The sequence below is a fragment of the Nicotiana tabacum genome, chromosome 1, assembly GCF_000715075.1.
Source record: "Nicotiana tabacum cultivar K326 chromosome 1, ASM71507v2, whole genome shotgun sequence".
NCBI lineage: Eukaryota > Viridiplantae > Streptophyta > Magnoliopsida > Solanales > Solanaceae > Nicotiana > Nicotiana tabacum.
In genome coordinates, this window is record NC_134080.1 from 156882129 (window position 1) to 157170486 (window position 288358).

Here is a 288358-nt window from a genome sequence, read left to right on the forward strand (position 1 = left end):
GCCAATAAACCTAGGGCTAAGCTTGTCCTTCTTCCCAAATCTCATCACGCCCTTCATAGGCGACACTCGAAGCAATACCCCCTTGCCGACCATGAATGCCAAATATCGAACCTTACGGTCGGCATAACCTTTTTGTCTGGACTGAGCTGTACGAAGTCTATCCTGAATAATCCTGACCTTGTCAAAGGCATCTTATACTAGATTCGTACCCAACAACCGAGCCTCCCCCAGCTCAAACCATCCAACCGGCAACCGACACCGCCTACCATACAAAGCCTCATACGAAGTCATCTGGATACTCGACTGGTAGGTGTTGTTGTAGGCAAACTCTGCTAAAGGCAAAAACTGATCCCACGAGCCTCCAAAGTCAATGACACAAGCTCGGAGCATATTCTCCAAAATCTGAATAGTCCGCTCGGATTGCCCGTCCATCTGAGGATGAAATGTTGTGGTCAACTCAACCCCTATGCCCAATCTCGCTGAACTGCTCTCCAGAAATGGAAGGTGAATTGTGTACCTCGATCCGAAATGATAGACTCGGGCATACCATGAAGACGAACAATCTCCCGAATATAGATCTCAGCTAACCTCTCGGAAGAGTAGGAGACTGTCACAGGAATGAAATGTGCTGACTTGGTCAGCCAATCAACAATAACCCATACTGCATCGAACTTCCTCTAAGTCTGTGAAAGTCCAACAATGAAGTCCATAGTGATACGCTCCCACTTCCACTCAGGAATCTCAATCTTCTAGAACAAACCACCAGGTCTCTGATGCTCGTACTTAACCTGCTGACAATTCAAACAACGAGCCACATATGCAACAATGTCCTTCTTCATCCTCCACCACCAATAATGCTGCCGCAAATCCTGATACATCTTAGCGGCGCCTGGGTGAATGGAGTACCGGGAACTATGGGCCTCCTCTAAAATTAACTCTCGAAGTCCATCCACATTAGGCACACAAATTCGACCCTGCAATCTCAAAACTCCATCATCACCTAAGGTAACCTGCTTGGCACCTCTATGCTGCATCGTGTCTCTAAGGAAATACAAATGGGGATCATCATACTGCCGATCACGGATAAGCCCCAATTAAGAGGAACGAGCGACCGTGCAAGCTAACACACGACTGGGCTCAGAAACATCCAACCTCACGAACTGATTGGCCAAAGCCTGAACATCCAAAGCAAGCGGTCTCTCACCGACCAGAATATAAGCAAGAGTGCCCATACTGGCTGTCTTCCTACTCAAGGCATCGGCCACCACATTGGCCTTTCCTGGATGATATAAGATGGTTATATAATAATCCTTTAATAGTTCCAACCACCTTCTCTGCATCAAATTTAGCTCCTTCTGCTCGAAAAAATACTACAGACTCTTGTGATCCGTGAATACCTCACATGCCATGACATACAGATAATGCCTCCAAATCTTCAATGTGTGAACAATGGCTGCCAACTCCAAATCATGAACCGTATAGTTCTTCTCATGAATCTTCAACTACCGCGAAGCATAGGAAATGACCTTGCCATCCTGCATCAACACTGTACCAAGTCCAATATGAGATGCATCATAATAAATTGTATAAGGCCCTGAACTTGTGGGAAAAACCAACACCAGTGCCATAGTCAGAGTTGTCTTGAGCTTTTGAAAGTTCACCTCATACTCGTCCAACCATATGAACTGGGCACCCTTTTAGGTCAACCAGGTCATCGGAGCTGTGATAGATGAAAACCCCTCCACAAATCGACAATAGTAGCCTACCAATCCCAAGAAACTCCGGATCTTTGTAGCTGATGGTGGTCTAGGCCAGTTCTTGATTGCCTCAATCTTCTTCGGATCACCTAAATGCCCTCTACTGATACAATATGACCCAGGAATGCAACTGAACTCATCTAGAACTCACACTTCGGAAACTTGTCATACAACTGATTGTCCCTCAAAGTCTGAAGAATCACTCTAAGATGTTGCTCGTGCTCCTCTCGACTACGGGATAGATCAAAATATCATCAATGAAGACTATCACAAACGAATCCAAGTAAGGCTTTAACACTCGGTTCATCAAATCCATTAAAGTTGTTGGGGTATTTGTCAACACGAATGACATCACCAAGAACTCATAATGCCCGTATCGAGTGCGGAAAGCTGTCTTAGGGACATCGGATGCCCTAATACTCAACTGATGGTAGCCATATCTCAAGTCAATCTTCGAAAATACGTTGTCACCCTGAAGCTGATCAAACAAGTCATTAGTCCTCGGTAAGGTGATAACCAGACCATCCCCAATATGACATCAAAATCAACAATATCCAGCAGAAGCAAATCTACATGAGTCTCAAGACCCCTAATCACAACTATACATGAATGATAGACTCGATCTACCCTAATAGAATCACCCACCGGTGTAGACACATAAATACGAGCACTTAAAGAATCACTAGGCATGACCAGATATGGTGCAAAATAAGGTGACACATAGAAGTACATAGACCCTGGATCAAATAACACTGAAGCATCCCTACTACAAACCAGAACCGTACCTGTGATAACTGCATCGGAAGCCTCAGCCTCGGGCCTGGCGGGAAGAGCATAACATCGGGCCTGGGCCACACCACCCTAAACTATATCTCTGGGATGGCCTGCTACTGGCTGGTCTCCACCTCTAGTGGCCTGAGCTCCACCTCTAATACCTCTACCTCCACCTCTAGCACATCTACCCCCACCTCTAGCTGGCTGGGCGGGCTATGGAACACTCGATGCCTGAACTATGGCACGGAAACCCTGATGCTGAGAGCTGCTCGATGTTCGAAGGCAAAACCTAGCAATGTGACCCATATCACCACAAGTGTAACAAGCCCTCGACTATTTAGACTTATGACCCTGACGACCTGAATGACCACCCCAAAAACTCTGAAGTGGCGGTGCACTGACAGGGGATGGTAGTGCACTGTAGGACTGCTGATCAAAATACTGCATATGGGGATCACGACCACCTGAAGCACCGTGAGAAACCTGAAGTGCTGATTAAAAAGGCCTAGGAGGATGGCCTCTACCATACGAATCCCTACCTCCAGACAAGGTACCGCTGAATCGGCCTGAATGACGAGGCCTCTTGTTAGACCCCTAACCACCTCCCTGTAATAGAACCATCTCAACTCTCCTGGCCACATTGTCCGCCTCTTGGAAAAGAAATCTCACTCCCAGTATCCCTGGCCATCTTAAGTCAAAACGGCTGAATAAGTCCCTCAATGAACCTCCTCACCCTCTCTCTCTCTCTCTCTCGGTGGGAAGTATGATAAGAGCATGACAGGAGAAGTTGATGAATCTGGTCTCATACTAAGTAACAGTCATAAAACCCTGCTGGTGGTGCTCAAACTGCCTCCGATAGATCTCTCTCTGAGTAATAGGGAGAAGCTTCTCCAAAAATAGCTGAGTAAACTGCTCCCAAGTCAAAGTTGGAGATTCGACTGGTCTAGCCAAGCAATAATCTCTCCACCAAGTCTTGGCGGATTTAGACAAGCAAAAAGTAGCAAAATCGACCCCGTTGGTCTCCACTATCCCCACGTACCTGAGAACCTCATGACAGCTGTCTAGATAATCATGTGGATCCTCAGAATATGCACCGCTGAAAGTAGGAGTGAAGAGCATGGTGAACCTATCCAACCTTCACAAAGCATCGGCAAACATAACTGCTCCATCACCGGTATGAGCTACCACACTCGGTTGAACTACTCCAACTGGCTGAACTACTGGAGTTTGGAACTGGGGAGCTACCTGCTCCAGAGTACGAGTAGCAGGAGTTTGGGATCCTCCTCCAGCCTGAGAGATGGCTGGTGCTACAGGAAGCAAGCCTGCCCAGGCGACACTCTCCATAAGGCCTACTAGACGGACCAGAGCATCCTGGATTACGAGGGTAGCAATAAACCCCTCTAGGACCTGAGTTGGGCCCACTGGAAATGTCTGGGCCGGAACCTCATCATCAAAGTCAACCTGAGGCTCCGCCGCTGGTGCTGTTGCTCTGGGCTGAGCTCTTCCCCTACCTCGGCCTCAAGCACGGCCTCGCCCTCTTCGCGGGAGTTGTTGCTAGGGTCTCGGGATACTGGTCAGTGGATAAGGAAGTGCGTGTTCTCTCTATCTGCGAAAGAACAAAGTAGAAATCCAATTAATATTGAGAAACCAAACAGCACGACAGGAAAGAAAAAATGAGAAATTTTTCCTAACTCTGTAGCCTCTAAGGGATAAATACAGACGTCTCCGTACCGATCCCTCAGACTCTACTAAGCTTGTCTGTGAAATGTGAGACCTATGTAACCTAGAGCTCTGATACCAACTTATCACAATCCAGATTTCCTACCCTCGGGAGTCATGATGGCACCTACTAATGTGAACTAGGCAAGCCAATTATTTGAACAAATTACTTCTTTATCCATTTTATTCTCTTTAACAATTATAAAGCCAAAGCGTGTAAACTTCTTTATCCATTTTATACTCTTTAACAATTATAAATCCAAAGCGTGTAGACAGCGAAAAATTACAATAAGCGGAAGAAATGCGGTAAATTATCTGAACATGAATCCAATACAATTGTTTGAACCTCTACTACCCAGAACTGATGTCATAGTACCACAGACGATCTAAGAATGCTAAATACAAGTCTGAAAATAAACAATACACTATTTCTGAATTAAGGAAATAAAACAGGAATAAAGGGATAGTGGGAGACGCCAGGGCCTGCGGACGCCTGCAGGTCTACCTTGGATCTCCGTGTGGACTGAAGGCAACCACCCAATCTACGGACCAAATGCTGCTGCTCCAGGATCTGCACACAGTGCAGAGTGTAGTATCAGCACAACCGACCCCATGTGATGATAAGTGCTAGCCTAACCTCGGCGAAGTAGTGACGAGGCTAGGAACAGACTACCAAATAAACTTGTGCAATTCAACTATATACAGTGAAAAAGAAGAATAGTAATATACAGTAAAGTACGGGAGGGGTAACATGTTGCGGGGGAACTATCAATTTAGAATAGAAAGACAATAGGTAACTGAAAGAAACAACATATCTCGGATATCAACAAAGAACCAAAAATCAATAAGTGCACGACATCACCCTTTGTGCTTTTACTCTCGTCCTCACCAAAGTAATCAAGTAATGAAAATGTGCACGGCATCAGCCTTCGTGCTTTTACTCTCTTCCTCACCATATAATCAATATAATCGGCACGGAATGGTACATCGTGCGGCATGTCATGACCCTTCGTTCTTTACACTCTTTCCTCACAAATTATACACGGCGTCACACTTCGTGCTTTAACACTCTCTCAACAAAATAATATACGGCATCACCCTTCGTGCTTTAACACTCTTCCTCACCTATACAACAATCGCAAGTAGTAGGTCAAGGGAATAAATGAGATTACAATAAGAATCCTGACAAGGGAACAATAGTTCAACAATCAAGTCCCGGAAAGGGAATAACATCAAAAGAAGCATCAACATCCCGTCTATGGAGATAACATCAAAAAAACAAATTCCCGGCAAGGGAGATAATATAATGTTTCTCTTCTCTTTTTCACTTTTACTTCACAACTTACTTCACAACTTTGAGCCAATGCTCTAAAAGATTCAATTTCCACTTATACTTTCACATTTCATTGTACAACTTGAACCAACGCTCCTCGATGTTCAAATGTCACAATTACTTCCACAAATTTTACCCAACAATAGAAATCATCATCAAAGCATGAATAATACAACAAAACCATAATAATCACAATATAAGACTCACGGGCATGCTTGACACCAACGTATAGATACTCGTCACCGTGACTATACACCGTACTCGACAAATATCACATAGAAAATAGGACTCGGCTCCTAATATCTCAAGCTAAGGTTTGACCAAACACTTACCTCGATGCCACGAACATAATTCAAGCCTTTACTATCGCTTTACCTCTTGATTCCACCACCAGTTCGCTCGTATTTAGCCACAAGTTACTTAATCACATCAATAAATGCTAAATGAATCAATCATAATGCATGAAAATAAGTTTTCCAAAGTTTTACCTAAAAAGTCAAAAATCTCCCCCCGGGCCCACATGGTCAAAACCCAAGGTTCGAACCAAAACCCGATTACCCATTCCCACACGAACCCAAATATATAATTTGTTTTGCAATCGGACCTCAAATCAAGGTCCAAATCCCCAATTTTTGAAAAACCTAGGTTCTACCCAAAACACTCAATTCCCCCATGAAAATCATTGATTTTGAGTTAAAATCATGTGAAAAGATGTTAATGATTGAAGAAAACGAGTTAAAATTGACTTACAATCGATTTGGAAGAAGAGTTGTCTTTGAAAAAGCGCCCAAGAGTGTTTTGGTTTTTAAAGAGTGTGAAAAATGAGAGATTTTCGGCTAAGTTATAAAATTGCAGGTTGCAGATATGGGAATTGCGACCAGGGTTCGCAATTGCAGCCAGGGTTCGCAATTGCGAACCCCGACTTCTGGTAAGTTGGGATTCGCGAACAACTTCTTGCATCTACGAGTTAGGAATTGCGAAGAATGCGTTGCATTTGCGACGACTGGCTAAGAGGGGAGGCATCGCATTTGTGATAGATTTCCTCACAATTGCGAGGTAGCTGGCCTAGGCCATTGTTCGCATTTGCGGCAAGGCCTTTGCATTTGCGAGCCAGGCTTCTCAAATGCGAAGCCGGCAGGCCTGCAATGCAACAGCTGAAAGTATGTAATTCCTCAAGTCCAAAATCCACCTCGTGGCCTATCCAAAACTCACCCGAGCCCTCGGGGCTCCAACCCCAAGCATGCACACCAACCTAATAACATCATACGAACTCGCTCGTGCGTTCAAATCACTAAAATAACATCAACAACTATGAATTTAGCATCAAAATCATGAAATTTCTTAAGAACTTCAAATTTTCCAATTTTCTCAAAAACGATTCGATTCACGTCATTTCAAGTCCATTTCTTACCAAAATTCACAGACTTATCTTAAATCACATGTAAGACCTACACCAGGTGCCGGAAGCAAAATACGGGCCCGATACCATCAAGTTTTAAACACATTTCATTTCCAACACTCATAAATAATTCCAGAAAATAATTTTTTTTTAAAAATTCATTTTGTGGGCTTGGGACCTCGGAATTCGATTCCGGGCATACGCCCAAGTCCCATATTTTCCTACGCACCCTCTGGGACAGTTCAATCATGGGTCCGGGTCTGTTTACCCAAAATGTTGACTGAAGTCTACTTAAACTCATTTGAAATGCAAAATTCATCACTTTTCACAGATTTTCACAAAAATGGCTTTTCGGCTAAGCACACGGACTGCGCACCCAAATTGAGGTGATGTCGAAAGAGGGTTTTAAGGCCTCGGAATGCAGAATTCACTTTTAAAACAAGTGATGACCTTCACATCAACAAGCTTCTCGTGAACGAGAAGAAGACCTGTCCAGCGAATTTTAAAACAGAATCTAGGTCGGGATTAGACCAAAATTTCATATTTTCTTCCTTAGAAACCAACCTTGGGTGATTTTTGAAGAGGGATTTCAATACCAAATCATAGGTTTGTATTCTTAAACTCTTCTCTTTCATTTTCTATCAACATCCATTAGATTTCTAGGCCTAAATCTTGTCTTTCATGATAGAATTAGGGATTTTGAAAAAATTGGGAATTTTACAAAATTGGAAATTTAGACCTCGATTTGGAGTCAGATTCTGAAACTAATTATATATCCGGGCTCGGGGTGAATGGGTAATAAGGTTTTGGTCAAAACTTCGAATTTTGACCAAGCGGGCCCGAGGTCGAGTTTTGACTTTTTGGAAAGAATGTTGGGAAATCTATAATTTTTCATTGGAATTGGCTTCTTTGCCTTCAATCAATGTTAATAAGTAAATTATGAATAGATTCGGGCAGATTAGAAGTGGACACTAATGGGAAAGCGGTATTTGAGGCTTGAGTTTGGCCATGGAATCGAGGTAAGTGTTTGGTCTAACCTTTGCTTGAGGCAATAAGTGTTATTTTCTTATTTGATACGTGTTAGTATTGAGTACGACATATATGTATGTTGTCGAGTATCTATACGTTGGTGTCGAGCATGCTAGTGAGTCTTACACTATGACTATTGTGACTCTTATTATGTGTTGTTCGTGCTTAAATTGATGATTATCCATGTTGAACAAGACCTATGATATTTTCTTGGTAATTGACCATTGTTGAGTATTGACTCAAGTTAAGACTTATTTTGTGAAGTTAATTGTTGAAACGAGATTGGTTATAGTTGATTCCCTTGCGGGGACGTTATTATTTCTATTGTCGATTCCCTTGCCAGGATGTTATTGTTTCTACTATTTGGGTGAGGAAAGAGTGATAAAGCACGAAGGGTGATGCCACACACATTTATATTATTGATTGCATGGTAAAGATTGAGAGTAAAAGCACGAAGGGTGATGTCGTGCATTTTTTGTTTGCTATGATTATTTGCTGTTATCGGTTCAAGTGCATTAATTGTTTAATTTTCGTTACCACTGTAATTCTTGATTCTGGGAACCCCATAGCATTGTGCCCTTTCCCGTTAATTTCTATTTAGCTTCTATTATTATTATTCTACTAGTATATTGTTTAACTGCACATGTTTATGTTGGTTGTCGTGTCCTATCCTCGTCACTATTTTGTCCGAGGTTAGGCTCGGCACTTACCAGTATATGGGGTCGGTTGTACTGATACTACACTCTACACTTTCTGTGCAGATCCCAGTACTGGACCATGCAGACCGTAGTTTGAGTTGCTGTCTTTTGTCCATTGGAGACCCGAGGTAGTCCTACAAGCATCTGCAAGCCCTAGCGTCCCCTTCTATCCAATTTCTTTTTTGTTTTACCTACTTTCGAAACATATGTATATTGCTTTGTTCAGACCATTGTTTGTAGCATTTGTAGATTGTCCATGAGCGGTGACACCAAATCTGGATGGAGTTTTATTACGGTTTCGTTATTTATATTAAGATAATTTGTTAAATTCTATTCTTTCGCATTTATTCTGCTGATTTACTTTTGTTAACCTGTAAATTGTTAAAGGATAAAGGAAAAAAGGTAAAATAATTGGTAACGTTGGCTTGCCTATAGGGTACAATGTTAGGCGTCATCACGGTCCCGAGGGTGGGAAATTTGGGTCGTGACAAGTTGGTATCAGAGCTCTAGGTTGCTTAGGTCTCACAATTCATGGACAAGCTTAGTAGAGTCCGAGGAATCGGTACGGAGACATCTATGTTTATCCCTAGAGGCTACAGAGTTAGGAACATTTTCCGTTCTATTCATCTCTGTCGTGCATTTTGATTCCTCAATGCTAATTGAACCTCTACTATGTTCTTTCGAAGATGGCGAGAACACGTACTGCTTTATCAACTGATCAGTAGCCTGAGCCCTCAGCAGCAGCTCTTACGAGGGGTAGAGGATGAGGCCGAGGCTATGCTAAAGGCCGAGGAAGGGGCAGGGCTTAGCCTAGAGTAGCAACATTAGAAGCGGAGCCTTAGGTAGAGTTTGATAATGAGGTTCCGGCCCAGACAGTTCTAGCGAGACCAGCTCAGGTTCCAGAGGGGTTCATCGCTACCCCGGTATTCCAGGATGCTATGGTCCATCTCGTGGGCCTTATGGAGAGTGTCACTCAGGCAAACATACTTCTTTTAGCACCAGCCGCCTCTCAAGCTAGGGAGCACAAACTCCCGCTACTCGCACTCCGGAGCAGATGGCTCCCCAGTTTCAGACTCCAGCAGCTCAATCAGTTGAGGTAGTTCCACCGGGTGTTGTGGCTCAAGCTGGTGATGGATCAGCTATGTCTTCTGATGCTTTATAGAGATTGGACAGGTTCACCAATCTTTTCACTACTACCTATGGTGGTATATCTTCATAGGATCCCCAGGACTATTTGGACAGCTATCATGAGGTTCTACGGAACATGGGGATAGTGGAGACCAATGTGGTCGAATTTGCTGCTTTCCGTCTATCAGGTTCCGCCAAGAAATGGTGGAGAAATTATTGTTTGGCCAGACCAGCTGGGTCACCATCTCTCACTTGGGACCAGTTCTCGTAGCTATTTCTCGAGAAGTTCCTTCCCGTCACTCAGAGAGAGGAGTACCGTAGACAGTTCGAGCGTCTTCAGTAGAGTTCTATGATTGTCACCCAGTACGAGATGAGGTTTATTGATTTGGATCATCATGCTCTTCTAATACTCCCCACCGAGAGAGAGAGGGTGAGGAGGTTAATTGAGGGACTCGCTCAGCCTATTAGATTGCAGATGGCTAAGGAGACAGGGAGCGAGATTTCTTTTCAGGATGCGGCCAATGTGGCCAGGTAGGTTGAGATGGTTCTAACTAAGGGGAGCAGTCAAGGATCTAACAAGAGGCCTTGTTATTCTAACAGATTCAGTGGTGCCTCGTTTGGAGGCAGGGATTCTTTTGGTATAGGCCATCCTCCCAGGACATTTCATTCAGCACTTCAGGCTTCTCACGGTGCTCCAGATGGACGTGCTTCTCGTATGCAGTATTCTGATCAGCTACCTTATAGTGCACCACTATCTCCTATCAGTGCACCTCCACTCTAGAGTTTTTAGGGTGGTTACTTAGGCCGTCAAGGTCAGTTTCAGGGTCAGCAGTCTCGACAGTCGAAGTCTTGTTATACTTATGTCAATACGAGGTACAATGCTAGATTTTTCCCTCGAGCCTCGAGCACTGCTCAACATCAGGGTTCTTGTGCCATGGTTCCGGCACTGGGTATTCCACCACCCGCTCATCCAGCTAGAGGTAGGGGTCGAGGTGTTAGAGGTGGAGGTCAAGCCATTAGAGGTGGAGGTCAGGTCACTAGATGTGGAGGCCGGTCAGTAGGAGGCCGTCCTAGGGATGTAGTACAGAGTGGTGGGGCCTAGCGCCGATGTTATGCTTTTCCAGACAGGCCTGAGGCTAAGTCCTCTGATATAGTTATCACAGGTACTATTCTGGTTTGTAGTCGATATGCTTCAGTTCTATTTGATCCAGGGTCTACATACTCCTATACGTCTTCTTATTTTGCTTCATATTTGGTTATGCCTCATGAATCTTTGCGTGCTCCTGTATATGTGTCTACACCAGTGGTTGATTTTATTGTGGTAGATCGTGTCTATCATTCATGTACGATTGTTATTAGGGGACTTGAGACTAGTGTAGATCTCCTACTTCTCGACATGGTTGACTTCGATATTATTTTGGGGATGGATTGGTTATCACTTTATCATGCCATATTGGATTGTCATGCCAGGACCATGACCTTAGCATTGTCAGGGTTGCCTCTATTAGAATGGAGAGGGACTCCTGGTCATTCTACCAGCAGGGTTATCTCTTATATGAAGGCTCGGCGTATGGTCGAGAAGGGGTGTTTGGCTTATTTGGCTTATGTCCACGATTCTAGTGCTAAGGTTCCTTCTATGGGTTCTATGCCAGTTGTTCGGGAATTTCCTGAGGTATTTCCTTCAGACCTGTCGGGGATGCCACCCGACAGGGATATTGACTTTCACATTGATTTGGCTCTAGGCACTCAACCCATTTCTATTCTGCCATATAGTATAGCCCCGCCAGAGTTGAAAGAATTGAAGGAACAGTTGCAAGACATGCTTGATAAGGGCTTTATTAGACCCAGTGTCTCGCCTTGGGGTGCGCCGGTATTGTTTGTTAAGAAGAATAATGGGTCGATGAGAATGTGCATAGACTACCGGAAGTTGAACAAGGTCACCATCAAGAACAAGTATCCATTGCCGAGGGTTGATGATTTATTTGATCAGCTTCAGGGTGCCAGGGTGTTTTTGAAGATTTATTTGAGATCTGGCTATCATTGAGGATTAGGGCATCCGATGTCCCTAAGACAACTTTTCGTTCTCGGTACGGGCATTATAAGTTCTTAGTGATGTCATTTAGGTTGACAAATGCCCAGTAACCTTTATGGATTTGATGAACCGGGTGTTCAAGACCTATCTGGATTCCATTGTGATTGTTTTTATTGATAATATCTTGATCTACTCCCGCAGTCGAGAGGAGTATGAGCAACACCTTCGAGTCATTCTTCAAACTCTGAGATATAGCTAGTTGTATGCCATGTTTTTGAAATATCAGTTTTGGTTGAGTTCAGTAGCATTCTTGGGTCACGTCGAATCAGTAGAGGGTATTCAAGTGGATCCTAAGAAGATTGAGGCAGTCTAGGAATGGCCTAGACCCACATCAGCTACAAAGATACGGAGTTTCTTAGGTTTGGAAGGTTATTACCTTCGATTTGTGTAGGGGTTTTCATCTATAGCAGCCCCGATGACCAAGTTGACCTAAAAGGGTGTCTCATTCAAATGGTCGGACGAGTGTGAGGTGAGCTTCCAGAAACTCAAGATAGCTTTGACTACGGCACCGCTGTTGGCGTTGCCCATAGGTTCAGGGCCATATATAGTTTATTATGACGCATCTCGTATTGGGCTTGGTACGGTGTTGATTCAAAATGTCAAGGTTATTGCATATGCTTCGCGGCAGTTGAAGATCCACGGGAAAATAATCCAGTTCATTATTTGGAGCTAGCAGCCATTGTTCATGCGCTGAAAATTTGGAGGCACTATTTAAATGGCGTGTCATGTGAGTTGTTCATGGATCACAAAAGTTTGCAATAGTTGTTCAAGTAGAAGGAGCTAAATTTGAGGCAGAGGAGGTGATTGGAGCTATTGAAAGACTATGATATCACCATCCTGTATCATCCTGGGAAGGTCAATATAGTGGTCGATGCTTTGAGTAGGAAGTCAGCCAGTATGGGCAGCCTTGCGCATATTCTAGTCCGTGAGAGACCGCTTGCTTTGGATGTTCAGGCTTTAGTAATGATTCTGAACCCAGCCATGTTCTAGCTTGCACAGTCGCTCGTTCTTCATTATTTGAGTGTATCAAAGATCGGCAGTATGATGATCCTCATTTGCTTGTCCTTAGAGACACAGTGCGGCATGGAGGTGCCAAGCAGGTTACAATTGGATATGATGGAGTTTTGAGGATGTAGGGTCGAGTTTGTGTACCTACTGTGGATGGACTTCGTGAGTTAATTTTATAGGAGGCCCATAGTTCCCGGAATTCTATTCATCCGGGTTCCGCTAAGATGTATCAGGACTTGCGGCAGCATTATTGGTGGAGGAGGATGGAGAGGATATTGTTGCATATGTAGCTTGGTATTTGAATTGTCAGCAGGTAAAGTACGAGCATCAGAGACCTAGTGGTTTGCTTCAGAAGATTGAGATTCCTGAGTGGAAGTAGGAGCGTATCACTATGGACTTCGTTGATGGACTCCCACGGACTCAAAGGAAGTTCGATGCAGTGTGGGTTATTGTGGATATTCTAGTTGACTCAGTGCATTTCATTCTTGTGGCGGTTTCCTATTCTTTTGAGCGGTTATATCCGGGAAATCGTTCATCTTCATGGTGTGCCAGTGTCTATCATTCCTGACCGAGGTACGTAGTTTACCTCGCATTTTTGGAGGGCAGTAAAGCGTGAGTTGGGTACACAGGTCGAGTTGAGCACATCATTTCATACTCAGACGGACGGACAGTCCGAGTGTACTATTCTGATTTTGGAGGACATGCTCCGAGCATGTATAATTGACTTTGGAGGTTCTTGAGTTCAGTTCTTGCCATTAGAAGAGTTTGCCTACAACAACAATTATCAGTCGAGCATCTAGATGGTTCCCTATGAGGCATTATATTGTAGGCGGTGTCGGTCGCCGGTTGGGTGGTTTGAGACGGGAGAGGCTCGGTTGTTGGGTACAAATTTAGTTCAGGATGCCTTGGAAAAGGTTAAGATCATTCAGGATAGGCTTCGTACCGCTCAGTCTAGGCAGAAGAGTTATGCCGACTGTAAGGTTCGTGATGTGGTATTCATGGTCGGAGAGCGAGTGTTGCTTCGGGTGTCGCCCATAAAGGGCGTGATGAGATTTGGGAAAAACGGCAAGCTAAGCCCTAGGTTCATCAGACCTTTTGAGATCCTTGATAGAGTGGAACAGGTGGCTTACAGACTTGTGTTGCCACTAGGTTTATCAGCTGTACATCTACTGTTTCATGTGTCCTAGCTTCGAAAGTATCACGGTGATCCGTCACACATATTAGACTTCACCACTATCTAGTTGGACAAGGACTTGACCTATGAGGAGGAGCTGGTAGCTATTCTAGATCGGCACGTACGTCAGTTGAGATCGAAGAGTTACCCTTCGGTTTGTGTGTAGTAGAGAGGTCATCTTGTTGAGGCAGCTACCTGGGAGTCCGAGTCCGATATGCGGAGCCGATATCCCCATGTTTCACCCACTCAAGTCCGTTCGAGGACGAACAATTGTTTTAGAGGTGGAGAATGTGATGACCCAAAAGGATCATCTCGTGTTTTAGAACCCAATCCGGGGTTCTGAGGACTTCAAAACATCATTTTCATTCTCCTCAATTTGTGTGCGCAGTCCGAGCATATATCCGGCAAGCCCTTATATGAAAAATTTTAAGAAATAATAAATTTTCGCTTAAAAGATGATTTTTGTTGACTTGGGTCAGGGTTTTGGGTAAATAGACCCGAACCCATGTTCCGACAGTCCCGTAGGGTTTGTAGTAAAATATGGGACTTGTGTGTGCTCGGAATTGAATTCCGAGGTCCCTTGCCCGAGAAATGAATTTTTGAAGAAAATTGTTTAGCTAAAAATATAAGAATTTTTGAAAATTTTAGAACATTCAATCTTGTTGGTATCGGTCACGTATTTTGGTTTCAGAGCCCGGTATAGGTTTAATATGGTATTTAAATTATGTCTGTGAAAATTGGTAAGAAACGGAGTTTACATGACGTGATTCGGACACTCGGTTGTGAAATATAAACATTAAGAATTCTTGAGATTTTTCATTGATTTTAATGCTTAATCCGTAGTTTTAGGTGGCATTTTAGCGATTTGATCACATGAGCAAGTCCGTATGATATTTTTAGACTTGTGTGCATGTTTGGTTTGGAGTCCCGAGGGCTCGGGTGAGTTTCGGATAGGTTTCGGGATGTTTTGGACTTAGAGATTTCTGTTGTTTTATTGTTGCAGGTGCACAGATGTATCCTTCTTCGCATTCACGAAGGAACTCTCCAAACGCGAAGAGTAAAATTGTCTGAGGGAAAATTCCTTCTACGCGAACGCGAGGCACAGGTCACGAACGCGGAGCGTTGGGGGCGTTACCCTTAGCGAACGCGAGCGGGCTATCACGAATGCGAAGGCCATTTTGGCAAGGACCTGGGGAAGGGGTTAAATACTCTACGCGAACGCGGCCAACGGCTCGCGAACGTGAAGGTCGGGGGGGTGAACCTTCGCGAACGCATACGGTACCTCACAAACGCGAAGGCTCTTCTAGCCAATGCTTCGCGAACGCGACAGGATTTTTGCGAACACGAAGAAGACTTGTCCAACGATTTTAAAATAGAACCTAGGTCAGGATTAGACCAAAATTTCATATTTTCTTCCATAGAAACCGACCTTAGGCCTTGCACATTTACATTTATATCGATGCATACGGTGAGGAAGAGAGATAAAGCACGAAGGGTGATGCCGGGCACATTTCCATCATTCATATGGTGAGGAAGAGTGATAAAGCACAAAGGGTGATGTTGTGCAAATTTCTATTATTGATTTCATAGTGAGGATTGAAAGTAAAAGCATGAAGGGTGATGTCATGCATTTTCTGTTTGCTATAATTATTTGCTGTTATCGGTTCAAGTGCATTAATTGTTTAATTTCCGTTACTACTGTGACTCTTGATTCTGGGACCCCCATAGCATGTTGCCCCTTCCCTTTAATTTCTGTTTAGCTTCTATTATTGTTACTATGTTAGTATATTGTTTAACTACACATGTTTATGTTGGTTGTCGTGTCCTAGTCTCGTCACTACTTTGCCAAGGTTAGGCTCGGCACTTACCAGTACATGGGGTCGGTTGTACTGATACTGCTCTTTGAACTTTCTATGTAGATCCCGGTATTGTACCATACAGACCGTAGTTCGAGGTTTCTACCTTTAGTCCATTGGAGACCCGAGGTAGTTCTGCAGGCGCCCGCAGGCCCTGGCATCCCCTTCTATCCTATTTCTTTTCTGTTTTACCTACTTTCGAAACAGATGTATATTTCTTTATTCAGACTATTGTTTGTAGCATTCGTAGATTGTCCGTGAGCGGTGACACCAGTTATGGGTGTAGTTTTATTACGGTTTCGTTATTTGTATTAAGATAATTTGTTAAATTTTGTTCTTCCACATTTATTCTACTGATTTACTTTTGTTAACTTGTAAATTATTAAAGGATAAAGGAAAAAGGTAAAATAATAGGTAACGTTAGCTTGCCTAACGGGTAAAATGTTAGGCGCCATCACGGTCCCGACGATGGAAAATTCGGGTCGTGACAATATGGAAGGTATTTTAGTTTAAAAAAATATGGAAGGTAAAGTGAACAATACACAAGTTATCTTTCTCATGTACTCAGATTCTCGTGGAAAAATAAAAATAAACTGAATATTAATTAAATTGCAGCTCGTGCAATAGTTTATGATGGTTTATTATCAGTAGTTAATTAACCAGTATAAGGTCTAAAGATGTCACGACCCGGACTTCCCACCCTCGGGAGTCGTGATGGTGCCTACTAGTGTAAGCTAGGCAAGCCAATTATTTTACCCTTTTCATTTTTAATCCATTAACAATTATAAATTAACATTTATAAATAGCAGAAATTAATAGAGCGGAAGAATGAAAATTAAACAATTTTAGCTAATAACAATACGAATCCATAACATAAACTACCCAAAACTGGTGTCGCAATCTCACGGACTGTCTAACAAAACTACAAATAAAGTCTGAATAAGGAAGTACATGTCTATCTCTAAAATAGTAAAGAACATATGAAACTAGATAGAGAGGGGGCGCCAAGGCCTGCGGACGCCTGTAGGACTACCTCGTGTCTCCTGGTGGACTGAAGGCAGCAACCCCTAGCTAAGGTCCATATGCTCCAGTACCGGGATCTGCACAAAAGAGCGCCGAATATAGTATCAGCACAACCGACCCCATGTGTTGGTAAGTGTCGATCCTAACCTCGGCGAAGTTGTGACGAGGCTAGGACACCACAACCAAACAACCTGCAACTAAACAATATCTAACATAAAATAGTAATAAAAGCAATTCAAAAGTAATGGGGAAAGGGTAACATGCCATGGGGGAAACATTAACATAATGAATCACAATAGTAGTGGAATAAGACAAATAAGGAACTTGAACTGAAGCGTCAAAAAATCAAAATAAACAGGCAATAAGTGCACCGCATCACCTTTCGTGCTTTTACTCTCAATCCTCACCAATGCAATCAAGTAATGAAAATGTGCACGGCATCACCCTTCGTGCTTTATCTCTCTTGCTCACCATATATGTATTAGAAATATGCACGGCATCACCCTTCGTGCTTTATCTCTCTTCCTCACCATATGCATCAATATCAATAAAAATGTACATGGCATCACCCTTCGTGCTTTATCACTCTTTCCTCACCAAATGCATAAATATGAATGTGCACGGCATCACCCTTTGTGCTTTAGCACTCTTTCCTCACCCAAACAATAGCAACAACAATTTCCCGGCAAGGGAATCAACAACAAGAATAAACACATCCCGGCAAGGGAATCAATAGTAAGAATTAAGTACGTCCCTGCAAGGGAAATAACCAAACTTGTACCAACACTTAACTTCACAATCAAAACCTCAACTAGCCAATGCTCAACAATAAAGAAATACCAGGAGTTAATCATAGGTCTTTCTCAACACATAGAATCAACAATTTAGGCAATTTTAGTACTTATTAAGAAATACAACAATTACAATTTAAGACTCACGGGTATGCTGGACACCGACGTATAGATACTCGTTATCACACCTATACGTTGTATACTATACTAGCACATAGCAAATAAGGCACAATACCTATTCTCTCAAGCTAAGGTTAAACCAAACAGTTACCTCGAACTTCCACGGTCAACTCAAGCCTCAAACACCGCTTTTCCATTAGAATTTCGCCTCCAAATTACTTGTATCTAGTCCAAATTAATTTAACAACATCGATAAATTCTAAAGAATGCATGCCCAATGCTTAATTATAGGTTTTCTATCATTTTCCCCAAAATATCAAAAATCAACCCTGGGCCCGCTTGATCAAAACTTGAAGTTCGGACCAAAACCCGATCAGCCATTCACCCACGAGCCCAAATATGCAATTAGTTTCAAAATCTGATCCCAAAACGAGGCCTAAATTTCAATTATTCAAAAAGCCCTAACTCTACCCAAATTCCTAATTTCTACCATGAAAACTCTTGATTTTTGATTAAAAAGTGATGAAAAATAATGGGTAATTGAAAAAGTAAAGTTTAGAATTGACTACCAACACTTTGGAGATGAATTGGTGTGAAGAAAATCGCCTCTAGGCCTTGAGAGTTCAAAAATATGGAGTAAATGGGTTCTGCCCGATTATTGGTTCTGTTTTAAAAATAGTTGGGCAGGCCTTCATCGTGTTTGTGATGGGCCTGTCGCGTTCACGATGGGTCAGGCCTAGATGGCCATCGCATTCACATTCAAAGGCATGCATTCGCGGAGCTTCAGCTCCTCAAGCCTTCACGCTCGCGGTCAGGTGGCAGCGTTCGCATAGAGCAATTTGAAATCCCTCCCCAAGGCCCACTAACCCTACGCGTTCGCGAGAGCCTGAACGTGTTCGTGAAGGGTAACTCCCACCACAGCTTCACGTTCGCGTCCTGAGCTCCGTGTTCGCGAAGAACAAACTGGCACCAGAGTTAACTTGTCTTACGCGTTCGCGAGTGAAGCCACGTGAAGCGAAGAACAAAATCTCTGTGCACCTGAGACAGCAAAACCTGCAACTTTTCTAAGTGTAAAAACATCCCGAAACTTATCCGAGCCCTCGGGGCTCCAAACCAAACATGCATACTAACTCAAAAACATCATATGGACTTACTCGTGCGATCAAATCGCCAAATTAATAACTTTAACAATGAATTTAGCATTAAAATCAAAGAAGAATCTCAAGAATTCTTAAGTTCAAATTTTTGATAACCAAAGGTCCGATTCACGTCATTTCAAGTCTGTTTCTTACCAAATTTTACAGGCTTAACCTAAATACCATATAAGACATGTATCGGGCTCCGGAACCAAGATACGGGCCCGATACCATCAATTTCAAACACATTCAAATTTCCAAAAACTCTTAAATTTTCAGTTAAATAATTTTCTTCAAAAATTTATTTCTCGGGCTTGGGACCTCGGAATTCAATTGCGGACATACGCCCAAGTCCCATATTTTTCTACGGACCCTTCGGGACTGTTAAATCACGGGTCCGGATCCGTTTACCCAAAATATTGACCAAAGTCAACTTAAATTCAATTTTAAAGGCCAAATTAGCATTTTTTTTTAAATCAAATTTTCACATAAAAGCGTTCCGGATATATGCTCGAACCGCGCACGCAAATCAAGGTGAGATAAAAGGAGACTTTTAGGGCCTCAGAATACAGAATTGACTCAAAAATAAAGTGATGACCTTTTGGGGTCATCACAAAAGAAAAAAACTGAAAGTACATCGAGTGATAAAGAGGGAGAATCAAGGCCCACGAATGCAGTACAACTACCTTAAAAGTCTCCAATCGCTAGTGTCTCAATCAGTAGTAATTGTCGTGAACATAATCGCCTGGATCTGCACACGAGGTGCAAGGAGTAACATGAGTACATCAACTCAGTAAGTAACAAGTCCCAAACTTTTGACTGAAAGGTAGTAACGACTGAACCTCAACAGATATAACAGAAATAAATATGCAGAAACATAGGCATGCCTTCAAGTCATTTATACAGTGCAAAGCAGAATAGTAAATACATATCTGAACAGTGCAAGGTATACAACTCAGTTATCTCTACATGTAAATGCACAGACTGTATGAAATGCGCCATATTCTTCCACTCTCAGGTGCTCAACCACTCGGTACTGTATATGGCTATTTGGCCCAGGGAAATTCATCCCGGAACATATTACTAACTGTAAGTCACCCAGTATCGAGGAAAAAGGTCAATCCAACCCTGTGGAGAAATCCTGCAGCCTAAGAGCTATCATAATCATCAATATAACTGTTGTGGCATGCAACCCGATCCCATAATTGTTACTCATAACCAGGCTCTGGACCTCACTCAATCATCAATCTCTCTAGTCTCACCCACGGACTCACAATGTCATGAAAACAACACGGACAATGATATGATGAATCAATAACTAACTGAGACTGAGATATGATATAAAAATGCATGAATAGGACTGAGTACAAAATATTAATGAAAATAACAAAATGACAGCAAGATTCGACCATTAAGGGTCCCAACAATACCAGCATAAAGCCTAAACATGATATGTAGCACAATTTACAGCTCAATTACTTTATCACATGAAAAAAGCATGAATATCAACAGGATAGAGTCACTAAACGGTCCCATGGAATCACCCAGGCCACAATTCTCACGGTGCACGCCACGCGCGTCACTTGGCATGTGCGTCACCTCAATACCATTCACATAACACAAATTTTAGGGTTTTGAACCCTCAAAATCAAGTTTGAAAGCGTTACTTACCCAAATCAAGTAAAATCCTACTCCGCAATGCCTTTGCCTCTCAAATCGGCCTCCACACGTCTCGAATCTAGTCACAAGCAATATAATATGATTAATATAGGCTAAAGGGGTCAATCCCACAAGAAAACTATCAAATTAGAGTCAAAATCTGAAATCAACTCAAACACGGCCCCGGGCTCACATCTCGAAATCTAACAAAAGTCATAAAACCCAAAATCTCATTCGCTCACGAGTCTATCCATACCAAATTTATCAAAATACAAACTCATTAGGTCAACCAAATCCCCGAAATCCACTTTCCAATTCTCAAGCCCTATATCCCCAATTTTCCAACTCAAATCCCTGATTTGGTGATGAATAAAGCCATGGATTCATGAAATTTAGACCAATACGGGTTAGAATTACTTACCACAACATTTTCCTTGAAATTCCTCAAAATATTGCCTCTCCCGAGCTTCCCAAGTCCATAGTCAAAAATGAGAGAAAAACCTTGAGCTGGTGCTTTTCTGCCCACTGCACCTACGGTCCAATCTTCGCTTCTGCGATGCCACACCTGCGGAAAATCCATCGCAGGTGCAGATTTCACTTAAAAACCCTGACCTCGCTCCTGTGTCTTCAAGACCGCATCTGCGTCCATCGCAGGTGCGGAAATCCATCGCACCTTCGGCTATTTCTCGCACATGCACCCAACTGCCCGCATCTACGATCCTCGCAGGTGCGGGAACATCTTCGCACCTGCGACTCCTGCCCAGCCCATCCTTGGCCGCTTCTACGACCCCTCCTTCACTTTTGCAGGCTCGCACCTGCGGTTCCCACTCTACAGGTCCGGTTACAATAGTAGAAACAACACTTCACCTATAATTCCCCAACTCCAAACAAGCCGACAACCACCCGAAATCACCCTGAGGCCCTCGGGACCCCAACCAAACATACCAACAGGCCCTATAACATCATAAGAACTTAGACGAACCTTCGAATCACTCAAATCAAAATCAAAACATCAAATTACCCCCGGATTCAAGCCTAAGGACTTCTAAGCTTCCGAATTTTGCAAACGACGCCGAAGCCTATCAAACCACGTCTGAATGACCTAAAATTTTGCACACAAGTGAAAAATGACACCACGAACCTACTTTAACTTCTGGAAATCCAATCCAACCCCGATATCAATATTTCCCTTGGCGGCCAAAATCGCCAAAATTCTAACTTTTGTTAATTCAAACCTAATTTTACTACGGACCTCTAAATCACATTCCAAACGTGCTCCTAAGTTCAAAATCACCTAACAGAGCTAACGAAACCATCAAAATTCAAATCCAATGTCATTTACATATAAGTCAACATCCAGTCAACTTTTTCCAACTTAAGCTTTCAAATAAGAGACTATGTGTCTCAATTCACTCCGAAACAACTCCAAACCTGAACCAACTAACCCGATATATCATAATATAGTTGAAGAACACAAAAAGAAGCAGGGAATGGGGGAATGGGGCTATAACTCTCGAAACGACCGGCCGAGTCATTACACAACAAGTCAAATTATGTTGAATGTAGAACATTATTTACGTGTCAGTGGACATAGAAGCTAGAGATATCCAGCTACACATAACATTAGCCAGTATAAGAGTGCCTAATTTGTACAAAGAGAAGACAAACTACAAAGTATATTCTCTGCATCATTTCTATCATCCAATTGGCATATCATTTTCAATTTATTCGCGAAATTAATACCATTACAACATTTAGTGGGCGTTTGGACATAAGAATTGTAAAATTCCAAAATAGGGTTAAAATTGTATTGGAAATTTAGAGTTGTGTTTGGACATGAATATAATTTTTGGTTGTTTTTATGTTTTGTGAATGATTTGAGAAAAAAATTTGAAAAATAACTTTTTGGAAATTTTTAAATTTTTAAAATGTATCTTCAAGTGAAAATTGAAAAATTTTATGAACAAAAGCTGATTTCGGAGAAAAGTGAAAACTTTTTGAAAAAATGAAAAAATTTCTTATGTCCAAACGGGGTCATAATACAACAGAAAGGAAAAAGAAAATAAATTACATAGAGAAAAGTTGCACATCCACCTCCTATGATAGGGAGTTCATATCTTCCCAGAGAAACTCAAATCAGAAAATGACAAGACAAAAGACAAGCCAACCGTAGCTATTAGAACTGAAACATAGTTGATTAATTGAACAAGACAAAACAAAAAATAAATCTGAGATTTTCTCTAAGTTTCAAGCTACTGGTGTTTTCCTATTTGGCTTGAAAACATATTCAATGAGGGACTCTTTGATGGATTTATTTTCAGGGAATTCCTTGCTTAGTTTTGAAGCATCAAGCTCATTGTTACTCGTAGGAGCACAATGACCTTTGCTTGCTCCTCAAGAGTGAAATTCTTCCAGCTAAAGCTCGAGTCGACATTGTCACGGTACATTTCAAGAATCTCATTATTGTTAACAAGTCCAGGATTTGTGAAGTTCCATATTCCAGTCAGGTTTCTATTTGCCATCTCAAGGGATATTGGGAGAAGTCCATCCAAGATTGTCATTGAGTTTGGGATGTTGACTACCTTTTTGCATCGAGTAATCTTGGTGATAAAGTTTTGGGGGTTGGTCAAGTCAGCGAAGATGGGTATCCTGACTCGTAAAGCACAGACGATGTCATAATTCTTCAGCAATTCCTCCACCTGAAAAGATGATAAGCCGAAATAAGAGCAATTTAAAGGTTTTAACGACACGCCCAACATTAGGCATGCCCCAGATTGGTATAGTAGTTGGTGAATGATCTGGACATCTTTTTCCGGGATGGACAAGAGACACATTAACAACCAAAAATATAATATTTCCAACAAGCTAAGTAGCACAAACATGGATAGCCTAGGACAAAAAGTTCTAAGAAATTACCAAAGGAAGGTTGTAGACCAGGATATAAAACAACCTGAATGGACCTCAATAACAGAGAATGAATCAATGACATAATAAAGCATTAAACAAGACAACAAAAGCAAATACAACAACATCATAGAAGAACCATGTCTAGTAAAAGTTTGCATTGGGAATTCAACTCTGGCAAATTAACTCATCTTTCCTCTCCAAACCTAGATCAACATACATAAGCATAACTACATATCTTGAACATAATTCAATGTCTTTGATATGAACAGTAATAGCAAGAATAACTGCAAGAAACTGCTTTTACATATTATCGCACACCTAAATTTACCAAGTAGGTTCGTCACACCAAATACGCACATTCCATATAGGATCTGGCCTCAACATTTATAATACTCAATAAAAGCTCTAATCTTTTTATTAAATATTAGCATTCAACACTCAAAGAATCAAAATATACTTCTACTTCACTTACTTAGATTAGGGAAAACACTACCTATATGCATTAGATCATTAATTCAACAATAAAATAATTATGTTTCAGTCAAAGGCGTCTCAATAAAACTCGTGGCCTAAAGCCAAATTTTAATAAGGGCCTTAATTTTTTTTTATGCGATAGTTATCTTGCAAAATATAATATTAGTATTACATTGGTTTCTTTTTTTCTTTCTTTATCTAACAATAATATTGAAATTCACATTGGTAAGAAAATTCAAGTTAATTATATGTTAGCCACGTATTTACAATTCGTTGCGTTGGATCTTATTGTAAAAAACGTTATTATCAATATAAAGATTTGAGTATCTTAATTCAAAGTTCTAAAATATTTCTATTGTTAAAGAACAAATAGTCTTTCTTTCCATTTTATAAGGATTTTGTACTTTTCTTCTTTTTTCTATAAACTTCAATATTGCCTAAACGAAAATAAGATAGTAAATCCATAACTAAAAATATTATTGGGGCCCAAAAATTTAGAGTCCGGAAAATAAATATTGCCTTTTTGGACTCAAAATATATAAATAGGTGAAAAAATCTTAGTGATCAAAATGTATAAAACGAAGTTTTGAACTACGTTTTTACCTTAACGACCGTTTGGGACGTTAAGGTAAAACGCGGTTCATTAGCGCGTTTTATATAAAATGCGATATCAAACCATATTTTAGCGGAAGCTGATTGGACGTTTAGTTAAAATGTGGTTTAAAAGCATGTTTTACATAAAATGCATTAATCCACGCTTTGCCTCTTCAAATACCATTCTCATACCTCCCCCCCCCCCCTTCAAAAACCAAAAGCAAGATTTCAAAAAAAAACAGTGGTCCCCCCCCAATTAACGAGATTAAAAACTCGAGTGGACCCTATCCGTCCCACAAAAAGTAATGAGTTTTGGTCCCACGTCCTAGTCAAGCCTTATATTGTTATGGGCTGCTTGTATCGAAGTCAAATTTTTAATGCTTTAACTTTCCGAAAAACATAAATCAAGGCATTCCGATTTAGTTTATGTCGAAACTCGTATAAATAATGCATATTAGTTGTTTTGAATGTGTTCCATGTTGTTTTGTATTTTTTTTTGCGATTAAACTAGTATGTTATTTTTATCGGGACTAATATATTAATATTCTAAAAAAATATGTAAAAATTGAGAAATTATAATTATTTGTTAATAAATTACTTTTACTGTTTTATATTTATTTTCGTGAATGTTTTGTCATTAAAATATATTTGTTATTTTTTTATCTAGTTTATATTATTTAATTGCTTAAAGACTAGTAATATAGTGCCCTTTTAGGGTACTAAAATATAATGTCTTTTACCGTAGTAAAATGTAGTGTCTTTTACCATAGTAAAATATAGTGCCTTCTAGTATAGTAAAATATAGTGCCTTTTAGTGTAGTAAAATGTAGTTCCTTTTAGTGTAGTTTCCCTATAGTTTAAGTATCTCTTATACTGAAAAATACATCAAAATAACTGATAGATCAAACACAATCTTTGTCCAATTATAGTCAATGTTGATACCCAATTTTTCCTATATATTTTTAATATGCAAAATACATATATATATATATATATATATATATATATATATATATATATATATATATATATATATATATATATATGTGTGTGTGTGTGTGTGTGTGTGTGTGTGTGTGTGTGTGTGTGTGTGTGTGTGTGTGTGTGTGTGTGTGTGTGTGTGTGTGTGTGTGTGTTTATTTTCTCCCTTTTATCCATAAAATCCCCAATAATTATTTCCAAAATTATTTTTTTGATAATTCATCTATTGAATTTCTATATTTATACTAAAATATGGCTAAGGTAATTTTTATATATTTTTATAATTACATTTAGTATTTTTTAAAACTAAATTTCACATAATTGCAATATTAGCCCTTTTAAGATTTAGTTATGTTGTATATGAATAAAATTAGATCCTATATTTTTAAATTGCTAATTATGTATTATAAACCATTTTAGCATTTTAAAATATTTTTCAGAAATTATCTACTATTTTGTATAAATTAAATAGGGAAAAACTGGCTATTTAAATTATATCCAAATTGGCTTTCAATTATAGCCAAATCGTACCCCAATTCCCAGCCCAATTTTACAATTAAAAACCCGACCTACACCCTATTAACCCATACCCAAACCCGGAATCTACCTACGGTCCACGTTATTTCTTTTCTTTTTTAATCCAACGACCCCCCAAACCCTACCCCATTCTCTCATTTGCACTGCCCTTGAATCCCCTCCTCTCCAAATTCTCTTTAATACCTAACCCTAACCCTAAAACACCGTCACCGGCGTGAACCCCTCCTACGATGTTTCTATGTGTTCTTGGATCCTTGAGATTTTCTCAAGGGAACCCCAACTGGTTCCGGTTTGGAACTTTGTTTATCATCCTGTCTCAGGCCATTTTCTGTTTGTGAGTAAGAACTTCTTCTTGTTTTATTATGGATCTATGGGTTCTTGACCTATTCTATCATCTCTACTACTTTTCTAGAAACCCTAGCTTTAAATCCTCCGATCTTTTTAGATCTGTGATGGATCTATGTGTCTTTTAAGGTTCTCCTGTTTTCCTCAAAAGATTTCTCTAATTTCAAATGATTTCCTCATTTTCCAGACTAGGGTTTCAAAACCCTTTTGCAAAATCGATTTCTTTCGGATTTTTAGCAATTGCTTTGTAATTTTTAGCATGTTCAAAAATCACTAGAGTCTTTCCTTTTGCTCGATTCATTTTTGTTAAGAAACCCTAATACTTCTGGGTTCGATTTGAAGTTTGAGTCTGTTTGCAATGTGTTTGCATGTCTTACATGAACATTCTAGGTTTCATGTATGTTCTATATACTCTTGTGCTTCCTGCTCTAATTTGTTCTTAGGGTTTCTCTATTTTTATTCAACACGTGTTATTTATCGTTTAATAGGTTCGACTATTTGTTTTATTGATTGTTCACATAATTTATATTGATTTTGTGTAATCCCCTTAGACCTGCGATAGCTTCCCTGAATCTGTGATTTTGTGTATTTTCCTTGTAATTCTGTGCTGATTTTTCGAATTGCTTCCTTACTTTTGTGATACTTTCCTTAGTTAGTACTGATTCCCTATGATTTTTAATCTCATTCGTGATTCTTTGAACTAACTTTCAGAATTAAAATTGTACTCTACCTTATTTATGTGCACAAATATGCTGTTAGTTATTTAACGTGTACTTTCCTTACTTGAAAATATTCTGTACTTAGTACTTATTACATGTTACATGCTTTTACTACTCCTACTTTGGTAAAATTAGTCTTATAAGCAATTCTTTTCCCTATTTGATACAACTTGTACCCGTTTGAACTATGACTCCCTAATTGAAGGGAGTCTGGGTCTTTAATTGATTCTGATTTGTATTACTTCTATAATTGTGCTAAGTCAATACTTATTACCTTATTTTCCTACCTGTTCTCAGACTATAAATGCTCTACCCTCTCTTTAGCATAGGACACAAACTATTACACTGTTCTGAACTCTCTCTTACACACATACATACTCTCTTGTTTCTCTTGTTGTTGACTTGATACTCAGTCGGCTGCAAGCCAAAACTGAGTGACTATATTGTTCTACCGCTCTACTGCTCTCCACACTACTGCTCTACTTCCTTTCATTATACTGCTTTTTCACTCCTCACTCTGCGCTTATTCTCTCATTTTTACTGGTATGTTTTCAGTTTAACTTACAGCACCCAAAACAATATGTCTCTATTTGTATTGCGCTTCCTTTTTTCCTCGTATGCTTCTACTTGTGGTTCTGCTATCTCCCTTGCAATTAGCATGCCTATTTTGCCATATGATTACCCTTTCCCTGTAATTCAGCATGTTTACTGCTTTCTTACATTTTCAACTACTATTTTGTCCTATCCCCTAACCCCCAATACATCATAAGCATGACACCTAGTCACTATGTGATTCTGAACCCTTCCCCCTAAACCTAATAAGTAACTCTATTTAGCACCCCTTAATCTAATACTGTTAAGCTACTAGCATGAACCTTTTGTGATAGGCTATTATTGTGACTATTTAAGTTCTGTAGTACTTCTATGGTGTTAACCTGTGTGCAAATATGCTTTCACATATGAACTACTTGTCCCCAATTCCTCCTTTCCATGTATGTGTTTGAACTATGTATGTTGATTTGGTTTTGAGTTGTTGATTGTCCCATTTCTTTTCTTCTCCAAACTAGTTTTTCACCAAGGCAAACTCTTCTATTGCTTTCCAAAGCTTATTTCAAACTAATCATTGTTTAAACTGTTTCCAACTCAACTCGTTTAAATCTATGTCAAGCACTCTCACATATACTCTTAAACCACTAGGTTCTGCTCCTTTTGTGTGAGCCTTACCTTGGGACCCTTGAGCTCCCTCTGAACTTGGACACATAAAAGCTGGCATTTCCACATTGCACTTACTCTATCTTGGCTATGGAATCTAGGTGTGAGCACTGCCCGAGATCCCTTGAGGTCCTTAGGGAACTCTAACACACCCAGATACGAGAAAGACTATAGAACAATCTTGGCACTTGAGGTGATTTATTACATAACTCAGGAGGAAGTCCTAATCAGGTGCTGAAAGTCTGTGCCTGTTTCAGGCTCTCTTTAGTATAATTTTTTACTATTCTCATGTAATTCATTTCAGTATTGGTCTGTAATAATTTGTAAATGACTCTTGGGTTAGATAGTGAAAAAGGGTGGGTATAATCCAGGGTAGAAATCATGTTCCTAGGTTTAATTTCTCTATGCGCAATAGCAGCCATGTTTAGGTACAACATGCCAAGCATGTCATGCATTAGATATCATGCTATTTAGGATTTATATGTACTGTTTTCAGCATCTCATCCACAATTAGAAATCCTGTCCATAGGATAGATAATAATAAAAAAAATATGCTGCTATTATGTGATTTTGCCCACGTAAACATGTTCTGAAATTTCATTTAGAAATCCTGCCTTAGGGTAAACGTGCTAACACAATTTGTTATTTATGCACTCACCATATTGCAACCATGTTCCGCACTTAGAAATCTTGCATTAGGTAAACAACAAAAAAACTGTCACTCCTGCCTATTTTGAAACTGTGCATAACTTGATATGCATTTAGAAATCCTATTTGAGTTATTATGCATCATGTTGCATTAGACATCATGTTATAGGATTGCACTTATTCAATCACACCTAGTCTAAACACAGAGGTATAAACGGTCCTCATATTCTAAATAAACTGATAATTAGTCTCTGGATGTTTGCAACATTTAGAACTACATGCTATTAGGTATAACAACCTGAATTATTAACAAATCTGAATAACTGCTACATGTTATTTCACACCTAGGCAAGCCTTAGGCAATCAACTTTAAAATAAAATTATAACTGTCTTTGTGATTAGTGTTTAACTGTCAACGTATTAAAAATCAGTAGGCAAGCCTAAATCGGACTTCTTTCTGAGTCATGTAATAAATTTGGTTCTGTTGTTATCACTTAGATAACTTGTTAGGATCTGAATTTAGACCTTAATTGCATATGAATCATGTTATTTATGTGTACTATGTGTGGAAGTATATATCCGAGCCTTTCATTTGTCTTCCATGCTCCCCTTTATTGAAGTCCTACTTGTTTATTGTATGTCGCTTTAGTATTTTACCTTTAAACATGAGGGTCTGCCTAGAACCTCCTCTATAGGATAGGAGTCCTAAATTCCTCCGGGACTGATAGAAAGGGACGGTTAACAACATGCAATAGGTGTCGAGACCAACCTTCGCTTTAATTACCTTCACGGGACGGGAAAGGGTAGATATGGACATAATGACTGGTGCGTTAATACCACGTATAGCCCCTCTTTAAGAAGTGTCATACCGGGTATTGCATTGATGTGATCCATATTATAAACAAACCTAGGACACCCCCTTTATATTCACAAATGTGCTTAGATAGTAATTCTTTTTAAACTCTTGCTTTTTCACTAATTGTTTTTCAAGCACTTGTGTATTTAAACTTAAATCCCCTACTATTTGAACCATACTTGTTTATTTGCTACTTGTACAAATTCACAAAAACTGTTTGGCCGGGAACCACAATAGTGGATCCTGAGGGGTGCCTAACACCTTCCCCTTAGGATAATTTCAAGCCCTTACGCTATCTCTAGTTACCAAACGTAGTTATAAATGAACCTCATAGGTGTCCTAACGCACCTTAAATCGTTAGGTGGTGAATCTTTAAAAATGCAAACCCCCTTTCCAAAAAGAAAGAGTTGTCCCAACCAAAATATCATAAACCCGATTCCGCGAAGGAAAAAGAGGGCGCGACAGCATGGCGACTCTGCTAGGGATATTTAGGCTTTTACCATTTCATATCATTTTTGTGAATTTGTACCCCTCCCTATGTGCAATTATTTGTTTAATTTTTTAAGCGTTTAATTTCTTCTTCAAAAGCAAAACTGACATATCTTTCTTGTTTCCTTCCTTTATAACTACTTTAAATTATAAAACTGTTGTATTTATTGCTTTCTTAACGTGCAAATACATGTCAACATGCTTTTAATTATTGCATAATAATGTTCAACATCATACTCCACTCGTGCCAAACAAATACTATAGCAACGCTTGATGAGTGGTTGCGCCCTTCCTATATCATTACCCTCTAAATTCGAAAAGGCTTATTTGCAGTAAAACTAGTCGATCAGCGGTGCAGTCAACAGTTCCGTGCCTTCCCCCTTGAGTTGTCTGCTCAAGGGTACCAGTCTAAAACCTCATAGAAACCTTACTCTATTTAAATTATGCATGCATCATGGTCAAACCTAGCCAGGTCAGTTATGTTGTCCACGTAATGATCCTTTAAGATAGCCTTGTCCAAAAGTCCACTGGGTTTCCCTAAACCCAAACGGACATCACCATGTTCTGTGCATTTATTTGGAGAACTAAATGCTTCGATGTGCTGATCATAAATGTATAAATAGTAGAGTCTGGTGGGGGTAAGGCCTAACCCTTTTTGTCTTGCAGAAAATTGAGGCACGAAGTCCCCAGATTCGGCATGGTCACCAATATCCACCCAAGATGGCTAAGTTGGTGGGAAGATTTACATTCTAGTGGCAAAACCCTCGTTAAAAAATATCTGGGTAATCTACCATCCATCTTGGAGATCCAGCCGAACAACATGATAATAGAAGTTGCTACCTTATTTTGGGATTGTGAAAGGGTCGTGTTCCGCTTTGGGGACATCGAAATGACACCTTTGCTAGAGGAGATAGGAGGATTGGCCGGTCTAGTGTGGGAAACCCCGGGTTTGCTGATGCATGAGAACTGCACAGGCAGGGGTTTCCTAAAAATGATGGGTTTGAAGAAGAATGCAGAATTGGTATGCCTAAAGGAGTCGTACATCCCTTTTGACTACCTGTATAAAAGGTACGGTCACAGAAAATCCTACCGTACCTACCATGATGGTTTGCCATCACGTCCTTGGGACATATCCATTGTAGGGTTTTTGTCTTCATGTTTTGCTTCCTGGTCTAATCGTGTTTCCAATGAAGAAATGGTGAATCCATACCAGGCTGGCTACGGTAACCAAGACCCTAATGGAGGGGATTGGTGGGCAGACATTCAGCATTGTACCCATGATCATCGCAGACATATACCGAGCCTTAGAGAAGTGTCAACGAGGAGTGAGACACTTCGAAGGGTGCAATCTACTACTTCAGCTTTGGCTCATGGAACATCTCTAAAAGGGAGAATACCGACAAGAAATTCAGCGAAGGACCTGGGATGATCACATCTCTTTCCACCACCCAAAGCGAATAAATCACATCCCCAACATGTTCGCTCAGCTGAGAATGCCAAAGAATGGGGTGAGCTCTTTGATAATCCGACTGAAGCATAGGTTCAATGGATGTTCGAGTGGTTTTCGACAGAAGAGTTCATCGCACGATCTAGAGATGCACCTTTTCCGATATTGATTGGTCTAAGAGGAACATACCTTACATCCCTCTTCGAGTTATGAGGCAAGCAGGTAGGAAGCAAATTATACCCAGGATCGACAAGATGTGTCATCTTCGAGCTGACTTCCAAAATGATGATAGTCCCCACAAGTGCCAAGTCCAGCACATGTGGCACTGTAAGATCGTAATAGGGAAAGACACCATCGAGCCAGACAGATATCATGCCGGTTGTACCCCTTTCTATTCGGGTTGGTTGGAAGACAATTGGGATGGTCTGGGCCAGTCAGGGTTCGTTTGAGATCACAGAATTATAGATGAAAAAGCCAAGGCGCAAGTCAAGTACAACCAGCTGCGCAAAAGGATCCGTGAATGCGAGAGCGAACACTGTGAGATACAAGAGTCCAACAAGAAGATGATTGAGGAATGGAAAGACATGGCTATCAGTGCCAACAAAAAGCTAGGATACTTGGAGCGAGGCATAGTAGAACTAGATGGAAAATTTCTCAAAAGGGATGAAGACTGTCAAAAGGCTGAAGGAACCGAAGGTGGACATCTAGCCAGAGCATACCTGTTGCTGGGACTTCGCGAATTGGGGAAGCTATTCGTTGGAGCCAAGGATGTCAAATCTGGGGAAGGTCCTTCTGGGACCAAATAGATAGGAATTTACTTTTTTGCTTTATGAATGTAATAAGGCCAATGGCCATTAGTGACTTTTATTTCTTTCTTATTTAGTACTATTTTGTTATTTGCCTATCTTTATCAATAAAATGAGGCATTTATTGGTATTTGAAGTTCTCCAAATCTATTTGTCACTAGGCCTACCTTGGGCACAAAGAGGTTCTCAAATCAGGACATGCTTTACATATCCTCACTATGTGTTTAAATATTGCAATACTTTTTACAATCCTCACTGACTTGATTACCTTTTGTTTTATTTTTGTTTTTATTATTCCCCTCCCCAAATGTTAGTTCGTGCACTCTGGCATCATCATCTTATTTCACAAGATCCAGGGGCCCTCCACCCACTCCTTCTCTTAGTCCCATTAAAGGCAAGAACAAAGGCAAAATGAAAGATTTAAATAACATCAGGAAGGAGAACACAGCTGAACGGGTAGAGACCACTGATGGCCAGGTTATTCAGGTTCCTAACGAGAATGTGTCACAACTTGTACAGAAACTGTTGAAATTCCAGGAAGAGCTCGATCAAGTTTGGAATCTGGCAAACCTGTCATTTTCCCTTAACACCCCAGATATCAACTTTTCCAACGCTCAAAACCCTACACCTCCTCAAAAAATCCCAAAATAGCAGAATCAGCCCGCACCTCATCATTACACTACTCCACTAAAGAATCAATGTAACGCCTACCATACCCCTAACAACACCCTACTACTCATCCCAGAACCTCAGAACTCCAGAAATAACCATTTTCACACTCATACTAGGCCACCATAACAATCCTATCTATGTAGAGACCATGCCACACTCCACCCAACCTATCTCATGCACACTTGAGTCTGATGAAAAAGATCTGCTTATCAGGAACTTTGCCAAGGAACTTAAAAAACTGACCAACCGAATTCAAGGCGTTGAGGGAAGCAAAGGAATGGAGGGGCTGAACTACGAAGACCTTTGCATACATCCTGATTTCGAACTGCCTGAGGGGTACAAACCTCCTAAGTTCAAAATGTTTGATGGTACGGGTGATCCAAGGGTCTTTTTGAGGACATATTGCGACGAGATGGTTGGAGTATGGAAGGATGAAAGAATTCGCATGAAGCTGTTCATGAGGAGTTTGAAAGGAGACGCATTATCTTGGTACATCAGCCAAGATCCCAAGAAGTGGTCAAGATGGGTAGGCATGGCGTATGACTTCATGGACAGATTTATGTTTAATATAGAGAACGTGCTAGACATGTTCTATATCCAGAATTTGAAGAAGAAGACCACGGAGACATTTCGCGAGTATGCTACTCGCTGGAGGTCCGAAGCTGCTAAGGTCAGACCTGCCTTAGAAGAGGAGCAAATAAACATGTTCTTTGTCCGGTCTCAGAACCCGCAGTACTATGAACGGCTGATGATGATTGAGAACCACAAGTTCTCCGACATTATCAAATTAGGTGAAAGAATTGAAGAAGGTATTAAAAGTGTTATGGTTATAAATTTCGAAGCCTTGCAAGCTACAAATAAGGCTCTACAGTCCGGTGGTGTGTCCAAGAAAAGGGACGTAGGGGTCGTGATGGTTGCACAAAGGACCAAGTCTCCCCTTAAATACCAAGCTTACCCAACACCTCCACTCACATACTAGCCGACCCCAAATAACCAAGCACCCTCGTACCAAGCTTCGCCACCAACTTATCAGTCATCTCCACCTCCTACATATCAACCTACCTCACCCAAATACTCCCAACCCGCTCATGTCTACCAAACTTATTATGCTCAACTATTCCATTATCAATCACCCCATACACGCCAAAATTCCCCCAGACCCCGACCTAATTTTGATCGCAGACCACCAAAATAATATATAGTCATCGTTTAACCCATCGACCAGCTGTATGAGAGACTCAAAGTTGCTGGTTATGTCACCCACATCCTTGCTGCAACCCCTGAGAATCCTTCTTGGTGGGTTAACCCGAACAAGTCCTGTGCATACCACTCCGGCATGAAAAGGCAAACCATCGATGAGTGCCGCTCCCTAAAAGACAAGATACAGTCCTTGATTGATGACAGAACATTGTGGAAAAAGAACCCGCATTAAACATCCGCAACAACCCTTTTCCAGATCATAAGGGTGGAAGTATCCACATGATTGAAGTAGAAGATGACTGGGTTCCTGAGGGATCAATCGGGTTAATCGCAGAAGGTGATGACCCGAAGAAACCGACAATTACTCTCAATCCAATCATAGTCTAGATCTAACCGTCTGAGAACGCAGAGGTGAATATGTCTGTACCTTTTGAGTTTGAAGCAGCGCCATCCGCAAAGACACCGGTACCGACTGAGGTTAAATTCGAGTCTCCAGCAAATGCACCCCTACCATTTGAGGTTGCAGTCTTACCACACAAGGCATATATTCAGTTCGAAGTAAGGATAGCCGTGCTGGTCCCAGTGACGATGTCTACCATGCCATCATTCTATACAAATGCTGTACCCTAGGACTATACAGCCGAGGCGAGAAGGATGGGCAAGGTCAAGATTGAAGAAACTGTCGCAGCATAGGGTATGACAAGAACTGGTAGAGTCTATACCCCTGAACATCTGGCTAAATCAAGCAAGCAGGCCTCCAACCGGCCGCCCCTCATTGAGACAGATCCAGACGACATTTGGAGGAAAATACAGGCCAAGGAACATTCAGTCATTGACCAGTTAAACAAGATGCCAGCACAAATATCCATTCTCTCTTTGCTGCAAAATTCCGAGACGCACAAGAATGCTTTGTTAAATGTGTGCTAAATGAAGCATACATACCAAGTAACATCACTAGCGGGGAAGTGGCTAATATGGTAGGACAAATGCTGGAAAGCCATAAGATCACCTTTCATGAGGACGAGCTGCCACTTGAAGGGCTGGGGCAAAACAAAGCACTGCACATCACCGTGCAATGCGAAGATTATTTCATCACCAGAATCCTAATCGATGGAGGTTCCAGTCTTAACATTTGTCTGCTGGTAACACTCAAGAAGTTGGGTAAAGGGCTGCATGAGATAAAGGATGGAGCAATCAATATGAAAGCTTTCGATGGTTCTCATAGGTCCACCATTGGTGAGATTAGTCTATGCCTGCAGATGGGACCAACCTGGTTCGAGGTCGATTTCCAGGTGAGAGATGTACCAGCGTCTTACAACTTTCTGCTAGGACGGCCATGGATTCATGCTGCTGGGGCCATAGCATCAATGCTACATCAGGCAGTAAAGTTCGAATGGAATCACCAGGAAGTGATCATTCACGACGACGGTAGCCACCCTATTATATATAGTCTCTAGATCATTCCTGCGATCGAGGGAAGAAGGAAGCTGGGTGGAGAAACTTACCACCACATTGAACGGGTCAATGCTATCGACAAAGACAAATGGTGGGATAGCAAAATCGAGAGTATACAGAATTGGAGTGGGTACGAACCTGGCAAAGGGCTCGGCAAGAACCTCCAAGGAATCTCTAAACCTATAAAACTCAAGAAACATGGCACTACCTTCGGTTTGGAATATGAATACACCTGGGAAGAATTCAATAATTGGTCGCCACCATGGCGCGGTCCTTACTACCCACTAGAGCAGCCAATCCCGCATCTGGAGCAGACCTTCCAACAGGCCGACATTATTTATGGGTCAGATGAAGAAGAAGCACTTGCAGCAGGGAAGAACTTGTTTCTAAAGGACAGTGGTATGGGCTGTTGCATTATTTTCGAGGAGGAAGGGGAGAAAGGCCCTTCCATACAGGCTGTGAGCAGAGGGGGCACATCTCAAAAACTGGACCATCAGGACAACCAAAACCCGACGTGCCTCGGGGTAGCAAGGCTAAAACAAGCATTATTCACTGTTTTATTTACTAAATGATTTTCTTTTTGCATTTTTCAATTCCCGCAATAAGATCTTCGATGCTCAAAACAATATTTAGTTTATAAAAAGCATTTTTGATTTTTTCTTATGAATTAATATTTATTGCTACCATTTTTCTCTCCTTGCTTTACCAATATAGCATTACTATTACTTGTCTTGATGAACCAATGACTGTGACATGCAATGAGATAACGCAACAAACGGACATGGATTCAGAAGAAGATGACATACCTGACGAGATTGTCAAAGAAGTTGAGAACTTTGAGAACAGACCTAAGTCCAACCTGGACGAGACCGAGATTGTCAACCTAAGAGATGCAGAAAACATCAAGGAAACGCGAATAAGCATTCACCTATCGCCATTAGAGAAGGAAGAATACACAAAATTTCTAAAGGAGTATGAGGACGTATTCGCCTGGTCGTATGATGACATGACTGGTTTGATTACGTCTATTGTGGCTCACAAACGGCCAACCGATCCAATGTGTCCACCGGTAAAGCAAAAGAATATTTCTGGCCAGAAATGCATTGTAGAAAAGTTACCAACTTTATCTTTTGGCTTATACTATTCAAAAATTAGTATAGTTGAAGCACACTCTATCGTAAACCAGAAGTTTACGGATTCAAATACTTTTGTGCTTTGGCATGGCCGTTTGGGCCATTCTGGATCAATAATGATGAGACGAATTACTGAAAATTCGACTGGGCATCCATTAAAGAACCTGAAGATTCTTACAAATGACGAATTTTCTTGTTATGCTTGTTATCAGGGCAAAATGATCACTAGACCATCACCAATGAAGGTTGGCATTGAATCCCCTGCCTTTTTAGAGCGTATACATGGGGATATATGTGGACCTATTCACCCACCAAGTGGGTTGTTTAGATATTTTATGGTCCTACTAGATGCATCTTCAAGATAGTCTCATGTGTGCCTACTATCATCTTGCAACCTGGTGTTTGCAAAGCTATTAGCCCAAATAATTCGATTAAGGACACAATTCCCAAATTATCCTATAAAGGTTATTTGCCTTGATAATGCTGGAGAATTCTCATCTCAAGCTTTTGATGATTATTGTCTATCAGTTGGGATAAAAGTTGAACATCATGTAGCTTATGTTCATACTCAAAATGGCATTGCATAGTCATTTATTAAACGCCTGCAATTGATAGCAAGACCACTACTTATGAAAACAACATTGCCCACTACTGTTTGGGGCCGTGCTATCTTGCATACAACATCACTTATCCGTCTCAGACCGACACATTATAATAGACACTGTGTGATAATCATCGTGGTTTGTGCTTTCTGCTTGAATAGGACTGGGCGGTTTTTGAAAATTACCGTTGGTTGTTCTGGCTGCTAGATTAAGACACGGCGATTCGTGCACATTACTGTTGCTTGGTGAGGACGACATGCTTATCAGTGTCGGAATTGAAGTGCTCAGCCTTCAACTACTGGATAGTTGGAACTAGTATTCTCCCTTCATTGGATTTATGTCTTCAATTAGCACACCAAAATTGACTTCTTTTGTTTCCTTTTCTTTCTTTATTTCCCCTTTCCAACCTGGTTTCCACCCCAAAGTATCTAGCATTTGTTCACACGAAAAAGTTGTTCACACGAACAAAATACGCAGCAAAATTGAATTTAAAATAAGAAAGTTGGCGTTACCGGACCTATGGCTGTCCAACGGGACGGGACGAGATAAACGGGATGAAATGGTCGTCCCATCCCGTCCCGCTAACAAACGGGATGGAACGGGACGATACGGGATGACGGGCCTTAAGTGGGCTGCTTTTAAAAAAAATATTTAAGCATTAAGTTTGGCAACAACTAGTTTTTTGACAATGACTAAGTTTTTAAAGTTTGCAACGACTAGTTTTTTAACTTATTTAATAAACTTAAATGTTAAAACCCAAATTAGGAAACTAAGTAAAGAATTATAAAATATTAAAACAAAAGACTTGTAATGAAATATTCTAGTAATTATAATAGAATTATAATTTATTTAATACAATTTCAAGCCATTAAGTAACTAAATAAGAGTGTAAGACAATTCTTAAAAAAATTCAACGCTTAGAACCTTTTATTTTATTAATAGAACTTTAAAATCTCACATACAAATATAATTCTTTTGAAGATCACCTAATCTACGCAACCACCTTCTAGGAAGTGTTCTGTTTGAACTAGGCCTCTTGGTAGCCAATTACAAATTATCATACTAATATTTGTAAGCTCCTATATAGCTTCGTTGTAACTTATCTATAATTTGTCTCAGACATTGTTCTGGAATTGGCAATGTTGATTGATGTTCTATGAGCTTCATGCCGTCATCGGTCCCAGTATTAAGTATCTCATTGTATTTTTCTTCTTCCCTAGTGGTTAATTTTTCAAAACCAAGATTTCTTCTTTCTGCATTAATCCAGTCTCTGAATAATACGGAAATCTCTAGGTTGTCCTCTACTAATTCGTCTATGATCTCCGAGTTAAAATATTGTTGCGCTAAAAGAATTCTCCGATGCTTAGAATCAAGTTCATTATCAATAAAGGAATCAAAATATGTTATATCATTCATATCTTCCCATAAAACTTCTACTCTAGACTTTAAAAGTAGAAGGAGCAGTTTCACCACCTTTTGTTTCCATAGATTTATATTTATCAAACATTGATCTAGATTCTAGCATAAGAATATATGTTAGCTTGGAAGTGTTCGAGAGATGGTTGTTCATTTTCTTGAATTGCTAAATTTTGATAAATTTTATGAACAAATCCCTTTGCACCTCTTAATTTTAAATATGGGTTAACTATAGTAGAAATTAAATAAACTTGGGGAATAGAGAAAAAAATACTTTTCAAATTTTTCAATCATTTCATTAATGGTCGGTACATAAGTTGGATTTGTTTTATACTTACCAAATACAACAAAAATTCCACAAATATACCATAAAAACTCGCGGGACAGTCGGATAGGCGGGACGAGACGGGATGGGACGGACAAATGGGACGAAATGGTCGTCCCGTCCCATCTCGTGTCCCGTTTAATATTGGCTCATCCCGTTTAAAATGAAGTGGGATGGGACGGGACGCGGGACGGAACGTGGCCGTCCGGTTAGACAGCCATATCCGGACCTATAGAACCAGACAAACAAAACTCAAATAGCAGCTATTTGGAAAACTGCGCCATTGGCCAATTCCAAGCGCTTGATTTCAGCTCGACGAGAGCGTCTACTTAATATGCCTAGTGATTTGAAACGACACAGCATTTGATCAAATTGACCATTAACAGGATCAAAGTAACTAACTTTATTCTAAGTAGAGGTGTTAATTGGGTCGGGCTGACCCGCTAACAACCGGTTCAACCCAGGTCAGCTCGGTCCATCCCGTTACTGTGCATATGTTTGCGGTTTGGGACGGGTTGGACGGGGGGCGGGCTAGTAACGTTAAGTTTTCGCCAAACGGGTACCCGAACCCGCCACAACCCGTTAAGCCCTTAACGGGTTCTTAACGAGCCTCAGCCCGCGACAGCCCGCTAAACCGCCTAATTTTATTTTATTTTTTTAAAATTAAATCTGACCGTTACCAACGGTCAAATCTGTCAAAAACAGCCAAAATTTGGTATTTTATTTATATTTTAGCCCCCCTCCCCTTTATAATTTGTAAATTGCAATTGAATCCTTTTAAAAAACTATAAATACTCCATTTCTTTTTCATTATTCCTCACAATTATCTCTCAATTCTCTCTTGATAATATTCTCAATTGCTCATTATTTCAAGCTTTCAAGTTTCAACTTACAAGTTTCATACTTTCATTAAAAAGTATTATTATCATAAATTTCTAATTCAATTATTCAAGTGAAGCGTGACATTAATTATCAAGTTATCAAATATCAATTGAAGATTTGAAGTTTGAGTTTCTACTTTCTCGTTTCTATATCAAATTTAGTGCGGCATTCGGAATCCCGGTACACTCATTCCATCCCTTTCTCTTTATTATTTAGAATTATTATTTGAATTTTTTGTTTTAAATTAGATAATGGATTTACTTAGAGCGGACAAAAAAGCTTGCACTAGTAAAGGTGGTAGTAAGAAAAATTCCAAAAGAGTAAGAGGTGGTTCTTCTAGTAGTGCAACACATGTTTCTGAAAGTTCACCCGAAAACGTAAATGTAGATTATGAGCTACTTCAAGAAAATTTTGGTATTGATGATGATTTAGATGATATTTTAGATGATATTCAATCACCCGATAATCTTGAAATACCACCACCTACACCCGGTAATGCTAGTCAAAATATTAGAGGTGGAAGTGTAAGTAAGCCTCCTTTGCCTATTAAGAAAAATAAAAGATTAAGAAGTAAGTGTTGGAATTTTTTTGATAGACTTGAAAATGAGAAAGATTATGTAAAATGTAAAATATGTAATGAAGTTTATAAACACGAGCCCGGTAAGAATGGGGGAACGGGTCAACTTCGTAGGCACATGGGAGAAATTCAATCCTATTGATTGGGGAGTAGGCGATGAAGCTGGGCAACCAAAACTTAACCCGGTCACTGGGGGGTTAATGGATAATACGATATTAAAAAAGATCGAGAAGAATTAACTAAAATGATTATTTTAGGTTGTTTACCTTTTAGTTTTGCTTCTTCACCATATCTTGTTACTTATATTCAAAGAATTTATACTCTTATCTGCTTATCTCTTTTGTATAACTCATCTTTTATTTTTCCTACATTTTCTTCTAAAGTGAGTTGTGTGTGATTAGCTTTCTTTTTACCAGTTCCTAATTTCAATTTTAGATTTTTAGATCTAAGCTCTAGTATAGTGGTGTCATGTTCATGAACCTGGTTCTTTAGCTCAGCATTTTTACTTTCACTTTCACTAGCCCTAAGTTCCAGATTTTTGCACTTAGCTTTCAAAATCACACACTCCTTAGATAACTGTTCATTTTCATTATTTAGATCCTCAGATTCATCAATGAAATCCAGGAGTAACTCAGATAGCCTTTCTTTAGACAGAAACTTAATCTTGTCTTTGAGATAAATTATACTTACCTCAGATTCCTCATCGGATTCTCCAATTGCCATAAGTGCTTGTTCATCTCCATCTTCACCCTCAGAGTCCTCATCTGAGCTTTCTCCCCAGACAGCAACCATAGCCTTTGTTGATCCTTTGTTCTTCTTGGGTTGAACCTATTCCTTCTTCCTGTTCCTTCGTTCAGCTCTTTCCTTCTTCCATTCAATTTCCTATTAAGGGTAGTTTTTGATGTGGTGATCAGTCTTCCCACACTTGTAACACCCCTCATTGTTTTGTTTTTCAGGAACCCTTGGTTTATTGTAGCTTCCACTTCTGGAAGGACCCTTTCCTCTCATTAGGTACTTCTTGAAGTCCTTTGTGATCATGGTCATTTCATCCTCCTCTAGATCAGCACCTTCAGTGATTCTGAATGCCTTGCTCATTTCCTTTTTGGGTGCATCCATCTTTATGGTTTGCCTTCTAAGTTCATAGGCAGTAAATTTCCAATTAGCTCATCCAACTTAAGAGTAGCAATGTTCTTTGATTCCTGAATGGCAGCGATTTTGCTTTCCCAAGTGACTGGCAGAACCCTTGTCAAAATTTTCTCAACTTTGTCCTCTTCAAGAATAACCCTTCCAAGAAACTTAAGTTCATTTGTCAGTGTGGTGAACCTTGTATAAATCTCCTGGATGGTTTCCCCTTCCTCCATGGTGAAATTCTTATATTGAGAATATAGCAGTGTTCCTCTAGACCTCTTCACTTGAGGTATTTCTTCATGAGCCACTGGCAAAGTATCCTAATTTCCTTAGCAGTGGTACAACTTTGAATTCTACTGTACTCGTCTGGACCCAGTCCACACACAATCCATTTTTTGGCCTTGACATTCTTCTCCCATTTCTTCAAATCTTCAGCAGTGCAGTCAGCTCTTTTCTTTGGCACATCCTCTCCTTCAGCATTCTTCTTTGTAGTTACCAGAGGACCATCTGTGACTATGTCCCAGAGTTCATAGTCTTCTCCTATGATGTGATCTCTCATCCTGTTCTTCCACCAAGAATAGTAGTGGCCATTAAAGAGTGGAGATCTATCAGTGGATTGCCCTTCCCAGTTTTCAGGTGGTGCACTCATTTTGATCTTTTCCTAAGGTGTTAGCCTCTTCAAGGATAACCCGCTCTGATACCAATTGATGTTTTATAAGTCAATACCACACAAGAGGGGGGGTGTGATTTGTATGGTGACCAATTTTCCGCTTAAACTATTTATGGAAGGACCTGGTTCTTCTATGTGTTCCAACTACTACTGTTGCAGAATAATAAATATAGAAAGTAAAGAACACAAGTATTTTTACATGGAAAACACCTGCTCAAAAGGTGAAAAAACCACGACCTACTACTCAGTAGGATTTTCCCCAACACTTCACTAAATCACTGAGCCAAAACAACATTTATAAAACTCTTTTTAAACCTAAGGATTACCTCTAATCCCATTGTAGCAACCAGCCTCTGACTGTTGCGACAACTTCAAGTTAACTCTAACTTGAATACTCAAAGTACCTATTACAATTGCTTCTAGATAAAGCTGAAAAGTACAATATGAAAATACCTACTACAATTGAACTAGAAATAAAGAAAGGCAGATAAAACTCTTTATGGAGCTGGTTCTTCAATCTGGTTCATGTAGCTTCAGGTTTGCACACTTGAATCACACACGAACTGCTTGCAAAAAGCCTTGCTATTTTGCTCCCAATTCACGTTTAACTTATGCGTTTTTGTGCAACACTTGTAATGTGAGAACATCCTGCAATTTATAGAGTTAGTAGATGAAGAAATAACTAGAGTTCTGATGCAACTCTTCCTTGGTGGAAGAGTTCTAGTTGATTTCAACTTCTAACTCCTTCCCTATCTTGGATAGTGTTCTCTTTGATTAAGGAGTCCTTCTCCTTATCAATTATGCAACCTTTTCGATCAAGAGATATTAAATACACCAAGTTAACCTTATCTCCTTCACGTGCAACCCATATGCTCGAATCTGCCCGTTTTGTGCACCTGAGGAATGGACCTGGTTCATCCTGAGTTCCTTTGTCAGTCTTCAAAACTAACCTTTACTTGGGCCAACAAACACATAGAAATCCGCCCCTCGAGAACAATGTCAATAGAATCCACCCCTCGGGCAATATCATGGAACAACACTCGCCCCTCGGGCTATATCTCATATCACAATAGGTAACCGTGCTCATTGGCGGTGTACAGACTCCGGGAGGTGCCCCTTATGGCCCAAGCGCAATATCAGGCCATCTCGTGGCATAAGCAGTAGGCTCTTGGCCTCATATCAACAAGCCACCTCGTGGCACACAATCTCGGGCCCACAGCCTCATAATCATGAATCAACTCAAATACCTCATAACACAGGCCCTCGGCCTTACTCAGTCAAAATCTTATAAGCCACTCGGGCATAATAAACATGATGCTCAGCCCAAAATATCGTTAAAATATCACTTAATGTGTTAAAATAGAGTAAGCATGGTTGAGTTATGAAAAATAGTAGAATATAGCATGACTGAGTACAAGTATTGAGTTAAAACAGTGAGAAAATATCAGGAAAAGTCCCCTGAGGGTTCAAATAGTTGGCACGAGGCCCAAATATGGCATTCCGCCCATAACATGATGACAGCAAATAGTTCAATTCCCGGCCCGGGGTTTCTTGAGCTTCCTATTGGTCGCTGTGTCGTACGCTCCTGTCGGTGTGAGAAGTTTCGTCGACTTGTTGTGTGTCCTGTGAATCTGCGTCCGCTAGGATTGGTCCGGGAGCAATATCAGGATTCCGCAGAGGTGCTCCAACGGCCGGGATAGCCATACCATTTTCCACATGATTTTCGAGGTTGTCGTTCTCAACTCCGTTTACCGAGCCGGACATTTGGGCCTGAAATCAAAGAATCTTGGACAAGAAAAAGTGTGAAAGTCTATGTGTATTTGTGTAATGAAAACCAACAAGAAAATAATCACTATTATTTTTAGCCCCACGGTGGGCGCCAAACTATTTACCGTGAAAATGGTAAAAATAATTAAATTTGTAAATGGGATTCTAAAAATACGTGATCTATTCCCGAGCTAGTTGTTAGAGCAGTTGATGCTAAGAACGTGAAGTATAATGATGAAAAGCGAGCTAAAATGAGACAGTAACCAAACCAAGGGGGCCTATTGCCCGGATGCAAAGTCGGTTGACAGGGACCTCGGAGCCAAGGTTCGAGCCGAGCTCGAGCTATCCAAGGCAGTCAGGAATGGGATAACAAGCGGATATATAATCAAGAAAGGATCTATGTTACCAATATTGAGCAATATAGTGAAGAACAAATAAGAGGCGATGAATACGGAGGCGGCCTCGGGCCGGTACCAAGTGATAAACAAGAAGAATGACCGAAGATAAATGGCTTTGAGCCAAGGAGAATAAGCAAATTAGAGAATAGAAAGAGAGAGAAGATATTATTACACTTGAGTAGAATAATTGGAGCCCCCCTTTACAAGGTGTTGGTGACCCCTCTTTTATAGAAAGGGGACGCCCAAACTTAGTACAAAATGCGCAGTATAACAAAAGTGAATGGGATGTGACAGCCTGTTAGCTTTACGTCACATGTGGGCTGATATCGAGCCGCTTAAGTAGATTTGATCGACCTCGGGTGCATTCCTCGGGGGATTTCTTCTTTCGTCGGGGCTTCAGTCGATGTTTATTCTTGGTAGGGTATCGACAGGTTTCGAGGGAAGCGACTGACCCGAGATCCTGTGCTTCCGGGGTCACTCTTTGAAGCATTATGTCAAGGGGAAATCGGTCCCCCGGTTTTCACCGCACACAACATAGATTCACGTAGAACACACAATCAATTAATACATAAAATAATCCAGAATCTACTATGAGCATGAATACCCATGGCAGATGTATATACCCTCGTCAACTCATATATACATCACCTCCACTTGTAGCAAACAATGTTAAATACTAGGAAAAATTTCTTCAACCAAAGCTAGGCAAGACACTTACCTCAAACAATACAAATCAATACTCTAAAAATCCCTTCCCGCGTGAATTGACCTCTGAACGGCTCGAATCTAGCCAAAAACAACTTGATAACATCAAATAATGCCATATGAAACAAACCCAAACGATAAAGATCGAATCTTTAATCAAATACTAAAGGTCAATCAAAAAGTCAACCCGGGTTGCACCCCAGAACCCGATAAAACTCATAAATCCCGAACACCCATTTGAATACTAAACCAAATGCACAAGTTTCATCCAAAATCAACTTCAAATTGGGGTTCAAATCTCCATTTTTCACTTTAAAATTTTTTTACCGAAATTCCTAATTTGTTTCTCTTACATTCACCAATCAAATGCCAAAATCAATGATAGAACAATAAATAATGATCAAATCCGAGTCAAGAACACTTACCTAATCCAAGTGGTGAAAATTGACTCAAGCATTACCTCAATCCAAGCTCTCGAACACAAAATATGATAAAATATGCTCAAAATACCAAAAATGACAACTTAACACACTACCCAGCAATACCTTTTGCGAAGCAAGCCTGTCACGCCTCGAACCTGGGCCTGTAAATCATTACCTGCATCGTGAGATGCAGGCCCCAAGCAAAAGGGACATCAGTACATTTGAATTGTACTAGTATGTAATATAACTGAAAGAAAGAATTATAAATGCTAAACCTGAAACTAAGCTGATAACTGAGAATTGATAATTGATAACTAAAATGATAACTATTGAAACTGAAATTGAAATGATAACTAATAACTGATAACTGAAATAATAACTAACAATTGAACTGAACAAAGGAAGTAAGGATATGAATACTCCCTCTTCTGAATGATGAACAACATATTTATCGGAATAAGCTACGACCTCGGGCCCAATATATATGTGCACAAGCTATAGCCTCAGGACCAAGTATACGTATACATAACTACGGCCTCCGGCCCAAAAATGCATAAACCATAAACTACGGCCTCAGGCCCAAACATGCGTAAAGCATAAACTATGGCCTCAGGCCCAAGTATGCATAAAGCATATAACTACGACCTCATGCCCAAATATAGGTGTTCAATATTCAGTAACTGAGAATCATACTGAAATACGTGATGCTAAAATATTGAATCATACTGAGTTACATGATACTTGAATGCTGAATAAAGCTAGACTGAGACATGTATTCTTGAACTGGTTATGAAAATTGAAACTTCAATTGTTTAGGACATGGTGAGTAATCTAGACTGAGATTCATGGGCATCAAACCCAAGTCTATATTAATTACGCACTGATTTCACAATGTTTAGAATGAAAGTCATGAATGAGTTATGAAGCTAGAGTATAGAAGTTCTACGACTATTCATGGAACTAAGGCATAATCACTTTCTGAGGAAACTAGTAATAGTCATAATGAATGGGGCGTAGGGAGAATCATGGACATTCCCAAACGTAAAGAGTTAGCCTAACATACCTCAATTTCGCCCCTTAGTGATAGTATAATGATCAACAATACTAAGAACCTTCAATCTACATTAGCAACATCTAATGGAACCAATTTATAACTTCCAGTATCATATATGACCAACCTCCGAAGTGTGCGTTTCTGAGTAGGATTTGCAAGTTCTGGGTATTCTCATTTCGTCAAATATTCCTTGATATCATGAAACCAAGGCTTTCCGTCTGCTTCTTCCACAACATGAGCACAATAAGCTGGCTGATCATGGATCTTTATCGGAATGAGATCAACATAGTTCTTATCTGGATGTTGTATTATGGATGATAGGGTAGCCAATGCATTGGCAAACTCATTCTGGACTATGGGAACGTGCTGGAACTCTGTCTTTGTGAACCTCTTTCTCAACTCTTATACATGATGCAGATAAGGGAGTCTCTTGGAGTTCTTGGTCGCCCATTCTTTTCGGACCTGATGTATAAGCAAGTCTGAATCCCCAATTACTAGAAACTCTTGGATGTTCATGTCAATGGCCATCTTGAGCCCTAAGATGCAGGCTTCGTACTCGGCCATGTTGTTGGTGCACGTGAACCTGAGCTTGGTAGATATCAGAAAATGCTAACCGATTTCTGATACTAGGAATGCTCCTATGCCAACTCCTTTCAAATTTGCTGCTCCATCGAAAAACATTCTCCAACCATCATGGGATTCTGCAATGTCTTCTCCTATGAATGATACCTCTTCATCAGGAAAATATGTTTTCAGGGGTTCGTATTCTCCATCCACGGGATTTTCAGCAAGGTGAACTACTAGTGCCTGTCCTTTGATTGCTTTCTGAGTCACGTAGACAATGTCAAATTCACTCAACAGGATTTGCCACTTGGCCAGCTTGCCAGTGGGCATGGGCTTTTGAAAGATGTACTTTAAGGGATCTATTATTGATATGAGATATGTAGTATAGGCACAGAAATAGTGCCTCAACTTCTGAGCTACCCAAGTCAAAGCACAACAGGTGCGCTCTAACAGAGAATACGAGTCTCGTACGGGGTGAACTTCTTACTAAGGTAATAGATGGATCCGTCTCCCTTCACATCCACATTGAAGATAGCACGCAGTGGTGAAACATAAACCAACGTAAATTTGACGATAAAACCTCGACTGATAAAATTCTCTAACACAAAAAGTCTCCAACCTACCTTGAACCTTCTTTGATCACCAACGCTCATATTTACATACCACTCTTTGCCACAATGGTAAAGATACGCGTGTTCTAATATTGGAGGAAGATGCTTGCAGATTTTTCTTGGGATATACTTTTTAAAAATATGCATTACTATTAAGTTACGAAAAATATGAAACTGAATAAAGATATACAATGCTGATGTATATATATTTTCTGGAGTTAAGGTATAAGAAACAAAAATATTTTGTATCAAAAAGAATCTTTAACACCCCAAGCATATCGCGGTTAAATACTACATTTTGCGTGAATATATATAGCACGGTTAAGTACTACGTTTTCTGGGTTGCCTTGCCTATAAATAACAGGCGCATTCTAGTTATTTTTTGTGCTTAACAATAACCAATAGCAAATATTTCCATAAAAGTAAGGTTTTTTTACGTTTTAGCAAAATGTCTGATTCCCTTTATGTACCAAGGTGTGAGTGCGGAAAAAATTGAATGATGAACGACTGTTGGGATGATGGTGAAGTTGGACGCCACTACTGGATGTGTATGAATAAGTTTTATAGGGTTCCTGACGAATCTGTTTGCAATTTTGAGGTATAGATTAATGAACCCTATCAGCAGGAATACTACAAAGAAAAGTTGTAGTATCTTCATTATTTGACCAGAAAACAGTGGGAATATAAACGACAATACAAACGAGAAGTTGCGGAGTTGAAGGAGAAACTCAAAGAGGTAGAAGAAGAAAAAATAAGCTGGAAGAAAACTTTATGTGGTTGGAGCAGAGAATACTAGGCGGTGTTGACTAAACAATGACATGTACGGGTTGAGCGTAGTAGTGTATCTTTATGTTTCCCGTGTCATGTGTTTTCATTAGTTGTACTGAATTTAAGTTATGTTAAGTTTCTATGTTTGTGTTTGTGTTGTAGTGTTAAAATAAAGAAGAAATGGGGTAATAAAAACATAATGCGCATATTATGTAAGCATAAAAAATTATTGTTATTATTTACATAAAATAAAAAAAATCAATGTGTCCCACAGCCTTTTTGCTTCAATGCAGCCGTTGGCCTGAGGCGTACCCCCTCCCGCCCGGATACACTATCAGGATCATCCTCATCACGTCGCCTCTTTGTATGAGGATGCGCTGCAACATGATCGTCAGTTGGGATAGTAGGATTAGTAGAAGGGGTCATCGGTCCATCAGCAACCTACAAAACAATAAGTAATCTTAATATATGAAAATGTATATTAGTAATGTACGTGTTAAGTCAAAAACATTTTCTTACCATGGTCTTGTCGGGCTCCTGAATATAAGCATACGTGGTGTCCTCAGCTATAACGACCCGGCCGATCGTTTTAAGAATTAATGCCCCGATCCCCTATTAACTGCTTTCCCTGTATTTATTTCTACTATTTTGATTTGCCGGGATGTTCAGGTTTGAGTTTCGGAGAGTTTTTAGACACTTAGTCTCTAAATGAGAGCTTAAGTTTTGAAAATTTGACTGTAGTCGGAACAGTGTGAAAATAGCCTTGGAATGGAATTCCGATGGTTTCATTAGCTCCGTTGGGTGATTTCAGGTTTGTGAGCGTGTTCAGATTTTATTTTAGATGCCCGTAACTAATTTAGGCTTGAAATGCCGAAAGTCAAATTTTTGAAGTTTCAGGTTCGATAATGAGATTTTGATTCGAGGGTAGGAATGGAATACCAGAAGTTGGAGTAGCTCCGTAGGATTGAATGTGACGTGTGTGCAAAATTTCAGGTCATTCGAATGAGGTTTGATAGACTTTTTGATCGAAAGCATATTTTGAGAGTTTTTGAAGTTCTTAGGCTTGAATCCGATGCTAATTGATTGATTCGATGTTGTTTGAGGTGTTTTGGATATTTGTATAAGTTTGGATAGTAGTATATGACTTGTCCGTGCATTTGGTTGAGGTCCCGGGGGCCTCGGGATGATTTCGGGTGGTTAACGGGAAGTTGGAACTTGGAGTTTGCAGCTGAAGTTCTTTGGGCTGCTGTCATAACCGCATCTAGGTTGAGAGGCCGCAGATGCGGAGTAAAGCTGCAGAAGCGGACAAATAAGAAGTAGGGCAGGGACCATAGAAGCGGATGGATTAACACACCTGCGGGACCGCAAATGTGGCATCTGGGTCGCAGGTGCGGAGATGGAACTTTTACATGAGAACAGCAGAAGCGGTATCGCAGATGTGATGGGTGGACCGCAAATGCGGTGTTTCTGGGCAGAAAATAGGAATTTTGAGGGTTTAGTTTCAAAAGTTAGAAATTCGATTTGGAACTCGGGAGAGGGCGATTTTGGAAGGAATTTGAAGAGGAAATCAGTGGGTAACACTTCCTTAACCCTTTCTAGTTGTATTCCACTAATCTATTGTTAGTTTTATCATTTAATTTCGGATTGGAGATGAAATTTGGGGAAAAGTTGGAAGAAAGTTCTTAGACCTAGAATTCGAATTTTGATTGGGATTTGACATTGGATTTGGATAATCTTGGTATGCATGAACTCGTGAGAGTATGAAGATCCTGAAAATATAAATTTTACCCGATTCCGGGACGTGGGCCTGAGGGGCGTTTTGGTCATTTTACCTAATTTCGCGTATTAGCTTAGAATTTATTTGTAGAATCAGTTACTTGAAGTGTTATTTATAGTATGCAATTGAATTGAATAAATTCATGCCATTTGGAGTCGAGTACTCGTGGCAAGAGCGTTGTTTCGGGTTGATTTTGAGCTGGTTCGAGGTAAGTGGCTTGCCTAACCTTGTGTGGGGGACATTTCCCTTATGATTTGGTATTATTGATAATTGAAATGCCTTGTACGTGAGGTGACGAGTGCGTACTTGTGCTAATTGTTGAAAATCCGGTTTTTCATTAAGTAATTACTAGCATGTTTCTTTTTCTATTTATACTACTTGCAAATTTAAGCATGTTGTTAGCTTAGAAAAAACATGTCTAATTGACTTAATTGACTTACTTGCTCAAACTGCCTTATTTGGATTACGTGCAACATGCTAGGTTAGAAATACCTGTCTTACCTTAGTATGGAACTTGAATTGAACTGTGTACTCTTATTGTTGTTGTTGTGTGTTTACTTTGGGACTACGGGACGGTATCCCGGGAGATCCCTCTGTATGTTTACTTTGGGACTACGGAATGGTATTCCGGGAGATTCCCCTGCACATTTACATTGGAACTACGGGACTGCACCCGGTAGATTCCCCCTGTACTGAGTATTTATATTTGGGACTACGGATCAGTATTCCGGGAGATCCCTCGCATTATGAGATGGACTACGGGACGATATCCCGGGAGATCCCTCGCATTATGAGATGGACTACGGGACGATATCCCGGGAGATCCACTAGATATTTATGTTTGGGACTACAGATTGCTATCCTTGTACTGAGCTGTATCTCTTTGTATGTTACTTTGCCTCTGTGGTAGTTGTTGTTGTCCTTATTATCCTGTATTTAATTCTTATTATTATCTTTCAACATTATTGCTTTATCGTATGCTGTCATACCTTATATTTTAGTTTAACCTGAGTAGGGCCCTGACCTTCCTCGTTAATACCCGACCGAGGTTAGGCTTGGCACTTACTAAGTACCGTTGTGATGTACTCATGCCCTTTCTGTGCATGTTTGTCATGTGCAGATCTAGGTACTTCCACTTAGACTTATCACGCTTGAGACGAGGCGCTTGTAGAGACTCTGAGGTATATCTGTCGCGTCCGCAGACCGAAGAGTCCCTTTCTACTCTGCCTTTTAAGTATTAGACCTTCTATATTTTCTTTCCTTTGTTAGCTATTCTGGAGTTAGATACTTGTAGGCATTCAAAGGCTTGTGATCATGAGATTCCGGGTTTTGGAAACTGTATTTAGATTTCGAGAGTTGATATTATGTATGCCGAGCGGCACTTTTAAACACTGTTTTATTTCACTATTTCGTTATTATTATTTCTTCTGCAAAATTGGTTTATTTTTTGCATTGTTAGGCTTACCTAGTCGTAGAGACTAGGTGTCGTCACGATAGTTCACGGAGGGTGAACCGAGGTCGTGACATCAGCATCGCACAAAATGGCCTCCGTGATGGGCTAGGATGAATCCTTAATAAGAAAATTTTAAAAAAAATTATGGAGAATCAAAGAGAAAAAAACAAATTAAAATTTAATAATAATACAAACATACCTGCGCCTGTGATAGATCCACAGCACCCGTCAACAATGAACCAAAACTCAACCTGCACCCACCATCCACGTCTCAAATGGCCGATCCTCAACTGCGGTCGATGGGCCTGAAAAGAACTGCTCCCAATCTCTGGTGAAGCTCGTGCGCGTAATCAATAATGGATCTGACAGGGTCACCTGCGATGCTGGCAGCACCAGCTGAAGGATGTACGATAGCATGTTGCTGGGATGATCGTCTGGCTGAGGAATGTAACCCGGCAGATCAGCTTCAACCTCCTCATCAGATGCCTCAATAGGTGCCCCAACGCCCCTTGCTGGGGACCACCTCCTCGCCGGCCCCACGACCTCGTGGGGTAACCCTGCCTCGTGGGACATCCTTGCCTCGTCCCCGTCCCCTGGGGCATGCCACAAGCCTACCCCGATGGTAGTTCTTTGGTGCCACATAACCAGGGTCGTGATCTAAGCGCTCGCCCTCTCTGGCTCACTGTAGTGTTCGAGCAACCAGCTCTGTCACCTGCCGACCATACTGCTGCAAAGTGACCGCTTGATCGCTGGCATGCTGCTGCATTTGCAATCCCAACTGGTGGACTAAATGAAGACCAATAGCTTGCACAACATGTAAAATATAAATTACAGAACGTTATATCACAGTTATAAGTAAGAATGGCAAATAACATACCAGTGCCTCCTGCCACCCATGGTATGGAACGTACTAGCCGCCAGCTCGATGGTTGGGGTTCCCGATGATAAGTCGGGTAATGTCGCGGTACTAGGGAATATATTCATGCTCAGTATCTTGCAGACTCGGTGAAGGGGGGGAGGCGGAATCAGGTCAGCTCGCCAGTCCCATGTATCGATCTGCTCCTCTAGCCATGCCAAAAATACATTGTCCACTTTGGTCTAATCATCCCGCTGGTAATGTGTGGTCTCCCAGGCGGGCGATTTCGGTGGGAGCTGCGGCCTGCCAAACTGGTGAAGTACCCGCTCAATGGCATGATGCTCCACAATATCAAGGCAGAACAACAGGACAAAAGCACCCCACAGAAGTCGGCCGGTCGAGCAATAATTGGGCAAGCTAGCTATCATCGCATCGCTGTATGGCGTTCAGATGAACTATTAACGAAGAACAGAAAAAGTCAGTATACGGCATTTGTGTTTGAAGTAATGACAACTCAACTTAGATATACATTTACATGTGCGCCATCCAGCAAATCCAATATATCTCTACACAAGGAGAGATTATGACAAGCCTCGTTCTCACGCGTATTTCCCCGTCGGAGTACCCACCTCCTAGCTAGAGGAAGCAACTCCGGTGGTACAACCGGAACTAATGGTGGTATAGGTGGATGGAATTGCAGAAACCGCTCCCAATCCCAAACCTAACATAAAAACTTGACGTCAAATTTAAGATATATTTTTACTAGGTATGTTAAAATGAATAGAGTATTCGAATATGTTGTCACCTGTAGTAGCGGCAAGAATCCAGCAACCTCACACTGGGTGCCCATACTCACCCAGCACTTGCATCTGTACAAGTAGGCGAGAATAGCAGAGCCCTAGCTGTACTGGGGTAAATCATCTAGCCGCTCAAGATGATGAAGAAATCTCAAGTTGACTAGGTTCCCCGAAGTGTTCAGGAACAAGACCTCTCCAAACAACAACAGTAGAAGCAACCTCGTATACTGGTCGACATGATAATCCGATATATCGTCATTGATCAGAGGATGCATTTAGTCGTCAAGGGAAAATGACTGGCCCCATGCAGTATAGTCTCATCCTCTGGCCGGAAAGCAGTGAGCCGCTGCAGCATGTCCAGGTACATACCACGTGTTATCTCTCTCATGCTAGACAACAATGAAACGGTTAGTCCATCAACGGGGATCCCATGCAAAACTTCCACATCCTGCAGTGTGACAGTGGCCTTGCCAATGGGAAGGTAGAAAGTGTGCGTATCCGGCCTCCACCGCTCTATCAGGGCCGTGATCAAAGACCAATCGAGATGCAGCCGCCCGATCTCAATCATCCTGCAGAAACCAGTGTCCCGCATGCACGCGACTACACGGGCATGGAGAACTCTACCATGTAGAAAGTCCCACATGTCGCCCACTTTCTTACATTTTTTACTACTATTCTTCCTTCCCCCTAACCCCCAATACATCATAAGCATGACACCTAGTCACTATGTGATTCTGAACCCTTCTCCCTAAACCTAATGAGTAACTCTGTTTAGCACTCCTTAATCTAATACTATTAAGCTCCTGGCATGAACCTTTTGTGATAGGCTATTGCTGTGACTATTTAAGTTCTGTAGTAATTATATGGTGTTAACCTATGTGCAAATATGCTTTCACATATGAACTACTTGTCCCCAATTCCTCCTTTCACTGTCTGTGTTTGAACTATGTATGTTGATTTGGTTTTGAGTTGCTGATTGTCGTGTTTCTTTTCTTCTTCAAACTGGTTTTTCACCGAGGCAAACTTTTCTATTGCTTTCCAAAGCTCAACTCTTCTATTGCTTTGTCAAAATTGTTTCCAACTCAACTCTTTTAAATCTATGTCAAGCACTCTCACATATACTCTTAGACCACTAGGTTCTGCCCCTTTTGTGTGAGCCTTGCCTTGGGACCCTTGAGCTCCTTCTGAACTTGGACACATAAAAGTTGGCCTTTCCACACTGCATTTACTCTGTCTTGGCTATGGAATTTGGGTGTGAGCACTTCCCGGGATCCCTTGAGGTCCTTAGGGAACTCTGACACACCCAGATACGAGAAAGACTATGGAACAATCTTGGCACTTGAGGAGATTTATTACATAACTCAGGGAGGAAGTCCTACTCAGGTCCTGTTTCAGGCTCTCTATAGTGTAATTTTTTACTTTTCTTATGTAATTCATTTTAGTATTGGTCTGTAATAATTTGTAAACCACTCTGGGGTTGGATAGTGAAAAGGGGTGGGTAATATACATGTTGTAGTATAATTCAGGGTAGAAATCATATTCCTACTTTTGCTTTCTCTATGCGGAATAGCAGCCATGTTTAGGTACAACATGCCAAGCATGTCATGCATTAGATATCATGCTATTTAAGATTTATATGTACTATTTTCAGCATCTCATCCACACTTAGAAATCATGTCCATAGGGTAGATAATAACAATAAAATAAGCTACTATTATGTGCTTCTACCCACGTAAACATGTTCTGAAATTTTATTTAGAAATCTTGCCTTAGGGTAAACGTGTTAACATAATTTGTTATTCATGCACTCACCATATTGCAACCATGCTCCGCACTTAGAAATCCTGCTTTAGGTAAACAACCAAAAAAACTGTCACTCCTGCCTATTTTGAAACTGTGCATAACTTGATATGCATTTAGAAATCCTGTTTGAGTTATTATGCATCATGCTGCATTGGACATCATGTTATAGGATCGCACTTATTCAATCATACCTAGTCTAAACACAAAGGTATAAATAGTCCTCCTATTCTAAATAAACTGGTAATTAGTCTCTGGATGTTTGCAACATCTAGAACTGCATGCTATTAGGTATAACAACCTGGAATTATTAACAAATCTGAATAACTGCTATATGTTATTTCACGCCTAGGCAAGCCTTAGGCAATCAACTTTAAAATAAAACCAGAACCGTCTTTGTGATTAGTGTTTAACTGTCAACGTGTTAAAAATCAATAGGCAAGCCTGATTCGGACTTCTTTTCTGAGTCATGTAATAAATCTGGTTCTGCTGTTATCACTTAGATACCTTGCTAGGATCTAAATTTAGACCTTAATTGCGTATGAGTCATGATGTTTATGTGTACTATGTGTGGAGATATATCTGAGCCTTTCATTTGTCTTCCATGCTCCCCTTTATTGAAGTCCTACTTGTTTATTGTATGTCGCCTTAGTATTTTACCTTTAAATTTGAGGGTCTTCCTAGAACCCCCTTTTATAGGATAGGAGTCCTAAATTCCTCCGGGACTGATAGGAAGGGACGGGAAACAACATGCAATAGGTGTCGAGACCAACCTTCTCTTTAATTACCTTCACGGGGCGGGAAAGGGTAGATATGGACATGATGACTAGTGCTTTAATACCACGTGTAGCCCCTCTTTGAGGAGTGTCATACCGGGTATTGCATTGATGTGATCCATATTATAAACAAACCTGGGACACCCTCTTTACATTCACAAATGTGCTTAGATAGTAATTATTTTTAAACTCTTGCTTTTTCACTAATTGTTTTTCAAGCACTTGTGTATTTAAACTTAAATCCCCTACTATTTGAACCATACTTGTTTATTTGCTACTTGTACAAATTCACAAAAACTGTTTGGCCGGGAACCACAATAGTGGATCCTGAAGGGTGCCTAACACCTTCCCCTTAGGATAATTTCAAGCCCTTACCCTATCTCTAATTACCAAACGTAGTTATAAATGAACCTCATAGGTGTCCTAACGCGCCTTAAATCGTTAGGTGGTGACTCCTCAAAAATGCAAACTCCCTTTCCAAAAGGAAAGAGTTGTCCCAACCAAAATGTCATAAACCCGATTCCGCGAAGGAAAAAGGGGGCGCGATAGTCAACATATATTTGGTGCTACTGGACCACAAATGTCGAGCCTCGAACCCACATATGAATATTTAATAATTAAATATTGTATAATTATAAAAATTAATTATTTAATTTACAAACAAACATATAAAATTATAAAACTAACATGTAAAATTATAAAATTATCGAGCATGAAACCCATATGTGAATATTTAATTATGAAAATTAATTATTTAATTTATAAACTAACATATAAAATTATAATAAAACTAACATATAGAAGAATTTAGGATATCTTGGTGCTACTGGGCCGCAAATATTGAGCTTGGAAACCATATGTGAATATTTAATAGTTAAATATTGTATAATTATAAAAATTAATTATTTAATTTCCAAACATACATGTAAAATAATAAAACTAATGCATAGAAGAATTTAGGATATCTTGGTGCTACTGCGCGACAAATATCGAGCCTGGAACTCATATGTGAATATTTAATAATTACATATTGTATAATTATTAAAAATAATTATTTAATTTACAAACAAACATATAAAATTATAAAACTAACATGTAAAATAACAAAACTAATACATTGAAGAATTCAGGACAAATTGGTGCTATTGGGCCGCAAATATCAAACCTGGAACCTGTGACGACCCGGCCAGTCGTCTCATGAGTTACCACTTCGTTTCCCCCATTTCTGCTTCTTATTGCTTTGTTCATCAGTTCTATGAGTGATCGGGTTGGTTCGATCCGGTTCGGAAAGGATTTGGTAAGGTTTGAGGCACTTAGTCTCTTTTGAGGAAGCTTAAGTTGGAAAAGTCAACCGGATGTTGACTTATGTGTTAGAGGGCTCGGATGTGAGTTCTGATGGTTCGGATAGCTTCAAGAGGTGATTTGGGACTTAGGAGCGTGATCGGAATGTGTTTTGGAGGTCTGGAGTAGATTTAGGCTTGAATTGGCGAAATTGGATTTTTGGCGTTTTCCGGTTGATAGGTGAGATTTTGATATAGGGGTCGGAATGGAACTTTGAGAGTTGTCGTAACTCCGTTGGGTCATTTGGGATGTGTGTGCAAAATTTCAGGTCATTCGGACGTGGTTTGGTATACTTTTTAATCAAAAGCATAATTCGGAAGATTTTGGAAACTTAGGCTTGAATCCGTTGTGTTTTGGTTGATATTATGTTGCTTTGAGCGTTTCGAAGATTGGAACAAGTTTGAATGATGTTATGGGTTATGTTTGTGTTTTTGGTTGAGGTACCGGGGGCCTCGGGTGATTTCGGATGGTTGACGGAGAGATTGGGAGTTTGGTGAAGCTGCAGATTTTTGTTGTTTCTGTTATTTCCGCACCAGCGGATTAGGGACCGCAGGTGCGACGCCGCAGATACGAGAAAGCAGTCGCAGAAGCGGAAGATCCTAGGAAAGGCAGGAACCGCAGAAGCGGTTGAAGGACTGCACCTGCGATGGTGCAGGTGCGGATAGAGCATCGCAGATGCAGAAGTAGAGTATTTAAGTGATTTGCGTAGAAGCGCACCTGGGACCGCAGATGCAGGTCCGCAGGTGCGAGTTTGGGACCGCAGAAGCAGTTTAGCTGGGGCAGAACATATAAATTCATTCCTTCGCGATTTTGAGCTATTCCACCATTTCTAAGTCAGGTTTTGGAGCTTTTTGGGCGATATGAAGAAGGATTTCAAGGGGATTTCATTGAGGTAAGGATTTTGGACCTAAAACTCGTTCCTATGGTATTATTTCACGGATTAGAGCTATAATTAATGGAATTTAAGGGTTAAAATTGGGGAAACTAGGGCTTGGTATTGGAGACCTAGACTTGAGGATTTGAGGGACCATTGGTGGTCGGATTTTGGTAGTTTAGATATGTATGAACTCGTGGGGAGATGAGGAATCTATTGATATGAATTTTATCAAATTTCGAGGCGTGGGTCCGGGGGTCGGGTTTTGGTAATTTCGGGATTTATGTTGTAAATTGATTATTTTCGCTTGCGCTTTGTTCCCTTAGCATATTTTAACATCGTGATTCTGATTCTGGATAGATTCCATGCAAGTGGAGGCTGATTCGAGGGGAAAAGGCATCGCAGACAATAGTTTGGACCGGATTGAGGTGAGTAATGATTGTAAATGTTGTCCTGAGGGTATGAAACCCCGGATTGCACATTGTTGTGCTATATTTAAGTGACATACATGCTAGGAGACGAGCGTGGGGGCGTGCACTGTTGGGGATTGTGACTTAGTCCGTCCTGAATGACTAGTTTACCCCGTATTTGACTGAAAACTATTTGCTATCATCATGTTTTGGGATGACTGCCATATTTGGGCTGCGTGCCAACTATTTGAACCCTTAGGGGATTTTTACTGATATTTCCTCACTATTTTGACTTTATACTTGTACTCAGTCATGCTATATTCTATTGTTTTCATAACTCAGCCATGTCTACTCTGCTTTAACACTTAAAATAATATTTTAAATGATATTTTGGGTTGAGCATCATATTTTACTGCTGCTCGAGTGGCTTGTGAGAATTTCAACTGAGTAGGGCCGAGGGCCTATGTTGTGATGAAACACCTAATTATGATTATGAGGCCGAGGGCCTGAGATTTGTACGCCACGAGGTGTCTTGTTGGTTATTCCACGAGATGGCTTGATATTGCGCTTGGGCCGTAAAGGGCCCCTCCAGGAGTCTGCACACCCCCAGTGAGTGAGGGTACTCATTGTGATGTGAGATATAGTCCGAAGGGCTAGTTATTGTTTTCTGTGTTGCCCGAGGGGCTAATTTTGTTGGTATTGTGCCCGATGGGCGTTTCTTTATGTGTTTACCTTTCTAGTTGGCTGTCTTTTACTTGCTTAACTATTTTAAAAAGGCATTATAAGAAGCTTAAATTGAACTAAAGTGATTCTGCATATTTTCACTATTTCATTACTTTTATTGGTTTTTACTGCTTCCTTATAGCCTGTAATATGCCTTACGTGATTTCTTATTTCTCAGTCTTTATTTTTTGATTATTACTCACTGAGTTGGAGTACTCACTTTACTCCCTGCACCCCGTGTGCAGATTCAGGTGCTGCTGATCCTGCTTGTGATGGTTGAGAGCTCCTGGCAGATTTCAGAGTTCACGAGATAGCTGCTCGGCGTTCGCAGCCCTGTGCTTCTTCCCCTTTATCTCATTTCCTTTCTCTTGTTAGTGATTCTGTAATAGCTAGTAGACTCTCCAAACTTGTAGTATATTGATAGATGTTCATGACTGGTGACACCCCGATGTCGGGTTGTATTGGTTTTAATGCCGCAAGTTGTACTGTTCACCGCTTATTTTGGGATTTTATCATGTTAAAGACTTAATACTTAGTATTTTAGTTGCTTAAAATGAAGTGGGAATGTGTCGGCTGACCTTGTCTTCACGAGAGGCGTCATCACGACCGGGTCCGAGGTTAGGGTCGTGACAGAACCCATATGTAAATATATAATTATAAAAATTAATTATTTAATTTACAAACAAACATAAAATTATAAAACTAACATGTAATTAATGTTGTTTAATTTACATTAGACATGGAGGTGCCACCTATTCATCCCGGACCTTCAAGCGATAAGCTACTATTGTTATATGGCGATCATAGGTCCGCCCACATATGGAGGGAGAGTTACTGACCCAGACTCTCCGCGTCAAGAGAGTGGACGACATGTGGGTCTTTCTGCATGACAGAGATCTCCATCTCCGTGTAGTCGCACGCTTAGGGGAGATGCATTTCTACAGGATTTTGGAGATCGGGCGGCTGTAGCTCGATTGGTCCTTGGTCACGGCCCTGATAGAGTGGTGGTGACCGGAGACGCACACATTGCACCTGCCTATTGGCGAGGCCATCATCACACTACAGGACATGTAGGTTTTATATAGGTTGCCCGTTGATGGACACCCCGTTGCTCTGCCGCATAGCATGAGAGAGATGACACGTGTGCAGTACCGGGACATGCTACAACGGCTTACTGCTTTCCAGCCAGAGGATGAGAATGTATTGGCTGGGACCAGCCATTTTTCGTTGACAACTATTCGACAGTATTTGGAGGCATTGCATCCTGACATCAATGGAGATACATCGGATTATCATGTTCACCAGTATACGAGGTTGCTGCTACTCCTTATTTTTGGAGGGGCCTTGTTCCCGAACACTTCGGGGAACCTAGTCAGCTTGAGATTTCTTCATCATCTTGAGCAGCTAGATGAGTTATCCCTGTACAGTTGGGGTGCTGCTGTTCTCACCTACTTGTACAGGCAGATGTGTCGGGCGAGCATGGGCACCCAGCGTGACGTTGCTGGATTTTTGCCGCTACTACAAGTGACAACATATTCAAATACTCTAGTAATTTTAACATACCTAGTAAAAATATATCTTAAATTTTACGTCAACTTTTTATGTTAGGTTTAGGCCTGGGAGTGGTTCCTACAATTGCAGTCACTTCTACTACTATTAGATCTGGATGTGCCCCCTCTGTTGCTTCCTCTAGCTAGGAGGTGGGTTCTCCGGTAGGGACATACACGCGAGTACGAGGCTCAGCATAATGTCTCCTTGTGCAGGGATATCTTGGATTTGATGGATGGCGCACAGGTAATGTATATCTAAGTTTACTTGTCATAGCTTCAAACACAAGTTGCGTATACTCAAGTTTTCTGTTCTTACTTAATGGTTCATTTGGACGCCATACAGCGACGCGTTGATAGCTGGCTTGCCCAATTATTGCTCCGCCGGCCGACTTATGTGGGGTCTTCCATCCCGTTGATCTGCCTTGATATTGTGGAGCATCATGCCACTGAGCGGGCCCTTTGGCATTCTGCAGCTCGTACCGACACTGCCTACCTGGCAGACCACACACTACCAGCGGGATGATCATTCCAGGGTGGACGACACATATTTGGCATGGTTACATGAGCAGATATTTACTTGGGACAGGCGATTTGATTTGATCCCCCCCCCCTACCGAGTCGAGCTGATACTAAGCATGATTATATAGGTTGGTCCTGTGGTGTTACCCGACTTTTCGTCGGGAATCCAATTCATCGAACTGGCGGTTGGTATGTTCCATACGCCAGGACGTACAAGGCACTGGTATGTTACTTGGTATTCTTACTAATAACTGTGACCTAGCGTTTCGAAATTTTGTATTTTACATGTTGTGCAGGCTATTGGCCTACATTTATTCCACCAGTTGGGACTGCAGATGCAGCAGCATGCCCGCGAGGGAGCGGTTATTTTGCACGAGTATGGCCAGTAGGTGAGCTGGCTGCCCGGACACTGCATCAAGCCAGAGAGGACAAGCGCTTAGAGCACGTCCCAGCTTATGTGGCGCCAGAGCACTACCATCAAGGTAGGCCTATCCCACGAGCGAGGGGAGCATGAGGCAGGGCTTTCCCATGAGGCAGGGTTATCCCACGGGGTCGTGGGGGCTAGCGAGGAGGTGGTCCTCAGCAAGGGGGTGTTGAGGCACTTGTTGAGGATGTTGGAGCTGATTTGCCGGGTGACCTCCATCACCCAGACGAGCATCACAGCAGCATGCCATCATTCAACCTTCAGCTAGCGTTCACTCCATCAGCATCGCAAGTGACCCCGTTAGATCCATTGTTGATCACGGGCACGAGCATTACCGAAGATGATTGGGAGCAGTTCTTTTCAGGCCCATCGACCGCTGCTGAGGATCGGTCGACCCGAGATGTGGATGGTGAGCGCCGGTTGAGTTATGGCTCATCATCGACGGGTGTTGTGGATCTTTCGTAGGTGCAAGTATGTTTGTATAATTTGTTTTTATTTCATCGATTCACTAGCTATAAATTTATATTTTTCTTATTAAGGATCCATCCCAGCCCATCACGGAGGCCACTTTGTGCGATGCTGAGTAGGATGCGACGGATGCTTATATTCTAGAGCCCGACGAGACCATGGTAAGACTATTTAAAAAAAATTGACTTAACATGTACATTACTAATATATATTTTCATATAATGAGCTGACTTATTCTTCTGCAGGTCGCTGATGGACCGACGACCCCTTCTATCGATCCTGTCAGCACTACTGACGATCATGCTGCAGCGCATCCTACGATAAAGAGGCCGTGATGATGATCCTGATAGCATATCCGGGCAGGATGGGATGCGCCTCAGGCTAACGGCTGCATTGAAGAACACAAGTTGTGGGACACATTGGTTTTTTTTGTATTTTATGTAAATAAAAACAATAATTTTTTATGTTTACATAATATGCGCATTATGTTTTTATTTCTCCGTTCCTTCTTTATATTAAATACTACAACACAAACACAAACATAGCAACTTAACATAATTTAAATTCAGTACAACTAATAAAAATACATGACACGGGAAACATAAAGATAAAGTAGTACACTCAACACATACATGTCATTGTTTAGTTACTACCGCATATTATTCTCTACTCCAACCACTTAAATTTCTCTTCCAGCTTATTTTTTTTTTCTTCCGCCTTTTTTAGTTTCTCCTTCAACTCCGCAATTTATTATTTATATTCTCGTTCATATTCCCGCTATTTTTTGGTCAAATCATGAAGATACCGCGAAGATCATTTGTAGCTTTCGTGCTTACATGGTTCATTAAGCCATAGCTCAAAATTGCAAAAATTTCCGTCGTTGCCTCCAAACTTGTTCACACACATCCAGTATCTGTGCGCAACTTCACCATCATCCCAACAGTCCGCCATCATATAGCGTTTGCCATATTGGCACATTGGTACTTACATGCGTTCAGACATTTGTTAAAGCGAAAAAACCCCTGCTTTTATGGAAAGTTTTGCTATTTGTTATGGTTAAGCGCAGAAAATAACTAGAATGCGCCTGTTATTAATAGGAAATGCAATACACATAATGTAGTATTTAACCGCGTTATGCTAACACATAATGTAGTATTTAACCGCGCTATGCTTCGCGTGTTAAAGATTCTTTTGGATACAAAACAGTTTTTTCGCAGTTGGGCAACTTTTTAGATCGACAAGACAACACATATAACGTAGTATTTAACCGCGTTATATATATTCACACAGTACGTAGTATTTAACCGCGCTATGCTTCATGTGTTAAAGATTCTTTCTGATACAAAATAACTTTTTCGCAGTCGGGCAGCTTTTCTGATCGACAAGACAACACACATAATGTAGTATTTAACCGTGTAAAAATTTTCCATTTTTTAATCCAATACTATTTTTGATTACATGAACGGGAGGGAGAAATTTATTAATTTACTACATGAACGGGAGGGAGAAATTCATTAATTTACTCAACTGAAAAATGTTAAATATCAATAAGATTTAACAACAATGGAAACATAATTTTATTTGATACATCTTGCAACATAAACAAGTACATACACTTATTACAAAAACGAAAACAAAACACTACGTGTATCATTGATAGTTGGGCACATTAGATGAACCTGCATCAGGAGCTGGATTACCACCGCCACCCAAACCAGCTGAAGGACATTTACGACGGTCGTGTCCTGTTTGCGAGCATATGCCATATTTACGCGCATAAATGGTATTACCAATATCCATTTAATTCCGTATACACGTTCTTTTTTGCACTTGTAGCTTACGCAAATAGTCCTTATTACACAATTTTTTAAATGGCTCTGGTGGCTAATAATGCTCAGCACCCACTGGCTGCATCTGCCCACTATAATTGTTTAAGTATGCAGTAACACTGTATTGCCTATCAACATAGTTGGTTGCCCCTAAACTTGTATGTTGAAAGCACTTCATGGCATGTGAGCATGGCATGTGGTAGATGGTTCATTTCTCACATGAACACAACCTGCTAACTTCATTTACGGTGTGGATATTATTCCCCCGGTGTTGATGGATAGCGGTGCGAACTACAAAAATATTTCGCATGTTGCAATACTATAAAAATGAATGCTAATGTGCTCGCCTCCTGTATTTCTCAAAACTTTTCATTAGTATTGGCATAAATTCAACACCCTTGTCCATCAATTCTGATGCACCTCTATGCCTTTCAACAAACCTCTCCGCCATCTGTTTGAATGACATCCGCACCATGGTAGTGACAGGAAATCCACGTGCAGACTTCAATAACCCGTTGAAAGACTCTGACATATTTGTAGTCAGGGTTCCCCATCGTCTGCCACTGTCACGACCCGAATTTTCCACCTTCGGAATCATGATGGCGCCTAACATTGTACTTGCTAGGCAAGCCAATGTTACAGAATATTACACATTTTTCCTTTATCATTTTATAATTAACACTTAACAAAACTAAATTAGCGAAAATTAAAGCGGAAGTACATGATTTAATTAATTACGTTTATACTATTAACGAAACTGAAGTACCACCTAGAAACTGGTGTCACAACTCACGAACTTCTACTAAAAATACTAGTCTGAAAGAAAAGAATATATCTGTCTTGATAGCATCACACCTCCTTTTTACCACCCGATGGGGGTATATAAGGGAGTTTTTCCAATTAAAGTGACATAAATCGAAAGGAGATTATTTTAATTATTTTTCAGAGTCGCCACTTGGAATAATTTATTTGGTGTCCCAAGTCACAGATCTATTTTTTAAATCCCAAATCGAGAAAAATCGACTTTATTTAAAAGTCTGCGAAACCAGAAATTCTAAATAAGGAATTTCGTTAACTCGAGAGAAGGTGTTAGGCATTCTCGGGTTCTGTGCTTCGAGCACGGTCGCTTAACTATTAATATTGGCTTAATTATCTGATTAATTACAAGTTTTAAACCTAGCGTACATTTTTAACTTTATAACTGCTTTTAATTAATTTAAAATCATTTTTTAGGATTTATGAAATTATTTCTTGAACAGGTTACGATTGTCGTGCAGTTGCCGTTTTAGAACACACCGCAAACCACGCTACATGAAATGCACCTGCGATTCACGATATGTTAATTTTTATTAATGTTCGAAGTTTTTATGATCAGGTCACATAAAATGCACACCCGAATGTTGGAATTAGGCATCGTAACTATGTCACGGGAACCGTACCCATAGTCACGATGGTTTGTTATAGCGCCTAAAGCGAACTACGGATATTCATGGCCTAATATTTCTATGTTTGAGATTATTATAAGGCCATGAATTATGGAGTAGTTATGGAATAGTGTGATAAACTAGTTATGGAAGGGTGTTCTTAATGCAAAAAAAAACATTGCTAAAGATTAAAGTGTGAGATCAGTCTACTACTTTGTAATAGAAAAAGGCATGTTACCTTAGATACAAAAAATGTTTCTTCACTATGTGAAGGCAACACAAATCTGATGCAAAACATTTAAGAAGAAAAAGAAAAACTTCCATGGCGAGAAAATAATTAAAGTAGGTCATTCAACTGAGCATATTATTAATCTCAGACACAATTATGGATTTCAGGATATGCAACTGACTTTTTTGGAAAGGCCAAGCTAAACAAGTCAAAATAAGAATAACTATAAATATCCTGCTGAAAAGTAAAAATAACCTCACTAAATTGGACGCAAGAAATCTATGGCCCAGAAAGATAAGCATGTGGTGAGTCTTATCTTCTACACATGATTCTTTAAAAGGTGATATTTGAAAACCAGATACACACAGGTTCTCTTAATTCACACAAAGGATCAGGACAAAAATAAAAATTATCTGGGCACAAATTTTTCTTCCAATGGTAGAAATAGTTTCAATTGGGTATAATCCACGTAGAGTCTCAACACCGAGAAGAATTGCATCAAGTAAATAAAAAAAAGTTCAAACAAAATTTCAACAACAGGCAAACGATACTGTTATTCCAGCAGCGACATCAAATCGCAACCAACAATTAACGAGCAAGATCATTCAACAAAATACTAAAAGAGCAAATTGACACAAATTTTATAAAGAAGCTAATAATATGCATCTGACCCAACAGGCTTCTCATACACTACGATCACAGTAACTAAGAGAATATGGCATCACCATATTTCAATCACAACAATACGAAAGTAACATCGAGAATAACAGAGAAAAAGGAGAAAAGATGAACCTGTTTATTCGAAATTTTTTTAATAACATTAGAAGAATCAGCAGATACAATGTTTTGCTCCAAAATTCTAGCTGAAAACAGCAGCGTTATCGAGCAGAAACAGCGACATCGGCGGAAAGGAACAGTGATTTGAATCGGGCTTCTTCTTTGATCCCAAGCGATTTTATGATGAACAAACAGTAACTAAAAGACTTTGAACCTCTATTTTTAGTCCTACTGCTCTTCAATTTCAAAGTACTCTTTATCCTTTCTCTTTTCCTTTTTTTTGGGTTTTTCGAAAATGGGGGGGGGGGGGGGTCTATTATTAGTAGAGTAGGGAGGAACGACGATAGCCTTTCTAAGGGGAAAGTTTTCTGATTATTCCCATTTGAGAAGAAGAAGGAATGGAGAAAAAAAATAGGGGCTCCCCAGATCCCCCGTTTGCCTCTGTCTTCTCTAAGGTGGAGCTTCTGATTCTTTTTCTAGGTCTATATCTGATGTTAGTCAACTTTTGTAAAGAAGGGGGGGTGAGGTCGCCGTTTCTCTTTCAAGGGGAAGGGGTCTTCTTGTTTTTTCGTTGAAGAAAAGATGAGCTGATGAAGAAGAAGGTCCAAATGGCGCTCCTCCTTTTTTCTAAAGGATCTGATCTTCTTTGTTCTTTAGGGTTTCTTTTTTAATAAAAGGGGAGGGGAAATGGGTCAGGCAGGTCAGGGATATGGACCAGGTTTATTGGAACGGATTCGGGGCAGGCTTGTGGAATAATTAGGCCATCAGAAATGATTTTTGGCCCAAGTTTGAAACAAAACCAAATTAAAACCTTTTCTTTCTCTCCCTTGATTTTTGCAACGTTACCCACTTTCAACTCTAATTTTGTTTGATCTAATTTGTATGGCCAAATTATTTATCTATGTTGCTTAATTAACTAACCTAAGAATGTTTATTTAGTTATTTAAATGATGCCTTTAGCAATGTAATTAATTCCTAAATGCAAATTAAACCTAAGATGGCATGAAATTAAAATGTGATAATTTTTATGGTTTTTCTCATGATTTTAAAATATTAAACATGCATGAAATGCAACTAAATAAAGAAAAACTTTTAAAATTCATTAAAATTTATTTTTGGTCTATTTTTAGGACTTATTTTCATGTAGGGCAAAAATTGGGTGCTCACAAATACTAAATAAAACAGGAATGAAGGAAGGATATGAGGGGACGCCAGGGCCTGCGGACGCTTACAGGACTACCTTAGGTCTCCTGAATGCAGTAACAGCAACCAACCTCTCGATCAGCCACTAGCTCCAAACTTGTCACGATCCCGGTTCGCCCTCCATGAACCATTGTGACGACACCTAGTCCTCTACGACTAAGTAAGCCTAAATTGCGGAAGATAACCAAAATGCGGAATAAAACAAATTAAAACAGAATGAAGAGTGATAAAAACTGTGTTTAAAAGTGTCGCTCGGCATATACTACACAACATTTTCAAAATCAAGTACACTTTCCCAAAACCCGAAAATTCACAGAACCACAAGCCTTTGGATATCTACAATGTCTAACTCTAGAACATCTAACAAAGGAATGAAATATAGAAGGGGAAATGTTAAAAGCTAGAATAGAAAGGGATTCCTCGGTCTGCGGACGCGACAGATGTACCTCGAAGTCTCTAGAGCAGTGTCTCACCTTACAGGTGGTAGGACTGAGTCGCAGTACCTAGATCTGCACATGAAAAACATGCGCAGAAGGGGCATGAGTACATCACAACGGTACTCAGTAAGTGCCAAACCTAACCTCAATCGGGTAGTGACGAGGAAGGTCAGGGCTCTACTAAGGTTAAATAAAATATAAAGATCAACAGTATAGAACAGAATAGTATAATTAAGTACAGTAATAAAATAACACAAGTTGTACAGAACAGCAACAACTATACAGAAGCAAGGTAAACACGGAAAGGAAATACAGTTCAGCACCAATAATAACAATCGGGGATCTCCCAAGATACCGTCCTGTAGTCCCATATGTACATATCCAAAGGATCTATGGGGATCCCGTCCCGTAGTCCAACTCATAGTGCGGGGGGATCTACCGGAATCTCGTTCTGTAGTCCCAAATGTAAATACCCAGTACTGGGGGAATCTACCGGGTGCATTCCCGTAGTTTCATATAATTTTGCAGGGGATCTACCGGAATCCCACATCTGTAGTCCCAAAATAAACAAACAAGGGGGAGCTACCGTAATCCCACATCCGTAGTCCCAAAATAAATACACAGCAGCAACAGGAAAATATACAAAAATGGCAAAGTTTCATATTAAGGCAACAAGTGATTCTAGCCTAGCATGCTGCACAGAATTCAGGTAAGGCAGGTTGAGCAAATAAAGCAATTAAGTCACTTAGACATGCTTTCCTAAGCTAACAACAGGCTTAATAGTGCAAGTAATAGAAACAGGAAAGGAAACATACTAGTAATTACTTAAAGAAAATCGGATTTCCAACAATTAGCACAAGTACGCACTCGTCACCTCACGTACAAGGCATTTCAATTACCAAATATGCCAATCCTAAGGGGAAGGTCCCCCACACAAGGTTAGACAAGCCACTTACCTCGAACCGGATCAAAATCAACCTGAAATCGCGCTCTTGCCATGAGTACTCGACTCCAAATGACCCAAATCTATTCAATTCAATTGCATAATATAAATAACACTTCAAGTAACTGATTCTACAAAGAAATTCTAAGCTAATACGCAAAATTAGGTAAAATGAGCAAAATGCTCCTCGGGCCTACGTCTCGGAATCGGGTAAAATTTATATTTTCAGAATCCTCACATTCTCCCAAGTTCATGCATACCAAATTATCCAAATATAAAGTCAAATTCTAGGCCTAAGAACTTTCTTCCAACTTTTCCCCAATTTTCATCTCCAATCTGAAATTAAATGATGAATTCATGTTTGGATTAATGGGTTACAAGCAAAAAGGAGTTAAGAATCGTTACCCAATCGATATCTCTAAAAATCCCTCAAAATCTCGCTCAAATCCGAGCTCTCAAGCTTAAGTTTTGATAAAAATGGCTAAACCTTCGATTTTGAACTTAAACATTCTGCCCAGGCATGTTCTTCTTCGCGAACGCGAGGCTAAGGTCGAGAATGCGATGCACTAAAGTTCCGCTGGCCAGTCTCCCTCTTTGCGAACTCGGTGCCTAAGCCGCGAACGCGATGATCATTTCTCTTCTCCTACGTGAATGCCTAGGCACAAAGTCCCACAGCCTCGCGAACACGTAAGCTCCTTCGCGAACGTGAAGCATTAATTCCTCACCAGCCCCAGCTCCTCTTCGCGAACGCTAGACCCCACTCGCGAACGCGAATAAGGAAACCAGAACTAACTGCTGCAACATTTTTCTGCAATTCTCTAAGTCCAAAAATGACTCGTTGAGCATCTGAAACACACCCGAGGCCCCCAGGACCTCAACCAAACATGCCAATTAGTCCTAAAACATCATTTAAACTTGTTCCAACCTTCGGAACGGTCAAAACAACATAAAAACACCTATTTTTCATCGGATTCAAGCCTATGAATTCCAAAAACTCTAAAAATATGCTTTTGATCAAAACGTCTATCAAACCTCGTCCGAATGACCTGAAATTTTGCACACACGTCACATTGAACTTCTAGAATTCTATTCCAACCCTCGGATCAAAATCTCACTATCGAACCGGAAACTTCAAAAATTCAACTTTCAGCATTTCAAGCTTAAATTAGCTACGGACCTCCAAAACACAATTCAAACATGCCCCTAAGCCCAAAATCACCCAACAGAGCTAACAGAACCATCAGATTTTCATTCTGAGGCCGTCTTCACACTGTTCCAACTATGGTCAATATTTCAACACTTAAGCTCTTATTTAGGGACTAAGTGTCCCAAAACTCTCCGAAACTCAAAATCGAACATCCTGGCAAACCAAAATAGCAGAAATAAACTTAGGGAAAGCAGTTAATGGGGGATTAGGGCATAAATTCTTAAGACGGCCTGCCGGGTCGTCACATCCTCCTACACTTAAACATTCGTTCGTCCTCGAACGAGCATAAAGACATACCTGAAGTAGTGATAAGATGAGGGTAACGACTGCGCATATCCTGCTCGGTCTCCCAGGTCGCCTCCTCGACCAGCTAGCCCCGCCACCGAACCTTTACTGATGCAATGTTCTTTGACCTCAGCTTCCTAACCTGCATGTCCAATATTGCCACTGGCTCCTCAACATAGGATAGATCCTTGTCCAACTGGACTGAACTGAAATCTAACACGTACGACGGATCACCGTGATACCTCCGGAGCATCGAAACATGAAATACCGGATGAACTCCGGCCAAGCTGGGAGGTAAGGCAAGCTCATAAGCAACCTCCCCAACACGCTTCAATATCTCAAAAGGGCCAGTAAATCTCGGACTTAATTTTCCTTTCTTCCCGAATCTCATAATGCCCTTCATAGGAGAATCTCATAAGGAAACATCACGAACCTTCTGGTCCGCATAACTCTTATGTCTAGACTGGGCTGTACGGACTCTATCCTGAATCACCTTAACCTTCTCCAAAGCATCCTGAACCAGGTCTGTGCCCAATAATCTAGCCTCACCTGGCTCAAACCAACCCACTGGGGATCTACACCGTCTCCCATATAAAGCCTCATACAGTGCCATCTGAATGTTGGACTGATAGCTGTTATTGTAAGCAAACTCTACCAATGGCAAAAACTGATCCCAAGACCCTCCAAACTCAATCACACACGTACGGAACATATCCTCAAGAAACTGAATAGTGCACTCGGACTGTCCGTCCATCTGAGGGTGAAGTGATGTACTCAACTCCACCCAAGTACCCAACTCATGCTGAACGGCTCTCCAGAACTGTGATATGAACTGAGTACCTCTATTTGCAATGATGGAAACCGGAATACCATGCAGTCGAACAATCTCCCGGATATAGATCTCCGCCAACCGCTCCGAGGAAAAAGTAGTACACACAGGAATGAAATGAGCGGACTTGGTCAGCCGATCCACAACCACCTAAATAGCATCGAACTTTCTCAAAGTCTGTGGGAGCCCAACTACAAAGTCCATGGTGATCCACTCCCACTTCCACTCCGGAATCTCTATCTGCTGAGGCAACCCACCCGGTCTCTAGTGCTCATACTTTACCTGTTGACAGTTGAGACACCAAGCTACGAATCCAACTATATCTTTCTTCATCTGTCTCCACTAGTAGTGTTGCCTCAAATCCTGATACATCTTCGTGGCACCCGGATGAATGGAATACCACGAGCTATGGGCCTCCTCTAGAATCAATTCTCGAAGTCCATCAACATTGGGTACACAAATCCAACCTGCATCCTCAATACCCCATCATCACCAATAGTCCTCTGGCATTACCGTGTTGAACCTTGTCCTTGAGGACAAGCAAATGAGGGTCATCATACTACTGCTCCCTGATATGATCAAATAAGGAAGACCGAGAAACCACGCAAGCTAGAACCCGACTGGGCTCCAAAAGATCCAATCTCACAAACTGGCTGGCTAAGGCCTGAATATCCGTCGACATAGGCCTCTCCGATGCTGGTAAATAAGCCAAACCCCCCAAACTCTCTTCCCGGCGACTCAAAGCATCGGCCACCATATTGGCCTTGCCCGAGTGATACAAAATAGTAATGTCATAGTCCTTCAGCAACTCTAACCACCTCCTTTGGTACAAATTTAGATCCTTTTGCTTGAACAGGTGCTGCAAGCTCCGATGGTCAGTATAAATATCACAAGGAACCCCGTATAAATAATGGCGCCAAATTGCCAGGGCGTGAACAATGACAGCTAACTCAAGGTCGTGAACATGGTAGTTCTTCTCATGTATCTTCAACTATCTGGACGCATAGGCAGTCACCCTACCATCCTGCATCAACACTGCTCTGAGGCCAATCCTCGAGGCATAACAATAGACCGTATAAGACCCCGAACCTGTAGGCAAAATCAAAATTGGGTCTGTAGTCAAAGTTGTTTTGAGCTTCTGAAAGCTCGCCTCACACTCCTCCGTCCACTGAAATGGAGCACCCTTCTGGGTCAACCTAGTCATAAGGGCTGTAATCGATGAAAATCCCTCCACAAAACGAGGATAGTAACCCGCCAGGCCAAGGAAATTGCGGATCTCGGAAGTTGAGGATGGTTTGGGCCAACTCTACACGGCCTCTATCTTCTTTGGATCCACCTGAATACCCTCATTCGATACCACGTGGCCTGAGAATGCCACTGAATCCAACCAAAACTCACATTTCGAGAACTTAGCATATAGCTTCTTTTCTCTCAGAGTCTGAAGCACAGTCCTCAAGTGCTGCTCTTCCCGACTTCGGGAATACACCAGAATATCATCAATAAAGACAATGATGAACGAGTCGAGATATGACCGGAATACACTATGCATCAAATGCATAAAGGCTGTTGGGGCATTGGTCAGCCTAAATGACATGACAAGAAACTCGAAATGACCATATCAAGTCCTGAAAGTAGTCTTCGGGATATCTGGCTCCTGAATCTTTAACTAATGGTAACTTGAGCGCAAATCAATCTTGAAAACACCCGTGCGCCCTGAAGCTGGTCAAACAGATCATCAATATGAGGCAAAGGATAACAGTTCTTAACTGTCACTTTGTTCAACTGGCGATAATCAATACACATACGCATAGAACCATCCTTTTTCTTTACAAACAAGACCGAAGCACCCTAAGGTGATACACTAGGCCGAATAAAACCTTTGTCAAGCAATTCCTGTAATTGATCCTTCAACTCAGGAGGAGCCATACGATACAGAGGAATAAAAATGGGTTGAGTTCCCAGCAACAGATCAATGTCAAAATCAATATCTCTATCAGGCGACATGCCTAGAAGATTAGCTGGAAACACATCGGGAAAATCCCGTACTACTGGAACTGAATCAACTAAAGGGGTATCAATACTGACATCTTTCACATAAGCTAAATACGTGTCACACCCCTTCTCAATCATACGCTGAGCTTTAAGAAAAGAAATAACTCTACTACGAGTGTGGCCTAAAGTACCCCTCCACTCAACATGCGGTACACCTGGCATAGCCAGCCTCATGATTTTGGCGTGACAATCAAGAATAGCATAATAGGGCGACAACCAGTCCATGCCTAAGATAATATCAAAACCTACCATACTGAGCAACAATAAATCGGCTCTGGTCTCAAAACCACTAAGAGCAACCAAACACGACCGATAGATACGGTCTGCAACAAGAGAATTTCCCACACGAGTAGAAACATAAACAGGGGAACTCAAAGAATCCTGAGATACACCCAAATGCGGAGCAAAATAAAAAGACAGATAAGAGTAAGTGGAGCCTGGATCGAATAGAACCGATGCATCTCTGTGACAAACCAGTATAATACCTGTGATGACAGAATTAGAGGCAACAGCCTCGGTACGGGCAGGAAGGGCATAGTATCCGGTCTGACCTCCCCCTCTAGGGCGACCTCTACATCCCCGACCTCCACCTCTAGCTAGCTGAGCAAGTGTGGTAGCAACTGGAGCCATAACCATAGCCTGAGAACTCTGTGGGGCACGTTGTGGCTGAGAAGTCTATGGAGGTGCACCTCTCCCAAGTCTGGGGAAATCCCTCACCATATGACGTGTGTCACCACACTCAAAACAAGCTCTGGGAGGACATAGTGGTTGTGACTGGCTTAGGCCAGGTCTGCTGGACTGACCTCTGAAAGCACCCCGCGTAGGAGGCGTGCTAGATACTGGTGGTTGCATAATAAGGCTCCTGAAGCCTAGGAGGAGCTGGGATACAGATAACCCCTACCATGACGACCTGCTGCCGATAAAGCCCTCAATAAACCAGTGAACCCTCTCATGAACAGTAGAAACCAAGGCTGGTGCATGCTTAGCCAAACTAGTGTAATGGACAGCATACTCTGAGACAGTCATAGCACCCTGGTGCAAATGCTCAAACTCTGTGCGCCATGCGTCACTGAGGCTCTGAGGAACATACTCTCTCAGGAATAGATCTGAAAACTGAGTCCAAGTCAGTGAAGCAGCCTCATATGGACTGTCTAACTCATAGGTGCGCCACCACTCATATGCAGCTCCTCGAAGCTGGAAAGTAGTGAAGGAAACCCTGCTCGATCCTAATATACCCATGGTACGGAGAATGCGGTAACTCTCATCTAGAAATCCCAGAGCATCCTCCGATGCTAGACCACTGAATACAGAAGGCTTGTACCTCTTGAACCTCTCAAGCCTCAGTTGCTCCTCCTCGGAAGCTGCTACCCTGTCCTCTAGCTGAACTGGCACTGCAGGCGGTATAGGAATAATCTCAGTGACCTGCTCAATATGCACTCGCTTCTCAAGAGCGCAGGCGGCAGGAGTCTGTGCTCCTCCCCTAGCCTGAGATGTAGCTACAATAAGGGGAAGCAACCCTGCCTGAGCCAGAGTGGTGTACATGCTCAAGAACTATGCCAAAGTCTCCTGAAGAGCTGGAGAAGTGGTAGCAGTAGGCGTGTCAGTTGCCTGGACTCCGGCTGGAACTGTTGGTGGTACCTCAGCGTCAGCTCGTGCAGGTGGTCTGGCTGCACCACGTGCGAGTCCTCGGCCTCTACCATGGCCTCGGCCTCTAACGGCTACAGTAGGGGCGTGGGTGCCTGATCATCTCGGGTAGCACGTGTCCTCACCATCTGTGAGAGAATAGAAGACATAAGTTTAGAATTGTGATGTCAAAATATCGCATGACAAGGAAATCAAATGAAGTGGAATTTTCCTAAAAGTTACATAGCCTCTCTAGATAAGTACAAATGTCTCCGTACCGATCAGCGAGACTCTAATAAACCGGATTGTGATCCACGACTCCTATGAACCTAGAGCTCTGATACCAACTTGTCACGACCCCGGTTCGCCCTCCATGAATCATCGTGACAGCACCTAGTCCTCTACAACTAGGTAAGCCTAAATTGTGGAAGATAACCAAAATGCGGAATAAAGCAAATTAAAACAGAATGAAGAGTGATAAAAATAGTGTTTAAAAGTGCCGCTCGACATATACAACACAACATTCTCAGAATCAAGTACACTATCCCAAAACCAGGAAACTCACAGAACCACAAGTCTTTGGATATATATAATGTCTAACTCCAGAATATCTAACAAGGGAAAGAAATACAAAAGGGCAAATGTTAAAAGCTAGAATAGATAGGGACTCCTCGCACTGCGGACGCGGCAGATGTACTTCGAAGTCTCTAGAGTAGTCGCCTCGCCTCACAGGTGGTAGGACTGAGTCGTAGTACCTGGATCTGCACATGAAAAACATGCGCAGAAGGGGCATGAGTACACCACAACGGTACTCAGTAAGTGCAAAGCCTAACCTCGATCGGGTAGTAACGAGGAAGGTCAGGGCCCTACTGAGGTTAATAAAATATAAAGATCAACAGTATAGAACATAATAGTATAATTAAGTATAGTAGTAAAATAACACAGGATGTACAGGACAACAACAACTATACAGAAGCAAGGTAAACACGGAAAGGAAATACAATTCAGCACCAATAATAACAACCGGGGATCTCCCAAGATACCGTCCTGTAGTCTCATATGTACATATCCAAAGGATCTACCGGAATCCCACATCCATAGTCCCAAAATAAATACACAGCAGCAATAGGAAAATATACAAAAATGGCAAAGTTTCATATTAAGGCAACAAGTGATTCTAGCCTAGCATGCTGCAAAGAATTCAGGTAAGGCAGGTTGAGCAAATAAAGCAATTAAGTCACTTAGACATGCTTTCCTAAGCTAACAACAGGCTTAATAGTGCAAGTAATAGAAACAGGAAAGGAAACATACTAGTAATTACTTAAAGAAAATCGGATTTCCAACAATTAGCACAAGTACGCACTCGTCACCTCACGTACAAGGCATTTCAATTACCAAATATGCCAATCCTAAGGGGAAGGTCCCCCACACAAGGTTAGACAAGCCACTTACCTCGAACCGGCTCAAAATCAACCTAAAACTGCGCTCTTGCCACTAGTACTCGACTCCAAATGGCCCAAATCTATTCAACTCAATTGCATAATGTAAATAACACTTCAAGTAACTGATTCTACAAAGAAATTCTAAGCTAATACGTGAAATTAGGTAAAATGACCAAAATGCCCCTCGGGCCTACGTCTCGGAATCGGGTAAAATTTATATTTTTAGAATCCTTACACTCTCCCAAGTTCATGCATACCAAAATTATCCAAATATAAGGTCAAATTCCCAATCAAAAGTCGAATTCCAGGCCTAAGAACTTTCTTCCAACTTTTCCCCAATTTTCATCTCCAATCTGAAATTAAATGATGAATTCATGTTTGGATTAATGGGTTACAAGCAAAAAAGAGTTAAGAATAGTTACCCAATCGATATCTCTAAAAATCCCTCAAAATCTCGCTCAAATCTGAGCACTCAAGCTTAAGTTTTGATAAAATTGGCTATACCCTCGATTTTGAACTTAAACATTCTGCCCAAGCGTGTTCTTCTTCGCGAATGCGAGGCTAAGGTCGCGAATGCTATGCACTAAAGTTCCATGGCCAGTCTCCCTCTTCGCGAACGCGACGCCTGTGCTGCAAACGCGATGATCATTTCTCTTCTCCTACGCAAACGCGTTCGCGAAGGCACAAAGTCCCACAGCCTCGCGAACGCGTAAGCTCCTTCGCGAACGTGAAGCATTAATTCCTCACCAGCCCCAGCTCCTCTTCACGAACGCGAGACCCCACTCACGAACATGAAGAAGGAAACAAGAACTATTTGCTGCAACATTTTTCTGCAATTCTTTATGTCCAAAAATGACACGTTAAGCATCTGAAACACACCTGAGGCCCCCCCACCCCGGGACATCAATCAAATATGCCAACTAGTCCTAAACATCATTTAAACTTGTTCCAACCTTCGAAACGGTCAAAACAACATCAAAACACCTATTTTTCATTGGATTCAAGCCTAAGAATTCCAAAAACTCTAAAAATACGCTTTTGATCAAAATGTCTATCAAACGTCATCCGAATGACATGAAATTTTGCACACACGTCACATTAAACTCTACAGAGCTACTCCAACTTCCAGAATTCCATTCCGACCCTCGGATCAAAATCTCCCTATCGAACCGGAAACTTCAAAAATTCAACTTTCGACATTTCAAGCCTAAATTAGCTACGGACCTCCAAAACACAATTCGAACATGCCCCTAAGCCCAAAATCACCCAACGGAGCTAAAAGAACCATCGGATTTTCATTTCGAGGCCGTCTTCACACTGTTCTGACTACGGTTAACTGTCCAATACTTAAGCTCTCATTTATGGACTAAGTGTCCCAAAACTCTCTGAAACTCAAAACCGAACATCCCAGCAATCCAAAATAGTGCAAATAAACTTGGGAAAAGTAGTTAATGGGGGATCAGGCATAAATTCTTAAGACGACCGGTCGGGTCGTCATAGAAGTATGCACAAGAAGTACAAAGTGCAGTATCAGTACAACTGACCCCATGTACTGGTCGGTGTTGAGCCTAACCTCGACGTGGTAGTGACGAGGCTACGGTGGGGCATAACATCATATATAGCATGCATCAGTTATACTAAAACAGAAAGGGAATACAGAATGAAATATAAGTAACTTGCAATAAATAAATATGAAACCTAGTCTTCTACCAATATTCAGCAATAACCAATCCTTAGGGAAGTTTCAACACTACGATAATGTGCCTCAGCAGAAATGAACACATAAACAACAATTGATGCGGCACACATCCCGATCCCACCATATAGTCAATAATGGTATAAATATTCACCCTTATTACTGCTTGTTGTGGCGTGCAACCTGATTCTACAGTCCACCCTTATTACTCCTCAATATATATATCACCCTTAGTCCTCTTATTGAGGCGTGCAACCTGATCCCACCTGTCCACCCTTATTACCCCTTGTTGTGGCGTGCAACCCGATCCTACCAGACAATCGCATACACCCTTATTCCTTATGTTGCAGTGTGCAGACCTGATCCCAATATTTATATCAGCACCAATCACAAAATAAAGACAAGTGTTTCACAAGTTAACTCAAATCCTCCACAACACTTATACCTCAATTTAATACAATGGAATATCACTACAATTATGAAGTTTCACCAGTTAATACTACACAGCGAGAACAACCAAAGTGTACCATGAAGCACCAATAACCAATATAACCCAACAAGGAAATAAAATGAAACTACGAAACAATTAACACTTCAATAGAGAAATCAACAGTTAACATGAAGCAATTAGACATGGAAACGTTTATGAGCAAGTAGCAATCAAGACAGAGAACAATATAATAGGAAATGGGGAAGGAAACAGACTAAAATGATAAATCGGTAGCGCATAGGTACTCGTCACCACACCTATATGCCGCGCACATGGGAATTCACATAGCAATTAATTCGGGGATCCCTAATCCCTCAAGTCAAAGTTAGACCAAACACTTACCTCAAGTCAACGGTATCTCAAAGCTCAATAATCGCTTTACCTCTCGATTCCACCACCAATTCACTTGTATCTAGTCATAATTATCTCAATAACATCAATAAATGCTAAATAAATCAATCCCCATGCAAAATCATAGGTTTTCTAATATTTTCCCTAAAAATTCAAAACCCGACCCTGGGCCCGCTTGGTCCAAACTCAAAAGTCGGACTAAAACCCGATTACACATTTGTATTGGGAAAAATCAAGTTAATATATCGAATTAATTATGTGAGGACATGTCATGACACGTGGATCAGTAAAGGAATGACAGTTGGCGAAGAATAGTTGAAGATGCATGAGCTTTAGCAGGCACGACCAAAGATCCAAGAAAGCCAGAAGGAACATTTGCTCGAACCACTTGATATTTTGAAGAAGCTTCAGAAGAATGAACCTAAATAGCAAAAGGGTATAAATACGTATTATTGGTAATTAATAGGCATTAATTACGGAAAACATTATGGAATCTGTATTGAAACAGTTACGATTGCCAATGAAAATGATAGAGTTGCAAATGAACAAGCTATCAATGAAGCTCTTAAAAAATTAATTGCTCAACAGGTCGACAACGCTCTCCAGGCTTTTACCAGCCAGTTGCCGGTTGTATCGCCAGCACCAACTCCAAATAACAACACTTTGGAAAATCATCATTCTGGACTCGTTAATTCAGGCAGTGGTGGAACTCCCAGCGAGTCTCGTGATGGAGAACCAGGTAACACAGTTAATTCTGATTTACAAAATTTAGTATTAACTTTGCAGAAATAGCTCATGGAGCAAAGCGACTGCATAGAGCAAATACCTTGAGTACCGCCTGTAATCAAGGGAATAGATATGGACAAATATTCACAACAACCTTGGAAGCCAAGTGCTGCTCTTCTACCAATTCCGAAGAAATTCAAGATGCCCGATATTCCGAAATACGATGGAACAACTAATCCACGAGACCATGTAACTGCATTCACAACCGATGTAAAGGGCAACGACTTGACCAAACAAGAAATTTAATCAGTATTGGTCAAAAAAATTCAGTGAAACACTCACTAAGGGAGCATTAATATGGTATTCTCTTTTACCCGAAAATTCTATAAATTCTTTTGCTGAGCTTGCAGATTCATTTATCAAATCACACTCGGGAGCTCAAAAATTCAAAAAAAGATTGGAGGATATTTTCAAAATAAAGCAAGGAGATTCGGAGCTGCTCAGATAATTTGTGGACAGATTCCAGCATGAAAGGATGATGTTGCCACACGTACCTGATAACTGGGTGGCTATGGCTTTTGCCGGTAATCTAAATGAGAAAAGTTTATAAGCCATGTGACGACTCACGGAAAGTCTACGTGAATTTCCAGCAATAACTTGAAATGATGTTTACAAAAGATACAGCACGAAGCTGCGGATAGAAGAAGATACCATCACACAGTCTCAAAAAGAGGAGAGGGTAAGTTCAAGACGTGTTGAAACTGAAAAAAGGTCCAGTAAAAATAGGTACGAGCCCTACATGGGACCAGCAGGAAGAGACTCTCGTTCAAAGCAGTATAACTCAAGGTACGATCATAGATCGAGAGATAAAGAATCAGACTCATCATCATGGTTTGGAAAAGAGTGAAACGTGCGAGAGACGCGAGATGATGATAGAGGCTCGAAGGCAAAGTTTGGCGGTTACAATTTCAATGTTAGCACATTAGAGTTAGTAGCAGTATTAAGAATCATGGGAGATAAGGTGCGATGGCCAAAGGAAATGAGATCAAACCCGAATAGGTGAAATCCTGATTTTTGGTGCGAGTTTCATAACGATCATGGTCACAAAACGGCAGATTGTAGATTGCTACAAGGTGAAGTTGACCATTTGTTAAAACAAGGATATCTACCTGAAAGTTTCAAAAATTACAGTCACACACGGGAAGCGAGTTCGACGTGTTTTGGAAGAAGAAAGTATTACATTTGATGATGCAGATGCAAATGGCGTACTAACCCCACACAATGACGCACTGGTAATATCTTTACTTGTACATGACACTAATGTGAAACGAGTTTTGATTGATCCAGGTATCTCCATGAATATAATTTTGCTAAGAGTGGTAAACGAAATGCAAGCTGAAGATAAGTCGATACCCAAGGTGCACACATTATCTGGTTTTGACAACTCGAACGTCGTAACAAAATGGGAGATAATACTCACCACATTCGTAGAAGGAGTTGTCAAAGACACGAAATTTCAGGTGGTAGAGATGGACATGGCTTACAATATGATTCTCGGTAGACCATGGATTCACGAAAGGGATGTTGTGCCATCTACTCTGCACTAAATTATTAAATTCCCTTCACAATGGGGAATACGACAAATCCATGGTGATCAGCAAATGTCTAGAAGCATCAATTCTGTAACAGATTCAAGTGGAAAAAATGAAGAAAAATAGCAATCACAGAATCCAGTTGAGGATGCTGCAACACAAGCCTCAACTGAACACGAGCAAAAAGATGTAGACTCGAGGCCCGATTCCATCCAAGAACCAGAGGAAAATGAAACATCAAAACGACGATTGAGGAATTGGAAGCGTAGTACTATTTGCACCCTGGCCTGAAAGGAAAGTCTACATTGGGGCCAACCTAAGCCACGAAATGAAAGCTAAGTTGACTGAATTTTTGAAAACTAACGTGGATTGTTTTGCCTGGTCCCATTCTGATATGATAAAAATACCTCCGGAAATGATGACTCACAAGTTAAATGAAGATCCATCATATCCACCTGTCAAACAAAAGAAAAGAAAGCAATGATCTTTAAAAAATCAGGTGATTCAAGATGACGTACAAAAACTTTTAAAATTGGGTCCATCCGCGACGTAAAATATCCAAATTGGTTAGCTAATACTATAGTGGTACCTAAAAAGAATGGTAAGTGGCGAGTTTGTGTAGATTATACTGACCTAAACAAAGCTTGTCCTAAAAATTCTTTTCCATTACCGCATATAGATTAACTAATCGATGCCACTACAGGACATGAATTGTTAAGTTTTTAGATGCATATTTAGGATATAATCAAATCAAAATGGATCCCATAATGAGGAAAAAACTTCATTTATAACAGACAGGGGGACTTACTATTACAAAGTAATGCCATTTGGTCTCAAGAACGCTGGGGCCACATATCAAAGGTTGGTGACCAAAATTTTTCAAGAACATTTAGGGAAAACCATGGAAGTCTATATAGATGATATGTTGGTCAAGTCACAACAAGCAGGGGATCAAATCCAACACTTGTCTGATACATTTCAGATTCTCCGTAAATTTAACATGAAGCTAAACCCCGAGAAATGTGCATTTGGAGTTTCGTCAGGTAAGTTCTTGGGATTTATTGTTTTTAATCATGGCATTGAAGTAAATACCGCACAGATTAAAGCTATTGAGGAAATTCCTAATACACTTACAAGTAAAAAAAAGTACAGAGACGGACGAGAAGAATAGAAACTTTGGGAAGATTTATTTCCAAATCATCAGAAAGATGCTTCAGGTTCTTTTCAGCTCTAAAAAAGAAGGATCAGTTCGAATGGTCTGAGGAATGTCAACAAGCGCTTAAAAATTTGAAAGTATACTTGTCAAATCCACCGTTGCTTGCGAAGCCAAAAGATGGGGAGAAACTACTCATCTACCTTGATGTTTCAGAAGTAGCGGTGAGTGTTATTTTAGTTCATGAAGGACAAGGTAAATGGTCTCCAATTTATTATGTTAGCAAGTCATTATTAGATGCTGAGACTCGGGGTCCTCATCTAGAAAAACTTGCACTTGCATTAATTATGGCATCTAGAAAATTAAGACCTTATTTTCAATGTCATCCCATCTCTGTAGTAACTGCCTACCCCCTACATAATATATTACATAAAAAAGAGTTGTTAGGTAGGTTAGCTAAGTGGGCCATAGAGCTAAGTTAATATGACATTATGTATCAACTTAGAACTGCAATAAAGTCGCAAGTGTTAGCATATTTTGTGGCAAATTTTAGCCAAGGGATACAACTAGAAGCAGAAAAAGAACTACAGGTATTCAATGGGTCTAATCTAGGAACTTGAACTTTATTTACTGATGGTTCATCGAATGTGAAAGGGGTAGGTCTAGATATTGTTTTGGAACCACCTACGGGAGAAATCATAACAATAAGGCAGAGTATGAAGCTGTAATTGCAGGTTTAGAACTGGCATGAGAGCTTGGCATAGAACAGGTCGTAATCAAAAGTGATTCATAGCTCGTAGTTAACCAAATACTGAGACTTATACAGCTAGAGAGGCAAGAATGCAGCAATACCTGGAAAAGGTACGTGATCTGGTTAGGTAATTCCAAACTTGGAAAGTAGTGTAGATACCAAGAGAGGAAAATGTTGAGGCAGACGCCCTAGCTAATATTGCATCTGCTGTAGAAGTGACAAATGATGAAAATGCTTCTGTAATTCATTTATTTCATTCGGTACTTGATCAAGACAAAAATAAGGTAAATTTCAATAATTTAACTTGGGATTGGAGGAATGAGATTGTCACTTTTTTGTAGTATGGAATTTTACCTGAAGATAAGAAAAAGGCTCAAGCACTCTGTAAAAAAGCTGCTCGATACTATTTAAAACAAGGCAATCTTTATTGTAAAATGTTTGGTGTCCCCCTAAAAAGGTGCCTCGGACCTTCTAAAACAGAGTATGTGATGAGAGAAATACATGAGGGACATTGTGGAAATCACGCGGGAGGAAAATCTTTAGTAAAAACCATGATTAGAGCCGGTTATTATTGGCCAAAATGGAAGAAGACGCGAAACCTTTTGTGGCTAAATGTGACAGGTGCCAAAGATACGGTAACAACATGCATAGACCTGCTGAATTATTACATTCGGTCATTGCATCGTGTCCTTTTATGAAGTGAGGGATGGATATCGTGGGTCCACTACCACAAGCCAAAGGCAAAGTAAGATTTTTGCTAGTACTCACTGATTACTTTACTAAGTGGGTAGAAGTAGGAGCTTTTAAACAGGTACGAGATAAAGAGGTCAGATATTTCATTTGGTGAAACATCATATGTCGATTCGGCGTACCAAAGGAAATTGTTTGTGATAACGGCCCGCAATTTATAGGCACGCAAATCACAGAATTTTTTCAGAGTTGGCAAATTAAAAGGATTACTTCAACGCCTTATCATCCGATGGGTAATGGACAAGCTAAATCAACGAATAAAGTCATTATCAACAATTTGAAAAAAAGGTTGGAGGAATCTAAAGGCAATTGGCCAAAGGTGTTACCTGGAGTTTTGTGGGCTTATCGAACAATCGCAAAAACAAGTACGGGGGAAACACTATTCTCACTTGTATATGGAGTTGAAAACTTAATTCTAATCGAGATAGGAGAACCAAGCATGAGATATACACAAGCAACTGAGGAGTCAAATGAAGTAGAAATGCAAGTAAACGTGCATTTACCTGAAGAGAGGAGGGAAGCTAGATTAATAAGGATGGCAACGCAAAAACAAGTTATGGAACGATACTATAATCGGAAAGCTCGTCTCAGATACTTCAAGATTGGGGACTTCGTACTCAAGAAAGCTTTCCATCAACGAGGGCAGCTAATGCAGGAAAGTTTCGTCCAACTTGGGAAGGACCTTATAAGATTCACGGTATCACAGGAAAAGGAGCATACGAACTGGAAATAATGGATGGCAAGATTCTACCTTCACATTGGAATGATGTTAATCTAAAGAGATACTATTTCTAAGGAAAGAAAATACCCACGGGCAGGTACCCTCATTTTAAACTTTTATTTTTGAAATTTTACTGATGATTTTAGATGATAGGCAAAAAGCTATCCCACACTAAATGATGAATTACGACCTGAAAAGACACGTGGAAAGAACATAATTCCCGATCTAGGGTTACAACTATTCTGATAGAAATTTAAATGGGTTAAGTAGTCTTCATCTAAAATCGTACCTCCGAGTCCCGTATGTTTTTCCTTTCAAGAAAAGGACCGCATGGAAGGAATAATCAAGTGCTCGAGATTTCAAACTTCAAAGTTCGAACACTTGGAGGACTATATAATATACATATGATATATGTATAAAGAAGGCAAAGAAGACTGAAAACAATTAAAGTTCAAGTTAGGCCCAAAAGTCTACTCATCAAATGTATCAAGTTCAGAGCAAAATCACGAGCCAATAACACAAGCCAGTCAAAAAACCTTTATATAGATTTCAAAATTTTATGATGTCTAGGTTAAAGGGAATATTTAGCCATGAGTTATAAAAAAACCCTTGGTTTTTATTTCCTTTTTTGCAAATCTATTGTAAAGAAAATAGTTACGAAAAAGTTATAGAAGATATTTAAATACATGTAAGATGTTATTTAAACTTGACAAAGTTCAAATGAAAAATTTATCAAAGTTATTTCAAGAAACATGTGTGTTCCTATTTCTTTTTTCGTATATTTACACCGTTATGAAGTTGAGACGTCATCTTCATTAAGTGTCGTATATAAAAGGGCCCTATTTTATAATTTCATGTTTGATTCAAAGATACATGAAGTTAATAAAGCATTTTATAAAAAAAATGCAAAAAGGGTAAGATGAAAACCCACGAATTAACAAAGAAGACCTTAAATATAAAGGCAAAAAAGAGCAAAACAGAAACTCAAGGTACTTGAGTCGAAACGAAAACTTTTTAATATTAAATTTAGACTAAGTATGAACTTAGTCATAAACTGATTGTCATTTTTACAAAATGCCCCGAAAAGGTCTGGAAACTTGTCATTTCCAAAAACTAAACCCCCAAATAGGACCAGGGGTAAAACCACATTCCACCAAGAAAGAAAAAAAAGGGAGTCACACTTCATAAACCTTTACTAAGGGGCAGAAGAAGAATCTAAAGCGGTATCATTAGCAGCAGAAGTTTCGAGTTGACTTGAAGGAACTGGGGCATTCACCGTACCTATATTATCTTCAACATGCTCAGGAGTATCAGCCATGGGAGAATGAAAATTTTGGCATTGCTGAGTTTTTTCAATGGTCTCCTTTATCTTGGCTAACTCAGCATCCAAGTTAAAACCCTCTTGGCTAGCCTCCACAAGGGTATCATGGTGTGTGTTTAAAATTGCCCAACTCACTTCAATAGCAGTCTTGTCCTCAAGAATCTCATAATTTCTCTCCCATTGGTCAATCTCGTTTTTAAGCTCTTCTTTCTCGGCTAAAGCAGCATCATAAGAAGATTGAAAGAGGGGCAAGTGAACTTTCTAAAAAACTGACTTTATCAGAAGACTCCCGAAGATCTTCTTGGGTTTGGGTAAGTGTTTGAACAAGTTCACCGGTGTAAACCTCTTTCTCGTTTAGCAATGCCTTCAACCCTCTAATCTCTTCACTTGCTTTGGAGAGCTGCTCAGAAAATGATGTCTTGAGGAGATTTTTATCCTTTTCATCTTGATTTGAGGAAGCCTTCTCAACTGCTAACTCTAAAGTCAAAACCTTCAACTGTTGCTCTAAGGTGCACTTGCTTCTTCTAACACTTCCCTATCAAGTTGAAGGCTTTCATATTGTTCTTTCCAGTTGTTTACTTCAATCTAATAATCATGCATTAACTGCTCTGTATGAGAAACCCTCTCCATCATCTCTATGCCAATAAGATTGATCTAAAAAAGAAGAAAGGGGTAAGAACCTTAATAAAAGAAGAATAGAATAAAGTGTAAAAAGAAGCAAATACCTTTAATGATGATTGCACTATAATATTCATCCAAGTCAAAGAGCTATGACTCTCGAGCTTGGATTTCTCAACTGGACTGATCAGAGGTTTCAAACATACGTCATCCCGACCTAACTTTTTCAAAAGATTACCATCATCAGGGACCTCACTAGTAATCTGCTTCATCGCTCCACTTTCACTCGAAGAACCAACCTCGGTACGAGGAACGGTAGTAGGGGGAACTGTAGAGGAAGTCATAACAATTTGGGGTGGAGCAGCAACAGTAGTAGTCACAACTAGCAAAGAACGCGCCACAGGGACAAGCATGGTAAAAGAGGCAAGGGGTACTTCATCGGAAACCAAATCCAAATTTTCACTATCAAACCCACGAGAAAAAAGCTGATCATCAGAGTCACGAGGTGCCGCAGGAGTATTATCATCAAAACTCAACAAGGTGGCTTCAATAGCCTCGGTTATAGGAACAGAATGGGGTGGAGTCGCTTCATCATCTTAAAAAATGTGTCTTCTGGCCTGCGACCTTTTAATCAAGGAACCTCCATCATGCTCCTCTTCTTCAGAATCTTGGGTTGTATCAGCCTTCCTTTTCAATGAAGAACTCAAGATTATCTCTTGAGCTTTTTTCAAAGAAACTCTAGAAGCCACGACTGCTTCGGCACTTACACCACGAATGGGAAATCCTGATAAAAAAAAGGGTCAAATTAAATTCTAAGGGAAAGATGAATGAAAATATGAAAAGGAGATGAGTAAAGCATTTACCATGAGTTTTAAACTTCCAACCAAACCTATGCGAAAGATTTTTCCAAGATCTACCTTCCATTGGAGCAACTTTCAATAACTTTTCTACCCAACCATGGAAATTGGGAATCTCATCAACAGTTCCCATGGTTGCTGGAAAAAAGAAAAGGTTAAACAGTAGCGGGAAAAATAAGGAGAAAAAAGAGAGAAAGTTGTAAAAGAAAAACTTACATTCAAAATTCCATTTTTCAGGAAATGGAACATTTTCTTCTCCCACAAAACCAACAGTGGGGGCAGCAACAAACCTGGAATACAAGCCATGGTCCTTATCATCCTCTGGGCTAACTAACACCCTCTTACTTCTCGCCACTAAAGTGAAGATCCCATGACGGAAAAACATAGGGGAGTAGAGATGAATCAAATGGAAAAAAGTAAAAGGCAAGTTAGCCAACCTTGTTAAGTGCCTTAAAAAGCAATAGCCCTCCACACAATCGGGCCAATCTGTCCTAGATAAACGTCGAAAAAATGACAGAATTCAATGATAACAGGATTAATGAGGGGTTTAAAATTCAGCGTAAAGGGATATGTATACACAAAAGAAAACCCGGTCAAGTAGCATTAGGAATTATAATAGGGAAATCAGGTCTCCAATGGCAATCCCTACGAACAACAGAGATCAAAACTTTGGTGATTTGAGAAGGGTAAACATCAGCACAATCTAAAGAAGACATAGAAGAAACTTGGTTTCTAATCGATTCTCTATCAGTGTAAAAAGATAGTTCAGCAGGGACAATTTCATCTACTAAAGGGTCACAAACGGGTTCATTAGAGTCTTTACTTCTAAATGAAGGTCTGTGGGAAAGAGAACCCCGAGTTCTAGAAGGAGGAGTAGAACTCACTGGAGGTAAAGAAACACCCAGTATAGATGGAGACCCGAAACTATGTAATCTTCCTCCTCTTCTGCTTCTAACAGGAGCAAGAGGAAGATCATCAACAATGGGGACTCTTCAAGGATTAAGGTTTGAAGAAGACATGGCAGTACGAGGAAGATAAAAACAAGAGTGAATATTCTAAGATATGAAACTTTCTATGAAAAAGAAAAAGACAAAAGCTATATTTATACTCAGAATCAACCGTCAAAGAAAAAGGTTTAATGATGGAAATGTCATGATGGAAATTGTCACTTCGTAATTGATGAAGCCGCAAAAAGCCCTACCCCGGGCTTGCTTGGTCCAAACTCGAAAGTCGCACTAAAACCCGATTACCCATTTGTATTGGGAAAAATCAAGTTAATATATCGAATTAATTATGTGATGACATGTCATGACATGTGGATCGGTAAAGGAATAACAGTTGGCGAAGAATAGTTGAAGAGGCACGAGCTTTAGCAGGCACGACCAAAGATCCAAGAAAGCCAAAAGGAATATTTGCTCGAGCCTCTTAATATTTTGAAGAAGCGTCGGAAGAATGAACCTAAATAGCAAAAGGGTATAGATACGTATTATTGGTAATTAATAGGCATTAATTACGAAAAACATTATGGAATCTGTATTGAAACAGTTATAATTGCCAATTATAACGTTACATTAAATGTCATTAATTGTCCATAATGACTCCATTATGAAAGGAGAGAAATGTATTATTTAGAAATAACTATAAAAGGTGAGGAATGAACATTTGTAAGGACACGAAATACTATTGGAATATACTGATTTACTTTGCTTTCTATTCAGCTATTATTTACATCAATTATTCCTATTTCTGTTTGGTTATCAGTAACCCGAATTCTTCTAAAACAAACTTTGACCGAAATCCCTATTTTTGGTTAAACACCATTCATCCCCAAGCCCATATATACAATTGATTTTAGAATCTGACCTCAATTTGAGGCCTAAACTCCCAAATTTCGAAATTCCTAAATTCTACCCAAAAACACCCAATTCCACCATGAAAAACCCTAGATTCTAGGATTAAATCTTGTAAAAAGATGAAATAGATCGGAAGAAATAAGTTAAGAATTATTTACCCATGATTTGGGGAAGAACTTGCTCTAGGAAAGTCGCCTCTTGGAGTTTAGGTTTATAAAAATGAATGAAAAATTTCGTCCAAGACCCTTTTACTCAGCTGCAAATGTCGCATTTGCGAAGCTTGCAAATGCGAGAAAGGCATCGCAAATGTGAACCTGTCACATTTCTGTTGTTGTCGCAAATGCGAACCATTTGGTCAAAAATGTGAAAGTTCCCCTTCCCTGACTACTTTACAAATGCGAAGAATTGTTCACAATTGCGAACATGACCAGGACCAGCTTCCTTCACATTTGCGATGGAAGCCTCACAAATGCGACATTGACAGTGGTCGCAATTGCAAACCCTGACCTCGCATTTGCGAGATCTGAAGCCTGCAACTCAGCTGAAGCATACCAGCAATTCCCTAAGTTGAAAAATCACTCTGTAGCCTATTCAAAACTCAGCCGAGTCATCGGGGCTCCAAGAAAATCATGCACACAAGTCTTAAAACATCATATAAACTTACTCGCGTGATCAAATCGCCAAAATAATATCTAGAACTATGAATTCAACATCAAAACTCATAAAATTTTCAAGATAGTTCAAAATTTCTATTTTCTCAACCAATGGTCTGAATTACATCAAATCGCTTCTGTTTTTCACCAAATTTCACAGATAAGGTCTAAATATCCTAACGGACCTTTATCGAGCTCCGGAATCAAAATACGGGCCCGATACCAATAAGATCGAATCTTATTAAATTTCCAAAAACCACTATATTTTCAGTTTAACAATTTTCTTCAAAAATTCATTTCTCGGGCTAGGGACCTCGGAATTTGATTCTGGGTATACGCCCAAGTCCCAAATTTTACTACGGACCCTCGAGACTGTCGGAACACGGGTCCGTTTACCCAAAATGTGGACCGAAGTCAACTAAAATCATCTTTTTAAGCCAAAAATATCTTTTCTTAAGTTTTTCACATGAGGGCTTTCCGGATACACGCTCGGAATGCGCATGCAAATCGAGAAGAGATAAAATGAGGTTTTCAAGGCCTCAGAATCACTCTATAGCCTATTCAAAACTCAGCCGAGCCCTCGGGGCTCCAAACCAATCATGCATACAAGTCTTAAAACATCATATAAACTTGCTCGCGCGATCAAATCGCCAAAATAACCTCTAGAACTATGAATTCAACACCAAAACTCATGAAATTTTCAAGACAATTCAAAATTTCTATTTTCTCAACCAAGGGTCTGAATTACATCAAATCGCTTCCGTTTTTCACCAAATTTCATAGATAAGGTCTAAATATCCTTACGGGCCTGTATCGGGCTCCAGAACCAAAATACAGGCCCGATACCAACAAGATCGAATCTTATTAAATTTTCAAAAACCATTATATTTTCAGTTTAGCAATTTTCTTCAAAAATTCATTTCTCGGGCTAGGGACCTTGAAATTTGATTCCGAGCATACGCCCAAGTCCCATATTTTACTACGGACCCTCCGAGACCGTCAGAATATGGGTTCGGGTCCGTTTACCCAAAATGTTGATCGAAGTCAACTAAAATCATCTTTTTAAGCCAAAAATCAACTTTTCTTAAGTTTTTCACATAAGGGCTTTCCAGATACACGCTCGGACTACGCATGCAAATCGAGGAGAGATAAAATAAGGTTTTCAAGGCCTCAGAATACGGAAATGGATTTTAAAAGAAAAGATGACCTTTTGGGTAATCACATTCTCTGCCTCTAAAACAATCGTTTGTCCTAGAATGGACATAGAAAAGTACCTGAGTCAGTGAAAAGATAGGGATATCGGCTCCGCATATCGGACTCGGACTCCCAGGTAGCTGCCTCAACAGGCTGACCTCTCCATGGAACATGAATTGATGGATAACTTTTCAATCTCAACTATCGAACCTGCCGATCTAGAATAGCTACCGGATCCTCCTCGTAGGTCAAATCCTTGTCCAACTGGGCAGTGCTGAAGTCTAACATGTGGGATGGATCACCGTGATACTTCCAAAGCATGGACACAAGAAGCACTGGATGCACTGCTGATAAACCTGGTGGCAATACAAGCTCATAAGCCACCTCACCCACTCTCCAAAGGATCTCAAATGGTCTGATGAACCTAGGGATTAGCTTGACCTTCTTCCCAAATCATATCACGCCATTCATGGGCGACACCCGAAGCAACACTCGCTCTCCTACCATAAATGCCACATCACGAACCTTACGGTTGGCATAACTCTTTTGCCTGGACCGAGCTGTACGAAGTCTATCCTGAATGATCTTAACCTTATCCAAGCTATCCTATACTAAATCTGTTCCCAACAACCGAGACTCCCCCAGCTCAAACCACCCAACAGGCAATTGACACTGTCTACCATATAATGCATCATAGGGAGCCATCTGGATGCTCGACTGATAACTGTTGGTTTAGGGAAATTCCGCTAATGGTAAGAACTAATCCCAAGAACCTCCATAGTCAATAACACAAGCGCAGAGTTCCTCCAAGATCTGAATAGTACGCTCGGACTGTCTGGTCGTCTAAGGATGAAATGACGTGCTTAACTCGACCCGCGTACCCAACTCACGCTATACTGTCCTCCAAAAATGCGAGGTAAACTATGTACCTCGATCAAAAATGATAGACACAGGCACACCATGAAGTCGAACAATCTCACGGATGTAAAGATTCGCCAACCACTCCGAAGAATAGGAAACTGGCACAGTAATGAAATACGCTGACTTAGTCAGCTTATCCACAATAACCCATACTGCATCGAACTTTCTCTGAGTCCGTGGGAGCCCAACAATGAAATCCATAGTGATACGATCCCACTTCCACTCAAGAATCTCAATCTGCTAAAGCAAACCACCAGGTCTCTGATGCTCGTACTTTACCTGCAGACAATTCAAACACCAAGCTACATATGCAGCAATATCCTTCTTCATCCTCCTCCACCAATAATTCCACTGCAAGTCCTGATACATCTTTGAGGCGCCCGGGTGAATAGAATACCGGGAACTATGGGCCTCCTCTAGAATCAACTCACAAAGTCCATCCATATTAGGCACACAAATATGACCTTGCATCCTCAAAAATCCATCATCTCCAACCATAACCTACTTGGCACCACCGTGTCATACCGTGTCCCTAAGGACAAGCAAATGAGGGTCATCATACTTGTCATGACCCTAATCGAAGGGAAGTAACGGGTACCCGGTACCTTAACCGAACACCAACATAACATATATTTCTTATCGTACTTTCATTGGCAAATGGGCCAAACAGGCCATCATGGGCTAACTAGAATTATCACATAGGTGACAATATTAGAGATGTGAGTTTGGCAAAGATTTAATAACATGAGTGTTGATACCCAATTTTTCCCTATTATATTTTTGAAATGCATATATACCTTTAAAACTATGCATTAGCATCAATGGGTATTTTCCCATAAATTTAACATCTTTAAATTAATTTATTTCAATATTTTCTTCATATAAATAATTGTAAAATTGCATCACAAATGAATTTAGAACATGTCTTGATTTAATATTACTATTACGGTCCTATTGAGTCCAAATAATTTCATAAATAGCCAAATTGGCACCTTTTAGCTATAATTGCAATAACTTTGCAATTATAGCCCATGCGTACATTTTTGTATTATTTCTACCAGAAATTAGTCATTTGCATTTTTAAATACTAAATAACTATTTTTAAAAAAAATACTTCTATGCATGAAATTCATTTTTTATAATTAGTAATTATTTTACAAATTATTTTTAATCAATTGTTTAGGGTATTTAACAAATAGCCTCCTTTATTTCAATTTTAGCCTAAAATCTACCAGCCGAATACCTTATAAAAGCAACTCAAAACTCCCTTAGGTCCAATCTGCATGCCCTAACCAAATAGCCCCGTTTAATCATGGACGTTGATCATTTTGATCAATGGTCCACGATTAAACTTATCATATTAACCCAAATGACCCCCTAAACCCTTTCATTATCTTTCATTTTCGCCGCCTTTAGTTCCCTCATCTCTCAAATGTTCTCTAACTCTAGCCCTAATTCGCCCTCGCCGTCACTCATCCACTATTGTTCATGGTGGTTTCTCACCAGTCCCAGGCCTCTAATGGCCTCTCCTATGCTGGTACCGCCATCTGTAAGGTCCTCGGGGGACTAGGGTCAGTCCGCTTACACCTTTGGCCCTTTATTGCCTATTTCAGGCCATTCCGGTTTGATTTCGAGTAAGATCTTCCTATTTTGCCTTAAACCTATGGATTTCTAAGCCTACGTCTTCATCTCTATGTTGTTTTCTAGAAACCCTAATTTCGCCCTTTGAACTTCTCAGATTTGTACAAGATCTGAGATGGATTGAAATTATTTTACATGAGTTTTACAAAAATCTTCTGATTTTAGGGTTTCCTGAAAATCTCTTTCTTCAAAACGTTTTGTTGATTTTAAGTATTTAATCTTCTATTTTATGTGTTTTTGACTGATTTCGTAGAGTTTGCTTCCACCCTAACTAGTTTCTGATAAAACCCCAATTTTTTGATATTTTTGTTTGGATTCTAAGCTTGTCTGTGTTACTTGTTACATGATTTCATTTTGTGCTTTGATTCGCATGGTTTCTCCTTCGTTTAATTTGAATGTCTTGTGATTTTACCCTAATGTGCCTCTATTAAGGTTCCTGGTTTGAATTCTCGACTGATTCTATGTGTCTAACTCATTCTGTTTATTTATTCATGGAAACCCTATATTTTTCTCCTTAAATCAGTGTTGTTTTGAATTCTTGATTTACTAATTGGTTTAGTTAAAACTGATATGCTGAGCCTTGATTATTCCTTTATTTGCAACCTTATTTAGTTTCTAGCCTTATTTGAATTAACTATGATACTTGCTTATTCTTACTAATTGTTTCCTTAATTAAACTCATGTTTATTCACCCCTAATTGCCTATTCCGTATCTAAGTCTTACTTGATTTTTTCCTTAAATATGTTTCCTGATCTTTACCATTGATTGATTACCCCTTGATTAGGGGAGACTTTATTGATTTTACGTGTGACTGATTTTGTAAATTTTTCTAATTGCTACATAATTGATTCTTTACCTTATTCTGTTTAACTCTTGATTACTTTATATACTCTCCTCTATTCTCACTTCTACACGAACATTAGTTCACCACTATGCTTATACTCTAAAAAGCTCTATGTTCTTTCTGCTACTTGTGATATTCATTAGTCTTGCCGTCTGTAAGCCAATGCTAGATATTGCACAACATCTGGTTTACATCTTGTGTTCTCTTTCCCTAACTGGTATGTCTCTGATTAAATTTTAGAATCTAAACCCTATGTGTTTCATTACTGCCTTAGTTCATCAGTCATGAGTTCCATTCTTTTTCATGTTTACTGTCTTGCTTAGCATGCCTAACACTGTCTTGTCTAATATGTGATTAGCATGTCTCAACTATACTTGACTGTCTATTGTTTATCTAGCATGTCTAAATCTTGTTTTGTTCAGTGTGTGATTAGCATGTCTACACTATGAATGCTTGTGTGGTGTTTTGCCTAGTCTGTTCATTTAAGTCCTTGCCTGCTCTACTTTACTAATGAGATCTAGTCTTTCAAGGCAACTCTAGTTGTGTGTCCAAGGTTTATGTGTTCTCAACATATCTTTGTTGTAATCCCTGCTCCATGTCTCAATCACCTACCCTTGTAACTAACTTATTAATTCTACAAACTCTTGAGAATTCTATGCATCTGGTTGCTTATGTGCTCAACTATACACTAAGGTGTATTTTATGTGTCCCTAACTCCTTTCTCCCTGTGTGGACTCTGTTTGCCAATGTGTTTCTGAATCTGGTTGTTCTGTGATTTGGGTTCTGATTTCAAAGTGTTTTCATACTTTTCTCAAGCTGTTTTACCACCAAACTAATTCTAGTTTTCAGAAAATCTTTTCACTCCTAAAGAGTCCTCTCTATACTGTTTACCAAAAACTTTTCAAAATTATGTCAAGCACTCTCAATTACTCTTAGGTTATTAAGTCCTGCCCCTCAGGTATGTGTACTGCTTAGAGATCCCTTGAGATCTCTCTGAACTCTAGCATATCAGGGTTGTCTCTTCCACACTGCACATAATTAGTCTTTATTTGATTAAAGTCCGGGTGTGAGCACTTCCCGGGATCCTTGAGGTCCTTAGGAAACTCTGACACACCTGGACACAAATGTGGCAATGAAATCTGGGGCATTTGAGACTACTGAAGGCCTGGTACCCCAGGTTTGCTTTGGGCCTACATCAGGATCCCTATAGATTTATTTCTATTGCATTTATGTAATTTATTCAATTTTGGTCTGTAATAATTATTTGTAAACAGATATTGGGGTAACTAGTGAAACGGGAGGGTAGTTGTATGGTACTTTGGGGTAATGCTGGGTAGAAATTATGCTATAGGCTTTATATTCTGCAAATCTGTATTAGAATCCATGTTCTAGTATTGCTATGTCTATTTGCATTTAAACCATGTTGAACTTGTGCATTAGATAACCTGTTTTTTAGGACCTTCATGTTTATGGCTTCAGCATATTACATGCCATATATCGCTATTCCAGTTTTGATTTTGCATAAGTACTTTCACTTAGAGATCATGCTATTAGGTTGATAAACTCGCCTTAATAAAAATAGTCGTCTCTTGTATGCATTAGATACCATGTTTTATAGGAACTCTAGTTGCATCTGTTTGAATCATGTTTATTCCAATCACTGTCTACAAATGGTTTAAACATCCCCACACCTAGACATCATGTCTCTAGATACAAGTTGATATAAAACACTTGTTATAACCTGTATCACCTAGATCGGCATGCTCATAGGTTAAACGATTCCAACTATTCAAACAGTTCCTGTAATTGCGATTACGTATAGTCCCCATGCTGCCCTAGATGATTAATGTCCTTATATCAAACTAGAAACTGTGTTTCAATTGTGTATAAACTGCTTAAGTCTCACGGGGCTTAAAACCAGTAAGCAAACTAACTTGGACCCTGCCATTGAGTTCTGAAATATCGTTGCAGGATCTGTGTATTAATGTTCACCTAGATATCCTGTCCTATGATTCATTCTAAAAATTACCTGAATCTGTATTTTAGACGTGTTGTTTATTTTCCTATATACATGCTGAGGTAAACATGAGCCTTTTAACTGTTTTTCCCTATTTTCTTGTCCTACATGTTATTTGTTTGTCGCCAAGATTTTTGCCTTTTAAAAACCTTAGGTTTGTCTAGAAGTGTCCAGATTTAGAGGTCCCAAATTCCTCCGGGGCCATAAGGAAGGGACGGGTAGCAGCACGCTTAGAGTTCGTTAATCAAACTCGCTTATATAACCATTGAAGGGAGGGTAATGGGTAGTAAAAGGATATGATGGCCTGCGCGCTAATGTCACATGTAGCCCCTCTAGTTGAAGAGGATTACCGGGCATTGCACAGATTGATCCTGTAGGCTAATCAACTTAGAACTTCCCTTTCCCGATTCCTATATGTGTTTAAATTATCTAAACTTCCTTTTCTTTACATATACATGTGCAAGCTGTCCAAACCTTTCTTACTTTCATTAACTGAATTTCCTTGATCATATATGTATTTAGACTGTAAAAACTACCTTTATTTGCAAATATGTGTTAAAAATATTTACTTGTTAAAATGACTAATTCACATAGTTTAAGCTCGGTCGGGACCCACCGTTGTGGACCGCGAGGGGTGCCTAACACTTTCCCCTCAAGGTTATTTCGAGCCCTTACCCTAATCTCTGGTAATGCAAACTAGTTACACGAGTTATTTACTCTAGGTGCCCTAACGCACCTTAATCTGTTAGGTGGCAACTCTTCAAATTCAAATACCCAATTCCCAAAAGGAAATGATTTGTTCCCCTATGAATGTCAAAACCCGGACTCCACGAGGAAAAAGAGGGAATGACAGCATAGTGACTCTGCTGGGGATATTTTAGGCTCTTATCATAACAAACTTATTTTTGTGAATTAGTCTAAGCATGCTCTATCCCATGTACCCTTTCCCCTTATTTGAATTTAACTGCTTATTTTCAAACATTTATGATTTCTTTATTTTCCTAAGACTGACTTGTCTCTTTATTTTTTTCCATAACTGTCTTTCAATTATTTAAATACTGCATTTATCATTTTTTTACGTGCAAATACTTGACAACATGCTATTTATTGTTGCATAAATCATGCTCAACCTCATATTCCACTCGTGCGTAATCAATCCAATAGCAACGCTTGATGAGTGTTTGCGCTCTTCCTATATATCACCCTTTAAATTCGGAAAGGCGTATTTGAGGTAAAAGTAGTCGATCAGCGGTGCGTTCGACGGTTCCGTGTCTTTCCCCCTCAAGTTGTCCGCTTGAGGGTCCCAGTCTAGACCTCTATAGTAGCCTTACTATGATTAATTGTACATGCATCATGGTCAAACCTAGCCGTGTTAATATATTGTCCACATAATAACCCTTTAAGACAAGCCTCGTCCAAAAGTTCATCGGGTTTTCCACAATCCCAATGGATGTATCCACGATTGTGTGTATTAATTTGGAGAAATAAGTGCCAATATACTAATCATTACTGTATAAATAGATGAACCTGAAGGGGGAAAGGGCCTAAATATCTCTTGTTTTGCAGAAAATAAGGCACGAAATCCCCAGATTCGGTATGATCGGTAGCGTACCTCCACTTTTGATAGACTAGTGGAGGGACCTTCCCTCAAGTGACCAAAATAATGTGAAAAGAGTCTTAGGGAATTTGCTATTACTATTGGATCTTCAACGAAAAAAAATGTTGATAGAGGCCACCACTTTGTTTTGGGATAAGGAAAGGGTTGTGTTCCGCTTCGGGGATATAAAAATGTCTCCCCTCCTAGGGGAAATAGGAGGATTTGCTGGGCTACCATGGGATAGCCCTGGTCTGTTGGCACCTGAGAATCGCACCTCCAGAGGGTTCCTTAAGATGATGGTGCTGAAGAAAAATGATGATTTAGAGTGCTTGAAAAACTCCTACGTACCTTTTGACTTCCTTTATGAAAGATATGGTCACAGTAGCTCTTACCGTATTTTTGATGATGAGTTTCAATCACCTCTTTGGGTTGGGTTCAACGTAGGGTCTTCGTGTTCATTGTGTGCTTCTTGGGCATACTGGTATTCCCAATCCAAGGAGATAGAATCCATACTAGGCTGGCCATGGTGGCCAAAACTCTGATGGACGGGATCGAGGGGCAGACATATACTATTGTCCCTATGATCATTGCAGATATGTACTGGACCTTGGAACGCTGTCAGAAGGGGTCCAGATTCTTTGAGGTTGCAATTTGCAATTACAAGTCTGGCTGTTAGAACATCTCCAAAGGGGTTAATATCGCAAAGAGTTTCCATGAAGGCCGTGGAATGACCACATAGCCTTCCATCACCCTAAACGGATGACTTACATTCCAGACATGTTCGATCAACCTAAGGATACTGTAGGATGAGTGCAGTTTTTCAACAAGTTGACTGAGGACCAAGTTCAGTGGATGTTCGAGTGGTTCCCCACTGACGAGTTCATCATAAGATCCGGAGATGTCCCACATTTGTTATTGATTGGGTTAAGAGGGATATACCCTTATGTTCCCCTTAGAGTTATGATATAGGCAGGCAGGAGACAAGTCGTACCATGGGTTGCTAAGATGAGTCACTTCATAGCTAATTTCCAAGGAGACACCATCCCATATAAGAATGAAGCACAACATATGTGGACTTTGATGATTATTGTATAGAAGGATACCATCGAGGCGGACCGATATCATGTCGGTCATTCATACTTTTACCCCTTATGGTTGGATGATAATCTATCAGGAGTCTTTGAGCCAAGGGTTGGTCCAGGAAATAGGGTCATAGATGAGTTTACCGAAGTAGAGGTGAAGTACAACAAGTTGCGCAAAAGAGTTCGATAGTTTGAAGCTAAGCATATGGCACAGCATTAAGCCGTCATGGAAATGATTACCGAGTAGAAAGAAAGAGCTGTTAAATACAGTGAGAGACTGAAATATCTGGAATACAGTTTAATGGAATTGGAAGGGAAGATAAGGAAGAGGGTCACTGACTGCCAGAATGCTGAAGGAAATGAAAGAGGGCATCTAGCAAGGGCATTCCTACTGTTGAACCTGCGTGAGCTGGGAGAGTTGATCAACAACAGCATCCGATCTGGAGAGGGTCCTTCTGGGTACAAATAGATTAGATTTACTTGATTCCCTTTAAATGTAATAACGCCAAGTGCCACTAGCTACATTATCTTATTTAGTGTTGTTTTGGGTCGTTTATTTTTTCACTAGGACGCGAATTTACATTCCCACAATATGTGTTTAAATACTGCAAAATATTTCAGAACCCTTACTGACTTGTTTACCTTTTTGTTTTTCTTTATCCTTTATTCCCATCCCCTAAAGTTAGTTCGCACATACTAGAATCATCAGCGTATTATACCAGATCTAGAGGCCTTCCACCTCCTCCTCCTCCAAGTAATACAAAGAGCAAAAGGAAAGCTCAAAATGGATGATTTAAGTGGTATTCGAAAGGAGAATGTGGAAAATGCAGAAACTTCAGATGGACGGAGTACTCCGGCACCAAATGATTTAGTTTTAAGGTTGGAACAAAAGATACTGGAGCTATAAGGAGAGCTTTAGCAGGTCCGCAACTTGGCAAACCTATCCCTCACCTTGAATGTCCCCGATGTCAACCAACAAAACACCAAGAACCCAACACCTCCCCAAAATACACTGAACCAACATCCCCAAAATCCTCCTGCACCGCATCAATATGCAATGCCACCTTAAAATCTCAATCCCTTACCGATACCAACTCTGCCACAACACCACCATCAACCAATCCAGTACCCACCAACCGTCACTTATTACACTCCCCATAGCACACCATAACCCATTCTTGATCCTAAAAACTCAACCAATGACCACCACTATACCCAGGCTCCTGGCACTCACCAAAACAACCCTATATACGTGGAAATCATACCTCACTCCATCCAACCAACTTCCTATACACTAGAATCTGCTGAGAAGGATCTGCTCATCAAAAACATGGCTGAGGAACTCAAGAAGTTGACAAGTCAAGTTCAAGGTGTCGAAGGAGGCAAAGGGATAGAAGGTATGAACTATAAAGACCTATGCATACAGCTAGATGTAGAACTGCCAGAGGGGTACAAACCTCCCAAGTTCGAGATGTTTGATAGTACAGGTGATCCCAGGGTTCATCTAAGGATCTATTTTGACAAAATTGTTGGGGTCTAAAAGGATGAAAAGATCCGGATGAAGATTTTCATGAGGAGTCTTACGGGAGATGCTTTGTCCTGGTACATCAACCAAGATCCTAAGAAATGATCCAACTGGGTGAGTATGGCTTGTGATTTCATGGACCGATTCAGGTTCAACACAGAAAATGCACTAGATGTTTTCTACATTCAGAACCTCAAGAAAAAGCCCACCAAGACTTTTTGCGAGTATGCTACTCGTTGGAGGTCGAAAGCAGCCAAAGTCAGGCCATCTTTGGACGAGGAACAAATGAACAAGTTTTTCGTCAGAGCACATGATCTTCAATACTATGAAAGGTTGATGGTTATTGAAAACCATAAATTCTCTAATATCATCAAACTTGGGGAAAGAATCGAAGAAGGCATCAAGAGTGGGATAGTAACAAACTTTGAGGCATTACAGGCCACAAACAAGGCTTTACAATCATGTGGCATATCAAAGAAGAAAGATGTTGGGGCAGTAATGGTGGCTCAAGGCCCGAAATCTCCACTTAAATATAAAACACCTCCACCCACATATCAAACACCTCCACCCACATACCAAGCACCACCACCTATATATCAACCCTTTATCTCCCATATATTCCTAACCGTCCACCGTCTATCATACCTATAATTCCCAACCATCTCATTTCCAGTCACCTCCAACTCGCCAAAATCATCGAAGGCCACGACCCAATTTTGACTGAAAACCACCTAGAAAATACACCGCTATTGCTGAACCCATCGACCAGCTGTATGAAAGGTTGAAAGTCGCTGGTTACGTCACTCTCATTCTCGCTGTGGTAGTAGAAAACCCATCCCAATGGGTCAACCTAAACAAAACATGTGCATACCATTCTGGTATGAAAGGGCACACCATTGACGAGTGCCAAACATTGAAATACAAAATCCAAACACTGATTGACAACAATGTTATACAGGTGAAAGAAGTTGCACCCAATGTCCGCAACAATCCTCTCCCGAATCATAGGGGTGGCGGGATACATGTGATAAAGATGGATGAAGAATGGGATCTTGAGGGGTGAATCGGGCTTATTCGAGAAGGCGATGACTTCAAACCCGCAGTCACACTTACTCTATTATAGTATAGACTCAGTCACCGATCAAAGTTGAGATCACTGCATCATTTTTGTTTAAGGTAGAGGTAGCTCCACCTGCAGCCACCCCTGTTCCATTTGAAGTAGAAGTGGCCACACCTTTCACAGTGACAGTATCCATCACACCTCCTTTCAACTCAAAAGCAATACCCTGGGATTATGTTGCCAAAGCTAGGCGAAAAGGAAAGGCAAAAATGGAGGAATCCGACGCTGCACAAGGGATGATTAGGACAGGAAGAATCTATATACCTAAACACTTGGGAGGACCAAGTAAGGATGCCACTACCAAGCAGCCAGTCATTGAAACAGGGCCAGATGACCTTTGGAGGAAAGTATAAGAAAAGGAATATTCCGCCATTGATCATTTGAACAAAACCCCAGCTCAGATATCCATTCTATCACTGTTGCAAAATTCAGAGGCGCACAAGAATGCTTTGATGAAGGTGTTGAGTGAAGCTTATGTACCCAACAACATCACCTGCGGAGAGATGGCCAACATGGTAGGGAAGGTGATGGAAAGTCATAAAATAATCTTCCACGAGGATGAGATACCGCCTGAAGGGTTGAATCATAACCGAGCATTGCATATCAAGGTGTAATTTGAAGACAAATTCATCGCCAGGGTCCTGATTGATGGGGGTTCAAGCCTCAACATTTGTCTGTTGGATACTCTAAAAAGATTATGCAAAGGTTTTTGTGAAATACGGGCAGGGAGCATGAACGTTAAAGCCTTCGATGGGTCTCAAAGGGCCACGATCGGGGAGATTAATCCTTGCCTGCAGATGGGGCCAACTTGGTTCAACATTGAATTTCAGGTACTCGACACATCAACCTCATACAATCTTCTGTTGGGCCGACCATGGATACATGTCGTTGGGGCTGTGACTTCCACACTACATCAAGCCGTGAAATTAGAATGGAACCATTAGGAGGTGACCATTCACGGAGACGGGAGTAGCCCCATTTACACCAGTCAAACCATCTCGGTTGTCGGGAACAGAAGAAGACTAGGAGGGGAAACCTATCATCACATCGAACGTGTTAATGCCGTTGAAAAAGACAAATAGTGGAGTAGCAAAATAGAAATCATATTGGCATGGTCTGGGTATGAACCCAGCAAAGGGCTTGGGAAGAATCTCCAGGGTATTACTAAATCGATACAGTTGAAACGTCATGGTACTACTTTCAGGCTCGGATACCAGTATATATGGCAGGAGTATGATGATTGATCGCCTTCATGGCATGGACCTTATTACCCTCTCAAGTAATCAGTACCACATCTGGGTCAAACTTTTTACCAAGCATACATAATATGGGGAACTGCAGAAGAAGAAGCATTGGCATGGCTGAGGAATCTGTCTTGGAGGACGAAGACATGAATTGCAGTTCAATAATTGAGGAGGAGGAAGAAGGCCTCATTATTCAGACTGTGGAGAAGGGAGCTGTTCTTAGGAACTGGACCGCCACACCATCTCGGGCCCGTCGAGTCCCTGGGTAGCTTGGCAGATTTTATTTCTATAGTCATTCTAGGTAACTAAGATTTTCGGTATTTTTTTCAAAGACTCACTTGTTTCAAAATAAATGCTCGATTCATCGAGCCGTACTTGTTTGGATGTTTTAAGTCTTAATCAAATGCATTGCTCTTTATTATTCATTATTATCTTCCACATTTTTCTTTCCACAATGTTATTATTACTTTTCCTGATGAACCGGTGACTGTGACATGTAATAAGGCAATACAATACGAGGATAGTGATTCAAATAAATAAGGTGAGATACCGGAGGAAGTTGTTAGGGAGGTTGAAAACTTTGAGAATAAGCTTAAGTCCAACCTGGACGAAACCGAAGCAGTAAATTTTGGGGACACCGAGACCGTCAAGGAGACTCGCATTAGCATTCACTTATCGCCGACAGAGAAAAAGGAGTACATTTGTTTCTTAAAGGAGTATGAGGACATTTTTGCATGGTCATATGATTACAAGACCGGTTTGAGCATATCCATAGTGGATCACAAGTTGCCTACCAATCCCATATGTCCGCCGGTGAAGCAGAAACTCAGAAAATTCAAACCAGATATGAGCCGGAAAATTAAGGAGGAAGTTACTAAGCAGATCAAAGCCAAAGTCCTCAGGGTGGTTAAGTACCCAACTTGGTTAGCCAACATTGTGCCAGTTTCAAAAAAAGATGGAAATGTCAGAGTATGTGTTGACTATCGAGACTTAAACAGAGCAAGTCCCAAGGACAACTTTCCACTGCCAAATATACATATCTTGATCGACAATTTCACCAAGCATGAACTCCAATCCTGTGTAGATTGCTTCGCGGGTTATCACCAGATCTAGATGGATGAAGAAGACGTAGAGAAAATAGCTTTTATTACACCATGGGGGGTATATTGTTACAAAATGATGCCATTTGTTCTAAAGAATGCTGGGGCTACTTACATGAGGGCCATGACAACCATCTTCCATGATATGATACACAAAGAAATAGATGTGTATGTGGACGACGTCATTATCAAATCCAAGAGGGTTGCAGATCACATAGCGGACTTGAGAAAGTTCTTTGACAATTTAAGAAGGTACAACTTGAAACTGAACCCCGCAAAGTGTGCATTCGGGGTTCCCACAGGAAAGTTACTGGGATTCATTGTCAGTCATCGAGGGATCGAGCTGGACCTGTCCAAAGTTAAGGCTGTTTAAGAGTTACCGCCGCCGAGCAAAAAGGACGTGATGAGCTTCCTAGGACGTCTCAACTATATTAGTCGCTTCATAGCACAGTCCACAGTCATATGTGAACCCATCTTCAAGATGCTAAGGAAAGATGTTGAAACAAGCTAGACCGGGGATTGTCAGAAGGCTTTCAACAAAATCAAGGAATATCTGTCCATACCACCAGTTTTGGTCCCGCCAGAACCAGGATAGCCTTTGCTACTCTATCTATCCGTATTGGATGGAGCTTTTGGATGTGTTCTAGGACAACATGACGAGACATGGAGAAAGGAGTAAGACATATACTACCTAAGTAAGAAATTCACACCTTATGAAGCACAATACTCTCTACTGGAATGCACTTGTTATGTTTTGACCTGGACGGCCCAAAGGTTGAGGCATTACTTATGTGCCTATACCACATATCTCATATCTAGGATGGACCCGTTGAAGTACATATTTTAGAAACCCATGCCAACTGGGAAGTTAGCCAAGTGATAGATACTGTAGAGTGAGTTCGATATCGTCTACGTAACTCAAAAGGAGGTCAAAGGACAAGCATTGGCAGACCATCTTGCTAAAAATCTGGTGGGTGGAGAATATGAACCCCTAAAAATGTATTTTCCTGATGAAGAGGTCATTCATAGGAGAGGACATTACCGAAGCATATGACGGTTGGAGGATGTTCTTTGACGAAGCTGCAAATTTCAAAGGAGTAGGCAATGGAACAGTTTTGGTATTAAAAATAGGTCAACATTTTCCGGTATCTGCTAAACTCAAATTTCCCTACACCAACAACATGGCAGAGTATGAAGCCTGCATACTAGGAGTCAACATAGCAATCGACATAAATATTCAGGAGCTGCTGGTAATCGGTGATTCAGATTTGCTTGTGCACCAGGTACAAGGAGAGTGGGACACCAAGCATTCTAAGATATTGCCATATCTGCACCACGTACAGGAGTTGAGAAAAAGGTTCACGAAGATAGATTTTTGGCATGTTCCCAGAATTCAAAACGGGTTTGCTGATGCTTTGGCTACCTTGTCATCTATGATACAACATCCGGATAAGAATTTCATTGATCCCATCCCAGTGAGAATTCATAATCAGTCGGTGTATTGTACCTATGTTGAAGAAGAAATAAATGGAAAACCTTGGTTCCATGACATCAAAGAGTATTTGGCAAAAGGAGAATATCTAGAGCATGCAAACCACACTCAGAAACGCACACTTCGGAGATTGTCCAATCATTTTTTCCACAGCGGAGGAAACTTGTATAGAAGAACTCCTGATTTGGGATTGCTAAGATGTGTCGACGCAAAAGAGGCTTCTAATCTACTTGAGGAGATACATGTTGGGACCTGCGGCCAAGAAGATACTTAGGGCCGGTTACTTTTGGATGACTATGGAGACAGATTGCGTCCAGTATGTCCGCAAATGCTACCAATGTCAAGTGTATACCGATATGATAAAAGTGCCACCGAATGAGCTCAATGCAACAAGCTTACCTTGGTTGTTCGCCGCCTGGGGAATGGATATCATCGGTCCTATCGAGCCCACTGCTTCAAACGGGCACAGGTTTATTCTAGTAGCCATTGACTATTTCACAAAATGGGTAGAGGCTGCATCCTACAAACCTATGACCAAGAAAGTCGTCGTAGACTTTGTCAAGGATCGTATTGTTTGCAGATTCAGAGTTCCCGAGTCTAATATTACTGATAATGCCGCCAATCTCAATAGCGATCTGATAAAGGCCATGTGTGAGACTTTCAAAATCAAGCACAAGTATTCCACAGCCTATAGGCTTCAGATGAATAGAGTCATAGAAGCCACCAACAAAAACATCAAGAAGATACTAAGGAAGATGGTAGAAAACCACAAGCAATGGCACGAGAAACTGCCCTTTGCTTTGTTGGGATACTGCACTACAGTTTGCACATCAACCGGGGCAACTCCCTATGTGCTGGTTTATGGTACCGAAGCTGCCATCCCAACCGAGGTAGAAGTTCCTTCTTTAAGGATCATACAGGAAACCGAACTCAACGATGCAGAATGGATAAAGAGCCGCTATGAGCAACTCACCCTTATAGATGGAAAAAGGATGAACGCAGTATGTCACGGTCAGCTTTACCAAAACAGAATGTCCAGAGCTTTCAACAAAAGCGTCAAACCAAGACAGTTTGCACCAGGACAGCTAGTACTGAAGAAGATCTTCCCACATCAAGATGAAGCTAAAGGGAAATTATCTCTCAACTAGCAAGGTCCATACATGGTTCACCGAGTGCTAACATGAGGAGCACTCATACTTGCAGAAATGGAAGGAGAAGTCTGTCCAAAACTAATCAATTCAGACGCAGTCAAAAGATATTATTCTTAGAAGTTTCACATTCACATGATGTAATTGAACTGCGCTTGACCTGATTCCCGTTTAAGAGGGGATACGTAGGCTGCCCTATGGGTTCGGCCATATTATAATAAAATTTTCATTTCCCCCCAAGATCAGAAACTGGGGTAGAATTTTGAGGAGGACCCTCAAAATTCCGGAGCAAGTCCAGCCAATGCCATTGCATGCCAGAAAATTAGAAATTGGTTAAGAAACTGGGGCAGAATTTTGAGAAGGATTCTCAAAATTCTGAAGAAGGATCAACAAGTTTCGTTACTCGCAAATGGTCGAAGGATCATCCACCAAACTGGGGCAGGATTTTGAGGAGGACCCTCAAAATTCTTACATGAGAAAGCTGCAATATCTCTGAAATGTGTTACAGTCACTAGTTTATCTAAAATTACTTGATATTTCAATATGTTTCTAAAATAACTCTATTTTTATCAATAATTGCATATTTTCAAAATCTCTATTTCTGTAACAGTTAGGTGTTACTCAGGGAAACTCAAACAAGGCCTCCAGAATGGAGCAAAGCAAGGCCAGCGGACAAAGTCACGAACCAACCTCCCCCTCACAAAACTTACAATTTTTCTTTGAATGCAGGCAGATCTGACGTAGCAATAACATTCGCAAATAGATACACAAAGCAAAATCACTATCAATCGGGCCACCAGACACTGAATGTATCCCTAGCTAAGAAACATTTTACTTTGTTACCTTCTATTCACATGGGACTAAACCATGTCCTGCATCTTGCATGAGGCTAAGCCCTACCTCCATATTTGCATAAGGCTAAGCACTGCCTTACATTTGCATGGGACTAAGCTCTGTCCCGCATCCTCCATGAGACTAAACTCTGTCTCCATCTTGCATGAGGCTAAGCCCTGCCTCCATATTTGCATAAGGCTAAGCTCTACCTTTTGCTTGCATGGGACTAAGCCCTGTCCTAAACCCTTCATGAGGCTAAGACCTGCCTCCATGTTTTCATAAGGCTAAGCATTGCCTTCCCTTTGCATGGGACTAAGCCCTGTCCCGCATATTGCATGAGCCTAAGCCCTGCCTCCATATTTGCATAAGGCTAAGCACTGCCTTACATTTGCATGGGACTAAGCCCTGCCTTGCATCCGGCATGAGACTAAACTCTGTCTCCATCTTACATGAGGCTAAGCCCTGCCTCCATATTTCAATAAGGCTAAGCACTGCCTTCTATTTTCATGGGACTAAGCTCTTTTCCGCATCATGCATGAAACTAAGCTCTGCCTCCATATTTGCATAAGGCTAAGCACTTCCTTCTATTTGCATGGGACTAAGCCCTGTCCCACATCTTGCATGAGGCTAAGCCCTGTCTCTATATTTGCATAAAGCTAAGCACTGCCTTCTATTTGCATGGGACTAAGCCATGTCCCGCACCTTGCATGAGGCTAAGCCCTGCCTCCATATTTGCATAAGTCTAAGCACTACCTTCTATTTTCATGGGACTAAGCCCTATCCCGCATCCTACATGAGACTAAACTCTGTCTCCATCTTGCATGAGGCTAAGCCCTGCCTCCATATTTGTATAAGGTTAAGCACTGCCTTCTATTTGCATGGTACTAAGCCCTATCCCGCATCTTGCATGAGGTTAAGACCTGCCTCCATATTTGCATAAGGCTAAGCATTGCCTTCTATTTGCATAGGACTAAGCATTGTCCCTCCTTGCATAAATGTTGCTCTATTTCGGCACTATCTATTTGCTCCTCTTTCGGGCTAAGCTCTTCCCTCAACCTCACAAGACTAAGCCTTGTCTTGTTCACTTAGCATCATATTATTGCATCTCATGGGTTGAAATATCACCAATCTGTCCAAAGGTGTCATAGTCTAAAGGAATTATCCTCATAGCCGGAAGATACCATGCCATGGCCTGAGGATCTCTCAAATTTGCATATCATTATTCAAAGGCGTCATGGTTCGGAGGTACCATCTTCATGGCCCGAGAACACCATTTCATGGCCTGTGAATCTCTCACTAAACAATTCATGGCCCAGGACGTCATGGTCTAAGGACTTCATATTCAACCGCCCAAAGACAACTTTCATGGTCCAAAGGAAATCTGCATCATGTTTAAATTTCTACAAAACACATGTTCGTAGCATCTCTTTATCTGCAGGTGACCAGTAAGCGACCGCTATTCCAGCAGGAGTGACCTCGCTCCAGTTCCTTCAACTATCGCAAACTTGACCGTTCACCATAACCACTCTTTTATCCATCCCGAAATCTCGTGTCCATTCTTGTAATGACTTCATCGGTATATTCCGCGGATAGATCTGGAACTACACATGGCCCGATTATTGTAAAACCAGGGATATGTAAGCAGCTCAAACGCCAGAGTCTGGCCTCTATCTTTCAAAACATCCCATCCGGTCAAAATTGGCCATTATTTCTTTACCTAAAAACTCTTTCATCTTTCCCGGGCAAAGGGGGGCAGATGTTGATACCCAATTTTTTCCTATAATATTTTGAAATGCATATATACCTTTAAAACTATGCATTGGCATCAATGGGTATTTTCCAATAATTTTTACATCTTTAAATTAATTTATTTCAATATTTTCTTCATATAAATAATTGTAAAATTGCATCACAAATGAATTTAGAACATGTCTTGATTTAATATTACTATTACGGTCCTATTGAGTCCAAATAATTTTATAAATAGCAAAATTGGCACCTTTTGGCTATAATTGCAATAACTTTGCAATTATAGCCCATGCGTATATTTTTGTATTATTTTTACCAGAAATTAGTCATTTGCATTTTTAAATACTAAATAACTATTTTTGTTTAAAAACACTTCTATGCATGAAATTTATTTTTATAATTAGTAATTATTTTACAAATTATTTTTAATCAATTGTTCGGAGTATTTAACAAATAGCCTCCTTTATTTGAATTTTAGCCGAAAATCTACCAGCCCAATACCTTATAAAATAGCCCGAAACTCCCTTAGGCCCAATTTGCATGCCCTGACCTAATAGCCCCATTTAATCGTGGTTGTTGATCATTTTGATCAACGGTCCACGATTAAACTTACCATATTTACCCAAACGACCCCCTAAACCCTTTCATTATCTCTCATTTCCTCTGCCTTTTCGTTCCCTCGTCTCTCAAATGCTCTCTAACTCTAACCCTAATTCACCCTCGTCGTCACCCATCCACTGTCGTTCACGATGGTTTCTCACCACCCCTAGGCCTCTAGTGGCCTCTCCTATGTTGGTACTGCCATCTCTAAGGTCCTCGAGGGACCAGGGTCAGTCCGATTACACCTTTGGCCCTTTCTTGCCTGTTTCAGGCCATTCCGGTTCGATTTCGAGTATGATCTTCCTATTTTGCCTTAAACATATGGATTTATAAGCCTTCGTCTTCATCTCTATGTTGTTTTCTAGAAACCCTAATTTCGTCCTTTGAACTTCTCAGATATGTATAAGATCTGAGATGGATTGAACTTATTTTACATGAGTTTTACGAAAATCTTCTGATTTTCGAGTGGCTTTCCATTTTCCTAAACTAGGGTTTCCTGAAAATCTCTTTCTTCAAAACGTTTTGCTGACTTTAAGTATGTAATCTTCTATTTCTATGTGTTTTTGACTGATTTCGTAGAGTTTGCTTCCACCCTAACTAGTTTATGCTAAAACCCCAATTTTTTGGCATTTTTGTTTGGATTCTAAGCTTGTCTGTGTTACTTGTTACATGATTTTGTTCTGTGCTTTGATTCGCATGGTTTCTCCTTCGTTTAATTTGAATGTCTTGTGATTTTACCCTAATGTGCCTCCATTTAGGTTCCTGGTTCGAATTCTCAACTGACTCTATATGTCTACACTCATTCTGTTTATTTATTCATGGAAAACCTATATTTTTCTCCTTAGATCAATATTGTTTTGAATTCTTGATTTACTAATTTATTTCGTTAAAACTTATATGTTGAGCCTTGATTATTCCTTTATTTGCAACCTTATTTAGTTTCTTGCCTTATTTGAATTAACTGTGATACTTGTTGATTCTTACTAATTGTTTCCTTAATTGAACTCCTGTTTATTCACTCCTAATTGCCTACTCCGTACCTAAGTCTTACTTGATTTCTTTCCTTAAATATTTGTCCTACTCTTTACCATTGATTGATTACCCCTTGATTAGGGGAGACTTTACTGATTTTACGTGTGACTGATTCTGTAAATTTCTGTAATTGCTACATAATTTATTCTTTACCTTATTCTATTTAACTCTTGATTACTATATATACTCTCCTCTATTGTCACTTCTACACGAACATTAGTTCACCACTACGCTTACACTCTAAAAATCTCTCTGTTCTTTCTGCTACTTGTGATATTCATTAGTCTTGCCGGCTGTAAGCCAAGGCTAGATATTGCACAACATCTGCTTTACATCTTGTGTTCTCTTTCCCTAACTGGTATGTCTCTGATTAAATTTTAGAATCTAAACCCTATGTGTTTCATTACTGCCTTAGTTCATCAGTCATGAGTTCCATTCTTGATCCTGTTTACTGTCTTGCTTAGTATGCCTAACACTGTCTTGTCCAATATGTGATTAGCATGTCTCAACTATACTTGCCTGTCTACTGTTTATCTAGCATGTCTAAATCTTGTTTTGTTCAGTGTGTGATTAGCATGTCTACACTATGAATGCTTGTGTGGTGTTTTGCCTAGTATGTTCATTTAAGTCCTTGCCTACTCTACTTTACTAATGAGATCTAGTCTCTTAAGGCAACTCTAGTTGTGTGTCCAAGGTTTATGTGTTCTCAACATGTCTTTGTTGTAATCCCTGCTCCATGTCTCAATCACCTACCCTTGTAACTAACTTATTAATTCTACAAACTCTTGAGAATTCTGTGCATCTGGTTGCTTATGTGCTCCACTATACACTAAGGTGTATTCTATGTGTCCCCAACCCCTCTCTCCCTGTGTGGACTCTGTTTGCCTATGTGTTTCTAAATCTGGTTGTTCTGTGATTTGTGTTCTGATTTCAAAGTGTTTTGATACTTTTCTCAAGTTGTTTTACCACCAAACTAATTCTGGTTTTCAGAAAATCTTTTCACTCCTAACGAGTCATCTCTATACTATTTACCAAAACCTTTTCAAAATTATGTCAAGCACTCTCACTTACTCTTAGGTTATTAAGTCATGCCCCTCTGGTATGTGTACTGCTTAGATATCCCTTGAGATCTCTCTGAACTCTGGTATATCAGGGCTGGCTCTTCCATACTGCACATAATTAGTCTCTATTTGAGAAAAGTCTGGGTGTGAGCACTGCCCGGGCTCCTTGAGGTCCTTAGGGAACTCTGACACATCTGGACACAAATGTGCCAATGAAATCTTGGGCATTTGAGACTACTAAAGGCCCGGTACCCCAGGTTTGCTTTGGGCCTACATCAGGCTCCCTATAGCTTAATTTCTATTGCATTTATGTAATTTATTCAATTCTGGTCTGTAATAATTATTTATAAACAAATATTGGGGTAACTAGTGAAACATGAGGGTAGTTGTATGGTATTGTGGGATAATGCTGGGTAGAAATCATGCTTTAGGCTTTATTTTCTGCAAATCTATATTAGAAGCCATGTTCTAGGATTGCTATGTCTATTTACATTTAAACCATGTTGAACTTGTGCATTAGAAAACCTATTTTTTAGGACCTTCACGTTTATGGCTTCAACATATTACATGCCACATATCGCTATTCCAGTTTTGGTTTTGCATAAGTACTTTCACTTAGAGTTCATGCTATTAGGTTGATAAACTCGCCTTAATAAAAATAGTCGTCTCTTGTATGCATTAGATACCATGTTTTCTAGAAACTCTAGTTGTATCTGTTTGAATCATGTTTATTCCAATCACTATCTACAAATGGTTTAAACAGCCCCACACCTAGACATCATGTCTCTAAATACAAGTTGATATAAAACACCTATTATAACCTGTATCACCTAGATCAGCATGCTCATAGGTTAAACGATTCCAACTATTCAAACAGTTCCTGTAATTGCGATTATGCATAGTCCCCACGCCTAGGCAAGCCCTATATGATTAATGTCATTATATAAAACTAGAAACTGCATTTCAATTGTGTATAAACTGCTTAAGTCTCACAGGTTTAAAACCAGTAAGCAAACTGACTTGGACCCTGCCATTGAGTTCTGAAATATCGTTGCAAGATCTGTGTATTAATGTTCACCTAAATATCCTGTCCTAGGATTCTTTCTAAAAATTACCCGAATCTGTATTTTAGACGTGCTGTTTATTTGCCTATATACATGCGGAGGTAAACATGAGCCTTTTAACTGATTTTTCCCTATTTTCTTGTCCTACATGTTATTTGTTTGTTGCCTAGATTTTTGCCTTTTAAAAACCTTAGGTTTTTCTAGAACTGTCCAGATTTAGAGGTCCCAAATTCCTCCGGGGCCACAAGGAAGAGACGGGTAGCAGCACGCTTAGAGGTCATTAATCAAACTCGCTTATATAACCATTGAGGGGAGGGTAATGGGTAGTAAAAGGATATGATGACCTGCGCGCTGTCACATGTAGCCCCTCTAGTTACGGAGGATTACCGGGCATTGCAAAGATTGATCATGTAGGCTAATCAATTTAGGACTTCCCTTTATCAATTCCTATATGTGTTTAAATTATCTAAACTTCCTTTTTCCTTACATATACATGTGCAGGCTGTCCAAACCTCTCTTACTTTCATTATCTGAATTTCCTTGATCATATATGTATTTAGACTATAAAAACTACCTTTATTTGCAAATATATGTTAAAACAGTTTGCTTGTTAAAATGACTAATTCACATAGTTTAAGCTCGGTTGGGACCCACCATTGTGGATCACGAAGGGTGCCTAACACCTTCCCCTCAAGGTTATTACAAGCCCTTACCATAATCTCTGGTAATGCAAACTAATTACACGAGTTAATTACTCTAGGTGCCTTAACACACGTTAATCCATTAGGTAGCGACTCTTCAAATTCAAATACCCAATTCCGAAAAAGAAACGTGTTATTCCCTCATGAATGTTGAAACCCGTATTCCGCGAGAAAAAAGGGGGCACGACAATGAGTCATACATTCACTTTAAAGAAAGATAAGCTTTGTAATTTCAAATAAACGGAAGCCACCCTTTTAATAGAGCCAAAATATAAGCTTTGGTCATTAAAGAGTTTCCGAATTTACAAAGTTATTCAGATTTATAGATGAATTTCTTTATTCCATGTTTCATCTATGCCTTTTACGTACAGATTTTCATACCTTACATACTCAGTACATTTTTTGTACTGACGCCCTATTTCACGGGGCCTATGTTTCATGCCCGCAGGTGCAGGTGGGCAAGTTGACGGTCCCCCTTCTTAAGATCCTTGATCAGCGAGAGTTGGCATGCTCTACTTGATCTGGAGTTGCTTTTGATTTTGGTACAATACGCTTGGATACATATATGGGTATGACGTGGCTTAGTCCCATCTTTGTACAGTTGTATTCCCATTAGAGGTCTGTAGACAGTTATGTACAGTTGGATAGTATGTGGCCTTGCCGGCTTTTAGTTTGGGTATATAGTTGTCTATCACGGCCTTGTCGGCTTGCCCACTATAACCCGCACGTATACGTATATATGTATTATGGACAGGTTTCCTTCATGTATGTCATTCTCGTAATTCAACAGATGTTAATCAAGCTTATAGCTTAGACGCATGCTTAGGGATGTTCGACTGGTAGGGCTCGGGCACCTATCGCGGCCCTTCAGTTTGGGTTGTGACAATACTCTCGATCTTTAATACGCTCAAATAATGAAGACCGAGCGACTGTGCAAGCTAAAAACGGCTGGGCTCAGAAATATCGAACCTCACAAACTGATTGGCAAAAGCTTGAACATCCAAGGCAAGCGGTCTCTCACCAACTGGAATATACGCAAGGCTGCCCATACTAGCTAACTTCTTACTCAAAGCATCGGCCACCACATTGGCCTTCCCGGGATGATACAAGATATTGATATCATAGTCTTTCAATAGCTCCAACCACCTTCCCTGCCTCAAATTGATCTCCTTTTGCTTGAACAAGTACTGGAAACTCTTGTGATCTGTGAACACCTCACACGACACGCCATATAAATAATGCCTCCAAATCTTTAGCGCGTGAACAATGGTTGCTAGCTCCAAATCATGAACAGGATAATTCTTCTCGTGAATCTTCAACTGCCGTGAAGCATACGCAATAACCTTGCCATTCTGCATCAACACCGCACCAAGTCCAAAACAAGATGCGTCATAATATACTATATATGACCCTGAACCTATGGGCAACACCAACACCGGTGTCGTAGTCAAAGTTGTCCTGAGCATCTGAAAGCTCACCTCGCATTTGTTCGACCACCTAAACTGGTCACCCTTCTAGGTCAACCTAGTCAACGGGGTTGCTATAGATGAAAACCCCTCCATAAACCGATGGTAATAACCTGCCAAACCCAAGAAACTCCAGATCTATGTAGCTGATGTGGGTCTAAGCCAATCCTTGACTGCCTCAATCTTTTTAAGATCCATCTGAATACCCTCTACTGATACAACATTACCCAAGAATGCAACTGACTCGGCCAAAACTCACATTTCGAGAACTTAGCATATAACTGGCTGTCTCTCAGAGTATGAAGGACGATTCGAAGATGCTACTCATTCTCCTCTCGGCTATAGGAATAGATCAAGATATCAGCAATGAATACAATTACAAAAGAATCCAAATAACGCTTGAACACCCGATTCATAAAATCCATAAATACTGCTTGGGCATTTGTCGAGCCAAATGACATCACTAAGAACTCATAATGCCCATATTGAGTCCGAAAAGTTGTCTTAGGGACATCGGATGCCCTAATCCTCAACTGATGGTAGCCAGATCTCAAATCAATCTTCGAAAACACTTTGGCACCCTGAGGCAGATCAAATAAATCATCAATTCTTGGCAATGAATACTTATTCTTGATGGTGACTTTGTTCAACTGTTGATAGTCTATGCACATCCTCATCGATCCATACTTTTTATTTAAGAACAACATAGTTCACCCAAGGGTGAGACACTAGGTCTAATAAAGCCCTTATCAAGCAAGTCTCGCAAATGCTCCTTCAATTCCTTCAACTCTGGCGGGGCCATACGGTATAGCGGGATAGAAATGGGCTGAGTGCCCGGAACCAAGTCAATACAGAAGTCGATATCCCTGTCGGGTGGCATCCCCGACAGGTCTATAGGAAACACCTCTGGAAACTCACGAACAACTAGTAATGAATCCATGGAAGGAATCTCAGCACTCGAATCATGAACATAAGCCAAATAAGCCAAGCACCCCTTCTCGACCATACGCCGAGCCTTCATATAAGAGATAACCCTGCTGGTAAAATGACTAGGAGTCCCTCTCTACTCCAATCGAGGCAATCTTGGTAAAGCTAAGGTCACAGTCTTGGCATGACAGTCCAATATAGCATGATAAGGCGACAACCAATCCATCCCCAAAATAACATCGAAGTCCACCATATTGATAAGTGGGAGGTCTACACTAGTCACAAGACCCCAATAACAACCACACACGAACGATAGACACAATCTACAATAATAGAATCACCCATTGGCATGGACACATATACGGGAGCACTCAAAGAATCACGAGGCACAACCAAATATGAAGAAAAACAAGAAGACACATAGGAGTATGTAGACCCTGGATCAAACAGAATTGAAGCATCTCTACTACAAACTGAAACAGTACTTGTGATAACTGCATCGGAGGACTTAGCCTCAGGCTTGGCTGGGAAAGCATAACATCGGGGCTGGGCCCCACCACTCTGAACCATATCTCTAGGACGGCCTCCTGCTGGCTGGCCTCCACCTCTAGCGGCCTGGCCTCCACCTCTAGTGGCCTGGCCTCTACCTCTAGCGGCCTGGCCTCCACCTCTAACCTCTACCTCTAGCGGGTTGACCCCTACCTATGGCTCCTTTACCCCTATCTCTAGCTGACTGGGTAGGCGGTGCTGGAATTATGTCATGAGAACCCTACTGCTATGACTGAACATGCAGTAATCTCGGCTAGGTCCTACGGATATACCCATACTCTCCACACTCAAAACATCCATCTGAATACTACGGCTAATGGAATTAAGACTGACCCTGACAGGCCAGCTGACCACGATAATAACTCTGAAGAGGAGGTGCTCTAATAGGAGCTGGCGATGCACTATACGCTGGTTGCCCTAAAGGAGGTACGTAAGGACCACGATCCTGTGAAGCTCCATGGGATGTCTGAAGTGCTGAATGGAATGACCTAGAAGGATGGACTCTACCAAAAGTACCTCGACCTCCAGATGAGGTCCCACTGAATCAACCGAAATGATGTGGCCTCTTGTCGGACCCCTGACTACTCCCCTGTGATAGAACCATCTGAACTAGTCTGGCCACATTGGCTGCCTCTTAGAAAGAAATCTCACTCCTTGTCTCCTTAGCCATCTGCAATCTAATAGGCTGAGCAGGTCCCTCAATAAACCTCCTCATCCTCTCCCTCTCAATGGGAAGCATAAGAAGAACATGATGGGCCAAGTCAATAAATCTAGTCTCGTACTGAGTGACGGTCAAAGAACCCTGCTGGAGGCGCTCAAACTACCTCCAATAGTCCTCCCTCTGAGTGATAGGAAGGAACTTCTCCAGAAATAGCTGAGAGAACTGATCCCAAGTCAAAGCAGCTGACCCAGCTGGCCTAGCCAAACAAAAATCCCTCCACCATTTCTTGGCGGAACCTGATAGACGAAAAGTATCAAAGTCGACCCCACTGGTCTCCATTATCCCCATGTTTTGTAGAACCTCGTGATAACTATCCAAATAGTCTTGGGGATCCTCTGATGATGTACCACCATAGGTAGAAGTGAAAAGCTTGGTGAACTTGTCCAATCTCCATATGGCCTCAGAAGACATAGTTGATCCATCGTCGGTCTGTGCTACAATACCCGGCGGAACTACCCCAACTAGCTGAGTTGCTGGAGTCTGAAACTGATGAGCCATCTACTCCGGAGTGTGGGTAGCGGGAGTCTATGTTCCTCCCCCAGCTCTAGAGACAACTAGTGTTATAGGAAGTATGCCGGCCTGAGTAACACTCTCCATAAGGCCCACTAGACGGACCAAAGCATCCTGAAGTACCGGGGTAGCTATGAACCCCTTTGGAACCTAAGATGGCCCTGCTGGAATGGTCTGGGCCGGAACCTCATCATCAAACTCTACTTGAGGCTCTGCCACTGGTGCTGCTGCTCGAGCTCTAGGCTGAGCCCTGCCCCTGCCTCAGCCTTTAGCACGGCCTCGGCCTCGTCCTCTACCCCTCGTAGGAATTGCCATTGGGGGTTCGGGCTGCTGATCAGCTGATGAGGCGGTACATGTTCTCGCCATTTGCGTAAGAATAGAGTAGAGAGTTCAATTAGTATTGAGAGATCAAACCGCATGACATAGATGAATAGAAGTGAAATTGTTCCTAACTTTGTAGCCTCTAGGGGATAAGCACAGACATCTTCGTACCAATCCCTCTGATCCTACTAATCTTGTTCGTGAATTGTGAGACCTGGGAAACCTAGTGCTCTAATACCAACTTATCACGACCCGAATTTCCCACCTTCGGGACCGTGATGGTGCCTAACATTGTACTCGCTAGGTAAGCCAACATTACCTTTTTCCTTTATCATTTCATAATTAACACTTAACAAAACTAAATCAGCGGAAATTAAAGCGGAAGTACATGATTTAACTAATTACGTTTATACTATTAACAAAAATTGAAGTAAATACCACCCAGAAACTGGTGTCACAACTCACGAACTTTCTACTGAATACTACAAATACTATTTTGAAAGAAAAGAATACATTTGTCTCGATAGTAAATAAAATAGGAAAGAAGGAAGGATATGAGGGGATGCCAGGGCCTGCAGACGCCTACAGGACTACCTTGGGTCACCTGAATATAGTAACAGCAACCAACCTCTCGATCAGCCACTAGCTCCGAAATCTGTACATGAAGTGCAGAGTCTTGTATCAGTATAACCGACCACATGTACTGGTAAGTGTCGAGCCTAACCTCGATGAGGTAGTAACGAGGCTACGGCAGGGCATAACAACATATATATCTTGCAATAGTTATACTAAAATAGAAAGGGAATACAGAATGAAATATAATAGTAACTTGCAATAAATAAATATGGAACCCAGTCTTCTACCAATACTCAGCTATAACCAATCCTTAAGGAAGTTTCAACACTACGATAATGAGCCTCAGCAAAAATGAACACATAAACAACAATTGATGCGGCGGGCATCCTGATCCCACCATATAGTCAATAACGGTATAAATATTCACCCTTATTACTCCTTGTTGCGGCGTGCAACCTGATCCCACCAGTCCACCTTTATTACTCCTCAATATATATATCACCCTTATTCCTCTTGTTACGGGCATGAAACCCAATCCCACCTGTCCACCCTTATTACTCCTTGTTGCGGCATGCAACCCGATCCCACCAGACAACCACATTCACCCTTATTCCTCTTGTTGCAACGTGCAACCTGATCCCAATATTTATATCAGCACCAATCACAAAATAAAGACAAGTGTTTCACAAGTTAACTCAAATCCTCCACAACACTTATACCTCAATCTAATACAATGAAATATCACTACAATTATAAAGCTTCACCAGTTAAAACTACATAGCGAGACCAACCAAAGCATACCATGAAGCACCAATAACCAATATAACCCAACAAGGAAGTAAAATTAAAATATGAAACACTTAACAATTCAATAGAAAAATCAACAGTTAACATGAAGCAATTGGACATGGAAATATTTATGAGCAAGTAGCAATTAAGATAGGGAACAATATAACAGGAAGCAGGGAAAGGAGCAGACTAAAATGATAAATTGGTGGCGCATAGGTACTCGTCACCACACCTATACGCCACGCACATGGGAATTCACAAAGCAATTAAGTCGAGGATCCTTAATACCTCAAGTCAAAGTTAGACCAAACACTTACCTCAAGCCAACGAGTATCTAAAAGCTCAATCACAACTTTACCTCTCGATTCCACCACCAATTCACTCGTATCTGGTCATAATTAACTCAATAACATCAATAAATGCTAAAGAAATCAATCCCCATGCAAAATTATAGGTTTTCTAACATTGTCCCCAAAAAGTCAAATCCTGACCCCGTGCCCGCTTTGTCCAAACGTTATGGAATCCGACCTCAATTTGAGGTCTAAATCCTCAAATTTCGAAATTCCTAAATTCTATCCAAAACACCCAATTCCACCATGAAAAATCCTATATTCTAGGATTAAATCTTGTAAAAAGATGAAATAGATTGGAAGAAATAAGTTAAGAATCATTTACCTATGATTTGGGGAAGAACTTGCTCTAGGAAAATCGCCTCTTGGAGTTTAGGTTTTGAAATTTGAAGAATGAATGAAGAATCCCGTCCAAGATCCTTTTACTCAGCTGCAGATATTGCATTTGTGACCTGGGCTTCGCAATTGCACAGTTCGCAAATGCGAGAAAGGCATCGCAAATGCGAACCTGTCGTATTTTTGCTACTGTCGCAAATGCGAAGGTCCCCCTTCCCTGACTACTTCGCAAATGCGAAGAATTGTTCGCAATTGTGAACATGCGCAGGCCCAGCTTCCTTCACATTTGTGATGGAAGCCTCGCAAATGCGACATTGACAATGGTCGTAATAGTGAACCCTGACCTCGCATTTGCGAGATCTGAGGTCTGCAACTCAGCTGAAGCATACCAACAATTCCCTAAGTTCAAAAATCACTCTACATCCTATCCAAAACTCACCCGAGCCCTCGAAAATTCAAACCAATCATGCACACAAGTTTTAAAACATTATATGAACTTGCTCGGGCAATCAAATCGCCAAAATAACATCTAGAACTATGAATTCAACACCAAAACTCATGAAATTTTCAAGATAGTTCAAAATTTCTATTTTCTCAACCAAGGGTGTGAATTACATCAAATCGCTTCCGTTTTTCACCAAATTTCACAAATAAGGTCTAAATATCCTAACGGACCTGTACCGGGATCCAGAACCAAAATATGGGCCCGATACCAACAAGATCGAATCTTATTCAATTTCCAAAAACCATTATATTTTCAGTTTAACAATTTTCTTCAAAAATTCATTTCTCGGGCTAGGGACTTCGAAATTCAATTCCGAGCATACTACCAAGTCTCATATTTTACTACGGACCCTTCAGGACCATCGAAACACGGGTTTGTTTACCCAAAATGTTGACCGAAGTCAACTAAAATCATCTTTTAAAGCCAAAAATCATCTTTTCTTAAGTTTTTCACATAAGGGCTTTCCGGATACATGCCTGGACTGTGCATGCAAATAAAGGAGAGATAAAATGAGGTTTTCAAGGCCTCAGAATACGGAAACAGATTTTAAAACAAAAGATGACCTTTTCGATCATCACAGCCACCATCCGCATGCAATGTCCACTTGTGAAGCTCATGTCGCATCAACCAATGATAGGGTCTTTCGTCTAACTGCCGGATCGATTACATGCGCCTCCTGAATTTGCACTCCTGGTGCTCAGTTGCAGCCATCCATATTAAATCATGCAAGGCCTTGTCGTGATATTTCTTTTAGAAATTGGCCTTCAGGTGCCTCACACAGTAATGTTGGTATGTATAGGGTTCCTGCCATTCAGGCAAATGCTCTAAAGAACTTAATATACCACCATGTCGATTAGATATTAGACAAATACTTGAATATTGTTTGACAACGTGCTGCTTCAAGTTGTTCAAAAATAGCGTCCACGTCTCTTGGCTTTCATTGGCACAGATGGAAAAGGCTAGTGGAAATATTTGTCTATTCACATCTACTGCAATGGCGATCAACATCTTAATATCATACTTTCCATAGGCATGAGTACCGTCTATGGAAATTACCAGATGGCAATGCACAAAACCATCAATTGCTGGTTTAAATGCCCAGAACACATATCTGAATATATATTCCGGTATTCCTGCACTCTGCTCAAGCTTCCATTCAACAATAGTCTTGGGGTTAAAGTGTTTCAATGTGGCCATGTACCTGGGTAGAGATGCAAATGACTTATCCCAGTCACTATAAACAATTTCAAATGCACGTTTGCGCCCGAAATATGCCTTTCTTTTGGTAATAGTACACCCTATTTCTGGTGGACGGATGTAATACACTCTTTGATCTTGTACCTTATGAACGTTTCAATGTGTGGAATCGATTGAAGAGAAATCAAGTCAACATCCAAGTTGAAGTGATTCCCATTGAATGTGTCCATTTCATAATTATGGGTTCCAATATATTTACCAACTTTCCACAACCCTGTTTCCCTCTTGCTCGCACGCAGCATCCAATGACAACCCGTAAACTATCTATGGCAAACAACCTTGTGTTCCTCTAGACTTGACTCCAATACTATCATCTCGCGACACTCTCTTACGCTATACATTTTTGCAGGCTTGGTTAGGCGAGCATTATCGGGAAAACACATGCCCTTTGCCAGTACCGTTGGTCTAGACTCATCCCACATTGTTGTCCGAATTTCATCAAGATCACTTGTAAGGGTATCCACATCCGGGCCCGCTTATCCTGGGCCTGCTTGGTCAAAACTCGAATTTCGGACCAAAACCCGATTACCCATTCACCTCTGAGCCCGGATATGTAATTAGTTTCGTAATCCGACCCCAAATCAAAATCTAAATTCCCAATTTTTTAAAATTCCTAAGTTTTCCAAAAATCCCTAATTCTACCATGAAAGAACAAGATTTAGGCATAAAAATCTCATGGGTGTTAATGGAAAATGAAAGAGATCAGTTTAAGAACACAAACCTATAGGAGCCTTCGCATTCGCGAGGTAGCGTACACGTTCGCAAAGGTTCACCCCCCCCCCCCCCGACCTTTGCGTTCGCGTAGAGTATTACACCCCTCCACCAGGTCCCTGCCAAAATAACCTTCGCATTCGAGATAGCCCGGTCGCGTTCGCAAAGGGTAACACCCCCAACGCTCCGCGTTCGCGACCTATGCCTCACATTCGCGTAGAAGGAATTTTCCCTAAAACAATTTTACTCTTCGCGTTCGTGAGAGTTCCTTTGCAAACGCAAAGAAGGATACATCTATGCACCTGCAACAACAAAAATAGCATAAATCTCTAAGTCTATGACATCCCGAAACCTATCTGAAACTCACCCAAGCCCTCGGGGATCCAAACCAAACATGCACACAAGTCTAAAAATATCACACGGACTTGCTCGTGCAATCAAATTACTATACAACACCTAAAACTACGGTTTTAGCATTAAAATCAATGAAAATCTCAAGAATTCTTAAAGTTTCTTTTTTCACAACTGAGGGTCCGAATCACGTCATATAAATTCTGTTTCTTACCAATTTTAACACACATAATTTAAATACCATATTAAACCTATACCGGGCTCTAGAACCAAAATACGGGCCCGATACCAACAAGATTGAATGTTCTTAAATTTCCAAAAAATCTTATATTTTTAATTAAACAATTTTCTTCAAAAATTTATTTCTCGGGCTAGGGACCTTGAAATTCAATTCCGGGCAAACACCCAAGTCCCATATTTTACTACAGACCCTCCGAGACCGTCGGAAGACGGGTCCGGGTCTGTTTACACAAAATGCTAACCGAAGTCAACAAAAATCATCTTTTAAGCCAAAATTCACTATTTCTTAAACTTTTTCACATAAGGGCTTCCCGGATATATGCCCAGACTGCGCACGCAAATTGAGGAGAATGAAAATGAGGTCTGGAAGGCCTTGGAACCCCGAATTGGGTTCTAAAACACGAGATGACCCTTTTGGGTCATCACATTCTCCACCTCTAAAACAATTGTTCCTCCTCGAATGGACATAGAAAAGTACCTAAGTCGGTGAAAAGATGGGGATATCGGCTCTACATATCGGACTCGGACTCCCAGGTAGCTGCCTCAACAGGATGACCTCTCTACTACACACGAACCGAAGGGTAACTCTTTGATCTCAACTGACAAACCTGCCGGTCCAGAATTGCTATCGGCTCTTCCTCATAGGTCAAGTCCTTGGCCAACTGAACAATGTTGAAGTCTAACACGTGGGATGGATCTACGTACTTTCGAAGCATGGACACATGAAACGCTAGATGCACAGCTGATAAACCCGGTGGCAACGCAAGTCTATAAGCTACCTCTCCCACTTTATCAAAAATATCAAAAGGCCCGATGAACCTAGGGCTTAGCTTGCCCTTCTTCAGCTTGCCCTTATTCCCAAATCTCATCACGCCCTTCATGGGCGACACCCGAAGCAACACTCGCTCTCCGACCATGAATGCCACATCATGAACCTTACGGTCGGCAAAACTCTTATGCCTGGACTGAGCGGTACGAAGCCTATATTGAATGATCTTAACCTTTTCCAAGGCATCCTGAACTAAATCTGTGCCCAATAATCGAGCCTCTCCCGGTTCAAACCACCCAACTGGCGACCGACACCGCCTACCATATAATGCCTCATAGGGAGCCATCTAGATGCTCGACTGATAACTGTTGTTGTAGGCAAACTCTTCTAATGGCAAGAACTGATCCCAAGAACCTCCAAAGTCAATAACATATGCTCAGAGCATATCCTCCAAAGTCTGAATAGTACGCTCAGACCGTCCGTCCATCTGAGGATGAAATGTTGTGCTCAACTTGACCTACGTACCCAACTCACGTTGTACTATCCTCCAGAAATGCGAGGTAAATTGCGTACCTCGGTCAGAAATGATAGACATGGGCATACCATAAAGACAAACAATCACCCGGATATAAATCTCTGTCAACCGCTCAGAGGAATAGGATACCGCCACAGGAATGAAATGCGCTGACTTAGTTAGTCTATCCATAATAACCCACACTGCATCGAACTTTCTTTGAGTTTGTGGGAGTCCAACAACAAAGTCCATAATAATACTCTCCCACTTCCACTCAGGAATCTCAATCTTTTGAAGCAAACCACCAGGTCTGTGATGCTCGTACTTTACCTGCTGACAATTCAAACACCGAGCTACATACGCAACAATATCCTTCTTCATCCTCCTCCACCAATAATGGTGCCACAAGTCCTGATACATCTTACCGACGCCCGGATGAATAGAATAGCGGAAACTATGGGCCTCCTCTAAAATCAACTCACGAAGTCCATCAACATTAGGCATACAAACTCGACCCTGCATCCTTAAAACTTCGTCATCTCCAACTGCAACCTGCTTGGCACCTCCAGCCGCACTATGTCTCTAAGGACAAGCAAATAGGGATCATCATACTGCTAATCTCTAATACGCTCAAATAATGAAGAACGATCGACTATGCAAGCTAGAACATGGCTGGGCTCAGGAAGATCCAACCTTACAAACTGATTGGCCAAAACCTAAACATCCAAAGCAAACGGTCTCTCACCGACTGGATTATACGCAAGGCTGCCCATACTGGCTGACTTCCTACTCACAGCATCGGCCACTACATTGGATACAAGATGGTGATATAATAGTCTTTCAATAGCTCCAACAACCTCCTCTGCCTCAAATTTAGCTCCTTCTGCTTGAACAAGTATTGCAAACTCTTGTGATCCGTGAACACCTCACATGACACGCCATATAAATAGTGCCTCCAAATCTTCAGCGCGTGAACAATGGCTGCTAACTCCAAATCATGAACTGGATAATTCTTCTCATGAAATTCAACTTCCGCGAAGCATATGCAATAACCTTGTCATTCTGCATCAACATCGCACCAAGTCCAATATGAGATGCGTCACAATAAACTGTATATGGCCCTGAACCTATGGGAAACACCAACACCGGCGTCGTAGTCAAAGCTGTCTTGAGCTTCTAGAAGCTCGCCTCACACTTGTCCGACCATCTTAACGAGGCACCCTTTTGGGTCAACCTAGTTATCGAGGCTGCTATAGATGAAAACCCCTCCACAAACCGATGGTAATAACCCGCCAAACCCAAGAAACTCCAGATCTATGTAGCTGATGTGGGTCTAGGCTAGTCCTTGACTGCCTCATTCTTCTTAGGATCCACCTGAATACCTTCTACTAATACGAAATGACCCAGGAATGATACTGAACTCAACCAAAACTCACATTTTGAAAACTTGGCATACAACTTGCTATCTCTCAAAGTTTGAAGAACGACTCGAAGGTGCTTCTCATGCTCCTCTTGGTTGCGGGATTAGATCAAGATATCATTAATGAAAACAATCACAAAGGAATCCAGATAAAGCTTGAACATTTGGTTCATCAAATCCATACTGGGGCATTTGTCAACCCAAATGACATTACTAAGAACTCATGATGCTCGTACCGAGTGCGAAAAGCTGTCTTAGGGACATCAGATGCCCTAATCCTCAATTGATGGTAGCCAGATCTCAAATCAATATTTGAAAACACCCTAGTACCCTGAAGCTGATCAAATAAATCATCAATCCCCGGCAATGGATACTTGTTCTTGATGGTGACCTTGTTCAACTGCCGATAGTCTATGCACATTCTTATCAACCCATCCTTCTTCTTAACAAACAAGACTGGCGCACCTCAAGGCGAGACACTAGGTCTAATAAAGCCCTTATCAAGCAAGTCTTGCAACTTTTCTTTCAATTCTTTCAACTCTAGTGGGGCTATACGATATGGCGGAATAGAAATGGGTTGAGTGCCCAGAGCCAAATCAATGTGAAAGTCAATATCCCTGTCGGGTGGCATCCCCGGCAGGTCTGAAGGAAATACCTCGGGAAATTCCCGAACATTGGCACAGAATCCATAGAAGTAACCTCAGCAATAGAATCGTGGACATAAGTCAAATAAGCCAAACAACCCTTCTCGACCATACGCCGAGCCTTCATATAAGAGATAACCCTGCTGGTAGAATGACCAAGAGTCTCTCTCCATTCCAATCAAGACAACCCCGGCAATGCTAAGGTCATGATCTTGTCATGATAAGGTGATAACAAATCCATCCCCAAAATAACATCGAAATCAACCATATCGAGAAGTAGGAGATCTACACTAGTCTCAAGACCCCCAATAACAACCGCACATGAACAATAGACACGATCTATAATAATTGAATCACCCACCGGTGTAGACACATATACAATAGCACTCAAAGAATCACGAGGTACAACCAAATATGAAGCAAAATAAGAAGACACATAGGAGTATATAGACCCTAGATCAAATAGAACTGAAGCATCTCTACTACAAACCAGAACAGTACCTGTGATAACTGCATCAGAGGACGCACCCTCAGGCCTAGCTGGAAAGCATAACATTGGGGCTAGGCCCTACCACTCTATACTACATCCTTGGGATGGCCTCTTACTGGCTGGCCTCTACCTCTAGCGGACTGACCTCTACCTCTAACACCTCGACCCCTACCTCTTGTTGGTTGAGCGGGCAGCGGAACACTCGATGCCAGAACCATGGCACGAGAACCCTGATGCGGAGAACTGCTCAAGGCTCGGGGGCAAAATCTAGCAATGTACCTCGTATCGCCACAAGTATAATAAGACTTCGGCTGCTAAGACTGCTGACCCTGAAACTGACCCTGACAGTCTGAGAACTACCTTGAAAACTCTAGAACGGAGGTGCACTGATAGGAGCTAATAATAGAATACTGCATATGAGAACCGCGGCCACCTGGAGCACCGTGAGAAGCCTGATGTGCTGAATGAAATGGCTTGGGAGGATGGCCTCTACCAAAAGAATCTCTTCCTCCAAATGAGGGACCACTGAATCTGCTAGAATGAACAGGCCTCTTGTCAGACCCCTGACCACTTCCCTGAGCTAGAACTATCTCAACCCGCCTGGCCACATTGGCAGCATGCTAAAAAGAAATCTCGCTCCTTATCTCCTTAGCCATCTGCAATCTAATAGGCTGAGCGAGTCCCTAATAAACCACCTCACCCTCTCTCTCGCAGTGGGGAGTATCAGAAGAGCATGATGAGCCAAATCAATAAACATCGTCTCGTACTGGGTGACAGTCATAGAACCCTACTGAAGACGCTCGAACCGCCTGCAGTACTCCTCTCTCTGAGTGACAAGAAGGAACTTCTCGAGAAATAGCTGCGAGAACTGGTCCCAAGTGAGAGCTGGTGACCTAGCTAGAAAACAATAATCTCTCTACCATTTCTTGGCAGAACCTGATAGACGGAAAGTAGCAAAGTCGACCCCATTGGTCTCCACTATCCCCATGTTCCGTAAAACCTCATGACAGTTGTCCAAATAGTCCTGGGGATCCTCTGAAGATGTACTGCCATAGGTAGTAGTAAAAAGTATGATGAACCTATCCAATCTCCACAAAGCATCAGAAAACACAGCTGATCCATCATCGGCCTGAGCTACAACACCTGGTGGAACTACCACAACTGGCTGAGCCACTTGAGTTTGAAACTGGGGATCCATTTGCTCCAGACTGCGAGTAGCTGGAGTCTGTGCTCCTCCCCAGCCTGAAATATGGTTGGTGTTACAGTAAGTATGTCTGCCTAAGTGACACTCTCCATAAGGCCCACAAGACGGATTAGACGATCCTGGAGTACGAGGTAGCGATGAACCCCTCTGGAACCTCAGCTTGTCCCGCTGGAATGGTTTGGGCCAGAACCTCATCATCAAACTCTACCTAAGGCTACGCCACTAGTGCTATTGCTCTAGGCTGAGCTCTACCCCTTCATCAGCATCTAGCACGGCCTCGGCCTTGTCCTCTACCCCTCGTAGGTGCAGCCACTGGGGGCTCGGACTGCTGATCAGCTGACGAAGCAGTACGTGTTCTCGCCATCTTCGAAAGAACATAGTAGAGGTTCAATTAGCATTGAGGAATCAAAATGCACGACAGAGATGAATAGAACGGAAAATGTTCCTAACTCTGTAGCCTCTAGGGATAAACATAGACGTCTCCGTACCGATTCCTCGGACTCTACTAAGCTTGTCCATGAATTGTGAGACCTAAGCAACCTAGAGCTCTGATACCAACTTGTCACGACCCAAATTTCCCACCCTCGGGACCGTGATGACGCCTAACATTGTACCCTCTAGGCAAGCCAACGTTACCAATTATTTTACCTTTTTTCCTTTATCCTTTAACAATTTACAGGTTAACAAAAGTAAATCAGCAGAATAAATGCGAAAGAACAGAATTTAACAAATTATCTTAATACAAATAACGAAACCGTAATAAAACTCCACCCACAACTGGTGTCACCACTCATGGACAGTCTACGAATGCAACAAACAATGGTCCGAACAAAGAAATATACATATATCTTGAAAGTAGGTAAAACAGAAATAAAATAGAATAAAAGGGGACGCCAGCGCCTGCGGACACCTGCAGGACTACCTCAGGTCTCCAATGGACTGAAGGCAGCAACCTCGAACTACGGTCCATATGGTCCAGTACCGGGATCTACACAGAAAGTGCAGAGTACAGTATTAGTACAATCGACCCCATGTACTAGTAAGTGTGGAGCCTAACCTCGGCAAAGTAGTGACGAGGCTAGGACACGACAACCAACATAAACATGTGCAGTTAAATAATATACTAACAGAATAACAATAATAGAAGCTAAACAAAAATTAACGGGAAGGGGCATCATGCTATGGGGGTACCAGAATCAATAATCACAGTAGTAATGGAAATTAAACAATTAATGCACTTGAACCGATAACAGCAAATAATCATAGCGAACAGAAAAATGTACGGCATCACCCTTCGTACTTTTACTCTCAATCCTCACCATACAATCAATAATAAAAATATGTACGGCATCACCCTTCGTGCTTTATCACTATTCCTCACCATATGAATGATAGAAATGTGCACGACATCACCCTTCGTGCTTTATCTCTCTTCCTCACCGTATGCATCAATATAAATGTAAATGTGCACAACAACACCCTTCGTGCTTTATCACTCTTCCTCGCCATATGCATAAGTATGAATGTTCAAGGCATCGCCCTTCGTGCTTTATCACTCTTTCCTCACCCAAACAGTAGAAACAATAACATCCCGGCAAGGGAATCAACAATAGAAACAATAACATCCCGGCAAGAGAATCAGCTATAACCAATCTCGTTTCAACAGTTAAGTTCACAAAATAAGTCTCAACTTGAGTCAATACTCAACAATGGTCAATTACCAAGAAAATATCATAGGTTTTGTTCCACATGGATAATCATCAATTTAAGCATGAATAGCACATAATAAGTGTCACAACAGTCACAATATAAGACTCACTTGTATGCTCGACACCAACGTATAGATACTTTTCACCACACCTATACGTCGTACTCACCGCTAACACATAGAAAATAAGACAACAACATTTATTCCCTCAAGCTAAGGTTAGACCAAATATTTACCTCGATTTCACGGCCAAACTCAAGCCTCAAATACCGCTTTCCCTTAGTTTCCACTTCCAATCTGCCTGACTCTATTCATAATTTACTTATTAACATTAATTGAACCAAAGAACCAATTCCAATGAAATATTATAGATTTCCCAACATTCTTCCCAAAAAGTCAAAACCCGACCCCAAGCCCGTTTGGTCAAAACTCGAAGTTCATACCAAAACATGATTACCCATGTACCTCCGAGCCCGGATATGTAATTAATTTCGGAATCCGACCCCAAATCGATGTCTAAATTCCCAATTTAGTAAAATCCCCAATTTTTTCAAAAATCCCTAATTCTAGCATGAAAGAACAAGATTTAGGCCTAGAAATCTAATGGGTGTTGAAGGAAAATGAAAGATATGAGTTTAAGAACATAAACCTATGATTTGGTGTTGAAATCCCTCTTCAAAAATCGCCCAAGGTCGATTTCTGTGGAAAAAAATATGAAATTTTTGTCTAATCCCGACCTAGGCTCTAATTTAAAATCGTTGGACAAGTCTTCTTCGCATTCGCAAGAAGCCTGTCGCATTCGCGAAGCATTGGCTAGAAGAGCCTTCGCATTTGCGAGGTACCGTATGTGTTCGCGAAGGTTCACCCCCCCCCCCCCCCGACCTTCGCATTCGTGAGCCATTGGCCGCATTCGCGTAGAGTATTTCACCCCCTCCACCAAGTCCCTGCCAAAATGGCTTTCGCATTCGCAATAGCCCGGTCGCATTCGCGAAAGGTAATGCCCCCAACGCTCCGCGTTCATGACCTGTGCCTCGCATTCGTGTAGAAGGAATTTTTCCTCAGACAATTTTACTCTTCGCGTTTGCGAGAGTTCCTTCGCGAATGCAAAGAAGGATACATATGTGCACCTGCAACAACAAAACAGCAGAAATCTCTAAGTCCAAAACATCCCAAAACCTATTTGAAACTCACCCGAGCCCTCGGGGCTCCAAACCAAACATGCACACAAGTCTAAAAATATCATACGAACTTTCTCGTGCGATCAAATCGCTAAAATAACACCTAAAACAACGGATTTAGCATTAAAATCAGTGAAAATCTCAAGAATTCTTAAAGTTTCTATTTTCACAACTGAGGGTCTGAATCATGTCATATAAACTCCGTTTCTTACCTTTTTCACAGACACAATTTAAATATCATATTAAACCTGTACCGGGCTCTGGAACCAAAATACGGGGCCGATACCAACAACATTGAATATTCTTAATTTTTCAAAAATCCTTATATTTTTAATTAAATAATTTTCTTTAAAAATTTATTTCTCGTGTTAGGGACCTCAGAATTCAATTTCAGGCATACGCCCAGGTCCCATATTTTACTACGGACTCTCTAGAACCGTCGGAATATGTGTCCGAGTCCGTTTACTCAAAACGCTGATCGAATTCAACAAAAATTATCTTTTAAGCCAAAATTTATTATTTCTTAAAAAAATTCACATATGGGCTTTCTAGATATATGCTCGGACTGCACACGCAAATCAAGGAGAATAAAAATGAGGTTTTGAAGGCCTCGGAACCACGGATTGGATTTTAAAATACGAGATGACCCTTTTGGGTCTTCACACTCTGGGCATCTGCCAAATCCCGAGTAAATACGTCGGGTCTAAGGGCAATTGAGTGAGGACAGGACCATCAAGTTACTCATTTTCATTACACAAACAACAAAATAATAAGCTACTAAAATTGATAAATACTTTACATATAGCTATATCACTTCACTTACAAGTCGTAATGTGTTGACAATCCATGATGGACATTATCCTGTTGGTGATGACTCCCGGATGGACCACTGTAATCCAACATACCAAAACTACGTATATTTCAACTGGCCGTAGGTTCATAACTTGTAAAATTAATATCTGGACGGTACCCCCTATGGAATATATGAGTGTTAATACAAATTTAATACGATAAAAATAAACATCGTAACACAAAGGAAAATTGAAGTTTACCAGTCGTTTTGTGGATTATGTAAAGTAGGAGAGAAATTATTTCCTCACTCCTCGTTCGCCCGTGGAGATAAGTTTAGATCCGGACAAATTCTTTCAGCTGGAACCTATTGGGCTAAAATTTCTCTAGAATAGCCATCCGATGATTGAGGGTTATCCCTGCTTTGCCAACATCATATTGTGAACGTCTTTAACCTTCACGTACATTTCCAATATTTTTATCAAAATAAGTTCCCGATATTCATCCAAAGTCCCCAAAAAATCTCTCAGAGTTTCATCATCCTCGAGGTTAAACTCAGCGTAACAAGCAACCCCTTGCGGAGTCACAGAATATGGATATCTTTCGGTTATTTTAAGATTCACGAACGTTTGCTCAACCTCATTTTATTGCATAACAACGATATCAGTCTATCGTACTCCATTGTAAGTGGCAACTTAACATGACTCTATGAGATAAACTATAGCTCACTGAGTTATTTGCCACCATAACTCTCCCCCCCCTCCCGCCAATATAATGAAACCTTTACTTTTCGCTCTTCAGACATTATGAAAAAAAGCTTGAGAATTTAACAAGAAGAAGAATTTATCAGGAGTTGAAACTTGTTTCTGAATGAATTTTTGTAAAACCCTTAATGCCTTTAAATAAGACAATGCCCAATCTGGGGGGATCAAATTTTTGGAAGTAAAATGCGTTTTAAAAGGGCGTTTTATATATTTGAATTATTGTTATGGCAATTAAGTGCAAAAGAGTTATTGGTGGGCCCACAAAATAGGTAAAATGCGTTTACAAAAAGTGTATTAATAAAACGTAGTATTAAAACGCATTTTACCTTAACGTCCCAAACGGACGTTAAGTAAAACGTGGTTCAAAACTGCGTTTTACATATTTTGGTCACTAAGTGTTTTTAACCTATTTGTGTATTTTGAGTCCAAAAATACAACATTTAGGTTCCGGACTCCAAATATTTAGGGGCCTTAAGCAAAAGATTTACTAGCCTCCCCTTGAGCCATCACTGGTCTCAGTTCCAAATAAGTTGAGTCAGCTACATGAATCCACAATATATCCATTCTGCTCTCTTCATATCCATTTCATTCCAATGCCAAATAATTTGCTCGCCAACACGGTAACTAGCTTAGTTCCAAGAAGTTGGTATCACTTTCATGGATCCACATTAGATCATTAATTGTTACAATATAAAAATTTACACAATCAGGTCATTACATATATAGTACTTAATAAGCATTCATCAGTAACCAACAATAAACGGTAAGTAACATGCTATTAAAAGGTTAGATCGGTGCATATAACTTAAATCCATTATATTCATATATGAACATACATTAGCTAATAGATCTAAAAAAGCATAATAAGAATAAAACAACAAATGTAACACCAGTGACCTCACCATAGCTTTAGTCTTGGAATAAAAAGATCCAGTGAAATTAGGAGTATCCTCTTCCTTGAACCCGATATCCGACTCGAACGGATGACCCGCATCGTATTAAAACATGCATTCAGTAGCATAGTTGATAAGGATCAAGCCCTTCTCTCTACAAACATCAGCAAGCGTTAAGGTACTGACCATATTAGTTCTGGTGGTCTCCACCTTATTGGATTTGCACCAGTCAACGTTAGGCCCGCCACTGACTTCAGATGCGTTGAATACATGGGTTGGTTTGATGGTGGATATGTTGGATTCCAAAGAGCTCCAGTTTTCTAATCGACCCGACTCATATTCATAGTCTATGACTTGAGCTTCACAAAGCTTGCCGAGATCCAGCCGGTGCGGCCATAGATCAAGAACTTGAATGGCTTTTTGCTATTAGCTGGAAAACCCATAATATATGGAGAAAAAGAGAGAGGAGTGAATTTTGAAAGAGAAATAAGAGGATGAGTGATTCAAAGGAAGGAAAGAACGTTGTTAAAATTGAGTATTTATATGCATACAAACATATATTAGGAGTACAGCTTACATACAAGAAATAGGTGGACGGATAATCAAATAAGTACCCATCAAAACTACTCCCAAATTTGAATGGATAATTTTTATTATATATTTTCATTTTTCTATTATAGCTAATTTTATATATATTTTTATCCAACTTGAAACTACTCCCCAAATTGAATTTACCTAACAGAATAACTAAATATACCTGGATCAAACGGGGATCCTGAATCATGGTTGTTAATACCCACATCCTCGTCAACAAGAGAGACATTTGGTGAATGCTACTCTGGTGAATAATCTTGTGACAATATACGCTCAAGTTGTGTATGAATTATATGCCTGGATGGTTCTGTACCCACAACATGCGACTACCCAAGCACAACAGTGGTAGTGTTGGCTAGTTCACCAATATTTCTTTTCTTAGGCTTGCCTTTCTTGGGGTGTGATACGAAGCCCTGCAGAGCTGATTTCCTGCTCCTCAAGGCCTTATTCCTGGTTGCATTCACATCAACAAGATGCTTCTCTTGCTGGGATGATTGTGCATCCTCTACGATTCCTGAGTTCCTGCTCCTCAGGGCCATGCCCCTAGCCGTGGCACTGCTCACATTCAAATCAGAAATAGATATACCTGGGATGATACCTGGATTAAACGGGGATCCTAGGCCATGGGTGTTAATACCCACATCCTCATCAGCAAGAGAAACATCTGGTGAATGCTCTGGTGAATGTTCTAGTGACAATGTATGCTCAGGTTGTGTATGACTTACATGCTTGGATGGTTCTGTACCCACAACATGCGACTACCCAGGCACAACAATGGTAGTATTGGCTGGATCACCAATTTTTCTTTTCTTAGACTTTTCTTTCTTGGGGTGTGATACGATGCCCTGCGGAGCTGATTTCCTGCTCCTCAAGGCCTTGTCCCTAGCCTTGTTCCTGGTTGCATTCACATCAGTAACCACATCAGCAAGAGTGGCATCTTGCTGGGATGATTGTGCACCCACTACGATGCCTAAGTTCCTGCTCCTTAGGGCCATGCCCCTAGCCGTGGTGCTACTCAAATTCATATCAAATGTACCTGGTACATTACGCTCGGTTGAGTGTGACCGTATATCATTAATACTGCCTTTTTTGGAGTTGTCTTTCTTGTAAAATCCCTTTTTACACATCAGAGGATATATGGGAGTTTTTCCAATTAAAGTGACATTATTCGAAATGGGATTATTTAATTTAATTTATAAGAGTCGCCACTTGGAATAGTTTATTTTGGTGTTCCAAGTCACCGGTTTATTTTAAATCCCAAATCAAGAAAATTTCGACTTTTTATTTTGCGAACCAGAAATTCTAAGTAAGGAATTCTGTTAACTCGGGAGAAGGTATTAGGCATTCTCGGGTACCGTGGTTCTAGCACGGTCGCTTAAACTATTAATATTGGCCTATTATCTTATTTACTACATGTTTTAAACCTATTGTGCATTTTTAAACTTTACCCCTTTTAATTATTTATTGTAATTATTCTGGAACAAGTTACGATTTTCGTACACTTATTTGTTTGATACACATTGCGGATCATGTAACGGGAACCGTACCCACGATCTACAACAAGTTTAATTTATTAAAGTTATTAGAAGTTGTGGCCGGGTCACATAAATATACCCCCGAATTTGGAGATTAGGTATCACAACTACGCCACGGGAACCGTACCCGTAGCTATGAGGATTTTGTTATAAACGCGCCTAAAGCAAACTACGAATGTTTAAAATATTTTCCACACTAATTTATAATATTAATATGAAGGCCATAAATTAGGTGATTCAATTGTGAATGGCACGCCTCGATTTATCTTTGAAAGATTTGTATTTCACTAAAGCAAACTAAGGATGCTCATATTTAAATTTAATTTGAAATTAGGTTTCACAACTACGCCAGTTGTGATACTTTATTTAATCATGCCTAAAACAAGCTACGATGTTCAAATTATTTCCTAAATATATGCTCAACAGAGCGACACTTAAAATTAAACATTAGTCCTTGATCTGTCTTTAGAACATAGAAAAGATACAGCTCAACCCTGTTAGAAATTAGTTGCTTTTAGCATCAGCATCAGATATTGCATGAAACAGTTACAATTGACCCAAACCACGCACTGGAATATCAATTTCTAGACATGCATGGGAAGATCAGATAAAAATATGGACACATATGTAAGAATCTAGCAAAATTTTAGCCACAAATAATTGTAGTAACAAAAGATTACTTGGAGAAAAAACTTACCACAATATAGAGCTAAACTTGAGACAAATTAGACAAAATAAAAATACCTTCGCAAAATCTTAATCTACAAATTGAATAAACTTTGAAAAGAATCCAATATTCCCTAATCTAGTGATGGAAACTTGGATATAGGGGAAAAGAAGGTGAATTTGAGAGAGAATATTGAAACGTAATTTTTATAGGAACTCACCGTACTCTTTTTTATTTTCATATGAATCTTAGGGAGGCAAGGTTTATCACCCTCCTATGTAAATTAGTTTCCAACTTGTTCAATTTTTTTATTTAAATCCCATTTTTCTGACAAAAGTTGCACTTTTTTAGTATTCCAGAATCTCCCAAACAAACAAACAAAAATGCACCAGGAGCTTATTTTACCAGCCAACATTTGAGACCTCCCTTTCCCTTTGTGAAAGCAGATTGGGTGCCACCCAGCGAGATATTTCTTCAATATCTTCCATATTTATAAGTGACATTATGGTACAATATCAGTAACTCCTTTCAGATAGACCACACGGATAGAGTCAACATCAGCGACAATAAGGTTGTCGGACTGAAGCAATGGGAAAAAACCAGGGCAAAAGCATAACTCTAAGGCGCCTGAAGGGGGACTTGGAATTTCAACATCTTTTCTCCTTAATCTCTATACAGGAAACTAGAATAGCAAAATCAACCAGCAAATGAGACTCCCACAGCTCAATCAACTGGTATTAGCAGAATTGTTATAGTTATTCCAGACAGAAATGCGAACTTGACTTGTTTATACAGCAGATAAAGAGCAATTCCAATCTGATTGTGCAAAGATGAATTCCAAAATGCCAAATAAGAAGCTAGATGAGAAATGAGCTTAGCAAAAGCAGAAGGCAACATATCCGAACAAAAGCAGCAGCAAATCGTCAACCACAGTGATATTTAGAACCTAGAAAAATAGAAACACACAACAGTTGATTCAAACAATGGCAGAAAATTGTGGTTTCAATCTCTCTCTTTTTTTCGTTTTACTTTGCTTCTTTCTTTCAGATTCAGTTTTGTAAAATTCAAAATGCAGTTCTCAACTGTTTCATGCGTGAGAGAGGTGAGAGCGAGAGTGAGAATGAATGGAGAAGAATAGGGGTTGGTCTGCGCCGTTTCTCCGGTTTTTTTGTCCAAGGGAAGGGTCTATTCTCCTGATGTCTTTCTAGGTCTAGGGTTTTAATTAAAAGGGGTGAAGCGGGTCGGGTAAGGAGATTGGGCTGGTCGGTGGGTTTGGGTAGGGATTTGGGCTCAGCATTAATTTTGGCCCAATCAAGTTTAAACCAACCTTTTTTTTCAATTTCCTTTTTCTTTTGTTTTCTTTTTCTTCCTTTAATTAATTAAATTTCTAGATTAATCTAAATTATAAAATTAAGCTAATTATAAAATTTATAACAATTACTTGATCCTAAATTAGAAGAGAAAAATCATTAATCCAAAAATTAAAAGGTAAAATGTAAATATGAGCCATTTTTTTATTTTCATTTTTAATAAAATAATTAATTAACTAATTAATCCTAAAAATATAAAAATAAAGATCTAAATGCAATGCATGGCATTTTTTTGTATTTTTTATGATTTTAATAAAAGTAAACATGCACGGAAAATGCGAGCAATTAACACAAATTCCTACAAAAATCCTATAAAATTACAAATAATTGGGAAAATCTATTTTTCTTTGATTTTATAGGAGTATTTCGTATATGGTAAAAATCACATGCTCATAGTGGGATGACACGCTGCCACGCTGAGCTGAGTTGCTGCTCCTCACCTTGTCCCTAGCCATTGTCCTAGATGATTGAGCATCCATAATATTGGACACTTCAAGCACAGTGTTGGCTGGTCTACTAGAATTTGGTATGTTTGCCTGATTACCTTTCTTGGACTCTTTTTCTTATAAGATGATCTTTTGACCTGCATATCTAATTCCTTAATCCTCTCCTCCTCGTTAGCCTTAGTTGTGGTCATGGTCCTTATCTGCGGGCCTGCTGGTGTACCGCCATTCCCCTTGGTCTTGGACCTTGTTTGCGGGCCGACTGGTGTACTGCCATTACCCTTGGTCTTGGACCTTGTTTGCGGGCCTACTGGTGTACTGCCAACCTTGGCTGCTTGTGAAGAGTTAAACCTGACTCTCTGGGGGGCGTTCCTAGGGGCTTCTTGTTGGGAGGTCTCTGCCTCATGGGTGACTAGTATGTTGTGTCCTGATTCATCGTGGATACCAGAAGAGTTATGCATGACGACTAGTGTGGGCACTGAAGTGTCCTGTAACTCATGGTCGACATGGGGTAAAGTGTGGTCCTATGGAAGAAAGTCTAGGGGGTTCTGTTCGGGAGGAAGAACTTTTAATGAGTTCTGTTCGAGAGGGTTAAGCCTAACTTTCTTGCTGGCGTTACTGGGGCTTTATGTTGGGAGGTCTCTACCACATGGGTAGCTATTACGTCTGTAGGGTCTGGAGGATAATGGTGGTATGCTGTGTGATTCATGGTGAGTACCAGAAGAATTATGCGTGACAAGTGAAGCGGGCACTGAAGTGTCCTGTAACTCATGGCGGACATGGGGTAAACTGTGGTCCTGTGAAAGAGAGTCTAAGGGCGAGTTCTGTTTGGGAGGAGTAACTTCGAATTTTTTTATCAGCTCCAAAAGCTATTTGTTCCTGGCTCTACATCTGTCTCTCTCGCGTATCAGTACATAGAACAATCAAAGCATAGAAAACAAAATTAATACAACAATCAAAACAAAACCCCTAGGAGGTAGTTATTACTAAAAAACGGAACCACCAAATAAGTAGTTCTGACAACCCCAAATCATATTCATATTGGCATAAGTCTCAATAATCTAACAAATCAATATTATGTAATTGCAAATAGACATAAAACAATTACCAGAAAAACAAAATTCCTAAATCAATAATTTTGTTCTGGGCTCTACATCTGTCTCTCTCTCGCTTATTAGTACATAGAACAATCAAAACATAGAAAACGAAATTAGTACAACAATCAAAACAAAACCCCCAGGAGGTAGTTATTACCAAAAAATGAAAACCCGAAATAAGTAGTTCTAAAAACCCCAAATCATATTTATATTGGCATAAGTCTCAATAATCTAACAAATCAATATTATGTAATTTCAAATAGACATAAAATAATTACCTGAAAAACAAAATTTCTAAATCAATAATTTTGTTCCGGGCTCTACATCTGTCTCTCTCGCAGTACATAGAACAATCAAAACATAAAAAACGAAATTAGTACAACAATCAAAACAAAACCCCTAGGAGGTAGTTATTACCAAAAAACGAAATCCCCAAATAAATAGTTCTGAAAACCCCAAATCATATTCATATTGCCATAAGTCTCAATAATCTAACAAATCAATATTATGTAATTGCAATTAGACATAAAACAATTACGAGAAAAATAAAATTCCTAAATCAATAGTTTCGAACCATCAAATCATATTGATATGCGCATGAATTTCAATAATCTAAAACCTAAGATATGCAAATATATACTTAAGCAATAAAACCTAAAATATGCAACTCACACTGTCAAACCTACGACCGACTCCCAGCATCCGCCAACAGGATCGTCCTTAAGCGCTTCAATCTCTTGCATGCTGTAATTCACTCATCCACTAACCACAAAACATAGACTTTGTATCCTTTCATTTATCCGCCGTTTTTCTTTTTCATTGTTCTTTCTTTTTCATTATCCAATGGATTTCTTAGCCCAACACTCACAACAAGAATATGATCAATATTTAGCAAATTTTTCAAGAGAACTTATGATTATAGACACAAAAAACACCACCAAAAAAGTGGTAGTAGAGTCCAAACACATGACCAAGAAACAACAAACACTACTTCTACCATAAAAAATGTTACATTTTCTCCTAGGAATTAACTAATTGTGTCTTTTTGTTGGTTCAATGTCATCAACTCTACTCTTAAAATTCTACTTCAATCACAAAGGTGCAAGTCGTTGGGTTTCTACTTGGGTTCAATCTGCTACTTTTCCTTTTCTCCTTCTCTCTATTTATTTACCTTTTTATGTTTTTAAATCCACCGATAGAAAACCATTTACTGGTTTCACTCCTAAAATCTTGTTACTCTCTATTCTCATTGGTTTTTTATTAGGTTTTAACGATCTTTTATTTTCTTGGGGCAACTCTTATCTTCCCGTTTCGATAAATTCTCTTGTTTTATCATCGCAGTTAGCTTTCACTCTCATCACTCCATAATTATTGTCAAACAAAAAATCACTTACGCAAATCTTAATTGTGTTACTTTGTTAACACTTAGTTCGGTCCTGTTAGCCTTAGGTTCGAGCCATGACAAACCAAAGAGTTTGACAAAGTCAAAGTATTTTATAGGATTTTTCTCAACAGTTGGTGTTGGATTATTATTCGTTCTTTATCTCCCATTAATGTAAAAAATATATAAAAATGTTTATTGCTATTCTATGGTTGTGGAAATGCAAATAGTGATGGAATTAGCAGTAATGGTTTTGGCCACGGTGGGTGTCACGACCCAAACCGAAGGGCCACGACGGGCACCCGGTGCCTTACTCAACCGAGTACCAACGTAACATATCTTTCTTAACATGTTATCATGAGTAAATGAGCCAGAAAACCCGTCATGAGATAACAAGAATAAAACATAAGGGAATACTCAACATATGAAGACCTAACATGATATACAAACTAATATATGTGACATACGGGCCTATAAGGCCGACATGACCATTAGTAAACTCGAAACATAGGCCGACAAGGCCATACGATTATCCATACACCTGACATCTGTCTACAAGCCTCTAAGAGTACATAAAATCATAAAGGTCGGGACAGGGCCCAGCCTGACCAAATAGGCAACTCCGGAGCAAGTGGAGTGCACCAACACCTTCGCTGAGCTGATAGCCTACTAGGAGGACTGTCAACCTATCATTCGAGACCTACGGGCATGAAATGCAGCATCCCTAGGCAAAAGGGACGTCAGTACAAATAAAGTACCGAGTATGTTAGGCAGGAAAGCTTAAACAAGAACAGTAATGTAAAGAGAGAGATAGAGGAGATACAACCTGTAACATCTGAGTGCCTCTGGGGGTTACTGATATGAAATGCATAATACATATATATACATAAACTTTTTAAAACATTCGCCTCTATGGGCATCATCATCATCATATCGTACCCGGCCTAAAAGAGGACTCGGTAAACGCATACCCGACCATCATAAGGTTCGGTAGAATCGTACCTGGCCACGTGGACCTCGGTAAACCCAACTGATCAGTGGTTGCACAATAGGTGTTGTACCCAGCCGACTATAGAGCGGCTCGGTAGAGTAAAATAGATACTACATATAATACATGCTAGACTCATGAAATCACCTTCTAAACCTTTTGGAGTGACTTAAGAACACTATGGACATCCATACCCTCAATATGAACCTTAGTAGGATTCAAGGATCATACACACTTGGTTAGAATAATTTTATAAGGAAAGAACAACATGGACAACCTTAGTTGCTAGGAGTAGATCCGTTATGAAGTAGCGTATTCATTTCACTTTAGATCATGCCAAAAGAAAGAAGAAAGTGCCTTAACATACCTTAAACTTGTTGAGTCCTTAATCACTTCCAAGCAACTCTTTAAACAAGTCAACTCAATCTATCATAGTATAAGGAGATTCAAAATCAGTGCTGAGCAAAGGCTAAGTCTATAACTTAAGCTAGTAGCTCGTTTACGTAAATTTTGGCAGCATCTCCCTTGTAACAAGGGCCTCCTCCAATACCATATACAAACAACAATGACCAGAGCAATCCATCAATACATAATTATCAATATCAAGACACCATATAACAACAACAAGTCACAACTACATTACGACGAGCGACAAGCTCCGATTGGAATCCGTATACCCCTTATCAATCCTTATAGACTTCTTACTTCAACATAAAAGTATCATTAACTTGATAATGAAGTCACTAATTAATGATTCCAGCCTTATACCATATATTTATAACAACGAAAATAATCCACAACTTCAACTATCCCCAACTAGCAACTTTATTCACTAGTTCATGTCTAGCCCATCCATTTAACTTAATCAATATCAAGATAACCTTAGGAACAAGCAAGAACACAATATACATACCTCCTACAGTAACTTCAAGTCAAAATCCAAGTTATATTCATTTTACAACAACCCTTAATAGCAATACAACACCATAGAAGTGACTTAAGCTAATCCAAGTATTATCTTGTAGTTTATCATCCTAACAACTTAACCAACATACAAGAAAGATTAAGCACAATTAGTAGGCTATTATACTCACCTTAGAAAGCAGCAACAACTTGGAATTTCATCCAAATACAGCCTACAACAATCCTCAATGACAACACAACCACAAAGAGGTGTTGTTCTTCACTAGAACTAAGTTTTGATGTTGAAATATGGTGTAATCACTTTGGAATCACTTCAAACCCTTGTGGTATATGTTTAGGAGGGTTAGGAGAAGTTTGGATACGAATATTAGTTGAAAAATGAGCAAAAATAGGCGTCCAAATCGTTTATAAATTGAAGTAGGTCAACCACCGCCTAAGTGGGTCCCATTGGGAGCTGCTTGCGCAGTCTTGCAAAAACACGAATATCTCTCTACTCCGATGTTGTATTGACGAACAGTTTAACGCGTTAGAAACTAGACTCGTAGATCTTCAATTTGATATATAGAACAACCCATGATTCCAAGTATATTTGGAGAAATTCTCAGATACATTTGACCTAAATTTCACCAAATTTATGAATGTAACTTGTGATGACCTTTGTCAACTCTTGTTCCACAACTTGCTTGCCTTCAAAATGTAGAAAATGAATATCATACTACTAAAATAACTCATAGAATAACCTCCTTATCATGTTAAGAACCCTAGTCTCACCCCAAAGTACATGTTATAATATTCCAAACTTGTCGACTTTTGACGAAACTTATTTTCTTCAATTGGTTTAGCTTCTAAGATTTCCAACCCTCTTGGTACTCATTATTCATGATCTTAAATATTTGTAACCTCCAAGGTAACATGATTAACTTACTTTATTTGCTTCCAAATATAATCTCATTTCCGAGCTTACATCAATGACTTACGACGTACTCTCATGTATGAAAACTTGGGGTGTAACATCATTCCCCCCTTTGGAACATTCGTCCTCGAATGTTGACTGATGCACTTATCAGTTTCATAAACTATGGCTCTTACGAATACTTTAATGTTCATCTTTCCATCCAAGCAACTGTTTTGTGAATAAATCCAAATGCTTGGGCATTCCCCCCTTTTAGGCCTCTTTGTCACGCCATGACATGTGGTCGGAATTCTTCCAACATCGTAACATTTGCTACCTTATGTCATGTAGTATGTACGACTGTGTCCTTGTATGAGCGCCTAGCGACTCGTCTTCTCTTTTTCCTCCATCTTTTAGCCAATCTCTAAGCCTCACTTTATGAACATATACAGAATTATGACAAGTTGTCCCTCTAGGCATTTATAGGTGTACTGATGTCTTTCGCTTGGTACTTTATCGAACTTAAGACTATTTCTATCTCTTGTTTCATAGCCTTGTATATCTATCCTTATGGATTTACTACATCTAGGTAGGTTATACTATACCATAAAACTTACTTCGATTTATTATTACTGAGGTTTGCTACCCAACTCCAGGTTACTCTCTCGCTGCTTATCCTATATGTATAAATCTAAGTCCTTTAGTGCTTCCTCATTATTATTCATCTAAGAATAACAAACAAATCTCATCTCGAACTTTGGAACTTGTACCCATCTATTATTTATTCACCTTAATGTTGATCTATAATCTATCACTGATAACTTGCAACCTCTTACGTAATACACTGTCACTAGGGCTCACATCTTATCGGGGAACATATGAAGTGATTTTCCTGATCCACCTAGGGATAATACTATACTCCAATAACCGTATTTCATTGCATCCCAACGCGATTCATCTTATGGGGGTATTCTAATCCGGTGCAATTAGTGAAATCCCTTTCTCGTTAAATCATTACTCAATCAAAGGCCTAAGCATCATCCCCTTATCTATCACAATTACACCCTTATTCTACTGCCAGGGCAGCATTCCATCTCTTATAAATGCACCTAGTCTCAGACTCCTCTGTGTTCATTCAGGTTGTACCGAGCTTTTTATTACATATGGAAATCACCAGCTCCCTTGTTTTGATGGGTTTAATCCCGAGGACATACATATTCTCGTCACCTTCTCACTCACATTTTCATATCCTTACTCCTATATACCTAAAACCTTGTTGCTCTACAATACTTTACCTTAGGACCTACACCGATCTATTTATACTACTCGCAACCTTACTTTAACTTGCTAGCACTATAAATTTCCTTTTGTGCCTTCTCAGTTGTCCTTAAATGTAAGCAATTACTTTTGCTGGTCGTTGTATCACTTGTTACATGAATACTTGGCTTATCTTTTTGCCCATGAATACTATAATTTCCTGTACCTCATATGATCTCAAACATCACCTTTGATGGCTTTTTTTTACCATTCATTAGCCATGATAGGTGCCACTTTCTTATGGAGTGTATACAATATTGTAGTGAGACTGTTGTTACAGGATCATTTACTCTTTAGCTCACTATGCTTAGGTGGAAACCTTCTTCCTTATTTCCTCAGCTAGTCTTTCATTGTAGTACTTAGGGAGACCTTCTGGCTTTTGTAAAGTTGCGAGCTTGATATATCGTACACCCGAAGGTAATTTTCGTTATTCTTACTCGCCTATAATAATCCTTAGTTACATAAATTTATGCCTTTGTGCTCGTAGGGTTACTTCTAAGCTCAAATTTTTATCGTCTCCTTAGTGACACTCTCTCTTATTTTTATAAACCTTAAAATGGTACCTTTAACTGCCTCAACTCCTATCTGAAATTTTTTTCAAATGATTGTGATCTCGTATCTGCGAGACTGAATTCACTATGCTGCGATTCACTACATTTATCTTGCATGATCTATTGATTTATCTGTGACCTCTTGTCTAGCCATAACTGGGCTCTTCCTGAATCAACTACTAATTACTCGTTGGTCCATTCTCATATATATATATATATATATATATTCTGCATAATCCCTCTTGGGATATATCCTTTGTCTTAACTTATCTCTCGCCACTAGCTCCTGATGTATCAAGTGTCCATTCACACTTATTTATCAATAACATCCTGGCCGGAAACTTTTACTGCCTCTCTCCGGTGTCGTGCTTGTATAATGTTCTGGAGTTGCAACATATCTGCAGGAACTGAATAAATGCAACATCACCCCTTTCTCCTTTTTACCACATTCTTTCTTTACCATTCCATAGTTAACTGAACCGTTTAACTCCGACTTAATATCATATCACACCATATTCCCCCCTTTCAGGGGAGTACTAAGATTTAGTACTACGACGATCTACCTATAGTTGTTTTACCTTTTCATATTTGGCGTCTTTTCACATTATCAATGAACCTTAATCACCTTATGGTAACCTTCTGTACCAGGGATAACTAAATTTCTTACGCACGAAGGTGACACCTACGGTAACTGGCACACTTAGTCCCTTAAGATTAACTCTGCTCAGAGTGCTTGCTTTAGGTAAGCGACTTCCTAAATAACCTTTAAAGGTTATTCGTCTGTTGTCTATTCTATTATTGTTGGAGCACGATCTTTGAAATTCTCACGATGTCGACCATTATCAAATCCTCCGGTCCCTAATTCATGTTCGGTTTTATCTTATTCACCAGCTCATACTGATTTTTATTACTCTGGGGTCTAACCTTTCCTCCTAGTAATCATATTGAAGTCACCATCTTATTTCTCGAAATAAGAATATGACTTTATGGCTTATACTCTTTTATTGCCTTAAGGCTTGTCACCTCTTGTATTTTCCTTCACTTGACTATAGACTCTGTCATCGTGTCATATTTTGAGTTACTGTTATCACCCATATATCACATCTTACTCATGATACTTCATTTATTTTCTTCTTATTCTCCGGATAATATTTCTTTTGTCTATCACTTTATTCTGAAAACTTCAACAAAAAGTTCTTTCCCTATAAGCTCCCCTAGCTTCATCTCACTGGCTCTTGGGAATGCCTAACATTCTTTTTTTTACTCGGGGCTAGAGTCATACTAAGGTAAATATTTGTCCCTTCTAGGATCCCACTGCCTATCTTCTGAAATTTCTGAATATTCCAGTATTCGTATCTGATTGTACTACTTTAGAGTTCACCATCTGGGTGTCTTAGAAGGAGATCTATTACCATATTTGCACCATCTTTCGGAAACGTTAGTTAATGATAACAACCTATCCACAATTTTTGGGTTACTCTAACTCCAACTGGATCCTGATATCCCATCTTTCTCTTAAATAATATCTGTTAGCTCCCATAGAACATAACTGAGATGGGTGTGGCCAATTGTACTTACCTCTGTCATTGATGAAGGTACCAAAATGCTTATAATTCTCTGCCTGATTTGAAAATATTGATAATCTTCACTATTTGGGTGCCTCGTACCCCTCTTCACCTTACTTCTTTTACTTGTTAAAACTTGTATCTAGCTTCGGAATTCCTAATAGATTTTCACCATATTCGTGAATAGATATCCGTGCCTTAAGGCTCATTATTAAGAAGCATACACATCTTAGTACATACATGATATGTTGAAGCCTCATATTTACTCATCATAAGCATGATGTGAAATCGAGTTCCTCTGACTCAACTCTTCCACATCCACATGCAATCTCTTACCAACTGTCTTTGTGGATGTAGGTATCGTTGTATTACGACTAAAGTCGAATTTAGGAGTTTGAATTCTTACAACTGAGCTCTACTGCACGATCTAGAGTAAGAAGAAAGAGTGACAGACCTAAATGCCCTGTAGCCTCCTGCTTATAAGTGTGGTGCACAACACACCCATAAACAAGACTCTACTAGACACGGCTTGTAGACTCTCTAGGACAGAACGACTCTGATACCACTTCTGTCACGACCCAAACCGAAGGGCCACGACGGGCACCCGGTGCCTTACTCAACCGAGTACCAACGTAACATATCTTTCTTAACATGTTATCATGAGTAAATGAGCCAGAAAACTCGTCATGAGATAACAAGAATAAAACATAAGGGAATACTCAACATATGAAGACCCAACATGATATACAAACTAATATATGTGACATACGGGCCTATAAGGCCGACATGACCATTAGTAAACTCGAAACATAGGCCGACAAGGCCATACGATTATCCATACACCTGACATCTGTCTACAAGCCTCTAAGAGTACATAAAATCATAAAGGTCGGGACAGGGCCCCGCCATACCAATCAATACATATCCAAAGCATACTGACCAAATAGGCAACTCCGTAGCAAGTGGAATGCACCAACACCTTCGCTGAGCTGATAGCCTACTAGGAGGACTGTCAACTTATCAATCGAGACCTGCGGGCATGAAATGCAGCGTCCCTAGGCAAAAGGGACGTCAGTACGAATAAAGTACCGAGTATGTTAGGCAGGAAAGCTTAAACAAGAACAGTAATGTAAAGAGAGAGATAGAGGAGATACAACCTGTAACATCTGAGTGCCTCTGGGGGTTACTGATATGAAATGCATAATACATATATATACATAAACTTTTAAAACATTCGCCTCTGTGGGCATCATCATCATCATATCGTACCCGGCCTCAAAGAGGACTCGGTAAAAGCATACCCGACCATCATAAGGTTCGGTAGAATCGTACCTGGCTACGTAGAGCTCGGTAAACCCAACTGATCAGTGGTTGCACAATAGGTGTCGTACCCGGCCGACTATAGAGCAGTTCGGTAGAGTAAAATAGATATTATATATAATGCATGCTAGACTCATGAAATCACCTTCTAAACCTTTTGGAGTGACGTAAGAACACTATGGACATCCATACCCTCAATATGAACCTTAGTAGGATTCAAGGATCATACACACTTGGTTAGAATAATTTTATAAGGAAAGAACAACATGGACAACCTTAGTTGCTAGGAGTAGATCCGTTATGAAGTAGCGTATTCATTTCACTTTAGATCATGCCAAAAGAAAGAAGAAAGTGCCTTAACATACCTTAAACTTGTTGAGTCCTTAATCACTTCCAAGCAACTCTTCAAACAAGTCAACTCAATCTATCATAGTATAAGGAGATTCAAAATCAGTGCTGAGCAAATGCTAAGTCTATAACTTAAGCTAGCAGCTCGTTTACGTAAATTTTGGCAGCATCTCCCTTGTAACAAGGGCCTCCTCCAATACCATATACAAACAACAATGACCAAAGCAATCCATCAATACATAATTATCAATATCAAGACACCATATAACAACAACAAGTCACAACTACATTACGACGAGCGACAAGCTCCGATTGGAATCCGTATACCCCTTATCGATCCTTATAGACTTAATACTTAAACATAAAAGTATCATTAACTTGATAATGAAGTCATTAATTAATGATTCCAGCCTTATACCATATATTTATAACAACGAAAATAATCCACAACTTCAACTATCCCCAACTAGCAACTTTATTCACTAGTTCATGTCTAGCCCATCCATTTAACTTAATCAATATCAAGATAACCTTAGGCACAAGCAAGAATACAATATACATACCTCCTACAGTAACTTCAAGTCAAAATCCAAGTTATATTCATTTTACAACAAACCTTAATAGCAATACAACACCATAGAAGTGACTTAAGCTAATCCAAGTATTATCTTGTAGTTTATCATCCTAACAACTTAACCAACATACAAGAAAGATTAAGTACAATTAGTCGGCTATTATACTCACCTTAGACAGCAGCAACAACTTAGAATTTCATCCAAATACAGCCCACAACAATCCTCAATGACAACACAACCTCAAAGAGGTGTTGTTCTTCACTAGAACTAAGTTTTGATGTTGAAATATGGTGTAATCACTTTGGAATCACTTCAAACCCTTGTGGTATATGTTTAGGAGGGTTAGGAGAAGTTTGAAGACGAATATTAGTTGAAAAATGAGCAAAAATAGGCGTCCAAATCGTTTATAAATTGAAGTAGGTCAACCACCGCCTAAGTGGGTCCCATTGGGAGCTGCTTGCGCGGTCTTGCGAAAACAAAACATGAATATCTCTCTACTCCGATGTTGTATTGACGAACAGTTTAATGCGTTAGAAACTAGACTCGTAGATCTTCAATTTGATATGTAGAACAACTCATGATTCCAAGTATATTTGGAGAAATTCTCAGATACATTTGACTTAAATTTCAGCAAATTTATGAATGTAACTTGTGATGACCTTTGCCAACTCTTGTTCCACAACTTGCTTGCCTTCAAAATGTAGAAAATGAATATCATACGACTAAAATAACTCATAGAATAACCTCCTTATCATGTTAAGAACCCTAGTCTCACCCCAAAGTACATGTTATAATATTCCAAACTTGTCGACTTTTGACGAAACTTATTTTCTTCAATTGGTTTAGCTTCTAAGATTTCCAACCCTCTTGGTACTCATTATTCATGATCTTAAATATTTGTAACCTCCAAGGTAACATGATTAACTTACTTTATTTGCTTCCAAATATAATCTCATTTCCGAGCTTACATCAATGACTTACGACGTACTCTCACGTATGAAAACTTGGGGTGTAACAGTGGGAATGACTATAGAGGGTGGATTTTCGGAGCTGAAAAAAGAGAGTAAAAGTGTGTTTGATTTGGGTAAAAATGCTTACTGGTTAACGATGATATTTAACGTGGTGACGTGGTAGTTATGTTTTATGGGTACAGCTGGAATGGTGTTCTTGACAAGTTCGTTGACAGGGAGAGTTTGCATGACAACATTAATGGCCGTTAATGTTTATGCGCGTAAATGGGGCATATGCTCGCAAACAGGACACGACCATCGTAAATATCCTTTAGCTGATTTGGGTGGCGGTGGTAATCCAGCTCATAGTGGAAGTTCATCTAATGTACCCAACTATCAAGGATACACGTACTGTTTTGTTTCCGTAATGTGTTTGTAATAAGTGTATGTACTTGTTTATCTTGCAGAATGTATGAAAAAAATTATATTTCCATTGCTGTTAAATCTTTTTGATATTTAACATTAATATTTCAGTACAACAATATAACATAAACCTAATAAAAACAACCTTCAAAATAATCTTTTTGATATTTAACATTAATACACGTGGTGGCATTTTTTAGTGGATGTTGTAATGTTTATTCAAAAGGTCTTTGAAATATATATGACTTGGTTCAATTTAAGAAGCTTTTTTATACCCGAAATAATTATTATCATGTGAAGCATAGCGCAGTTACATACCACGTTACGTGTATTGTCTTGTCGACTTGAAAAAGTTGCCATTCTGGAAAAGCTACCGTTCTGGAAAAGCTATCTTCTGGAAAAGCATTATTGTACCGTAAAGAATTATTATCACGTGAAGCATACTGCGGTTACATACCACGCTATGTGTATTGTCTTGTCAACCTGATAAAGTTGTCGTTCTGGAAAAACTGTCTTCTGAAAAAATATTATTGTACTGTAAAGAATCATTAGCACGCGAAACATAACACGGTTAAATATCACGTTATGTGTTTTTTATTGCCTATAAATGACCATCGCATTTTAGTTATTATTTGCGTTTAACCAAAACAAATAGCAAAACTATCCATAAATTTATCATTTCTCTTGCATTAACAAATGGCTGGACGCAATGACCAACCAAGGTGCTATTGTGGCAAACGTGCGATTATGAAGGCATGTTGGTCCGATGGTAATATTGGGCGCAGACACTGGATGTGTCTATACAGGTTTGGAGGCAATGACGAAAATCATTGAATAGCTTCTTATAGAAAGACGCTTTATATATTTTGGTCACAATATTTTTCCACATATTTTGTTCTTTGAGTCCAAAAAAATCACATTCTGGTTTCGGACACCTTATATTCTAGTTCAAAGGCAAAGATTGTGGGAAGGGAAGTGTACAAAATGCAAACTAGAATCTCGGCCCTACCTGTTCGATGGGAGTCTGACCAGCCTAGTTCGAGGAAGACAGATGTACGAACTGGACATATAGTCATTAATTTGATGCAAGGATGACTTACAAATGTAGATAGATGAGCATACATAGAATGAAAAGTTAAAGTTGATCTCTCCATTCCTACCATCTTAGACTGACGCATATTTGCTTATAACCTGTTTCCATCACATATTATACTGAAATATTTCAGTTTAACATGCATCTACTACTCTCACTTTTTTCGTCCCTGACAATACTAGTTCAATTTACACCTGAGGCTTGAACCGAGCTTGTGTTGCAAAATATGAATATCCTTCTTATATAGACACGAAATGTTTACAATATACTTTGACCAATTTGTCATGTTTTTTATGATGGAAAACATACTTTCACTTTTCTTGTCTTCACTAGGATATATATTGTATTTTTTCACCTGCCTGGTCATTCCTTTTTTAATTTTATTTCTTTTCTATCAGTGAAACCCAAAACAAAGAAACCTCATTTAACTTCAATTGTTTACTCCACAGCAATTTCAGAACCACTTCTTTGTTCTATAAATATAATACTTATTACAAGTTTATGTGATGTTTAGCCAAGTGGCTTCAACAACAACAACAACAATAACATACCCAGTATTATTCCATACCGTGAAGTCTGAGGAGGATAGTGTGTATGAAGACCTTACCCTTACATTGTGATAATAGAGAGTCTGTTTCCAATAGACTCTCGACTAGCTTCACACACACTTAAATTGGGCTTTTTGCTTTTCAGAATGTTGCCAGGACGTTCTTCCGGAAAAAGAATTGGCCCGAAGGCCCACCTTAGGCAAAAGGGCCAAATTTACTGGGCTTTCAGTAGCTTCTTCTGGAGTCAAAGGCCCAGTATTACTAGTAATATATGTCTTCGTATAGCCTAGACAAATACAGTTGACACATATAGAAGAATACTTTTGGGCCACAATTCTTGTGTATGCATTCAAGGCAGCTTTTGAGACTTTATATGCTGCCATATCAGTGGGCCAACCTTTTTCTTCTAGAGACTTTTTCCTTCCTATACCATATATGAAACCTTATTACAAAAAATGTGCATAGTTTCATATTTACCCGCCATGTTCACAGTTATTCTACAAAATATATACTATTCATTAAATACCAATTATTAGGAGCTGATTCCTTCCTAATTAGGCGCGCTACAAATCTGGAACTAAATATTCTTCCAGATATTCCTATTTAGGCGCGCTACAATTATTGAAGTAAATATTCTTTCAGATATTTTCCACCATTGACAGTCATTAAAAAACTTGAAAGCTTTGAATTCAAATTTGAGTTTTCAAAAATCATTATTTGTTTGAATTGGGTGTTGTTGAAAATAATCGGGAATATGGTTTGGAGTTTATATCTCAATTTTGAGGGGTTTTGGTGAAGATTAGACTTGGTTTTGACTGAATTTCAGATTGAAACTCGAAGAAGAAGAAGACATATTGCAGAAATTGTAGATAAATTGTAGATTATTTGTATTCTGATTGTAGATGCTTTATTTTATGTTTTCACAAATAAAAAATGGTTAAAACTTCTACAAATCTTCTGGAAAAACGCAATTATGTCAAAAATCACAATTATGCTACAATTGAATGGGAATTGGGATATAAAAATTCAATGTACCCAGTTTGTAGATATTTTGTAGATAAATTGTAGATTATTTGTATTCTAATTGTAGATACTTTGTTTTCTGTTTTCACAAATCAAAAACGACTAAAACTTCTACAAATCTTCTGCAAAAAAACGCAATTATGTCGAAAATCCCAATTAAACTACAATCGAATGGGAATTGGAATATTAAAATTCAATATACCCAGTTTGTAGATATTTTGTAGATGAATTATAGATTATTTGTATTCTGATTGTGGATGCTTTGTTTTCTGTTTTCACAAATAAAAAACGACTAAAACTTCTACAAATCTTCTGCAAAAAACAATCTACAATTTATCTACAATTTCTGCAATATATCTTCTTCTTTTTCTTCTTCGAGTTTCAATATGAAATTCAGCCAAAACCAAGTCTAAATCTTCACCAAAACCCCTCAAAATTGAGATATAAACTCCAAAACATATTCCCAATTATTTACAACAACACCCAATCAAAACAAATAATGATTTTTGAAAACCCAAATTTGAATTCAAAGCTTTTTAATGGCTGTCAATGGTAGAATTGCTGCTCTCTTGTCTCTTTGAAGGTTTGTTCTTCTTCATTGAGAAAATTTAAAACTGAAGGTAAATGTGTGTATGAATTTTGAAGATTTGACTTCAATTTTGATGAACTTTGTTGTTCTTCATTGATGAACTTCAAGTTGGGAGAGAGAAACGTGTGGGGTGGGGATTTGGAGGAATATACGGTAGCGTTAATTAAAAAGTGATATACGGTATATTAATTGTACAGTTAAAACACATTATGATATAGAATTGATAATTAAATATACTAAATATAATTAAATCAAACCTTAAATATTAAAGGTAATATAGTTTTCTATATGGAATAGGAATGTAAAAATTCTTTTCTTCTAATAAACCCTCTTTGAAATCCATAAGAAACTCATTCAATACTTCATCCACTTTTTCTGTCGTAAGGCCTTCTACATCACTTAAAGTTTTTATGGCCCATTCATTTGATACTAGCTGAAAAGTATGTCAACCAACAAAAAGAATTAACTTAAATAGTGGATCAGCTAATTGCTCAAATTAAAAATATATATTCTGACATGCTATTTGTGTAAGGATCTCTTTCAAACACGGGAAGGTGAAAAAGAAAAAAATGATAAAATGCAAGAAAATGTGATATTGTGAGCTACAACTTTTTACCTTTTTATTGTAAATATTTGATTTCTGCTATTTCCGGTGGGACTATACTGGATATGTTATTGTTGTTGTGTTTGATTCTTAGTACTTATCTCAAATTAGGTACTACAGTTAAATTTTGAGGTAAAATTTAATAATTTTGGCCCTAACAATTCAGATGTTGTTGGACATTACGAAACCTACACAAAGTTTTAAATATATATCTTATATTTAAATTTGTTTGGTGCAGATAAACTTTTACCATATTTTACTAAGTCATAATTAGCAAATAGAAAAAGAGGGAAAAAAGTAATTTCTATGTTCTTTAAGGAAATAGTCCAAAGGTTAAGTTAGGATTACCTTAATATTTCCAAGCAATGAAGAAATATTAACAACCTTTGGTAAAGGAGACAAAGAGGAGTAGTGGAATAAAAGCTTCAATCATTTTTTTTGCTCCATAATAATTAGTGGTTACACATTCTTTGCCAATTCAGAAGTCTCTATCAGTTTTTCATTTGACTTGATTGGAGCTTCATCATCCTGCATTAATTATTTATAAATTGTTAATTTATTTAAAAAATAAATATAAATTTATAATTTTCGACAGAATTCGGTAGAAAATTTCAATAAAGTGAAATAAAGGGAAAAATATGAAGTAACCTCAGTTGTAATGCCTAAAGCTCGAACAACGTCTCGTTCTATTAGCTCCGGAAGGATTGAAATATAGTTTATGATGGTTTATTGTTAGTTCCTAAGTTAATTAACCAACTCATAAGATAACCCTTTCTATTACTTAATGTGTCTCATATTAGAGTTAAATTAAAGTAAACTTGTCTCGGTATTCTGTTTTGGAGAGTTTTAATAACCAAAAAATTCTTAACAAATCTAGTACTTGCATACATATGTTGTGTTTCATATGCTTAGAAAACAGATATTTCCAAATATTTAACTGTAGTATATACATTAGCAGTGTCATAGATTTTTATAACTTAAAAATAACTTAAGAAATATATGTGTGTAACCATTCATAAAACGTAAGATTAGTAATTTGAAATTTAAACAAATTATTTTATATCAGCAGCTCAAGATAAATCATTTCCAAATTATGTGGTTCAGGTATTGGCGCTGGATTCCCTATATATCAAAACTAGAGATAATATATTGACGAGTTTGGTCCACCTATGGTGCTTTCTATGTCTCCACAGCTGGTTCGTACGTTAGTTCCTAGAAAGATGGAATACTTTACTGGCTAGCAAAAGTCGTCCACTAATAAACTCCAACTTTACTAGTTTATAACAATTTGACAAGAAATAACCCACTAACCGATGTAAAAATAATAGTCAAAAATATATATATAATTTGTATAATTTTTATATATAACATACGTAATGTATATGTATATACAAAAGTGATAATATGCCTTAATTAAAGTTATTGGGTTTCAGATTTTAATTATTAAAAAAAATCGATAATAAGCTATTCCCTCTTTAATGGGTCTTACACAGTACGAATCTAATAAATGGGTAGGTCACATTTAGCCGGTCCTCAAAAATAATTACATCTGCTCTCAAGTACACAAAAATAATACTGAATAAAAGATGTATAATTTATGTATATTGTATAGTAATATATATAAAATATACATTTTGCCTACTATTATTTTTTGAAGCAGTTATACTATGTTGTTTTTCAATTTAAAATTAATCGACGTCGAAATACGATTACCAAACATAAGCTGAAAATTTCTTTTAGAAAAAAACAAGAAACCGACCTCCTCCCACCCTCAAAAGAAAGAAGAAAAATGAAAAAGAAAGATAAGATCAATGAACAGAGAGAGGATAAATGTATATTATAATCTGTTTATTTTAAATTTATCTTGGATTAAACGATATTAATTAATCTCATTACAAAAAGATTAGAAAACTAATTGAAGAATATATATATTGGATAAATTTCATATATTGTCAAACTAGCTTTCGCTTCCTTTTTTATTTTTTTATTTTAATTTTCTTCTTCTTTTGCTGTAAAGTCAAAACTAATTTTTGTCACTTAGAAATGAATACATTTTTACATTTTTTTCCAAGGAAAATCAGATCAATTTAGTTATTACTCCGTCCGTTCACTTTTACTTGACACGTTTGACTTTTCATGCCTCTTAAAAAATAATAAATGAAGTGCATAATTTACCATGATACCCATATTAATTTATGCATATTTTATTAAACTTGAAAAAATGATTTGAAATTAGTAATAAATATTGTGGGTATAACAGTAAAAAAAATTGTCTTCTCTTGACATGCATAAAGTGACAAGTAAAAATAAAAATTTATTTTTATTATATATGTCAAGTAAAAATGAACGGAGGGAGTAAAATCTAGGGACAGAAATAGCATAGCGACCCTTCCCGATTTGTCTTTATTGAAAACATTTAAAATAAAATGTGGAGGTATTTCCAAGAACATGGTGTTGTCCACTTTTGGATTTGGTGGAGTCAAACGTTGTTCACACAATCAAAATGCTATAAAAACCCTTATTCGACCTCCGAAAAGCCATATAGGCATGCCAGATCAGCAAACATGTGAACAAGGTTTTGCCATGTCAGCCTTGAGAATTTATGATTAGTGAACGTACAATTTATCGCAATAAAGATATAGAACTCGATACATTATCATTTTCATCAGATAAAAATTATTCCCTTCAACCAATTACTCGATAATATTTATCTGAAAATTTTTATCGGATAAATTATATCGGGTGAAAAAAACTCTTTAAACATTACAAAAAGTTATATTAAGGATATGAAATAGTGAGCAATGATATTAAACTGTTTTCTTTCATAAGGTTGAAAGAAAAAGAAGAACTATGAAATTATGTACTCCCTCGGGCCTAATTGATGTGATGAAGTTTGGTTTTTGAAAGTTAAATTTCTCAATTTTGAGAGTAAATTTGGATATAGAATATTTAATTAAATATATTTTTTTACATAATAACAATTCAAAAATTTAAAGGTCATATAAAAAATATTTGGGTAAAAAATAAATTTGTTTGCTTTCGAAATCCGTACATCTCCTAAAAGGGTGTAATTCCTACTCCCTCTGTCTCAAAATATCTGTTGTGTTTATCTTTTACACTACCTTTAAGAAAATATATATAAGAGATTTTTTTACTGTTTTACCCTTATTTATATCTTAAGATATAATCTCTCTTCATTTAATATTTACTCATAATTGAGATATTTGTGGTATTTAAGAACAATTAATATTAAGGTTAAAATAGTAAAAAAAAAATACTAATTAATTTAGTCTTGAATATCTAAAATGGCAAATAACACTATAAGAAATATGATTTTTTGTGACGATCTTTTGCGGCGACATGTATAGATGCCACAAAAAGTAGTTTTTGTGGCGACTTCAAAAGGTTGCCACAAAAGTGATATTTTTAGCGGCGACTCTTTTACCGACGCTGTAGAAAATAGCATATAGTTCGCTACAAAAATGTACTACTCTCTCTGTTCCAATTTATATGAACCTATTTCCTTTTTGGTCCGTTCCAAAAAGAATGACCCCTTTCTAAATTTGGAAACAATTTAGCTTAAACTTACAATTCTACCCTTAACGAGAAACTTTTATAACCACACAAATACTCTGAGTCCCTTTTTGACTTGTTTAGGACTACAAATTCTAAAAGTCTTCATTTTTTCTTAAACTATATGTCCAGTCCAATAGGTTCACATAAATTGAAACGGAGAGAGTAGTTTTTTACAATAAAATATGGTTGAAAATGTATTGTGGCGACCTTAAAAAGCCGCTTCTAAAGACCTTGTTGTGGGGACATTATCGCTCCTGGAGTTTTGGTGGCACCTTATATGTCGCCACTAATTATTTTATTTTGATATTGATTATTATTTTTACTTATATATAGTTTGGGAAAAAGTTCATTATTACCCCTATAAAAAAAAAAATAGTACACGTTTGTCCTCCGTTTTAATTTACGTCCAAAATCACTCTACCGTTAACAAAGTAAGTGAAACTGCTCCTAACCATAACGGATGGCCAATGTGGCACCTGACCCAGCAAAATTTTTGTCACATAGGATTTCAAGTCAGTTATTCATTAATTCTTAGCCAACTTAATGAAAAGCTGACTTGGATCCTATGTGGCAAAAATATTGCGGGGTTAGGTGTCACATTGTCCATCCGTTAGGGTTAGAGGCAGTTCCACTTATTTTGTTAACAGTAGGGTGAATTTTGGGTGTAAACTGAAATGGAGGATAAACGTATACTATATACAATAGTACATGGGCAATAATGGCCTTTTCCCTATAAATTTTACTATTAGTTGAAATAAGTTCATGTATTTTTTGTACCTTAATATTGCTGAATAAGTACTTAAAATAATTTTATATATCTATACACTTAAATATAAATACTGATATACTGAAAAGGTTTAATATTTCACCCCAGTTCCCTCTGGGCCCTTCATATCTAAAAGGAGTTTAGGGTTTCCTCTCTTAACTCGCATTGTTTACCATCAGAGACACAATTACCTCTCGGCCAAGAAGAAAACCCATCTCATTTTTGAATAAAGGAGGAGATTTAAAAGAGGTAGCAGAGGTCTATGTCCCAGAAGTTGAAGTTTGAGTAACATTAAGGTACAATCGTTTTTTTTTTGTGTTGGTTTGATTCAGTTTCTTTTTGGGTCAATTTGACTTTTCTCTTGCACATCATTATTCATGAAAAACTCACATTTCCCGTTAATTCCAATTTCTGTGCTACCGAAGCAACAAAATAAACAAATTCCGACAATTTCAGTTCTTGCTGACTTTTTATTTCTAGGGTTTGGTTGATTCTCGCAGATATAGTTGCATCGAGGTGAGCTGAAGTCACTCCTTTCTAACTTAGGGTTTCGTTATTACACCGTTTTTGCATTTTGTCAAACTTTTTGGCTCTCTAAACATCTATGGCTTTGTTGCCCTTGAAGTTTTTGGCTCTGTTCATTTCTGCTTATAGAACAGGGGGCCGGCCGCGACCAGTGCCACTTTTCTTCAATTTGAGAAAATTTCCCTGGTTGAGGTTAAGTTAAAACTAGTCCTTGTTCTCATGGTTATCGTTTATGTTCTGCTTTTAATGATGAATTTTATTTAGCCACTGAATTGTGTATGTATTGTTACTACATCTAATTAGTTGTTTTCTTACATTTTTATTTCTATCAATTCTTTGTTCTGCTTTTCTTTTGTTTATTTCAATTCTTGGTTTTGCTTCTCTTTCTGCTCTCGCTGTGCACATGCTTGTGTTTTTATTTTTGACCTTGTATCTTTTTTCTTGGTATTTGGTTCTTTGATTGGTTTTGGGAGGAAGAAAGAGTAGAAGCAATATGAAAAATTGAAGTACTCTGTTCTGGTTTCCTCTTTGAATAGAATGTAATCTATATGCATAAGAGGAAGACAGGACATAATGCGGAACATAATTTATATCCTTAATATTAATGTGGCGAGACAAACAATGCAGAACGTATTTATATCCGGTTTTATCATGGAGCAAAGGGAGGAGCATGATTCTAAAAATTCAAGAAAATGCAATACTACACTTCTTAGCTTACTATTTTAATGTCTTTAGTCTTATCTTTATATCAGCTTCTTTATCTAAAATAGTTTTATTAAGCATCTAAAGATGGACTTCTGGTCATTCGTTAACCTTCTCCATAAATGATGAAGAGAGAAAAGCGTGTCTAATTTTAAAATGAGAAAGGAGCTATGTATATGCTAAGGATTTTTAAGAACTAAAAGAGTTTAAGATTGACACAATTTATGCTTTTCTTGTTTGTACCGAACTACAAGTAACCAATAACTATGTTCAGCAATGTAAGCACAGCTATACTGGGTTGTAAAGATATACCATCCACATTAAACACTTATCTGATGCAAGTATAACTATAATATTACAGATTGGTGGTTTTAGATCAAGATACTATACATTCATTGTAAGCATGCTTTCTTATTTTTCTTCGGTTATGGCTCACTTTATGTGATGACTCAAAATGTCATCATTTGATTTACAAGTAAATTCTGTATTTCGAGACTTTAAAAGCCTCTTTTTATTTTATCCCGATTTGCGTGCACGGTTTGGGCGTATATCCGGAACGCTTTTATGTGAAAATATGATGAAAATGCTAATTTGGCCTTTAAAATTGAATTTAAGTTGACTTCGGTCAATATTTTGGGTACACGGATCTGAACCCGTGATTTGACGGTCCCGGAGAGTCCGTAGAAAAATATGGGACTTGGACGTATGTCCGGAATTGAATTTCGAGGTCCCAAGTTCGAAAAATGAATTTTTGAAGAAAATTGTTTAACTGAAATTATAAGAGTTTTTGGAAATTTAAATGTGTTTGAATTTGACGGTATGGGCCCATATTTTGGTTCCGGAGCCCGATATAGGTCTTATATGGTATTTAAGTCAAGCCTGTAGAATTAGGTAAGAAACGAACTTGATATGATGTGAATCGGACCCTCGGTTGTTAAAATTGGAACTAAAGAGTTCTTGAGATTCTTTTTTGATTTTGATACTAAATTCGTTGTTAAAGGTGTTAAATTTGACGATTTGATCGCACGAATAAGTCCATATGATGTTTTTGAGTTAGTGTGCATGTTTGGTTTGGAGCTACGAGGGCTCGCTTGAGTTTTGGATAGGCTGTGGGATGTTTTTACACTTAGGAAAAATTGCAGGTTTGCTGTTTCTAGTGTGCTGGTGTTTTGTTCTTCGCGTTCGCGAAGGGACTCTCGCGAACGCGAAGGGTAAGTTAGTCTGAAGGAAAATTCCTTATACGCGAACGCGAAACACAGGTCGCGAACACGAAGCCTTGTGGGTGTTACTCTTCGCGAACGCGAAGGCCTTTTGGTCGGGGATTGGGGGAAGGGATTTTGTTCTACGCGAACGCGGCCATTTGATCGCGAATGCGAAGGCCATTTGGGCCTGACCCATTGCGAACGCGATGAAGGCCCGCCCAGTCATTTTAAAACAGATTTCAAAACGGGCAAAACTCATTTTCTCCATATTTTCGAACTCCCAAGGCCTAGAGGCGATTTTCTTCACACAAATTCATTCCCAAAGTGTTGGTAATCAATTTTAAACTTTTACTCTTTCAATTACCCAATGTTTTTCATCATTTTTAATCAAAAATCAAGAGTTTTCATGGTAGAAATTAGGAATTTGGGTAAAGTTAGTGCTTTTTGAATAATTGAAATTTAGACCTCGTTTAAGGGTCGAATTTCGAAACTAATTGCATATTTGGGCTCGTGGGTAAATGAGTGATCGGGTTTTGGTCTGAACCTTGAGTTTTAATCAAGCGGGCCTGGGGTCGATTTTTGACTTTTTGAGAAGAATGATAGAAACCTATAATTTGGCATTGGGGTTGAATTCTTTAGCATTTATTGATGTTAAACTAATTTGGGCTAGATACGAGCAAATTGGAGGCGAATTCTAAAGGAAAAGCGGTGTTTGAGACTTGAGTTGGCCGTGAAAATTCGAGGTAAGTATTTTGGTCTAACCTTAGCTTGAGGGAATATGTATTGTGCTTTAATTGCTATGTGCTAGTGTAGTATACGATGTATAAGTGTGGTGACGAGTATCTATACGTCGTTGTCAAGTATGCTCGTGAATCTTAAATTGTAATCGTTGTGTTTCTTAATAAGTATTACAAATGCCCAAGTGGTTGATTCTCCGTGTTGGGCAAGAATTATGATTATTCTCTTGGTAATTGTTTACGGTTGAGTATTGGTTCCAGTTGAGGTTTTATTTGTGAAGTTAAATGTTGGTACAAGTTTGGTTATAGCTGATTCCCTTGTCGGGACGTATTTCATTCTTATTGTTGGTTCTCTTATCGGAATGTGTTTATTCTCATTGTTGATTCCCTTGTCGGGATATTGTTGTTCCTTATTGTTCCCTTTTCGAGATTCTTTTGTGATTGATGTTGAGTTGTATATTAGGATTGGGTTGTACGCCACAACAATACTATATAAGATCGGGTTGCACGCCGCAACATGGAGTAATAAGGGAGGACAAGAGGGGTCGGGTTGCACGCCGCAACAGTGAGATATGATTGGATCGGGTTGCACGCTGTAACAGTGATATATGATTTGGATCGGGTTCCGCGCCGCAACAATAAAGAATAGAAATGGATATTGATTTGTTACTATTTCTTTGTTCTTACTGATGCGAACTTTAAAATGTTTTTTACGCTTTTCTACTGAGTTACTGTTGGTACATGATATTTCCCCGCAGTATGTTTCCCTTTCCATCTTTACCTGCTAGTTTTTGTTATTATTACTTGTCGTATATGCTTTAACTGCACAAGTTTATTTGGTAGTCTTGTCCTAGTCTCGTCACTGCTTTGTTGAGATAGGCTCGACACTTACTAGCACATATGGTCGGTTGTGCTGATATTACACCCTGCACTGTGTGCAGATCTCGATACCGGAGCTTTTGGACCTTAGAGTGGTTGCTGCCTTCAGTCTAGCGGAGACCCGAGGTAGCCCTATAGATGTTCACATGCCTTGGCGTCCCCTTTATCCTTATATTCTGTTTTCATTTACTTGAGAGACAGATTGTATCTTTCTTTCCAAACAATTGTTTGTAGTATTCGTAGATGGTCCGTGATATTGTGACACCAGTTCTAAGTAGAGATATATTTTGTATTTTTCGTACTATTATTTGGCTAAGTTATCAGATTTCGTCTTTCGCATTTCTTTAATTATTATTATTATTCCGCTGTTGATTGCATGTTGATTTAAAATTGTTAAAAGGTTAAGAAAAAAAGTAATAAGATATATAATATCTTTAGGTTGTTTAGGTTTCACAATTCACGGACACGTTTGGTAGAGTCTGAGGGATCGGTACGGAGATGTTTGTGCTTATCCCCAGAGGCTATATAGTTAGGAACAGTTTCACTTCTATTCATCTCTTTCGTGTGGTTTGGTTTCTCAATGCTAATTGAATTTCTACTCTATTCTTTCGAGATGACGAGAACACACGCTTCTTCATCCACTGACCAGTAGCTCGAGCCCCTAGCGGCAGTTTCCACGAGGGGCAGAGAACGAGGTCCAGGTCGTGCTAGGGGCCGAGGAAGGGGCAGAGCTTAACCTAGTGCAGCAACAGGGTTCCTGTGCTATGGTTCAGGCACCAAGTGTTCCACCGCCCGATCAACCAGCTAGGGGTTAGAGTAGAGGTGCTAGAGGTAGAGGTAGAAGTCAGGCTGCTATAGGTGGAGGCCAGCCAGCAGGAGGTCGTCCCAGGGATGTAGCTCAGAGTGGTGGGGCCCAGCCCCGATGTTATGCTCTTCCAGCCAGGACCGAGGCTGAGACCTCCAATGTAGTTATCGCAGGTACCGTTTTGGTCTGTAGTAGAGATGCTTCAGTTCTATTTGATCCAGGGTCTACATACTCCTATGTGTCATCTTATTTTGCCCTGTATCTAGTTACGCCTAGTGAATCTGAGTGCTCATGTATATGTGTCTACACCGATGAGTGATTCTATTGTGGTGGATCGTGTCCATCGTTCATGTATAGTTGTGATTGGGGGTTTTGAGACCCGAGTAGATCTGTTACATTTGGATATGGTCGATTTTGATGTCATATTGAGGATGGACTGGTTATCACCCTACCACGCTATCTTGGACTGTCATGCCAAGAACCTTAGCCTTGTCGGGTGGAGAAGGACTCCTGGTTATTCTACCCGTAGGGTTATCTCATATATGAAGGATCGGCGTATGGTTGAGAAGAGATGTTTGGAATATTTGGCGTATGTTTATGATTCTAGTGCCGAGGTTCCTTCTATGGATTATATTCCGGTGGTATGTGATTTTCCGGATGTGTTTTCTGCAGACCTGTCGGGTATGCCGCCTGATAGGGATATTGACTTTTGCATTGATTTGGCTCCGAACACTCATCCCATTTCTATTTCGTCGTATCGTATGGCCCCGCCAGAGTTGAAAGAATTGAAAGAATAGTTGCAAGACTTGCTTGATAAAGGCTTCATTAGACCTAGTGTCTCGCCTTGGGGTACGCTGGTGTTGTTTGTTAAGAAGAAGGATGGATCGATGAATACATGTATAGATTATCGGCAGTTGACCAAGGTCACAATCAAGAATAAGTATCCATTGCCGAGGATTGATGATTTGTTTGATTAGCTTCAGGGTGCCAAGGTGTTTTCGAAGATTAATTTGAGATCTGGCTACCATCAGTTGAGGATTAGGGCGTCTGATGTCCCTAAGACAACTTTTCGCACTCGGTACAAGCATTATGAGTTCTTAGTGATGTCATTTGGGTTGACAAATGCCCCAACAACTTTCATGGTCTTGATGAACCGAGTGTTCAAGCCTTATTTGGATTCCTTCGTGATTGTCTTCATTGATAATATTTTGATCTATTCCCGCAGTCGGGAGGAGCACGAGCAGCATCTTCGAGTTGTTTTTCAGACTCTGAGGGATAGTCAGTTGTATGCCAAGTTTTCAAAGTGTGAGTTTTGGTCGAGTTCGGTTGCATTATTGGGTCATATTGTATCAGTAGACGCTATTCAGGTGGATCCTAAGAAGATTGCGGCAGTCAAGGACTGGCCTAAACCCACATCAGCTACAGAGATCCAAAGTTTCTTGGGTTTGGCGGGCTATTACCGTCGGTTTGTGGAGGAGTTTTCATCGATTGCAACCCCGATGACCAGGTTGACCTAGAAGAGTGACCAGTTCAGATGGTCAGATGAGTGTGAGGCGAGCTTTCAGAAGCTCAAGACAGCTTTGACTGCGATACTAGTGTTGGTTTTACCCACAGGTTCAGGGCCATATATAGTGTATTATGACGCATCGCGTATTGGACTTGGTGCGGTGTTGATGTAGAATGGCAAGGTTATTGCATATGCTTCGCGACAGCTGAAGATCCACGAGAAGAATTATCCAGTTCATGATTTGGAGGCATTATTTGTTCACGCGCTGAAGATTTGAAGGCATTATTTGTATGGTGTGTCATGTGAGGTGTTCATGGATCACAAGAGTTTACAATACTTATTCAAGCAGAAGGAGCTAAATTTGAGGCAGAGGAAGTGGTTGGAGCTGTTGAAAGACTATGATATCACCATCGTGTATCATCCGGGAAAGACCAATGTGGTGGCCGATGCATTGAGTAGGAAATCAGCTAGTATGTGCAGCCTTGCGTATATTCCAGTCGGTGAGAGATGACTTTCTTTGGATGTTCAAGTTTTGGCCAATCAGTTCGTGAGGTTGGATGTTTCTGACCCAGCCGTGTTCTAGCTTACTCAGTCGCTCTTTCTTCATTATTTGAGCATATCCGAGATCAGTAGTATGATGATCCTCATTTTCTTGTCCTTAGAGACAAGATGTGGCATAGAGGTGCCAAGCAGGTTACAGTTGGATATGATGGAGTTTTGAGGATGCAGGGTCGTATTTGTGTGCCTAATGTAGATGTGCGTCGTGAGTTGATTTTAGAGGAGGCTTATAGTTTCTGGTATTCTATTCATCCGGGCGCCGCTAAGATGTATCAGGATTTGCGGCAACATTATTGGTGGTGAAGGGTGAAGAAGGACATTGTTTTCTATGTAGCTCGGTGTTTAAATTGTCAGTAGGTAAAATACGAGCATTAGAGACCTGGTGATTTATTTCAGAAGATTGAGATTCCTGAGTGCAAGTGGGAGCGGATCACTATGGACTTTGTTGTTGGACTCCTACGGACTCAGAGGAAGTTCGATGTCGTATGGGTTATTATTGATAGGATGACCAAGTCAGCGTATTTCATTCTTGTGGTAGTCTCCTATTATTCCGAGAGGTTAGCTGAGATCTATATTCGGGAGATTATTCGTCTTCATGGTGTACCCGTGTCTATTATTTCTGACCGAGGTACGCAGTTCACCTCGCTTTTTTGAAGTCCGAGCACAACATTTCATCCCAGACTGACGGACAGTCCGAGCGTACTATTCAAATTTTGGAGGATATGCTCCGAGCTTGTGTTATGGACTTTGGAGGTTCGTGGGATCAGTTCTTGCCTTTAACAGAGTTTGCCTACAACAACAGCTACCAGTCGAGCATTTAGATGGCTCCCTATGAGGCATTATATGGTAGGCGGTGTTGGCCACTAGTTGGATGCTTTGAGCCAGGAGAGGCTCGGTTGTGGGTACAAATTTAGTCTAGGATGCCTTGGATAAGGTGAAGATTATTTAGGACAGGCTTCGTGCAGCTCAGTCCAGGCAGAAGAGTTACGCCGACCACAAGGTTCGTTATATGGCATTTATGGTCGGAGAACAGGTGTTGCTCCGAGTGTCGCTCATGAAGGACGTGATGAGATTTGGGAAGAAGGGCAAGCTAAGCCCTAGGATCATTGGTCCTTTTGAGATTCTTGATCGAGTAGGAGAGGTGACTTATAGACTTGCGTTGCCGCTGAGTTTATCAGCTGTGCACCCAGTGTTTCATGTGGCCATGCTTCAGAAGTATCATGGCGATCCATCCCACGTGTTAGACTTCAGCACTGTCCAGTTGGACAAGGATCTGACCGATGAGGAAGAGTCGGTGGCCATTCTGGACCGGCAGGTTCGTCAGTTGAGATCGAAAAGTTACCCTTCTATTTGTGTTTAATGGAGAGGTCAGCCTGCTGAGGAAGCTACCTGGGAGTCTGAGTCCGATATGCGGAGCCGATATCCCCATCTTTTCCCCGACCTAGGTACTTCTTTTCTATGTCCGTTCGAGGATGAATGATTGTTTTAGAGGTGGAGGATGTGATCACTTGATTTACAAGTAAATTCTGTATTCTGAGGCCTTAAAAGCCTCCTATTATCTCACCTTGATTTGCGTGCACGATCCGGACATATATCCGAAATGCTTTTATGTGAAAATTTGATGAAAAATGCTAATTTGGCCTTTAAAATTGAATTTAAGTTGACTTCGGTTAATATTTTGGGTAAACAAATCCGGACCCGTGATTTGACGGTTTCAGAGTGTCAGTAGAAAATTATGGGACTTGGGCGTATGTCCGAAATTGAATTCCGAGGTCCCAAGCCTGAGAAATGAATTTTTGAAGAAAATTGTTAACTGAAATTATAAAAGTTTTTGAAAATTTAAATGTGTTTGAATTTGACGGTATCGGCCCATATTTTGGTTCTGAAGCCCGGTACAGGTCTTATATGGTATTTAAGTCGAGCCTGTAGAATTTGGTAAGAAACGGATTTGATATGACGTGAATCAGACCCTCGATTGTTAAAATTGGAACTTAGAGTTATTGAGAATCTTCTTTGATTTTGATGCTAAATTCGTTGTTAAAGGTGTTAATTTGGCGATTTGATCGCACGAGTAAGTCCATATGATGTTTTTGAGTTAGTGTACATGTTTGGTTCGAGGGCTCGTGTGAGTTTTGGATAGGCCACGTGATGTTTTTATACTTAGGAAAAATTGCAGGTTTGCTGTTTCTGGTGTGTTGGTGTTTTGTTATTCGCGTTCGCGAAGGGACTCTCGCGAATGCGAAAGGTAAGTTAGTTTGAAGTAAAATTCCTTTTACGCGAACGCGAAACAAAGGTCGCGAACACGAAGCCTTGGGGGTGTTACCCTTCGCGAACGCGGACCTGCTATCGCGAACGTGAAAGCCTTTTGGCCGGGGACTGGGGGAAGGGATTTTGTTCTACATGAACGCGGCCACTTGACCGCGAACGCGAAGATCATCTGGGCCTGACCCATCGCGAACGCGATAGGCCCATCGCGAACGCGATGAAGGCCTGCCCAGTCATTTTAAAACAGATTTCAAAACGAACAGAACTCATTTTCTCCATATTTTCGAACTCCCAAGGCTTAGATGCGATTTTCTTCACACAAATTCATCCTCAAAGTGTTGGTAATCAATTCTAAACTTTACTATTTCAATTACCCAATATTTTTCATCACTTTTTAATCAAAAATCAAGAAATTTCATGGTAGAAATTAGACATTTGGGTAGAGTTAGGGCTTTTTGAATAATTGGAATTTAGACCTCGTTTTTGGGTCGGATTTCGAAACTAATTGTATATTTGGGCTCGTGGGTGAATTGGTGATCGGGTTGTGGTCTAAACCTCGAGTTTTGACCAAGTGGGCTCGGGATCGATTTTTGACTTTTTGGGAAGAATGATAGAAAACTTATAATTTAGCATTGGGGTTGAATTCTTTAGCATTTATTGATGTTGTTAAACTAATTTGGGTTAGATACGAGTAAATTGGAGGCGAATTCTAAAGGAAAAGCGGTGTTTGAGGCTTGAGTTGGCCGTGGAAGTTCGAGGTAAGTGTTTGGTCTAACCTTAGTTTGAGGGAATATGTATTGTGCTAGTGTAGCGTACGACGTATAGGTATGATGACGAGTATCTATACATCATTTTCAAGCATGCCCGTGATTCTTAAATTGTAATCGTTATGTTTCTTAATAAGTACTACAAATGACTAAGTGGTTGATTCTCCGTGTTGGGCAATAGTTATGATTATCACGATCCAAATTTCTCACCCTCGGGAGTCGTGATGGTGCCTACTCGTGGTAGGAAAGCCGAATATTATAAAATCATTACCTTTTTTTTTATTAAACATGTTCAACAATTTAAAATAATAAGTGATTAAACAGCGGAATAAATTAAATAATCGAAAATGCGGAAGTCGAAACTTAATAATTCAACCAAACACTGATACATAATCTGAAGTACAATACTACCCAGAATTTTGTGTCACAAGTCACGGACTATCTAAAAATGCTACAAATAAGGTATGAATGGAAATATATAAATCTGCCTCTGAATAAGTAAAAACAGAAAGAGAAATGATAGGAGGAGACGCCAAGGCCCGTGGACTTCTGCAGGACTACCTCGGGTCGCCTGAATGGACTGAAGTCAACACCTTTACTGCGGTCAAAACACTCCGGTATCAGTATCTGCACACAGTGCAGAGTGTAGTATCAGCACAATCGACCATATATGCTGGTAAGTGCCTAGCCTAACCTCGACAAAGTAGTGACGAGACTAGGACCAGACTACCAAATAAACCTGTGCAGTTAAATCATATACAGCGGAAATAAAAGCAGATAATTGCAACTAAAGTTGGGCGGGAGAAACATGCTACGGGGAGTAATAGGTAACAACAGAATAACAATAGAAAAATGTAAAGAACGCCATAAATCAAATACCGGCAAAAGATAAGGAAATAAGAAACAAGTACACATGTAATACCGTTGCAGGCGTACAATCCGCTCCCATTTCATATAGTACCGTCGCAGGCGTGCAACCCGCTCCCATTTCATATAGTACCATTGGAGGCGTGCAGCCCGCTCCCATTTCATATAGTACCGTTGCAGACGTGTAACCCGCTCCCATTTCATATAGTACCGTTGCAGGCGTGCAATCCGCTCTCTTTTCATTTATCAACACCAATCATAAAAGAATGCCGGCAAGGGAACAATAATATAACAACATCCCGGAAGGGAACAATAATATGACAACAACATCCCGGCAAGGGAAAAATAATATGACAACAATATCCCGATAAGGGAACAATAATGGTAATCCTCATATGAAGCACAAATAAACCATAACGGAGTTACAACAATTACAATACAAGACTCACGAGCATGCTTGACACCGACGTATAGATACTCGTCACCATTCCTATACGTCGTACTCCACAATTAACACATAGCAAATAAGATACAACTCCTAATCTCTCAAGTTAAGGTTAGACCAAACACTTACCTCAAACTTCCACGGCCAACTCAAGCCTTGAACACTGCTTTTCCTTTAGAATTCGCCTCTAATACATTCGAATCTAACCATAATTAACTTAAAATCATTAATTAATGCTAAAAGAACTATATTTACTGAAAATTATAATTTTTCCTAAATTTTCGCAAAAATAGTTAAAACCCGACCCCGGGCCTGCTTGGTCCAAACTCAGGATTCAGACCAAATTATGTTTACCCATTTACCCATGAGCCCAAATATGCAATTTGTTTCGAAATTCTACCCCAAAACGAGGTCTAAATTCCAATTATTCAAAAAGCCCTAACTCTACCCAAATTCCTAATTTTTACCATGAAAACCCTTGATATTTGATTTAAAAGTGTTGAAAAATATTGGGTAATTGAAAGAGCAAAGTTTATAATTGATTACCAACACTTTGGGATGAACTTTGGTGGAGAAAATTGTCCTAAGGGTTGTGGTCTTCGAAAAATGGTGAAAGAAATGGTCTTGTCCATGTTTTAAAATGTTGGAATATAACTGGGCAGACCTTCTATGCTTTCGCATGGGTCTATCCACGTTCACATAGGGTCAGGCCTAATCGGCTTTCGCGATCGCGTAGAGGGGGATGCGTTCGCATAGGGTATTTGGGCTCCCCTCCCTGAGGCCCAGTTTAACCTAGTGCATTCGCGAGGGAATCTATGTGTTCGCATAGAACAACTGGTGACCCCAGAACTTTACACTATGCGATTGTGAAAGGTGCTATGCGATCGCATAGCACTAATCCTAGGCACACCAGCAACAGCAAAAACAGCAGAGAATTTCAAGTGTAAACATCCCGTGGCCTATCCGAAACTCACCCGAGCTCTCGGGGCTCTAAACCAAACGTGCATGCAAGTCTAAAAATATCATACGGACTTGTTCGTGCGATCAAATCGCCAAATTAATATCTTAAACAACGAATTTAGCATTAAAATCAAAGAAAAATTCCAAAACTTCCAAAGTATCAAATTTCACAACTACGGGTCTGTATCACGTCAAACGACTTTCGTTTTTTACCAAATTTTACAGACATATCATAATTATCATATTGAACATGTACCGGGCTCCGGAACCAAAATACGGGCCCGATACCAATGATTTCAAACATTATTTCTTTTCTTTAATTTATAAATATTTCAGCAAAACAATTTCTTTCAAAAATTGATTTCTAAGGCTTGGGACCTCGGAATTCATTTCCGGGCATATGCCCGAGTCCCATATTTTACTGTGGACCTCCAGGGATCGTCGGAACACAGATCTGAGTCCGTTTACCCAAAATGTTGACCGAAGTCAACTTAAATTGAATTTAAAGGCCAAATTAACATTTTCACATAAAAGCGTTCCGGATATACGCCCGAACCGTGCAAACAAATTGAAGTGAGGAAAAAGGAGGCTTCTAAGGCCTTGGAACACCGAATTTACTCATAAATCAAGTGATGACCCAAAAGGTCATCACATCCTCCACATCTAAAACAACCGTTCGTCCTCGAACGAACATAAGAAGGAAGTACCTGAGTCAGGAAAAAGATGGGGATAACGGCTCCGCATATCGGACTAGGACTTCCATGTCGATGCCTCAGCAGGCTGACCTCTCAATTGAACACGAACAGAAGGGAAACTCTTCGATCTCAACTGACGAACCTGGCAATCTAGAATAGCTACCGGCTCCTCCTCATATGACAAGTCCTTGTCCAATTGGACAATGCTGAAATCTAACATGTGGGATGGATCGCCGTGATACTTCTGAAGCATGAACACATGAAACACTAGGTGCACGGCTGATAAACTCGGCGGCACCGCAAGTCTGTAAGCCACCTCTCCCACTCGATCAAGAATCTCAAACGGGCCAATGAACCTAGGGCTAAGCTTGCACTTCTTTCCAAATCTCATCACGCCCTTCATAGGCGACACCCGAAGCAACACTCGTTCACCAACCATGAATGCCACATCACGAACTTTACGGTCGGCGTAACTCTTTTGCTTGGACTGAGCTGTACGAAGCCTATCCTGAATGATCTTGACCTTGTCCAAGGCATCCTGTACTAGATATGTACCCAACAACTGAGCCTCTCCCGGTTCAAATCATTCAACCGGCGACCGGCACCGCCTACCATATAAAGCCTCATAACGAGCCATCTGAATGCTCGACTAATAACTATTGTTGTAGGAAAACTCTGCTAAAGGGAAAAACTGATCCCATGAGCCTCCAAAGTCAATGACACAAGCTCGGAGCATATCCTCCAAAATCTGAATAGTCCGCTCGGACTGCCCGTTCGTCTGAGGATGAAATGTTGTGCCCAACTCAACCCGCGTGCCCAACTCACACTGAATTGCTATCCAGAAATGTGAGGTAAACTACGTAACTCGGTCCGAAATGATAGACACGGGCACACCATGAAGACGAACAATCTCCCGGATATAGATCTCAGCTAACCTCTCAGAAGAATAAGACTGCCATAGGAATGAAATGTGCTGACTTGGTCAGCCTATCAACAATAACTCACACTACATCGAACTTCCTTTGAGTCTGTGGGAGTCCAACAACGAAGTCCATAGTGATACTCTCCCACTTCCACTCAGGAATCTCAATCTTCTGGAACAAACCACCAGGCCTCTGATGCTTGTACTTAACCTGTTGATAATTCAAACACCGGGCCACATATGCAACAATGTCTTTCTTCATTCTCCTCCACCAATAATGCTACCGCAAATCCTGATACATCTTAGCGGCGCCCGGGTGAATAGAGTATCGGGAACTATGGGCCTCCTCTAAAATCAACTCTCGGAGCCCATCCACATTAGGCACACAAACTCAACCCTGTAGCCTCAAAACTCCATCATCTCCTAATATAACCTGCTTGGCACCACCGTGCTGCACCGTGTCCTAAGGACACACAAATGAGGATCATCATACTGTCGATCTCAGACACGCTCCAACAATGAAGAATGAGCGACTGTGCAAGCTAATACACGGCTGGGCTCCGAAACATCCAACCTCACGAACTGATTGGCCAAAGCCTGAACATCCAAAGCAAGCGGTCTCTCATCGACCGGAATATGTGCAAGACTACCCATACTAGCTGACTTCCTACTCAAAGCATCGGCCACCACATTGGCCTTCTGATAACATGATAAATCTAAGTAATTTGGCGATTGTTTATGCCTCCACTTGTTTATATTCCAACATCATAATATGGTTAATTGATGAAAAATAGACTCTAATTGTGAGTTGTATACATTTCAGGTTGAGGAGCCTAGGTGATGCCTTAAAAGTGTGATTGGAACCATTTTGGAGCAAGAGAGATTCATCGGAGCTGTGTATGCTTGAGGACGAGGAAAAGAAATGACGAAACAAGAAGCTGGACATGCGCGCCCAGATACGCGCCCGCGCTCGTTTTAGCGCGTCCAAGACAGAAACCTCGCTGACTAGAGCGGACACATGCGCACAACCGCGCTAGTCCAAATTTCGGGAAGAATTAATTGGGGGCAAAATTGGAAATCTGGAGGAAAACCCACTTAACCTATATAAAGTCAAGCTCGCCCAAGGAAGAGAGGAGGAGGTTTTTGATAGTCTAGTGCAAGAAATAGAGAGGCAAGAGGCAAGGAGGAGATTTGACCATCAAGTTCTTATTTTCTTCTCTTTGTTTCTGCTATTTGTGATGAAATTGAACCTATTTGTGATGAACACTAGTATGAGTGGCTAAAACCCATTATTCTGGGGTCATGGGTAAAACATGAATGTTGTTGTTTGGAGTTTAATTTGACAAAGTTGGTTTATCATATTGGGTTGTTTATTTAATTCTGCGTTTAATTATTTTACTGAGTAGCTAATAATGAAATACTATCTACGAATCTTTAGTTGAACTCGAAAGTGGGAACTTTAGATTGCATATAGAATTAAATAGAGCAAGTTTTTGAACCCGGGCCTCGGGGAACGGATTAGCAATTGGGATAGATATATACCCAATTGCCTTGTTTGGTTGAAATACAAGAATTGTAAATGCATTCTTGTTAATCTTAATTCCATAGACATATAGGCATTGAGTTAACTTGAATAGGCGAGTAAGAACTCGACAGATTCTTATGAGCAATATCAATCCTGTCAATCAATAACCCAGATAAATCGATTAGTCATTTTAAGCCAATAACACAACACGATTGTTAATTAGCCCATGACCCTGGAATATTCCCTCCTACTGTTTGTTACTCGAAACTGCTATTTGTTTGGTTAATTGCTCTAGTTGGATTAGTTCTTGATAGTTTAGGTCGTAAAACAATTACATCTCTATTTTGTGAAAAAACTCTTGGGTAGATAAAGTAATTGGGTTTGAACCGGTCAACAGTTAATCACAAGTCTTCGTGGGAAAGATACTCTACTCACTACTCTATTACTTGACGATTACGTGCACTTGCGTGAGTGTTTTTGGTAGTTTTTGGCGCCGTTGCCAGAGACTTAGAAATTAGCTACTTGACTAAGTTGAGATTTTATTATTTATTTATTCAAGTTTTAATCTTCAGTTCACTTTATTTGTGCCAATACATGTGTCCTTTTCTTGAATGCGAAGAAGTAGAAGCGCAAACAATCTCCTTCCTCTTGATCCCGAAATTGAACGAACACTTCACAGATTGAGGAGAGAGGTGGACGCTAGAACTAGAATTAAAAGAGAGTTGGACATCGTAGTTCAACCACAACCAATTGAGATGGCAGGTAATGAGGAACGCGCGGTGATCGAAGCAGCAAGACCCAGTCTGGCGAATATGACTCAGGCTATAGTGAAGCGTGATATCACTGGGCACTTTGAGCTAAAACAGTACATGGTCCAGCTGATCCAATCCACAGGACAATTTGTGGGTTTACCTCATGAAGACCCGCAAAGGCACAGTCAGAACTTCTTGGAAATCACGGACACTTACAATTATCCGAACGTCTCCAAGGACTATGTTAGGCTGACACTTTTCTCCTTTTCACTGATCAGGGAAGCTAAGGAGTGGGTGAATAAGGAGCCAGCAAATTCAATCCGCACTTGGGATGATCTGGCAAGGAAATTCTTAATCAAGTTTTTCCCCACTAAGAAAACAAAGGTATTGAGGAGTCAAATTCTTGGGTTTGAACAACGAGCTGGCGAGACACTTCGTCAAGCATGGGAAAGGTACAAGAAGATGCTCAGAGACTGTCCTCATCATTGCCAGACGGACGAGGTATTGGGTCACACTTTTGTAGATGGGTTAGATGATGCTTCAAAGATGAATCTTGATTCAATTTGTGGGGGTAGTTGCATGGCCAGACCGTATAGTGAGATCCAAATCTTGCTGAATAACTTCACTACTAATGATAATAACTGGCAAGGTGAGGGTGATTCACGAAAGGCAGTTAAGCAAAAATCGGCTGGGTTACTTGAGCTCGACGAAGTGTCAGCCATGAGAGCTGATATTGAAAAGCTGGCTAATCAGATGACTAGGATGACTAGGATGACAATGCAGCAGCCACATACAATGCAACACGTACAACAAATGACTATTTGCTGCGAACTCTGTGGCGACAGTCATATGAGTGATATGTGTCCCACGAATCCAGAGTCCATCTATTATGTGAGGCAACAGAACAGAGGTCCACCGAATCAGCATGCACAATACGGGAATTCTTACAATCCAAATTGGAGGAATCATCCCAACTTCTCATGGGGTGGAAATCAGCAGAGTCAGAATCAGCATAGACCCCAAAGGAATTTCAATCAGCCTCAGAGACCACCTCAACAAATGGAAGAAAGTACCAATGATCTACTAAAGAAGTTGTTGATTGACAATCAACAACTCAGGACTGACTTCAGAAATCTTGAAAGGCAAATGGGGTAGTTAGCAACAAATCAAAACACTAGACCTGCAGGCGCTCTCCCCAGTGATACAGAAAAGAACCCTCAAGTGAATGCAGTTACACTTAGAAACGGGAGGGAGCTAGAGGAAGTGCCAAAGAAAAAGAAAGACAAGCCTATACCTGAGGGACAGTTGATCCCTAAAGTGACTCAAGAGCCAAAGAATGCTGATGAAATGTCAGAGCCAGTGGAGGCCCCAAGACCACCACCACCTTTTCCCCAGAGATTGCAGAAAAAGAATGATGATCGCATGTTCACAAAATTCCTCTCTATGTTGAGCCAGGTTCAATTGAATATCCCACTTGTTGATGTGCTTCGTGAAATTCCAAAGTATGCTAAATACATAAAAGAAATAGTGGCTCACAAGAGAAGGTTAACTGAATTTGAGGCAGTGACACTTATTGAAGAGTGCACTTCAAGGGTCCAAAATAAGCTCCCTCAAAAGCTTAAAGATCCTGGCAGCTTCACGATTCTTGTGCGCATTGGCAATATTGATGTGGGTCATGCGTTTTGCGATTTGGGGGTGAGAATAAATCTAATGCCCCTATCTTTGTTCAAGCAACTGGGCCTGGGATCTCCAAGGCCCACTACTGTGATGTTACAGCTGGCTGACAGATCGATAGCACACCTTGAAGGGGTGATTGAAGATGTGTTGCTGCAGATTGGGAAATTCATCTTCCCTGTTGATTTCATTATCCTCGATTATGAGGCTGATGAGCTGGTTCCAATCATATTAGGGCGACCTCTCTTAGCTACTGGTGATGCATTTATCAAAGTGAGAGAGGGAAAAATGATTTTGAGGGTAGATGACGAGGAAGCAGTTTTTAATGTCTACAGAGCAATCCAACTTCCCCGCCACTATAAAGAGCTCTCAATGATATCTGTTGTTGAGTCCAATGAGCAGATTCATTATCCGAGTGTATATCTAGACGATTCTCTAGAGAAAACACTTATGTTGCTTGATAGCCTGGGGGCTGTTGAGGAGGTTGAGGAGATGATGCACATTCTTGATACATCTTGTGCGTACCTGCAAGGGATACACCCCTTCGAGCCTTTAAATAGGCCAGAGGGGCCTCCTCCAAAACCGTCAATTGAGGAAGCCCCAAAATTGGAACTTAAACCCCTTCCACCTCACCTGCAATATGCTTATTTGGGTGATTCTGACACTTTACCTGTTATTGTCTCTTCTGACTTGTCTAAATTGCAGGAAGAGAAGCTGTTGAGAGTGCTACGTGAGCACAAGCGAGTACTTGGGTGGACTATGTCTGACATTAAAGGCATTAGTCCAGCCTTCTGCATGCACAAAATCCTCATGGAGGACGGACACAAGCCCAGTGTAGAGCAACAACGCCGACTCAATCCAATCATGAAAAAGGTGGTAAGAAAAGAAGTGATTAAGTGGCTCGATGCAGGTATTGTATTTCCTATCTCAGACAGCAAATGGGTAAGCCCCGTCCAATGTGTACCCAAGAAAGGGGGGATGACGGTAGTAGTTAATGAGAATAATGATTTAATACCTACAAGAACTGTCACCGGGTGGAGAATTTGCATTGACTATAGAAAATTGAACAATGCCACCCGGAAGGACCACTTTCCCCTCCCCTTTATTGACCAAATGCTTGATAGATTAGCTGGCCAGAAGTACTATTGCTTCTTAGATGGTTACTCGGGGTATAACCAGATTGCTATAGCCCTAGAGGACCAAGAGAAGACCACTTTTACATGTCCTTATGGCACGTACGCGTTCAAGCGAATTCCCTTTGGTCTTTGTAATGCACCTGCGACTTTTCAAAGGTGTATGATGGCCATGTTTACTGACATGGTTGAGAGGTTTGTGGAAGTGTTCATGGACGATTTTTCTGTGTTTGGATGTTCTTTTGATAACTGCTTGATGAACCTTGATAAAGTACTTGCTAGGTGTGAAGAAACTAACTTAGTGCTAAACTGGGAAAAGTGCCATTTCATGGTACGTGAAGGTATAGTCTTGGGGCACAAGGTGTCCAAAGATGGTTTGCAGGTGGGCAAGGCGAAGGTGGAAGCGATTGAAAAACTGCCTCCACCAATATCTGTCAAAGGTATTCGCAGTTTCTTGGGCCATGCAGGTTTTTATCATCATTTCATTAAAGATTTCTCGAAAATTTCCTCTCCCTTGTTCAGGTTGCTTGAGAAAGATGTCGCCTTCAAATTTGATGATGCCTGTTTGAAGGCATTCGAGGAGCTAAAAGGAAGGTTGGTGACTGCACCAATCATAATTGCTCCGGATTGGGAGCAGCCATTTGAGTTGATGTGCGATGCGAGCGACTTGACTGTTGGTGCTGTCTTGGGTCAAAGGAGAAATAAGATCTTCCACTCCATCTACTATGCGAGCAAAACTCTGAATCCAGCTCAGATGAACTACACCGTCACTAAAAAAGAGTTGCTTGCAGTGGTGTGGGCGTTTGACAAGTTCATATCATATCTTGTGGGGACCAAAGTCATCGTTTACACAGATCATTCAGCTATCAGATACCTCTTTGAGAAGAAGGATGCCAAGCCGAGACTGATTCGGTGGGTCCTACTCTTGCAGGAGTTTGATTTAGAGATCCGAGATCGCAAAGGAACAGAGAACCAAGTAGCTGATCACTTATCCAGGTTAGAAAATCGGAACCATGTGGCTGAAGGGGTGCAATCAAAGAAACATTCCCTGATGAGCAGTTATTGGCAATCACCTCAAGCACAGCCCCGTGGTATGCAGATTATGTAAACTTTATTGCAAGTGGGGTGACACCACAAGAATTGACACCAGACAATAGACGAAGGTTCTTGCATGATGTGAGGCTCTACATGTGGGATGCACCATTCTTATACAGGCTATGTGAAGATCAGTTGCTGAGGAGATGTGTGCCTGAGGAGGAGATGAGTGCCATACTTCATAGTTGTCACGCCTCGTCATACGGAGGTCATCATGGTGGAGACAGGACCTCCCAAAAAGTGTTACAATCAGGTTTCTATTGGCCAAAATTGTTTAGGGATGCACACGCCTTTGTTAAAATGTGTGACAGGTGCCAAAGAACTAGAACGATCACGAAGAAGCACGAGATGCCACTGCAAAACATTCTGGTAGTGGAGCTTTTTGATGTTTGGGGTATTGACTTCATGGGACCGTTTCCATACTCTAACGGTCATAGGTACATTTTGGTGGCAGTCGACCATGTGTCTAAGTGGGTGGAGGCCATTGCTCTCTCCTCTAATGATGCAAAGGTAGTGGTAAGCTTTGTTAAGAAGTACATCTTCACACGCTTTGGAACTCCCAGAGTATTGATCAGTGATAGAGGAACGCATTTCTGCAATAAACTGTTGAACAATGTTCTTGCAAAGTACGGAGTCAAGCACAAGGTTTCCACTGCCTATCACCCCCAGACGAGTGGTCAAGTGGAAGTTTCAAACAGAGAGGTAAAGTAGATTCTTGAGAAAACAGTAAGTGCAAATAGAAAAGATTGGGCCGGGAAGTTAGACGACGCATTGTGGGCATATCGAACTGCATACAAGACTCCCATAGGTGCTTCTCCGTATATATTAGTGTATGGGAATGCATGTCACTTGCCCGTCGAGCTTGAACACAAGGCCTATTGGGCAATAAAAAAGCTGAATATGGATGGGGACTTAGCGGGAGAGAAGAGGTTGCTGCAACTCAACGAGCTTGATGAGTTTTGACTGCACGCATATGAGAATGCCAAATTGTATAAAGAGAAGACTAAGAGGTGGCATGACAAGCACATTCAACATCGAGAGTTCGAGCCAGGGCAAAAACTTCTTTTGTTCAATTCGAGGTTGAAGCTTTTTCCCGGAAAGCTTAAATCTCGGTGGTTAGGCCCTTTTGTTGTGGTAAGTGTGAATCCTCATGGAGCTGTGGAATTACGGGATATGAGTTCAACTGGTACTTTCTTGGTGAATGGTCAAAGGATAAAACACTACTGGGGCGGTGACTTTACACGTCACAAGACCTCGGTGGATTTGACGGATGCGTGAGAACGTGTTGAGTCGTGTTGCGATGTTAAATCAGGCGCTGGATGGGAGGCAACCCATTGAATTGTTGTAACCGTTATGCCGTAACGTTAAATCAGGTGCTGGTTGGGAGGCAACCCAACGATAGTAGTAGTGTTAATTTTGTGTTTTAGGACGAACTAACCAATGTAGGTGACAAAGGGTAGGTGCTAAGGCACATGAACGATATAAGAACAGGTGAAAAGTTGAAGAAACAAATTGCCCAGATGCGCGCCCGTGCACCTGGACGTGCTAAATTGCAGAGTTTCTGTCTTGGCCGCGCTAAAATAAGCGCGATCGCGCATCTGGGCGTGCTACTTAACGCATACCTGGGCGCGCTAGTTGCCCGACGTTTCTGTGTTGGACGCGCTAAAACTAGCTCGGGCGCGCACCTGGGCGCGCTAGTCCGTCGAAAATCCGGCGGTTTAAAGAGTCTTTTAATTTTTTTTCGTTTTTTTTTAATTACTCCCCCCATCAAATAAAACCACTCCCAAACCCCCATCTAATAAAACCATCTTCCAAAACCCTTCCCTCTTCCAACCACTCCCAAACCCTCAACTCCCCAATCTCACGATTCACCTCCCCATCTTGCACCCCCCCTCCGAGTTCACTAGCACCTCCCTATTCTCCTTCACCACAGGTATGAGCCCTAATTTCTTTTCTCTCTTTTGCTCTCTTTATTTTTCAGATTTGCTTATTGTATTCTTAGGCCTATGTTGTAGTAATTGTACTTAGATTTTGTAGAGATATTGGTGCAAGATGTTGTAGTGTTGGTGGATGATAAGTGTGGGGTGGAATCCCCTTTTATATGTGTTATTGGTAGATGTATGGGGGTGGTTCTTGTTCTAAAAAGCTTAAAAGGTATTGTGAATGCCTAATGCTCACAAGATGTTTGTGAAAAGGTCCCAATGAGCACGATTATGTAATTGTGACCACTTATGCATGTGAAGTCTGAGTAATCGCATTAAGTCACAATATTTTTGTTAAGTTGGGCTAATGTGTTCCCGTTTTGCAGGTATCATGACTCCCTCTAGGAAAAGACGCGCCACAGGGGCCTCATCGAGCAGCCGTGCAGGTTAATCTAGGTCCCAAGGGGCTGCACCCGCACGCTCCTTTGACAGTTCCAGATTTGTTTTGCGAAAAAGGCTCGTAAAAAGCCAATTCCGAAGAGAGGTATCAATGTCAGACAGCTCTAGAGACACTGCCCTCCTATGTACGCAGAGTTGGTGAGGCGAGGTTTGCTCACATTCATCAATGAGCCTGGTGAGGGAAATGCAATAGTTGTGCGAGAATTTTATGCAAATGTGCCGGAGCATAATAATGGAGTAGTCACGGTGCGCCGAAGGGCAGTGAATGCTTCTGTGGAGGCGATACGGACGGCCTACCAGCTGCCTCCACCTCCAGCTGCTTATGATAACTTCTATGAATACGGCCGCAACCCAATGAACGAAAAATGAGCGCGATTCTTTGAGACAATTTGTGCACCCGAGAAAGAAGTGATCTGGATGGACTATGGGGAGAAGTTTCACTCCTCAGCACTCACCTTTGAAGGGAAGTGCTGGCTGCACCTCATAAACAACCGCTTGATTCCGTCTCACAATACTACAGAGGTCAATGGACCCCGCGCTGCGTTGATTTGGTGCTTTATAAATGGTTACGACTTTGACGCGGCCAAAGTGATGCATGAAGAGATATTCGTTTGAAGCCAAGTCAAGAGGTATGGTTTCTTTTTCCCGTATTTAGTTACTCAATTATGCAGGGATGCGCAGGTGCCTGAAAATCCAGGTGTGGATGGGTTGGTAAAGAGGGAAGGCCAATTCCGTGCTGATAAGGTGACCACGGGCAAGGAGCCGGAAGTAGTGGAGGCGGGAGGTGGCCAGTCTGCGAGTAGTAGCTCTGATAATTCTCATGATGGAGAGGATGTTGAGGAGAACATAGGGACAACACCGCCAGTTCAGGAGCAAAATGTGGCAGCAGCAGGACCCTCAGGGATGACAACATCTTCAGGAGCTGCCCGGGTATCCCGTTTTACTGCAATAGATGCGGAGATGGCTGGTTTGCGAACCTCCGTGACTGATTTGGGCACTCGAGTCGAGGCGATAGCTGACCGACAAGTGAAGTCGGAAAAGAAATTCATGGGTTGGTTGCGAGCTCTGGGTCGTGCGTGCCATGTCAACCCAGACACCGTTTCCGACCAGGAGTGAGCCTTCAGGGGAGTTCCTTTACCTCACTGCTCTTTAAAATTCTAAGCCATGAGGATATGTCTTCATTTTTAAATGTGGGGTGGGGATTCCTTCAGTGTATATATGTGATTATATCAATTGATTTTTTGTTTTGTTTTGTTTCATTTTGCTTTGATAAGTTTGATGATGTTGAGTAGAAATCATTAGTTTAAAACAATTACATGGCTCATCCCGACGATGGATCCCTGTCGACGGGGTTCTTGAGGGACTGAGTCGGGAAAAAAAAATTATATAGGAGGTAAATACGTAGACTCTTCCTGATGACGGATCCTTTAGATAACTTTCTTGAGGGAAGTTAGTCTCGAGAAAACACCAAAAAGATTTTTTATTTTTCTTTCTTAGATAGTGTAACAACTCCCCCTTGGTTTTTCTTTAGGCCACAGATCTTTTCCAAGGGTTTAACTTGAACCGAGTATAGGTAGTTTTTTTTATTTTGTTTTCTTTTTGATTTGTAGATTAGGTTAATGGGCTACGAGCTAGAAAATCAAAAGAGAACCTATAGCGTTGACACATCTGAACACAATAGACCCTAGAGTCTAACGCTTAGTCTTATTTGTTGAATCTCACTAAAGTGCCTTAATCTGTATGTTTGTTGCTGAATTGAATGCTCGTAACAGAGTGCTTGATGAGTTGATCTGGAATGAGTCTTATGCCATGTGTGGTGAGTTTTTGTCTAACGCTTAGTCTTATTTGTTGAATCTCACTAAAGTGCCTTAATCTGTATGTTTGTTGCTGAATTGAATGCTCGTAACAGAGTGTCTTGATGAGTTGATCTGGAATGAGTCTTATGCCATGTGTGGTGAGTTTTTGTGTAGTCCATGTATTGTACTTGTGTCTAGAACTTGCCCGGTATGTGAGTTGAAGCAAAATTTTGGGTGATGCTCGGTTTGAAAAATGATTTTAGGCTTTCTTTGATCTTTTTGAGCTTAATGGCTTACCACAAATAAAATTTATCCCTAGTTAACCCTTCTGAGCCTGTAGACTTTTGTTTGGCACCCGCATTACAAGCCTATACCCTTTGTTCTTAATTAACATCGTTTTGATCCTTTTACCTCTTAAAGCACTTTAATTGTGAGACGAGCACCAAAAGAAGTAAGAAGGAAATAAGCATAGGGTGGCTTTCGAGTGGAACCAATAAAAAGAAGAAAGGTGCATTTGTTTTGTAGAATAATACACCACTAGCGGAAACTTAAAAAAAATGAATACATTGTGTCTAGTTCCAGCTAGTGGGTATGAATTAATATAGTGCTTAAAGAAGAAGGGAGTATTTATAAGTTGATATTGTTTGTGAAAGTGAAGTGGGTTGAAGAATGTTTGCGAAAATTGCTCTTGTGATGTGTTAAAGTGCTTAGGAGGGTTAGTCACTATTCTTAAATATATCCTACCCGTCCCTTAGCCCACACTACAACCATGAAAAAGTACTAACTGATTTTGGGGCGAGCAAGCCTACATTAGTAGAGATTTACATTAAGGCCAAGCTTATGGTACCAACTACATGCATGTGACTTCTCTTGTGAGGGTGAGTGGTTTCTTCGATATATGTGTGTATATGACTCGAATGTGTGGATTGATTTCAAATTTGCGTTGACTTCTCTTGTGAGGGCATATGATTTGTCACGGAACAACAAGTCTTGACTTCTGTGTAGAGTATGTTGAGGAAGTATGAATATTGCATGACACTTGAGAGTCGACCTTTGAGGCTAGGATTGTTCACTGCTAGGTGTAATGTATGTAAAGTGTTCTAGGTGTAAAGCGCTAGGGGAGATGGTTAAGTGGAGAAACCTTTAGAATGCATAGTTTGATTGCTCGAGGACTAGCAATGTATTAAGTGTGGGGTGTTGATAACAAGATAAATCTAGGTAATTTGGCGATTGTTTATGCCTCCACTTGTTTATATACCAACATCATAATATGGTTAATTGATGAAAAATAGGCTTTAATTGTGAGTTGTATACATTTCAGGTTGAGGGTCCTAGGTGATGCCTTAAATGTGTGATTGGAACCATTTTGTAGCAAGAGAGATTCATCGGAGCTGTGTATGCTTGAGGACGAGGAAAAGAAATGACGAAATAGGAAGCTGGACATGCGCGCCCAGATGCCCGCCCGCGCTAGTTTTAGCGCGTCCAAGACAGAAACCTCGCCGACTAGAGCGGCCACATGCGCGCGGCCGCGCTAGTCCAAATTTCGGGAAGAATTAATTGGAGGCAAAATTGGAAATCCGGAGGAAAACCCACTTAACCTATATAAAGTCAAGCTCGCCCAAGGAAGAGAGGATGAGGTTTTTGATAGTCTAGTGCAAGAAATAGAGAGGCAAGAGGCAAAGAGGAGATTTGACCATCAAGTTCTTATTTTCTTCTCTTTGTTTCTTCTATTTGTGATGAAATTGAACCTATTTGTGATGAACACTAGTATGAGTGGTTAAAACCCATTATTCTGGGGTCATGGGTAAAACATGAATGTTGTTGTTTGGAGTTTAATTTGACAAAGCTGGTTTATCATATTGGGTTGTTTATTTAATTCTGCGTTTAATTATTTTACTGAGTAACTAACAGTGAAATACTATCTACGAATCTTTAGTTGAACTCGAAAGTGGGAACTTTAGATTGCATATAGAATTAAATAGATCAAGTTTTTGAACCCGGGCCTCGGGGAACGGATTAGCAATTGGGATAGACATATACCCAATTGCCTTGTTTGGTTGAAATACAGGAATTGTAAATGCATTCTTGTTAATCTTAATCCCATAGACATATAGGCATTGAGTTAACTTGAATAGGCGAGTAAGAACTCGACAGATTCTTATGAGCAATATCAACCCTGTCAATCAATAACCCAGATAAATCGATTAGTCATTTTAAACCAAGAACACAACACGATTGTTAATTAGCCCGTGACCCTGGAATATTCCCTCCTACTGTTTGTTACTCGAAACTGCTATTTGTTTGGTTAATTGCTCTAGTTGGATTAGTTCTTGATAGTTTAGGTCGTAAAACAATTACATCTCTATTTTGTGAAAAACCTCTTGGGTAGATAAAGTAATTGGGTTTGAACCGGTCAACAGTTAATCACAAGTCTTCGTGGGAACGATACTCTACTCACTACTCTATTACTTGACGATCACGCGCATTTGCGTGAGTATTTTTGGTCGCAACACCTTCCCCAGATGATATAAGATGGTGATATCGTAGTCTTTCAATAGCTCCAACCACATTCTCTACCTCAATTTAACTCCTTCTGCTTGAATAAGTATTGCAGACTCTTGTGATCCGTGAACACCTCACATGACATGCCATATAAATAGTGTCTCCAAATCTTCAGCGCATGAACAATGACTGCTAACTCCAAATCATGGACTGGATAGTTCTTCTCATGAATCTTCAACTGACGTGAAGCATAAGCAATGACATTGTCATCCTGCATCAACACCGCACCAAGTCCAATACGAGATGCATCACAATAAACCGTATATGGCCCTGAACATGTGGGCAAAACCAACACCGGTTCCGTAGTCAAAGCTATCTTGAGCTTCTGAAAGCTCATCTCACACTCGTCCGACCACCTGAACTTGGCACCCTTCTGGGTCAACCTGGTCATCGGGGCTGCAATAGATGAAAACCCCATCACAAACCGATGATAATAGCCTACCAAACCCAAAAAACTCTGGATCTCTATAGTTGATGTAGGTCTAGGCCAGTCCTTGACTGCCTCTATCTTCTTTGGATCTACCTAAATACCCTCTGCTGAAACAACATGACCCAAGAAGGCAACTAACCCCAACCAAAACTCGCACTTCGAAAACTTAGCATACAACTGACTATCTCTCAAATTCTATATAACAACTCTCAGATGCTGCTCATGCTCCTCCCGACTGCGGGAATAAATCAAAATATCATCAATGAAGACTATCACAAATGAATCCAAGTAAGGCCTGAACACTCGGTTCATCAAATCCATAAAAGCTGCTGGGGCATTTGTCAACCCAAATGACATCACCAAGAACTCATAATACCCGTACCGAGTGCGGAAAGCTGTCTTAGGGACATCGGATGCCCTAATCCTCAACTAATGGTAGCCAGATCTCAAGTCAATCTTCGAAAATACCTTGGCACCCTGAAGCTGATCAAACAAATCATCAATCCTCGACAATGGATACTTATTTTTGATTGTAACCTTGTTCAACTACCGGTACACATCCTCATCGATCCGTCCTTCTTCTTAACAAACAACACCGGCACACCCCAAGGCGAGACACTAGGTTTAATGAAGCCTTTTTCAATCAAGTCTTGCAACTACTCCTTCAACTCTTTCAACTCAGGCGGGGCCATACGATACGGCGGGATAGAAATAGGCTGAGTGACCGGAGCCAAATCAATGTAGAAGTCAATATTCATGTCGGGTGGAATACCCGATAGGTCTGAAGGAAATACCTTAGGAAACTCACGAACAATAGGCACATAATCAATAGAAGGAACCTCGTCACTAGAATCACGAACATATGCCAAATAGGCCAAACACCCCATCTCGACCATGCGTCGAGCCTTCACATATGAGATAACACTATGGGTAGAATGACCAGGAGTACCTCTCCACTCTAGATGAGGCAACCCCGACAAAGCTAAGGTCACATCTTGGCATGACAGTCCAAGATCGCGTGGTAAGGTGATAACCAGTCCATCCTCAATATGACATCAAAATTGACCATGTCCGAAAGTAAAAAATCTACACGAGTCTCAAAACCCCTAATCGTAACTATACACAAGCGATGGACACGATCTACCACAATAGAATTACCCACCGGTGTAGACACATATAAAGGAGCACTCAAGGAATCACTAGGCATGACCAGATACGGTGCAAAATAAGATGACACATAGGAGTACGTAGACCCTGGATCAAATAGAACTGAAGCATCTCTACTACAAACCAGAATGGTACTTGTGATAACTGCATCGGAAGCCTCAGCCTTAGGCCTGGTTGGAAGAGCATAACATTGGGGTTGGGCCCCACTACTCTAAACTACATCTCTGGGACAGCCTGCTGCTGGCTGGCCTCCACCTCTAGCAGCCTGACCTCCACCTCTAATACCTCTACCTCCACCTCTAGGACCTCTACCTCTACCTCTAGCTGGCTGGGCGGGCAGTGGAACACTCGGTGCCTGAACCATGGCACGGGAACCCTGGTGCTGAGAACTACTCGGTGCTCGAGGGAAATATCTAGCAATGTGCCTTGTGTCGCCGCAAGTAAAATAAGCCCTCGGCTGCTGGGGCTGACGACCTTGAAAACTCTGAAGCGGAGGTGCACTGATAGGAGCTGGCGATGCACTATAGGACTGCTGATCAGAATACTGCATGTGAGAACCACGACCACCTGGGGCACCATGAGTAGCCTGAAGTGCTGACTGAAAATGCCTAGGAGGATGTCCTCTACCATACGAATCCCTGCCTCCAGACGAGGTACCCCTGAATCTACTTGAATGATGAGGCCTCTTGTCAGACCCCTGACCACCCCCCTACGACAGAACCATCTCAACTCTCCTGGACACATTGGCCGCCTCCCTAAAAGAAATATCACTCCCAGTCTCCTTAGCCATATGAAGTCGAATAGGCTGAATGAATCCCTCAATGAACCTCCCCACTCTCTCTCTCAGTGGGAAGTATAAGAAGAGCATGATGGGCCAAATCAATAAACCTAGTCACGTACTGAGTAACAGTCATAGAACCCTACTAGAGACACTCAAACTGCCTCCGATAGATCTCTCTCTGAGTGACAGGAAGAAACTTCTCCAGAAATAGCTGAGAAAACTGGTCCCAAGTCAAAGCTGGTGACCCAACTGGTCTAGCCAAAGAATAATCCCTCCACCAAGTCTTGGCGGATCCAGATAAGCGAAAAGTAGCCAAGTCGACCCCATTGGTCTCCACTATCACCATGTTCCTGAGAATCTCATGATAGCTGTCTAAATAATCATGTGGATCCTCAGAAGATGCACCGCTGAAAGTGGTAGTGAAGAGCTTGGTAAACCTGTCCAATCTCCATAAGGCATCAGCAGACATAGCTGCTCCATTACCGGTCTGAGCTACCATACCCGGCTGAACTGCTCCGACTGGCTGAGCAGCTGGAGTTTGAAATTGGGGAGCCATCTACTCCGGAGTGCGAGTAGTAGGAGTCTAGGCTCCTCCTCCAGCTTGAGAGACGACTGGTGCTATAGGAAGCAAGCCTGCCCGGGTGATACTCTCCATAAGGCCCACTAGACAGACCAGAGCATCCTGGAGTACAGGGGTAGCAATGAACCCCTCTGGGACCTGAGCTGGGACCACTGGAACTGCTTGGGCCAGAACCTCATCATCAAACTCAACCAGAGGCTCCGCCACTGGTGCTGTTGCTCTGGGCTGAGCTTTGCCCCTACCTCGGCCTCTAGCACGGCCTCGGCCTCTACCCCTCGTGGTAGCTACTGCTGGGGACTTGGGCTGTTGATCAGTGGATGAGGAAGTGCGTGTTCTCGCCATCTGCGAAAGAATAGAGTGGAAATTCAATTAGCATTGAGAAATCAAACCGCACGACATAAAAGAATAGATGTGAAATTTTTCCTAACTCTGTAGCCTCTGGGAGATAAATACAGACGTCTCTGTACCGATCCCTCAGACTCTACTAAGCTTGTTCGTGAATTTTGAGACCTATGTAACCTAGAGCTTTGATACCAGCTTGTCACGACCCGGATTTTCCACCCTCGGGAGTCGTGATGGCGCCTACTCGTGGAAGCTAGGCAAGCCGAATATTATAAAATCATTACCCTTTTTATTAAACATGTTCAACAATTTAAAATAATAAGTAATTAAACAACGGAATAAATTAAATAATCGGAAATGCGTCGAAACTTAATAATTCAACCAAACACTGCTACATAATCTGAAGTACAATACTACCCAGAATTTGTTGTCACAAGTCACGGACTATCTAAGAATGCTACAAATAAGGTCTGAATGGAAATACATAAATTTGTCTTTGAATAAGTAAAAACATAAAGAGAAATGATAGGAGGAGACGCCAAGGCCCGCGGACGTCTGCAAGACTACTTCGAGTCGTCTGAATGGACTGAAGACAACACCTTCACTGCCGTCCAAACGCTTCGTTATCAGTATCTGCACACAATGCAGAGTGTAGTATCAGCACAACCGACCACATATGCTGGTAAATGCCTAGCCTAACCTCGGAGAAGTAGTGACGAGGCTAGGACCAGACTACCAAATAAACATGTGCAGTTAAATCACATACAACGGAAATAAAAGCAGATAATTACAACTATTGTTGGGAGGCAACCCGCTCCTATTTCATATAGTACAGTTGCAGGCGTGCAAGCCGCTCCCATTTCATATAGTACCGTTTTAGGCGTGCAACCCGCTCCCTTTTCACTTATCAACACCAATCATAAAAGAATACCGGCAAGGGAACAATAATATAACAACATCCCGGCAAAGGAACAATAATATGACAACAACATCCCGACAAGGGAACAATAATATGACAACAACATCCCGACAAGGGAACAATAATATGACAACAACATCCCGGCAAGAGAACAGTAATATGACAACAACATCCCGACAAGAGAACAATAATGATAATCCTCATATGAAGCACAAATAAACCATAACGAAGTTACACCAATTACAATACAAGACTCACGTGCATGCTTGTCACCGACGTATAGATACTCGTCACCATACCTATACGTCGTACTCTACAATTAACACATAGAAAATAAGACACAACTCCTAATCCCTCAAGCTAAGGTTAGACCAAACACCTACCTCAAACTTCCATGGCCAACTCAAGCTTTGAACACTGTTTTTCCTTTAGAATTCGCCTCCAATACACTCAAATCTAACCATAATTAAGGTTAGACCAAACACCTACCTCAAACTTCCATGGCCAACTCAAGCTTTGAACACTGTTTTTCCTTTAGAATTCGCCTCCAATACACTCAAATCTAACCATAATTAACTTAATATCATTAATTAATGCTAAAAAAAACTATATTTACTGAAAATGATAATTTTTCCTAAATTTTCTCAAAAAAAGTTAAAACCCGACCTTGGGCCCGCTTGGTCCAAACTCGGTGTTCGGACCAAATTATGTTTACCCATTCACCCGCGAGCCCAAATATGCAATTTGTTTCGAAATTCCACCCCAAAACAAGGTCTAAATCTCAATTATTCAAAAAGCCCTAACTCTACCCAAATTCCTAATTTTCACCATGAAAACACTTGATTTTTGATTTAAAAATGATGAAAAACATTGGGTAATTGAAAGAGCAAAGTTTAGAATTGATTACCAACACTTTGGGAATGAACTTTGGTGGAAAAAATCGTCCTAAGGGCTGTGGTCTTCGAAAAATAGTGAAAGAAATGGTTCTGTCCGTGTTTTAAAATGTTGGAATATAATGGGCAGACCTTCTATGCGTTTGCATGGGTCTGTCCGCGTTCGCATAGGGTCAGGCCTAACCGGATTTCGCGATCGCGTAGAGGGGGATGCGTTCGCATAGGGTATTTGGGCTCCCCTCCCCTAGGCCCAGTTTAACCCAGTGTGTTCGCGAGGGAATCTATGCGTTCGCATAGAACAACTGGTGACCCCCAGAACTTTACACTATGCGATCGCGAAAGGTGCTATGCGACGCATAGCACTAATCCTAGGCACACCAGCAACAACAAAAACAACAGAGACTTTCAAGTGTAAAACATCCCGTGGCCTATCCGAAACTCACCCGAGCCCTCGGGGCTCTAAACCAAACATGCACGTAAGTCTAAAAATATTATACTGACTTGCTCATGCGATCAAATCACCAAATTAACATCTTAAACAACGAATTTAGCATTAAAATCAAAGAAAAATTCCAAAACTTCCAAAGTATCAAATTTCACAACTACGGGTCTGAATCACGTTAAACGATTTCCGTTTCTTACCAAATTTTACAGACATATCATAATTATCATATTGAACCTGTACCGGGCTCTGGAACCAAAATACGGTCCCGATACCAATGATTTCAAATATTATTTCTTTTCTTTAATTCATAAACATTTCAACAAAACAATTTCTTTCAAAAATTTATTTCTAAGGCTTGGGACGTCGGAATTCATTTTCGGGCATACGCCCAAGTCCCATATTTTACTGTGGACCTCCCGGGATCGTCGGAACGCAGATCCGAGTCCGTTTGCCCAAAATGTTGACCGAAGTCAACTAAAATTAAATTTTAAAGGCCAAATTAACATTTCCATCACATTTCCACATAAAAGCATTCCGGATATACGCTCGGACCGCGCACGCAACTCAATGTGAGGAAAAAAGGAGGCTTCTAAGGCCTCGGAACATCATTTACTCATAAATCAAGTGATGACCTTTTGGGTCATCACAGATTATTCTCGTGGTAATTGTTTATAGTTGAGTATTGGTTCCAGTTGAGGTTTCATTTGTGAAGTTAAATGTTGGTACAAGTTTGGTTATAGCTGATTCCCTTGTCGGGACATATTTAATTCTTACTGTTGGTTTCTTTGCTGGGATGTGTTTATTCTCATTGGTGATTCCCTTACCGGGATATTGTTTTTCCTTATTGTTCCCTTGCCGGAATTCTTTTGTGATTGGTGTTGAATTGTTTATTGGGATCGGGTTGCACGACGCAACAATATTATATGGGATCGGGTTGCATTCCGCAACATGGAGTAATAAGGGAGGACAGGAGGGGTCGGGTTGCATGCCGCAACAGTGAGATATGATTGGATCGGGTTGCACATCGCAATAGTGATATATGATTGGATCGGGTTAAACGCCGCAACAGTGATATATGATTTGGATCGAGTTGCACGCCGCAATAGTGTTATATAATTTGGATCGGTTTGCGCGCCGCAGCAATAAAGAATAACAGTGGATATTGATTTGTTACGTTTTCCTTATTCTTACTGATGGAACTTTAAAATGTTCTTTATGCTTTTCTCCGGAGTTACTGTTGGTACTTGATATTCCCCCGCAACATGTTCCCCTTCCCATCTTTGCCTGCTAGTTCCTGTTATTATTACTTGTCGTATATGTTTTAACTGCACAGATTTATTTGGTAGTCTTGTCCTAGACTCGTTACTACTTCGCCAAGGTTAGGCGCGACACTTACCAGCAAATGGGGTCGGTTGTGCTGATACTACACTCTGCACTGTGTGCAGATTTCGGTACCGGAGCTTTTGGACCTTAGAGTGGTTGCTGCCTTCAGTCCAGCGGAGACCCGGGGTAGCAATGAACCCCTCTGGGACCTGAGCTGGGACCACTGGAACTGCTTGGGCCAGAACCTCATCATCAAACTCAACTTGAGGCTCCGCCACTGGTGCTGTTGATCTGGGCTGAGCTCTGCCCCTACCTCGGCCTCTAGCACGGCCTCGGCCTCTGCCCCTCGTGGTAGCTACTGCTGGGGACTCGGGCTGTTGATCAGTGGACGAGGAAGTGCATGTTCTCGCCATCTGCGAAAGAATAGAGTGGAAATTCAATTAGCATTGAGAAATCAAACCGCACGACATAAAAGAATAGATGTGAATTTTTTCCTAACTCTGTAGCCTCTGGGAGATAAATACAGACGTCTCCGTACCGATCCCTCAGACTCTACTAAGCTTGTTCGTGAATTTTGAGACCTATGTAACCTAGAGCTTTGATACCAGCTTGTCACGACCCGAATTTCCCACCCTCGGGAGTCGTGATGGCGCCTACTCGTGAAAGCTAGGCAAGCCGAATATTATAAAATCATTACCCTTTTTATTAAACATGTTCAACAATTTAAAATAATAAGTGATTAAACAACGGAATAAATTAAATAATCGGAAATGCGTCGAAACTTAATAATTCAACCAAACACTGCTACATAATCTGAAGTACAATACTACCCAGAATTTGTTGTCACAAGTCACGGACTATCTAAGAATGCTACAAATAAGGTCTGAATGGAAATACATAAATTTGTCTTTGAATAAGTAAAAACATAAAGAGAAATGATAAGAGGAGACGCCAAGGCCCGCGGACGTCTGCAGAACTACCTCGAGTCGCCTGAATGGACTGAAGATAGCACCCTCACTGCCGTCCAAACGCTTCGTTATCAGTATCTGCACACAATGCAGAGTGTAGTATCAGCACAACTGACCACATATGTTGGTAAATGCCTAGCCTAATCTCGGAGAAGTAGTGACGAGGCTAGGACCAGACTACCAAATAAACATGTGCAGTTAAATCATATACAACGGAAATAAAAGCAGATAATTACAACTAATGTTGGGCGGCAACCCGCTCCTATTTCATATAGTACAGTTGCAGGCGTGCAAGCCGCTCCCATTTCATATAGTACCGTTTTAGGCGTGCAACCCGCTCCCTTTTCATTTATCAACACCAATCATAAAAGAATACCGGCAAGGGAACAATAATATAACAACATCCCGGCAAGGGAACAATAATATGACAACAACATCCCGACAAGGGAACAATAATATGACAACAACATCCCGACAAGGGAACAATAATATGACAACAACATCCCGGCAAGAGAACAATAATGATAATCCTCATATGAAGCACAAATAAACCATAACGAAGTTACACCAATTACAATACAAGACTCACGTGCATGCTTGACACCGACGTATAGATACTCGTCACCATACCTATACGTCGTACTCTACAATTAACACATAGAAAATAAGACACAACTCCTAATCCCTCAAGCTAAGGTTAGACCAAACACTTACCTCAAACTTCCATGGCCAACTCAAGCTTTGAACACTGTTTTTCCTTTAGAATTCGCCTCCAATACACTCAAATCTAACCATAATTAACTTAATATCATTAATTAATGCTAAAAGAACTATATTTACTGAAAATGATAATTTTTCCTAAATTTTATCAAAAAAAAGTTAAAACCCGACCCTGGGTCCGCTTGGTCCAAACTCGGTGTTCGGACCAAATTATGTTTACCCATTCACCCGCGAGCCCAAATATGCAATTTGTTTCGAAATTCCACCCCAAAACAAGGTCTAAATCTCAATTATTCAAAAAGCCCTAACTCTACCTAAATTCCTAATTTTCACCATGAAAACACTTGATTTTTGATTTAAAAATGATGAAAAACATTGGGTAATTGAAAGAGCAAAGTTTAGAATTGATTACCAACACTTTGGGAATGAACTTTGGTGGAAAAAATCGTCCTAAGGGCTGTGGTCTTCGAAAAATAGTGAAAGAAATGGTTCTGTCCGTGTTTTAAAATGTTGGAATATAACTGGGCAGACCTTCTATGCGTTTGCATGGGTCTGTCCGCGTTCGCATAGGGTCAGGCCTAATCGGCTTTCGCGATCGCGTAGAGGGGGATGCGTTCGCATAGGGTATTTGGGCTCCCCTCCCCTAGGCCCAGTTTAACCCAGTGTGTTCGCGAGGGAATCTATGCGTTCGCATAGAACAACTGGTGACCCCCAGAACTTTACACTATGCGATCGCGAAAGGTGCTATGCGACGCATAGCACTAATCCTAGGCACACCAGCAACAACAAAAACAACAGAGACTTTCAAGTGTAAAACATCCCGTGGCCTATCCGAAACTCACCCGAGCCCTCGGGGCTCTAAACCAAACATGCACGTAAGTCTAAAAATATTATACTGACTTGCTCATGCGATCAAATCACCAAATTAACATCTTAAACAACGAATTTAGCATTAAAATCAAAGAAAAATTCCAAAACTTCCAAAGTATCAAATTTCACAACTACGGGTCCGAATCACGTTAAACGATTTTCGTTTCTTACCAAATTTTACAGACATATCATAATTATCATATTGAATCTGTACCGGGTTCCGGAACCAAAATACGGTTCCGATACCAATGAGTTCAAACATTATTTCTTTTCTTTAATTCATAAACATTTCAGCAAAATAATTTCTTTCAAAAATTTATTTCTAAGGCTTGGGACGTCGGAATTCATTTTCGGGCATACGCCCAAGTCCCATATTTTACTGTGGACCTCCCGGGATCGTCGGAACGCAGATCCGAGTCTGTTTACCCAAAATGTTGACCGAAGTTAACTTAAATTAAATTTTAAAGGCCAAATTAACATTTCCATCACATTTCCACATAAAAGTGTTCCGGATATACGCTCGGACTGCGCACGCAACTCAATGTGATGAAAAAAGGAGGATTCTAAGGCCTCAGAACACCATTTACTCATAAATCAAGCGATGACCTTTTGGGTCATCACAGATTATTCTCGTGGTAATCGTTTATAGTTGAGTATTGGTTCCAGTTGAGGTTTCATTTGTGAAGTTAAATGTTGGTACAAGTTTGGTTATAGCGGATTCCCTTGTCGGGACATATTTAATTCTTACTGTTGGTTCCTTTGCTGGGATGTGTTTATTCTCATTGGTGATTCCCTTGCCGGGATATTGTTTTTCCTTATTGTTCCCTTGCCGGAATTCTTTTGTGATTGGTGTTGAATTGTATATTGGGATCGGGTTGCACGACGCAATAATATTATATGGGATCGGGTTGCATGCCACAACATGGAGTAATAAGGGAGGACAGGAGGGGTCGGGTTGTATGCCACAACAGTGAGATATGATTGGATCGGGTTGCACATCGCAATAGTGATATATGATTGGATCAGGTTAAACGCCGCAACAGTGATATATGATTTGGATCGAGTTGCACGCCGCAATAGTGTTATATAATTTGGATCGGTTTGCGCGCCGCAAAAATAAATAATAACAGTGGATATTGATTTGTTACGTTTTCCTTATTCTTACTGATGGAACTTTAAAATGTTCTTTATGCTTTTCTCCGGAGTTACTGTTGGTACTTGATATTCCCCCGCAGCATGTTCCTTTTCCCATCTTTGCCTGCTAGTTCCCGTTATTATTACTTGTCGTATATGTTTTAACTGCACAGATTTATTTGGTAGTCTTGTCCTAGACTCGTTACTACTTTGCCGAGGTTAGGCGCGACACTTACCAGCACATGGGGTCGGTTGTGCTGATACTACACCCTGCACTGTGTGCAGATTTCGGTACCGGAGCTTTTGAACCTTAGAGTGATTGCTGCCTTCAGTCCAGCGGAGACCCGAGGTAGCCTTGCAGGCGTCCGCAGGTCTTGGCATCCCCTTCTATCCTTATATTCTGTTTTCATTTACTTCAGAGACAGATTGTATCTTTCTTTCCAGACAACTGTTTGTAGTATTCGTAGATGATCCGTGATATTGTGACACCAGTTCTGGGTAGAGATGTATTTTGTATTCTTCGTACTAGTATTTGACTATGTTATCAGATTTCGTCTTCCGCATTTCTTTAATTATTATTATTATTTCGATGTTGATCGCATGTTGATTTAAAATTGTTAAAAGGTTAAGAAAAAGGATAATAAGATATATAATACTTGGCTTGCCTCGCTTTCACGAGTAGGCACCATCACAACTCCCGATGGTGGGAAGTCCGAATCATGACACTTTAGTAGTTAGATAAAAAAAAACGCATCCATGGATTATGATTTTCCCAATTGCTCTATTTATCAGGACTCTTGAACATGTAGTCCTTGTTCGTTATCGTGAAACGCAAGAGGTTTGCTTGCTATTGTTAGTTTTCTCTTCTTCTTCTTCTTCTTTTTTTTTTTTTTTTTTTTGTATTGACTCTATTCTTATTTTTCTCATTAGAAACTTTCTGAAGATAATTGTTATTCATAAGTGTACATATAAATTTTTAAATTACTTAAAAACTTTTTTTAGAAAAGTATTACTTTCAACCAGTAGTTGGCTAATTGTCATACTCGTTGATACTGTTATGAAAGTATGCTTTTTAAAAAAAAAAGTATATCTAGCTGCTTAATCTGTAATAATTAGTATTAAGGCGCAAAGAATATGCACGTTGCATGAATGTCGTTCACCTTTTAGCACGTGGGAGTTCACTATCTAGTAGTTTCACTTTAAAATTAGTAAATTATAGTTGGAAGAGCACCTTTTATGAGAAACATAGAGAGAACATAGCGAAAATTAGGACAATCTGGAAATGTGAAACATGACTCATGTTTATACCATCAACTGAGAAATTATTTCAAATCTTAATATTTTCAAACTATACTTCCATCAATGTGCACTATGATATGGTATTTAGGAAGTTTGTTCTTTTACAGAGAATACGATTAGTAAATAATCAGTAGAGAAAGTTTTAATTCCTTATATTTTCCATCTGTTGTTAATATGTGTTGATTAGTTTTAATAGATAGCACTTACACATGAAAGAAAATAATTCTAGTCATCATTATTATCGTAATATTTAAAAATACATTGACATGATTACATCATTTCATTTCATGATATCTGAATTTCTAACAAATCACCCTAAATTTCTTTTGTAGGTAGTAACCAATACGCTGAAGATAATACTGTGCCTTCCTATGAAACTGTACAAAAGGAGCCGCACAATATTATCTTATGAAAGTTTGTTGCTGCGTTCTAAGGTCATATTCTTCAAAAAGAAATGAAACTAGCCAAGGACGAGCTCGAAGACATTTGAATTGTGTTGCTTTTCTTTTTGGCATTTCATATGTATAGAATTCCTATTTATTATGAATTTTTAATAAAATGTTTCTTGATCATTCTGTTTGATAGTAGAAGTTTTAATGGTGTCTTTTTAATATTAATGAATTGCTCTAATAAATTTGTGTAATATTAGTTTAAAATATTGCTGTAGCTTAATAATTTTTAAAGAGTAGAACCAGTTGGATAAATAGGTTTTAGGGGCGACCAATTTTGTCACTAAAAATTAGTATTTGTGGCGACCAATATTGCTACTAAACATAATCTTATTGTGCGATCTGAACAACCAATGGTGTAATCCCTTTTGTGGCGACTATTGTCGCTTGCTAAAAGCCCATCATCAGCGGCGACCTACCCTCAAATCTACTTTGTGGTTGCAGGTTTTCTTTACTTGTTGTGGCAAGTTACATCGCCACAAAATGTATGTTTTTGTGGCGACATCCAAGAGTCGTCACAAGTAACATTCAGTAACGGTGTTACTTGGAGCGACCGGAATATCACTACTAAATGGTTTTAGTTGCGAATTTCCATGCTTTAGTAGCGATATCCTGATAAAGCGTGCCTAAGTAGGGAGGTGAAAATGTACAGCGTAAAAGAATGCCGTGAGATGATGGTATGGGAGTCATCCCCGGATGTATACAAGGTTATTTGCCGTAGATGATTTACGGGTTGTAATTGGATGCTGCATGCGAGGAAGAAGAAAACAAATATGTGGGTTGTGAGTAAATATACTGGCACCCACAATTGTGAAATGGACATATTTAGTGGGAATCACTTTAACTTGAATGTTGACTTGAGTTCTCTTGTCTTGATTCCACACAGTGAAGTCTCCATAAGGTACAATATCAAAGAGTGTATTACATTTGTCCACTAGAAATATGGATGTACCATTATCAAAAGAAAGGCATTTTTTGGTCGCAAACGTGCGTTTGAAATTATTTATGGTGGATGGGATAAGTCATTTGCATCTCTACCCAGGTACATGGCTGCATTGCAACACTTTAACCCCGGGACTGTTGTTGAATGGAAACTTGAGCGGAGTCCGAAAATACCAGAATATATATTCAGATATGTATTCTGGGCATTTAAGCCAACAATTGTGGTTTTGTGCCATAATATCCATAGACGACACTCATGTCTATGGAAAATATGATATTAAGTTGTTGATCGCCGTTGCAGTAGATGCTAATAGACAAATATTTCCCCTAGCTTTTGCTATTTGTGCCAATGAAATCCAAGAGACGTGGACGCTATTTTTGAACCACCTGAAGGAGCATGTTGTCATACAATATTCAGGTATTTGTCTAATATCTGATTGGCATGTCGGTATTTTAAGTTCTGTACAGCATTTGCCTGAATGGTAGGAACCATATGCATACCATTGTTACTGTGTGAAGCACCTAAAGGCCAATTTCCAGAAGGCACATCGCAACAAGGACTAGCATTATTTAATGTGGATGGATGCAACTGATCACCAGGAGTGCAAATTCAGGAGGCGCATGGAATCGATCAGGCAAGAAGACGAAAGAGCCTATCATTGGTTGATGCGACATGAGCTTGACAAGTGGACATTGCATGCGGATGGTGGCAGACGATGGGGAACCCTGACTACAAATGTGTCAGAGTCTTTCAACAGGTTATTGAAGTCTGCACGTGGATTGCCTGTCACTCCCATGGTGCGAATGTCATTTAAATAGATGGCGGAGAGGTTTGTTGCAAGGCATAAAGGTGCATAAGAATTGATGGAGAGGGGTGTTGAATTTATGCCAACACCAATGAAAAAATTTGAGAAATACAAGAGGCGAGCACATTGGCATTCATTTTTATAGTATTGCAACGAGCGAAATATTTTTGAAGTTCACATCGCTATCCATCAAAACCGGGCGAGTAATACATACACCGTAAATGAAGCCAGCAGGTTGTGTTCTTATGAAAAATGGTCCATCTACCACATGTCGTGCTCAGATGCTATGCCAAGAAGTGCTTTCAACATACAGGTTTCATGGCAACCCGGTACGTTTGATAAGCAATATAGTATTGTTGTATACTTAAACACATATAGTGGGCAGTTGCAGCCAGTGAGTGCTGAGCATTATTAGCCGCAGAACCATTTAAAATGGTGTATAACAAGTGTGAGCACGTGATTTTTGCCTTATATGAATTACTCCCATAAATTCAAAACAAAATAATTTTTTTCATTGTTTGCAATTTTGTGGATTTTCGCGGTATTTTCTGTCAATTGTTTGCATATTCTCTGTGCATGTTTATTTTATTTAATGAATGAAAAATACAAAAAAATGTTGCATTTGCATGTTAGGATTTAATTTTTTATTTTTTGAATTAAGTGGTAAATTAGTTGTTTTATAAGAATTGGAAATCACAAAAAAAATAGTTAATTTGCACTTTTAATTTTAATTTTAATTTTGATTTTTGAGTAGTTTTCTGTTAATTTGCTTTCTTAATTAATGGTGATAATTATTATTTAGATTTAATTAGTGTTTTTAATAGGTTAATTAGGTTTTAGGATTTAACTTACATTTTTATGTAATTTTGAAGAAATAAAAGAAGAAGAAAAGGAATTTTTGGAAATATTGATTTGAAATAGAAAAAAAGAGAGAAAGGAATGAAGAAAGAACTCAGCTTTAGGCCAGATTAATTGATTTTATCTTAGCCCAATTAAATACCCACCAAAACCCGGCCAGACCCCAACCCAATACCCACGCCTTGACCCGGTCCTTCCCCCCACTAAGCCAAACGACCTCGTTTGGTCATTCTCGATCTGGGGCCGTCTATATTATCTGATCTAACGGGTGGGAAGGGGATGGGTATTTAACATAAAAATGTCTGAAATGTGTTAATCCCCCCAGTCTCTCGTCTCTCTCATACACACTCTCTCAGAACACCCCTTAGAACCCTAGAGCCGCCACCATTTCCCACCGCCTTAGGGTGGAGGCACCTCCTCCAATCCCCACCAAAATTACATCCCATGACCTCCTCACTCCCCTCATCTCAAAACCCCACTCCGTTTGTTTCAAATCCCCCTGAATCTCCTCGAAATTTAGATCAAAAGGACGAACCCTAAATTCCAAAGTACAAATCAACGGGCCCATTTGAAGATTTAAGATCGTAATAGACATTATCCGTGTGTTTCTTCATAAAAACACATGGTTAGGGTCTATTCTAGTCAAAAAATCGAAGAATCCGTCAAGGTTTTTTTTTCAAGTCTGTCCATGACCACTTTTAGGTATTTTTCTTCATATTATGTGGTTAGTTTTTATTTCTTATTAATCACTTCTCATCTTCTTTTGTCTCTTCCATTTTTTTATTTCTGTTTTAGTTTTCTATTCATCCGCGTCTGCATGACTAGTTTCAGATTGGTGTTGATCTTTGTTCCTTCTAGGCCCAAATTCCCCGAGTCTCTAAGACCCTGTAAGTTAGCACTTGAGAGTTTTGAACTTTTTATGTCAAGATTGGGTTCTGAAAATCAGAAGGCCCAAGAGGGAATTGGTTTGGGTCTATTCAGACCCATTAATTTGGGTCAATTGGACCCGGTTACTGTCTGGCATGTAGGGGTAAATAACAGAAGCTAAAAAGGGTAGTTTCAGAAATTGGTTTGGGGAATCTTTAGTATAACAGATTGAGAAGCTTCCAGGAAGTGGTATTGGGGGTTATTTTGAAATTCTGAAAACTAAATAGGGATACCTATGCTAAAATGAAAACTCAAAAGGGTTCAGGTGCACATTCTTAGGGGGCTGCACTAATGCCTTACCTATAAAGGCATCAAGGCTTGCCATTCAAGGAAAAAAAAGGAGAAAAAATTCTGGAAATCAAAACGGCTGAAAAAACTACTGTTCCATTGCTTTTCTTCTAAATTTTTTGAAGATTTTCAATTTCTGAAGAACTCCTCTTTTACCTGGTAAAAATGACTTAAAGAGTGAAATTGGTTGAATTTTGGAGGCTATTTGATTGAATCTTACTGCTGATCTTGCTGTTGTACTCACTGATTTGGTTTGGCTTTAGAATCATTCTCAAAGTCCTTTGTTACTCTTTGCTGTAACAGGTACTTCCCACATCATGAATGACATGTGAGACGCAAATACGTAGTCCAACATGGAAGTCTAATGACAAATATTGCTTGTTGAAATTCAGCGTTTTGCTCTTTTAGATCATGTAGCTGCTGCAAATAGTTTATGCTTCCTTTACATGTTTATTTGCTCATTTATATTCCTGATTTGAATCTAACTTGTAAGCTGGATCAGTGTCATAATTTGGCAAGTTTGATTTGTGAATTAACTGAACCTATGCTTGTTGGACAGGGTAGAATGTTAATCTCCTGTAGCACGGGTCTAAGATAGTTTGAACATTCCTCTTTTGATTTAAGTTTAAGTTTAGAGTCAGATTTGGTTCTCAGATTCAAGTTTGGTCACATTATAAGTTTGTTGGCTCATTTCCTTCTAAAGTCTGTTTGGGCATTTGTTTTTTTTTTAAAAAAAGAAAGTCACTATTTGAGTAATAAGTTGTTGGTTTGGCAAGTGTCGAACACTCTGAATCATGTAGTATTCTGCTTATTGATTAAATCGTTGGTCATTTTAAAGTCATTGCTTAGTCTACAATCAATTGAAAAAATAGTTTGGTATGATGACATTAGGGGTCAAACTAGGTACTGATTTATTTGTAATGTGATTTTAAGCATGATTAGTTTATGTTACATGTTCAAATTCGTCTTTATTTGCTGGGATGATTTTATTGGGCTTCGCTCGTCTATAATATGCCCTGAACAGAAGGTTTCAAATTGATTTGAAATTCTGGAGTTATCCATTGAAATTAATTGGAGATTGATTCAAGCGGGATTGGCCAGTGTTTTGTTTGTTGCTGAGAGCCTTGTTGGGTTTGTGCCAACAACCTCGATTTTGTATGTCATTTGCGTGCCTGGGGGTTCGACCTTGAATCCCGCCTGCCTTAGCCTGAACGTTCTCAAAGAATTGGGCTATTGTTTGGGGCCCAGGCCATGAGACCATCGGAATTGGAGCTATAGGACCTCATCAGGTCTTGGCTTGCCCCCTTTATTTCATCTAGATGCCGTGGTCAGGCCCAAACTATTTCCTTCGAATAGTCTTCCCCCTTTAATTCGAGGTTTGCTAATTAGTTAGTAGATTCGAGATTTTATTTAAATGAGTAGAAGTTCCTCAATTCTTCGTAGTTAATTAATTGGTTTTCTTTTCAAAATAGACTGGAGGTGTGCCATAATAACCAATTGAATAAAGTATGGCCCTCGTAATTTAATTTAGAAACCTCTTGATTAGAATAAATTGAGGTGCGCTGTGCCAAACAAAAATGACAAATGTGTGACCCTCATTTAATTATTTCTTATAAATCCTTAGAATTCGAGGCGCGCCATTTAGCAAGTTTTCCATGGCCCTCGCAAAACGCGTAGTTGCTGTAGGCGCGTTATTTTAATAACATTACCTTCCTAAACTCGGGTGTGCATTTCATGTGACCCAAATCAAAATCTTAAAATATTGAATAAATTATGTTTAGGATTGCGGGTGCAATTCATATGGCGTGATCCAAAGACGTGTTTTAAACGACGTTCAATCTTCTTTAAAAAATTGAATAAAAGCGGCTAAAAGTTAAAATTGCACATAGGTTAAAACATGTATCAAAAATTAGATAATTAAGCCGAATATAACAGTTGAGCGACCGTGCTAGAACCACGAAATCCGGGAATGCCTAACACCTTCTCCCGGGTTAACAGAATTCCTTACCCGGATTTCTGTTTCGCGGACTATAATACAAAGTCAAGTTTTTCCTCAATTCGGGATTCAACCGGTGACTTGGGACACCATAAATCTCCCAAGTGGCAACTCTGAATTTTTTAATAATAAATCCCGTTTCGATTGTCCTTTAATTGGAAAAACTCCCTTATATTATATACCCTTTCCCGGGGTATAGGTAAAAAAGAGGTGTGACAGCTCTGGCGACTCTGCTAGGGATCGAACCCAGAATCTCTGGTTTCGCAGGGTTCAAGAATTCGAGCTTAGAATAATTGTTATTATTTTGGCTTTATTTATTATCTGATTTTATCACATGTTTGGACCTAATATGCTAATTATTGCTTCTACCGCTTTGATATTATCTGAACTGTATATATAAACTGCTACGAAATCCCTCTCTTCTCTCTCTTGAGGAGTGCACGCTGGTCGTGACTTCATTCTGTTAGTGTCATATCCCAAATAGAACGAGGTTCAGACAAGTTGCAAAGCTGGATGATCTTTTGGTTACCGGTACGCAGCCCCCCTCGGCTCAAGTTGTCCGCTCAGGTAAGTGATGATAGGCTATAATTGCGTATTTTAGTCGATTATTACACTCTAATTTACTGCACTTTAGTTGAGTTTGCGCTTTAATCGCTAGTGTTTTGCACTAACAGTGTGTTTTATGCCTTGTAGGAGTGATTTCGAGCTATATAGATGTTATGGAATGAATTCAAGTGATTTTGAGCTTTGAAATCTGATTAAAAGCCCAAGGAATTAAGCCGGGGTCGTATTCGGGGATCAACGGATGATAAAGCAACAAAACGAAGACTCGAGTAGGCATATTGCATACTGTCTAGTAAAATGCACATAACGTTTTGCTCAAAACTCCATTTAGGCTCCACAATATATAATTGGAAAGCTAACTCAAAGGGCTACTAATTTCATGTTTTATATCTTTTCAAATTCCAAACGTAACAGGGTGAAAAGCGCGGTCGAAACCGCGACTGCAGAGCTGAGGCGGGCTGAGGCAGTATACCTGCCATATACCGCGGTTGACCGCGGCCGCGGCAGTCCAGACGTGAAATATTGTCCTTTTTCGCGTAGGAGAAGGTATAATTGTTTGGGCCCGACCCTACTTGCTATATATACATGGAAAAACGGTATTTTTAAGGGTGGGACACACTTTTGACATAAAAATTAGACCTAAGGAGGCTAAGGAGACCGAGGATTCGACCTAAGGAGTCAAGAACACAATAGGAGCAAGGTGGGAAATTCATCAATGAGTTTTTCCTTCCTCTTCCTATTTTTCATTGTTGGTTATGATTTTTAGTATTGTAGTTTTACATACTATTATGAATAGCTAAATTGTTATCTAGGGTTTTGATAGAACCTTTTGTAGGATAAATTCTTGTTATGTTTTTATATAATTGAGCCGTTGGATTTCTCTACTTGTTCAACTACGTGTTTATTGTTGTTGATTGAATGGCCATCGATTGACTGTGCCTATTTATTATGTGTTGCTTGAGAAAGGATACATATTTAGGTGATTGTTGAACAACGTCACTCCTAATGTATGTGAGAAATCAATACAGTGGGTTTAAAGGTAGGTTTAGAAATAACAAAGTCTTGACGTGGTCATAATGAGCGGTTAGATAAAGCCAACTAGCGTAGTTCGAGAGAATATGTCTAGTAAATTGTTGTAGTTGCTAGAGAGAGAATTACGAAACCTAAAGTGCTCACGATCAGTAGATAATACATTGGCAAAATTGTAGGGAATATAGCTAGAAGGATTTCGACAATTGGGGAAATCATAACTCTTGACCTCTTTAATTTAGTCTCCAACCCTTTGTCTCGTTAGTTGATAATTTTACCGTTTTCTAGTATTTGCTAGTTAATTAGTTAGAAATATAAATCTCAATCTTTATAATTTAGAAAATAGTTCAAACTTGTCTTTTTAGTGATATTAAACAGATATAGCTAAGCCTTAGTTCTCTGTGGGATTCGACTTCAGACTTTTAGACCAGATTATATTTGCAGCGACCGCTTATCCTTTTTAGGACTAGAGTTGGGCGTGATCAAATTTTGGCGTCGTTGCCGGGGACCTAACAGTGTAGTTGTAACTGTATATATTGCTAGGTTTCGAGTTTGAACTTTTATTTTGTTTTCTTTTGTTTTGTTTTGTTTTTGTATTTTTTTATAGCTCTTGATTTGAGAAATATGAAATCTTGGAATTATGGGAATTTAGGTGTAGATAATTCTACTATTGATCTCCATACATATTGTGAAGGAAACCACATGTGGCAAAATTTTCAAAATGTTCCTGAGAGCAAGTTATATGCACCAACTCAATCTTATTTGTGGAATGTGTGTGATGTGTGTGGTGGTAAAAATGGTCACTTTTATGGTTGTGCTTATATTTCTTATATTCCCCCAACCCCTTATTATGATGGTTCTACCTTTTCTAGTAAAGTTAACAGGAACAAAAAAACCTGGGGATGCTGGCTTGAAGGAGATCAAGGATATGTTAAAGTGCCTTTTGGCATAAAATAATGAGAAACAACTGCAGATAGAGAGGCAGGAGGAAACTATTCGCAATTTGGAGGATCAATTGAGTCAAGTTGTTAGAGTTGTTAATGGTCAACAAGCCAATATTGGGGATAGTAGCCAAGAAGAGCATGAATTTGAGGTGTTAATTAAGGAGGCCAGAGTAAAACATCAACAACCTAGCCAACTACAATTTGAGGATGTCGATGTTGAAAAAGTGAGACTAGAGTCAGTCAAGGACTTTGAGGATACAAATTTTGTTGACTCTAGTATCATTGATGTTGAGGATGTTGAAAGTCCTGAAGTTCATGTGTTTGAGCACATTGGTCCTCACTCCAAATATTTTTCCACATTGGGCTTGGATGATGATATGGAAATAGAGTTATTCGAGCCGATTGAGGAGTCAAGAAATGAGGAACAAGGTGCCTACAGTCTGGAATTTTTCTTGCCAGAAAGACAGGACTACATACTTTATCTAAAAGCCAAGAAGTGTAGAATAGTATAATGGTTGCTTGGGCTAATTAGATTTGTTCCTCCACCCCTAGATCATAGACAAAAACTTGATGCCAAATTGGGGGTTCAATTTATAAGCTCAAGGTGGAGGCAAAAGGTGATTCGCGTCGTGCCGCGATGTTAAATCAAGCGCTTATTGGGAGGCAACCCAATTTTATTGCTTTTTTTTGTTTTTTTAATTGAATTATTTTTGTAGTGTCAATTTTTTTTTCTAGGAGCATGGAAAGCAAAGGTATTGGAAAGATGCAACAACAAACCAAATGGTTGGAACTAAGTGTGAGGTACCCTCACGAAGGATCAAGCTTGGGAGAAGTCTGAGTACCCTATGAGCTGTTAGTGCTTCGGCCTTTGGCCTACCAGGGAGTCTTTTTTATTAGTTATGGTGTGCATTGGGGACAATGCACAATTTTAAGTGTGGGGTGAGGAGATTGTCTGAGTGACTTTCTATGCTATTTTAGTTGTGTTAGTTTAATTAAATAATTTTTTTAAATAGAAAAGATTGGACTTTTCCCGACGATGGATCTATTAGACAAGTTTCTTGAGGGATTTAAGTCTAAAGAAAAAAACAAAAAGATTTTCTTTTGTTAGGTAGTGTAGCAATTACCCCTTGGTTTTTTTTAAACCACGGTTCTTTTCCAAGGGTTTTGTTTGAACCGGGTGTAGTTATTTTTTTTGGAGTAGGAGCCATTGTGTTGTGTTTTGAATTGAAGCAATATCTCTTGACTTTGTTATGCCTTGAGAATAGTGAGTACTTTGGTTGTGACGCTTAGGCTCAGTTTTTGACTCTTGTATAAGTACCTTAAATTGTATGATCTTAACTTTGCTTAACTGCTTTGACTAGAGTGTCTATAAATCCAATCCTGAGTGAGTTATGTGCCATGTGTGTGCAAGGTTTTGCGTCATTCTGTGCATTGCATTTGATGCCTAGAACTTGCCCCGTGTGTTTGCAAAGCGAAATAGTAGTTTTGTTCAGTCTTAGAAGTGATATAGGCATTTCTTTGTTGTGCCAGATATGTATATTTTATCCGCCTAATTGTTATGTATCGTAGTTAACCCCTTTGATCCTGTAATCTTGTTTCTTTGGTAACCACATTACAAGCCTTACTCATTTGTTCGATTTAACCATCTATTTGAACCATTGTAACCTCTCATGAGCACTTGAATTATTAATGAACTTTGTAAAGGTTAAAGTGTGGGGTGGTTGGTTTGGCTTTTGAGTGGAACAAATTAAATAAGGAGAAAGGTGCACTGTTTTGAAAAAGTAAGATCCACTTGAATTAAAAAAAAGTAGTTGGATTGTTGTGAAAAAAAATTCCTTGATAAGTGGTGGCTCTTGATGTAAGTGCGCTTAAAAAGAATGGGGTAATATACATTGATGTGAAGGTGGAGTTTTAGTTTGACATAAGTATTGTGTTTGAATGTTAAAGTATATGTATTAAAGTGCTTAGGGAGGTGTAGTCACTCTTATATATAAATGTATCCTACCCATTCCATAGCCTACATTATAACCAAATAAAGTCCTAATTGATCTTAGATTGAATGAGCTTTATTAGTGGAGTAATACATTACGGGCAAGCTTATGGTGCATCTTTTGTGGCATATGAATATTATTTTTGAGAGTGAGTGAATTCTTTCTATCTTGAGTTCCTAAGTGTTCTTAAATTTTATTGTGTGGAACTACTCTCTTTTGTTGTGCGAGGGCACTTGATTCATGAAGGAAAGGTAATGTTAGTGACCTCTATGTTAGAGTAAGTAGGTGAGTTGTGAATAATGCGTGGTACTTGTGAGTCAAATCTTGAGGTGAAGATGTTACGCTTTTGTGCTTAGTCTATTTTAAATATTCTTGGTGTGATGAGTTAGGAAAATTGTTTAAAAAGGTCGTGTCTATATAAAGTGTAGTTTGATTGCTCGAGGACGAGCAATGATTTAAGTGTGGGGTGTTGATGATAGGCTATAATTGCGTATTTTAGTCGATTATTACACTCTAATTTACTGCACTTTAGTTGAGTTTGCGCTTTAATCGCTAGTGTTTTGCACTAACGGTGTGTTTTATGCCTTGTAGGAGTGATTTCGAGCTATATAGATGTTATGGAATGAATTCAAGTGATTTGGAGCTTTGAAGTCTAAGTAAAAGCCTAAGAAATTAAGCCGGGATCGTATTCGGGGATCAACAGATGATAAAGCAACAAAACGAAGACTCGAGTAGGCATATTGCGTACTGTCTAGTACAATGCACATAACGTTTTCCTCAGAACTCCATTTGGGCTCCACAATATATGGTTGGAAAGCTAACCCAAAGGGATACAACTTTCCTGTTTTACATTTTTTCAAATTCAAAACAAAACAGGGTGGAAAGCGCAGTCGAAATCGCGACTGCGGAGTTGAGGCGTGCTGAGGCAGTATACCTACCATATACCGCGGTTGACCAAGGCCGCGGCAGTCCAGACATGAAATATTGTCCTTTTTCGCATAGGAGAAGGTATAATTGTTTGGGCCCAACCCTACTTGGTATATATACATGGAAAAATGATATTTTTAAGGGTGGGACACACTTTTGACATAAAAATTAGACCTAAGGAGGCTAAGGAGACCAAGGATTCGACCTAAGGAGTCAAGAACACAATAGGAGCAAGGCGGGGAATTCGTCAACGAGTTTTTCCTTCTACTTCCTATTTTTCATTATTGGTTATGATTTTTAGTATTGTAGTTTTACATACAATTATGAATAGCGAAATTGTTATCTAGGGTTTTGATAGAACCTTTTGTAGGATAAATTCTTGTTATGTTTTTATATAATTGAGCCGTTGGATTTCTCTACTTGTTCAACTACGTGTTTATTGTTGTTGATTGAATGGCCATCGATTGACTGTGCCTATTTATTATGTGTTGCTTGAGAAAGGATACATATTTAGGTGATTGTTGAACAACGTCACTCCTAATGTATGTGAGAAACCAATACAGTGGTTTAAAGGTAGGTTTAGAAATAACAAAGCCTTGATGTGGTCATAATGAGCGGTTAGATAAAGCTAACTAGCGTAGTTCGAGAGAATATGTCTAGTAAATTGTTGTAGTTGCTCGAGAGAGAATTACAGCACCTAAAGTGCTCACAATCAGTAGATAATACATTGGCAAAATTGTAGGGAATATAGCTAGAAGGATTCCGACAATTGGGGAAATCATAACTCTAGACCTCTTTAATTTAGTCTCCAACCCTTCGTCTCTTTAGTTGATAATTTTACCGTTTTCTAGTATTTGCTAGTTAATTAGTTAGAAATATAAATCTCCATCTTTATAGTTTAGAAAATTGTTCAAACTTGTCTTTTTAGTGATATTAAACAGATATAGCTAAGCCTTAGTTCTCTGTGGGATTCAACTCCGGATTTTTAGACCGGATTATATTTGCAGCGACCGCTTATCCTTTTTAGGACTAGAGTTGGGCGTGATCAGTAAGCCAGGTCTAGAACAAATAAACCCAGGGTTTTAAACCTAGTATAACAATACCTCATGTCGGATCCCTAGTAGGAACGTTTGTTTGCATCATGTGCATTTTGACTTTAGAGACTAAACACAGGGGTTGGGTCTGTCTAGGACAGGTGCACCTGAAATAAAAAGACCATCCTGATGCATCTTACTTGCTACTTGTGCATTTATTTGCTTTGGATTTACATGCTGACCGGCTTTTGAATAAAATGAGAGAGTTCGGAAAAGAAATAGCAGTGTAGAGGGTTAAGAGAGTTAATCACCCGTTTTAAGAAAAACCAATGTCCAAATAGCACCGAAACTCTGCTGAATTTTTGAAAAAAGAGGAGAAAAACGAATTGAAAAAAAGAAGAAGAAAGTTTGGTTTTCAAAAATAGTCCGTTTTATTTGCCCGAACTACGCCAGTTTGATTCCCACCGGATGTGGGATACGTAGGCAACCCCCATCGGGTCCAACTTCCTTTTTTGCAAAATAGCCCAAAAGAACAAAATTTTACTTTTATTTGAAAATAATTAGGGTGATGTCATTCTTGTCAGAAATAGCCGAATGTCCCTAAAAGGGCACCGGAAGGCTGTTTTTGCAAGAACATCCGCTTGTGGTCATTTTTCAAGGTTTTCACCGGTTAGCCAGCATAGCCTTAAAATCTTCGTCTTCGAGGTGCTAAAAGGCCGTATTTGCAAAACCGGATTTTATTTTTTTAAATGACAGAGAAAAATAGAGGAAAAAGTGTCATTTTTGTCTTTGAGTCAAATGAGTCTTGATTTTTGCTTAATCACCCTAATAAATGTGCAGAATGAGCACGAGTCCAAATTTGCCGATAATAGTCATGAACAAGATCCCTTTGGAGTTGCATATGTGGTGGGAGGATCTGGGAAAACCAGAGCAAGATAAAGTCAATCTACATTTGGGAGGTCTCACCGGGTAGTTAAAAATCAGACCTAGAGGAGATATCATAAAGGCTTTGGTTACGCTTTGGGACCCGGCCCATAACGTATTTCACTTTTCGGAGTTTGAACTCACCCCAACCTTGGAAGAGATAGCAGGTTATATGGGAAGTACTGAAGGGCTGAGTCATAAGTACCTGATCGCTGCAAGAGCCGTTAACTCTCACAAGTTCATGGATTTGCTAAAGATAAGTAAGGGAGTCCCGTATTCTGAGTTGGAGAATGGTTTTTCTACTCTATGTTTTATATATTAGAGGTACAGGCATGTAGGAGGGTTCAACGATCCGGCAAGCGGGGTTTGTAGCAGAGGAAACCGAACAAAATGGGATGAGCATAGGCGTTTCGCCTTCATGGTAGCTTTCCTAGGCCTTGTGGTGTTCCCCCGAAAAGACAGGAATATCGATTTGCAGGTGGCCAAAGTCGTCAAGGTCCTGATTACCAATGCCAAAAGCATTCTTGTCCCTATGATAGTGTCTGAGATATACCGAGCTCTCACAGCTTGTAAAGCTGGGGAAGATTTCTTCGAGGGATGCAATTTGCTATTACATATGTGGATGATCGAGCACCTGTGTCATCGCCCTCAATATATAAGTTACGGGTCCACAAAGAAAAGTTGCATTGAAGAGTTTGACACAAGGATTTCAGGGTTCAAGCTGCCAGAGGGGTTCGGAGATTGGGTATCCTTCCTTCGTTCCATTACCGCAAGACAAATAGAATGGACATTGGGTTGGCTTTCTATTGAAGAAATTGTGTATATGCCCTCCACTGGTCCTTACTTCCTCCTAATGGGTCTGCGAGGTATCCAACTTTAAGCTCCTTACCGGGCGATGAGATAGTTGGGAAGGTGTCAGGTGATGCACCCAGATGAAGATCTTAGTGTTTATGCAGTCGAGGTTAGTTCCGACGGTCAATTTCATGAAGAAACAGTTTGTTCTATTTGGAATGAATGCCAGTATTTGACAGTGAACACTCGAGTGCGTGACTTATCTAGAGGCAAAGTTTCACCCGCCTATCTTGCCTAGTATAGAAAGAAGAACACTGCCAGGGCTGAACCAGAAAGGCCAGCCCAAAAGCCTCACATTCAGGAATTCGTTGAGGCATCGCAAGAACAGTGGGCTTGGTTGGCTAAGGAGAATGAGTACAGGACCACAATAGGAAAATTGGAAAAGCGAGTCAGAGAGCTTCAATTCGAGAGTGGCTTGCAAGTCACGGCGGACGAAGGAGAAAAGAAAAGGCTAGCCAAAGAAAATGAGGCCCTTCGAGCCCAAATTCAGAAAATGAAAATAGCAGCAGAAAACCCCGCCCGAAGTGCCAAAGATGAAAAACTCATAAATAACCTGAGACAGAAAGTGAACAAGCCAGGGTTCAGAAGCAGTTGACTAAAAACGCAGATGAGCGAGCATGCCTGGTTAAGTAGTTGAAAGAAAAGTACGACAATGAGGTCGCGGGATTAAAGAAAAGGGTCATCGCCATAGAAAACAAAATGATCAAACAGGCGAAAGACTTCAAGGTTGAAAGAGAACATTGTTATACAGCATTGGCACAATTAGAAATAGATTTGCAACAACTTCAGGAGCAGAACATGTGGCCGAGAAAATTTTGGAAGCCAGGGCCCAGCAGATCGAGCGCTTGTTACAAGAAAAAGGTGTCATAAGAGAGAGAATTAGAAACATAGCCGATTACATTGTTATGAAGTACCAAGTCTGTGAGGATATGACTCGCACTACCTTCTTCGCGGCAGTGATGACATTTGTTAAACAGATAATGAGCGACTTGGACCGACTTCAAAGGGATCTTGCATATAGGCCCTCGACGAGACCGAATGATGTCCAACGGGCACCAGGAGCACTAATGTACTCATGATTTTCCATTTGAGTCTGTATTTCCTTTTCAGTTAAGAGTCTGTTAGTTGTGTTGAGTCTGTATTTCTCTTTCTGCCGGAGTCTGTCAGTTGTTTTAATTCTGTATCTTCTTTTGTTGGAGTATGATAGTTCACATTCAGAGTCTGTATTTCGTCTTTAGTTTCTTTTGGGTCTGTCGGTTTTGAGTCCTTGTAATCAGAGCATTTGCTTTTATGAAAATTGAAACTTCCAAAATGTTTTATTTACTTTCACGCTTATCTTCTAGAACTACGCTCGGTCTGATTCATGCGGGGTCATGATACGTAGGCAATCTCCATAGGATTCGTCCATAACCAAAGAAAAAGAGAGAAAAACAAGAGAGAAAAAGAAAAGAAAAAGAGAGAAAATAAGAGAAAAGAAACAATGGCAAAACAAGAGGGAAATGAAAAAGAAGAGCAAAGGCCAGAATGAAAAGAAAGAGAAAAAGAAGGAAAGTTGTAAGTGGAAAAACCGGGATGACGCAAGCAGCCGATCAAATGTATGATAGAAATGGTTAACGCTTAGGTGCATTCATTCCCCAAATGTGTGGTTACCAACTTGTTAAAGCCCTAACCACTAACAAGGTTGTTGTTGATGTATTGAGTTCAGGCAGGTGGTTAGTTGATCGGCATTCTAGCAACTCACTCATACAATACCCGATCAAAAGACAAGCTGAACATGGCCAACCAAGAATTAGAGGCAAGTATTGTTGACCCGTCAAAAGAGGTGGAAGAACTGGATGTTAACGCAATAAAGGAAGAGATGTATAAGTTAAAGTAGCAGATGGCTGAAATGTACCAAGCCTGGGCAAAGGGGCATCCACCACAGGTTTATCCCGCCAACCTGCTTATATCCCACCATCTGCCCAACCTCAGGAGCCTCCCACTGTGAACTCATCTCCAGCCTTTCCTCTCTACCAACAATGTTATGGCACCACTTCCCATACTTCTCAAGCTCCACCACCCAAACAAGTCTCATACCCTCCTTCACCAATCACTCATGTTTTTGTGGAACCTCCACCCGCTGCATTACACCGATCTTCCAGTGAACCTCTATTCCAGACTCACGAAAACCAGTATTATCCCCCTGAACCCACCTTCAAAATCCCAGAACCATGTTCTTACACCCCTCATCTTGATCTCCCAGCAGAGATCGAGAAGCCGCCCAAAAATTCCGAGCATGAAGAGATGATCAGAAAAGTCAAAAGCTTAGAACAATCGTTCAGAGATATGAGGGGGTTGGGAGGTCAAGTAAGTGTGGCCTATAAGGATTTATGTCTGTTCCCAGATGTTCAGTTACCAGTAGGGTTCAAAATGCCCAAGTTTGATCTGTATGACGGGCATGGTGACCTAGTAGCACACTTAAGAGGATTTTGTAGCAATATGAGAGGAGCAAGCGGAAGAGATGAATTGCTGATGGCATATTTCAGCCAAAGTTTGAGTGGATCGACATTAGAATGGTATACCAGACAAGATCACAGCAGGTGGTACACATAGGACGATTTGGCCCAAGCCTTCGCCTGCCATTTTCAGTATAATCTTGAAATTATCCCAGACCGTCTGTCATTAACAAAGATTGAGAAAAAGCCCGGCGAGAGTTTCAGAGAATATGGATTCCGTTGGAGGGAACAAGCAGTGAGGGTTGACCCTCCGATGAAAGAAAGTGAGATGGTTGATTATTTCTTGCAGGCTTTGGAACCCACTTATTTTGGTCACTTGGTGTCAGCAGTGGGCAAGTCCTTCAATGAGGTTGTAAAAATGGGAGGCATGATTGAGGAGGGACTCAAGTCCAACAAGATCATGAGTTATTCAGCAATCAAAGCGACCACCTAGGCCATTCAAAACGGTACTGGAGGTGTACTCGGGAAGAAGAAAAAGAGGATGTTGCGACAATCGAGTCGGGAGCTTGGGTCGGGTCCAGGGGCCCTTCACGTTACTACAACCAGCCTCGACCCTATCATCAAACTTACTCCCACATTCCATATAGCCCACCACAACACTACTACCCACCGTCCGATCCCTATTTTTTCATCCATCACGCACAAACCTATACCCAACCCCCTGCTCACGCACAATGGCATGCGCCAGCTCCACAAAATCCATACCCAGCTCCCCAAAATACCTATCCACCCCCAAAAGCCTACAAGAATCACCCTGGAATAGGTTTTCGGCCCAATCAAGCCTTTAAGAATGAGAGGTTGCAGAAATAGAAGACTTTCACTCCTTTGGGAGAATCATATACTAGCCTATTCCACAGATTGAGACAGTTAGGTATGTTGAATCCGATCGAGGCTAAACTACCAAATCCCTCTCCCAGAAATCTTGACCGCTTGGTGAGTTGTGAGTATTGTTCAGGGACCCCGGGTTATGGCACAAAGAAATGCTGGAAATTGAAAAAAGTTATTCAAGAGCTCATTGATACTAATCGTATTGAGGTCCAAGCCTCGGAGGCACCCAACATCAACCAGAACCTGTTGCCGGTCCATCATGAGACAAATATGATTGAGATTGTGCATAAGGGAGGGGAGCTTAAGAAGCCTTCGCAAACCGTCATGATGATTCGGGCTAGTGAAGCCAAGCCATTTGAAAAGTCAACAAGTGAGAAATCTGTGATCAAGTTGAATAGGGCAAATAATGAACCATCTGTGGAGGTCAAGAAGGGGTCGTCAAGTGACGTTGCAGGAAAACATGAAAGAGCAAAAGTGGTTGTGCTAGGAGTGATGAAAAAGCCTGTGGTAATTGTGAAGGGCACCCGTACAGATCCTGTCATTATCAAACCGGCAACTCAATTACCCATAGTCGACAGCAAGGCAGTCCCATGGAATTATGAACGAGTGACAGTGACTTACAAGGGGAAAGAGGTTAAATAAGAAGTGTGTGAGACCCATGGTTTGACTCGATCATGGAGATGCTTTGCCCCCGAAGAGTTGAGAAAAGCTAAGACCTCAAAAGATAACCCAGTGTTGGTGAAGAGAGCTGTGACCGAGGAAGAAGCAGAAGAATTTCTGAGAAAGATGAAAGTACAGGACTATTCCATTATGGAGCAGTTAAGGAAGACACCAGCTCAGATCTCGTTATTGTCATTATTATCCATTCAGACGAGCACCGTTGGGCTCTGATGAAGATCTTGAATGAGGCCCATGTTCCTGACAAAATCACAGTAAACCACTTGGAAAAGATAGCTAACAAGATATTTGAGGTAAACAAAGTCACTTTTTCTGGCGATGAATTGCCCGTAGAGGGTACTGAGCATAATAGAGCCCTCTATCTGATGGTGAAATGTGAAAATTCCGTGGTTACTCGAGTACTGGTTGACAATGGTTCCAGTGCAAATATTTGCCCTCTTTCCACTCTAAACAAGTTAAAGGTGGATGATGAAAGAATTCACAAGAACAATATCTGCATTTGGGGATTCGACGGTAGAGGGAAAGATTCAGTCGGGGATATAGTGCTCGAGCTTACAATAGGGCCAGTTGAATTTACTATGGAATTACAGGTGCTCGATGTGGCTGTTTCTTACAATCTGTTGTTAGGTCGACCCTAGATCATGATGCCAAAGCGGTCCCATCCACTCTGCATCAAATGGTTAAGTTTGAATGGGATAGACAGGAAATTGTTGTGCATGGCGAGGACAATTTGTGTATTCCCGATGAAGCCATTGTTCCGTTCATAGAGTTTGAAGACGACAAGGGGCCATGAGCTTATCAGGTTTTTGACATGGTATCGGTAGATAAAATTCCAGAAGGGAAGTGCGTGCCAACTCCAAGGGTAGCTGCCACATCAGTCATGGTAGCCGTTGAAATGTTGAAAAATGGTTTTGTACCGGGCAAAGGTTTGGGGGCATCTTTGCAAGGTATCGTATAGTCGGTTTCTCTTCCTAAAAACTTGGATACATTTGGTCTGGGGTTCAAGCCCACAGTCGCAGACGTGAGAAGAGCCAAAAAATGAAACAGAGAGCATGGGCCCTTCCAAAGCCAGTCCCGTGTCTTTCCAGATCATTTGTCAGGCCTGGTACCAGAAAGCGCCTAGTGACGACGGTTCCCAGTTCGATGGTTGATATGGATGGATATTTGATGGAAAAGTTCGAGAGGATATTCGACGAAGTGAACACGGTGGAAGCTGGGGAGGGTTCTAGCAAGGTGGATGTGCAATTTGTTGGGCCCAATGCAAAGATTAACAATTGGGAAGCTACTCCTCTCCCCACCAAGAAGGAGTTTTGGTAGTTTGCTTTGATTTTCTTTCAGTTATCTGGATTATCCCAGGGTTGTAGTTCAGATTCTATGTTTCGTCTGTTTGGATGTATAAGCCTTGTTATCTCTAATTTCAATGAAATGCAATTTCCCTTTTTCTCCCTTCCTGATAGTTTTATTTTTCTTTTCTTCCTTGTACAGTTCTTTTTATGCTGGCTTCAATGATATGACATGCATGCGGAATCTCCAGCCCAGTCTTAAAAGCCAATCTAATTCTGAAATAGTAATTCAAGAAATAGAGTGTGATGTTGAATCGGAATATGATGAGGATGAAGCCTTTGAAGAGATTAGTAAAGAATTAAGCCATTTTGAAGAAAAACCCAAGCCTAACCTGAGTGATACAGAAGCAATCAATTTAGGGGACCAAGATAATGTCCGGGAAACTAAAATAAGTGTCCATCTTGAACCACAACTCAGAGAGGAGATAATTAAAACACTGCTCGAGTATAAAGATGTTTTTTCATGGTCCTATGACGACATGCCAAGTCTAAGCACTGGCTTGGTGGTTCACAAATTGCCCACTGATCCGGCATTCCCCGCTGTCAAGCAGAAGCTGAGGAAATTTAAAACTGATATGAGTGTGAAAATTAAGGAAGAGGTCACCAAATAGTTTGAGGCCAAAGTCATTCGGGTCACCCGGTATCCCACCTGGTTAGACAATGTTGTGCCTGTGCCGAAGAAGGATGGTAAGACCAGGGTGTGTGTTGATTATCGAGACCTCAACAAGGTGAGTCCCAAGGATAACTTTCCACTACCGAACATACATATATTGATCGATAATTGTGCCAAACATGAGACTGGTTCTTTTGTTGATTGCTATGCGGGCTACCACTAGATCTTAATGGATGAAGAAGACGCAGAAAAGACAACATTCATCACGCCATGGGGAATGTACTACTATGGGGTCATGCCATTTGGTTTGAAAAATGCTCGGACAACCTACATGAGGGCAATGACGACCATATTTCACGACATGATACACAGGGAGATCGAGGTTTATGTGGATAATGTGATTGTAAAGTCTAGAAAGTAGTCTGACCATGTCAGAGATCTGAGAAAGTTCTTCCAAAGGCTTCACAGGTACAATCTCAAGCTCAATCCTACAAAATGTGCGTTCGGTGTTCCGTCTGGAAAGTTGTTGGGATTCATAGTCAGCCGACGAGGTATTGAATTAGACCCGTCAAAAATCAAAGCCATCCAGGAATTGCCACCTCCAAAGAACAAGACTGAGGTGATGAGGTAGTTGGGAAGATTGAATTACATCAGCCAGTTTATTGCTCAGCTCATGACAACTTGTGAGCCTATCTTCAAACTGTTAAAGAAAGATGATGCAGTCAAGTGGACAGATGAATGTCAGGAAGCATTTGACAAGATAAAGGGGTACTTGTCAAACCCACTTGTGTTGGTCCCGCCAGAAGGAAGACCTTTGATTCTGTATTTGACGGTCCTGGACAGTTCATTTGGTTGTGTGTTGGGCCAGCATGACATTACCGGCAGGAAGGAGCAGGCCATTTATTATCTCAGCAAGAAGTTCACAACTTATGAGGTTAAGTACACTCATCTTGAGAGGACGTGTTGCGCCCTCACTTGGGTAGCACAGAAGTTGAAGCATTATTTGTCATCTTACACTACTTACCTCATCTCTCATTTGGATCCGTTAAAGTATATCTTTAAGAAGCCTATGCCCACAGGGAGGCTCGCAAAGTGGCAAATCTTTCTCACAGAATTTGACATCATCTATGTGACTAGGACTGCAATGAAAGCACAAGCGTTGGCCGACCATTTGGCTGAGAATTTTGTAGATGAAGAATATAAGCCTTTGAAGACTTACTTCCCTAATGAAGAGGTAATGCACATTGATGAATCGGAACAGATTGAAAAGCCAGGATGGAAACTTTTCTTTGATGGGGCTGTAAACATGAAAGACGTTGGGATAAGAGCGGTACTTATTTCTAAAACAGGGCATCATTACCTTGTTACGGCTCAACTTCAGTTCTAATATACTAACAACATGGTTGAGTATGAGGCATGCATTTTGGGTTTAAGGATGGCTGTGGATATGGGTGTCCAAGAAGTCTTGGTCTTGGGTGACTCGGACCTCCTGGTGCATCAGATTCAGGGAGAATGGGAAACACGGGATTTAAAACTCATACCGTACCGGCAATGTTTGCATAATCTTTGCCAACGATTTCAAGCAATAGAGTTCAGGCATATTCCGAGGATTTATAATGAGGTCGCTGATGCTTTAGCTACTCTAGCATCGATGTTACATCATCCGGATAAGGGTTATGTTGACCCGTTGCATATTCAGGTCTGCGATCAGCATGCTTATTGTAATATGGTGGAGGAAGAGATCTATGGAGAGCCTTGGTTTCACGATATCAAGGAATACATCCTAAGGGGAGTATATCCAGTACAAGCCACAGGTGATCAAAAGAGAACAATTTGTCGCTTGGCAAGTGAATTTTTCTTCAGTGGAGGAGTTTTGTACAAAAGAACTCCAGATCTCGGGTTATTAAGATGTGTAGATGCCAGACAGGCCGCGACTATCATGACCGAAGCACATTCTGTAGTCTGTGGACCGCACATGAGTGGGTATGCGCTGGCAAAGAAGATTCTCTGGGTAGGTTATTATTGGCTCACTATGGAGCGAGATTGTGTCAGTTTCGTGCGTAAATGTCATCAGTGCCAAGTGCATGGAGATTTGATTCATTCTCCACCATCTGAATTACACACGATGTCTGCACCATGGCCTTTTGTTTCTTGGGGAATGGATGTCATTGGACCAATCGAGCTAGCAGCGTCCAACGAGCACAGGTTTATTCTGGTGGCCATTGATTATTTCACCAAGTGGGTAGAGGTTAAAACATTCAAGTCTGTAACCAAGAAGGCGGTGGTTGATTTTGTGCATTTAAATATCATTTGCCAGTTCGAGATACCGAAGGTGATCATTACAGACAATAGGGCTAATCTCAATAGTCATCTGATGGAAGAGGTATGTTAGCAGTTCAAGATTAAACAATGCAATTCTACCCCATACCGCCCTAAGGCAAACGGAGCAGTTGAGGCGGCCAATAAGAATATAAAGAAAATACTTCGAAAAATGGTGGAGGGTTCTAGGCAATGGCATGAAAATCTGCCGTTTCCATTGCTGGGTTATCGCACTATTGTCCGTACTTCAGTGGGGGCGACTCCCTATTTGTTGGTGTACGACACCGAAGCAGTGATACCCGCAGAAGTGGAAATTCCATCCCTTCGAATTATCGCGGAGGCTGAGATCGATGATGAGGAGTGGGTCAAAACCCACTTGGAACAATTGAGTTTGATCGATGAGAAGAGACTAGCAGCAGTGTGTCATGGCCAGTTGTATCAACAGAGAATGGCAAGAGCATACAATAAGAACGTGCGTCTCCGGAAGTTTGAAGTGGGTCAGTTAGTATTGAAACGCATTCTTCCTCACCAGGATGAAGCAAAAGGAAAATTCGCCCCAAATTGGCAGGGGCCGTTTGTTGTAACCAGAGTGTTGTCTAATAGTGCATTGTATTTGACAAATGTAGAAAGCAAATGTGTAGAAATGGCTATCAATTCTGATGCAGTCAAGAGATACTATGTATGATTTCTTTCTTTGATTGTACTCGTTTGTATTTGGCATGTCTCGAATATTGAAATGACGAAGGCATTTTGTTCTGCTATCTAAACACCTTATCCTTCATTACCATTTTGAGCCTTGTTTATTTTCTTTCATACCCCTCTTTCGGAATCAGTAACAAAGATCAGAAACACAAGCGTGAAAGATAAGTAAAGGGAAAACAGAAAAGAAAAGAACGAAAAGGGAGAGAAGAAAAATGAAAATCGAAAAAAAAGAAAAAAAAGAAAAAAAAGAAAAAAAAAGAGAAAGAAAAGAATGAAAAGAAAAAAGAGAGAAGAAAAACAACAAAAAGAGAAAAAGAAAGCAAAAAAGAGAAAGAAAAGAAAGAGAAAAGAGAAAATCACAACAACAAAGTAATTCCTATGTCATGAACTACGTTCGCCCTGATTCCTTTTAAGGATACGTAGGCAGCCTCACGGTTCGGTCCCATCAAAGTAAAAATCCAAAAGTCCCCAAACAAGAAACTGGGGCAGAAGTTGTGGTTGTTATCAGAAATCTGATTCCGAAGGTTGTAAGTTGGAACCCAATCAAATTGTTTTGAGCTTTTTATACCCTTCCTTTCTAAACCCATCTAAAAGCCACATTATGGTCCAAAGAAAGACCTTCCGATCAGTCTTCGAGAAATGCCAAGTCAAGCAGGTAGAGGTGATTCATGTCAGGGGCGACACTTTGGCCCAAATAGGAAAAAGAAATCAAAAATGAGAGAGTCTTATTGGTGAAAACCCTCACGGGCACCGTAAGGCGACGGGATCTGAGAGAAATCAAAAATGAGAGAGTCTTATTGGTGAAAACCCTCACGGGCACCGTAAGGCGAAAGTGAGTTGAGAGATGAACGAAGGAGAGAGGTCTGCCGGCGAAAACCTTTCAAGGCACCGCAGGATGAACAAGGTCAGGATTTGGGTGAAGAAATCAGGTTATGGAAATTCCGGAGCAACAAAGTATGGCAACTGAAAGTTGATTGGTTGGATAGATTGGGCCGATTAATCCAAAATGCATGTCATGATCGTTGGTACCAGCTGCTCTACTCAGATAATTCTCTTCTCTTTTCTTTTTCAGATAGTCTCCCAATTTTGGATTTTCTTATCTTTAACTTTGAAAGTCATTGCATTTCATTTCTTTTGGATTTATTTCTCTAAGATGTTCCCCAATGTCAGTTATATTTAAGCAAATAAGAAGGAATTTCAAAGTTCATTACCAGCTTCAAGATTGCAAAGCACAGTGTGGCCAGAACATACCAAAGATAGCATGGTGTAAGGTGGGATAAAGTGCCGGCAAAAATTCCATCGGCAGAATGATTTAGTAATTTCATGGAAGATGTAGAGTTTCAGTTAAAGGGGTCAGAGGTGTGAAACAACGGTTTGGGTATAGAACACTCAGGTCATCCAAAGTCATGGGGTTTGGAAAGTCAGTTAGAAAGTCAAGTGGTTCAGGGCCAGTTCGGGGAAGCCAGTCAAAGCAAAACAATGTAGCGGAGGGACCTTCAGCAAAGAATGCCATCAACTAGCCACCACATTTTAAACTGAAGAGCTTTTCTTTGATTAAACAGGGGCAAAAAATTTCATTTGTTTCGGAGAAACCCTCAGTGGAGAAAGACAGTTACCAAACAGGTTTAATTTTTTGATTTTCAGGACCCTCCTGGAAAATGGGACCTAGCGTAAAGTTTAGAAATAGCGTAATCTGGCATAAATATATCCCAAAGGAATATAAGCAGGTTTAGAAGTTTGCATGTTCGAGATAGGATTTAATTACTAGTTCCCAGGACCCTCATGAATAATGAGACTTAGCTTTAAGATTTCGATCAGATAACAACATTTAGCATAAATTCTGCTGTAGGATAGTATAATTCAGCCATAAAAGTTGTCACTCTTAAGATAAAATTTGACCTTTAAGTTTCAGGACCCTCTTAGATAATGGGGAGTAGTTTAAAGATCCTCTTAGCTAGCAAGATTTAACAGAAGTCACACCTGTAGATGATATAATGTAGATTTAAAATTGTCGTTTAGTCAAGAGTTGTCAGGACCCCCCTGAATAATGGGACCTAGCTTTCAAATTCTTAGTAGTATTTGATGATACAATTTAGTTTTACCCTCACATCTGTGCCCAGATATCTAAACTAGGGCAGAAAAGTTTCTTTGTTTTGTCTATGTTGTTGAAGTCAGGAGCTCGCCTAGAGAGCAGGGAATACATTCAAGTCAGCAGTCAGGAGCCCGCTTGGAGAGCAGGGAATACATTCAAGTCAGAAGTTAGGAGCCCGCCTGGAGACCAGGGAATACTTTTCAAGTCAGCAGTCAGGAGCCCGCCTGGAGAGCAGGGAATACTTTTCAAGTTCAGCAGTCAGGAGCCCGCCTGGAGTGCAGGGAATACTTTTCAAGTTCACAATCAGGAGCCCGCCTGGAGAGCAGGGAATACATTTCAAGCCGACAATCAGGAGCCCGCCTGGAGAGCAGGGAATATAGTTCAAGTTAGAAGTCAGGAGCCTTCATGGAGAGTAGGGAATACATTTCAAGTTAGAAGTCAGGAGCCCGCCTGGAGAGTAGGAAATACATTCAAGTTCAGCAGTCAGGCATCCACCTGGAGAAATGGAAAACATCTCAAATTATAAGGTGGCAACAAAGGGATTCCACCGGGAGGATACAAGTCAACAAGGCAACAAGAACCACAAGAGCAAGTTTGAAGATATAGATAGGATTTTGTAATATATAGATCATAGCATAGTCTAGCTTCTTTTTATTTTTGGTGTAATAAGGAGTTCAGTAAGCAGTAACAGCAGCACTAGTGAAATCACAGCTTCATGGTAGTCCCAGCCACCAAAACTCCCCGAACTACACTGACCTGATTCCTTTATAGCCAAGGATATGTAGGCAACCTCGGAAGTAGGGTGCGGTCAAATCTTTCAAAAAGTACTTCCCACGGAGTATTCAAACGGGCAAAAATCGCTCGTATACACTCACTTTATCTTTGCACGAAAACTCTTCGTGTTTCCGAGAAAAAAGGGCAGCTGTGAGCACGTGATTTTTGCCCTATATGAATTACTCCCATAAATTCAAAACAAAATAATTTTTTCCATTGTTTGCAATTTTGTGGATTTTCGCGGCATTTTCTGTCAATTGTTTGCATATTCTCTGTGCATGTTTATTTTATTTAATGAGTGAAAAATACAAAAAAAAATGTTGCATTTGCATGTTAGGATTTAATTTTTATTTTTTGAATTAAGTGGTAAATTAGTTGTTTTATAAGAATTGGAAATCACAAAAAAAATAGTTAATTTGCACTTTTAATTTTAATTTTGATTTTTGAGCAGTTTTTTTTTAATTTTCTTTCTTAATTACTGGTGATAATTATTATTTAGGTTTAATTAGTGTTTTTAATAGGTTAATTAGGTTTTAGGATTTAACTTAGATTTTTATGTAATTTTGAAGAAGAAGAAAAAAAGAAGAAGAAGAAAAAGAATTTTTGGAAAAATTGATTTGAAATAGAAAAAAAAAAGAGAAAGGAATGAAGAAAGAACTCAGCTTTGGGCCAGATTAATTGATTTTATCCTAGCCCAATTAAATACCCACCAAAACCCGGCCAGACCCCAGCCCAACACCCACGCCTTGACCCGGTCCTTTCCCCCCACTAAGCCAAACGACCTCGTTTGGTCATTCTCGATCTGGGCCGTCTATATTATTTGATCTAACGGGTGGGAAATGGATGGGGATTTAACATAAAAATGTCTGAAATGTGTTACCCCCTCCCCCCCCCCCCTCGTCTCTCGTCTCTCTCATACACTCTCTCTCAGAACACCCATTAGAACCCTAGAGCCGCCACCATTTCCCACCGCCTTAGGGTGGAGGCGCCTTCTCCAATCCCCACCAAAATTACACCCCATGACCCCCTCACTCCCCTCATCTCAAAACCCCACTCTGTTTGTTTCAAATCCCCCTGAATCTCCTCGAATTTTAGATCAAAAGGACGAACCCTAAATTCCAAAGTTCAAATCAACGGGCCCGTTTGAAGATTTAAGATCGTAATAGACATTATCCGTGTGTTTCTTCATAAAAACACACAGTTAGGGTCTATTCTAGTCAAGAAATCGAAGAATCCGTCAAGGTTTTTTTTCTTTTTTTTTTCAAGTTTGTCCATGGCCACTTTTAGGTATTTTTCTTCATATTATGTGGTTAGTTTTTATTTCTTATTAATCACTTCTCATCTTCTTCTGTCTCTTCCTTTTTTTGATATTTGTTTTTGTTTTCTATTCATCCGTGTCTGCATGACTAGTTTCAGAATGGTGTTGACCTTTGTTCCTTCTAGACCCAAATTCCCCGACTCTCTAAGACCCTGTAAGTTAGCACTTGAGAGTTTTGAACTTTTTACGCCCAGATTGGGTTCTGAAAATCAGAAGGCCCAATAGAGAATTGGTTTGGGTCTATTTAGACCCATTAATTTGGGTCAATTGGACCCGGTTACTGTCTGGCATGTAGGGGTAAATAACAGAAGCTAAAAAGGGTAGTTTAAGAAATCGGTTTGGGGAATCTTTAGTATAACAGATTGAGAAGTTTCCAGGAAGTGGGATTGGGGGTTATTTTGAAATTCTGAAAACTAAATAGGGATACCTAAGCTAAAATGAAAACTCAAAAGGGTTCAGGTGCAAAACTGATTCTTAGGGGGCTGCCCTAATGCCTTGCCTATAAAGGCATCAAGGCTTGCCATTCAAGGAAAAAAAAAGGAGAAAAAATTTTGGAAATCAAAACGGCTGAAAAACTACTGTTCCATTGCTTTTCTTCTACAATTTTTGAAGATTTTCAATTTCTGAAGAACTCCTCTTTTACCTGGTGAAAAATGGCTTAAAGAGTGAAATTGGTTGAATTTTGGAGGCTGTTTGATTGAATCTTACTGCTGATCTTGCTGTTGTACTCACTGATTTGGTTTGGCTTTAGAATCATTCTCAAAGTCCTTTGTTCCTCTTTGCTGTAACAGGTACTTCCCACATCATGAATGACATGTGAGATGCAAATATGTAGTCCAACATGGAAGTCTAATGACAAATATTGCTTGTTGAAATTCAGCGTTTTGTTCTTTAAGATCATGTAGCTGCTGTAAATAGTTTATGCTTCCTTTACATGTTTATTTTCTTATTTATATTCCTGATTTGAATCTAACTTGTAAGGTGGATCAGTGTCATAATTTGGCAAGTTTGATTTGTGAATTAGCTGAACCTATGCTTGTTGGACAGGGTAGAATGTTAATCTCCTGTAGCACGGGTCTAAGTTAGTTTGAACTTTCCTCTTTTGATTTAAGTTTAAGTTTAGAGTCAGATTTGGTTCTCAGATTCAAGTTTGGTCACATTATAATTTTGTTGGTTCATTTCCTTCTATAGTCTGTTTGAGCATTTGTTTTTAAAAAAAAAGTCACTATTTGAGTAATAAGTTGTTGGTTTGGCAAGTGTCGAACACTCTGAATCATGTAGTATTCTGCTTATTGATTAAATCATTGGTCATTTTAAAGTCATTGCTTAGTCTACAATCAATTGAAAAAATAGTTTATTATGATGACATTAGGGGTCAAACTAGGTACTGATTTATTTGTAATGTGATTTTAAGCATGATTAGTTTATGTTACATGTTCAGATTCGTATTTGTTTGCTGGGATGATTTTATTGGGTTTCGTTCGTCTATAATATGCTCTGAACAGAAGGTTTCAAATTGATTTGAAATTCTGGAGTTATCCATTGAAATTAATTGGAGATTGATTCAAGCGGGATTGGCCAGTGTTTTGTTTTTTGCTGAGAGCCTTGTTGGGTTTGTGCCAACAATCTCGATTTTGTATGTCATTTGCGTGCCTGGGGGTTCGACCTTGAATCCCTCCTGCCTTAGCCTGAACGTTCTCAAAGAATTGGGCTATTGTTTGGGCCCCAGGCCATGAGACCATTGGAATTGGAGCTATAGGACCTCATCAGGTCTTGGCTTGCCCCTTTCATTTCATCTAGACGCCGTGGTCAGGCTCAAACTATGTCCTTCGAATAGTCTGCCCCCTTTAATTCGAGGTTTGCTAATTAGTTAGTAGATTCGAGATTTTATTTAAATGAGTAGAAGTTCCTCAATTCTTCATAGTTAATTAATTGGTTTTCTTTTCAAAATAGTCTGGAGGTGTGCCATAATAACCAATTGAATAAAGTATGGCCCTCGTAATTTAATTTAGAAACCTCTTGATTAGAATAAATCAAGGTGCGCCATGCCAAACAAAAATGACAAATGTGTGGCCCTCATTTAATTATTTCTTTTAAATCCTTAGAATTCGAGGCGCGCCATTTAGCAAATTTTCCATGGCCCTCGCAAAATGCGTAGTTGCTGTAGGCGCGTTATTTTAATAACATTACCTTCCTAAACTCGGGTGTGCATTTCATGTGACCCAAATCAAAATTTTAAAACGTTAAATAAAATATGTTTAGGATTGCGGGTGCATTTCATGTTGCGCGATCCAAAGACGTGTTTTAAACGATGTTCAATCTTCTTTAAAAAATTGAATAAAAGCGACAAAAAGTTAAAATTGCATATAGGTTAAAACATGTATTAAAAATCAGATAATTAAGCCGAATATAATAGTTGAGCGACCGTGCTAGAACTACGGAATCTGGGAATGCCTAACACCTTCTCCCGGGTTAACAGAATTCCTTACCCGGATTTCTGGTTCGCGGACTGTAATACAGAGTCAAGCTTTTCCTCGATTCGGGATTCAACCGCTGACTTGGGATACCATAAATCTCCCATGTGACGACTTTGAATCTTTTAATAATAAATCCCGTTTCGATTGTCCTTTAATTGTAAAAACTCTCTAATATACTATACCCTTTCCCGGGGTGTAGGTAAAAAGGAGGTGTGACAACAAGGAGTATTTGCGTAAGCTACAAATGCAAAAAAGAATGTGTATATGGAACCAAATAGATGTTGGTGATACCATTTATGCGTGTAAATGTGGCATATGCTCGCAAACAGGACATGACCGTCGTAAATGTCCTTTAGTTGGTTTGGGTGGCGGTGGTAATCTAGCTCCTGGTGGAAGTTCATCTGATGTGCCCAACTATCAAGGATACACGTAGTGTTTTGTTTCTGTAATGTGGTTGTAATAAGTGTATGTACTTGTTTATCTTGCAGAATGTATGAAAAAAAATTATGTTTCCATTGCTGTTAAATCTTTTTGATATTTAACATTAATACTTCAGTACAATAATCTAACATAAACCCCCAAAAAAAATAACCTTCAAAACAATCTTTTTGATATTTAACATTAATACACATAGTGGCATTTTTTTAATGGATGTTGTAATGTTTATTCAAAAGGACTTTGAAATACATATGACTTGATTCAGTTTAAGAAGCTTTCTTATACCCGAAATAATTATTATCACGTGAAGCATAGCACAGTTACATACCATGTTACGTGTATTGTCTTGTCGACCTGAAAAAGCTGTCGTTATGAAAAAGTTATCTTCTGGAAAAGCATTATTGTACCGTAAAGAATTATTAGCACGCGAAGCATACCGCGGTTACAAATCACGTTATGTGTATTGTCTTGTAAATCTGATAAAGCTGTCGTTCTGGAAAAGATGTCTTCTAGAAAAGCATTATTGTACCGTAAATAATTATTAGCACGTGAAACATAGCACAGTTAAATACCACGTTATTTATTTTTCTTACCTATAAATGACCAGCGCATTTTAGTTGTTATATGCGCTTAACCACAACAAATAGCAAAACTTTCCATAAATTTATCATTTTTCTTGCATTAACAAATGTCTGGACGCAATGACCAACCAAGGTGCTATTGTGGCTAACGTGCGATTATGAATGCATGTTGGTCCGATGGTAATGTTGGGCGCAGATACTGGATGTGTCTATACAGGTTTGAACGCAATACGCTTTATATATATATATATATATATATATATATATATATATATATATATATATATATATTGTGTGTGTGTGTATATATCTATATGTATATATATGTATATGTTTTTAAAGGAAATAGTCCAAAGGTTAAGTTAGCAAGAAAGACGCTTTATATATTTTGGTCACTATATTTTTTTTCCACATATTGTTATTCTTTGAGTCTAAAAAATTATATTTTGGTTTCGGACTCCTTATATTCTAGTTCAAAGGCAAAGATTGTGAAAAGTGTATAAAATGCAGACTAGAATCTCGGCCCCACCTCCTCGATGGGAGTCTGACCAGCCTAGTTCGAGGCAGGTGAATGTACAAACTGGACATATAGTCATTGATTTGACGCAAGGATGACTTATAAATGTGGATAGATGAGCATACAATGAATGAGAAGTTAAAGATGATTTCTCCATTCCTACCATCTTAGATTGACGCATCTTTGCTTAGAACCCGTTTCTATCACAGATTGTACTGAAATATTTCAGTTTAACATGCATCTACTACTCTCACATTTTTCGTCCCTGCCAATACTAGTTCAATTTACGTCTAAGGCTTGAACCGAGCTTCCGTTGCAAAATGTGAATATCCTTCTTATATAGACATGAAATGTTACAATATACTTTGACCAATTTGTCATGTTTTTATGATGGAAGATATGATTTCACTTTTCTTGTCTTCACTAAGATATATATTTTGTTTTTTCACCTGCATGGTCATTCCTTTTTTAATTTCATTTCTTTTCTACCAGTGAAACCCAAAACAAAGAAACCTCATTTAATTTCAATTGTTTAGTCCACAGCAATTTCAGAACCACTTCTTTGTTCTATAAATATAATATTACAAGTTCATGCGATGTTCAGCTAAGTAGCTTCACAACACTTAAATTGGGCTTTTTGCTTTTCAGAATGATGTGAGGTCTTTCTTCCGGAAAAAGAACTGGCCCGTCGGTCCAACTTCAGGCAAAAGGGCCAAATTTACTGGGCTTTCAGCAGCTTCTTCTGGAGTCAAAGGCCCAATATTACAAGTAATATTTGTCTCCGTATAGCCCGGACAAATTCAGTTAACACATATAGAAGAATACTTTTGGGCCACAATTCTTGTGTATGCATTCAAGGCAGCTTTTGAGAGTTTATAAGCTGCCATATCAGTGGGCCAACCCTTTTCTTCTAATAAACCCTCCTTGAAGTCCATAAGAAATTTAAGTGATTTTTTCTTTCCTATACCATATATGAAACTTTATTATCAAAAATGTGCATAATTTCTAATTTACCCGCCCTGTCCACATTTTTTCTACAGTTATTATACCAATCATTAAATACTAATTAATAGTAGCTGAATATTCCTAATTTGTCGAGCTAAAATTGAGGAACAGAATATTCTAAAAAGATTTGGCGTAAATCAGATCAAATCATATTCTTCCAGATATTCCTATTTAGGCGTGCTACAATTATGGAAGTAAATATTCTTCCAGATATTTTCCACCATTGATAGCCATTAAAAAGCTTGAAAGTTTTGAATTCAAATTTGGGTTTTCAAAAATCATTATTTGTTTGGATTGGGTGTTGTTGAAAATAATCAGGAATATGGTTTGGAGTTTATATCTCAATTTTGAGGGGTTTTGGTGAAGATTAGACTTGGTTTTGACTGAATTTCAGATTGAAACTAAAAGAAGAAGAAGAAGAAGAAGAAGAAGAAGAAGAAGAAGAAGAAGAAGAAGAAGAAGAAGAAGAAGAAGAAGAAGAAGAAGAAGAAGAAGAAGACATATTGCAGAAATTGTAGATAAATTATAGATAAATTGTAGATTATTTGTATTCTGATTGTAGATGCTTTATTTTCTGTTTTCCCAAATAAAAAATGGCTAAAACTCCTACAAATCTTCTGAAAAAACGCAATTATGTCAAAATCACAATTATGCTACAATTGGATGAGAATTGGGATATAAAAATTCAATGTACCCAGTTTGTAGATATTTTGTAGATAAATTATAGATTATTTGTATTCTGATTGTAGATGCTTTGTTTTCTGTTTTAACAAATAAAAAATGACTAAAACTCCTACAAATCTTCTGCAAAAAATGCAATTACATCGAAAATACCAATTATACTACAATCGAATGGGAATTGGAATATTAAAATTCAATATACCCAGTTTGTAGATATTTTGTAGATAAATTGTAGATTATTTGTATTCTGATTGTAGATGCATTGTTTTCTGTTTTCACAAATCCAAAACGACTAAAACTCCTACAAAATATTTTGCAAAAAATGCAATTATGTCGAAAATACCAATTAAGCTACAATTGAATGGGAATTGGGATATTAAAATTCAATGTACCCAGTTTGCAGATATTTTGTAGATAAATTGTATATTATTTGTATTCTGATTGTAGATGCTTTGTTTTCTGTTTTAACAAATCAAAAACGACTAAAACTTCTACAAATCTTCTGAAAAAATAGTCTATAATTTATCTACAATTTTTCTACAATTTATCTACAATTGCTGCAATATGTCTTCTTCTTCTTCTTCTTCTTCTTCTTCTTCTTCTTCTTCTTCTTCTTCTTCTTCTTCTTCTTCTTCTTCTTCTTCTTCGAGTTTCAATCTGAAATTCAGCCAAAACCAAGTCTAAATCTTCACCAAAACCCCTCAAAATTGAGATATAAACTCCAAAACATATTCCCAATTATTTACAACAACACCCAATTAAAACAAATAATGATTTTGAAAACCCAAATTTGAATTCAAAGCTTCAAAGCTTTTTAATGGATGTCAATGGTGGAATTGCTGCTCTCTTGTCTCTAGGTTTGTTCTTCTTCATTGAGAAAATTTGAAGCTGAAGGTAAATGTGTGTATGAACTTTGAAGATTTGACTTCAATTTTGATGAACTTTGTTGTTCTTCATTGATGAACTTCAACTGGAGTAAAATGGGGAACCAACTTTGTTGAAGGGTTTCTTCAATTTTCTGTGAATTTAGAGGGAGAATTTGGTTTCAGAAGATGGAAAATAGTAAAAAGAACGTGGGTATGAGTAAAACGTGGGTGGGACTAAGGGGTTAGGAGAGAGAAACGTGCAGATTCCTTTAATTAAAGAGTAAAAAATGTACAATTAATTATACCCTTAATTAATTATGGTATAGAATTGGTAATTTGGTATACTAAGTGTAATTAAGTCAAACCTTAAACATTGAAGGTAATAAGGTTTCCTATGTGGCACAGGAATGTAAAAATTCCTTTATTCAATACTTTATCCACTTTTTCGGTTGTAAGGCTTTTCCCATCACTTAAAGCTTTTATGGCCCATTCATTTGATACCAGCTGAATAGGTATTTCAACAAAAGAAAAATTGATAAAAATAGTTATCCATTCAATCGCTTAAATTTAAAAAATATATATTCCGACAGGCTATTTCTGTAAGGATCTCTTTCAAACATGGGAAGGTGAAAAAGAAAAAAATGATAAAAATGCAAGAAAAATGTGATATTGTGAGCTGCAACTTTTTACTTTTTTTTTTATATTGTAAATATTTGATTTCTAGTACTTCTGGTGGGATTATACTGGATATGTTATTGTTATTGTATTTGATTCTTAGTACTTATCTCAAATTAGGTACTACAGTTAAATTTAGAGGTCAAGTTTAATAATGTTGGTCCTAATAATTCAGCTATGAAACTTACACAATATATATATATATATATATATATATATATATATATATATATATATATATATATATATATATATATATATATATATATATATATATATAATTGTTGGGTGCGGATAAACTTTTACCATATTTTACTAAGTCGTTATTAGCAAATAGAAAAGGAGGGGAAAAAAAGTAATTTCTATGTTTTTGAAGGAAATAGTTCAAAGGTTAAGTTAGGATTACCTTAATTTCTCCAAGCAATGAAGAAATATTAACAACCCTTCGTAAAGGAGACAAGAGGAGTAGTGGAATAAATGCTTCAATCATTCTTTTTGCTCCATAATAATTAGTGGTACACATTCTTCTGCCCATTCAGAAGTCTCAATGAGTTTTTCATTTGACTTGATTGGAGCTTCATCCTCCTGCATTAATTAGTATATTTTATATATAACCATGTCAAAAGATTTAATACAAAATTCAAAATTTTAATTACTATCGGTGAGTACATTTTTTCACACAATTGAATTATTTATGACTTTTCATATTTTCCTTAATAACTATGTGGAACACTTATTACAGCCTATTGGTTAAGAAAATTTGAAATAGGTGGCTAGTTTAACATGACATAAGCTTCAAATAATGGCTACGAGACTCTAATATTCGCAAATGACAAAATGACACTTTGCCTGAACTTGATAAATCATCTACTCAACAAATTATGCTTCAATTCTATATAAAGTTAGAGTCGGCTGTATGAATCTTTAAAACAAATTCAATAGCATCGGGTTGTTATAAAAATGTAAGAGAAATTAAAGGGAAATATATGAAGAAACCTTAGTTGTGAGGCCTAAACCTCGAGTAGCATCTCGTTCGATTAACTCCGGAAGGATTGAAACATCTCCTCGATCATTAGTCCATTAATTCCGGTATTATATACCTACAATATCCACTTTCACACTTTCTTAATTACCAATTAGGGAAGGTTTTTTTCAAAAATAAAAATAAAAATAAAAATTATGGAAGGTAAAGTGAGCAAATACACAAGTTAATTATCTTACTCCTGAATATATTCTCGTGGAAAAATAAAAATAAACTGAATATTAATTAAATCCCAACTCGTACAAATAGATTATGATGGTTTAGTTTAGTTCTAAAGTAAACCCTTTCAACTACTCCCTCCGGTTCACAATAAGTGACTAGTTTACTTTTTTATTTTGGTTCAAAATAAGTGTCCAGTTAGGTAATCAAGAAAAAATTCAATTTGTTTTTACTCTTTTACCCTTATGTGTATATCCCTAAAAGGTTTTCTCACTCCTCATTATAACTATGTGACCAATTTAATAAGGGTAGTTTAATCATACTAGGTATTTTTGTATAGGATTTAGCATTTTTTAATGGGCGTGCTAAAAGGAAACTGATCACTTATTGTGAACATGAGGTAGTACTTAATGTTGTCTCATATTAGAGTTAAATTAAAGTAAACTTGTCTCGTTTTCGTGTTTTTGAGAGTTCCAATAAACAAAAATTTCTTAACAAATCGAGTACTTGCAAATATTTTGATCTGTTTCGTGTGTTTCATATGCTTATTAAATAGATATTTCCAAATGTTTAACTTTTATTCTATGCATTAGCAATATAATAAATTTTTGGTACTAATACATGCATTAGTACATGTGATTAATCATTTGTAAAGCGTGTGATTAGTAATTGAAAAATTAAACAAATTATTTACAAATGATATGGATTTCCTATCAAACAAAAAGAATGTATAGAAGATTGATTTTGGTCCACATATATGGGACTTTTTATGTCTCCACTGTTCGTCCACTAAACTCCAACTTGACAAGAAACCAAACGATATGATAAATATATATTATAGTCTGTTTATTTTCAATGTATCTTGGATTAAACGATATTAATTAATCTCAGTACAAAAAGATTAGATAATTAATTCAAGGATAAATATTGGATAAATTTCACATATTGTGAAACTAGCTTTCGCTTTTTTTCTTCTTCTTTTGCTGTAAAGTCAAAACTTAATTTTTGTCACTTAAAAATGTATAAAATTTTACTTTTTTTTGGCTAAGTTAAAGAAAGACTTCGTTACTAAAAGGAAAACCAAAATTTAGTTATTACAAGCTAGGGATAGAAATCGCATAGCAATCTTTCCCCATTTGTTTTTATTGAAAACATTTAAAGCAAAATGTGGAGTTATTTCCTAGAATATTGTGCTGTCCACTTCTGGATTTGGTGGAGTCAAATTCCGTCCATAAATTTTTACTACGTTGTTCAGAAAATAAAATGTAAAAAAAAACCCTTATCCGACCTCCGAAAAGCCACATAAGGCATGCCAGATCAGAAAGTGTGAACATGGTTTTGCCATGTCAGCCTTGAGAATTTATGATTAGTGAACGTATCATTTATCGCAATAAACATATAGAACTCGACATATTATCATTTTCATGAGATAAAAGTTATTCCCTTCCACCAATTACCCGATAATATTTATCTGAAAAATATTTTATCTGTGTTATGAATAGTTTGTACATTGGATACTACTTTGGATGCTACATTGGATGTCCATGTTGTGAATAACTTAAAGATTAAATTTCCTACTTTATGTCCATCATCTTTACTTTTTATGCCTATAAAAGGCCATGTAATTGCAATGGAAAGATACACACAATTGAAGAAGAAAATCTCTTCCTTCTCTATATCTATATTTCTTGTTCATGTTTTACTAAATTACTTTTATTTCATAACACGTTATCAGCACGATACTCTCTCTTGAGCACTTTAAAAAGATTTAAGCATGTGGAGAAAGATAAATCAAAGAGTAGCTAGCCAGAGGAGTGGTATTCTTTAGCATACTGTAAAGCAACTAAAGATCTTTCTCATAATCTTTGTCATTCATCATTTGCTTCTTCATCTACTAATATTTCCTTGTCTTAATTAGTTAACTGATCATAAAGTTTGCACATTTGCAATATCTAAGTCTTTCCAGACCTCCCATTTACATTAGTAGCACCTCAGAACCGTAAACTAGAACTTTAACACTTTATTGCATTGTAAAACTCATCACTTCAAGGATTTTGTTAATATAGAACTTAGAAGGACAAGTTAACTGATAAGAGTTAACTCCAATTACCAAGCATTCTATCATGTTTAGTTGACGTAACACAGTGTGATGATTAGTGTTGAATGAAATTCACTTTGTGAATTGTTTAAAATTAACAGTTAGAGATTTTCTTCAACTGTTCTAATATTTTAGTCAAGATAAATTACTTGACTTCTTGATTTGAATGCAATTTGTTACATACTTCCTTGTTCCTACATATATATTTTTATCTTCCAATTATGTTATTTATTCACGTGGACCAATCTTTTTACTGCTTGTGAAGAAACATGGACAAAAGCTGAAATCTTCCGGTCCGCTAATAGCCACAAAATGAAGATAACATTTGGTTTTGGTTGCATTTATCAGCATTTTATTTTTAATTTAATGGAAATAGTTTTGCATCAGATTAAGAGATCCAATTTAGATAAAGAAAGTAAGTTAATCTCACTTCACATTTTATTCAAAATACTAAACTATACTTGATCTGCATATGCCTATTATATTAATTTTGTTTGAAAAATTTAGACGTGAACATTTTACATCAGATGACTTTAGTAATATCACTTGGTTTTATGAGTATTTCACAAAATGATATCACTTCTTTTATGAGTAGTCACAAAATAATAAAAAATTTAAAGGCTTGAGGGTGCATCTATGTATATTTTGATTTATTATAACATTGGTTGAGGGTAAGACAATGGGTTCAAGTCTCAATGCACCATGAGGGTAAGACATCATGTTTGAGTCCTGGTGCACCATTATGATAAGAGTTGGGCCCGGATCTCAACATATCATAGCCTAACATGCCTTTATATAAGTAAGACATTAGGTTTGTATCCTATGCACCATATTGATGATATAATAATGACTAAAGAAGAATAATGTATTTTTCGTGAAAATGCATGAAGCTTGTCCCACTTGATTTACTTCATTAATGATGTGAATGTGAAAGCAGTGCATAATAAGTCTAAATGAAGACAAGTTGTTGGCCAATGAACATGGGTGTGCCAAAGACTAAAATAATAATGGTCATCATTATGATAAATGTAAAAAGGAGAACAATAAGGGTTCTAGGAATAGTTCTTCAAAATGTGAAGGCAATGTTTACCATTAAATTGGTATGAAAGAATAATAAAGCAAGTTGTTGATTATGATCCATTCCTCGAAGACAATGTGACTTCTGATAAGCATGGAGAATGCAGACCTATTCCTAAAGGTAAATGTGGCAATATGTGATAAAAGTAATAAATAAAGACATGCAATGCATGTTTGGACGAATGCCACACAACTCACCTCTAAGGGAGGTTTGAGTGGAATAAAGAGAATAAATATTATTGTGTAGTTACATGAATATATCATTAATCGCGTACATGCGGTACACCAAAAAAAAAAAATATTTTGTTATGCCTTATAAAAAGTTATTAAACGAAAAATTAAAGCAAGAAATGATTTTACTTATGATGATTTTGACAATGACAATTTATTATGATACAATTTTTTTCCGTGAATGAGACATTTACCATATTAATGGTGTGATAAAAGATTTGTAGTACAAAAATTATTAAGAGCTTCAAAAAACTAATTTGTTACTACTCGGATGAATAAAATTATCCATGACATTGATATTGTAAAGTCTCAAAAGAAACTTTTTGAGTTTCAAATGTATAAGTCAAAGTGGTTGGCATATTGAGACTATAAATGAAAGAAAGATTGAATATCCTCATATTTCTATAATCATACCGGATAAATATGAAAGGTTACCCGATTTTCTTTCTATTTGTACTACACAAATATAAGCATGATGCTGAAAACATATGCCATAAGTAAATTAGAGGTTTACAGAAACAAATATTAGTTGGCATGACCGGTTAGCCATCCCGGTTCAAATATGATGCGAAAAATTAATTGAGAATTAGATTAGCATATATTGAAGTAATAGAAGATTCTTCAAGAATTCTCGTGTGCTGCTTATTCTCATGATATACCAGTTAAGGTTGGGATTGTATCCCTTGATTTCTGGAACAAATAAAAGGTGATAAATATATGAGCTCAGTCACCTGCCATGTGGACCGTTTACTATTATATGATTTTAATAGATGCATCTATTCTATGGTCACATGTGCATTTGTTATCAACTTGCAGATTGGTTTTTGCAAGATTGCTTGCTCAAATTATTAGAGCACACTTCCAGAATATAAATTATGATGATTTATCTTAATATTTAAATCCAAGTTGGTTTAGCAAAAATTATGTGCCTCCAATTATAGCTAAATCATTGGTTATGAGAACAAAACTCTCAAAAACAAAATTTTGTATGAGATGTATTATTAATATACAGTAGCACCTGTACGCATCTAGCCAAGTTATGAAAATTTCTCCCAATCACAATCGGTTCAGGGTCAGGAACCAAATAATTTCTATATAGAAATATGGATGTGCTATATGATTTAATTATTTTACCACAATGCACAAAGATCTATTCCCAAAGAAAGTTGGGAAATGTGTTGGTGATTTCAATATTAGGGGGAAAAAATGGGCAGCTGAGGAAGTGATACATGAAATGAATTATTATGAATACAAATAGATCCTCGTATAAGAAAATATGAACTTGAAGTTCAAGTTCAAGTGATAATTCATTTACAAATTATTGTCAGACGCATTTGCTGACCCAAAACTAAATGTCATATTTCAGCTGTTAATGCTCCAAATAGAATAAAGTCCATGAGGGACAGAGTCTATGCCACACATGAAGCGCAACAGACCAATTGGTTCCAAAGATAAAACTCCTTGAAGAAGGAGGGGGCAAGTGCTCTAGAAGAGCACCGCGACATAACACTTCATAAGACCTCATGAGAGAGGCTCAGGTACCTGAAAATAATGAGATAAAAAAAACCTCAATAAGTTATGTCTTTATTAGATAATAATGGAACCGATATTAAGTGATCATCGACTATATTGTTAATATAATGTAGCGCTCAATATTATTAATATTGACGAGGATCTCGAACTCAAATCTGTCATGAAATTTGGACAGATAAATGATTGGCCAAAATAAAATAAAATATACGCAATCAAGATTAATTTCACCTGAAAAATGTAAAGTTGGACGGATAGTCCCAACACCTGAAAGTATAAAGCCAGTGGAGGTATAAATGTGCTCTTGTGCGAAGAAAGACAAGTCGATAGACATAAAGATGACTTGTATCACAAGAAGATTTGTAAATATCTTGGCATTGATTATATAGAGACATGTTCTCTTGTGGTGGATGTAGTCATTTCAGCTTTTAATCTAGCAATACATAAAAAACTTGATATGCGTATAATGGAAATCATTGAAGGATTTAAATTGTTCTGAAGCATATTATGGTTTCCAAGAAATTTATTAAATAAAGCTTCAATAATCCTTATACGGATCGAAACAATCAGGGCGCATGTGGTATAATCGCCCGAGAAAATACTTGTTGGAAGAAGGGTACACGAATAATTCAATTTGTTCTTGTAAAAGGATCCGGATTTGAATTTGTTATAATCGCCGTATATGTTGATGATTCAAATATCATTAGAACTCCCGGGGAGCTTTATAAAACAGTAGATTGTTTAAAGAAAGAATTTGAAATGAAAGATCTTGGAAAGACAAAATTTTGTCTTGGTCTACAAATTGAGTATATGAAAGACGGAATATTTGTCCATCAATCAACATATACCGAAAAGTTTTTAAAGCGATTCTATATGGATAAAGCACATCCATTGAGTACCCCGATGGTTGTGAGATCACTTGATATAAAGAAAGATCCATTCTGACCTCATGAAAATGATGAAGAGCTTCTTGGTGCCGAAGTACCATATCTTAGTGCAATTGGGGCATTAATGTATCTTGCCAATAATTCCCGACCAGATACAACTTTCTCAGTAAGCTTATTGGCAAGATTTAGTTCTTCGCCAACACAAAGACACTAGAATGGTATTAAACATATATTCAGATACCTCCAAGGGACCATTGATATGAATTTATTTTATTCAAATGAATCCAAGCCATCATTGATTGGTTATGCAGATGCAGGATATTTGTCTGATCCACACAAAGGTTGATCTCAGACAGGCTATTTATTTATAAGTGGAAGTACAACCATATCATGACGTTCAACAAAACAAACTATGGTTACTACTTCTTCAAATCATGCAAAGATAATAGCCATTCACGAAGCAAGTCGTGGATGCGTTTGGTTGAGATCGATAACTCAACACATTCAGCAAACATGTGGTCTTTCTTCGAAAGAGAATATTCCAACAATATTATATGAAGACAATACATAGCTCAATTGAAAGGAGGATATATCAAATGAGATAGAACAAAACACATTTCACCGATTTTTTTTTTTCACTCATGATCTTCAGAATAATGGTGAAATAGATGTACAACAAGTTCGTTCAAGTGATAATTTGGCTGATATGTTCACTAAGGCATTACCAACCTCAATATTTGAAAAGTTGATATATACGATTGGAATGCGTCGTCTTCGAGACATTAAGTGATTTTTCATCAGGGGGAGTAACTACACGCTGCACTCTTTTCCTTAACCAAGATTTTGTCCCACTAGATTTTTCTGGTAAGGTTTTTAATGAGGCAGCAGACAATGCATATTATAAATAACTATGTACATCCCAATATTTTTTTTTGTAAGTTTTTAATGAGACACATTATCTTACATGGACATCCAAGGGGGAGTGTTATGAATAGTTTGTACATTGGATACTACTTTGGATGCTACATTGGATGTCCATGTTGTGAATAACTTAAAGATTAAATTTCCTACTTTATGTCCATCATCTTTACTTTTTATGCCTATAAAAGGCCATGTAATTGCAATGGAAAGATACACACAATTGAAGAAGAAAATCTCTTCCTTCTCTATATCTATATTTCTTGTTCATATTTTACTAAATTGCTTTTATTTCATAACAATCTGATAATTTTTATTGGGTGAAAAAAAACTCTTTAAACATTACAAAAAGTTATATTAAGGAAATGGATAGTGAGCCATGAAATTAAACTGTTTTCCTTCATAAGGTTTAAAACTATGAAATTATGTACTCTCTCGATCCTAATTTATGTGATGCATTTCAAATTTCGAAAATTAAACTTTTTAATTTTGACCGTAAGTTTGGACATAAAAAATTTAATTAAACATATTTTTTAAAACTACATAAAAAATATTTTAGTGACAACAATAACAATTCAAAATATTTAAAAGTCATATAAAAATATTTGGGTAAAAAATAAATTTATTTGCTTTCGAAATTTGAACTACATCTCTTAAAAAGGGAGTAATTCCTACTCTCTCTATGTCAAATTATCCATTGTGCTTATCTTTTATATTACCCTTAAGAAAATATTAAATAGGAGAGATTTTTTTACTGTTTTACCCTTATTATGTCTTAAGATATAATCTCTCTCCAATTAATATTTACACATAATTGAGGTATTTGTGGTTTTCAAAAACAATTAATATTAAGGATAAAATAGTTAAAAAATAATTAATTTAGTCTTGAACTTCTAAAATGATAAATAATTTGACATAGCTACGGAGACGGATGGAGTATTTGAAAATATATATATATATTGTTGTGTATAATTGGAAAAAGGAGATGTTACCAGAATATCAAGCTTTCCATATTTAGATTTGATGAAGTCAACAAGAGAGGAAATCTAGCTGGATCCACAACAACAACTTGATGAAACACAACAAGATTCTGATCTAAGCTGCCCTCTTTCATCAGCTTTCCAACAGCTTCTTTTCCTCTTTTCTCATCTCTAGCTGTTAACACTACGACCATCACTCCTTTCTTCATTAGTTGCCTGCAAATCCCATATCCTATTCCTTTGTTTCCCCCCTGTGACTACTGCATATCTGAATTAAGAATATACTAAACATTAAAAATAAAAGGAGAGACAAAAAAGAAATATATTTATGGCAACGAATTAAAGAAAACTTGCTTTCTTGTTTGATGGTTGTTTATGGACTCTTCTGCCATTTTTTCTTCTGAGAGAAAAAACTACGGAGAGGTTCAGGTATATATTTAGTGGCGTTAGGAACTCAGAACCTAGGGGTGATATAACTTATTGCGGATACCAAATTTAAATTTAATGGATTTAATGTTTACATTTTTAGCACAAAAGTTAGTGTACTTTTAAATTAATTATGGGTTTCAGAATTTTGGTTTTTATTTCCATATATATAAATCAATTATTATGATGATGACATAAGTTTAAATAGAGAAAAATGATTAGTTTGTACCAAACTACTGTAGCTTACTTTGTTAAGTGATAAAAATACTTGAAGTGAGTATGTATGCTAGTTAATTAAGTGATAATAATATAATAAAGGCACATGTCATATATATTCATTTGGTTAGTGCAAACGCTGAGTGTGAATCGTTATTTTTTCTAAAACTAGATTACTTTTCAAAAAGCAGTGACTTTAATTAAAAGAGAAGAAGTGTGAATTGGAAATGGAGGGAAATAAAATAGAGGGAAAATGAAAATTTGAAGAAGTGAACTTTTGTCTTGCACTTTGTCCCTCATTGGTGAGGGACAATCACATTTATGTGCTTATATATAGATTCACTTCTTAAAGCTCTTAAAAGGAGTTGAAGAGAATGAACCCTCGCGCCGTCGTCGTCGCTCGCTCGGCTCGGCTTCGGCTTTGGCAAACGATCGATAAGATTATTTTTGTACAAAATTTATTTAATTATTTAATAATTAATTAAATGCCAAATCACTGTTGAACGTTCAGAGGGCCTCGCTGGCCGCGGTTCTGCCGCGACCACGGTAGAATCGCGGCAGTCAGATTCAGAGAGGCTCTCTGGCCGCGGTTCGGCCGCGATCGCGGTAGAACCGCGGCAGGCCGCGTATTTTCTGAAAAGGCACCTTTCCAGACACCTCTTCTGATATTTGCCTATAAATTCTGAGGCAAGGCTGCATCTTTCAGACACGAAAAACACTCTAAAACTTCTTTCTTTCTGAATATACTGCATCCTAATTCGCAGTCTCTCTCTCTCAAATTTTTAAGTGTGATTTTGCTCCGTTCTTTGAGTTCGTTGGTATCCTGCAGTTTGTATTGCCACTGTTGTAGGAAGGTTTATTCCGTTTTATCCTGGGAGGATTTAATCCATTACCTTGGCAACGTGTGAGGGGGTTAAAATTCCTTAAGGACGCACAAGAAAATTGTGGACTCGGAATATTTCTGATTCTTTACTATTTTATATATTTCTTTATTCTTCTAACAATTTTCTGATTTTTGTTTCAACTCAGTATCGTTCACAAGCTTAAGGAATTTCTATTTACTAACGTTTCTGTGTTGATTATTAAACTGCTTTCTTTATACTTTGTTGGAGACTAAAGCCTTGTTTCTTTCTACTCCTATAATTGTTTCTGTCCGGTTTAAAGTACATAAAAACTTTGTCGGAATAATAAACGTACGGGTTTGAAGTATATAAAAACTTCACCATTATTACGTGTTGTATGGTTGGTTTGGTATTCAGTTTGAAGATATCAAAAACTTCACTGATTAACAAGTTCTGTATTGTTTTCAACTTTACAAAAATATGACGAATGAAAACCAAACTAATGGAAGTGTTGCGGGAACGATTGCTACTGTTACAAGTCGTTCTACTCCTGCTCATGCTATGGCACCGGCAGAAAAACCCGGAAAGTTTTCCGGTATTGACTTCAAACGTTGGCAAATGAAGATGCTCTTCTATCTTACTACGTTGAGTTTGCAACGTTTCATCAAGGAGGATCCTCCGGTCATGGCTGAAAATACTCCGGATGATGAACGGCTTGTTGTAACTGAAGCATGAAAACATTCTGATTTCTTGTGCAAAAACTACATATTGAGTTGTTTGGAAGATGGCTTGTACAATGTCTATAGTGTCATGGAAACTTCAAAAGCATTATGGAATGCACTTGAGAAGAAGTACAAGACTGAGGATGCCGGACTTAAGAAGTTCGTGGCTGCAAGGTTTTTGGATTTCAAGATGATTGACACTAGGTCCATCATAACTCAAGTCCAAGAATTACAAGTCATTGTGCATGACCTTCTTGCTGAAGGTATGACCCGAATCAATAATTTTATTAATAAGATTTATCTTATTATTAATTATGAATTTGTTATTGAAGGTATGGTCATAAATGAGGCCTTTCAAGTCGTTGCTTTCATTGAAAAGTTACCTCCGTTGTGGAAGGATTTTAAGAACTATCTTAAACACAAGCGGAAGGAGATGACACTAGAAGACTTGATTGTTCGTCTGAGGATAGAAGAAGACAACAAAAATGCTGAAAAGAAGTCACGTGGAAACTCGACAATAATGGGGGCAAACGTTGTTGAGGAGGCGCCACAAAATAAGAAGAGGAAGAAGGCTTCCGGACCAAAGAATTACCCAAGCAGGAAAAAGTTCAAGGGTAATTGCCACAACTGTGGAAGATCTGGGCATAAGGCCGTGGATTGTCGTGTGCCCAAGAATGATAAGAAGAAAAAGAATCAAGCTAACATGGTTGAAGATGAAATAGAGGACTTATGTGCCATGTTGTCTGAATGCAATTTGGTAGGAAATCCAAAAGAATGGTGGATAGATTCTGGAGCCACCCACTATGTTTGTGCTAACAAGGAGTTATTTTCTACTGCTCTGATACCACTTCTGTCATGACCCAAACCGAAGGGCCGCGACGGGCACCCGGTGCCTTACTCAACCGAGTACCAACGTAACATATCTTTCTTATCATGTTATCATGAGTAAATGAGCTAGAAAACTCGTCCTGAGATAACAAGAATAAAACATAAAGGAATAGTCAACATATGAAGACCCAACATGATATAAAAACTAATATATGTGACATACGGGCCTATAAGGCCGACATGACCATTAGTAAACTCGAAACATAGGCCGACAAGGCCATACAATTATCCATACACCTGACATATGTCTACAAGCCTCTAAGAGTACATAAAATCATAAAGGTCGGGACAGGGCCCCGCCATATCAATCAATACATATCCAAAGCATACTGACCAAATAGGCAACTCCGGAGCAAGTGGAGTGCACCAACACTTTCGCTGAGCTGATAGCCTACTAGGAGGACTGTCAACCTATCAATCGGGACCTGCGGGCATGAAATGCAGCGTCCCCAGGCAAAAGGGACGTCAGTACGAATAAAGTACCGAGTATGTTAGGCAGGAAAGCATAAACAAGAACAGTAATGTAAAGAGAGAGATAAAGGAGATACAACCTGTAACATCAGAGTGCCTCTGGGGGTTACTGATATGAAATGCATAATACATATATATACATAAACTTTTTAAAACATTCGCCTCTGTGGGCATCATCATCATATCGTACCCGGCCTCAAAGAGGACTCGGTAAAAGCGTACCCGACCATCATAAGGTTCGGTAGAATCGTACCCGGCCACGTGGAGCTCGGTAAACCCAACTGATCAGTGGTTGCACAATAGGTGCCGTACCCGGCCGACTATAGCGCGGCTCGGTAGAGTAAAATAGATACTATATATAATGCATGCTAGACTCATGGAATCATCTTCTAAACCTTTTGGAGTGACTTAAGAACATTATGGACATCCCTACCATCAATATGAACCTTAGTAGGATTTAAGGATCATACACACTTGTTTAGAATAATTTTATAAGGAAAGAACAACATGGACAACCTTAGTTGCTAGGAGTAGAGTCATTATGAAATAGCGTATCGTTTATGTTCATTTCATTTTAGACCATGCCAAAAGAAAGAAGAAAGTGCCTTAACATACCTTAAACCCGTTGAGTCCTTAATCCCTTCCAAGCAACTCTTCAAACAAGTCAACTCAATCTATCATAGTATAAGGAGATTCAAAATCAGTGCTGAGCAAAGGCTAAGTCTATAACTTAAGCTAGTAGCTCGTTTACGTAAATTTGGGCAGCATCTCCATTGTAACAAGGGCCTCCTCCAATACCATATACCAACAACAATGACCAGAGCAATCCATCAATACATAATTATCAATATCAAGACACCATATAACCACAACAAGTCACAACTACATTACGACGAGCGGCAAACTCCGATTGGAATCCGTATACCCCTTATCAATCCTTATAGACTTCTTACTTCAACATAAAAGTATCATTAACTTGATAATGAAGTCATTAATCAATGATTCTAGCCTTATACCATATATTTATAACAACGAAAATAATCCACAACTTCAACTATCCCCAACTAGCAACTTTATTCACTAGTTCAGGTCTAGCCCATCCATTTAACTTAATCAATATCAAGATAACCTTAGGTACAAGCAAGAACACAATATACATACCTCCTACAGTAACTTCAAGTCAAAATCCAAGTTATATTCATTTTACAACAACCCTTAATAGCAATACAACACCATAGAAGTGACTTAAGCTAGTCCAAGTATTATCTTATAGTTTATCATCCTAACAACTTAACCAACATACAAGAAAGCTTAAGCACAATTAGTAGGTTGTTATACTCACCTTATACAGCAGCAACAACTTGGAATTTCATCCAAATACAGCCCACAACAATCCTCAATGACAACACAACCTCAAAGAGGTGTTGTTCTTCACTAGAACTAAGTTTTGATGTTGAAATATGGTGTAATCACTTTGGAATCACTTCAAACCCTTGTGATATATGTTTAGGAGGGTTAGGAGAAGTTTGGAGACGAACTTTAGTTGAAAAATGAGCAAAAATAGGCGTCCAAATCGTTTATAAATTGAAGTAGGTCAACCACCGCCTAAGTGGGTCCCATTGGGAGCTGCTTGCGCGGTCTCGCGAAAATGCGAATATCTCTCTACTCCGATGTCGTATTGACAAATGGTTTAATGAGTTAGAAACTAGACTCATAGATCTTCAATTTGGTAGGTATAACACCCCATTATTCCAAGTATATTTGGAGAAATTCTCAGATACATTTGACCTAAATTTCAGCAAATTTATGAATGTAACTTGTGATGACCTTTGCCAACTCTTGTTCCACAACTTGCTTGCCTTCAAAATGTAGAAAATGAATATCATACAACTAAAATAACTCATAGAATAACCTCCTTATCATGTTAATAACCCTAGTCTCACCCCAAAGTACATGTTATAACATTCGAAACTTGTCGACTTTCGACGAAACTTATTTTCTTCAATTGGTTTAGCTTCTAAGATTTCCAACCCTCTTGGTAATCGTTATTCATGATCTTAAATATTTGTAACCTCCAAGGTAACATTATTAACTTACTTTATTTGCTTCCAAATAGAATCTCATTTCCGAGCTTACATCAATGACTTACGATGTACTCTCACGTATGAAAACTTGGGGTGTAACATCATTCCCCCCTTTGGAACATTCGTCCTCAAATGTTGACTGATGCACTTATCAATTTCATATACTATGGCTCTTACGAATACTCTAATGTTCATCTTGCCATCTAAGCAACAGTTTTGTGAATAAATCCAAACGCTTGGGCATTCCCCCTTTTAGGCCTCTTTGTCACGCCATGACATGTGGTCGGAATTTTTCCAACATCGTAACATTTGCTACCTTATATCATGCATTATGTACGACTGTGTACTTATATGAGTGCCTAGCGACTCGTCTTCCCTTTTTCCTCCATTTTAAGCCAATCTATAAGCCTCACCGTATGGACATATATAGAATTATGAAAAGCTGTCCCTCTAGGCATCTATAGGTGTATTGATGTCTTTCGCTTGGTACTTTATCGAACTTAAGACTATTGCTATCTCTTATTTCATAGCCTTGCATATCTATCCTTATGGATTTACTACATCTAGGCAGGTTATACTATACCATAAAACTTACTTTGTTTTATAATTACCGAGACTTGCTACCCAACTCCAGGTTACTCTCTCGCTGCTTATCCTATATGTATAAATCTAAGTCCTTTAGTGCTTCCTCATTTTTATTCATCTTAAGAATAACAAACAAATCTCATCTCATACTTTGGAACTTGTACCCATCTATTGTTTATTCACCTTAATGTTGATCTATAATCTATCACTGATAACTTGCAACCTCTTACGTAATACACTGTCACTAGGGCTCACATCTTATTGGGGAACATCTGAAGTGATTTTCCTGATCCACCTAGGGATAATACTATACTTCAATAACCATATTTCATTGCATCCCAACACGATTCATCTTATGGGGGTATTCTAATCCCGTGCAATTAATGAAATCCATTTCTCGTTAAATCATTACTCAATCAAAGGCCTAAGAATCATCCTCTTATCTATCACAATTACACCCTTATTCTACCGCCAGGGCAACATTCCATCTCTTCTAAATGCACCTAGTCCTAGACTCCTCTGGGTTCATTCAGGCTGTATAGAGTTTTTTATTCATATGGAAATCATCAGCTCCCTTGTTTTGATGGGTTTAATCCCGAGGACATACATATTCTCGTCACCTTCTCACTCATCTTTTCATATCCTTACTCCTATCTACCTAAAACCTTGTTGCTCTACAATACTTTACCTTAGGACCTACACCGATCTATTTATACTACTCCCAACCTTCCTTTAACTTGATAGCACCATAAATTTCCTTTTGTGCCTTCTCAGTTGTCCTTAAATGTAAGCAATTACTTTTGATGGTCGTTCTATTACTTGTTGCATGAATACTTGGCTTGTCCTTTTTGCCCACGAATACTATAATTTCTTGTACCTTATATGATCTCAAACATCACCTTTGATAGTTTTTTTTTTACCATTCATTAGCCATGATAGGTGCCACTTTCTTATGGAGTGTATACAATATTGTAGTGAGACTGTTGTTACAGGATCATTTACTCTCTAGCTCACTATGCTTAGGTGGAAACCTTCTTCCTTATTTCCTCAACTAGTCTTTCATTGTAGTACTTAGGGAGACCTTCTGGCTCTTGTAAAGTTGCGAGCTTGATATATCGTACACCCGAAGGTAATTTTCGTTATTCTTACTTGCCTATAATAATCCTTAGTTACATAAATTTATGCCTTTGTGCTCGTAGGGTTACTTCTAAGCTCAAATTTTTATTGTCTCCTTAGTGACACTCTCTCTTATTTTCATAAACCTTTAAAAGTGGTACCTTTAATTGCCTCAACTCCTATCTGAATTTTTTTCAAATGATTGCGATCTTGTATCTGCGAGACTAAATTCATTATGCTGCAGTTCACTACATTTATCTTGCATGATCTATTGATTTATCCGTGACCTCTTGTCTAGCCATAACTGGGCTCTTCCTAAATCAACTACTAATTACTCGTTGGTCCATTCTCATATATATATATATATATTTATTTATTCTGCATAATCCCTCTTGGGATATATCCTTTGTCTTAACTTATCTCTCACCACTAGCTCCAGATGTATCAAATGTCCATTCATACTTATTTATCAATAACATCCTGGCCGGAAACTTTTACTGCCCCTCCCCGGTGTCGTGCTTGTATAATGTTCTGGATTCGCAACATATCTGCAGGAACTGAATAAATGCAACATCATCCCTTTCTCCTTTTTACCACATTCTTCCTTTACCATTCCATAGTTAACTGAACCGCTTAACTCCGACTTAATACCATATCACACCATATTCCCCCCTTCAGGGGAGTACTAAGATTTAGTACTACGACGATCTACCTATACTTGTTTTATCTTTTCATATTTGGCGTCTTTTCACATTATCAATGAACCTTAATCACCTTATGGTAACCTTCTGTACCAGGGACAACTAAATTTCTTACGCACGAAGGTGACACCTACGGTAACTAGCACATTTAGTCCCTTAAGATTAACTCTGCTCAGAGTGCTTGCTTTAGGTAAGCGACTTCCTAAATAACCTTTAAAGGTTATTCGTCTGTTGTCTATTCTATTATTGTTTGGAGCACGATCTTTGAAATTCTTCACGATGTCGACCATTATCAAATCCTCCGGGCCCTAATTCATGTTCGGTTTTATCTTGTTCACCAGCCCATACTGATTTTTATTACTCTGGGGTCTAACCTTTCCTCCTGGTAATCACGTTGAAGTCACCAACTCATTTCTCGAAATAAAAATATGATTTTATGGCTTATACTCTTTTATTGCCTTAAGGCTTGTCACCTCTTGTATTTTCCTTCACTTTGACTATAGACTCTGTCATCGTGTCATATTTTGATTTACTGTTATCACCCCTATATCACATCTTACTCATGATGCTTCATTTATTTTTTTCTTATTCTCCGGATAATATTCTTTTTGTCTATCACTTTATTCTGAAAACTTCAACAAAAAGTTCTTTCCCTATAAGCTCCCCTAGCTTCATCTCATTAGAATGCCTAACATTCTTTTTTTTACTCGGGGCTAGAGTCATACTAAGGTATATATTTGTCCCTTCTAGGATCCCACTGCCTATATTCTGAAATTTTTGAATATTCCAGTATTCGTATCTGATTGTACTACTCTAGAGTTCACCATCTGGGTGTCTTAGAAGGATGTCTTTTACCACATTTGTACCATCTTTCGGAAACATTGGTTAATAATAACAACCTATCCACAATTTTTGGGTTACTCTAACTCCAACTGGATCCTGATATCCCATCTTTCTCTTAAATAATATCTGTTAGCTCCCATAGAACATAACTGAGATGGGTGTGGCCAATTTTACTTACCTCTGTCATTGATGAAGGTACCAAAATGCTTATATTTCTCTGCCTGATTTGAAAATATTGATAATCTTCATTATCTGGGTGCCTTGTAACCCTCTTCACCTTACTTCTTTTACTTGTTGAAACTTGTATCTAGCTTCTGAATCCCTCATAGATTTTCACCATATTCGTGAATAGATATCCTTGCCTTAAGGCTCCTTATTAAGAAGCATACACATCTTAGTACACACACGATCTGTTGAAGACCTCATATTTACTCATCATAAGTATGATGTGAAATCGAGTTCCTCTGACTCAACTCTTTCACATCCACATGTAATCTCTTACCAACTATCTTTGTGGAAGTAGGTATCGTTGTATTATGACTAAAGTCGAATTTAGGAGTTTGAATTCTTACAACTGAGCTCTACTGCACGATCTAGAATAAGAAGAAAGAGTGACAGACCTAAATGCCCTGTAGCCTCCTGCTTATAAGTGTGGTGCACAACACACCCATAAACAAGACTCTACTAGACACGGCTTGTAGACTCCCTAGGACAGAACTGCTCTGATACCACTTCTGTCACGACCCAAACCGAAGGGCCGCGACGGGCACCCGGTGCCTTACTCAACCGAGTACCAACGTAACATATCTTTCTTATCATGTTATCATGAGTAAATGAGCTAGAAAACTCGTCCTGAGATAACAAGAATAAAACATAAGGGAATAGTCAACATATGAAGACCCAACATGATATACAAACTAATATATGTGACATACGGGCCTATAAGGCCGACATGACCATTAGTAAACTCGAAACATAGGCCGACAAGGCCATACAATTATCCATACACCTGACATATGTCTACAAGCCTCTAAGAGTACATAAAATCATAAAGGTCGGGACAGGGCCCCGCCATATCAATCAATACATATCCAAAGCATACTGACCAAATAGGCAACTCTGGAGCAAGTGGAGTGCACCAACACTTTCGCTGAGCTGATAGCCTACTAGAAGGACTGTCAACCTATCAATCGGGACCTGCGGGCATGAAATGCAGCGTCCCCAGGCAAAAGGAACGTCAGTACGAATAAAGTACCGAGTATGTTAGGCAGGAAAGTATAAACAAGAACAGTAATGTAAAGAGAGAGATAAAGGAGATACAACCTGTAACATCAGAGTGCCTCTGGGGGTTACTGATATGAAATGCATAATACATATATATACATAAACTTTTTAAAACATTCGCCTCTGTGGGCATCATCATCATATCGTACCCGGCCTCAAAGAGGACTCGGTAAAAGCGTACCCGACCATCATAAGGTTCGGTAGAATCGTACCCGGCCACGTGGAGCTCGGTAAACCCAACTGATCAGTGGTTGCACAATAGGTGCCGTACCCGGCCGACTATAGCGCGGCTCGGTAGAGTAAAATAGATACTATATATAATGCATGCTAGACTCATGGAATCATCTTCTAAACCTTTTGGAGTGACTTAAGAACATTATGGACATCCCTACCATCAATATGAACCTTAGTAGGATTTAAGGATCATACACACTTGTTTAGAATAATTTTATAAGGAAAGAACAACATGGACAACCTTAGTTGCTAGGAGTAGAGTCATTATGAAATAGCGTATCGTTTATGTTCATTTCATTTTAGACCATGCCAAAAGAAAGAAGAAAGTGCCTTAACATACCTTAAACCCGTTGAGTCCTTAATCCCTTCCAAGCAACTCTTCAAACAAGTCAACTCAATCTATCATAGTATAAGGAGATTCAAAATCAGTGCTGAGCAAAGGCTAAGTCTATAACTTAAGCTAGTAGCTCGTTTACGTAAATTTGGGCAGCATCTCCATTGTAACAAGGGCCTCCTCCAATACCATATACCAACAACAATGACCAGAGCAATCCATCAATACATAATTATCAATATCAAGACACCATATAACCACAACAAGTCACAACTACATTACGACGAGCGGCAAACTCCGATTGGTACCCCTTATCAATCCTTATAGACTTCTTACTTCAACATAAAAGTATCATTAACTTGATAATGAAGTCATTAATCAATGATTCCAGCCTTATACCATATATTTATAACAACGAAAATAATCCACAACTTCAACTATCCCCAACTAGCAACTTTATTCACTAGTTCAGGTCTAGCCCATCCATTTAACTTAATCAATATCAAGATAACCTTAGGTACAAGCAAGAACACAATATACATACCTCCTACAGTAACTTCAAGTCAAAATCCAAGTTATATTCATTTTACAACAACCCTTAATAGCAATACAACACCATAGAAGTGACTTAAGCTAGTCCAAGTATTATCTTATAGTTTATCATCCTAACAACTTAACCAACATACAAGAAAGCTTAAGCACAATTAGTAGGTTGTTATACTCACCTTATACAGCAGCAACAACTTGGAATTTCATCCAAATACAGCCCACAACAATCCTCAATGACAACACAACCTCAAAGAGGTGTTGTTCTTCACTAGAACTAAGTTTTGATGTTGAAATATGGTGTAATCACTTTGGAATCACTTCAAACCCTTGTGATATATGTTTAGGAGGGTTAGGAGAAGTTTGGAGACGAACTTTAGTTGAAAAATGAGCAAAAATAGGCGTCCAAATCGTTTATAAATTGAAGTAGGTCAACCACCGCCTAAGTGGGTCCCATTGGGAGCTGCTTGCGCGGTCTCGCGAAAATGCAAATATCTCTCTACTCCGATATCGTATTGACAAACGGTTTAATGCGTTAGAAACTAGACTCGTAGACCTTCAATTTGGTAGGTAGAACACCCCATTATTCCAAGTATATTTGGAGAAATTCTCAGATACATTTGACCTAAATTTCAGCAAATTTATGAATGTAACTTGTGATGACCTTTGCCAACTCTTGTTCCACAACTTGCTTGCCTTCAAAATGTAGAAAATGAATATCATACGACTAAAATAACTCATAGAATAACCTCCTTATCATGTTAATAACCCTAGTCTCACCCCAAAGTACATGTTATAACATTTGAAACTTGTCGACTTTCGACGAAACTTATTTTCTTCAATTGGTTTAGCTTCTAAGATTTCCAACCCTCTTGGTAATCGTTATTCATGATCTTAAATATTTGTAACCTCCAAGGTAACATTATTAACTTACTTTATTTGCTTTCAAATAGAATCTCATTTCCGAGCTTACATCAATGACTTACGATGTACTCTCACGTATGAAAACTTGGGGTGTAACACCGACGAGACAATCTTCATGGGAAATTCATCTACGGCCAAAATTGAAGGAGTTGGCAAGATTGCGTTGAAGATGACATCGGGAAAAATAGTGACTCTAAATCAAGTCCTCCATGTTCCAGAAATTCGCAAGAATCTTGTGTCTACCTCACTTCTTGTCAAGAATGAATTCAAATGTATTTTTGTTTCTAATAGTGTTGTACTTAGTAAGAACGATGTATATGTAGGAAAATGTTACCTAAATGAGGGCCTTTTAAAGCTAAATGTAATAGCATTTCCTATCAATAAAGTGAATGTTTCTTCTTACTTACTTGAGTCAAACACTTTATGGCATTCACGTTTAGGTCATGTAAACTTCAAAACATTGCGGAAGATGATAAATCTAGAAGTATTGCCAAAATTTGATTGCATTAATTCCAAATGTCAAATATGTGTGGAATCAAAGTATGCTAAGCATCCTTATAAGTCCGTTGAAAGGAATTCAAGTCCTTTAGACTTAATTCACACAGATATTTGCGACATGAAGTCAACACCATCTCGCGGTGGGAAAAAGTATTTTATTACTTTTATTGACGATATCACGAGATACTGCTATGTTTATTTACTTAATAGTAAAGATGAGGCAATTAATGCTTTCAAGCAATACAAGAATGAAGTTGAAACGCAACTAAACAAAAAGATCAAAATGATAAGAAGTGATAGGGGTGGCGAATATGAATCTCCTTTTGAAGAAATTTGTTTGGAAAATGACATTATTCACCAAACAACTGCCCCTTACTCTCCACAATCTAATGGAATTGCGGAGAGGAAGAATCGAACATTGAAGGAGATGATGAATGCATTGCTAATAAGTTCTGGCTTACCACAAAACTTGTGGGGGGAAGCTATACTTACAGCTAACCGGATAATCAACCGTGTACCTCATAGTAAAACACAGTCCATTCCTTATGAAAAGTGGAAAGGAAGGAAGCCTAGCTTGAAATACTTCAAAGTGTGGGGGTGTTTAGCTAAGGTACAAGTTCTTAAACCTAAAAGGGTTAAGATAGGTCCAAAAAGCGGTTGATTGTGTGTTTATTGGATATGTAACCAATAACAAGGCATATCGTTTTCTGGTTCATAAATCAGAAAATCCTGAGATTCACATTAATACAATAATAGAATCAGATAATGCTGAATTCTTTGAAACTATTTATCCGTATAAAAAGGAAAGTGAAGTGACCTGCCAAAAGTCAAAACGACCTCGGGAGGAAATAACAGATGGTATGCCAAATGAAGAAAATCCAAGAAGAAGTAAACGTCAAAGGATATCTACTTCATTCGGTCCAGATTTTCTGACTTTTCTGTTAGAAAATGAGCCTCGTACCTTCAAGGAAGCAATGTCTTCCTCAGAAGCACAATATTGAAAAGAAGCTGTCAATAGTGAAATAGAATCCATATTGAGCAACCATACCTGGGAATTGGTTGATCTTCCTCCAGGTAACAAAACGTTGGGTTCTAAATGGATTTTCAAGAAGAAAATGAAGGACGATGGTACTATCGACAAATACAAGGCAAGACTTGTTGTCAAAGGATTTAGACAACGAGAAGGTCTTGACTATTTTGACACATACTCGCCGGTAACAAGAATTACATCTATTCGGATGCTAATAGCGTTAACCGCCTTGTATGGTCTTCAAATCCATCAAATGGATGTAAAAACAGCCTTCTTAAATGGTGATCTTGAGGAAGAAATTTACATGAACCAACCTGAGGGGTTTGTGGTTCCAGGAAAAGAAAAGAAGGTGTGTAGACTTGTTAAGTCTCTTTATGGACTAAAACAAGCACTCAAGCAATGGCATGAGAAATTTGACCAAACAATGTTGTCAAATGGTTTTAAGATTAATGAATGTGATAAATGTGTTTACATTAAGAACGTTCCAAATCATATAGTTATTGTTTGCTTATATGTTGATGATATGCTAATAATGAGCAAAGACGTTTCCGACATTCAAGCTACTAAGCGTATGCTTGCTAGTAAGTTTGATATGAAAGACTTAGGAGTTGCCGATGTAATTCTAGGAATTAAAATCCAGAGGACTCCTCAAGGTCTAGCTTTGTCTCAATCACATTACGTGAAAATGGTACTTGAAAAATTCAAACACTTGGAATTTAGAAGTGCAAGGACTCCAATTGACTTAAACCATCATCTTATGAAGAATAAAGGCGAAAGTACGTCTCAATTGGAGTATGCTCGTGTGTTGGGAAGTCTAATGTATATCATGAACTGTACACGACCCGATATAGCTTGTGCAATAAGTAAACTTAGTCGATTCACAAGTAATCCCAACAAGCATCACTGGGTGGCTATGAAACGAGTTCTGGGATATTTGGAGTATACCCAAGACTACACTTTATACTACAATAAATATCCTGCGGTTATTGAAGGATATAGTGATGCTAATTGGATAACCGGCTCATCAGAAACAAAGTCTACAAGTGGATATGTGTTTACTGTTGGTGGAGGAGCAGTATCATGGAAGTCTTCCAAACAGACATGTATTGCTCGCTCTACAATGGAATCAGAGTTTATAGCATTGGATAAAGCCGGTGAACAAGCTGAATGGCTTCGGAATTTTTTAGAAGACATTCTGTTCTGGCCGAAACCTGTGGCTCCTATTTGCATACATTGCGATAGTGAGGCTGCAATAGGACGAGCAGGGAGCGTTATGTATAACGGAAAGTCTCGTCATATACGACGAAGACATAATACCGTTAGACAACTACTTTCTAGTGGAATTATCACTATTGATTATGTAAGATCAAAGGATAATGTTGCGGATCCACTTACAAAAGGCTTAACTAGAGAGGGAGTTGAGAAATCATCTAAGGGAATGGGACTATGGCCGAGGACAAGTCAACATGGCGGTAACTCTACCTAGAATTTTGGTTGTTTCGAGATCTAGGTTCAAGGAGCTCAAACAAAGTTATGATTGACCGGTTCAACATTGTCAAAATAAAAACTTTGGTCCATTCTCATGATGAAGACAATGTTCAGTAACAAGGATAGAAATTTACACGTTCTTTAATGATTACCTAAGTTTGATGAGGTATTTATCAAATAGTGTCAATCTAAAGGATTACACGTTTAGGAATCACCTATGTAAGTGTGAAGTAGAAGCCGCTTCAATGAGAATTCTGTAAGGCCAATTCTCTACGCACTTATGAAACCAGGCGGTGTTCATGGCTAAAACGAACACAACAATGAGAACCAAAAGACGGTTAAGGGTTGGTTGTGTGACATATGGCTGTCTAGGTATACACTAAAGTTCGACGGTTCAAAGATATCAAATCTACCGATTGACCGAGTATATCCGACATATGTTCACTACGGAAAGTTCAAAGGGAAACCTACTTATCCAGATGCAATTAATCCTTACTTGCAAAATCACATAGCTTTCATCTATGATCTTTCTTGATACAGCCATTCCCATTCATGTGGGGGATTGTTGGACTTTAAGCCATTAGACTTTAAAAGAGAAGAAGTGTGAATTGGAAATGGAGGGAAATAAAATGGAGGGAAAATGAAAATTTGAAGAAGTGAACTTTTGTCTTGCACTTTGTCCCTCATTGGTGAGGGACAATCACATTTATGTGCTTATATATAGATTCACTTCTTAAAGCTCTTAAAAGGAGTTGAAGAGAATGAACCCTCGCGCCGTCGTCGTCGCTCGCTCGGCTTTGGATTTGGATTTGGATTTGTCAAATGATCGATCGATAAGATTATTTTTGGACAAAATTTATTTAATTATTTAATAATTAATTAAATGCCAAATCACTGCTGAACGTTCAGAGGGCCTCGCTGGCCGCGGTTCTGCCGCGACCGCGGTAGAATCGTGGCAGTCAGATTCAGAGAGGCTCTCTGGCCGCGGTTCGGCCGCGATCGCGGCAGGCCGCGTATTTTCTAAAAAGGCACCTTTCCAGACACCTCTTCTGATATTTGCCTATAAATTCTGAGGCAAGGCTGCATCTTCCAGACACGAAAAACACTCTAGAACTTCTTTCTTTCTGAATATACTGCATCCTAATTCGCAGTCTCTCTCTCTCAAATTCGTAAGTGTGATTTTGCTCCGTTCTTTGAGTTCGTTGGTATCCTGCAGTTTGTATTGCCACTGTTGCAGGAAGGTTTATTCCATTTTATCCTGGGAGGATTTAATCCATTACCTTGGCAACGTGTGAGGGAGTTAAAATTCCTTAAGGACGCACAAGAAAATTGTGGACTCGAAATATTTCTGATTCTTTACTATTTTATATATTTCTTTATTCTTCTAACAGTTTCCTGATTTTTGTTTCAACTCAGTATCGTTCACAGTTATAATACTTCTTTTGTTCCTATTTATGTGATATTCTCTCATTTGTATAATTCAGTCCCCAAAAAATATTATATTTATTTAGAAATAATTTAATTTTAAACTTTTCAGTTTATCCTTAATGAGATGATTTATAGCTACACAAATTAAAACGGAGGTAATGAAAAAGATATGTTTGAAGATGGTCAAACAATTTAATTTTTGTTGCAATTTGACCATTGACGCCTATATATTGTTTTAAATAGTGGAAGTTACATGGATAGCATTCTAAGTCATTATTTTTATAAATATGAATATTAAAATGAAAAGTTGGACATTTCAAACAGTAATACAATCAAATTAAGATTGAATAGAGAATTAATTTATTCCGGATGATGCGCGTTCAATATAATATGCGACTTCAACAAAGATTAAAAAAGTCCACACATGGAAGAGTGAAATGAGAACGACATACATAATTATAGATTTGTCACGAATAGAATTCTATTTAGAGTGAATATCTATCTTGTAGAGAGTTTTACTTTGTGGCTAAGTCATTTTTCCCTTATAAATAGAGGGGTCTTACCCCATTATAAATCATCCCAAAATTCAATAAGAATTTCCTCTCTCTCTTTCTCTGCAATACTGTTCTTCTACTTTTATTGTTCATCACACGTTATCAGCACGAGACTCTACCGTCTCAAGAAGCTCTTTGAGAAGATTAAGGTATAACTTTCTCCTCTTTTTAATTATGACTTACATTATGAAAAGAAAATTTTTTGCCCATGAAATTTCGGGCAAGAACTATATGACATGGGCGTTGGATGCTGAAATCCATTTAGATGCAATGGGTCTTGGAGACGCCATTAAAGACAAAACTAAAGCATCCACTCAAGACTGTGCTAATGCCTTGATTTTCTTGCGCCATCACCTTGATGAAGGGTTGAAAATAGAATATCTCACAGTCAAAGATCCACTTATTTTGTGGAATGACTTAAAGGAAAGATATGACAACTTAAAGTTGGTCACTCTTCCACAAACACGATATGATTGGGCTCATCTGAGGCTCCAAGACTTTAAGTTTGTTTCTGAATATAATTCTGCAATGTTCAGAATTACTTCTAAATTGAAACTTTGTGGAGATACTATCACTGATTATGATATGCTCGAAAAAACGTTCACAACGTTTCATGCCTCCAATATGGTCTTGCAATAGCAATACAGAGAGAAAGGTTTCAAGAAGTACTCTGAGTTGATTTCTCTTCTCCTTGTGGCTGAGCGAAATAACGACTTGCTCATGAGAAATTACGAAAATCGACCCACTGGGTCTACACCATTGCCTGAAGTGGATGAGGTGTATTCCTATTATGCTAAGCGTGGAAAAGGCCGTGACTCTATTCGTGGTTATGGTCGTGGTCGTGGTCGTGGCCGTGGTCGTAGACAAGGAAGAAATTTTCCTGGTGTTAATCACCCACCAAAGAAAAATAATCACCAAAAGTGGAAAGGAAAAGATGAGAAGCCAAAGGCAAATGGTTCAGAAACTGAATGTTATCGTTGCGGTGGAAAAGGGCATTGGGCAAATATTTGTCGTGTACCAAGACATTTGGTTGAGCTTTATCAAGCATCTCTAAAGAATAAAGGCCCTGAAGCCAATTTTGTCTCTGACAATGATTTTGACATCACCCATTTGGATGTGGCAGATTTCTTTGAGCGCCTTGATGGAAAAATATACCACTTGATCGGTGATGGATCTGTGGTTAAAGAAGATTGAGTAGTTTGATTTTATTTTTATTTTGCTTATTTGTATTAGTTAGTGAATAAACATCACGTAATGATAATTCTTTACATGAGTAGTAGTCATTAGTATCAATCCATATTATTTATTTTATGGAATAGTGTTAGTATTCGTTTTAAACAATGTTTCAATTTTCTTAATTTTAAAGATTAATATATTTTTTTTATATTAAAGTAACGTTATGATTTGCAAATAACCAAGAGGTTATGTGAAGGCTACTTAAATGTTTTTCCAAGGAAATTCAAATCTTTATTTTTTTTCGCAACTGACATGCTAAGTTGCTAATTGTACGAAAAAAATTTCAGCATCACACAAAAAGCACATGTTCATGTGAACCATTACAGTTTCTTTCATAAACAAAACTTGGTTATGTCACAAACACCAATACGGATTTCCTCTCAATCAATTAATCATAATTCATTCCTAAATTAGCGTATGCCAGTTTGATTAAATCTGACACATTAATTGAACAAGTCAATGAGTATATTTTTTTATCCAATTTCGTCTTTATTTTCCTATTGTGCAAGACTATTAAGTCATTCAATGAAAGGCATAATTATATTATTTTTTTTTGCTACGTAATTGTTCGTATCATAAACAAAGTTTGCTCGAAATTACATTATAAGTCATTATTGAGTTATTGACTTCACTTTTCCTTTATCTTTGAAAATACTTATATTTATTCATATATTTTTTTTGTATGTCAACCTATGGGAAACAAATATGGATATTCCACAAAGCAAACTTGGATCAAAGTTCAATTGTAAAATATTTGTTTAATTGATTCATGTACGACACATACAATATTCAAAGAGAAGAAATATTTCTCTCATTTAAGTATGTGTAAGGCAGATGCTACTACAATTTCTGGTAGTAGTAAATTAATTGAAGGCTCTGGAAGAGTTACTATAACCCTGCCTAAGGGAACAACACTTATTATAGAGAATGCAATGTTCTCCTCCAAGTCCAAGAGGAACTTGTTGAGTTTTAAAGATATCTGTCGAAATGGATATCATATTGAGACAATAGATGAGAATAATCTTGAATACCTCATCATTACCAAGAATGTCTCTGGCCAAAAGAGGGTTATTGAAAAGTTCTCATCTTTATCTTGTGGCCTGTATTGGACAAGAATTAGTGCAATTGAGGCACATTCTACCGTAAACTAAAAGGTTACTAATTCCAATACTTTTGTACTTTGGCATGATCGATTGGGACATCCTGGATCAATTATGATAAGAGACGAATTATAGAAAACTCAAATGGGCATTCATTAAAGAATTTAAAGATTCTTTTAAATGATGAATTTTCTTGCACTTCTTGTTATCAAGGCAAGTTAATTATTAGACCATCACCAACAAAGGTTGGAATTGAGTCCCCTGCATTTTTGGAATGTATACAAGGGGACATTTGTGGACCTATTCACCCACCTAGTGGGTCGTTTAGATATTTTATGGTCTTAATAGACGCATCTTCTAAATGGTCTCATGTGTGCCTATTGTCATCTCGCAACCTCGCATTCGCAAAATTAATGGCACAAATAATTCGATTACGGGCACAATTTCTCGATAATCCAATTAAGTCTATTAGACTTGATAATGCTGCTGAGTTTTCATCCCAAGCATTTAACGATTATTGCTTATCAATTGGGATAAACGTGGAACATCCTGTAGCTCATGTTCACACTCAAAATGGTCTTGCAGAGTCTTTAATTAAACGTCTGCAATTGATAGCAAGACCGTTACTCATGAAAACGAGACTGCCCACTTCTGTTTGGGGTTACGCCATTTTGCATGTAGCAATCCTAGTTCGTCTCAGACTGACAAATTATCATAAATATTCCCCGTTGCAATTAGTTTTGGGTCATGAACCTAATATATCTCATTTAAGAATTTTTGGATGCGCAGTATATGTGCCTGTAGCACCGCCATATCGTACCAAAATGGGTCCGCAGAGAAGGTTAGGAATATATTTTGGGTTTGAATCGCCCTCCATTATTCGCTATCTTGAAACATTAACGAGGGATTTATTCACTGCTAGATTTGTAGACTGTCGATTCGATGAGACACTTTTCCCAAAATTAGGTGGAGAAATTGGTGAAACCAAACGGGAAATTTTGTGAAAAAATCCATCATTATCTCATCTTGATCCACGTGCCTCTATTTGTGAAAAAGAGGTGCAAAAGATTATCCATTTGCAGAGAATAACAAATCAAATGCCAGATGCATTTACGGATTTGAAAAGGATAACAAATCACATATCCCTGCAGAGAATGTTCCAATCCGTATTGATGTCCCAGTTAGACAATCTTCTAGTGTCATAGCTAATGAGTCTAAAGCACGCCTAAAACGTGGTAGACCATTAAGTTCTAAGGATCGAAATCCCAGAAAAAGGAAAACAAATGATCAAAATGACACCACGAAAGAATCTTACGAAGAAATCCACGATTTAATAAATTCTGAGATTCATGAGGAAACCACTGAGCCCGAGACTCAAGAAAATAAGGAACTATCAATAAATCCAATCGATATTGAGACAAATTTGAATCGAGTGGATATAATGGTGGATTATGTCTTTGCATATAATGTTGCATCTAGCATTATGCAAGAAAGTGAGGATCTTGAACCTCAATCTATTGTAGAATGTCGACAAAGACTTGATTGGCCAAAATGGCAAGAAGCAATCCAATCAGAATTGAATTCACTTGCAAAACGTGAAGTTTTTGGGCCTGTAGTCCAAACACCTAATGATGTTAAGCCTGTTGGCTATAAATGGGTTTTTGTACGCAAGAGAAATGAGAAAAATGAGGTACAAAGATATAAGGCACGCCTTGTTGCACAAGGATTTTCACAAAGGCTTGGTGTCGATTATGAAGAGACATATTCACCCGTTATGGATGTTATAACTTTCCGCTATCTCATTAGTTTTGCTGTCCATGAAAAGCTTGACATGCATTTAATGGATGTGGTTACCGCCTACCTTTATGGCTCACTTGATAATGAGATATATATATGAAAATTCCCGATGGATTTAAAATGCCAAACGCAAATAATTCAAAGTCCCGGGAAATATTTTCAATCAAATTGCAAAGATCGTTGTATGGTCTAAAGCAATCAGGACGAATGTGGTATAATCGTTTTAATGAGTATTTATTAAAGGAAAGCTATAAAAATGATGCCATTTGCCCATGTGTTTTTATAAAGAAAATAACATCGGAATTTGTTGTACTTGCCGTATATGTTGATGACATAAACCTTATTGGAACTCCTATAGAACTCCAAAAGGCAATTGATTATTTAAAGAAGGAATTCGAGATGAAAGATCTCGGAAAGACAAAATTATGTCTTGGTTTGCAAATCAAACATTTGGCAAACGGAATTTTTGTTCATCAATCTGCCTACATAGAAAAGGTATTGAAACGGTTTTATATAGATGGAGCACATCCATTAAGTACTCCGATGGTTGTTCGATCAGTTGATGTGAATAAGGATCCATTCCGACCTCAAGAAAAGAATGAAGAACTACTTGGTCCTGAAGTACTATATCTTAGTGCAATTGGTGCACTAATATATCTTGCTAATACTACAAGGACTGACATAACTTTTTCAGTTAATATCTTAGCAAGATATAGCTTTGCTCCTACAAGGAGACATTGGAATGAAATCAAACACATATTGTGGTATCTAAACGGGACTACCGATATGGGCTTATTTTATGGCAACAATTGCAGTCCCGATCTGGTTGGTTATGCTGATGCTGGGTATTTATCTGACCCACACAAGGCTCGATCTCAAACAGGTTATGTGTTTACCTGTGGAGGCACTGTCATAACTTGACGATCGACTAAGCAATCAATTGTGGCTACTTCATCTAATCATGCTGAGATAATTGCTATTCATGAAGCAAGTCGAGAGTGTGTGTGGTTGAGGTTTATAATACATCTTATTCGAGACAAATATGGTTTGAAATGTGACAAGTTACCCATAATTTTGTATGAAGATAATGCAGCATGCATAGCTCAATTGAAGGGAGGATTCATAAAAGGAGATAGAACAAAGCACATTTCACCAAAGTTATTTTTCACACATGATCTTCAAAAGAATGGTGATATCAATGTACAACAGATTCGTTCAAGTGATAATATGGCTGATTTGTTCACAAAATCTCTACCAACGTCAACCTTCAAGAAGCTAGTGTACAAAATCGGGATGCGAAGGCTCAATGATGTGAATTGATGCTTTCATCAGGGGGAGTTAATGCGCGTTGCACTCTTTTTCCCTTACAAGGTTTTGTCCCACTGGGTTTTCCTTGAAAGATTTTTAACGAGGCAACCAAAAGACGTATTATTAGAGATGTGTACTCTTTTTCCTTTTCTAGAATTTTTTTCCACTGGGTTTTATTTTAGTTAAGGTTTTAATGAGGCATATTACTTATCGAGTAGACATTTAAGGGGGTGTGTTATGAATAGAATTCTGTTTAGAGTGAATGTCTATCTTATAGAGAGTTTTACTTTGTGGATAAGTCATTTTTCTCCTATAAATAGAGGGGTCTTACCCCATTGTAAATCATCCCAAAATTCAATAAGAATTTCTTCTCTCTCTTTCTCTGCAATATTGTTCATCTACTTTTATTGTTCATCACAAGATTGAAATTATTCGGAATTGTACAATGACGATAAATTTTGTATGTATATGAATTGTGATGTTTGCCAAACTTTTATTTAATTTTCGAAAACGACTCCAATTATATATTGAGGTAGCTGAAATTTTATAATCGAGAAAATTGAAAAACGCAACCTAGAATACTTTCGCCATCATTATTAAGAATATCAAACCAGATTGCAATTTAAATATAGCAAAATTAAGGCAAAATACATAAGTTACCCTGAACTATGGACTAAATCCATGTTACACACTTTTTGTGGACGAAAATTACTTTACACATTCAACCTTTCCAGATTGTGCCTAAGACACACCTCTTTATCTAAGTGGCAGGTGCATGTTTTACAAACAAAATAAGGCGTCTGAACTATAAAAACTGTACATCTCATGCTTTATTTAAAGGGTTCAGATTTAATAAAACTTATCCAACAGTTAAATAAATTTTCTTTTTGTCCTTTTCCAATATCTTCCTTTTTTTATTTTTCTAAAATAATTTGGTTCAAGTTGGAGATAATATAGATGTTTACTATCCATTTTATCCACTTTCAATTAAGAAATCTGTTAAAATTGTAATAGATCGAGGAAAAATATCTAGAAAAATCGATTCAGGAAGAAATTTTTAACAGTGTAGAAGAATTTGTAATGAAATCTTCAAGTGAGATTAGAAGAACAATGTAGAAGAATCTTCTCTTCTTTTTTTCCTTTTCAATGGGGCAGCCATGGAGAAAACCCACTTGTTATATCTGAAAAATTTTCAACAAAAAAAAATGCATCAGAAGGTAGGACCAGTTGTTTAGGGTTTCTATTTCTTTTGTTTGAATTGTAAGGTGGAGGTCTGAGTTCTTTGGTGGTCGGTGACAATGGAGATACTGAGAAGGCTGTGGAAGGTGAGTAATGGTGATGGGACGGTGAAAACTAGGTTATATTTTTCATCTATCTATAATTTTTTCTTGAATATGTGTATGTTAATTGATGAAAAATGAAAGAGAAATGTTGATGAAGAAAGAGATATGAGCTGAAAAGCTCTGATTGAAGGCACGATGAAGCCTCAAGGAGATGAGTTTCTTTCCATTTTTGCTTTTTGTTAAAAAAAATTGGGTGGGGTTTGTTTTTCTTTTTCTTTTTCATTTTTTTAAGTTAATGACACGTGTCGTTGTATGACTGGTGCGTGATATTACACATGTTTTGAAAAACTGGTCAAGAAAAAAGTTGTGTGTTTTAGGGACACTCTGAAATGATTGAGTGTGTAAGATAATTTTCGTCCGCAAAAAGTGTATAACAGGGATTTGGTCCATAGCTCAGGGGGTAACCTATGTATTTTGCCCAAAATTAATAATGTTCGAAGACAACGTAGAATGGAATGACAAAGACATATATAATTAAATATGTCAAGATTAAGAATTTTCAAAAGAAGAATATTTTGCATGGATTTGATGTTTGAATTTGAGAAAATGCATAAAGTACCTGTTAAACTTGTCCGAAAAATTACTTACACACCTAAATTTTACGGGCGTTCTTTTACCTCCTTATTCTAAACTTAAGTGAATTTAATACTCTCTTGAGTGATGACCTGGCGTGAAAAGTATAGTTCATTTCGTAGATGCGTGTTGTATACGGTAAAAATAAGAGGATCCGATTTTGTGATCATTATGGCATTTCGTGAGACCGCCCCTGAAGCCTCAAGACCCAGCTCGAGGTTCGACCCCGAGGGTTCTTAATGATCGACCTCGAGGTAGTGCAAATCAAAAACTATGATGGACAAACGGGAAGTTTTCAAGGCACGTGATTAAAGCTAACAAAGTCTATTAGACTAGTTCAAGCCCGTACCGTGACATTAAATGGCTGTACCAACCTCATATCTTTGTAATAAATACATTTGTACTATGTTGGGATTCTCCCTCATATATAAAGGGGACCCTTGTCATTTTGTAACAAAACACAACATTCAATACAAGAACAAGAACATTATCTGCTCTCTAACTTAAACACATTCTCCCTTGATTCTATTATTTACGTTTATTGCTTACATTTACTATGTTCTATTAATTGTTCTTCATTTATTGCTCACTAGTCTTAAAGTACGCGCGTTGCGCGTGTAACCTATCTAAATGAGTATAAAACTTTTAAAAATTTATATAATATTATTTTTGAATTAAAATAAGTGACTGAATTTATTTTAACAAAAATAAATTTCATATTTTTGTTAAATGTCATTCTTTTATATTAATTTCATATCAAAATAGTCATCTAGGTACCATGTATTCTAAGACAAGTTAACTACAAAGAGAAAAAAATTAGCGACAAATAAATTATGTAGTTAAATAATAAAATTCATCGCTATCCTACTTAGTGACAGAATCAGTTATATATTACAAAAAATCCTATTAGCTATAAGATGAGTTTAGTAACTAATTCATGTTTAAAAGTTAAATTATGTAACAAACTTTCTTAGTAATAATATTAGGTTCTTTTTTACCAAAAAATAAAAGTCCTTTTCCATTTATTTATTTTAACATATGCATTGAGGTAATTTAGGTATTTCTGTAAATTAAATTATGATAATTAATTTTTTTATCACAAATTAATGATTACTATTTTTCAACAATAATTACTATTTCAAAACCTAACGTCGTAGTAAATTTTAACGAATTTAACAACCAAGCTTCTAAGAAAATACTTATGATTTAAGTTTTTAAAACAACAAATAAATCATATGAAAGAAAAATAAAGGCAAAATTGGTCTTTATGATTAAACAAGGACAAAGAATAAAAAATATCACACAAAAACGTGAATTTTCCTTGTTGGAAACAAACAAAAAAATTTCCTCCGTACTTTTTTTGTATTCTTTTATGTCTTAATATATTGTATTCTTATTAGGAGAAGATATCAAACACTAAATTATATTAAATTTTTTTAATTTAGAACTCCTAAATATGGGGAAAGTTTTTTTATTTTATAATTTTGTCCAATGTAAAATATGTTTTTAAAGGGTAAAAAAGGCGATCGACATTTCGCTAAGGGTCTTTGTGCTTTTAATATAGTATAGATTATTGATCATAAAGAGCCTTCATCAAAGCTCTCAAAACTGTTAGTCCTTCGTCGGTTGTCCATAGCTTAGTATCGAGCTCGGCATCGAGGCCCCGATTCTCAGCCACTCGGTTTGCTTAAACATATTGCTTTCATGTTCTTATTTTATTTTTTAGTCTCATACTTGTCACACCTCCTTTTACACACCCGAGGGTATATGAGAGTTTTTTCAATTAAAGTGACATTAATTGAAATGAGATTAATTAAATTATCTGAGTCGCCACTTGGAATAAATTATTTGGTGTCCCAAGTCACCGGTTTATTTTAAATCCCAAATCGAGGAAGTTTTTGACTTTATTTAAAAGTCTGCGAACCAGAAATTCTAAGTAAAGAATTCTAATTACTCATTTTAGGATCTATATGCATTTACCTTTTACCGCTTTTAATCACTTGATTTATTAGTAATTAAAGAATTGAGTTACGCGTACGTATACTCATTTTCCTTGGCGCGTCAAAAATCATGTCATGCGAACGTGTCCACAATTAATGACGCTTTGTTTATTTTATTAAGAAAAGTTTGATTGAAGTTGCGCGAACGCATCCCTCGAGTCTTTTTTTTAGAATCAAATTCGCAATTATGTTACGCGAACGTAAACATAATCACGATGATTTATTAAAAGCGTGCTTAAAAATATACTAGGTGTATGTAAATTATTCTATGGAGAATTGTCCTATATGTTAGATTTAAGAAAAAGCTGGACCAACTAAATTCAACCCAAATGCATGGCCTAAATGGCTAAAATGACAAAAAGAAATGAAAACCTCAAAATTAATGAAATGGTGCGCACGTTTAAAATCTATTGTGCCTATTCCAATATTTGCTTTGAAATTTGTTTTCAAGAAATCTAGAACCTTAACAAATTACAACCAACAATCACCTGGTCCATTCCATACTTTCTAGATAGTCTAAATTTCAAGTTAAGAAGTACAATTTAATATACTAACTCAATGATGATAAGGCATAAACACATAAATAAAGAAAATTAAATTAAACTAACTAATATGCTCATGCTAAGAAACAAAGCTTCATTCTCATTTGCAACACAAAAAGAAGAACGAAAAATAATATCTTAACCAAATGTAGAGTATGACACAACCAGCAAACAAATCATGTATATCCTCATTTTTTCAAACAAAAAAAAACGTGAAGTTTAAAAATTGAGGTAAAAGAATATACCTCATCTTTTCCAATAAATGGTACTCCTGTACATCTAGTCACCAAATCCACTATCCACCGAGGGAACACAACTGCTTCCTTCTTCGTCTAGACCGGAACTGAAGCTAGCGAACGGAAAACACTGACGACCTCGAATTCTAAGTTTTACAAGCAGAACGAGAAGAGGTAACTATGTCACGGTGATGAAGAGATCTGAGCAATACGGCTGTTGTCATAAGAGAATACATTAAGGAGACTAATTGTGCTTACTTGATTGTAGCTTCTGTAAATAGAGGTTGTTTGTTGCTAGCGGAAGAGATTGGTTTCAAGCTGGTTTTTGTTGGTTGTTTGGAGTATTTTCGATTTAGTTTTAGAGTGCTCTTTGGTTGAGAAAGAGGGCTTGCACCCGATTCATCTTATGCCCTTTCGCTGGCTTCCTCCTTGTCAAAAAATGACGATGGAGATGGATTTTTCAGAGGATTTGCCGCTGCCTTCTTTTCATTTTTTGGGAATTAAGTTCTATTCCTTGATTTTAGGGGTTAACATTATTTTATAACGGTAGGAATTAGGTTAGGTCAAATGCGGAGTGAGTATGAACTCAATGTTTTTGGTTTGAAGGGATTTGGGTCATGAATTTGTGGCTAATTAACTTTGGGGTAGAAAGACTAAATCAATTTTTTTTCTCTTTTTCTTTGATTTTACAATCTAATAAAATCCTAAATCAATCTAATTTGTAAAAATTAAAATTGTTTATCTATTAAAACAACTAATTAACTTAAAACTAAATAGAAACACTACTTTTTAAAGACTAAAAGCTAAATATGTAAAAAATGATCATTGTTTGTGATTTTTCTTAATAAAATTAATTGCTAGATGCAAATTGGACCTAAGATGACATGAAATTAAAACGTGATATTTTTTTTATCATTTTTCTATGATTTAAAAATATTAAAAATGCATGAAATGCAAATAAATAAAGAAAAACTTCTAAAATCCCTTAAAAATTATTTTTGGTTTATTTTTAGGAGTCATTTTCATGTAGAACAAAAATTAGGTGCTCACAATACTTAGCATCTATTGCCTAACAACTAGCATAAAAATAGATCACGTATTTTTAGAACCACAAAATCAAATCTAATTGTAATTACCATTTTCAAGGTAAACAGTTTAGTGCCCACCGTGGGGCTAAAAATAATAGTGATTGTTTTCTTGTTGGTTTACTTCGTAATGTAAGTTATCTTTCAGACTTTTTCTCGTCCAAGAATCTTTAATTTCAGGTCAAAATGTCTAACTCAGTGAACGTGCATGAAAACAACAGTCTTGAGGACCATGGGGAGAATGGTGTAGTTGTTCCATGTATTGGTGTACCACCACGAAACCCTGAGGATGCACCAGAACCGATTCCCGTAGACGTGATCTCACACAACGCCCAACGCGTCGACATAAGCTCCCCCACCAACAGGAGTATACGCCAAGAACACCAACAAGAGGCTCAGAAAACCTCGGTTCAGGAGGAACGAGAGGTTAGCCTTCAAGTCATTTTTTAAATTGTCACGACCCAATTCCCGAACTTGGTCGTGATGATGCCTCTCATGAAGACAAGGTCAGTCATTCAACCCAATTCATCCTTTTAAGACAATTAATTAACACAATTATAGTATAAACATGGTTTAATAATATCCAATAACGGAAAGTATAGATAAAATACGAAAATCCAACCCAACTCAGCCCTAACCGGGGTGTCACAAGTCATGAGCTACTACAGAGTTTACTAAAATTCTACAAGGCATGGAATTAGGAACGACATCTGAAGATATCATAAATACAGAAGATAAGGGAGAAAACGGGTCTGCGAATGCCATGCGGCTACCTCGATAACTCCGATGAAAACTGAACAGCAGAAAACTCGCTCTATGCCTCAGGAATATCTGTACCTGCACACATGGTGCATGGAGTAATGTAAGTACTCCGACCCAGTGAGTAATAAATATAAATAATAATTGAGGGTAAGAAAACACGTTAAGGCACATAACACTCTATACAGAAGCAGTGAAATCATTTAAAATAACAATTCAGTGAAACATCATGTGAAATTTCTTTAAAACCAGTAAAAAAAAGGTAATTTGGCAGTAAAATGACGAGTAGAAATCTGCCCCTCGGGCTCAGTATCAAAATAATAAGTAGAAATCTGCCCCTCGAGCTCAGTATCAAAATAATAAGTAGAAATCTGCTCCTTGGGCTCAGTATCTCAGAACAGTATCAGCCCCTCGGGCTTAGTATCTCAGAACAGTATCACCCCTCAGGCTCAGAACAGTATGAAGCAACCAATCAATGAAATAAGAGCACATAATTATTATGGCGGATAATGCAGATGAGGAATAAATGCATGAGTGTAATGCAATGCATATGACGGTACCCTCTAGTACCCACTGCGACGTGCAGTCCGAGCCATCCATATTTATTTATCGTCGACGACGCTCACTGGGGGTGTGTACAGACTCTGGAGGGGCTCCTACAGCCTAAGCGCAATAACAAGCCATCTCGTGGCATCAATCAAGTCCTGGTCAGTCATTGTACCTAACCAATTTATATCACACAGTGCCATTGTTACCACTGTTTCAAGTCACATCATACAGTGTCATTGTTACCACTGTTTCAAATCACTGCTGCGGCACGCAGCCCGATCCATGCTCAGTCCATACCCAATGGTGCTCTACCCCGAAATATCATTTAAGTTTTCAAATCTTAGAAAGATGGCTGAGTTTGCAAAACAGTATTTAAAACCTTGGACTGAGATCAAATGATATGCATGTATGCGAAAACAGTGATGTCAATCCTTGAAGGATTCAAATAATTGGCGAGAAACCTAAATGTAACGATTAAATCCAAGTAGAAAACACGGTAAAAACATCTCTCGGGACGGATTAAGTCACAATACCCAATGGTGCTCTACCCCACTCTCGTTATCCGGCGTGCAAGTCACCTCAATATAGCGTTACGATGTGAAATTCCGGGGTTGCAAACCCTCAGGACATCATTTACATAAATTACTCACCTCAAACCGGCTACTTATTTAGCTTGCGACGCCTTTGCCCCTCGAATTGGCCTCCACGTGCGTCGAATTTGCCCAAAATCACAACGAATATGTCGCATTATGCTAAAGGGACAATACCCAATCGAAAGCAATCGAAAAATATCAAAATTCACGAATTTGACAAAACTCAAGTCCCGGGCCCACGTCTTAAAACTCAGAAATTTTTATACCAAGATGTTCTTCGTCCTCTCACGAGTCTGTACATATAAAGAACACAAAAATTGGAGCTCGTTTGACCCTTCAAATCGACCCTAGAAAATCTCAAAAGCACAAGCCCTAAAACCCCACTTTTCTACTGATTTTCATGTTCTAATTCACATATAATCTTGTATTTAACTTGGAAATAAGTAGAAACAACTCACCTTTGATGCTTGATAAAATCCCCCTTGAAATTCTCTCCAAAATCATCCAAGCCAAATGAAAGAAATGAAAGAAATAAGCCAAATCCGTGTTTAAGGAATCTGTTCGTGCTTCGTCGAGTTGTACCTTGCACTTGTGCTATACAAGTTGTACATCCTATTAAAATTTTCCCTTATCGGACACCTTCTGTTTAAACACCCATAACGTCTTGTATAAATATCCAAATTATAAACGGTTTGAAGATTTAGAAACTAGACTCGAAGATATTTAATTTGATAGGTTTTACACCATATAACTTTTTATATATCCCGAGATATGAGCTTCTAAAGTCGGCTCCATGAAATCCGAAAATTCTGGAGAAACTGCTCCACTAGTCATCTTCAATCGATCATAACTTTCTCTACAGATGTCCAAATTACGATTTCCTTAGCTTTCTGGAAACTAGACACGAAGGGCTACAACTTTCGTGTTTGAATCATCTCACAATTCCTTGTAGATCAAACGATATAGGCCTCCGAAGTACGCTGCACGACTGCACATTTGCTGTCCAAAGACAGCTTAGCAGCAGAAATTGTAGCAGCTTTTTCTTTTCTTTTTGGGTCCGAATTCCATTCCGTTAACCTTCCGAAATCCACCCGAGGCCCTCGGGAACTTAACCAATTATATCAACATGTCCCACAATATCATTCAAACTTGTCCCAATCTTCGGAACACCCAAAATAACATCAAAACATCAAATCATCATCGGATTCAAGCCTATGAATCTCAAGAACTTTCAAATTCCATTTTTGATAAAAAAAACCCAACCAAACCACGTCCGAATGACCTCACATTTTGCAGACAAGTCCAAAATGACATAACGAAGCTACAACAACTCTCGGAATTCCATTCCGACCCTCAGATCAAAATCTCACCTATCAACCGGAATTCGCCAAAATACTAACTTTGCCAATTCAAGCTTAATTCTACACCGGTCATCACAAAAATATTCCGGACACACTCCTAAGTTCCAAACCACCTAACGAAGCTATCCGAACCATAAAATTCGCATTTCGAGCCCTCTAACATATAAGTCAATATCCGGTTGACTTTTCCAACTTAAGCTTCCTCAAAAGAGACTAAGTGTCTCAAACCTTACCAAAACTAGTCCGAATGACTTCAAATTTTGCACACAAGTCACATTCGACATTACAGACTTGCAACAACTTTCGGAATCGCATTCCGACCCCGATATCAAAATTTCCACTTCCGGTCGAATTTTCTCAAAAACCTTCAAATTTCTATATTTAGCCAAATGACTTCAAAATGACCTCCGGACATCCAAATTCACTTCCGATCGCGCTCCCAACTCCACAATCACCATACGGAGCTATTCCCAGACTCGGAATCCCAAACGGACATCTATAACTATGAAATGCCTTCCAACCCAAATTTATGAAATTCTTCTAAAATACTAACTTCCACAATATACGCCGAAATGCTCACGGTTTATCCAAAACCAAATCCGGACATACGCCCAAGTCCGAAATCATCATACGAACATGCTGGAACTTTTAGATCCCAATTCCGAGGTCGTTTACTCAAAATTCCATTCTTAGCCATTTTCTTCAACTTAAAGTTGCCGCAATGAAAAGTTTCTTTCCAATTTGACTCCGAATTTCCCGAAATTCAACTCTGACCATACGTACAAGTCAATATACCTGACATGAAGTTGTTCATGATTTCCAACTGCTGAACGACGCGCTAGAGCTCAAAACGACCGGTCGGGTCGTTACAGAAATATTGCAGGCACAACAGTTGGCGATTGCTCTACTGCAAAGCCACAAAAAAACTCCAGGCACAGCAGGACCGGAAATGGCTCCTCGAGCCGAACTGGTATCGGAAAGATCGAGTAACAACGGGTCAGCAGCCGACCCCGCTATTATGAAGATGCTCGAGGACCTCACAAAGAGGATTGAATCAGGCAAAAAGATGACAGAAGCTAACGACAAAAAGGTGGAAACCTACAATTCAAGGGTCGACCAGATCCCGGGGGCACCCCAGATCCTGAAGGGTGTTGATTCGAAGATATTCGTACAAAAGCCATTCTCGTTGAATGCCGCTCCAAAGCCCATCCCAAAGAAATTCAGAATGTCTGCTCTTCCGAAGTACAACGGAACCTCGGACCCCAACGCGCACGTCACTACTTACACTTGTGCGGTGAAGGGCAATGACCTGAGAGACGACGAGATCGAATCTGTTCCACTAAAAAAGTTCGGAGAAACACTTTCGAATGGGGCCATGATGTGGTATCACAACCTAGCTCCGAATTTGATAGACTCATTTGCCATGCTGGCAGATTCTTTCATAAAAGGCACATGCCGATGCCATCAAGGTGGCTACAAGGAAATCCTACTTCTTCAAAATTAAACAAAGAGAAAACGAGATGCTGCGGAGTTCGTATCTCGAATGGAATTACCACCAGTGTCAGATGACTGGGCAGTGTATGCCTTCACCCAAGGTTTGAACGAACGAAGCTTGGTAGCTTCGAAGTAGATGGAGCAGAATTTGGTTGAATATCCCGCCGTGACTTGGTCGGATGTTCACAACCGATATCAATCAAATACCAGTGTCTAGGACGACCAACAAGGATCCCCCTCGGGTTCTGTATATCCTAGCAGGCTCTTGGCAAAGTAGCCAAAACCAAACAAGGAAAGGTACCAAACCATACACCGAAGATAGGAGAAATGCCCCAAGGCATAAAATACCCCAAAATAATAGAAGGACAAATCGAGGTCAGAATCCTTGGGGACTTATAAGCGGAGCCGGATTCGACAGACACACATGAACAATGGAGGCACCCTGCTTGTCTGAATACAACTTTAATGTTGATGTTTTAGTCATCGTATCTGTCATCGGTAAAATCAGAGACACCAGGTGGCATAGGACCGAAGATTGCAGACAGCTCCGAGAAGAAGTAGCCCGGCTACTTAACAAAGGGCACCTCTGAGAGTTCCTTAGCGACCGAGCCAAAAATCAGTTCCGGGAAAGAGAGGCAAATAGGAAAAATGAAATAGATGAGCCGCAACATGGCATCCACATGATCGTTGGAGGGATCGACATCCCGTAGGGACCCATTGTCAAAAGAACAAAAATATCCATCACCAGGGATGAGAAGCAAACTTGGGTTACATACCTGAAGACGCTCTCTCATTCAGTGACGAGGACATCGAGACCCTATCTCAACCTTATAACGATGCCTTGGTAATTTCTTTTCTTGTGAATACATTTCAAATTAAGCGTGTGCTTATGGATCCAGGTAGCTCGACCAACATTATCAGGTCGAGGGTGGTGGAGCAGCTCGGACTGCTCAACCAGGTCGTACCCGCTTCTCGAGTCCTTAATGGATTCAACATGTTGAGCAAAACAACGAAATAGGAGATCACCCTCCCGGTCAACGTGGCCGACACGATCCAAAATGCCAAATTCCATGTCATCAAAGGAGACATGAGATACAAGCTCGGAAGGCCATGAATACACTGCATGATAGCAGTACCATCAACCTTTCACCAAATGATGAAGTTTTACGACAAAGGACGAAATACAAATTGTGTATGGGGAACAACATGCAACGAGGGAGATGTTCGCGGTGCGCACCGACATCGACGCCTTCAACATCGAATGAGCCAAAGGATAAACAAACAGTGGAGTAGCAATCACGAGATACATTCTCGGCTACACCCAATTGAACAAGCAAAGGACTGTACCGCGTCCCCGGAGCAAACGGTCTAAGCATGTCAAGGCTCAAAGCACCATCACCGCTAAGGTATAACCGTCTCCTTTTTATTTACATCTTACAATAACCTTTGTGCAGGTGTCCGATCAAAATAGTCAAAGCGCTGCCCAGCTCGAAGACCTTGGGTTTCAAAGCACACGTTGCACTCTTTTCCTTTGATCGGGTTTTATCCCAAGAAGGGGTTTATTGGCAAGATTTTTAACGAGGCAACATCTATATGCTACCTAAGAAGAACTTAACAAGTATTCAAGGATTCTCTTCAATAAACCTCGAACACTGGGGGACATCCCCCCGAAAGATCACCTTCTCAAAGAAGTCAAGATGCGCTAAAAATGGTCTAGATAGGAAAATGATGCATTAGGCCAAATGGTCGAATGAACCGTGTCCGCATAGAATAATTGAGCCCTTGACAGCGAAAACATGTATACTTGTACCAAGTAATCAAAAGAGCATCTTTTACCACCAAAAATGCTTTGCGCTTCAAAGAAGTATGTTATTTTTACGAAAAATGGCTCCAGAGCTTAAAAATCTCCCGAACACTCAGGGACTGACATCTAAAACTTGAAACCATATGACCTCCGGGTCAGAAATTTCAAACCTGTAAGCTCTCAATGAGGCAACACCAAGTTTACAAAGAACAACTCCAGAGCCAAAAGAATGCTCGATGTCTCGGGGACTGTCGTCGACTGTCACCCATCGAGCTATCAAAAACTCAAGGCCATAAGGCCCCATACGGGCAATCTCGAGCTCGTAAGACTTCCAAAAGGCAACACCAAAACTGTAAGACCTCAAGCAAGGCATGAACCATAATTGTACCAAGTAACTTATCTGTAAGACCTCAAGCAAGGCATGAACCATACTTGTACCAAGTAACTTATCTGTAGGACCTCAAACAAGGCATGAACCATACTTGTACCAAGTAACTTATATATAAGACCTCAAGTGAGACATGTTAAAATTTGTAAGACCTTACGAAAGGCGTAATCCTGATCTTAAAGTTAAGGCTATACATTCGAACTTGTAAGACCCCTAAAAAGGCGTACCCTCGATGTAAACGCCAAAATTACTTCACTCCGGGACAAAAAGGCTCTGGCCAAATACAATAACTAGGTCACAAGGCTGTACCAGCCAAACTAACGTGACTTAGGGATGCCCGACCGTTGCTATAAAATCACAAGCTTTCAATTGCTTCGAAAAAACTTCGAAAAGAACCGGTTAATTAAGATACCCTCGTCATAAGCAAAAGAGCTTGGATCATATTAGCTCCAAACAATAGGCTTTGAAACAATTCAGCCATCGAGTGAAACCTCCCGAGGTGCTCATTTATCGCTACATAAAGGCTTACAATCGAGGTTCTTATTGAGCCATCGAAGAGTCGGGCGAACACAAAAACTTTAAAAAGTCTTTAATGAGGGAAAATGAAGCCCACATAAGAGGTCGTACCGATCCAATACGTAAGAGCCACTACCGCCAGCCCATAATAAAGGTTGTATTGACCCAATGCGTAAGAGCCATTGTTGCCAGCTTTAAATCAGAGGTCATACCGACCCAATGCGTAAAAGCCCAGATGCCAGCTTATATTAGAGGTCGTACCAAACCAACGCGTAAGAGCCTAAGGGCCAGCTTAAATTCAAAAACTTAAGGGTCAATGTGCTCGAGTCAAAATTCAACTCGAAGACTGAGCCCAAAACAGTTAATTGAATAAACCTAAAGGCAAAAGCATAAGAGCCATTATCGCCAGCCTATGTTAAAGGTCATACCGACCTTACACGTAAGAGTATATGTGCCAGCCTAACAAGCCTCAGGGCCAAATTATATATCTAAGGTTCACTCGAAGTCCAGTTCACCTGGCTAATCATCGACAAACATATAAATTCAAAACAAAGAAAGACGCGCACAAGTAGAGGGAAACGCATGAAAGATGAAACTGAAAGGTTTCCTTTTATACGTATACGTGAAAAAATACAAAATCACCATTTACAAAGTTCTCTAAGAATAACATACAAAGAATCAAAAAGAATAGATCCTAGTCTATTTTCCCCTCGGGGACTGCAGCCCAATCGGCCTCTTCTCCACTATCTTCGGCATCAGACAAGAGGAATTTGGCGTCATATTCATCCGCATTGGCCTGCGCTATCTCTTCTGAGAGATCGAAGCCCCTAGCGTGAATCTCTTCGAGGGTTTCCCTCCGAGATTTGCATCGGGCATATTCATTACTTTTGCTCTCTCGATCAGAAGCACCTCTCAACTTTGCTCGAACATCAACGTCTTTTAAATAAATGACCACTTTCTTGTCGGCCTTAGCCCGAATCTCTTCAGCCTCAGCCCGGGCATCCACAACCCCGACCTTCATATCCAAAAGGTCGGACTCGAGTATTGCAATCTTATACGTCTGAACCAAGCTATTTTCACGGGCGTTCCGGAGCTATACCTCAAGGGCAGAAACCTTGGCCAAAGCATTCTTCTTGGCCATAATATGGGCATCTATCTGAGCCTTTAGATCATTACACTCATGCTTGGCTTGGAAAACCTCGCATTAGAGGCGTTCCAGATCTTCAGTCTTGCTCTACAACTGAACTACCACAATATTAATATCTAAAGATAGAAGAAGAAGCATGCATTCCCTCAGAACAAAGGTTACTTGTTTCTCAAGGTGGCTTTCATAGTTCAGGGCTCCGATTCGCCTCGTACCACAGGTACACCAACGCATCTCCCCTTTTGTCAAAAAGAAGCCTGAGGGATTTCTCCCCCTCTAAGGCTTTTCACAACCTAGCTTCACGACGAACCAGCTCGGAATTAAGCTTGTCGAAAGCCTATGAAAAAGGAGCTCAATAAGGAAATGAAAGTGCAAGACTGAAAAACCAATTGGCCAAAACTCACCATCGAGCAGAGCCGCTGAGCCTTCTCAAAAGTCGAATGCGCACCTATCGTCCTGGTCTCATCGGCCCTAGCGGGACTGATCCCAATAGGAATTTGATCGTTTGAGACCTCGCTTGAATAGGTGGCCCCTGATCTCGAATACCCCTCGAAGTACCTTCGATGGGAAAAGAAGACGGCGGCCGAAAATCCTTGCCCCTTGAAGTACCTTCGACGGGAAGAGAAGACGACAGCAAAGGAGAAGTTATTTTCCTAAGGCCAGAAGCCTCAAGTGCTGCAGGCTCAGCCAAGACATCTCCTCTGGGCCTCCAGGCAGGACTTGTCTCGCTATGAGCACCTTTGCCCTGCGAGGGTTCCTTCCATTTGTTATTAATCCTCAGTCCCAATGCCGACAATCCTTCATACTCCGTGAGGTGGCACGGTCTCATTTCAGAAAATTTCCCAATGCTTGTGATGGAGGAGTTAGTACACATAAAAGAAAGTACCTTTCAAAGGAAGCAAACCACACAACACGTACCGTGGTGTTTTGCCTCCCATCTACCCTTAGACAGATCTCACCACTTACGCTCATCGTAGGTTGAGCAGGCTGCCAGTTTCCAAGCCCAATCCATCAGGCCGGGGACAATGGCATCCACAGGACTGCTGCAAAAAAGAAAGGGAAAGCATCTTTTAAGAATCCGTCTCTAATATGAGCAGAAATGATATAACACAAGTGTACCACTTACGTGTGACATTCCATTCCTTAGGAAACGATAGGAACTCCACGGGGATAATATCGACAGTCCTTACTCAGATGAATTGATTCATCCATTGTGACGACCCGGCCGGTCGCCTTGTTCGTTTTTGAGTTTTGGAGAGTTTTGGGATACTTAGTCCCTAAATGAAAGCTTAAGTGTTGGAAAGTTGACCGTAGTCGGAACAGTTTGAAGACGGCCTCAGAAAGGAAATTTGGTGGTTCCGTTAGCTCCGTTGGGTGATTTTGGGCTTATGGGAGTGTTCGGATTGTGTTTTGGAGGTCCATAGCTAATTTAGGCTTGAAATACCAAAAGGTTGAATTTTGAAGTTTCCGGTTCGATAGTGAGATTTTGATCCGAGGGTCGGAATGGAATTTTGAAAGTTGGAGTAGCTCCGTAGTGTTAAATGTGATGTGTGTGCAAAATTTCAGGTCATTCGGACGAGGTTTGATATACTTTTTGATCGAAAGCGTATTTTTAGAGTTTTTGGAATTCTTAGGCTTGAATCCGATGAAAAATAGGTGTTTTGATGTTGTTTTGAGTGTACCGAAGGTTGGAACAAGTTTTAATGATGTTTTAGGATTGGTTGGCATGTTTGGTTGAGGTCCCGGGGGCCTCGGGGTGATTTCGGATGGTTAATAGAAAGATTTTTGGAGTTTGAAGTTTGCAGCTTCGGCCGTTATCTGTCATAACCGTACCTGCGGTTTGGGTCCCGCAGGTGCGGCGCCGCAGAATTGGCTCAGAGGTCGCAAAAGCGGAAATGAGGAAGGGAGCCAGGAACCACATAAGCGACATAAGGAATTGCATCTGCGTGACTGCAAATGCAAAATTTGAGGTCGCAGGTGCGAGATTGGACTTTTAAGTGAGAACCGTAGAAGCGGTAACGCAGATGCAATTATTTGACTGCATATGCGGAAATAGCTGGGCAAAAATATGAAATTTCGAGGGTTTAGTTTGAAAAGTTAAAATTCGACTTGGAGTTCGGGAGAGAGCGATTTTGGGAGGAAATTGAAGAGGAGATCATTGGGTAACAATTCTTTAACCCTTTCTAGTTTTATTCCATCAATCTATAGTTAGTTTCATCATTTAATTTTGGATTGAAGATGAAAATTGGGGAAAAAATGGAGAAAGTTCTTAGACCTTGAATTCGACTTTTGATTGGGAATTTGACCTTGGATTTAGATAATTTTGGTAGGCATGAACTCGAGAGAGCGTGAGGATTCTGAAAATATAAATTTTACCCAATTCCGAGATGTGGGCTCGAGGGTGATTTTGGTCATTTTACCTAATTTCACATATTATCTTAGAATATCTTTGTAGAATCAGTTACTTGAAGTGTTATTTAAATTACGTAATTGAATTGAATAGATTTGGGCAATTTGGAGTCAAGTACTCATGGCAAGAGTGTGGTTTCGGGTTGATTTTGAGCCGGTTCGAGGTAAGTGGCTTGTCTAACCTTGTGTGGGGGACCTTCCCCTTAGGATTGGTTTATTTGGTAATTGAAATGCCTTGTACGTGAGGTGACGAGTGTGTACTTTTGCTAATTATTGGAAATCCAATTTTTCTTTAAGTAGTTACTAGTAATGTTTCCTTTCCTGTTTTTATTACTTGCACTATTATGCCTGTTGTTACCTTAGGAAAGCATGTCTAAGTGATTTAATTTCTTTATTTGCTCAAATTGCCTTACCTGAATTCTGTGCAGCATGCTATGCTAGAATTACTTGTTGCCTTAATATGAAATTTGCCATTTCTTAGTATTCTTTCTGTTGCTGTTGTGTATTTACATTGGGACTACGGATGTGGGATTCCAGTAGATCCCCCTTGTCTGTTTATTTAGGATTACGGATGTGAGATTCTGGTAGATCCCCCTTGTATGTTTATTTGGGACTACGGATGTGGGATTCCGGTTGTCACACCTCCTTTTTTACCATCCGAGGGGTATATGAGAGTTTTTCCAATTAAAGCGACATTAATTGAGATGGGATTAATTAATTTATTAGAGCCGCCACTTGGAATAGTTTATTTGGTGTCCCAAGTCACTGGTTTATTTTAAATCCCAAATCGAGGAAGTTTCGACTTTATTTTAAAAGTCTGCGAACCCGAAATTCTAGATAAGGAATTATGTTAATCCGGGAGAAGGTGTTAGGCATTCCCGGGTTCTGTGGTTCTAGCACGGTCGCTTAGCGATTTATACTTGGCTTAAATTATTTAACTACTCATTTGTAGGACCTATATGCATTTATCTATTAGCCGCTTTTAATTGCTTGATTATTCATAATTAAAGAATTGAGTTACGTGCACGCATACTCTTTTCTTTTGGCGCGTCAAAATCATGTCACGCGAACGTGTCCACGATTAATAATGCTTTTGTTGATTTATTAAGAAAGTTTGGTTGAAGTTGCGCAAGCGCATCCCTCGAGTCTTTTTAGAGTTAAATTTGCAATTATATTACGCGAACGTATATATAATCGCAATACTAATCTAAAACGGGCCTAAAGCAAGCTACGATGATTCAAATTAATAAGAGGTTTGCGAGGGCCATGGGAAATTTAATAATGGCATACCTCGATCTTAAAGAGTTACTACTAATTATACGAGAGCCATGGACTTAGGGTTTTGTTTATCATGGCACACCTCAAATTCACAAATTTTAATTAAGTTTATGAGGGCCATAGGTTATGGGTTTTAAAACATGGCACACCTCAAATGGGTTTAGAAACAACTTCTTTAATTAAAGGATTCTAAGGATGCATTCATTTAAAAAACTAACTTGAATTTAGCAAAGAGGATATTAACTATAGACTAGGTTTATTTTTTAAAGTCGTTTGGACAAGAATAAGAGGGGCAGTAACGTTGGTTACCAAATCAGCTTTGAGAGCTGAAATTTGGGCTCACGAATTGGCCCAGAAATCAGAAAGGGAACTTAAAAGCATCATTGCTACAACTGAAATGGGCAGCCCACATTGGGATCAAAATCAGGCGGGCCCAATGACTATGTTTTTTAATTTGGACCTGTCTACTTTAAACCTAACAAGGACTAAACATCAGTTTTTGCCTAATCAAAAATGAAATCAAAGTATTAGATACCAAATTACCATTTCATTTGAAAGTTAATCCAATGATTTTTGAGGCATGAAAAAAAGCATACACTTAAAACACGATTTATGAAGAACTAGAAAAAGGCCTGAATTTGGGCCCAAGACCCAAGCCCAATGGCCTAGGTCCAAATTCCTTTCAGTGATCAAATCATTTAGAGGTTTAAAAATCAGCCTTGCTCCAAACGGAAGTAAACTACTCTGATGGATTGAGCTCACAACTCAGCACATTGCTCCACTATTCTTACAAAATCTCGTGGTAATCCTATCACTAACTTAAAAGCAGCTAAAAGCCTTACTCATTACAAATTTCTCATCAGATACAATTTTCTCAAAAAATAAAAATAAAATTATTACATAGTAATTATACTAAATACTTCAAATACTAATCTAAACTAACCAAACTAGTACAAAACCCCATATAATCGAAGGAACACTGATCTTCTTGGACATTGTCTATCCAAAAGAAGAAACTGTGCCTCTCGTGTGGATGTCATTGAAGTGCAGCAGACTCAGGCAACTGAATTCTAAATTTATAGGCCTTTGGACCTGTTGATTTGGTCAACTAGTGATCAAATCTGTAGGTGCTTGGCTCAAAGTTTGTAGAGAATCCTAAATAATTTCATATTACTAATGACATGAGGAGAGGAAAAGATGATTTGCTATAAAATCAGTCATATGCCATACAACTTACAAAGAAAAGAAAAGAAAAGGATTCCAATAATACCAAACAAAGTGATTCATGGGTTTAACTATATTTGAAAGGTTAAACACATGAACCACTATAAGTTTCAAACTAAAAATCATAGCAGGCTACTTTGTGAATACTAGATAGACTCAAAAGCAAGGAAAGGGAAATTTAATCCATGGACCTGACCATGTAAGGGTCAGGCCCAAATGGAAAAACATGATTCTTAAGGAGGGGAGCCTCAACAAGTTTTAACTAGTGTAGAAATAGAAACAGAAATGCATAAATAACTTAAGGTAATTAGTAATAAAGCCTAACAAAGAGACTGAACTTTATGACACAAGCTATAAATGAAGAAAACTTAATGCATTCTGAGGGAAAGATTAACTTTAACACTGCTGTAGTTTAAGTATTTAAAATGTAACAAACATATACAAACCAAGTTAAACAAAAGGAGACAAATTAATTCATTCAGAGATTTCAAACGACATAGGTATCAACCATGGAAATGGTCATATGTACCTTGAAACAAAAGTAACAATGGAGATGGGACTGATAGAGAGATCTCAGAAGAAAAAAACAACAACAATGAACCAGACAACTTCAACAGACCCAAAAATCAAACTTAAAACCATTGAATCAATAGCTGAAACCACAGAACCCCAGCTAATCGACCAAGAAAACCTTTTCTATTCAAACCATCTTTCAAACTTGTGAGGACTGAAAGATTTTTTTTGAGTTTTCAAAGATGTTTTGAGTATGAATTTTTTAGAGGAAAACTAGAACTTTTCAAGAGAAATTGCTGATGAAAATAGCTATCTAGATCTGTATTTTTCAAAAAGATAGAGACTATATATAGGTTGCCTAAGGGGAGGGCATCTTTTAGCATATTCCTTATCCTAAGAAATAATAGGACAGTCCTTTTTAACAGCCCTTGGTACAGCTGTCCTATATTTCAGCACATTTTTAAACATCTAGGACAGTTGTACACTTTTCTAGAAATATCTGGATTTTAGCCCAAGTGAAAACCCCTTTTTATCCTTTAGGTTGCTACTTATTTCAGGTTCTACCCTAACCTTTCTAATTCAAACGGGTACCTAAAGTTTTTACTTGTTCATTTAAGCCTTAAAAGTCTTGAAGAGTTACAAATTAGACTAACAATTCTCTAAAGGAAATCAGAGGCAAATTGAATCAAAAGGTACCAAAAGGTTTTGAAATTGGAAACAATTCAAAGATTCATCAATTGAAACTTACGTTTAACTATTAACAAACAATGAATAACCTATTTCACCTTTAGAAACAATTAAATCAACCAGCTAAAACATATGATCGAATGATGCAAAATGCTGATTTTATTTTCATTAAACACTAAAAAACAAACCAATTGAAAAAGGAAACTGAAATCCTAAAGGCCAACTCGAACATTAATCTTAAACCAAATGATTATTATTAATGAGCAACTAACATAAACATGATTAATAATCTCAAAGCTATAAAAACCAACAATGCAATTAGAGCAAAATATAGCCATGGAGAATGAAAGAAGAGGGAAAATCAAAAAGGAAATAAATAAAAGAGGAAGGAGAAACCTTGTCTGCTTCAAGAATCCTACATGAACTAGGGCGAATTTTTCAAAGAAAGAAAATGAACCCTCAACCGTCATTAATCAACTGCCCTTAATGAGGACAATAAACTAATGGTGTTTTGGGGTTCATACGACCATTCACTGACCAAGCAAAGAGGAGAAAAAGACTTAGGGTTTTTTGGGGATCTAAGATCTGAAATTCAAACAAACTAGAGGTGATTCGAGGGGGGATAAGGGTGGTTTGGGGCTTAGAGAGGGGTAAAGGTCATAGGGTGTAAGTTTGAAGCGATTTGGAACTGTTGAAGTTTTGGCCGAATTTTTGATCTAAGATTCGAACGAATCGAGTATGATTCGAAGGAAAAGGAATGGATATTTGGGATAGAGAGGTGAAGGGGAGTCTGTGGTGTCATTTTAGGGCGATTGGACCACTGAAACCACTGTGAGGCGATTTCTGGTGGTGGTTCGTGGTGGAGGCGGAGTGGGGTTCATGGGCAACTAGGGTTTGGTACTTGAGAGGAGGGAGACGAAATGAGGAGATGGGATCTGATGGGGGGTGGGTCGTCTTTCAAACAGTTAAATATTAAGTGAGAATCCAGTTCTGAGCCATTGGATGATTAAAATCCAACGGCTGTGATGTGGTGTGACCAAAACGGGATCGTTTGGGGCAAGAGAAGGCTGGACCGAGTTGATCAATTGTTTGGGCTTGGGTTTTGGGTGGATTTGGCCAGTTTTGGGGCATAATTTGGGCTAATTTGGAGGTCCGATTCCAGAAAATTAAATACCCTCCTATTCCTCTTCTTTTATTTTCAAATTCTTTTCTTTTCTTTTTCCTTTTTTTCTTCTCTTCTTCTTTTTTAATTAAAATTCCTAAATTATCTAAAATGTGAAATTAAACTAATTAATTAATTATAAAAATTCTAAACATCACTTAACTCTAAATTAAAAGAGAAAAATCAATAAACTAAGAATTAAAAGATAAAAATGTAAAATGAGCTATTTTTGTGATTTTCAAATTTTATAAAACAAATAATTACTTATTAATTCTAAAAATATAAAAACAAATCCTAAATGCAATGCATGATATTTTTGGTATTTTTCATGATTTAAATAAATTAAACATGCACAAAAAAATGCAAATAATTTAGAAAATTCTACAAAAATTCCTAAAATGGCCAATAATTCACAGAAATCTATTTTTCTTGGGATTTTATAGGAGTGTTTTGTATGGGGCAAAAATCACATGCTCACAGCCGCCCCTCTTTGCTCGGAAACACAAAGGGTTTTCGGGCAACGATAAAATGAGCAACTATGAGGAATTTTTGCCCTTTTGAAACTTCATGAGAAGCACTTTTTGAAAATAGTCTGACCGAACCTTGCTTCAGAGGTTGCCTACATATCCTTGGCTATAAAGGAATCAGGTTAGTGTAGTTTTGGAAGTTTTGGTAGCTGGGACTACCGAAAAACTGTGATTTCACTGCTGTTGCTGCTGTTTCTGCTTGCTGAGCTCCTTATTACACCAAAAATGAAAAAATCAAAAGCTAAACTAGCTAAGCCTATCAACTACGAGTTACAAGATTCCTATCTATAACCTTCTAAAACTTGATCTTGAGTCTTGGCTGGTTCTTCCTGCAGAATCTGATCTGAATCTTGATGCTCGTTAGCTGGAACTGCTGGTTCAATTTTCTTCAGCTTTTGGATCAAGGCGGTACATGCGAAGCTTGCGACTTCAGTCATATCTCAAGCAGTCTGCATCTTTTCTCCGCTTCTGCACTTGAAGCCCACTTCTTTTCTTGATCTTTCTTTTCTTTTATTTGGGTTGAGATTTCTTCTTTTGGTCATTTTCAAAAATTGTGCCTCACTGTAGAAACCTTTTCAGGCACCAAAACAGACAAACGAACGAAATTTTCTGCCCCAGTTTTCACTAGGAAAATTTCGTGAGTTATTGTAACAAAATCTAAACTATTTCTTTATGGAAAGCAATAAAATCAGGATTGTGTATCCTTGAGAAGAAGGGACTAGGGAGTGGAGCCCTATATCTTTAATGAAATCAACTAGGGATTGGGGGCCCTAACTTGGAAAGACTGCCAGGTTATGCTGGAAGAATGGCCGGGTTATGCCGGAAAGGTAGGAAGGACCTCGGGTTATGCCAGGAGGGGGGGGTCCACGGGTTATGCCAGGAAAGATCATGGGGTTATGTCGGAAAGGTAAAGGTTCTCGGGTTATGTCAGAAAAGCAAAAGGTCCTCGGGTTATGCCGGGGAGGTCCACGGGTTATGCCGGGGAGGTCCACAGGTTATGCCGGAAAAGAAAAAGGTCCTTGGGTTATACCTGGGAGGTCCACAAGTTATGCCGGGAAAGTCATCGGGTTATGCCGGAAAAGAAAAAGGCCCTCGGGTTATGCCGGGGAGGTCTACGGGTTATGTCGGGAATGTCATCGGGTTATGCCAAAAAAGAAAAAGGTCATCGGATTATGTTGGGGAGGTCAATGGGTTATGCCGGGAAAGTCATCGGGTTATGCCGGAAAAGAAAAAGGTCCTCGGGTTATGCCAGGGAGGTCCACGGGTTATGCCGAAAAATTCATCGGGTTATGCCAGAAAAGAAAAAGG

The 288358-nt window shown here is 39.3% G+C and overlaps 1 protein-coding gene, 1 long non-coding RNA gene and 4 pseudogenes across 4 annotated transcripts; 3 read left to right on the forward strand and 3 right to left on the reverse strand.

Annotated features, from left to right (window-relative positions):
- Positions 1 to 22825: 22825 nt before the first annotated feature.
- On the reverse strand, positions 22826 to 135032 carry LOC142181285 (bifunctional dTDP-4-dehydrorhamnose 3,5-epimerase/dTDP-4-dehydrorhamnose reductase-like; annotated as a pseudogene).
- A 6268-nt stretch (positions 135033 to 141300) lies between these two features.
- On the forward strand, positions 141301 to 153136 carry LOC107786191 (putative purine permease 4; annotated as a pseudogene).
- Positions 153137 to 153311: 175 nt separating this feature from the next.
- Positions 153312 to 156091, reverse strand: LOC107786190 ((+)-neomenthol dehydrogenase-like; annotated as a pseudogene).
- A 3682-nt stretch (positions 156092 to 159773) lies between these two features.
- LOC142181290 (uncharacterized) lies at positions 159774 to 164870 on the forward strand. 3 transcript variants are annotated; one of them, XR_012709966.1, is made up of 3 exons: positions 159811 to 162900; positions 163836 to 163899; positions 164387 to 164870. It is a non-coding gene; the product is annotated as an uncharacterized LOC142181290 (long non-coding RNA). The 3 variants fall into 3 exon arrangements; XR_012709965.1 differs by lacking the exon at positions 164387 to 164870 and having other exon boundaries at positions 159774 to 162900; positions 163358 to 164075; XR_012709964.1 differs by lacking the exon at positions 164387 to 164870 and having other exon boundaries at positions 159774 to 162900; positions 163836 to 164075.
- Positions 164871 to 230703: 65833 nt separating this feature from the next.
- Positions 230704 to 242600, reverse strand: LOC142164220 ((+)-neomenthol dehydrogenase-like; annotated as a pseudogene).
- A 17542-nt stretch (positions 242601 to 260142) lies between these two features.
- Positions 260143 to 260616, forward strand: LOC142164221 (uncharacterized). Its single transcript, XM_075221698.1, has one exon. It carries the CDS (start codon positions 260143 to 260145, stop codon positions 260614 to 260616), a length of 474 nt encoding a protein of 157 aa, XP_075077799.1.
- The last annotated feature ends 27742 nt before the right edge of the window (positions 260617 to 288358 follow it).

Bases quoted from the DNA above. Each gene is read 5' to 3' on its own strand.
- LOC142164221 (XM_075221698.1), top strand. From the start codon at position 260,143: ATGAGAAATTACGAAAATCGACCCACTGGGTCTACACCATTGCCTGAA.